This window comes from Lonchura striata, chromosome 18 (genome assembly GCF_046129695.1).
Source record: "Lonchura striata isolate bLonStr1 chromosome 18, bLonStr1.mat, whole genome shotgun sequence".
In the NCBI taxonomy this organism is placed as follows: Eukaryota; Metazoa; Chordata; class Aves; order Passeriformes; family Estrildidae; genus Lonchura; species Lonchura striata.
Window position 1 is genome coordinate 5,327,549 of NC_134620.1, and position 276,224 is coordinate 5,603,772.

The 276,224-nt window shown below is 51.4% G+C and overlaps 12 protein-coding genes and 1 long non-coding RNA gene across 18 annotated transcripts; 8 read left to right on the top strand and 5 right to left on the bottom strand.

Annotated features, from left to right (window-relative positions):
- Window positions 1-37,506: 37,506 nt before the first annotated feature.
- On the bottom strand, window positions 37,507-57,008 carry SUDS3 (SIN3A corepressor complex component SDS3). The gene is made up of 12 exons (XM_021549837.2): window positions 56,849-57,008; window positions 55,387-55,456; window positions 54,461-54,516; window positions 54,060-54,131; window positions 52,517-52,536; window positions 51,821-51,977; window positions 49,863-49,958; window positions 48,121-48,182; window positions 47,220-47,241; window positions 46,448-46,553; window positions 42,517-42,601; window positions 37,507-40,917 (listed from the first exon to the last, which is right to left on the bottom strand). The coding sequence occupies exons 1-12, from the start codon at window positions 57,006-57,008 to the stop codon at window positions 40,819-40,821; spliced, it is 1,005 nt and encodes a 334-aa protein (XP_021405512.1). The 3' UTR covers window positions 37,507-40,818.
- Window positions 57,009-60,995: 3,987 nt separating this feature from the next.
- Window positions 60,996-138,992, top strand: TAOK3 (TAO kinase 3). 4 transcript variants are annotated; one of them, XM_077787154.1, is made up of 22 exons: window positions 60,996-61,136; window positions 61,743-61,883; window positions 95,056-95,145; window positions 96,230-96,440; window positions 98,537-98,608; window positions 99,480-99,581; window positions 99,859-99,904; window positions 100,541-100,637; window positions 102,565-102,678; window positions 104,923-105,014; window positions 106,914-107,007; window positions 108,355-108,436; window positions 110,841-111,008; window positions 113,739-113,945; window positions 121,577-121,711; window positions 130,507-130,743; window positions 131,468-131,596; window positions 132,294-132,497; window positions 134,970-135,209; window positions 136,288-136,500; window positions 136,853-137,035; window positions 137,482-138,992. In XM_077787154.1, exons 4-22 carry the CDS (start codon window positions 96,321-96,323, stop codon window positions 137,641-137,643), a joined length of 2,697 nt encoding a protein of 898 aa, XP_077643280.1. In that variant the 5' UTR covers window positions 60,996-61,136; window positions 61,743-61,883; window positions 95,056-95,145; window positions 96,230-96,320; the 3' UTR covers window positions 137,644-138,992. The 4 variants fall into 4 exon arrangements, with proteins under 4 accessions (XP_077643280.1, XP_077643279.1, XP_021405614.1 ...); XM_077787153.1 differs by having other exon boundaries at window positions 61,743-61,805; XM_021549939.3 differs by lacking the exon at window positions 61,743-61,883.
- Window positions 138,993-139,912: 920 nt separating this feature from the next.
- Window positions 139,913-142,211, bottom strand: PEBP1 (phosphatidylethanolamine binding protein 1). The gene is made up of 4 exons (XM_021549827.3): window positions 142,005-142,211; window positions 141,645-141,754; window positions 140,941-141,041; window positions 139,913-140,722 (listed from the first exon to the last, which is right to left on the bottom strand). Exons 1-4 carry the CDS (start codon window positions 142,137-142,139, stop codon window positions 140,505-140,507), a joined length of 564 nt encoding a protein of 187 aa, XP_021405502.1. The 5' UTR covers window positions 142,140-142,211; the 3' UTR covers window positions 139,913-140,504.
- A 563-nt stretch (window positions 142,212-142,774) lies between these two features.
- On the top strand, window positions 142,775-148,990 carry VSIG10 (V-set and immunoglobulin domain containing 10). Its single transcript, XM_077787293.1, is given in 9 exon segments — window positions 142,775-142,951; window positions 142,953-143,067; window positions 143,274-143,558; window positions 146,239-146,520; window positions 147,258-147,551; window positions 147,663-147,773; window positions 148,043-148,055; window positions 148,168-148,328; window positions 148,445-148,990. Coding segments are annotated over 9 exon segments (1,527 nt in total). The 3' UTR covers window positions 148,534-148,990.
- CFAP73 (cilia and flagella associated protein 73) lies at window positions 148,846-152,025 on the top strand. The gene is made up of 8 exons (XM_077787294.1): window positions 148,846-148,909; window positions 149,545-149,671; window positions 150,174-150,279; window positions 150,423-150,527; window positions 150,594-150,794; window positions 150,894-151,115; window positions 151,389-151,547; window positions 151,643-152,025. Exons 1-8 carry the CDS (start codon window positions 148,846-148,848, stop codon window positions 151,736-151,738), a joined length of 1,080 nt encoding a protein of 359 aa, XP_077643420.1. The 3' UTR covers window positions 151,739-152,025.
- Window positions 152,026-152,119: 94 nt separating this feature from the next.
- DDX54 (DEAD-box helicase 54) lies at window positions 152,120-157,950 on the bottom strand. The gene is made up of 20 exons (XM_021549805.3): window positions 157,880-157,950; window positions 156,972-157,107; window positions 156,815-156,885; window positions 156,547-156,732; window positions 156,409-156,458; window positions 156,259-156,300; window positions 155,920-156,015; window positions 155,688-155,809; window positions 155,463-155,524; window positions 155,208-155,339; window positions 154,744-154,954; window positions 154,334-154,468; window positions 153,889-154,110; window positions 153,728-153,801; window positions 153,450-153,647; window positions 153,143-153,288; window positions 152,955-153,068; window positions 152,764-152,868; window positions 152,479-152,582; window positions 152,120-152,401 (listed from the first exon to the last, which is right to left on the bottom strand). The coding sequence occupies exons 1-20, from the start codon at window positions 157,916-157,918 to the stop codon at window positions 152,178-152,180; spliced, it is 2,469 nt and encodes an 822-aa protein (XP_021405480.2). The 5' UTR covers window positions 157,919-157,950; the 3' UTR covers window positions 152,120-152,177.
- RITA1 (RBPJ interacting and tubulin associated 1) lies at window positions 157,917-161,496 on the top strand. Its single transcript, XM_077787155.1, is given in 4 exon segments — window positions 157,917-157,991; window positions 157,993-158,213; window positions 158,390-159,068; window positions 159,645-161,496. Coding segments are annotated over 3 exon segments (831 nt in total). The 3' UTR covers window positions 158,925-159,068; window positions 159,645-161,496.
- A 1,306-nt stretch (window positions 161,497-162,802) lies between these two features.
- Window positions 162,803-203,274, top strand: TPCN1 (two pore segment channel 1). 2 transcript variants are annotated; one of them, XM_021549953.3, is made up of 26 exons: window positions 162,803-163,002; window positions 179,989-180,113; window positions 182,511-182,687; window positions 183,541-183,654; window positions 183,884-184,014; window positions 185,197-185,285; window positions 185,828-185,862; window positions 186,424-186,482; window positions 187,224-187,323; window positions 188,202-188,318; window positions 189,165-189,289; window positions 190,474-190,522; window positions 190,720-190,783; window positions 191,542-191,586; window positions 192,263-192,319; window positions 192,408-192,461; window positions 192,807-192,879; window positions 193,084-193,191; window positions 194,384-194,455; window positions 195,260-195,349; window positions 196,038-196,153; window positions 196,812-196,858; window positions 197,269-197,422; window positions 198,725-198,861; window positions 199,574-199,654; window positions 200,674-203,274. In XM_021549953.3, exons 1-26 carry the CDS (start codon window positions 162,891-162,893, stop codon window positions 200,794-200,796), a joined length of 2,454 nt encoding a protein of 817 aa, XP_021405628.1. In that variant the 5' UTR covers window positions 162,803-162,890; the 3' UTR covers window positions 200,797-203,274. The 2 variants fall into 2 exon arrangements, with proteins under 2 accessions (XP_021405628.1, XP_021405629.1); XM_021549954.3 differs by lacking the exon at window positions 162,803-163,002 and adding an exon at window positions 176,890-177,373.
- An 898-nt stretch (window positions 203,275-204,172) lies between these two features.
- SLC8B1 (solute carrier family 8 member B1) lies at window positions 204,173-209,312 on the bottom strand. Its single transcript, XM_077787156.1, has 15 exons — window positions 209,099-209,312; window positions 208,480-208,632; window positions 208,330-208,382; window positions 208,167-208,225; window positions 207,853-207,957; window positions 207,593-207,760; window positions 207,386-207,493; window positions 207,247-207,303; window positions 206,964-207,094; window positions 206,663-206,804; window positions 206,160-206,281; window positions 205,815-205,968; window positions 205,648-205,728; window positions 205,118-205,182; window positions 204,173-205,036 (listed from the first exon to the last, which is right to left on the bottom strand). The coding sequence occupies exons 1-15, from the start codon at window positions 209,234-209,236 to the stop codon at window positions 204,839-204,841; spliced, it is 1,734 nt and encodes a 577-aa protein (XP_077643282.1). The 5' UTR covers window positions 209,237-209,312; the 3' UTR covers window positions 204,173-204,838.
- Window positions 209,313-210,863: 1,551 nt separating this feature from the next.
- On the top strand, window positions 210,864-215,175 carry PLBD2 (phospholipase B domain containing 2). Its single transcript, XM_021549809.2, has 12 exons — window positions 210,864-211,087; window positions 211,183-211,276; window positions 211,361-211,519; window positions 211,939-212,039; window positions 212,442-212,656; window positions 212,725-212,819; window positions 212,890-213,050; window positions 213,595-213,690; window positions 213,996-214,067; window positions 214,166-214,318; window positions 214,429-214,591; window positions 214,689-215,175. Exons 1-12 carry the CDS (start codon window positions 210,873-210,875, stop codon window positions 214,854-214,856), a joined length of 1,692 nt encoding a protein of 563 aa, XP_021405484.2. The 5' UTR covers window positions 210,864-210,872; the 3' UTR covers window positions 214,857-215,175.
- A 1,611-nt stretch (window positions 215,176-216,786) lies between these two features.
- Window positions 216,787-219,862, top strand: SDSL (serine dehydratase like). Its single transcript, XM_021549857.2, has 9 exons — window positions 216,787-216,804; window positions 217,555-217,601; window positions 217,873-218,058; window positions 218,162-218,201; window positions 218,290-218,429; window positions 218,679-218,767; window positions 218,845-219,072; window positions 219,152-219,276; window positions 219,365-219,862. Exons 3-9 carry the CDS (start codon window positions 217,891-217,893, stop codon window positions 219,556-219,558), a joined length of 984 nt encoding a protein of 327 aa, XP_021405532.2. The 5' UTR covers window positions 216,787-216,804; window positions 217,555-217,601; window positions 217,873-217,890; the 3' UTR covers window positions 219,559-219,862.
- A 3,764-nt stretch (window positions 219,863-223,626) lies between these two features.
- Window positions 223,627-230,301, bottom strand: LHX5 (LIM homeobox 5). Of its 2 annotated transcripts, XM_077787303.1 has the most exons (6): window positions 229,947-230,267; window positions 227,718-227,941; window positions 227,028-227,213; window positions 226,269-226,546; window positions 225,006-225,171; window positions 223,627-224,035 (listed from the first exon to the last, which is right to left on the bottom strand). In XM_077787303.1, the coding sequence occupies exons 1-6, from the start codon at window positions 230,117-230,119 to the stop codon at window positions 223,668-223,670; spliced, it is 1,395 nt and encodes a 464-aa protein (XP_077643429.1). In that variant the 5' UTR covers window positions 230,120-230,267; the 3' UTR covers window positions 223,627-223,667. The 2 variants fall into 2 exon arrangements, with proteins under 2 accessions (XP_077643429.1, XP_077643430.1); XM_077787304.1 differs by lacking the exon at window positions 227,028-227,213 and having other exon boundaries at window positions 229,947-230,301.
- Window positions 230,302-230,963: 662 nt separating this feature from the next.
- Window positions 230,964-233,559, top strand: LOC110481303 (uncharacterized). Its single transcript, XR_002467238.2, has 3 exons — window positions 230,964-231,022; window positions 231,510-232,611; window positions 233,338-233,559. It is a non-coding gene; the product is annotated as an uncharacterized LOC110481303 (long non-coding RNA).
- The last annotated feature ends 42,665 nt before the right edge of the window (window positions 233,560-276,224 follow it).

The following is a 276,224-nucleotide window of genomic DNA, read 5'->3' on the forward strand; positions in this document are numbered from 1 at the left end:
GCCAGATCAATGCAGCTGCAGATCAGCCCACCATGGAGCTGCTCCCGATCCTGACAAGCATGGAGAAAGGAAAAAATGTATTTTAAACAGATGCAGGTTTGCAAGGGCACAACTCACTGTGTCCCCCGTGGGCAGGAATGAGAGGCTGTAACAGAGAAGGAGCATCTTCCACAAGCTGCAGCTCCGAGAGGCACAATTTTTCGTCACTTTTCAGCTGGAGTTTTCAGCATCACCAAAATATCCCTGGCTGGGGAAGCAGCAGCCACCAGGACCTCAGTGCCACAGCTCCATCATCAGCAGTGATTAATGAGACGCCTGAGCTGTCCTTCAGCACCAGGAGACAGCAGGGAAAATGCCTGTGGGAGAAGAAATGGGCTGGGCTGGTACCTCCAAACCTCTCCCACAGGCTCCTGTTGGTGACTGACTCTTTGGACAGGGAGTGTCCCATCCCAGGCACTGTCACCCTGGCTGCCATCCCTCCCCAAGCACCTTTGTGCTCCTGATTCCCAAGGGGATTTGTCTTGCAGGGCCCCTGCAGGAAGGAGTCAGGAGCTGTTCCCACCTGTCAGGGCAGAGCAACTTAATGTCATTCAGAGCTGGGATCTCACCTCCAAATCCCTCCTTCCTTGACAAGGGCAAAAACCATCCACTCAAATCTTCAAACAGCAGTTCAAAGCCTTTACATTGCTCTCAAGATTAATTAGCAGCTAAATAATAATCCAGGATAAGCTTTACCAAGGCACAAGAACCACGACATGGTCAGCCAGTGATGTGCTGGATCCAAAGCAGGAGAAAGTTTTGTGTTCCTGGTAAATCCAACATTTCCCAGGAAAATGCAGCCTCTTCCCATAACAAACAGCTGTGTCAAGAGTCAGTCCTCACCAGAGGAACATTTCAAAGCAGACTCACCTGGGGCAGAGGGGCTGTTTGCTTCACCTTAGGCAGGGCAGCAGCAGAGCTCTGGTCACTGAGGGTCAACCCAAATTCCCAGCAGTGGGTTGGAGAGCAGCTCCTGGTGGGTCAGAGCTGCAGGGTCAGGCAGGTCCTGGGGCAGGAGGCTCAGCAGAGGCATGGCCATGGAACAGAGGGACACTGTGTCAGACCTGGGACATCCTCACAGGCAAGCAGTGGCCAGAGGAGAAGGGACTGCCATTGCCTCATCCTGATGTGGGCAGCGTGCCCAGGCACCCCTGGCACAGCCCAGAGCGATGCCTTTGCTGCTCTGGACTCCCACTGAGGCTCACATCCCACTCCAGAGGCCACCACTGCAGGGCACAGCCCAAACCACAACTGGAACCCCAATCCCCAGCAGCCTGGGAGTGCCACTCCTTTGCTACCAAACCCCCTTTTCCCAGGCACCTCTGAACTCTAGGAAGAAAAACAAACAAAACAAACCAAATAAATAAATAAATAAATACCTTCTGCAGCAAGCTGGCTGCACCAGAACATTTCTTTCATAGAATGCATCATTTATTTTCAATTATCGCGGCACTTTCCCCCCCTCCCCGCGCATCTCGCTGGTGGGCAGCTCGCAGAGTTTCGGCAGAGCCTTGGCAGAGCGGCGGCTCCGGAGCGGGGACAGACGGGGACAGCAGCGGCGGCTGGCAGCCCGGGGCAGGGCAGGAGGGACACCCGGGGCTGGGTCCGGCCAGGAGAGGTGTCCCGGCTGCCGGCTCACCTCGGATTAACGGGGACACGGTGGGGAGGGCACAAAGAGGGATGGGAGCGGTGCCGGGGGCGTCTCCTCCCTCTGTGTCACCCTCCCAGCTCAGCATTCCCTCCTTTCCCCTCCCCAGGGACCTGCTCAAGTGCCTGGGTGAGCCGGAGCTTGGGGCTGCAGCCGAGTCCACCTCTGACTGCCAGGGGACAGCCAGCCTTGCCAGGGGACAGCCAGCCCTGCCAGGGACAGCCAGGCCTGCCCAGGGACAGCCAGCCCTGCCAGGACACAGCCAGCCCTGCCCAGGGACAGCCAGCCTTGCCCAGGGACAGCCAGCCCTGCCCAGGGGACAGCCAGCTCTGCCAGGGACAGCCAGCCTTGCCCAGGGACAGCCAGCCCTGCCCAGGACACAGCCAGCCTTGCCCAGGGACAGCCAGCCTTGCCCAGGGACAGCCAGCCCTGCCCAGGGACAGCCAGCCCTGCCAGGGACAGCCAGGCCTGGCTTCTGGGGACACAGCAGGACATGGAGCTGTGGCTGGAAACCCCCAGCACCTGTGTGACACCTGTGCCACATCCCCGGCCCACTGGAGATGCTGAGCTGTGACCCAGGCACAGAATTCGGTGTCTTCACCCCACACTGGCACCCCGAGCAGCTTTTCTGTCCCCAGGTGTGCCTCAGCCAAAGCCGTTTGCAGATCTCCCACACATCATGAAGGATTTTCTAATGGGGCTCAGCAGACTCTAAGATTTATATCAAAAAGGCCCAATTTATTGAATTAATGCTGCACAGCAAAGCCATGGCTGCTTAACAACTGGAGTATCAGTATTTTACAGCAACATAACTAATAAGGCCATTAATACAAAGTGGGCTCACTCCTGACATTTATATCACTGTAAATCTCACTCTCAGCACCAGAATTATTTATGCCATCCCGGGCACTCGAGAAGCGCTGTCATCCTTTATCAGGCTGAAAGATTTGAGCCAAGAAACAACGAATATAAACACAATAATAACAAAAAAAAGGAGCTGGAGCAGAGCTGGGCCGGGTCCCTGATGCAGAGGTGGGGCTGTCCCTTGCTCCCCTGCAGGGATGGGACCCAGCTGGGTCTCTGCACAATACCTGGCTGCAGCTCCACACATGCACCGGGTGTGCCCTGAGCAAGGAAAACTCAAATGGTTTTTATAGAATCATGGAATGGCTTGGAAAGGACCTTAAGGATCATCTGATCCCAGCCCAGCATGGGGAGTGCTCTTGCTTCAGGCCCGGGGTGCTCTGGGTGGAAACCACAGACACCAATCCTGTCACAAATTTCAAGCAGGGATTGTGGATGCAGCCAGGAAGATTCACAAGGTGAGGAAGATCTAAACCCCTCATCCCCCTCCCAAAAAAAACCCACAAACCAAACCAAAACATCCCCAGCACTGACCAAGCACCTGGGAAACTGCAAATAGGAAGGAGATGAGGGCAGGGGGTGGCAGAGCTGAGGAGGCTGACAGAGCTCGCTGAGCACTAATTATTCCCGCATTATCTGCACAGAGAGATAAGGTTTTCATTAATAAACTTGGGTGGGGAGGGGAGGCAGAGAGAGCAGCAGCCGCCCTGAAGCACCAGCGCCGGGAATGCAGCCGGGACAGGGAGCAGCTGGGGACAGCAGCGCTGGCACTGCGGGGACACAAGGACAGGAATTAGCTGGGAGCCTGCTCCTGCTCGGCATTGTTGTGCAGGCTGGCTCCTCATTCACAGCACGCTGGAAATGAAATCCTTAGCGATCTTCCCTAGGCAGGGCCTTGTTAAACCCGAGGTCTGCAGAGATAAAGTGCAGGCGGTGTAGGAGCAGCATCGCCACCTCACTGCTGCACCAGCACCTCTGCCCTTCCCACACCCAAAACCCTCTCCCTGTGGCACACTTCCAGGGGGATGCTGGAAATAGATCTGACCCTGGAAAGGTGAGATCAGTCTCCCAGGTACAGGAAACCAGGAGACCCCCGACGGGAAGCAATGATGGTGTCTGGCTCCAGATCAGGAGGCTGAAGGATAGCTTTATTAAAACCATACTACATTACATTGATATACTATTTAAAGAGAGACTATCCTATTCTACATACTTACTTCTTACTTACCTATCTAACTAACAAACAAACTCGTGATTCTGTTGAGAGTCCAACACAGCTGGATCCCATTGGTCACTGAACCCAAACAACCTTCACCAGAACCCAACCCAGCCATCACTGCAGGTGAACAATCTCCACACCACATTCCACATGGGAAAAACACAGGAGCAGAGGTAAAGATCTCTTCCTCTTCCTCTTCCTCTTCCTCTTCCTCTTCCTCTTCCTCTTCCTCTTCCTCTTCCTCTTCCTCTTCCTCTTCCTCTTCCTCTTCCTCTTCCTCTTCCTGAGAGAGCACATTATGTCTCTCTGTCCAGAGAATGTGAATGTCACACCCAGGGACTGGGTGTCCAAGAGGATCAGAGCTGTGACAGTAAGAGGTGACATGGGAGGTCAGCCCAGCCCAGCACTTCAATGTTTTAAATTCAGGTTACATCATGCACGACTGAAAAAGAGAAAAAAAAAATCCCATCCCAAACCTTGTACTTTCTAATACCTTATCTCCCAGCGTTTCTGTAAACCAAATGCAACCTTTCCCCATCTCTTCCAGGCAGCAGCAGCAATTTGCTCTGCTTGGCTGTAATTAGCTGCAAAACCACCTCAAAAATTGCCTGGTTGAAGAACATGTAAGGACTTAAAAAAAAAAAAAAAGAGGAATGAAGCTGCAAGAAAGCAAGCAAAATCCATCATAGCTAATTATTTACTCTTGATTGTCAAAAATAAAAAGATGGATTGATGAAAGGAGTTGGTAAGCAGGACGATGGCAGGAGTGTTGTTGAAGGCAAGCAGTGCAGTGGGATCCAAAAGTAGGAATTTTCATAATCTGTGGGCTCTTAATTATCTAAACTGAGGTCTCTTGGAGCTGCCTGAGTGAAAATTAATTAGTTTTTGAAATAATAGCTAAATTGATACTGGGAAGGAGTTTGGGTTTGAAATAATGGCTGAAAATTAGCCAGCTTGTTTCTCCATTTCTCGCTGCCATGTTCAGGAGGACATTTGTCTCTGTTGCTTTTTCAGAAAAGGGCCATTAATCACATCAGCAGATGGTTCATCCCGAGCCTGGGGTGTTGCAGAAACACAAAAGGGAGGAGGAGGAAGCAGTCACCAACAAGTGTTAGGGGAAAAAATCCTCCAGCCCAGTGATTAGCAACTCCAGAGTCCATTGCCCTTGAAAGAGCAGGAGCTGTTCCACTGGAGTAACTCTCCTGGAGACAAGGAACATCTCCTGTGACAAGCAGGCACCTCCGGGAAAGGGATTTGTCTGTCTTTAAAACAAATTACCTGCACTAATCCCAAATGCCAGGATTTATGGCTCCTGGCTGACCCAGGTTTGATGTCCAGCTTGTCAGTGCCTGCTCAGCCTTTCACCCACGAGTGGGCCACACACATCAGCCTCATCCCTGCATGTCCTGGGGGTTTGTGTGCTGGCCTGTCCCCCTGCAGAGGTGCCACCCCAGCCTCTCCCAGCTGGCTGCACGTCCCACAGGAGCAGCTCCATGCAGGAACATCTCCTGTCAGCAGCAGTGCCAGCTCTGCTGCCACTCGCGGCCAGGACCATCCCAGGGGCTCAGGGGCTGTCAGATGAACACACCCAGAGTGCCATGGCCCAGATCTTGTTTCCTGGGAAATCAGCAGTGGGAACACCAGCTCCTTGAGGAAAACCCCCTCCAGTGGTCCCTGCCTCCCTGGGGTGGCATCAGGCACAAAGCAGCCTCACAGAAGGTGCCCTCACAGGTGGGAGCTGCTCCTGTGGGGTCCCTGCTGTCCCAGCCCGTGGGGAAGCAGGTCCCTGTCACTGCACAGGCAGCTGAGGGCTCGGAGGAGCATCTGCTCCATCACACACACACACGTGTGACTTGTGTGAAACCCTCCACAGCGCTCACTGCTGCTCCTTGCCTTGCATTTGTGGCACAGTAAATAACGGGGTAGTGCGGGGAAGATGGACTCCAGCATGGTTGGGATGGATGGAGACCAGAGATCTCTGAAGGCTGCTCTTGGGATATCTGGGTTATTAGAGAGGGTGAAAGGCCCTGCTTGGAGGCACCAGACTGACCCGTGGCAGGCCCTAGGGCGTGGGGGAAGGGAGAGGCAAGGGGTAGAGGGAGATAAGAGAGGATCCCAAGAGGATGTTCCTGGAGAGGGGCAGTTCCAGGAGGGTGGAAGTTCCAAGAGGGCGTCTGGCTCCTCAGAGACCTTATCAGGGGGCTTCAAGGTGGGTTGGAACAAGACTTGGGCCAATGGGGTTTTAGGGGATGTTTTAGGGGAGGGTTACAGGTGTGGGGTGAACCATACATTTTGGGGGTTGAGATAGAACAGTCTATTTGACTTTTGCACTTATTTGTAGGTAAGGGCATTGTCCAGCCAGTACAGAGGATTGTTTTCATCCTGGCTGTATTATTATGAATAATTATATTTATCCATCCTTCCCAACAGCTCGGAGCAAGGACCCCCCCACACTCAGTCACCCCCTTACACCACAGGCAGCAGGAGCACACCTTGGCAGGCTGGTTGCTTGGAAGAGGAGGAGCAGTGCTCGGAGGAGACATCCATCCCCTGGCTGAGAGGGAACCCAGGAGCAGGCACTCTCCATCCTCACAGGTCTCAGAGCCCCACCATGGCACAGCCAGCAGCACAAACAGCTCATCAGGCACGGGCAGGCTCCTCCTGCTCTGCCAGCCCAGCTGAAGCAGCCCCCTGGCAGTGCACCAAAGGCAGGGACAGGAGGAGAGCACGCCTTGAGAGTGCTGGCCAGCATCAGCCTCGGCTCCCGGAGCTGGGTGACCTCGTGGCTCACCCGCTGCAATGCCTTAACTGGATTTATTGTTCTGCCGTGAGCAAGAGAAGGCAAGTGGATGCTGGATTCTTGGCCATTACTTTGATTTTTCATCCTTCACCTGCTGTGAATAAAAAAAAAATGACAGTGAGAGCGGCAGCCCCCCAGCCCAACACCCACTGCCATCCCCAGAGCAGGGCAGGAGCACCCTCTGCTCACTGTGCCCTACACGGTCCAACAAGCCACTGATTTATCCCTGGGGCCAAAAGGAAGGAAGCTGGCCAGCAACCCTTAATGAAAATAGAGGTACCAGTGCCTCGAGGGAGAGCAGGAACCAGAAGTAGTCTCCTGGCTCAGGTTGTCAGCCTTGCTTGGATTCCCCTTGTTGCCAGGAATGCACACACAGCTGGGAAGATACTCGAGTTGCCAGGTGCCCCTACCCAGAAAAGTGGAGGAGTGCTGTTATGTGTAATAGATATAATTCGTGCCATTTCTAGTATGATATATGTGATATTGAATATTTGTTGGAGTATACACGTTTGTATTAGGAGCGCCCCCATCCTTGCAGGTGAGACCAGGTGTATATTGGAAACTGATTTACAAGTGTAAGAAGGTAGGGCTCACCAGGAGATGGGCCATGGCTGGAGAGATACGGGAACCCCAGGTGCTGATCATCAGTGAATGACCTGAGATGGATCTCATGGAAATCCTCGGGCAGATCCATGGGAATGCAGCGTTCCGTAAATTTCATCAAGGGATTCAACTCCAGACACTGTTCTCCCTCATCACCAAAAAAGGAAAATCTTATTAAATTATGGACTCTGAATAGAAGAAAAGACTGATTGCTGAAATCTTGGCCTCAGGCAGAATTTTCCCTATAAAAACCGCTTGTGCCAGGATGGAGGTGTGTGGGCACAGAGGGAAACCTCTGCTGAGGCTGAATTCTTGTTGCACACCCAGGCTCAGCTCTGTCCTTTCCTTGTGGCTGGCTAGATAGAATTTGATTGCAAAATAAATATTTTATTTTTCATTTTAATTTGGCTGGACAAATTTTCACTTATAACAAGTGCCAAGGCCCCAGGGAAGAGCTGTGTGTCAGGAGCTGTAATGGAGCTTGCAGAGGTTTGGGGTGCACAGCACCCACATCTCCTCCAGTCAGGGCCGGCACGGCGGGATGGGGAGCAGATCCAGCCCCTGGGCAGGATGCTGGGCCTTGGCTTTGTGCAGGTGTTGGAGAGGATGGATAAATATAATTATTCATAAATAATACAGCCAGGATGAAAACAGTCCTCTCTGCTAACCAGACAATGCCCTTGCCTATGGATGGGTCCAGGGGTCAATTCCCTCTCACCCCCCAAAATGTACGGTTCACCTCGCACCTGTATCCCTCCCCTAAGACATCAAGTGCCTGTAACCCCATTGGCCCAAGTCTTGTTCCAGCCCACCTTGAAGCTCCTTGGAAAGGGGCTCTGAGGGGCCACACGGCCTCTTGGAACTTCCCCTCCTCTTGGAACTCCCCGTCTCCCTCTCCTAGAGCATCCTTTTGTCTCTCCCCTCGCTCATCCTCTCAAGTCTCACCACATGCTGCGTCTGGCAGCTCCAAGCAGGACCTTTCTCCATCCCTAATAAACCTGATATCCCAAGAGCAGCCTGCAGAGATCTCTGGTCTCCATTCACCCAAACCATCCTGGAGCAGGTAGCACATCTCCACATGCAGGAGTCTCCATGCCTGGCGTTTCCAGCTCTCCTGTCCTGCCCCAGGCTCTCTGCCAGCACACACCCGTTGCTCTGGGCTCTGCTCATGCTCCCTCCGATTCCTCTCCAGCGATTTCCCAGCCCCAGGCACGGGGATGGTTTCTTGTCCCCTTTTTGCAAGGTGATTAAACGCTGCACTCGTAAAGCACTTCATTCTGGGAAACAGATGATGCAAAACACACTCAGTGGGATCTCACACACATGGATACAGCTGGCTGACAGTGGGGACTCTGCTCCCAGGATTTACTTCTGGGGATTGTGAGGAGCTGCCTGGCCAGCCTGGGAAAGGGTGTTCAGCACAGAGCTCTGCTCATCACAGCCCCGGGGAGCTCCTCTGGGAAGGGCTGGCTGGTGGCACGCAGGACACGGGACAGAACGCTCTGGAGGAGGCTTGAGCACGGCACGGAGCAGCTCTGGAGGCCCAGCACATCTGCATCTCCTGCTGCTCCTTGTTTTTACCCTCGTGTGGGTTTTTCAGAGCACTTCTGCTGCTGCTGGCAGTGCTGCAGCACTCGTGCACCACGCTGGGATAAGAGCACTGGGATGGATCTTCCCTCATTGTGTTTCCAAGCAGCTCCAGGGATGCTCTGCTTGCCCACAGCCTTTGCCAGCATGGGACCTCGCTGGCCAGGCAGAGCTTCCCTCATCTTGGGCCACTGATGATGGGCAAGGAGGCTGCTCAGCTGCAGACAGGCCCTGGCCACAGCAGGCATCACACGATGGAGCTCACTCCTCTGGGTGGCTCTGGGATGCTCCAGGGGAGGGGACTGCAGGCAGGCAACCTGCTGGGTTAGGAACAAAAGCCTACCTTGGGTGCATCATTGTTAAAAAGAAAAAAAAAAAAAAAATAAGGAAGGGAGAAAAGAGAAATGAAGATTCCCTGCCCCTGAATTGCTGACTCAGCAGTGACTCTGGGGCTGAGTTTAGCTGGGGAGCTCTGGCAGTGGGGTGAGCCCTGCTGGCCTCTCCTGAACCTTCTCATCAGACCTTCCAAATAAACCCTTCCCCAGCTCAGGAGAGATTCCAGTCACGCTCCAGGGGGATTATGGAGCACATGGACATCCTGAGGGGCACACACAGCTCTCTGCTGGGCATGCAAGACCTGGCAGTGGGGACAGCACAGAGCATCACGCCTGGAGAGCCTCCACAGCAACAGGGAATTCTAACAGCAGGCAGGTTTAGGTCTGCACCGACACCTGGGGACAAGGGGCTCCTCTGGCTCACTGCCTGACACGGGTGGGTGGTCCCCAAATGGCTCTGCAAGCCCTGCAGGTGTTGTTCCAACAGCTCAGCCTGGCCTGGGGCGTGGGGATGGCCCCTGGGGAAGCACAGAGCTTCCCCCAGACCGATTTCCACAGCAGGGTGCCGTGTTCAAGGCTTTCTGATCAAACACAGCTCCACTTCTAAGCCCTGATGGTATCAGCACCACAGCCTGACCCGGCTGGGAGCTGAGCTGCCTCCATCACACCCACTCCTGTCAGGTCAATCCCTGCATAACCTCACACTAAACCTTCACTGAGCTCTTCCCAGGAGCCCAGCCTGCAGAGCAGCCCGGGGAGCTGCTCCTCACTCCTCTCCAGCCCTGGGCAGGAGCTGGGGGTCCTGCCCCAAGCCCCCCACGCTCCCAAATCCTGCTGCCCTGGGCCATGGCAGGAACAGGGACAGATTCCACAGGGTCACTGTCAAATGAGCTGCAGGCATCATCCCTTCTCCACAGAGAGCACCACACACTCAGCTTTTCCAAGTCCAGCAGCATTGCTGAGAGCCTTTTTCTTTCACCCTTTCATTTTTCATATGCTAAAAATCAATTCCTCCTCCTCAATGCTAGCAATTCCACTGAAGTTTCCCATCTCATTGTTTGCTTTCCTTCCCAATTTCTGCATTTTGCAGGCTCTGTAATGGATGAAGTGGTGTCCACTCTCTTTTTCTACCTCTTTTTCCACATTTGTAGTTCATGGTGGCCACTCTGGCTCTGGCACTTGCCTCCCTGGCTAGGGACATTCCCTTTTCAGCAGGCAGCTTCCAGGAAGCCTCGGGCAGTGCTGTGTTCATGCCTCCCCCTGGCATACACCTCCCTTTTATTTAGGGGTAGAGAAGGGGTTTTGGCAGCCATTCAGCTGCTTCCTCCCAGTCTGGAGGGAGAGGGGGGCCCTGCACATCTGCAGAGGGGAGATAAGGGAATGGGGCAGCTCCAGTGCCCGGGATCTTATTAAAGGAGAGCTGGCTGGAGATCCTATCACTGCCCAGAAATATCTGTGACTTCATCCTCCACAAAGGGAGCGAGCAGGGTGAGCAGGCTGGGCTCTGCTGTGGGGCAGGGAGCAGGGGCAGGCTGCCCCCCTCTCCCAGGGAGCCCCCCTGTCCCCAGGGCTGGCCACGGCCACGGTGACAGATCAGCCCCTGGCACTCGGAGCTGGCCGCTGCTCGGGCACTCAGCAGTGCCAGGGCTGCTGCCCTGGGCTGGGGTGGAACCTGGCAGCCCCCCACCCATCCAGGGGGGACAGGGACAGCTCCTGTGTCGCTGTCGAGGCAGGACGGGAATGAGAAGACTGACTCAGAAGGCTGCTGAGAGTAAAACTCTGGTTTATTCAAAATACACTGCTCTTTTATACAGAGCTTCACAAGGACCAACTCCATCGGTTCTGAATAGAAAACAACTGACAGCATTGGTGCAGAGTGCTTGACGCCCAGTGATAGAACTTAACTATAAATAATGTGAAAAACAAGACAGATAATTATTTACATTCTTCTCCAGCTCTTTCCCAGGCTTTTGCCTGGCTAGAAACTCTCCGTTTCTTTCTCTGACTGAATCTGAGACCCACAACAGACAGCCCTGCTCCTTCTGCACTCCCCAGTTCCTCGCTCAGGCATCTCTGCATCCCTCTGGGTGAAACAAGACCTGCCTATTGCCATGGGCTCCCCTCTGCAGGCCCACAGCCACCCCCACAGCGCAGCAGAAGCCACCAGAGGGGATCAGGGGCTGCAGGGACGGTGGCAGGAGAGCACAGTTCTGCCTTGGTGCTGAGTTTTGCACCGTGCTGCACTCAGCCAGGCTGCATGATCATTTACACTGCTCTTTTGCAGCTGACAGGACAAATACCACAGCTGGCGAGCGGCAGCAGAGAAACTCTGGGGGTGACAGCCCAAGGGAAGCCAGAGCCTTTTCCCCCAGCCAGGGCAGCTCCCAGCCCAGCAGGGAGGAAGGGAACAGCCCGTGCCCCGACACAGCTCCGAGCTGCTTGTGGAAGGAACGGCTATTTCCAGGAGTCAGAGCCTTTCTACCCTGCCTTCCTTTGAAAGGAAAAAAAGCCCACCTAAATATATCCTCCCAGAATTAGAGCTTTTAACCTGCCTGCCTCCTGCAGCCCATTGTCCAGCGCACCAAGAGCTGTTTCCCTGGAAATGGCAGAGCAGGCTAATTGCTGTTTGAAGCCTTTCCTCCCATGGAGCAGAGCAGCAGCCTCGGAATGCCATTCCCTTCTCTGATAGCTCTCTGTCAGAACAGGCTGCCCAACCTATTTCTCCCTGGTTTTCTCCCTGGACAAGCAAGATTTAATCAGAAGTGTTCCTGCAGAAGCCACCCCAGGGTGTGTGCAAAGGGGGAGCTGCTGGGGACTGACAGCTCCAGGGGAGCTCAGGGGACCCTCAGCAGTGGGATGGACCTGGAGCCTTCCCTACAGGTCAAGGCAAAGAAGAAATGTGAGCAGGAGGAAAAGCACATCTGAGGTGTGGGAATCCAGGGCTTCCCTCTGTCTGCCCTGGGACCCTGGCAGGGGTCAGGAACCCCCTGGACAGAGCCCCCAGAGACACTGGCTGTGATCTCTGCCCATGGAAAAGAGTTTTCAACCTTACAGGATGAATTACAAGCTCTGAGTGTTTGATATCAGTAATAATGAAGTGTGGCATGGGTGCAAAAGTAAAATTTTAGGATTCTAGATGAGGGGTCCAAAGGGGACAAGATGGAGGAAATTGGGAGTGCCCTGTCCTTTTTCTCCTTCTTCATGCCCTCCATGTCTCACTGTGGTGTTGGCATTTTTCTGTTGGTTCAGGCTGGGGACACACTGTCCAACGTAGGTGACAGATATTGGCACGTTCTTGTAAATCCAGCCCAGGGAGTTTCTGGTATTTAATGTTTGTAACATCCCACTGAGGGCAGAGCCCCACACGCTGCCCTGCAGGACAGAGCTGGGCAGGGCAGCAGAACATGTGAGAGATCAACAGAATAAACAACCTGGAAACCAGCACAGACCAATTCTGGCTTCTGCTTTGGCAGTGGGGCTGGAAGACAGAGACTTTCTACAATCTCAGAATCATCAATACCACAGATTCCAACACTGAGGTATGTGGTTTTTTCACCTAAGCTCCTGAGAAGAGCAGGCTGTCAGAAGGCAGGACAGGCAGTGCAGTGACAGCTTCTTATTTAATGTAATTGCTACACCTCAGAAGAAAAATAAAAAATAAAAAGAAAAGCCTTATCATGAGCCAAGATGATTTTCCCTGAGGAAATCCTCGAGGTTGGGTGTTTCCATTGAGCTGTGCCGAGGAGAGCCCTGCTCCCAGTGAGCCCCTGGGGCTGGGAAGGCACTTGGTGGGAAGGGAGGATGCTGGGGAGGAATGTGCCCACTTTGGGCACAGCCACATCTCTCCCTCATCTCCTGGGACACGGCAGGACTTTGTTCCTCCTGCAGCAGAGCCGGGCTGGAGATGCTCACACACAGCAGGAGTTTGCTCTGGCAGCCACAGCCAGGCAAGAGGGGCCAGCCAGACCCCCCAGCCCCCTCCTCCTGCCTGGAGCTCCTCTCACAAACCCACACAGGGCAGAGGTCAGGGCTCTGGGGAAGCTGAGGCGCCTGGATCCATTGAAGAAGCACTTTGAGGCACTTTTGAGGAGCCTTTGCCAACTCTGGGAAGGGACCTGGAGCCATGCAACAACATCCCAGCAGTTTGAGTCAAACTTTTGGATGGGCAATGCCCCCACAGCCTTGCTGTGCTCCAGCCCCTCTTGTCTGCAGACTGTCAGCATTTCCAATGGGAGGGATACCTGATGGAGACAATTCCTGGGCCCTTTGCTGGCACACAACAGCACTGTGAGCAATCACCTCAAGGTTAATTAGATAAGGTTCTCCAATAAGGTCTGGCAGAGCAGGAGTTCCTCTCCTCTGTGTTAAGCCCTTTTTTAACCCTCTGACAGGTCTCAACATCCATCACACTGCTGACCATAACGGGATCTGCTGCAGGACTTCAGGGCTGAGCTGCACAGAACCACGAGCAACAGAGAAAGAAACAAGAGCTGGACAAGTTTAGCAATTGTCAGCTCCAGCAGCAGCCTCAGAGTCCAAGCGTGCTCGTGCCAGAGCTGCCTGATCAGTACACGGTACTGGAGCCACAGCAGCACCTCTGGCTGCAAGCCTGACACATTTCAGAGTCTGGAGATGCCTCGGAGCTCTAAGAGGCACCACACAAGAGAAAAAAATGACAGCATTCTCTGTGCAGCACAACAGGACTATTTGCTTTCAAAAATCCCATGGTTTCTCCATTCCTGATCTTGGAAACACCCAATCTCAAGGATTTCTTGAGGGAAAACCATCTTGGCTCATGATAAAGCTTTTTAAAATTTTTTTCTTCTGAGGTGTAGCAAATGCATGAAATTACAAGCTGTCACTGCAATGCCTGTCCTGCCTGCTCTTCTCCAGGTGCTTGGTGACCAGCCTGGATGGGCTGAGGGCAATCCCAGCCCTGCAGGCAGGAGCTGGGCAGCTGGGGGGACACAGCCTCCTTTACCTCCAGAGCAAGCTGAGCCACTGCTCCCGAGGGCCAGGGCTAATCGAGGCAGCCCCAAACAAAGCAGTCACTCTCTGCCAGCTGCAGCCTTGTCAGGGAGAAGTGCAGGACAAGGTCTGAATGGGATTATGCTGAGGAAAAAGAAATATCCAGAGCCATCTATGTCAGGATGCTGCCAGGGATGTGCCCAGGGAAGGGTCTGCCTTGCCTGCCCATGCCTTGCTGAAGGCCAGGAGGGTCTCCAGGGGTCTGCCAGGGCAGCTCTGCAGGCACACATCCCTTCTGATCTCCCACACAGGGCAAAGGGACGTGGCACCAGGGTGGCCAGGCAGCACCCAGCAATGATGGGCCTGTCCCCGTGGCACAGCCAGTGCCAGTGGTTCCTGGGCAGCTGTAACCATTGTGCATCACACTGACATTCCCACTGCCCAGCCCCAGGAGAAGGTCACAGGGAGGCAGCTGTAAAACACTGATCACCCCCAGCCCAGCCCTCACTCTTCAGCCAAGCCAGGAGCTCCCACCAGCCCATCTGCCTGGGGAAAGAACCCCCCTGTTAGCACTGGGAGGAGCCAGCTCCCTGGCTTCTCCCATTCCAGGCTATTCCAACCCCACACTTCCCTGTTATCCTGAGAGCCAGACTCCATCTCAGGGGTTTCTCATGCCTTAAGCTGCTGGAGAACACAATGGTCAGAGGCTGTGAAAGCCACCCCAACAGCACAGGCGTGTTCCTGTGAAGTGCAGTGAGCTGCAGAAGAGCTTTGTCATTAGTGACCCACATTTAAAGCTGAGCTCCAAAGCAGCAGAGCACAGAGCAGCAAAGCTGTGCTCCATGATCAGCCCTTTCCCAGGAAACATCCCCTCACTGGGGCAGGCAGCACAACCTCAGCCCTGGAACCAGCTCCTGGAATCTGCACGGTTCCAGAGGATTCTGGAGCCCAAAAGCAGCTCAGGGCTGGGAGGTGTGGCAGGGATTGAGGCTAGGACAAACCTGGGCTGAAGGCTGTGGGATCAGGGGAGGCTGGTACAGAGCAGCCCTGCAGAGCCAGGGTGAGGGACAGGCAGTGCTGGGTACATCCCTACCCAAGGGACAGCACAGACCTTACCCAGCCACCTCCAAGGATCTCTGAAAAAATCCTTGGAGCATGGGAACACAGACATTTTGCCCTGTGACCCCCTGGGAACACCCACCTTCATCACCCCCACTGCCACCCTTCTCAGGAGACCCTGCCCTGCACTGGTCAGGACACAGAAAACAACTCAAACCAGGCAGGAGAGGGAGAAGGAGGAGAACACGCTGCTCTGCAGCCCTGTGCAGACCCTGTTCATCCTGACCTCCCCACCAACCCACCTGCATCCTCAGCCTCTGCTCCTCAGCTGCCTGCAGGTCCAGGGGCCAGCAGAGAGATGCCAGGGCTGAGAATTAACCTGACTCCTTGTGGCTGGGTAACCCTTCCTCAGCCCCCTGCAGCCTCCCCCGGGGCTGGCAGGGCTCTGCTGCTGCACAACTCCACAGGGACAGCTGCAGAAAGCTTGGGGTGCTCCCTCCCCTACTCTGCCTTCGTGGAAATGCACAAGATCTCAGCAGGAGCTGGGGAAATTGCCTTCCTTTAGCATGCCAGGGCCTTGCCAGGCCAGCTGGGCAAGGGGAGAACAAGCTGCACTCTTCTCCTGCAGGCAGCAGAGCCCAGCAGTGAAGGAGTCAGCAGCCCATTTGTCCCTCAGATTTCCATTTCGTTTGCATTTTAAGTTTGGGGATTGCTGAACTCGAGCCCTACAAAGGGCAGGGGATGCTCCAGGGCCAGATTCCTGCTCTGCAGGTCAGCCATGGAGAGAGAAGAGAGGCTCCCTGCTCAGCACATCATGAGGCATCACCAAGTGCTCGAGGAAGAGGGGAGGGTCAAGAAACAAAACCAGAAACCCTCTGGCAGCATCCTGGCATGCTCAGCCTAGGAAGAAGCAGGCCATGCTTCTCCATGGATACTTGGACAAGGATATTAAAGAGGATCATCCCAGCAGCAGGCAGTGGTCCAAACTCACTGGTTTCAGGCATTTCAGAAGCCAGGACTTGCCTGCACGAGCTCCCAGAAATTATCCCAACAGCACAGAGCTCACTGCAGCACCAGAGGCTCTTCCTGCAAGATCCTCCATACCAAATGGCCCAGCAGCATTCCAGATGGCCAATCCAGCCAGGCTTCCATGCCTACCCCCTCCTGGGAGCCTGGAACACTTCCCGTGCCCACAGACAGGAAGATGGATCAACTGGAGATGGTGGCTCGGTACAAGTTCTTCCTTGGCAAGCTCAGCAGGGCTGAGGAGGAGCCCCTCAGGAGGCTGCCACAAGATAAAACCAGAATATTTTGCAGTCATTTGTCAAAGCCTGCAGGAAACACTGAAGTTTTGGCAGTGCCTCTGGAGCCACACCAAACCCAGGACCTCACAGTCCTGTACAAACACACTGACCCCCAGCAGATCCCATCCCATGGGGGGGGGAAGGGGAGCAGCTCTGTTCCCCCATTTTCCAGCGTTCCTGGGGAAGCACGACAAGGTGAAGGCAGTGGATTGGCACTTTGGTGAACCTCCAGCTGATTTCCCTAAGGAGCCATCAGGGAGACTCTCCTGAAGGTGTTGCTGGTGTAGGTGGCAAGAGCTGGAGTGGTCCATGAGCTGGAGAAGGGAGAGCTTCTCCACACCCAAACCACAGGAGGCTGCTCCCTCCTCTCAACCCAGCCCCAGCTGGAGGTAAAATGAGACAAAATTGGATGGGGCTGGAGGGCTCTGCCTCACAGCCCAGCTCGTCCTGGAGGAGCCAGTGTCCCAGGAAAACATCTCAGCCAACTCTGGAGGAATTGGTCACACCTCAGCAGAGCTGGGGTCCAGCCCCTCTGCAGCTCTGAGCAGCAGCCAGGGGGAGAAGGGGCAGGCACAGCCTGGAGCCGTTGCACCGCACAGATCATCCCTGCTGCTGCAGCCCTAAGCACGAGCGTGCAGGGCCTCATTTGCTTTGGCCTCACTGATTTCCCTCGGATGCACAGTCAGGTGGCTTGTCCAGGATGACACCCCCATCCTTCCAGGAGAGACGAGAGGGAACCACGGAGACAGCAAAGGCACCGCGGGTAGCATGGCTGTGAGGAGAGGATGGCACTGCTGGCCCTGCCTGCTCCTTGCTGTCTTGGTTTGACAAGACAGCAGTCTGTGAAGGAAGCAAAAGCCTCTGTGAAATGGAAAAGGTAAACCCCCTCCCTCCGAATTACCACAATTTTAAAAAAGTCTCTCAGGCAAAGATATGGGAATGGGAATAACAGTTCTTTATTAGGGAAAAAAAAAACTAAATTAAAAAAAAATAAAAAATGTAATTAGTACAAACAACACTAGTGCTGGAGTCAGAAACCTGACACCCTGAGGAGTCAGGGTGCTGGGAACAGTCCAGTTCAATGGTGGCTGCTCCTCCTGCAGTGGCAGATGAAATGCTGCTGGAGCGCGGATCTGCAGAAGGGTGGAGTTTCTCTGAGGTCTGGTGATGGAGTAGTTGGGCCTGCTCTTCCTCTGGGGATCCAGCAGAGAAGAAGCTGATCCTCTGGGAATCCAGCAAAGAGGCTGCTCTGGTGTCCCAAAAGTGCTGATTTTATGCAGGTAGGAATGCTTGGCTCCTCCCTCTGGGCGGAGCATCTCACCATGGGCTGATGGAACTTTCCCAGTCATGCAGGGAGTCATTAATGGCCATGAACAGAAGATTCTCCCCGAGGGAGACATTGTTCTTGGGAGAGAGAAGAAACCTGCCCCACCTCCAACAGCTGGCAATAGAATCCATGCTGATCTTACAAGGCTGGACACATGCCCAGGACAGGACTGCCTGCAGCAGCAAAAGCTGAGCTGTCTGAGAATCAGCCCCTTCCTCAGCTCCTTGTTGGAATCTGTGGTATTGATGATTTTAAGATTGTAAAAAATCTTGGTTTTTTTGCTTTGTTGCTAAAGAAGAAGTTATAATTTGTTTGTGTTGGGTTTTAAGGTTGTTTATTTTTGTTTATCTCTAACATGTTCTGCTGCCCTGCCGCAGCTCTGTCCTGCAGGGCAGCGTGTGGGGCTCTGCCCTCAGTGGGATGTCACAAACATTATATATTAGAAACTATGTGTGTTGTATTTATAATAATGTACTAATATTTATCATTTACGTTGAACAGTGTGTTTTTAATTTAAACTAATAGAAAAATGCCAACACTATAGTGAAACATGGAAGGCATGAAGAAGGAGAAAAAGGACAAGACACACCCAATTTTCTTTATTTTATTTTACTTTTGCACCCGTGCCACACTTAATTGTTACTCATATCAAACACTCAGAACTTGTAATTCATCCTCTAAGACTGAAAACTCTTTTCCATGGACAGAGATCACAGACAGTGTCTCTGGGGGCTCTGTCCAGGGGGTTCCTGACCCCTGCCAGGGTCCCAGACCTGCCAGGGCAGCCAGAGGGAAGCTCTGGACTCCCACACCTTGTGTCCCATCAAAAAAGCTTTTCCATTCAAGAGAGAGGGGGAAATGGGGGAAATGGATTTGTAGAGAATTCTCCAAGCCTGACAGAAGGCTCACACAGTGTGTGTATCTGTATGCAAACCTTGAGATAAGAAATGCTGACTTTGAAATTCCATGGAATAGGACAGACATTGTTGGGAGAGAAATGGAGCTAGTACAAGTTTCAAAGGGCTGCCTTGCAAATAAGACCAGATACTTTGGAGAAATAGAACTGTGAAAATGCATTGTAGTGGGACTCACAAGGAGTAATTTTAGATTATTAGCTTGGAGGCATTTACAGCATGGTGTGGCTAAAGCTGATAGGCCAAGAAACACTTATAGTGTATTGTAATTAAGAAGTAGTTGGCTTCTGATTGTGATAATGTGAATTATAGCATCTGTATTGTCTCACCCTTCTCATGAGGCTGAAAATGGAATAAAAGTTTTTAAAACACCTCTCAGTTGCCCCATCTCTGGGTCAGAAAAGGGCTTGATCTGACATCCCTGGGAGGCAGGATCCACCCAGAGCCAGCCCTGGCTGCCACACTCAGGCTTTTGAAGCCTCTCAGATCCCAGCCTGGGAAGCAAACTGCAGCAATTTCCAGCCCTCGCTGCTGTGAGTGGCAATGCTTGGTAAATGAATTACATCTCGGAAATTAATAAGTGCTGCCTAAGTGGCCTTTAGCATCTTAAATTCCTGAAAATCCTTGTAAGATGACACAAAAGGAAGAAGGGAAGATATCTACTTGGCTGGAGAGCCCTAATCCAGCCCCAGCAGTAGGCAGGACACCCAAGGATGTGCCTGTACATCCCAGGGTCAGACCTATTTTACTCCTGGCAGCAGAGCAGCAGTGCTGCAAATGGCTTTTAAATACCAAGCTAGAGCTTCCAAGGCAGAATATTAGAGATGAAGAGAGATCAAACCAGAGAGCAGCTGCCAAGCTGGGCCTTTGTGCCCGAGGCAGAGAACCCTCTGGCATTCAGCACTGGAGGAAGCTCAGCGTTCCTCTCCTCCTCCTCCTGACAGCTCTTCGGTGCATCCCACCATCACCATGGTGAGAGCTGGATGAGCTTTAGTTACCTGGGAGCACTGAGAGCCTCTGGTGCCGTGTGGGGAAATCCTTTTGCAGCCAAAATCCTGCACAGATTTCCAGCAGACGATTCCCCTGGCACCAGGCTGGCAGCTTCCTCCGGGCTGCCACCTCTGCCATGCCAAGTCTGCTCCACCCAGCCTCTGAGCAATCTGTGCCTGTCCAGATCTTCCCTTGCCTGCAGCACACATGCACTTGTGACTGAGGAGAGGCAGGTCAGAGCAACACTTCTGTGGGATGCTGATGGTTTTGCTTCCCTTCAGATTTCTCCCAGCTGCCTCCCAGACACCCCAGCGTTCCCACGGGGCTCCGTGTCCCAGCCTGTTGCTGGGAGAGAAGAGAACTGGGACAAGAGTGTTTTCCAGAGCTCCAGCTCCCTGGGTTGAGCCCTGAGGATCCCTCAGTACCTGCTGATGGGCACACAGAGCAGGCACTGTCCCCCTCCCCACTCCTCACACAGCCATCCTGAAGGCTGAAGCACGGATCCCCTTTCCTGCTGCCCACATCTTGAACACAGCCAGGTGAGCAGCAAACACAGCCCCTGACACTGAGCACTGGTTTTCCTGGGGGCCTGGCACGGGAAAACCTTAATGGATCTGACACAACTCCCAGCACAGAGCAGCTCCTCTGTTTGATGCAAAATTTAATTTGATTTCTCACTTGAATGGCTGAGACATCCTTGATGCACATCCTTCAGCTCCTTCCAGATAAATCTGCTGCATACAATTAGCACCAGGAGTCACCTGCATTTCACCAGCCTTCCCCTCCTCTCCAGCCTCCACCAGCACCTCCCATGGCTGAGAAAGGGTTTTCCGTGGCATTTGCCTTCCTCTAGCAAGGGGGAAGATGGGGTTAAACATCTTTACTCTGTCACTGTATTCAAGGAGAGCTGCTGGAGGGGGCAGAGGCCAAGGCAGGAGTTGCTGCATCTTTCCCAGCTCAGTCTCCAGCTGCAATTCCTGCAGGAGCATTCCCTGCTGCCCCAAGCCACTCTGCTCCTCCCCAAAAGCAGCAGCATTTCAGCAAGGCTTGGGACAGCTGTGCAGCCCCTGGAGAGCTGTGGGAACAGCTCTGGGAGCAGCGAGCAAACGCTGTGACTGCCAGGAAAATACGGGAAGTGCAGGTGGGAACGTGGTGTTCCTTTTTAATAGCATATAGAAGTCTGGAGGTTCTTCTGGCATCTGTTTTCAGGACACCCTGACACTTCAGCCTACCACCCCCAAAGCCTGGGGAGCACAGAGCTGCTGAGCCAGGGTCACTGCTGGGGCAGGAGGGAGACCCACAGCTTCCCAAAGAGAGAAAGGTGAGCAAGGAGAACAAAGCTGTCATGTACAACCACAGGGATGCACAGGCAAAGGTCTCACCTGAGACTGGAGAGCCCCCACAGCCTCTGGCTGTTTTCTGTCTGCTTCAAAACTCACTGGTGAGCCAGCTCGACTGAATCCATTCCCTTCCCAGAGCTCTGAAGCACAACAGTTGATTTAAAAACCTTACAGCAAACTGTTGGGGAGTGAAAAATGGATTTTCAGGCATTAAAGCACAGACCGAGGAGCAAACAGACACCTTTGATTGAGAAATCAATGCTGGGGTTTTACAGCACTTCACACTAAGCAGCAGCAGAGCCCAGCGTGTGCCTCTTCCCTGCAGGGCAGGGGGGGAGAAACCAGCAGAAAGCAGAGAAATTAAACAGCCTGATGCTTCCCGTGGCCTTACCAAAGCCAAATGTACCATCTTTTCAAAAGAGACCCTTCAGATCATCAACTGACAGGGAAAGGGTCCATGCCAGATCTTGCAGGGGCTTCACCTGGCTGCTCCCAAGGATGAGGGCTGCTCTCCTCACCCCCTGCTAACCAGGACCCTGATCCATGGCTGACATACCTGCACATGGCAGGGGGTTGGAACTAAATGGCCTTTAAGGACCCTTCCTACCCCAACCATTCTGTGATTACTCTGATCTCTTCCAGCCCAGGGATCACCCAGAGCAGCACACAGGAGCTCCTGCTGCTCTGTCAACCAGCCTTGGGTGCAAAAGAGAAAAACAAAAACAAAAAAACCAAAAACAACAAAAAAAACAAACCCACAAAAAAAAATAAAAAGAAAAAACCTGAAAAATATTAAAACAGACCCTAGGATTGATGAAGATGCCAGAGGGAAGGAACAAGTCACAAAGGGAAGAGGAGGAACAACCCCTGCACCCAACAGGGATGTCACAAGCGAGAGAGACAAGCTGACAAATTAAAACAGACCACAAGAATCCCTGATATGTTTTAAAGTCTTCTCTCGGCTTTCTTCTTCTCTTTTGTATGTTGAAAATTCATCTTCAATTGCAATCTCAATGCCCCCAGAGGGAAAAGCAGCCTGGCATAAGGCAGACTTCCCTCAAGGCAATGTGAGTCTGTATTACCAGAGCAAAAAGCTCTTCATCTCAAAATCATTCCCTTCCAGAGCACTTGACCCAAAAGGAAGTCTCTTTATTCCAGCAGAAGTCACTTTCTCTCCCACATTCCGTGGCCTCAGAAGGCAGCAGGGAGGCAGCTCCCTGCATTCCCCAGTGCCTGCTCAGAGCCTGGGGGTGCTGCCCTGTGCCCCTCCAGCACCCACAGCTGCCAGGGCCCTGCTGGGCAGGGACAGCCCCTCCCTCAGCACCACGATGGGGACAGACCCCAGGGCCAGGAGCTCGGGGCACCCCTGCTCCCAGAGAGCCTTGTCAGGCTCCACAAACCCCTTCTGCCCTGAGACAGGGACCAAGGGACACCTTCTCCGACTGCTTCCATCCCTCAGCAAGAGCAGGTGCAGCCACTGTTATTATTATTGTTCTTTTGTGTTATTATTGCTGCTCAGATGCTCCGAGCCAGAAGCGCTCCCTTTCCCAGCCAAGGCTGCATCCACAGCACCTGGGTGGTTCTGGACAGCTCAGACACAGCAGAGAGAAGCCAGGGGAGCTGCTGGTGCCCTGGGAGCTGTGGGGTGCCCTGGTGTGTGATCCATCAGTGATCCCACCTCCAGCAGTTCCCAGAGCCGGGAGGAAGCCCCAGTCCCTGAGGAAGCTGAAATGGAGGGGACAAGTGGCACCAGCAGGAGGGAGGGGAATGGCTGTTTGCCACGGGCAGCCAGGAGCTGGCACGGGTGAGAGAAGAGCTCCTGGCTCCCACAGCCACCTGAGGTCCAGGGACATTGCCAGCAGACAAGGATCTGTGCATCAAGGCTGCCAGCCCAGCTTCAGCCTGTGCCAGGAACGGGAACCTCTGCTCTGCCCTGCAGGACACCAAACCCCTGACACCTCCACGTGGGACACAGCTCAGACAGCAGCCCTGGGCTCAGAAAGCACAACCCAGCACAAGTCGCTGCCTCCACGCTGAGTTTTGCAATGAATTTGCACTGTAATGTCAGGAAGGACAGCAGGGCCCGTGGAATTACAGCACATTTCTGCCCCTCTGAGCTGAGAACCACCCGAATCCCAATGTGCTGGAAAAACCCAGGGACTGCTTGTGCAGAGCTCTGCAAATTCCATGTTTTTAAAGCAGCCCTTGGGGTTGTTTGAAGCTCCTGCTGGTGGGATCCCAGCAAGCAGCTCCTGAGCACGAGCTTTGCTTTCTCCTGAACACACACACAGGTCTGGGCTACTCACTGGGCTCAGCCATCCTGGAGGGAGCAGACTTATCAGGCAGGACTGGCAATAAAGATAACAGTGTTGGTGATGGCTCCTCCAGCTGAATTGCTCCCAGTGCACTGAGGGAGTGACATGCAGTGCAAGGTACCCACAGAGTTCTATAGAATAAACACAACCTGCTTCAGTTCACACAAACCAGCCCCACAGAAACATTAAAATTCAACAGCAGGGCCGTCAGCTGGTTCAGCTTGGGCTGATTTCTGCAGGCCTTTGGTAGCATTTTTAGGGCGGCTTTTTCTGAGGCTCTTTTCTCCAGCTGACAACTCCCTCAGCCCCTCTTTTTCTGAGCACCCCAAGGAAAGTGAAATCCTTGAAGGAAAATAATTTCCAAACCTCTCGGAGATAAAAAAAAAAAACAAAAAAAACCTCCTATTAGACTAATTTTTAGGATGCAGGGAGGAGAAAGCTTAAGCTAAACAAACTAGTGGAAAAAATTGATTTATTAAAGTAGTTGAATGCTATCGGGGAAGCAAGCAATTTCCTGCAAGCAGCAGAGCCCATTCTACTGGAACAGATCTGTCTCACCTTCCTGGCAGTGCTCCCTGTGCCTGCCCTGCTCCCAGAGCAGCTCCAGTGGTGTGATCCCCTTCAGTGACCCATTAGCAGCCACGGCACATTTGCCATTGTGTAAGTGGCAGCAGCAGCAAACATAACACCCTAAATAAATTTTCGGCGGCTGCAGAGTGCTGTAATGAATCACAGGGTGCTTTGCAGGCAGCAGGAGGCAGGGGAATGCACAAGGCTGTGGGAAAAAGGACATCAGGGCCCCCTTCTGCTGCCTGTCCCCACCCTGCCCTGCCAGAGGGGACGCAGAGGCCGGGCAGCAGCTGGAGCTGGAGTGGAGGTCAGGCTGTGTTTCACAGCTCCTCCCAGCTTGAGAGCTCCAAGTGGCTGTGTCCCCAGCCTGCTTGCTTTGGGCACATCCCTGATCAGCACTTGAACAGCCCTGGCTGTCAGTGCCTGCAGAGGTGTGAAGTTAATCCTGCTCCAAGCCCACTCCCTGCATCTTCCCCTTCACACATCCCTGAGGATCAAGAGCTGCTGACACAGAGCAGGAGAAACGAGGAAGGGACAGCTTTAAACAGCCTGAGCTGGATCCCTCCAGCTCCTCCCTCAGCACACAACAGCCCTCAGCCCTCACAGAATCACCAGGCTGGAAGAGACCTTTCAAGATCATCGAGTCCAACCCAGCCCCAACACCTCGACTCAACCCTGGCACCCAGTGCCACATCCAGGCTTTGTTAAACACACCCAGGGATGGGGACTCCACCTCCTCACCGGGCAGACCATTCCAGAACTTTATCTCTCTTTCTGTGAAAAACTTTTTCCTAAATCCAGCCTATATTTCCCTTGGCACAGCTGGAGGCGGTGTCCTCTGGTTCTGTCAGTGCTGTCTGGTGAAAGAGCCCAACCCCACCTAACAGAATTCACAGAATGACTGGGTTGGAAGAGACCTGCAAGGCCATCGAGTCCAACCCACCCTGTCCCTCCCTGCAGCTCCTCCTGCAGTCTCGTGCAGGCTCCCATGGGATGCTGCTGGCTCCTGCTGCCCGCCCAGCAGCTGGGATTGCTGTAAAGCCTCCCCATCTCCTGAGAGCAGGACACAGCACGTGCTGCCCGCGTCCCAGGGGCATCAGCAGGAGCAAATGGAAGAGCTTGGCCCTGGAGAAACCTCACAAGAACCTCACACCACACCACCAGCCATCAGAAACCCTTGAACTCACCAGGCTGGCACAAATGGCAGGCTGGGAACCTGCAGGACTTCTCCGGGGGTGCCTTGGCCCTCTTCTCCTCCCATTCTCCCTCATCCAAGGACACTGGCCCACACAGAGGTGTCCTCCTGCTTCAAAGGGCACTGCCCTCATCTGTAGAGGCAGAGACAAAAAGCCAGGATTTGTTTCCTGATGCTGAACAGAAAACTGAAGTCCTGAAGGTTGTGGTGGAGTTGAAGTGTCAGCATTCACCCTGAGCTCTGAAATCAACCCACCTGAGATAATCCTCTCCTTTCTTCCCTCCTTCAGCCCCACTCCCTGCTCTCTCCTGAAATCTGGCATCCCTCCTGCTCTGACTGGCTGCTGTCTCTGAGCGACACCAAAGCAGTGCTGAGCAGAAGGGGAAAAAAAGATTTATATATATATATATATATATATATATATATATATACACACACGACAGCCTTTGAGCCATGCTTTTAATATTTCATCTTTCTTTTTCTGCCAGAAGAAAGGAAATTCCTTATGCTGGCTGGGCTGCAACCTCACCAGCACACCCCTGAGCCTCAGACAGCCCTGGCTGCCAGCCCCTCCAGGCAGACAGGGAGTGCCAGGCTCATCTCCCACCCAGACCTTTCTGCTCCGACATTCTCTGGTGCCACTCAGGAGGTGGCACTGAGGGGGCAGGGGGTGGGCTGGGCAGCTGCCTCAGAGCTACAGAATTCAAGATATTGCAGAGAATCCCTGCACTGAGCTCCACAGGCCACTCAGAGGCCTCCACGGACCAATTCTGGTGGAAACTCATCCAGGAAAGGTGACAGGTCAGCACCGAGTGACACCTGCCCATCCCTGCCACCACGCTCCGTGTCAGAGCCAGCTGCCATCCCACCCTCAAACCAGCTATCCATCAAGCAGCATGTGTGTCAAGCCAGCTTTTATTTTTAAATTTAATGTCTGTAAAGTATTTTGGCTTTAAATTATTCCTCAGCCTCCCTCGGTTTGGCGGCGCTTCCCCGTCTAGACAGAACAATCTTGTTGTCAGTGAAACAGATTCGCCCTGACATCCCTGCCGAGATGTTGCTGCTGTTTTGTGGAAAGGAAAAAGGCTAAAAAGCTCATTCTTTACAGTTTTGAGATGTGATTCCTGTCCATTCAACTTCAAACAAACACCTCAATAAATAATCCTGCTGTCTCTGGTTTGATGTCTCTGTGTTAGGCAGCGGCAGGATGGCTCAGCAGCAGTGGGATCCCCCCTCTCCCACTGCTGCTCCCCGTGTGCCTGTCCTCCTGGGAGCCAGGAATTCCCACCTCTCCTCCTTCCCAACCCACCTGCCTTGGCTCTCTGTCGCCCAGGCTGCAGAGCAAGGGCTGCAGAGGAGATCCCCATGGCACAGTCCCTGCTCCCCAGCACTCACCTGGATCCTGGGGCTGCAGGACAAGTGGTGCAGGGCTGGATGGGAGATGCAGGAGAGCCATCAGCAGCCTGAGAGAGACACTAAACCAAGCCAAAATATACCCTGCACACCAGATTTTTTGCCAAGGCTCTGCCAGCATGAAAGACTACAAACACTTTCTTTATAATTAAAAAAAGTGCTTTTCCCCCTTGTTCACCGAGGCAAAGATAAACCAGACTGAGTGTTCAGCAGCACCTCGTGTCAGCCTGTGGTACTTGGAGAGAGAAAAAAGCCTGATCCAGCCAAAAATAACATTGTTCCCCTTTTGGTCTGCCAGTGTCACGTCCGTGATGCCTGCAGTCAGGAGTGACAAGGACCAGCTGGGCACCTTTCCATCTCCTCTCCTGGTCAGCCAGCCACCCACGTGGCAGCAGGGAGGTGACCTCCACCTTGTGTGGGGCATTTCCTGCCTGGGCATCACCCAGGGTGAAGGCACAGCCCCAGAACTCAGCCCCTGAGGAGCTGGGCACACTCAGAGTCACACAGGAACTGAGGGGCTCCGTGTGAAGGGCAAGAGCTCAGCCCCAGGGATGCTTCTCAAGGGTGTCTGTGGCCAGGGGGGTTGGAGAAGAGCTGAACACAACACCAGGCACACCTATAGGCTGGCAAAGGGTTCCATGAGCTGATTTCATTCCTGAAATGCCTCTGGAGCTCCAGGAGCTGCCCAGCTCAGAGCAGACTGGATCAGCCCCCCTGGTTAACATTTACTCCCAGAGCATCACACAGTAAATCAGCTGCAAAAGCACCGTGCACAGGAGGAGACACTTGCCTCTAAATAGTCAAGGAGAAAAAAATGCCTCTGAATATTCAAATGGGAGAAATGAAGTAGTGAAGCAAGAAGGGCTCTCTGTGCTCTTTGCTCAGGCACCCACTTCCAGCAGTGCAATGGGAAGAGCTACAGCAGGAAAAGGTTCAGGGCAGCTCCACACCTGCTTCCCACCCTTTGTGTGATGTTCAACCTTGTGAATTCATCCCTGTCCTGACCTCCAGGGAGATACAGAAGTTTCCTTCCCCCAGCTCTGCCTCTGGGAACAGCAATCCTGGCTGTGCCAGAGCCAAAGCCCCACATTTGGAGCAGGAGCAGATGGCCCCGGGATGCAGAGAGGCAGAGAGGAGCGGGGGAAGATCCCACCCCAGCCATCCCAGAGATGTGGCAGAGCCAGCCCCAAGGACTGCCTGTAGCAGGGAAAACAGCACCATGCAGGAAAGCATGGCAAAGAGCAGATGGATGTGGCCTTTCCTGGCTGCTCCATCCCACACAGGAACATCCTGCAGCACAGAGCCCAGCATGGCTGAGAGCATCCTGCAGCAGCTCTCTGCCTCTCCCTTCACCCACAGCAGCACTGCACCAGCTCGTTCATTCGGTGAAAAATGCATATTATATGGCTCTACGCAGATATTTACTGTATGTATTGTGTTATATTGATTACTTGTGCTGTATTAACATTTAATAGTATGGTAAATGTAGTTTTGTCATTAAATGGAAGCTTTAGTAGTTAAATTAGAAACTGTGTATGTGGGGTTTTTTTAAAGGAATGAGAGACTCTCTTCGAGATAACAGTCACAGAACACCTAAATCTTCCAGAGAAGAGGAATTTATAGTTTTCTTATCAGAAGAAGCTAATTTCTTCAGGCCTTGCTCAGACTCAAAGATGTCGTGGGGATTAAAAGAAGCAGTTGACATATAACAGAGTTTTTTGTTTTAAATAGAATGTATGCAGAACCATGAAGTATATGTGAATATGCAACAGTGTATTGTTTTAAGGGTTATTCCTTTGTTCACAAAGCATGCTTGTCGTGGTTTAAGTACCTGAGAGCATCCACATGTCCCTAATTCTTTGGTTTTTATTGTCTTGTAATTGTCCTAATAAATTTTTATTACTCTAATTGTATTACTATTTTTATAACCATTTTTAAATTAAACTTCTAAAAATTCTAAAAACAAGTGATTGGCATTTTTCACAATTCTGTGAGGTTTTGCCCCAGATCTGGGGAACAGCAATTGCTCCTTTGAGGTGCCTTGAGCACCTGCTCTCTGTGTTGATGGAGAGCTGAGAAAAGTCCTCTCCTCAGCCCCTGCAGCTGCACCAGCCCTGCGGATGCCCAGATCCATGGGCAATGGAGTTACAGCTCCAGTGGAGTGTTTGCTGGCCTCCAGGGATGGAGGCATTCATGCACAGGCAGAGCTGGGGGAGCAGAGCGCTGGAAAACGATGCAGGAAGCTCATTAGCACATCCTTAATAACCCTGAAATTGTGTGAGGGCCTCTGGCAGCTCTCCTCCCCCTGGGTCGGGGGAGCCGATGTTGGGGCACCTCCTCGGGCATTCCCAAGGGGAAGGGACTGGCTCAGCTCAGCACATCTGCCCCAAACCCAATGACTCTGGCATCGAGCACCCCCTTTTTACTGCTGCACACTGTGCCTCAGTTTCCCTGCCTGGGTGAGATGGGACACCTCCCCACCACCACGACAAGTATGTCCTGCTCTTAATTCTTGTTCTGTCCTCATGGAGCTTCAGTGACACATCTGGGGGGATTTTCTGTGGTACATCATGGTAGATTTTCAGTGGTACATTGGGGAGATTTTCAGTGGTACATCTGGGGAGATTTTCAGTGATACATTTGTGGGGGTTTTCTGTGGTACATCATGGTAGATTTTCAGTGGTACATTGGGGAGGTTTTCAGTGGTACATCTGGGGAGATTTTCAGTGATACATTTTCAGGCAGTTCCGAGGCGCTGCCTGAATTTCCAAGGTCACCCACGCACATCAAGGCAGAATCTCAGAACGGTTTGGGTTGGGAGGGACCTTAAAGCTCCTCTCCTTGCAGGGACACCTCCCACCAGACCAGGTTGCTCCAAGCCCCACCCAGGCTGGGCCTGGGTGGGTGACACAGCCTGGGTGTCCCGGTGCTCTCTGCAGTGGGACATGGATGCAGACACTGCTCCAGCACACACTGAACCAGCTCAAGGTACAGGCTGGATCAAAGGAGCAGTTCTGGTTTCCAAAGCTGGGGCAAAGCCTTCTCTCTGGATTAACAAGTTGGTAAAATGTCACTCCTGGGCAAGAAGGGCACCTGGAGCAGGAGCAGGGCCCGTGTCCCACCTTTAGGCACTGCACCACAGTTCCACTTTTCATGGAACCTGCACTGAAGGGATTCGATGACTCCTGAGAAATGCCAAGCCAAGAAGCTTTTAAGAATTCCTAAACTACCTTTTTAAGAGGCAGGGCACATGTGCAACTAATCCAGTCTTAAAACTAATTATTTAATTTACCTTTGGAGAAGCAAACCAGCATAAATTAATATCTCCCAGTAGTATAACATAAGCATGTTTTATCTAGAGATTATGTTGATTAAATCATCAAGTGCCATAATCTTCCCTTCGTACCTCAGTAAGTTGGAGGGGGAAAAAAAATCCCTAAAAATGTAGATACAGCCTTCTAAGCCACAGGAGGGAAGTGCATGCTGAACTCCAAGCATTCTCCTGGCTCACCAGAGCGTGCACAGGAGACTCCCCACCCTGGAAGAAGCTGCTCCAGCTGGTGTGGTACCAAGAGGTAAATTAAAATAATAATAAAAAAATAAATAAAAGCCCTGTGTTCCTCATGGAAGAGGTGCCAGGAGATGGAGGAGCTCTGAGGCAGCACAGGAGTTGCACTTCTGGGGTTTCACTCTGCAAATGGACCTGAGGAGGTCAGGTCTGGCTCCTCCAGGCTGTGTATCTGCTTTCAGGACACAGGACACCAGGGCCATTCGGTCATGCGAGCTGGAAATTCCAGTGCCTCAGCAGAGGGGGAAAAGCACAGGATCCCCTTTAAACCATCTCCCTGTCCCCTCCCTTCTCTCATTTCTGCTTGCTGCCACTCTCCTTGGCTGAAGGACCAAACCACGCACCCTGCTGAAGGAACAGGACCTGCCTGGAGCTCTCCCCTGCCGCGGGTGGTTTTGCAGACAAAGCCGGTTCCTGCGGGACCCAGCTGCAAACTGTCTCCAGGTAATCACGGCCAGGCACTTGAGGTTTCATGGCTTTGTGTGCTGGCTCTTTGGATTGCTGGAGAGCCCTCGGGCCGGGCACTCCAGACGCACAGCACCTTTTATTCAGAGCCAATTCAGAAGCCCAGGCAGGTTTCAAAGCTTCCCGGGAGAAGGAGCTTGTTAAGAGGAGGTGTCCAAGGCCAAAACAATAGCTCCAACAACAGCAAGTCCCTCCCATGAAACAGCAAACTAAACACTGCTTGTATCCCTGACACCAGCAGCAGGTCTCCAGCAAGAATATTGCATTTCCCATTTCAAACCTCAGCATGAGCAAGGCAGATTCACCCTCCCAGTCCCCGCCAGTGCTCATGAAATAAGTGGGTTTTGCAAAGAAAGGACAATTAGCAGGTGTTGTTTCATTTGGTTATTGGCAAGTTGGGGGAAACAGCGAGAAGCTGCCAGCAGTGCAGGCGCCACAGCTCCGTGCCTGTTTCCTCACAAGCAGGGTAATTTCTCCACTTTTGTAAGAGCTCGAGAGCCTTCAGAAGAGAAAGGGCATTATTTCAAAAAGCATTTTAAAGCTAACATGAAGTTGTCAAGAGGAACACTCTGCTCAATGTCTCAGGCAGAAAACACAGCTCCATCCAAACACTCTGTCCCTGGTAGGAAAAATACACATTGTAAAGGATCCATTTTCAGGTTCTGAAAGGAGGCACTTTCTGAACACAGGTTTTTCCTCAGAGAGGAGACACTGTGTGATGACTTGCAGCATAAGAGATGTGGAAGCTTCAAGAAGTTTTCTGACTTTTTTATTCTTTCTTTTATAATTACTAATTTCTGTGGTCCTGCAAACCTGCTTGATGATTCAGCGAGCAGAGGGGGGTTGTGTTTCTTTCCATGAGCACCATTAAAATAAAACTCAGACCCATGCCCTTTTCTCCCCTAGAAGCAAACCTCCAAGTCTTACTGACTTTCCTAAAATCGAGACACAGGAGTGTAATTTAGGAACAATTCTTCACATCCTTCTGATGCTGTTTTACAGTAGAAATAACCTATCTGACCCTCTCCCTCTGAGAGTGTCTCTGCCTGTCCAGCTCTGAACAGCATTTCCCTTCTAGGCTTTATAACCTCTTCAGTTCAATTATAGGGCTCCCCAAAAGCCTGGGGACTCCATTACTCCTAAATGAAACATCTTCAAAGACATTAATCCCACTTGTTTTCTGCAGGACCCTCATTCCAGGCAAGCCTGACATTTTGACAGATCCTCACACTCTTTTTCACCGAGGATATGCACCGTTACACAAGGTTAAATTTTTCAGGATTGATAGAAAATCTCTTCCTCTAGGTAAACAGAAGACAAACATCTACACACTGTGTGGAATTACATGTCAAGCCACTCGGTAAAACCAGCTTATCTGCCAGGAACAAGCCTGACAAATCCTTGGTACAGATGTCTTTCTTTCCCTACTTCAAATTGCATACAGAGGCCTCAGAGTTCAGAGGAAGGGAGGGGGTTCCCCTCATTGATCCCCATCCTGCCTGTGCTCCCAGCTCCCTGCTGAGCCAGCTGCCTTTGGAAAGGAGGATTTGGAGAAGATGGGAAGCCTTACAAAAAACAACCTAAACCAAGCCCGGCAGGGAGGTTGCCTGACCTCTCCCCTCCTTCCTCCCTGCTGGGAGAGCGATGCTGTCTGCAAATGGCACCTGTGCCACGTGTCCCCCTGGCACAAGCTGCTCAGCTCCCCAGTGACAGTGGCCAGCAGAGCTTTGTCACTCTGCTGCTGCTGATTCCCCAGGAGAAAATTCAACTGAAGGATTGCTCCTTACAGACCTGACCCACAAGCATTTGCTTTCTGGTTTTGAATACATGCCCCTCTCTCCCCAGGGTGAGGGGAGAAATCTTCCACAGCAGATCAAAGCCCACAGATGTCAGACAGTTTCTCTTCCTCTCCTTTTGCAATCCTTTAGCTGCTTGATGCTCTGGGGGAGCCAAAGGTGGCAGGGAGAAAGCCCATGATTCCTTCAGAGTGTATTTTATTGTCTTTAGCTAATGAGTTCCACCTTGGAGAGTAAGATCCTCCTTTCCAAGGGCCACAGGTCCCCTCTGAGCTTCCCCCAGAATCTGTATGGACATTGCCATTCCACACTCAACATCCTGGGCAAACAAATGATTCATTATCCCCAGGGAGCTGCCATCTGTCAGCCAGCCACTGAGGACGGATCCCGTGATCTGCACCAACTGCCAAGGCAGAGGGGCTCTCTTCCAATGGTTTGTGCAACCAGCTTCTCTAGTTTTCTAGTTCTTCAACTACCAAAGGCAGCTGGTGATCCAGAAATCAGCCAGCCACTTTGTCCAGAGGGAGCCTTGGCCTGGCCAGCTGGATGGAGAAGGGACAAGAGTGTGATGCTGAAGAGATGATGTGCTCAGAGGTGTAGGTGAAGTTCTGACATAACCAAAACTCTACTCAGAGCCTTAAGGAAGGTTACGTTGCCCTCAAACCCAGGGTAAAAGCTAAGTTGAGGGAGGAGAGTGTAATTTCTAGCTGAGTTACAGAGCCAGCTCTCAGCCTTTGGCTGATCATTGCCCTCCTGTGCCTCAGCCTCCCCGAATGAACCATCAGGTTTGTTCCCATTTATTCTCTCTGTAGAAACCTTTGAGATTCGTATTTCAAAGCCACTATGGGGTAAAATCAGCGGTGAGCCAGGCAGCAGCAGGCACCAGCTGCCCTTCCCAAGCGGAAAAGGAAAAGGAAAAGGAAAAGGAAAAGGAAAAGGAAAAGGAAAAGGAAAAGAGGATGCTCCGCACTGAGCGGGGCTGGCTCCTCCTGCCCGCCCTGCCCGGCAGCGGCGATTGCCACAGCGACGGGAAAGGGGAGAAAAGTATTTCTGCAGAATGGATTCGGCTGCTTTTAACTGGGTGAACACGGGAGAGTTTGTTTATAAACGCCAAGAGCAGGACGCTGTGAAATTGGAAAGGCAGGAGGAGTTTTGGCTCGGTGAGGGGTGAGGGGATGGGACACCTGAGGGGATGGAGGAGGACCTGAGGGGATGGAACACCTGAGGGGATGATGGGGCACCTGAGGGGATTGAGAAACACTTGAGGGGATGGAGGAGCACCTGAGGGGATGATGGGACACCTGAGGGGATGTAGAAACACCTGAGGGGATGGGAGCACCTGAGCCAGGTGTGGCTCTGGAGCCCTGCGGGGTCTCAGCACCCAGAAACCTTATCAGTAATGCACACAGAGCTGTGGAAAACTCCCAAGTCCCCAGACTCCACCACAGGGCTGAGCTACACTGCTGTAGCTCCCCAAAAGGAGACCCCAGTGCTGGAGCCGCAGCCCCGCTGTTGGCCGAGCCGTGTGAGTAGGCAGGAGCAGGGCCAGGAAGGTGGAGCAGGGCCTGTGCTCTGCCCCAAGCCATTTGAGAGGCTCATTAAACTGGTTAATGGTGCAGGGGCAGCACGGAGCTGCCAAATTTAATCTGTAACAGCGCCCCAAAGGACCCGAGCATTGGCCGGAGCACTGAGGGACACCTCAGCCACGCTGTGCCGGGGGTGCGAGCAGGCAGCACGTCCCAAAAACACAGAAGGTACAAATCCCAATTTTCAATGGACAGTGAGGCTCTCCATGTGCGATGATGGATGATGATGATGATGATGGTGGCTGGGTTAAACTCCCAGGCAGCAGAACCCACCCTCACCGCCTACCTTCCAGCAGGAACTCTGGACATGTCTGCTCCCAGAGGAGACCGTGGGGGGAGCAGGGTGAGAGCCAAAGCAGCCCTTTGAACTGTCCCATTTTTGTGATTGACCCTGCAGCCCCTTGGCAGCACACTCAGCTCACTGAGGGAACAAGTGACAGCAGGGTGGAGGGCTGGGACCCCTCCCGTGTCACAGGCATCACCCCAGTGACGAGCCACCTACCCAGAGCCTGCCTGGCCCTGCAGCACGTTCCCCTGCATCTGAGACACCACAGCCATCCAGCCAGGTACTTGGCAATAAAAGGCTGTGGAAGCAGTGGAAAAATTCACTGTGCTACATTAATTAAAGGTAGCAATGGCTCAGAATTTAAGTAAATGTGCAGCACCACCATCAAGCAGGGTGTGTAACACGGCACGGTTGGGTGGCTAAAGGAGAGGTCTCGTGCCTCTGCTCGGCTGGCTGGCTGCATCCATTAATTACATCCCCATTAGGCAGGCAGGAAATGCTCCCACCAGCAGCACCTTCCCGTTCTGTCATTCAGGCCAGGAACATGACAGATAGAGCAGAGCTGAGGCATAATCGAGATGGAGCACCTGCCAGGCAGGATGGATGGGGAGAAACCCCTCCGCTCAGAGGCTGTGCAGGTTATTGATACCTTTGCTTGGGTGACAAGATAAAGAGGCACTGCAGGCCTCAGGAAGGCCACAGCCAGGGTTTGAGGCTGTTCACATCCATTACAAGGCACGAGGGTGAGATCCCCCCCCAGGGAATCAGCACTGGGGTAGCAGAGGCTGGCACTAGCCAGCCCGCACAGCCAACTGCGTCCCTCACGCTCCCTTTGGCCCGTATGGGATTTCAGAGCAAACAAAGCCTTCAGACTTCTCTGAGAAAGCCAGATTAGCACTGAGAGGTACCCAGCCCTGCTCACTGCTCCAGGGACTCCTCACTGCACTGCTGAGGCCCTGGCACAGGTTCCCAGGGAAGCTGTGGCTGCCCCTGCATCCCTGGCAGTGCCCAAGGCCAGGCTGGATGGGGCTGGGAGCAGCCTGGGATAGTGGGAGGTGTCCCTGCCCATGGCAGGGAGTGAAAGATGATCTTTAAGGTCCCTTCCAACCCAAACCATTCTGTGATTCCAAAATTCCTTCCAAGGACAGTCCAGATCTGCCTTCCACGCCCCACCCGCCTTGCCCAGGCAGCCCAGGTATGAGGGCACCAAAACTGCAGCTTTGCAGCCCAAAAGATCTGCTAAATACTCCCCTTCACAGCACCTGGACATGGCAGGCAAGCACCTGTGCCTACTCAGATGGATGAAATCCTCCAGAGGCAAAGCCCTGCTGTGGCAGAGCCACTCAGTGGATTGCCAGCAATTGTCCCTTCCTTGGAACAGAGGAGGGTTTATCCATCTTCAGGGGACAGACACTGCATTTCTGTACTTCACCCAGACTTTCAAAGCTCTTCCCAAAACTGTTATTTCAATGAAAGAAGAAAAAAATCCATAGTTTTGAATTCTCTCAGGGGAGAATGAGACCGAGAGGCTGAGGCAGGGCTGGTAACAACCCTGCCATGTTTTATTTCCCTTTCCTGAACTGCAAAACTCCAGGCTTGGTCCAAAATGAGACCTAATCAATATTCTAATGCTGAGATCCCATTACAGACTGAGCACCCCTGGGTCCCAGGTCAAACTCTCCTCAGATTTCCAGACAGTCTTGAACCAATTGTTTTAGCAATTCCCAATCTCAATGGACGAGATTTTTACCACCCAGAAATCCTTTCCAACAGAATATTTGCTTCCTATTTTTCTACTAATTTTCTGCAACTGCTTTACATGATTTAGCATCATCAGTATTCAGAGGCTTCCCCATTATGTGATGCCTCATGATGTGTGAGGTTTGGAATGTTTCTTCTCTAATCACATCAGAAAAAAATACATTCCTGTGGCCATTAGGCAGTGTTGCTAAATTTTAGATCATGTGCAAAAGGTTATTTCTTCTCCAGAATGAGTAATTTTTCAGTGTTAACAGGAACTTGACATGATCAGCAGCTGCCTTCAGCTGTGTGACAGGAATAAATCGTTTATCAAACACCCTGGAAAAAAAAAAAAAAAGTAAAAGCCAAAAAAACTTGACTTACCTCCTCATTTAATGATGGAAGCAGACATCCATGTGTCCTGAGCCTGTCCTCCAAACCTATGTCAGTCAGTGCCACCAGTCTGCTCACTTAAAAACCCTTCAGTCACCAATTCCAAACAGGATTGACACCACCAAGCAGAAACCTTGACTGAAGATACCATTTTTTCCCCTGGATTTGCATTTGTATTTATTTTTTTGTTAAAGCTTGATAGCTCTCATGACCTGGGCTGGCCATTAAACCTGCAGAGATCTGCAGGCAGTGACCACCTTCCAAAGAATCCTAAACTCCATAAAAATAAAGAGCATTAATAAAGTGAAATGAAAAATATACATTTCATCACTATTCTGCCTTTTTTCCCCCCTCTCAGGATTCAGGGCAGAACATGGGGATGCAAATTAGAGCTAAATGAAAAATGACAAAGCTACCTGAGGCATCCAGAGAACTGATAGCTTTCAAATGTGAGATTGATGGAATAAATCAGCAGCTGCTTCCCGTGGGTTACAGCTCCCGGTTCCAAAGCCCCACAAATGCCTGGCTTTGCTCAGAGCATTGCTATTTTAGAACCAAAGGCTTAAGTAACTCTTCCTGTGCTGCTGTTCAGCATTTTAATTATGTGAGGGGAGTTGAGACACCCATCCTGTTTAGATATACAACATGGAGAATATTTTGCATTTCTGTTGTCACCTAAATGTTATTTTAATATTGGTCCCAAGGCTTCTTTGAGCCACTCTCTCCCTTCTGCTTATTTATTAGCATCACACTGGAGAAGGAAAAAAACCCCAAATATTTTAGGGGGCTTTTCATAAACCCAAGCTGCTCTTCATGCCTATTCAAAAGTTGAAATCAATATTTTACAGAAAAGCATGCTTGCCTAAAAAGGAGGAATCTAAATAAACAGAATTACTCCACTGTAAAGTGATAGGCACTTAAGTATTACAAGATGTTTCGGCATTGACAAAGTTTGAGCTGATGTTAAATATTAAAGGGGTTTTCCACATTCAGCAAAACATTACAACAGTAGAATTTTTTAACTGTATGAAATTTGAAGTTTCAGTGACAACAGGTTTTCAGTAAATCATAGAAAAACAGAAACGTGCATTCTTTTGTTTTCTAAATACTTAACTGTGTATTAAATTCTTAGCTTTAGAATTGGGCAAACTAAAAATAGTAACAGCAAACCTTAGACACCCATTCAGAATTTCTGAGTATTTATTTCAGTGTTTGCTTCTATGGAACATGAACACAAATGCTGCTTTTCTTTTTTTCTGAGAGAAGAAGAACCTCAGTTATCCACAAATCTATTTCTTGCTCTTTTAGACTTTATTTTATTTAAGTTCCCCAGAAATTTACAAAAAACAAGACAAACAATTAAGGTTTCTGTCATTAAATCCCTTTGTCTCGTTACAAAATTCCAGGCAGAACACATAAACTAAAAAAGCCAATGTTGTGTTTTAGCATTTGTCCTTGGAAAAAGCCTCTTTGGAAACCTTTCTGTTGAGAATGATGTCAAAAAAAACCCTGGAAGTTGGCTCCCTGATCTGCCTTCCTTCCATTGGAACATATAATGGCTGGGAGGGAATGTCTTTTTTATTTTGCACATATCAACATCACAGTCCATTTCTCAAGGCAATAAAAAAAATGCTTAATATGACTCAGCCAACTGCAATTTAACTGCCAATAAAAGTCTATTTTTGGCAGAAGGTTCACCTTTCTTTAAAACTACTGTAACGATGAGTTAAAGCCATTTCCTAAATTTGCTTTGAATGCTGGTTCATAATGAGGATTAAATTGTTTCATACCTGCAGCAAAGCAGTTTCTGTTCAGAGGGTTGGGATCCTTCAAGACTGATGATAAGCAGGCAAAGAGCAGACAGAAAAGCCAATTTTCTCCTAGAATTCAAGCAAGACCTTGTCCATCTCCTTGAGTAACTTGTCTCTATTTTTCCAACCCGTGGCAGGAAATCTTCAGCTCTACAGCTGATGTCTCCACTCTTGATCTCCACATGCCTCATCCTCACCACAGAACTACTTGTGCATCCTTTTAGGATTAAAAAAAAAAAATGCACTTGCTTCCCTGAGTGCACAGCAAGGCACTGCACTTTATCACTTCCAGCCTCACAAATGGCTCAGGCCATTACAGAACAGCCTGCCAGGATAAAAAATCCAGGATACAATATTCATGTACTCTGTGAGACACATCTACTCTTTATGGTGATCGACAGAGACAAGGCAGACTTTCATTTCATTAAGAAACTGAGGATGAAGTAGCCTATAAACAAAATTCCTTCAGTGTAGCAGTTAAGTTTGAGCCATTTACAGCAGTACAACCCATACTCAGGGCTGCCAAAAACAGAAATTAGCAGTTCAAAGGCTGACCCAGAGGCACTGGAGAAACTGGTAAGGAATTCTGACAGCAGGAAGTTGTACAAACCTCACACATCCCTCCTGGAGGTGCTACGGTTGGTGTGGAAGAGTTGGAGATGGGGGTTTGCCAGCTCCCCTAAGGAGGCAGTGCCCTGATTCACCATGGGTTCATGGAGCCTCTCTCCTGTCCCACACACGTCCTGACATCCCAGCCACACTTCTGTTAACTCCCAAAATTACCCCAGAACAGGGAACACCACGGCAGCAGATGGCTGCTGGCAAAGTATCTCCCCCAACATTGAACACAAGTCACCAGCTATTCCCACAAATATATGTACTGATAAAATGATACAGACAGGAAATAAATCCTGCTACTTCCTTAGCACTTATTATTAGAAAGATGTTCATTTAAAGACCCAATGACAAATCCTGTCTGGTACATCATCACCTTATCAAAAACCTGTGACATGTGCAGAGAATGTTAAGTTATATTAAGTAAGCTGTTAACTTGACAAAATCCAGCCTGCTGCATTTGGCTGCCTAAGCTGCAGCAGAGATGGCACATTGTCAAGGGGTGGGAAACACCCTCTCCTTCCTTGCCAGAGCTCCAGAGCCTCAAAACTCAGCAAACACCAAGTCAGGTGTCTCAGCCACATCAGGAACTCAGCCATCACACTCCACTCCAGACCCACGTACAGGCATCAGTTTTTGGGATGTGACTGCCACCCAACTGCAGGAAAGGAACGGGCACAGCCATTGCAACTCCCTTCCCTGGACTCCATTTATCCACACACCAAAGAAGGGCTGGGTGGATGTTAACAAGAAGGCAGCTCAAAAGCAAAACCAGAAGATGCCTCAAAGTGACAGAGACTGAGAAAGACAGAATCTACAACTATTTGACTAGTAATCACAAGGAGCACTAAGTTGTTCTGCACAGAAGGTAGAGATGAGACAGCACTGCCAGGGCACTACGTGGCTCCTGCCAAAGCAGTCACACACACGGCATTGGTGTTTCTAGCCATCAGCAAATGACTGGGAATAACAAAGGAATGCCAGAGGCAGAGCTTTAAACACCTAGGGAGCACCTTAATATCATTATTTGGGCATTTTCTCTTGTGCTGCAGGAGGACAAGTGTAGAAACCCAGTGTTACCTCCAGCAATTAAAACAGCCTTCAAGAGCAGCTCTTTGCAGAGCATTCAGGGAATGAAGGTTCCAGCTACCAGCATGTCAAGGCCACTTCCTTCTCTGCACCAGGATGCTTGGGAGGATACTGCAGATCTCCTGTTAGCAGGATCCCACCATAACTGGTGATTCTGAGCATCAGTGGAAAAAGTGAAATTGATTTTTTGCCTCTTTACATCTCAGCAGTTATAGACACACACAGAGTTCATACAGCCTTGCTATCTGCAAAATAGCCAGGTAATTATTCCTTTAATTTAGTCATCCACCTATCCCAGCTAATTATATCAGCAAACAGACATACTCTGCTTGTTCATTGAAGGGTTTTTTAATGTGAAGAGAAACGGAAGCTTCTGACTAACCACGCGTGACTCTGAGCTACATTAAAATCACTGTATTTTCAGCAGTTTCTGAGCTGTTCACACCATCCTAAAAAAGTCTCCAGTCTTTCAACAGTCCATCCAATAAAGCTGATGGACCAGGTATTCTGGAGGCATCTCTCAGCTGCAGCTGAAACCTGGCAGGATTCATCTGTTGCCCAAAATCCTGAGCCTTGCAGGAAAACAAGGCCAAAAAGCACAAATAACCTCAGGTCTTGAGAGCAAAGGTTCTTCCACTGGTCTGACTCCCAACAGAAACATGATGATGATGTTTTTGACACGAGCCCCATCTGTGCACCACGAAACAACAACGAAAAGGAGGATGATGCCAAGTGTTCTCAAACAGTCACCCAAAATACAAAGAGAGCATACAGAAGCTTGATGCAAAATCCAGAAATAGTCCAGGGCAGTGCTTGGGCATCACTAGAGGTTTAAGGACTACTGGGGATTATGTGGCCAGCCACAAAGTGTCTCGTCAGAGGTCAGGACTGTTCCCTGCTGCTGGGAGGAGTGAGCAGCCTGTGAGCCCCTGGCAGAGGTTTGGTGATCTGATAAAAACCAGGACAGAGCAGAGTGGAGTCAGGTGGCCGAGCGCCGGCGGATCACGAACACGCCCCGCTGCAGCTGCCCCAGGTAGATCCTCATCTTGGTGCTGTCGCTGGTTTTCCTCACCCAGATCTGCAGGAGAGGAAGGGCAAAAAGAATGGGGCAGGGAGATGAATTAGGGGAGAAAAAGGGAAAACTCGAAGCAAGCAGCACACAGACAAATTAACTCTGTGTCTTAGTGTCAGAGCAGAACACCTCAGGGGGCACAGATCAATGAGGTTAATCCCTCTCCCTCCCCACGTGAGGCATTTGCAGCCTGAGTAGAAAATGAAATAAGGTGTCTAACTTCACCTCCTTAACTTCCTGCTCAAAACAGTTCTCGAGAAAAATTACTCTTTCAAGCACCATCAGGAAAGCAGGTTCCTCCTGCGACAGCTCACAACAGAACCATGGCACTGAGCTTTGCCTAATCAAGACTAAGTCTCTCTAGATCCACAGATCATCAAATTATCTATCCTGGGATTTGCCCAGACAAGTAACTATTAGTCAAATGAAAAGCTTATTCTGATTCTGTTCCATGAAGCACTTCCCACAATGTGCCACAGAAATTGTGTCTGGAGATAAAAAGGCCTCTCTTTTAACCACCTGCATGGAAGGATTCACACCACGTGCCAGAAGACAAATTGCTGCCACCAAGGCAGCCACTCCAGAGAGTTTTTGAAATCACCTTCAAGGTGTTTAGATCTAAAACCCTGTACTTTAAAAATCAAGTCTGAGCAATTTCCTCTGCATTATATCCTTCTAATGCATTTCAACATATTTAAATATACTGAGTAAGAATTATCCAATCCTTAGTACTGCAGTATTTTAGGAGGGAAGACAAATATTTCCTAATGCAAAGGATTATAAAGTTATGTTGGCCTGTGATTTACCCAAAATTTCTTTTCTTCATGTATTAGTTACAGGCCTGGCAAGTAAATTCATTTAACTGTATTATTTTAGTTATAATTTGACTTTATTAGCAGGACCCCTTAATATAAAATGAATTTAGTATTTGCCTGGATTTCTACTTCAATTATTTCTCTAGAGAAATTAAAATCAACATTCATTGATAATGATCTCCCAACTGCAACATTTCCAAGGATTTGGCATGTTTTGCTTGCCAAAATAATTCAAAAATCCATAAACTTTGAGCAACTGTAGGAAACAAACATGTACAATTTTATGTTGTACCACAGTATGATGGAATGATATATTAGTTTTGCTTAATTATAGTAATAACTTTTAACGAATTTTAATGCACCCATAAGCACACTACCACTGTTTTTATCTGAACAACTGAGTGTCACAACTGCCACTGCAAGGGAAAAGCTGTGACACAAACAGATCCCACATGCAACTCATTCTGGGGAAAATAAAGTGTTTTCCCTTTTGCCACAAGAAATTAAAGCTCCTTTATTGGCTGATTGAGGAGAAGTGCACTCAAATCTATTATTTCTTTCCCTGAAGTGTCTGGAATCTGCAAAAATTTGCCCAACTGCTGCAGGAGCTTGCAAAACACAGGATTATCCTTCAGAAACAAAGCAAGTCTCTTCCCATCTCAAAGAGAGATTTCTCAAGTCAGTTTTATCTTGGCTTCAGCTTCTTTACACACCAGACAGGTATCTATCTTCAGCCCTTACTAAACCCATGTCTTTCCCCCCTCTGCTGATAAATAAAAGCAGCCACAACCTCGTTGGCACCCACAGAACTGATCACACAGCTGATCTTTGTGTTCTCCTTAGACTCCAGGTAAATAGCTTGGCTCTTGTGGTACCTGCAAAGAGAAAAAGAAAAAGGAAATGCATGAATCCATTATAGATAAAGCTGGACAGAGTAAATTTGAAGTCTGCCTTTCTTTCCACATCACTTTCTCAATTTTTGCAAGATAGTGGGTGATCTGATCACACACACACACCCTGCATTAATGATATTTTGAAATGCAGGAGGGTCCTAACTCACATTCAACTCTGCACTGAAGGTTACTGAAAACAGATTGCACAACGGCAAGAGGGAGAGGCAGAGCCCCAGCCACACCCAGGAACAGTGACTGACAACACATCCAGGCTTCAAGGGTTAATCCAAGAGCCCTTCCCATTTCAGATTCAGGTTGGGTTCCTTATATTGCCTGACAAAATACAACAGAGCAAATCAAAGGTACTCAAGTTGTTCCCCAATATAGAATTACTAGTGCACCACCATCACCAAAATTGAATTCCCCTCAATCAGTGCAATCTGTGTATTGTTAAATGAGACCTCTAATTTCTAATGCTGTCCTATTTTGTGAAAATACCCAAAATGGGAACTAATGGGTAACTGACTCTGTAATGAGCTGTAAATATCTGCCATAAGGAGTCCATGACTAAATATATTCATTTTATCCCATTTTATATCATATTGTTCTTAATGCATTGTGTATAAAACAAAGACATTGAAATTCGTAACTCTGAATTTGATTCTGTGGACTCCCCTCTTTCACAGCCCACATTTCTCCAAGTGCTGCAGTGTGCCAGCCCCAAACCCCCACTTTCTGTTCATTCTGCTCCACAGGCAGAACTAATTACACTGGAACAGGTGATTTGGAAGTAAATCATCTTAATCAAGAAAGCACCAAAATAATTTACAGTTATAAAAGCATGACTGTATTTCTACCTTTCCACTAATCATGGTTTTATCAGGGCAATCCAGAATCCCTGTACAGGTATTTCCTCAGTAGCTACCCAATGCAACCCCTGCAGCCTGACTTCCATTTGCAAAATACAGGAATTTATTGAAACTTTACAGTTATTTCTACAATAACCATACCGCACATGTGGAAGTCTTCCAAGGGTTTATTCCACACTCTCTTCCTGCTGGAAAATTCTGCACTCAGAATTTTCACAGCGCTTGCCAGTAGCTGGAATCAGTGTCAGCTTTGAGCCTGCCAAACAGACTCATCACCCTTGCAAGGGTGAGGGAATAAAAAAAAAAATCCCCAAATCCTGCAACCTTTAAAACAATGGCTGGACCCAGGTGCCTTTCTCCTTCATTCTGACAGAAACAATGTCAGTGGGTTCCAGGGCAGTGCAAAGCAACAATGATCTGAGCCAAAAAAAAAAAATCTCAGTTCAGCGAGTCCAGATGTCATTAAATGATACAGAGGAACTCGATAAGCTACTGCAAACCCCAGGCCTCACTAAGATGAGACAAGAATCTCAGTCCAGCAGTGCCCTACTATGCCATGCTGTGAGTACTTAAGAGTTTTGATCTTGATACAATCAGCAGGAGTGCAGGAGAAACCAGTGCAAACAACAGCTCTCAAGTGTTAGCTGTGCCCACACAGACAAGGAAATATTTCCCCCACTTTCAATTTTTGATTACCAGTAAATTCCAAGGCTGATGGCACATGTGTCAGTCTTCACTCAGCCCTTGGATTTCACATCATGAATGTCTCTCCATCAGTAAATTAATGCTAATTGTGCCCAGAAAAGGCAAAGAGCTAAGTCAGCAGTGTTTCACTGAGTTGTCTCAGATGTCTCACACTCGCAGAGACAGGGCAGCTGGAGGCACAGCACCTTGGTGCATCAGTTCCCTGGTCATGTCTCACCCTTTTGCCAAGTTTATATATCTAGAGAGGGATAGGATTGAGAAAATCACCTCAGTTGAAAAATGCAATGGGGTTTAAGTTGGCTTTCAAGAAAGCAGAGCCAAACAACTCTCACTGTTGCAGCAGGTAAAACACACCAAGTGAGGCAAGCAGAAATAATTCCATTTCTTGCTATAAAATATTTTACTGAAAGGCCAAGATTTCCAGCTGCAACTCCAGCAGAAGATTGAAGGAAATCCCTTTGCATTACTGTATGCAGCAGCTAAGAGCAAAAATATGGTTGCTTTACACTGAACTGTGGTCTAGGATTTGATGGAGGGGGCACAGAGCTCTGAGGATTAAAAAAACTGAGTCTAATTCCAAATTCACCTGAAACACTCCACTCTGTAGACATCTGTGAAATGTCTCTGCAAGACTTCAGGGGGTTCATTACTGGCATTAAACATTCTCTGTTTTCAGGTAATTGTCATGCAGGGCTGCATCAGGAAACAGAGAAAGTCATTCCTGGGCTGTCAGGTTTAGGATTTCTGTGCATGCCAGCATTCTTTATGCACCTTAGGAAGAATTACCCTCCCACTATCAACAGTTACTTCATTTTTCAAAAACGCCAGCTACTTTGCACATGTACTATTAATGTCAATCAAAAAAAAATCTAAGCAGGATTATTACAATCAAAAAAAAAAAATAAGGTACTGATCTTAAAACAGCCTAAGAACAAGGCAGCCAGGAAAGACAACAGCTGGAATTCCTGACAGCAAGACCCCCATGACAAGTGAATTCAGCAAGGTGAAAATAGCTGTTAAGTGCTTTATGCCACAGCTAGATACCCTTCAGAGAGAGCTGGTGCTCTGCTGAGGTTCTGAGCTCAGTGAAGCTCTTCCAGGTTTCAATTTAAAGGGAAGTTTTGAGCTTTACTGACAGATTACTTCAGATGCTTTTTTTTTTCTTTCTTTTTTTGCTCATGAACACTTTTCTAGTACTCCATATGCTTCAAAATTCTGAAGAGTTTATTCATCCAAATAGATCCTAGGGATAGTCACTTTACACAGACAAAAAAACTATGAAAGCAAAAAAAAAACCCTTGATGAATCTGTCCAATAAGTAGCTTGTTCAGTTCCTATCTGCTTTACACTTCATTAATGTTTAAACTGAGGGAGCAGCTCTTATGAGAGCTGTGTACACTGAACTCTCAAACTTCGGTCAGAAGGAAAAACTGACCAATTGGCCAAGGGGATTGCTGTGCAACAAAACCAGCTTCACACCTACTTCTGTGATAAAATTACAGCCTCATCACTTGTTGCTTTGAGCCACCAGAACACTGAAGTAAGCTACAAATAAGGAGATGACTTTTTGAAAGCATATTGTTTTCTGCTCAAGGAGTTCACGATTGCCCCCTTGATTATTCAGGTTTGTAAGTCTCATGGATTTAGTTTAAGATCCAAGTTTCCTCTGCACAATTTAATATTTTCCTTGTGTTTTGTACAGCTGTATGGCCATAAAACTCAACAGAGATAAATCCAATCAGCAATTCTGAAGTTGCCTCTCCCAGGTGGGTTTTATCTTTAAAGGTTATTTGGATTTATTAGAAGCATCTTTCATCCAGAGCAGCTGGTGGATGACATTTCTTCTGCCACCTTGTGGAATGCTGGGCACAAATGTGAACCTCAGAAATGAGAGTGCTGCTGACAGTAAATCATGGGGTGTCTGTGTCCAAACTGGGCAGCTTCTGTCACATCCCTGCTGCCTCTCCTACCTCTGATTAGGTTTCACTTCTTAAGTGCCACAGTGGGCCATGCAAAAGATTCGAGTCTCCTTTTATTGAAGCCACCAGTTATCTCTGAAAGCCTGCAGGGTGTGAACATTCCATCATCCCCTCTGTTTTACTGGCCCCATGATGAGCTTGTGGAGGGAGCAGCAAACCTCTGCCCAGAAGCATTCTGTCCACCAATTCTTTGATCAAAGCCATTTCTCTCTGCAGCCTCTGCCTCCTCATTACACAACACAGACTGATGGAAACAGAAACTGCCCAGGCCTCACCATCTCTTGTCATAGTAGAGTTTGCCATCTTCTATCCGAGCTTCAAATCGCTGTGCTGGAGACTCTGCTGGTGTAGCTGGGAGGTGCTCGGGAGAGGAGGGGGAGGCTGGGGACAGCAGAAACACTCTGGTTAAAGACCAGCACGTGCCCATCTCACAGCAGCACATCTGACTGCAAAACTGCAGTTAATAAGGTTATGTTTGCAAAAATAGCAAGCAGAGAAAGCTGCAAACTCAATTATCCATCAGGAAAATATTGTATGTTGTGATGAGTAACTTGACCTCTGCCTTGAATTAAAATATTCACTGAAATACAGCATTTATGTGAAAACACATTAATGGATAAGTGATGGACATTATGTCCTTGATTTTGTTTTAGTTCTAATCAACAGTTAATTAGTTAAATATGGTCAAAATTACTGAGGCAAGTTAGTCCCACTCTGTCTTGAAATAAAGTGTATGGGCACATCTAGAGAGATAGAAGCAAAAAAAACATAAGTGGTGAATCCCTCAGTGGAGCTGACAAGCAGACAAGGTGCCCAGATACACCTGAATATAATGGAAAACCTCTTTTCCCAGCTGGATTGATTGTCCATGCACAAATGTTTCAGACAACAAAGATGCTCATGCCCCCCCTTCCCATCCCTGACAAACATCAACACCACACAAAGAACAGCAATTCCACAGGCAAAACAATTGCACAAACACCTGCAGTACCATTCTCTGCTCAGAACAGCACCCCATGAACAAGTTCCACTGCATCTGTAACTCACCTGGTCTCTTGGGTGATTTAAGCTACATGGGAAGAGAGAAAAGCAGTGTTAGAGATCTGACAGGAGCCACAGAAGCTGCAGTGATAACTTCAGATATCTTACTTTTCACACTCTGAATATTTCTATTTTCAATGCTCTGTTAAGTAGCGTAACACGTAACCAGTGTGCTCTAAACAGCCAAAGGTGCAGATAATCAGTATAATGATCCAAAAGGCCAAAAAACTGAACTTGAGAGCATTCAGACAAACCACTCCAATGAGTCAAACCCATCTAACACACTATTTCTGAATGTGATACAACATTTCTCAGGGTACACAAAATACAGGAAATAAATCATTAGAGAAACCTCAACAGCTGGCACAAAACCCGTGTTCCACTACCTTCCTCAAAATGCCTTAATGAGCAGCTTATATTCTAAGAAATTAGATAAGCCTTCAAGTGTTCAGCAAGAAAACAATGTGTTAATCAAAACCAGAAAAGCTATAAACATGCACACTGCCCCCTATCCAGCTTGCTGAAATCTTGTGACAGAAGGGAGAGAAAGAAAAATTAATAAAAACCCCACACTAAGGCTTAAACCCAAGGCAGCCTGTGTTCTCCCAGAAAAACACACTGACATCTGTTCAGCCATGAGGAAGAAACTCCTTAACATAGCTCATCCCTCAGTTCACACAAAAGGTAATATTTTTACATGACAGTCATTCAAATTAGGCTAATTAAACCTCAGTAAAAAAGAGATACCATCTTGCTGAATCTTTTCTTGTGCTACTTCAGAAAGCCTACGGGGATGAAACAGTACCACATCTCAAAAATGAACATTAAAGAGAGCTCTGTTCTCTTCAGGAGAAAGCATTTGCCTTCTCTTTAAAATGAAGAAATACAGTCAAGCAACAATTCCTACCTTATTCAGCGTTCTTAGGTCCTCCATTATTTGCTCATCAGTCAACAAATAATTTAGCTGAGGTATCCAGAATTAAGGCTTCCATAAGCTTTTGACAAGCAAGGCTAAAAATTAAAGGTCAATGACATTTCACTTGAGTAAATGTAAGCCAAAAGGTTTCCAAGGTTTTAATAAATGTCTTACTTGAGCTGGTTTTTCTTGTCAGAAGAATTAATACAAGTCCATCCCCACCATCTTAGCAGCAGAGTGCTAAATCATTTTAACTTACTCAGACACAACCATCAATGAAAAACCTTTAGTGCACTGACATTTACTTCATGGAAGCATCAAGCACCAGCATTTTCTATGCTTTTCATCTTTTCTTTCTGTGGAGAAGAATCTGTGAGCTGAAACAACAGACTCATTTCAGGTTTTCTACAATGAAGCTAAATTCCACCTAAACCTAGTTAAATAAAACTTTGTGTAGTTGGGGATAAATAAGAGTATACAATGCACCTGAAAGCAAACCCCAGACCTTTGAAAATAGAAATTAGTGTATTTTAGTCTTATTAGAGCTCTGCTGTACTTTTGTTTCTTCATAACAAGTGTTTAGCCAAAAGTACTCAAAGTATTACACTAAAGTTAACAATTGCTGGGCCGCATTTCAAGGATTTTGGTTTTGATGGACTTAAATCCTCCCCCAGTAAGCAAAGGCAGAGATTTTCACTGTGTGGTTGCTGTATCATGCTCAATTAGCAGGTCAAGTTCACTATGAAACTCATTTATTTTGGATGAGATAGGGGCACTAATAAATGACTTTTTTATTTCCTGAAAGAGTGAACAGAATCTCCAACCAGAAAGAGGTTAATTGAAACTGGAGATGCTCATGACCATCCTGCATGAACTCCAAAAGTTCAAGATTTGATACTGCCTTCAGAAAATGAGAGTCACTCAGATAAGTTTCTTTAATCTAAGACATACAGGTTTAGAATCTAATAAGAAGCCCCTGCAAAGCAAATATCCTTGCCTTCCTCTTCAGGTGAATTTAATACACAAATAGAAAAAATGCCTATCATCACAGAGGAGCAAAAAACATATTTCCAGAAGCCAAGGAACATTTTAATTTTGAGACATGCAGCAAGGCAGATCCTAAGGATTACACATCCTAAGGATATTTTCCTGTCTCTTGTGTTACATGAAAACAAGATGAATCTTCATATTTTCTTATTCAAAGAACAAATCTAGCATCCTTGCTTTTGCTATGCATCTGTGGATTAGAGATCTGAAGCTTTTATCAGAAATGGAAAAACTATTTTGATATGACAAATATGATCTTTCTGGTAAATGCTTTGTCACGTCTTGAAATGAGAAAAGCTCTGGCTCATGTAAAAAACCATTTACTATCTGTGGAATCAATTATTGCAGCATATATATATCTATCTAATGTTCTTTTAAAGTTTTTATTTTGTGAAATAAATTGCCTGTAGAATTCAAACTATTGTCACTGACAAAAAAAAATTATCTCATGATACTGTAAGGATTAAATTAGCATACCAAAGGATTTCCAAACATATATGTATGTATTGAATTGTATAACTGCTGGTATTGCTTTGGCACACATTATACATGACAATTGTGCTTCAGTATTTCCCAGGTTAAAATCTGATCATGGCATTTCATTTCCTTTTCCTTGCTGTACAAAACAACAAAGGTGTGGGCAGCACAGGGGCTGCAAACCCAACAGTGACTCCAGCAAAGGATATCAGGGGCAGGTTTCCTCCTCTTGTCTGGGATAGGAACTGGATCATTTGGTCTCCGTCTCAGTTTCCTTGTCATAATAGGCTTCACTTCCATTGAATCTGGAGAGAAATGAAGTTGGAGAGCTGATAAGACCAGAGAGAAAGGAGTAAGCAGCAGCAGCTTTCTACACAAGGCACAGGGAAAATAATCTTTCCTCTTTCATTCAGCAAATTGGATTTTTTTTTTTTTCCTCTGTGTGTGCTAGCTTCCAGCATGGAAGTGCTGACAGTGAATCCAAGTTCTCTCCCATCAGGTCACTGTTCAGTGCCAGTGCTGCAATGCCATGGTTACAGCTGCTCCAGGTACAGATAAGCAGCACAATGATGCTACAAGGATTCAAGGCAAGCTCCTTTCATGCTCACCCTATCTGCTTGGGAACAGATTTAAAAGGCCAAGCTCATAGAGTTCCTTCCCAGCCCAACTCGGATCATTAATAGCATGTAAAACATCAGCTACAAATCAATTGCTCTCTCATCTTCAAGGCAGAAAAACAGCTTTGTCATAAGATTAGAGAAAATTTCTGCATTGAAGACTGATACAAGTCTGCTGGAGTGATTTCAAACAAACAGTATTTAAATTCAGATTACCCAAGAATGATTAATGAAATGAGCCTAATTAATAACACACAGAGCAGCAGTTGACAGAAGTAAACTGCAGCATATGCACTGGGGAAAAAGAAGAAAGTCTGTTAAGAACTTAAACATCAGTCTCATCACCAAATAATTATCTAAACTTGGTTTGTCCAAATGCCTACAGGTAACCTTTACTCAGTGACTCCACTAAACACTCACAACTCATTCCTTAATTCATCAAGATATGTTGAACTGGCAGCCAAGAGACCATACCATAAATGCCAAACACATCATCCCACCTCCTTTTCTCTGTGCTGAAATGTATTGGCTCATCTCTAAGCACCCCTGAATCACTCCCTGGGAAGCACTTCCATCTGGGAAGCCCCTTTGGCTCCCACTAGACACAAAAATCTTGTGCAAAATATACCAAATTCCTTCTCTCCTCATCTCAAGGGTGAACAAGGATGACCATAAGACCAGATTTCATAAATAAGTTACCAGTGAAACAGCATAACTCAAGATGCCATCCACATTAGCCCTAAGAGTTTATATTAAGCCAAGAGCACCATTTAATACACCAAAACAGGGCTTAATTCTCACTTCTGAGTATTAACAACATTACTAGTTAACATAAAACCTGTAGATACTATGCAAGAAATATATGAAGGGTGTAACTCATGGACAGGCCTCAGCAACAAAACCACACTATCAGTCCATGAAGTGAGTGAGCTGCTCTGCAAGAACATCAAACCAGACTTTTGGTTCAGCAGCACAGCAACAGAATTCTGCAGGAATAATTAACCCCTGACTTAGCTCCCCTGTGTCCATTACCACAGAGCACTGCAAGGCATCAGGGACACCAACCGTCTCAAAAAAATCTACCCATTTAATTTTCTAGAGCCTGGACACAAATGTAACCCACAAATCTTTGTTTTCTGACTTTAAGCAGCAGATTTCACCCTTTATTGTTTGGCTTTCTGCAGCTACTTGAGCACCCACTCCTGCAGGAAGAAAAGGATACAGCTTTACAAGCTGGCATCACTGGTTAGGTCAATACTGTGACATATCTCAACAGTTTTATTGCTACATCAGGGGACCAAAGCAGCCTCTTTCCCTGCATGTAAGTAAGCCCATCATCCCCTCTGCTGCTCCACTGGCACTGCTTGGTTCACCTGTTAACAGTGCACTGAATTTTGAGCTGCTTTCTCCATTAAAAGACCATCAATTTGTGCTCTGCTCCCCTTGGCATTTCCCACCAGCTGTGTAAACCTGCACTGACATCTTTACAGCTCTTTTCCTAAGGAGGAGCAGAGTGGGTAACACAAATGGCAGCTGTTTATCTTCTTTACCTCCTGTTAATTCCATGGTTAACTTTTCATTCTCAATCATCTTCTTCTTCTCTTCCAACTCCGCTATCAGGTTTTCCTTAAGCTCAATTTTCTTATCTTCAAACTCCTTTGCTGCTGCTTTCTTTTCCTTCACGTAATTTTTCTCCACCTGATCTGTCTAATGCAAACCCAAGGAGCAAGAAGGTTAATTAAGGACTCAGTGATATCACAACAGCTTTTCAAATGCTTTATTGATCAGCTTTTCAGTTCACAACTGGCCTAAGTTCTGAAGTTTATCAATATTCACAATCTATAGAAAAACATCTAAATAGCACTTAGCGCTATTATATTGGCAAAATAATTATTTGTAAAAAGATATTTTAATGTCGCATAACAAATCAAACTCCTAGCAGAGAGCTCTGCTGATTTATAAACAGCATTTATCACCTTAAACACCCTTTTTTGACCAGCCCAATGCACAGCCACATACAACAGCCCAATATCAATATTAAACTCTATTTTAACAAGAAAGTCAGAAGTTACTTGAGGTAATACCAGCAGTAAGCTCTATTACATCTCAAGTGTTACAAGCCAGCTAGAGGAAGAAAATTTCTTTAAGCCTTCTGGGAAAACAAGCCCAAATACTGGCTGATGAAACAAGGTTTATGCCTCTTCCATCTAATTAATGCATATTTTTGATAAATTAAGAGTACTTACTTCCAGCTGCAGGAACAGCTCTGAAACACAAGAAAGACTTAATTTATTACCTTCAAAGCTGCACAAAATTAATTCCTTGACATTTTAAGCCATTGAATATTGCAGCCAAGACAGGCAGTGAAGCAAATAATTCATGTACTTATCCAATCTCTACTCTGACTTCACAACTTTATGCTGAAAATAAAGTGACTATGAAAAAGTTTCACCAAAACATATTGTTACTAGAGGTTTTTTAGAGATTGTCACCTCACTGAAAAGCTTCCACTATTCCACACTATTCAGTTCAGAGAAGGCTATAGTAGCAGCACTGTACTACTCCATAATTAAAAAAAAAATTAAAACCCAGTAATAGATATACATCAAATATAAGAATGCTGCAATAAAAATCAAATTTTCTATTTGCAAAGCCTAAAAGCAGCATTTTGTAGATAATCAAATGCAGGTAAATGGAAACTGTTGGTTTCATAAACCTCAGCATGGCAAGGACAAACATAAAAGACTTTTATTCCTGTAGTACAAGGCAGCTGGATTTTTTACTCATAAAATTCCAAGTGATCACCACCTGCCCTCCTGTGGAAGAACTCTGCTGCTGCAGCACTGCTCGTGCCCAGCCAGAAATACCAGTTTGCACTGGGCCTTAATTCTATCAAAACAGCCCAGACTTGTCAGGATGCAGCTCTAGTGCATATGAAAGGCCTTTTTGGAGGTCTTTTCCAACCTAAATCATTAGTGAAATTCATCTCAGGAGACAGGTTCCTGTTAACAAGAAGTTGTTCAACAGTTCCTCAAGCAAACCGTTTACCTTCCCCAGGCACTTTCAGAAATACAGAACTGCTTGTTTTTGCTAAAGGAAGAGCAGCTGTATTTCCTATATCCACATAGTGCCTCCTATAAAAGGCCCTGCTTCAATATCCAAAGTAAGAAGCTACTGGAAAGGTAAGAAGAAAGAGAAAGGACAAGCAGCTGGATCTTTCCAAGCCATTCCTCTGCAGCAACATAGTAAAAACACCCAGAAGGACAAGCATTGGGCACTTTGCTCCTTGAAACAGAGCAGTACACCAAGTCCAGGCAGCCCATCCCATGTCACAGCCAGGCAGAACAACAGTTCCAGCAGCAAATGCTCTGTGCTCATTGCTCACAAGCAGATCTTGGGGAAAGCATGTGCTCCTAACTCCCCACTCCTGCAAACTGAAGGAGACAGGGCAGCCAAAGGCTTCAGCAAGGGCCACAAAACAACAAACCCAAGTGGGACACTGTGGGTTAGAGAAAAATGGAGTCACCATTTTACTTGTGCTGCTTCCCACAAATGAAGACTAAAATTGTTTATCAGTCAGCAAACAAGGCTGATCAAGTGAAGAAAATAATCAAGGTAGATCCCGATATGTTTGGTGGACTCTGAGAAAACCTACAATGCACCCAAAGCTCCCTTTGCTCCAGCAAGTCCCTTTTCTTTAAAGGACAGAATTACCTCTTTTTTACTTCAGTGTTATACAAAACACACATTTAAGTTATTTGCAGTGTTTAAGAGAGAAATTCCACTTACCTGCATTTCGTATCCTTTCTTTGTACTGCTGGTCCAACTTTTTCATCCTTTTCTGATATTCCTGAAGAGTACCTAGTGGAAATAAATTGTAGATTCCAATTGTATTTTTTTCTTCCCAAGTATTAAATATCCTCAAGGAGTCATACACCACACACAGCACATTCCCTGTTTTTGTAAAAAGTGCATTACTCCTTTTAAGGAGTGTTTTAGCAGAGAAGCTTAACTACAAGTGGAGTTAAGATGGAGAAAAGATGGGAAGCAGCTGACATTTTTAACCCTGCAGCACAGCTGAGAACCAACATGCAGTGAAAGGTGCTGCTCCCACCTTTCAGAACCCCCATACTTCTATGACATATGAAAAATACTGAAAATAAAAACCAAAGCTACTCTTCTAAGCTTACCTTCCTGCAATTGCTGTAACTGCCTCTTCAGAGATGCCAGTTTGTCCTGATACATCCTGCAAACACAGCAGGAAACTCTGAACACCAAGCACACATAGTTTATTCCACCACCTCTTGAGGTTACATGTTTACACAGAATCAAAAACTTTTCAGGACTTCAGGAAAGAAACGAACTACAAACTTAAAGAATTTTATTCCCATGAAAGGTTCTCATTCTGTCTTAAAAATGGGTTTAAAATTTGGGATAAAATAAGATTTTTGTTGTTGTTGTGGAAACCTACAATGACAAACATCGGAAACTTTACAGCAGAATCATTCTTGCACTATGTCAAGTTTTATTAGCTCCCCACAATATTTTAAAAAACCACTAAATTCTATTTCTGGTGCTGCTGCAAACCTGCATTTCTTTTACCACACATCTGTGGTTAAACACTGGCCAAATATTCCTAACCTGTATAAAAACAGGTCTCTGCCAGTAAGCAAGAATTCAAAATACTCCAAATGCTCCTACGCACTATGGACAGACTATTTCAAGTCTCCCAAAAGTCAGTTTCTAGTTCAGGACTAGAATTCAATTGTTTAAGGCATTTGCCTAGGCATTTTTTTTCCTTAGCTTATCTAAAGCAGAACCTTTATTTTATTTGAAGGATCTGTCTGCAGCAGGATCCATTTGCAGCTGATCCCAAACTCATAATTATTTCTTTGCTCAAAACAGCAGCAGCCCTCAATTCCTTGAATTTAAACAGACAAAGTAACTGGGGAGAGCAGAAATACAAGTGTATGGACTCATGAGCTGTTCCACTGGGGAAAGCACTTAAAACTCCCAATCCTGGCCCAAAACTTTGCCAAATTTTAGGCAATAAATGCCCCTAAACCCACAAATAAATAGAACACCACCTTACTTGTATTTGGAATGGGTTACTTACTGTTCTTTCATTTCTACAAAGTCCTCCTCCTCGTGCTTTGCCAGGTCTGTTTCACTGGCATCCTCAGTGTCTAAACAAGGCAAAAAACCAATTTGTTAAGAAAGTATGTAAATAAAAGACCAAACAAAGCAGCAAATTATTTAAAAACAAGGAAACAGGAAAACAAAAAAGAAATACCCACACTTCAGGCAATTTAGCATTAAAGACAACCTGAGAGATGAATTCAGGAGAGAAATTAAGCATCTCATGTTCCTGCAACTGTGAGTTTTGCAGTGCAGAACAACATGAACAACTTCAACCTTAGACATCTTGGGCATTTCTTCCCATTTAAGACAAAGGGGCTCTACATTAATACTCACACACAGGTAAGACACAAACAGCCTAAAGACTCTGAAAGACATTTCACAAACCTTTTACTGACCACAGAGGTCTCGCCAGAGAGAGCAGTTACTGGCGGGGCTATGAACTTCTCACCTATATTTCACTTGGTACTGCAACATCCAAATACCAGCACTGCCATAAAGATAGCTGCATTTTGTAAATAGGCAGTATAAACTGTAAATAAAGTACATCACTGTGGGATTCCTAGTTTGCTGCTAAGACTTCTCAGGCTTCTATTTGTAACACGTGGGTAGCCAAGAATCCATTACCTTGCCAAAGAGGGGCAAGTGCCTCCAGATTTTACAGGGAACAGCTGAGAAACCTAAACCATAGCTAATTCCCTACACATGGCAGGGGAGCCCAGCCCCTTAAATCAAAGCTTTCCCAGATTTTCCTTAAACTACAAAAAGTTTAAACTTAACATAAAATTCAAAGCACCGAAGATAAACCAAAAAGTTTTTTAACTGCAAGAAAAGTACTTAAACGTCTGGGCCACCACAAAGGATTTCCATACTCTGTTGGGAGAGCCTTCACTGACCCTGTCTCTCTCTGCATCTTTAACGTCATCCCATCTATAACCAGAGGGGATGGGGGGCTCTGCTGCCAGAAACAGCCACTGCCCAAGAGTCCTTCTATATCCTCCTTATCCATCATTTGATGCCCTCTGCACTCTTGGCTGCTCTGGGTTTTACCTAGTTTCCTGTTCTCCCCTGCTCCCCGGTTTTGGTACGGTCACGTCCTCCTGCACTGCTACACTTCTGTCCACACCTTCTCCGTCCTTAGCTGTGTCCTTCCCCCTCACACCACGGAAACAGAACCAACACACAACAGGATTTCTCCTGTTTTCACTCTGATTCCCGCTGAGTCCCGCTGCCTCCGCTCACCTGGGAAACCACAACTCCACCCCTCCAGCGGCTTCGCTCTTTTACTTTTCCGCGGGGACCCGCTGCCGCCTGCCAGGTCCTTGTCTCCTCCGGGTGTTCTCGCCGTGAGAACCCCTGAAGCCCCCGGACCCCAAACACCGTGCGGAGCGCTGCCCTCCCCCCGTCCCCGGCCACCAGCCCGCCCCCGCCCCACACACCCTCGTCGGAGTCGCGGGCCCGGGCGCTCCGCTCGCCGTCCTCCTCCTCGGCGCTCTCCAGCTCCTCCTCCTCGTAGTAGTCGGGCGCGGGGGCCATGGCGGGGGCGGGCGGCCCCGGCGGGGCGGCGGGCGGCGCGGACACCAGCCCGGCCGCGCTCATGGCCGCGGGCGGGACGGGACGGAGCGGCAGCCGCTCGGCAACCGCGGCGGGAACCGCGGCCGCGCTTCCGCTTCCGGGCGGCGCCGGGGCCGCCGCGCCCCCGCCCGGCCAACGCGGGCCCTGCGGGCCGGAGGCTCGCGGGTTCGAGTCCCGGGCCCGCCCATGCGTGGCACGGGTTAGACTGTGCTGGCCGTGGGGTTTGACTCCTCAGCGGCTTGTGGCACTGGGCTCGTGTTCCCGGACCAGGCTCTGCTCAGACGGACAAGAGCAATGGGCAGAAACATGCATAGGAAGTTCCACCTAGAGATGAGGAAGGGCTTCTTCACTGCGCAGTGACTGAGCAGCGGAACACAGACCAAGGAGGCTGTGGAGTCTCCCTCCCCGGGCATATTCCAGAGCCGTCTGGACACCATCCTGTGCCTCGTGCTCTGGGATGACCCTGCTGGATCCCACCACTGCGATCCCTTCCAACCAGACCTATTCTGTGATACAGACACAGAGCAGAACCTTGCCTCAGTGAGAACGGACTCACTAGGACACTTGTACTCTTTCAAATTTTATTATATTTTAATAGATAAATTACTTCCCTGTTCCTCCCGGCAGCGTTCCACCACAGAGAGCACAGTGATCTCACCCAGGTGAATCAGGTGCCAGTGAACAGCAGCTTTTGTACAACACGTGCCTCACATCTGCCAGGTACTGGTTATTCTCCAGACTAGGCACTGCTACAAAATTAAGAACCAAGACACATATCCTGTGGTGAGAGTCATATGCAGGATCCCATTCCCATCTGAAAATGCCTCACAGTGGTATTTCAGACAAAATATATCTTATTTCTGCAGCTCTTATTCTCCTGGGAACGACTAATTAATCTCATCACATCCAGCACAGCCACACTAATCGCTCACGTTCAGCTGGGAGGAGCATTCCTCACATGCACAGCTTACTGACTCACTGAGGCACTACAAACACCTCACCGAGGGGAAGGAAATGGGTTTGATCTGAAGCACGGAGCTCCAAAACCTGCAGCGCTCCTCCAAACCCGCCGAGCCGGGTGCTCAGTGCCCACAGCGGCACCAGGACACACCGGGTTCTCAGAGGGGCAGCAATAATGCAGCGCAGCCACTCGGCTTTCCTGCCGATCACCCCAAAGGTCTGTTTGCCCAGACTGACAATTTTTAACTCGGAACACCCATGCCAAGTATGCTCCATGCCCGTTTCCTTAAGTCAATATTGCCTCTAACAGGAGACGAGGCTGAGGCACGGCCGTAAGTCGGCACCGCCCCCCAAGCAGCTCCCAGAAGTTCTGGGAGCGTTTATGTCTCGGGGCAGAGACACCACCAGGGCTGCTCACCACCTCTCCTTTCCCAAGGAATGCTGTGGGTTATCAGCACGGTGGAAACCCCTCCTTTTCCCTTCTCCCCACTCCGGCAGTGTGGCTGGCACGGCTGCCCGCGGCCCCGGGGTGAACAGGAAAGGGCGTGGTGGCGGCTGCCACATCGCATGAGCTGCCTGCTGCCCACGGGTTTGTCCTCTCCCCACACTCACACCTGGCTTGAGCCTCTCGGATCACTCCCCAAAGCCATCCAGCCACCGAGCTAAAAATAGAAACGGAACTGCAGGGCTCAAGAACTAACCAGAGCCCCCTCGGAGCTTTACAAACACGAGTATTTCCCCTTTCTCCCCCGTTTCCTGTCTGTATCTGTTCCATCTGTCCACATACTCGGCTCACCAGCTCCCCTGCCAGCCGGGTTTGTGCTGCTGGGGACACCAAACCAGTTCCAAGTGTGCCTGAACCACAGCTGCCCTCCCAAGGATCATCTGCCCAGCCTCACTGCTGCCTCAGCACTTTCTGTTTGGAGCTGGTCTGTCCTCCAGCACAGCCCTTCACACATCGGGCAGGTGCAGGCACCAACACGAGGGCACAGGAACCCCCTGAACAGGAGCCAGTGGGTAAAAAACACTGCAAACTGCTGCAAAGCGTTTTTAGCTCATTCTGCGGTCAAAACTGGGATCTCAAAGCTGTTGCTCCCTCCGTGCTAATTCCTCCTGTTTAATAGGAGCCTGCTGGAGACACCCTCTGCTGTCATCTCTCAGGCATTCAGTGGGAACCCGAGGGAGGAGGCTCAGCTTTAAGGAATGCCATGTTTCCCTTACAAACGCAGAAACTTAACTGTCTCCGCCCCAAGGAGCTGTCAGGGAAAGTGTAAAGTTCCCTGTCGAGCTGTTGTTCTTGGCTCCTGCTTCCATCGGAGCTGTTCTCGTCACAACTCACTCAGTGCTTTGTACACCCTCACTTTGGGGAGAGATCTCTGCCTCCTGCTTGCTCAGCATCAGCTTTTCACAGAGCTGCTGACAGATGAGCCGTGCTCACTCTGCTCTTCTTTCCATTCGTAAGAAAGAGGGGGAAGAAAAAGGGTTATGGAGCTCAGCTTATAAACAGGAAACTCATTGTGTGAAATTACTCAACTACATTGAGAAGAGCTGTATTGTACCTTGGCCTCTGAGGCACAGGACACACCAACACCCCTAACCAGGGACTCAGGGCTCTCAGGTTTCTGTACCTGTGGTTTCACACAGCTCTCTGAGGATGGTTCTAGAAGCCCAAGAAGGGGAACAGCTGTCAGGAGCAAGTTGGCAGAATGAGGCTGCACGAGCTACTGGCAGAAAAAGCTCTGTTCCTTCAGTTTTATTTAGAAAAATGAAGTAATTAACCCCCCCTGTCAAATAAGTCTCTACAATTAAGAAGTGTTTAGGTTCAGAGGCTGTCAGGAGCCACCAGTTGTGGCAGAAACAGCATGAACTCACCTTACCCAGCTTCTGCTCTGAGCAATTCCTAACCCAGAGCCCTCAACTCTTGCTACAGCTCCTTTTCCTTTGAGGCTTTGCTGTCAAATCACAGCGGCTCCTTTTGGGTACCAGGGGCCTCTTCCTGCTGGGACATGCCACAGGACACACAAACCCTGTCAGGGCTCCCCCAAAACCTACAGCATGGCATTGAAGACTCAGAGCTGCCTTTTTAGTGGGCCCATGCACTGTCCCCTCACACAGGAGCTGCTTGTGGGCACCAACACCCCCCATACCTGAGACCGCTACAGACCCTGACAATGCACACAAACACACACAGAATTAATTACGGCCCTGACACCCCTCCACACACACACCTGAGCCTGATGTGGCCCCCAACATCCGTTCCCCACACCTGAGACCACTGCAGACTGCCACATCCCGCTGTCCTCCCCAGCACACACCTGATTACTTTAGTGCTCAGCCCCGCACCCCCCTGAAACCACTATGGTGGTTTCTCCATAAACCCCTCACACACACACACCTGAACCTGCTGTGGGCCAAACACCCCCGCACACACCTGAGAGCACTGTGGGCTAAACACCCCTCACACACACCTGAGCCCCGGCACAAATAGCCACCACCGAGGCCAGCCCCACGCTCACACCGTACTCCGGCCATGCCCTCACCGTGCTCCTGCTATTCCGCTCCCTCACACCCATTCCCCTCCCTCACACCCGCTCCCGCCGTTTCCCGTCCCTCGCTCCCGCCGTTCCCCTCCCTCACACCCGCTCCCGCCGTTTCCCGTCCCTCGCTCCCGCCGTTCCCCTCCCTCACACCCGCTCCCGCCGTTTCCCGTCCCTCGCTCCCGCCGTTCCCCTCCCTCACACCCGCTCCCGCCGTTTCCCGGCCCTCGCTCCCGCCGTTTCCCGGCCCTCGCTCCCGCCGTTTCCCGGCCCTCGCTCCCGCCGTTCCCCTCCCTCACACCCGCTCCCGCCGTTTCCCGGCCCTCGCTCCCGCCGTTTCCCGGCCCTCGCTCCCGCCGTTTCCCGGCCCTCGCTCCCGCCGTTCCCCTCCCTCACACCCGCTCCCGCCGCGGCACCGCGCAGGCGGCTCAGTCGAGCGCCGATGGCGCTCGGTGAGGCGGCGCCGCTGAGCGGCCCGTCCTGAGCTGCCAGGCGGAGTAGCCGAGCGCCGAGCGGGGCCGGGCAGGAAGCGGCGGTGACGGGCACGGCCCGACAGACACGCTCCGTCCCCCTCTCCTCCTCCTCCTCCTCCTCCTCCTCGTTCCTCCCCGCCCGGGCCCCGCGGACGTGGCCCGCTGCCGCCGGCCGGAGCCAGGTGAGGCACGGGCGGAGGGAGCGGCGGCGCTGGCAGGCGGGTCCCGGCGGGGCGCGGAGGGCAGGGGCAGCGCGGCCGGGGCTGGCAGCGCCGGGGCTGGCAGCGCCGGGGCTGGCAGCGGCACTTTGCGGAGTTCGGCTGTCCGGGTGCCTCGGGGCAGGGGCAGCTCCCCGGGGCTGCGAGTGCACGGTGTGAGCTGTGCGGGACCGGGAGAGCCAGGACGGGGCAGTGCCCCGCGCCCGGTGCCGGGGCAGCGGGAGCAGCCGCTGCTTCCTTGCCTTGTCCCCGCGCTCGCCGTGCCGGGAGCTGTCCCCGGCAGCGCTCTGAGCTCGGAGCTCCGGCACCGCCGCCCCGAGCGGACGGGAACGCCCCGGCAGGAGCGTGAGGAGCGCGGGGAGAGAGAGCGGCGCTGCCTTCGCCGGCAGCGGGCACGGCTCGGGCGCTGCTCCGCTGGGAATACCGGGATCCCGGAGTGCCTCCCGGGGAGTTCGGGGCACGGGGAGCTGCCTCCTGCCGGCTCCGAGCCCAGTTGGAAGCGGTGACGTCGCTCTGCTGCGAGGAGATGTCTCTGTCCTTTTAATGACACAGAGAAATGGTTTGCTGTAGGTGCTGGATGCCATCGAGCAGCACTCGTACTTGCGTGGGAAGGAGAAGGAAGGAGGACACGAGGCAAGTACTAAGCCTTCGGAGTTTTGTTTTATAACTACATCTCCTCGTGGCTCCTCACCCCCCCCCTTCTCCAGGAACGTGAGTGGAATGAATTCCCTAATCTTACAACTATGGCAGTTCTAAACTTCAGTAGCGGCTGAGTAGTTCTGGTAGATTTTCCCTGAGCCCGGGCAGAACAGAGCAGCTCGGTGCTGGGTTTGCTGTTCTCCCCAGGGTGAGGGAAAAGCCCGTGGGACACTGCTCTGGAAGCTGTGTGGAATGCTGGGCTCACACACAGTCCAGCAGCTCCGTGTTTGTTGAAAAACAGCAAAGCAGGCGGTGCTGATTCCGGCCCTGGTTGTGCCAGGAGGATTTGGAATCTCCTTGCCCATCTTTTGTGGATAGTGATCCACACAAGAAGGTGGAAGCAGTCAGAGCTCTGCATCCACGTGGATGCAGTTCCACAGAACACAGGGGGATTTCCAAGTTGCTAGGTATAGCAGTGCTGGCTGAGGTTTGTGGTGCTGATGTTGTTTGAGAATAACTGGGCTCCAGACTGTTCCCCAAGGTCTGCTGACATCTTTTAGCAAATGTTTAGAAAGCTGCAGCGCTGGCAGTGATGCAGCTGGTTTTGCCAGTGGTCATTACTTTGTATCCCATACCAGATTTGTGATATGACATGTGTTAGTGTTTCTGTGTTATTGGATTGTTTGTGGAGAGAGATAATAACCATGCTCGTCCTCTCTATGAGCTAAAAATTGGGCTATTTCTGGTAGGTAGCTATTTTTGTCTTCTCAGGGGCTAATATAACAATATAGGGCATGTTTTAAATGTAAATACCTGTCTGCAATCTCTTTTGACACTGAGCTTCGTACAAATATCTGACAATTCTTTCATGCACCCACAGTGAGGCTGCAAACTGTTCCTATCTACATAAATGTCTCATTTATCAAATCCAGATTTCTTATTTGCTGCCCAGCTCATCATATAACTTCCTCTGGCATCTGATTTGAGGAAACCTTGAGCTGGTTTGTTTCCATCCACCCTTCTCTGTACTGAGAGCTTTCAGATTGCAAACTAATTCTTGTTTGGGTGTGTGTATTGCTTACAGTGATTCTCTCTAAGTACTTCCCTTTTACATTGTTACATTATTATCAGTTTAAAAGGATTTTAGCAAGTCAAAGCTTTTAAAGGTGAGGTATTTCTACTTGTGTGCGTTCTAAATGTGTCTCTTGCATCAACAGGGTTTACTGTTAGATTTGTTTTCTATAATGTGTTGCTGAATGGGGGAAACTTTCAGCAGGAATGAGCTCTGTTCAGTCTGAGTGATCTGCTGTCTTCTTTTAAAGGAAAAACCCTGTTTGAATGGAGCAGGGCTGGAGTTTGCTGGGCTGCTGGGGAGTAGAGGAGGAGCAGGGATAGAGCAGTGGTCAGTGAGTTTGGGCCAGGAACACAGACTCGTTGTGTTCTCCTCTTACAGGTTTTTGTTCCAGGTTGTTCTGCAGCCTCGTGGGATGCTGCAACATCCAGGTTATGAGAAATGCCAGGGAAAAAGGTGTTTGTGGAACACTTTACATTTTATTTATTTGTTGCTTTGACACAAAAAAAACCCAACAAAATATGTATTTCCTATTTAAAAACATTAACCTTGGACACCTTAAGACAGAACTCGGAGTCTTTTAACAGGACCCCTCTACAGTTCAGTCACAGCATTTACATCAAACTGAGTTTGAATAAAAGTGCAGTTTTGTCATCAAAGGTATTCAAGAAGTAGATTTCTATAAAATTCTGTTTCCACACCTGCTCAGCTTTATTAATGGACATGCTTTCACACATCAGGGAAAAATTCAAAAAGTGAACCCAAAAGAGTATTTTGTTTTATGCTCACTATTTTCAAACTACTTCCTCATTTGGAGGCCATTGATTAAACCAGAAGGATCTGCTTGCCCTTGGCTGTGTAATAAACATGATGCAATTGCCTGGTGCCTGCTTGGTCATCAGTTCTTCCAGGGGCAGCTCAGTGAGTTTCCCTGACAGTCTTTTTATCACTCCCTGAAATCACTCTGGCAGCTTTGTTCTTATTTTCTGAGTGGAGTGTGTTTTAGAAAGTCTTGATCTGGTAAATTTAGGGTTCCCTCTGGGTAAAAAGAAGAAAATTTTCCCTTCTGATTCTCATGTGTGCAGCACAGGTTGTGGACTTTTCATTGTGATTGTGTAGTGGGCATCACTTAAAAGTGATCACTGGCATTGTGTGCCAGGAACTCTCATCTGTGAGAACCTCAGCTCCTCATTAATGAGGAGGAAAGTTGAAATAGAAATTAAAGTAAATTAATTGGGTGTGGCCATCTATCTCTTAAGCTACTGAAGGATGTTGGATATCTGAGTTATTAATGGTTCTGTTGCAGCTTCTCAATTGTTATAAAGCCCCACTTCCAGCATTAAAGAGCAATGTTCCTAACATAACATGTTGCCCTTATTCTGTAGAACTAAACATGGGAATTCACTTCTAACATTCTATTGGAAATATGAAAAATACATATTTTTAAAGATCAGTAGGTCTTGCTCTAAGATTCAAGTGATCAGGAGTACTGCTAGTATTAATTTTTAAGTTATTTTTAATTTATTTAAATTAATTAAATACTAAAATTAGTTTGACTAATACGTTTGTTCTTATTCAGAATGGCAAAGTACAGATTGGATTTGAGCAGGTTGGAAGATTTCTTGTTCATATACTCAATGTTTGTGTCACAAATTGTTAGTTTAATTTGTAAGGGCAGGGAAATTTCAAATTTAATATAGGGAGCTTACAAAACAAGTTTGTCTGAGTTGCTAATGAACTAGGCACTTATGCCCTTGGACAGGTAATAGCTTGATGTTGATGTAATTACTTTTTTCCCCCACCCTGAATATTAGGTCAAACTGGACTCTGTTGATTTAGAATTTAATGACAGCAGTCATTCCGTGGGAGCCTGTGGTCACTCGTGCTCCCTCCTTGGCTGCTAAAGGCTTTCAAATAGGGACAATCTTCCAGTTTGGCCTCCATCTGTACCTCTTCCTGCTGTCACTGATAATTATGATGCTGGGTTACCTGAGAGCCCAAGAAATTCCTCAAAAGAAGGGCAAATGATGACCTTGGTGTTTCATGAGTTTGGTTTGGGATAAGCAGGTTTTGTGCTGCAGGTGATGCTGTCTTTAGGAAGAGAGAGAAAAAGCTGTACTTCCCTAAGAAATTGTGACTGTGAGAGTGGAGATGTTAACCCAAAATCCTGGATGAACTTCCAGCAGCATTCCCCTGGAGTCTAAAACACACACCTGGCTTTGCTTTGGGTTTGTTACTTTTCTACAGAGAATTACTTCCTGGGGAGTACCCCAGGATCACTGTGCTGCAGAACCTGGCACTGGGAGGAGCGAGTCTTGAGTGCAGTGTATGTATTTCCACACATCTCAAACAGTTCAGGATGTTGGGACTACCAGATACCATCAACATTTTGTGAGCAGGATGTCATTATTAGATTGGAACTGATGAATGTCAAACGTTGTGGTGAGTCTGTTTTTAGAGAGACGCAGACTGTGCTCGCTTCCTACGTTAAACCTCATTTTCACCTAATTTTTATATGTGAGCTGTGATTCTGTTGCACAAAATCTGGCATAATATTGAGCAGATTTATTTAGTGTTGCCCTTGAACGTTGTGAGTGTTTAAGCCAGATTTACAGGAACACAGTCAGTGATGATTCATGTTGAGATGATGTTTTTCTCCCTTGTAATGGAGCATATGGGACTACGTAGCATATGGTACCACTGAAAATTGTTAAATGTGGAGCACTGATTTATTACACAGCAAAGAGGGTTGGGGTTTTCAGTCTAACACTGAGCAGAAAGCTTGTAAACAGCTCTGGCTGTTGGTTTGTGTTGGGTGCACTACTGTGTTGTGTGGTAATTTCAAAGGTTTCCTTTAAATGGCAACAGAATGCTTCCAAAAGTTGTGTGTCTGCCCTTTTACTGTGCTACAGTCTTGCTCTGTGGGATGACAGCTTAAAAAACCTGAAGGGGAAAAAAACTCCTTTCTCTCTCAGATGAGAAGCAGAGGTATTAAAATGTGTAAATAGTTTTATTCCAGTCTTACTATCCAAAACACCTTCTTTCTGTGGTTTTTTTTTTGTCTTTTTTTTTTTTGTTTGTTTGTTTTTTGGGTTTTTTTGTTTTTACCGAGGCAGGGAGAGGAAACAAACACACACCTTAGTCCTTGCAGTGCACAAGGGAAAGTGGACTAAAGTGCAGCTACAGAGAACATAAATTCCAGTCAGCTATTTCCTTGTGCTCTCCTGTTTTTCTTAACTATTCATCTTTGGATGATTGTAATCTCTTCAGAGCAGGCATTGCTTCTGCTCTGGCTCTCTAGGGTCTTGCTTGCAGCTCCCAGGTGCTGTGGTCATACAGGTAATTAATGGCTGGTCACAAATCTTCATTGATTAAGCTTTTTCAGAAATGATTTAAGCAAGACATTTCATTTAAGCCTTAGAATGGTGCTTGCGTTTGTATTTTTTTCTAATGACTCGATTTATTTGTACATCTTAAAGCAGACTTTATGCTAATTTTACTTTTGCTAGGTCAAAAATGCATAATTAAAAAAGAATATGTCTTGCAAATTTTGGGGATAAAAGTCAGATGACCCTTTTTATCCTCCTTACTTGGTTAGTGGCAATCTGTCTCTCAGTTCAGGGTTTCTTGTGTGCTTGCTTATTCTGCCTGGTTCAGGTAAAGTTTGAATATGTTGTGTCCTTTAGAATGGCAGCAGATATTGACATCATTAAGAACTGCTGTTATTTAATAAAAGGAAGTTGTATCTACCCTTGAGGGAATTAACTAATGACCTCTTGTTAACCATCGCCTTCAGGATCTTAGATCCTCCCTTTGCTTGCCTCATCCTTAGTCATACATTGGAAGAGGAAAACAGGCTTTTTTTCCCTCCCTCCCTTCCAACTCTTGAGTATTTTCTCTACTGGAGATGAACTGATGGTTGACCTAAACCCTGTGAGGAAACTGAAGTGGGGACCACACTTCCATTCACCTTGTGGAACATCCGACTGCTGTTCAAACTCACGCACAGCATCTCAATTAACTCTAATTCCCAACCTTAGCCTGTACATTTAAATATTTTTTTAAAAGCATTAGCCCAAATGAATTTTAATTTCTGGCATTTCTCATCTCAACACTGGCAGTGGTGTCAGTTTTAGCTCTTGAAAAGAGGGGAAAAACATTTCTTATCTGGAAAGTATGCGAGTGGCAGAGCAGATAAGATAATTGAGCCCTAAATGTGAGCTGGGATGGAAACAGGCTCTGTTGAGAGTCAGGTCTCATCTGCTGTGCCACAGTCCAGTGGTGCTTTAATGCATAATAATCCAGGCAGTTTGGTCTTCCTGGGCAGGACACAGGGAATTTTCTCTCTGCTGCTTTTTCATTAAGAGACACGAGCCTTTAGTTCCAGTGTGAGATGTTCACGTTCTCAGAGTCAGGAGTTTTCTGTCATTTGAGAGGCAGACAGCCAAAAATAGGATTTTATGGCTCTCCTGCCTGTAACAACAGTCAGCTGCGAAAGTGAGGAATAGAAATTTAAAAACCTTCCAATGTTGTTTCACTCAGGCAGCTTTTTCTCAAAACTTCTTGTGTTTTTTGTTTGTTTTTTTTTTTACATCTGCTGTCTTTCCTCTGTGGGGGATCCCCACAGAGGATAACAAGTTTTCCATTTCCAGCTCTTCCCTTGGACTGAGAGCTCCTGCTGTGGTTTAGAGGTTGTGTATTCAGCACTTGGGCATGGACCACATGGGTGGGAGGGAGCAGCACAGGTACCTAAAACCAGAATAAATGAGTAACTACAGCAATTATTTTTTGCTACACAAAGTCTTATTTTTCTTCTGTTTGCTTTAACTCTGGTTTTGTAGTTTTCCACTTGGTATCATAGGGTTGCCTTACTAGAAGGTACATTACTTCAAATGAATTTAGACTCTTACAGAATGAGACATAAAACGGTTTTTGTTGCAAAAATTAGTATTCGTCTTAGTATTTTGCTGCAGGAATTGCAGCCCAGGAGTCAAACCTCCTGCAGGTATTGAAGCTGTAGTGCAGAAAAAGATCTGCTTCTTTGTAGGGCCATATGGAAATGCCATAAATCAAAATATATCTCACTTAGGCATTTGAGACCTGCAGAAATTACAGTAAATGTGTGATAATACAGTGTGAGCTGTTTGAATTATTAAATTTTACAGGTGCTCTAGATTTTAGGTGTGTTGGGCACCTTTTCTACATTGCAGGTTTCCAGTTCTTGTATTACAGGAAGATTTCTGCCAGTCTGACTTGGTGCCTTAAAAAAGGAGAAAGTTGCTGACTCAGGCTTGTAAATTTGCTTTTTCCTGCCTACTTGAGTATTTTAAAGCAACGCTGTTTATATTTTTAGAGCAGTCTTACATTTTTTGATATACTGAGGAGCTGAAATAAGATGGTGGTGTGATCTGTCGGACAGTTTGTGCTGGATCCAGGCTCTGGAGATATCCAGGGAGGCAGAGGGATGGATCCGATTCCCAGTGCTGTGCAAGCTGCTGCTTGGAGCCCCAGGCTACCAGTGCAGCTCTGCTGGTGTTTAAGGTCAACTCCTTGCAAATATTTTAGCAAGGCTTATATTCAAATGCTATTTATAAGACCAGACTAATTTCTTTCCTCCTAATGATGGCCTTTTGGCTGATGACAGGGCTGGAATCCTGAAGATCTGGATTCTGTATGCCACTAGTCAGCTGTGTATCCACAGGGAAGTTGTTTGCCAGCTTTCTGCCTCACTTTTTATCTGTACTTAAATGAATAAAAAAAAAAAAAAGCTGACTAATACCTGCCTCACAGGCTCTGAGAGCACAGTTAGTAGGCTCATGCTGTAGGATCTTTGGAAAACGCTGTAGGAATGTTCAAGGGGTTTATTATGGTTAAGGTCCTGCAGTGAGAGAACTGGTTAAGCCTGGCTTATTGTTAGACCATTCATTAAGGAGCCTTAATAGCTGCAGCTCTGATAGGGGCTGTTCCTGGCTTCACCTGCAATTATCCTGGGTAGATCCAGGCTGCTGCAGTTCCAGGGGGGCTGGAGCAGAGCTGGAGCATCTGCAGGGATGCTGGAGCATCTGCAGGGATGCTGGAGCATCTGCAGGGATGCTGGAGCATCTGCAGGGATGCTGGAGCATCTGCAGGGATGCTGGAGCCTGCCTGGAGCCACGCTGCCATTTCACGGCTGGCTTTGCATGCAGGTCATGCTGTAGCCTCAGTGAGTTTGGGTACTTCAGCACACTGATGCTGACTTGTTCTGCCACTTAGCATGCCAAAAGAAATGTTATAAAATCAGCTGAGTTCTTCCTGGGTGTCTGCCTAACTCGGAATTTGCCCTGTTTTCACTTTGTAAATAGAATAAAATTTAAAAGATGTATTAGCAACAGAAATTTTAGTATTAAAAGGTGTAAGCCAACTATTAAAAACCTCTTAAATCTGGTGATCTTCAAGCTCAGGTCTTTTGACAATCTGTGAAGCTTTTGTGTTCATGCTGACATTGTGGCTTTTAAAATTATTTTATAGTATATTAGAAAGTATCTATCAGAATTTCTTCTCTTCTGGCCACCATTATAATAACTATGCAAGGAAAGGCAAAATCCCCATTTTTGGGAAAGCTAGATACCAGTGTTTATTTCTCAAACCATGTAGTCATTAGCAATTGTACCTTATTAAACTTCAATAACTTTCTTAAAATTCACACTCACTTGAAAGCCAAGATGCAGCCTTGACAGCTGGAGGTCCTAATCCAGTCAGTTTTATTTATCTTTGCAGTTTCATCTCTTTGTTATTATATACATAAGTTATTTTCTGTGTCTTGGCAGATTGGAAGTGTATTGACTGAAAGAAAAATAGAAACTTGGATTCCTGTTGAAACACAGGGCTGGAGAAGGTAAAGATTAGGGATGGGAGCAGGAAATTGATTGGTTGTGAATTTAAATTGTGAATTTAAAATCATGAGTCTGCAAATTAATATTAATTTTGAGCTGATTTTAGTGCTGAATTAAAACCAGCTGTTATTCCACCTGTCCTTTCTCCCTCTGAGCTGGGTTGGCACAAACCTTTGTACTACCGGGGTGGTTCAGATCAGCAAACTGGTAGCCAGGGCTGGCAAAGCCAGAGATTTGGAAATAGGGACAGAGGATGAGGATGGATGGTACAAACTTCTTCTGCTGAATTACGCTGTGAGTATTCTACTAAAAAAGATTAAAAATAAACCAAACAAGTCCTCTTCAATGCCTCTGCTGGATTTCAGTTAATGAGTAAATTAACGACTTTCACTTTCTATTTCTTGAGCCTGGGTTGACTCCAGCAGCATTTGGGTTGTCTGGGGAAGACACAAGTCATAGACAGTCCCTCCTTTTACTGGCTTTTATTTATTTGAAGTGCTTTTTTCAGGAATCCAAATTTTGATGCTTTACATTACTTGCAACTGCTTTTTTTTTTTTTTAAGATTTTGTATTCAGATGTAACAGAGGAAAGGCTTTTCTGAAAGGTTGACACAATTTGCTGTATGTTCATTGCTCAGTGGTTTACAATTTACATGGACAAGTATCCCTGCCTTAAAAAGTAGAGGAAAATCCCAAGCAGAATGTTTGTATTGAGGCACTGACAATATTGACTAGATGATGATACAGGTATTCCCAAACATGAAGTTATATTTCATATTTTGGATATACATTGGCTTTTTAAAATGTTAGGCTGTGGCCCCATATGACAGGAAGGTGAAAAGTGAAGGTGAAAAGTTATTTCATAGTATTAAATGCTATTTGTTGTTAGGTGTGAGAATTACTTGCAGTAAATAACCAAGATCCTAAAGTTAGAGAAGGAAGCACCAATTTATATTCATTGTCTACAAACAGGCCATTTCATTAATACAAATGAGGAGAGTGTGTTTGTTTTTTCTTCAGGAAAAGCATTATTTGGGGTAAACAGTGCAGCACAAGAGAAACCTTTCTGAGCACTGCTAAGCCCACCTGGCTTCCAAAGCCATCCAGGGAATTTGTGGTGGGTGTTTGAAGAATAAAACATCTCAGTTTAAAGAGGATTTGGCTGCTGGTGCCTGGGCCTCCCCATCCAGAGAGCATTTGCAGCTGCTGTCAGTGAAGCTGTGGGTGAGAGCCTCGAGGGCGTGGAGAGAGGAAGTCAGAAAACTTTCATATTTATGATCTCTGTCTCTGAACAAAGGGGACGTTTAACTGGTGTCATCATTCATCCATTAGGAACTCCTGCAAAGCAGAGCTGAAAGGCTGAGGGGCAGGATGAAACCCCTCCTGTGCCTCTGTATTCCAGCAGCTTGGAAGTTGTGTCAGAGATGGAATTGTGGAGGTGAAGAGCTCCCACTCCCCCTGGCAGGAGGAACTGCTGTCACAGAACCACAAGGGTTTGCTGCTGCTGTCTGTAGCAGGGAAATTTGGGGCAGAATCTGAGCAGGGAGTGAAGAAACCTGGCAAAGCTCTTTGTCTGAATGACTGAAGGGATGGCTGTGCTGTGTTGCTGGTTTTTAAAAAGCAGGGGATTTAAGCACCACAGAGCAAAAGCTGGTGTAGGAGTTGGCCAGGGAGCTGTGTGTGTGCAGTGGGGAAGGTTTTGGTTCCTGTTTGGGGATGTCCCCACCCTGCCCAGGCTGCTGTGCCCAGCAGGTATTGTTCCCTCTGGAGCAGGATGAGCTCAACTCCGTGACCTGGAGCCTTTTCCTGGGCTGTCTGGGGCTTTGTTGGTCTTTTGGTGTCGGGGCACCAGTAGAGCAAAAATTATTATTGTTAAAATTTCAATTCTGTAAACTGTCACGTTATGTATTCTGTCTTCTCAGGGGAAAATCTGGATGCAGTGTACAGGGGTTTTCTTGTTCAGGAATTTGTGTGCTGCCCTTTTGATTAGGTCAGGCCAGGGGAGAGCACTTTGCCTTTTTTTTTGGGAGTTTGCAGAGATTTTGGAGGATCTTTGATCCTTTTGTAATCTACTCTGATGTCTTGGACCACCTTTGAGTGGGACATCTGCACAACTGAGTTTTAGTTTTATATTATCCTACATTTCCTTTTTTTCCCTCTCCTCCCCCCACTATTGCTATCATCCTTTGTGTTCTGTGTACAAAAAATAAGGCTTAAACACACTTTAAAATGTCCTCCTTAAGTGGTTGCATGTTCAGGGGTTTGACCCCTGTGTTGGCCCTAGCATTGAGATAAATTCATATGCTGATGTTCTACAGTGAGATTCGGAAAAAAAAAAAGAGTTAATGAGACATCTGGGTGGAGGGAGTAAGCCTCAAATGAAAGTTGCTTTTCTGTTTTATGACAAGTCAAAATATTTTGGAATTAAAAGCAAAACTGAAGCTGAGTAAATTGATTTTTTTTTTTTTTTAACCACTTGTACTTAGAGCTTATTTCATGTAATTACTGGGGCGTGACTTTAAGTTCTGGGCAGGACTTTGTGGCTTGTTAACATCGAGCAGAGCCTCTGATGTTGCAATGAAGAAGGAAGTGTGCGTGTGTCTGCTTGGGGAGGGAGACTGCAAAGCACTTCTGCCTGCCTGCAAAAGGTGGGAATTGCAGCTGCCTGGGTATTTTTAGCTTCAAAATACCTCATTTTGAATGTGGATTTTGTTTTCTTTTTGTTAATCAGAGTTTTTGGTAAATTAAGTTCTCAGTTACTGTTTTAAAGAGGTTTTTTTTTCATACCAAAATGCACTAAATACATGAGTTCTTCACCCAGTTTTATTAATGAAAGATTTTAAGTTCTTTTTTTAAACCTCCAAAGCTGCAGGACTGGGTGTGATGCATTTCCCAAGTGTCTCTTGTCTTCTCTTGGTTTTTGCAGTTGTGCATCCGTGGGTAAGGATAGAGACATAGTAGGGATTGCAGGGAGAGGCGAGGCTTCATAGATCAACCCCTGTTTGTCCAGCTTAATTAAAGAAAAAAAAAGGAAAAATAGTGGATCTGATTTTGTTCCCTCCATGTAAAAACAGGCAGCAATAAGGACTTTTTCCTGGGCTGGGGAGAGGCAGAAGATAGCCTCAGTTTCCATCAGTGTTTTCCAGTCATTTGCTGTAACAGAAGTGATTCACTTCTGTTCAGTTGTTCATCCTGGCCTGAGGTGAGACATACAGAATGTTTCTATTTTAAGCTCTTCAGCATAATGGATGAATAAACTCACCCTTCTTACGGTTTTTGCCACAGTGGGTGAGCTTTCCTTCCTGGGATCTCTGTTTTGCTGCACTGGCCTAAAATACTCACCCTCTGAAAGCTCTTGGTGTGCTGTCAACACTGGTGGAAGAAAATGTTCTGACCATTTTGCTTCAGGGTTGCTGATCTTAAACTGCACTGTTAAAAATAACAAGTTTTCTGAAGGCACACAGTGATGTTTTCCTGGCTCCCTGCCTCTTCCCCCTCATATTGATATGATTAAATGCCACCAAAACTCAGCAATCCTTGGGTCAAGTGCATATGTCCATTTGTTACAGCATTAATAGTGGTTATTCCAGCTTTCTCAAAGAAAATTAAGGATATTTTCATAAATGGAAGTCGTCTGCTTGCCACAGTAAGTACCACACAAGCAGTTTATGTACCAGTGCATAAAGTTTTGAGATTATTTTTGTGCTGCTTTAAACTGTCTCATGCTGACTCAGTTTGGCTGTAAAATGCTGAAGTCTTGTAATTTAGAGCAAGCTTTTTTTCTGATGGGAGAGCAGGTGTATGCTGGGGATCAGCTTTCCTCTGTAATCAAAACATTTTTATGTTGATCTTGAAGGACCTGCTTTCCCCAAATACCATTTCACTGGCTGAGCTTTGGGATCAGTCTGTCTTTGCCAGTGTTGCCCTTTGACATTTTCTGTTTCAGAAGCTGCAATGAAGTCTAGAGTGTGTTATCTGAAATCAGACAGACCTGATGGTGAATGCGTTCAGTTATGGGTTCAATAAATCCACGCTGGAAGGAAGGACAGGGCAAAAAGGCATTTCCAGGCTGATGGTGGCAGAAGTACCTTTAACCACCTCAATTCCTTGTAGCTTTTCCAGGATCTTTCTACAGTAATCTGGGCATATTCCACTGTTTTCAGAAGCAGCTTTAAAATTGTATCCTTCCTCCTAAATTAGATGCCAAATGATTCCTTTATGAAATTAAATCAAGAAACCTCTGATGGTTCAAATGGAAGTCTTGAGCCCATATGTAAGGCTGCCAAATTTATCTGCTGAGGAACTTGGAGAATTTATCTCTGTGGAGCTCAGAGCAGGTAGTTAAAGAGCTCTGCTGCCTGTGTTGGGACTGACTTAAACCCAGATCCCAAACTGTGCCAGAACACAAATCAGATTTTGCTGTGGAATTTGTTTGAAAAGCTTTTGCTAGCTTGTATTTAATTTTAATGATGATATATTTTAATTGGCTGTCAAAGACATGCTTCAGATGAATACAATGCACTTCTCTTTATGTGCTGGTCATCTTGTTCCCTGTCCTTAAAGTGCTTGGGCTCTGTGTGTCCCTGTTTGGGAAGATAGTGCAGCTTTTTGAAGGACACATCTTCTGCGCAGCCTTTAAATCTCTCGGGTTTGTTGAGTGTTTGCCTTGGGTTACCCTTTGAGATTTACAGGGTGGTTTGTGTTTGTTTTGACTGTTACTTTATCTCACTTTCTCAGCAAGTCCAGTCTCTTCTGGCCATGAGTGATAGGAAGGGAGGATGAGGAAGTTCTGGGAGCTGGTGTATGGAATGCTGTGCTTCAGGGTGCACGCTTGGATTCTTTTCCTTAGCCTTTGTGTTGCTTCTGTGATTGAAAGAGCTGCAAAGGTACTGTGATGATGGAAATGAATTAAATGGTTAAATGTCTTAATCATTCAGATGTGAAATGTCCGTTCTGCTTGTACTTCCCTTGGTGTTCCTGTGTATTGGCTAATCTTTGGTGACAAAACACTCCTTGTCCTGCCCTTGCACAGCAAAGGGGCTTCCTCAACTCATTTATTAATCTTTAAGCGTGATATTGACATTTAACTTCCAGGTTTGGAAGCTGTTTTACACTGCAGACACAGAAGTCGGTGGTCATATTTACAGTGTAGTGGTTGGTACGCTGTGTGTTATTCTGCACACGCTGTGGGAATTGTTGTGTCTTCTTGAGTAACACTCACACAGCAGTCATGGACATGAAATGGGTTTTAAGACACAGTATAAAAATGACAGTGCTCTCATTCAGCTCTTCACCAGAGCTCTGAATGATGCAGTGCTGAGAGCTGGTGATCTGTACATTGAAGGATTTGTGCAGGTGTATTTCTGGGTGGGTTGCTGTTTATTTAAAAAGCATTTTGGAGTGATACATGTTCTTTGTGTGTATAGTGGAGTAGCTGAATCACCCTCTGTGGAAAAGAGCATTTTAAATCTACTTATTCATCCAGTTCCAGCACAGGTAAAATCTTTGGGTCCTCCTTTTATCCAGGTGAGGTGAGTGCTGAGGTGCAGTGGAGGATTCCTGTGAGTGTAATTCAGGCTGTGCAATGCTGTGCTGAGAACTGAGCTCCTTCTGCATCCCATCAGGGCCCCTCAGGGATGCTGTGCTTCGTGGGCACTGGCAGCTGAAACTGAAATTGGGGCAGCCAGGTCAGTGCACAGATTCTGCAGATGTTCCTGAGGTGGAGCTTCTGGCCACGACTGACCTCGTGTGCCCACAGTCCTTATTGCTGGGAGGCACTGCTGGATCTTAAACCTTGGTTTGGAAAATCAGTTCTGCAGTTCATGGGAGCAGCAGTGCTGTGCTTGTCTCCATCAAACAGTTAAGCTACTTAGAAGCCACAGGTTTAATTTTTATGGAGAAGGAAATGGGAGTGTTGCAAGCACACCTTATATAATGCACATAATTACTGACATTACCCACACTTCTCCTACTCATACCAACTCCTGGGCATGCAGCTGGCACTTCCCCAGAGAGGTGACACATGACAAATGTGTTCTGGCCATTTTGCTGAGCAGGTTTCCTGTAACAGCTGCCCATGAGCTGCTCTTCAGACTCCCAGAGACCTCTGACAGATCTGGTTTGGTTTGTGTTTCAGTAGTACTTCCTGTAGCATAACTTAAAAATGCATAAGGGCAAATGGAAGCCATTGTATGCACAGGCCTGTCTATGCTCTTTTCCTGTTGCTTCAGGGAATTTGCATTTGTGTTTTTGGGAAAGCAGGAGGAACCTGGGAATTGGGTAGACTTGTGAACATAGAAGTTCTGGTTATAATATTCAGATTTTGTGACTTCATCTCCTCTTTGTAGCAATGATTGCAGCTATAAAAAAGACACTATATTAATATGATTGGGTTGACATCTATGGATTCTGCTTTGGTATTAAATGAGTGCTGCTGTGCAATTGAAGGCCATGTGATGTCTGAAAAGGAAGAAATTCTGATAAAATTGATACTCTCCTTCAGAACTAAAACCAACTATGGATTCCTGCAGCCTGGTCTGTGCCTTATTGCTGCCTTATTGCCTTTATTGCTGCCAACTGTAGTGATCTGATGCTTCAGAAAAAACCCTTAATTTAGTGTAAATATTTGCAAAGTATTCCAGCTTTACATGAGGTGTTTTCTGAAAAGGCCCTGACCAGAAATCTTCTAAAGAAAAAAAAATCATTTCAGGTGATGTCTGATTCTGGCAAGGGGATTCAGTGAGTGCTGAGGAAAACTCTGTGTATTAGTAGTGTTTTGTCCTTGTTGACATACTACTGTTAATTACTATTGTAACATGATAGACTATTCAAATGGGGTGCCACATTTAGCTGAACTAGATGGAAATATATATTTAAGTTCATGCTTGGAGAACTTCATTGTCAGTATAAATATTGCAGATAAATGGGTGGTATTATAATTCAGTGAAAGTTTTGTCCTAAGAGAGCTGAAGACTGGTCTGAGGTTGCAGAGGGAGCCTGCATCAGTTTGGGCACTCGTTCTCAGTAAAACCAAACTTTCACTTCTGGATTTATCCCTTTATTGGGATAGCAAATGGTTTTTTGTCCTCAAACCAAGGGCTTGTGACCCTCTTTGCAGTCCCTTGGTGAAAATGAGTGAATCTTGTTCTGTGTCCATGGTCTTGTGTAAGCAGATATCCTTCCAGTTGCTGGTTTGTGGTGGATTTGTTTTAGGCTCTCTCCATTGACCAACGAGGTTGTGACTTTCAGGTATTCAAAAGTGAGGTGGAATTTCTCTTTTGTCCTACTGGATTTTTATCAAGAGTCCTGGTAATTCAAGAAGGCCATGGTGTACTCTCTGAAGGTGAGCCTGCTGCTGTTTGGTAATCCTAGGAGCCCCAGGCCTTATCTGGAAGGGTTATTAGTTGGCTGCTTGCACACAAATGTCTGAGCTCTTGTCAGATTAGAAGTACAAAAATGTGTCTTTAGCTTGAAATGTATGACCAAAACTGTGTGGATCTTGATCACAGTCCTACATCCATGTGCTTTCTTTGCAGCTGTTTTGATCATGGACTAAAATATATATATATTGATCAATACAGTATAAAATAACTCCCTAAGTTTGGTTTGCACCTTGAAATTTTTTTGCAAAAGACTCCAGACCTACTAAGTAAGAGCTAGTTCTGTGCTGTCAGTGAGGCTGCCTGCTTTCCTTCCTTCCTTAGAAGCCATCTGGTAATGTGAGCTGACTCTTAAAATCTCAGTTATTCTGGTTTACCTCAAACCTCAGGTAAGTTTAAATTTTGCACATCACAGTGCCTGTGTTGTAGAGCAACTTGTTTGGAAGTGAGAGGTGGACATGAGCAGGAGGCTTTTCAGTTCAGGGTTTACTCCTGGGGCCAGTCTAGAGGCAGCAGCTGCCATGGATGTGTCCTTGGAGAGGCTTTTGTGGGGCTGTCACACGTCTGAGTGAGGGCACAGCGACAGATCCAGCTGCTGGCAGAGTGAGCACAGAGTGTCTCTGTGATTTGGAACATCTGGGGATGCAGGAGGCAGCATGCCTGTTGAAAATGAAGCATTTTTTGTCTGGTGTTTTGGAGTGAAGTCAGAAGGTGAGAAAGAGTTTGGTCCTCTGAGTTTTGTCTAAAACAGAAGGTACAGGGGGAGAGTTGAGATGATTTAATGTATGGGGAGGGACAGATGTGGTAAGAGATTACAGATTTAGTGATGCAGCACTTGAAAATGGGGACAAGTGCTGTGGGGTGTCGCTTTGTTGCATTTTTACTTCCCTTCTTCAAAATGTCCTCAAATTTCTGCAATTTATTTAAATTAATTTCTCTTCTTCCAGTCTCTTCTGACCTTTAGCGTTCCTTGGCAAAATTTACATTGCATTCAAATTAAACTGGGGAATATTTTCCCAAAACAATCTTTCGAATTGCAGTCTCTTGTTTGAAATCTGCAGCGAGTACGTGAAATATAATGTACATTTATTGACAGAAGTTCTTTCTTCTCGTTTGTGTGGGTGTTATATACAGTCACATCACTGTTTCAATCACTGGCTGCCTGACTGGTTCCTAGAAAATACAGGGGAATTTCCTACAGTGACTCATCTTGGAAGTAGCAGATGCTACACGCTCTCAAGCTGTGTATGGTAGCTCTGGAGTCTCAATAAATTTAATTGAGTGTTGGGGACACAAAAATATATTGGATTACTGTAATGATTACACACTGCTACTATTTATCCCTTTTTAACGAGGATGCTTAAGCAAAATCTTTATAGAGGTGATGGTGCTTTCTTCCCTTTGTGTCCTGTGGCACTCCTGTGAAAAAAAGTGTTTCTGCTTTGAAATTTCAGTTTTACCTTGCTGTCTCGGCTGGGGGGTTGACTCTATTTTTAGTACTTTAGAATTCTGAGAAACCTTTCCCATGTTTTCTCTTTCCCTTTTTTTGGTTTTTATGCTCTTGAAAGTGACCCCTGAGCCACATGTCACTCTCAAGCAGCTTCAGTCCCTTAGCAGCAGCAGATTGTGTTGCTGGCAGTGGGTCTGTGCTCCTGGGGAGTTCCTGGGTACCTGCTGATCCCAGATACAGAATTGGGTTTGGGAGTGTGTCTTGGCTTGGAAAGACAGGTGTCTGCTTAAGGAAGGCAGGAGCCTCCCCTGAAATAGAAAATGTAAATCCCCTCTCTCCAAATTATTACCGTGTTGAAATTCAAAGGCTTTCAGGCAAAGATATGGGAATAGGAATAACAGTTCTTTACTAGGAAAATTAAAAATACAAATGCAATAGTACAAATAACAAAAAAAGCAAAAAAACAACAACAAAAAACCACTGCCTGAGTGAGAATCGGCCCTGTCCCCTGTGGGTCAGGGAGGTGGCTCAGCCCCATCCCAGGGTGGCTCAGCCCTCCTGCAGTGCCAGCTGTGCTTCTGCTGGAGCAGGATCCTGCACAAGGGGGGAGTTTTCCTCTGGAGCTCCAGGGCTGGGGGAGATGGGCCTGGGCTCCTCTGGGAATGCAGGGGGAAGAAAGCTGCTCCCCTGGGAATGCAGGGGGAAGAAAGCTGCTTCTCTGGGAATGCAGTGGGGAAGAAAGCTGCTTCTCTGGGAATGCAGTGGGGAAGAAAGCTGCTCCTCTGGGAATGCAGTGGGGAAGAAAGCTGCTCCTCTGGGAATGCAGTGGGGAAGAAAGCTGCTCCTCTGGGAATGCAGTGGGGAGAAAGCTGCTCCTCTGGGAATGCAGTGGGGAGAAAGCTGCTCCTCTGGGAATGCAGGGGGCAAAGGCTGCTGTGCTGTTCCCAGGTCAGATTGGATCCAGGTAGGAATGCTTGGCTCCTCCCCTGGGCACAGCATCTCCCATGGATGATGGAATTTTCTCAGCCAGGCAGGGACACTCAGTGGCCATGGACAGCAGAGATCTCCTGGAGGGAGGATTGGCTGTGGGAGAGATAAAGAAAACTGCCCCATGAACAGGAGAGAACTGCCCCAGCTCTGACAGATGGCAATTGAATACACATCCCCATTTCCAGCCCAAGACAGAGTGCTGTGCCATGGGCAGCTGGCTCAGCAGGGCCTGAGCAGGTTGGGGTTCAGTGGGATCCCCCTGGTTGTGCAGCAGCACGAGGAGGATGGGATTAACCACATCCATGAACTGTGCCCTGCTGCCATGTCCAGCGAGCTGGGGATTGAACAGACAAGGAGCTGGAGGTGCTGGGGGTGCCTGGCAGGGAGCACAGCTCCCTCCTGCCGTGGAGGAGGAGAGGACAGAGGTGGTTGGAAGGGATATGGGAGGGAGTGGCTCTCCTGCAAGCTGAACGTGCCAGATGAGATACCCAGCTCTGCCTTGTGGAGCCTCGGGATCAGTTCTCACTGCAGCATTATCCAAATAAACCCAACCTGCTGCTTCAGCAGCTGATGTGCCTGTTTCTTCCTGTGTGGAAGTCTGGATTCCCACGCAGGGATGGATCTTGCCTAGAGGCACATGGTGCTCCAGAGGAGCCCCAGAATGTCAGTGAAGTGCTGTCATGTCCAGACCCACTCCAAATCCAAGACATCTTTATGTCTCCCCTTTTCCATAGCAAGGTGGGGGTTGGCTTGCTGAGAGTAAAATGTAAAGCTTTGGGAAGCAGTGGAATGCCAGGCTGTTGGGGTTCCCAGGCTATGTGGGATGCCCTGACCCACCTCCTTTGTGTAGAAGCTCTAAGACCTGGAGACACAGGACCATCTCATGCTTGGGAATATTCCCTAAATTTACTCCTTTGGCTGCCCAGGTTGTGTGGAATTTTTCTTCCTGGTGTGTCTTACAGCTGTATTGTAACGTGGGGCTTGCCAGGTTGGGAAGGCTGCCCCTCCTGGTGTTGGGGGCTAACCTGGAAGTGAACAGAAAAACACTGGCTGGGTTTCTCAGCCCTGCCTTTTGGTTGGCAGTTCCTTTGTTCAGAAACACAAAATGAGCAATGTGTGCCTTATCATTTGGGGCACACAGTGAAATACATGAGAAAAATGGAATGACATTGTTACTTGATGTTTTCCTGGGAGATGGGCGAGTCCTTAAGTGCTTTTCTGCCTCTGATCTGGATTGCAGAAATGGCTTTTGCTGTAGTGGCACTGGAGCGAGCAGCACCCTCACTGGGAAATTGCAGCCTTGCATTTGGGCAAGGAGCCAGCTCTGCAAAGCCAGGCCTAGCTGGTGGTTCCCAGCCCCAGCCTGGCTAGGTGGGACAGGGAGGGGGCCCTGTCCCTGCTGTGCCTGGAAAAGAGGAAGGCTGGAGCCTCGCCTGGCCGCGCTGCGCTTCCCTAGAGAGTGAGATGAGCAGAGGCAGTTCCTGTGCTGGCCTTCATCCATCATTAATGCAGAGTTTAAGCACAGTATAGGCTTGCTCTGCGACCTCGCTGTGCTCTTCATATTCTCTGGGAAAGTTTGCTTCTCACCAAAGAAATTTATGTGGGAGTCCAGGGCATCACTCTGGCTGCCCTGGCAGGTCTGGGACCCTGGCAGGGCTCAGGAACCCCCTGGACAGAGCCCCCAGAGACACTGGCTGTGATCTCTGGCCATGGAAAAGAGTTTTCAATCTTACAGCATGAATTACCAGTTCTGAGTGTTTGATATAAGTAATAATTAAGTGTGGCACCGGTGCAAAAGTAAAATTTTAGGATTCTAGATGAGGGGTCCAAAGGGGACAAGATGGAGGAAATTGGGTGTGCCTTGTCCTTTTTCTCCTTCTTCATGCCCTCCATGTCTCACTGTGGTGTTGGCATTTTTCTGTTGGTTCAGGCTGGGGACACACTGTCCAACGTAGGTGACAGATATTGGCACGTTCTTGTAAATGCAGCCCAGGGAGTTTCTGGTATTTAATGTTTGTCACATCCCACTGAGGGCAGAGCCCCACACGCTGCCCTGCAGGACAGAGCTGGGCAGGGCAGCAGAACATGTGAGAGATAAACAGAATAAACAACCTGGAACCAGCACAGACCAATTCTGGCTTCTGCTTTGGCAGGGGGCTGAAAGACAGAGACTTTCTACAATCTCGGAATCATCAACAGCTCAGATTCTGACAAACGTACAGCCGAGTTTTTCCAACAGCATCATCTCAAATGGTTGGAAGCTTCCATGTTTGAGTTTGCAAGATAAATTCTGTGGTTATTTCTGATACTTGTTTTTTTCCAAATTGACATAATACTTAAATTTGGTTGAGTTAGAAGTATGTAATTCTGGTGTGTGTTGTTTGTATACAAATATTTGCTGGTTTTCCCTTGTAGTTACACTTTTGAAAATGTTGATTCTTTTCAGCAGTATGAGGAAAAATCACCAAAATATACAATTATTTAATACAAAAAGCTTTAGGAGAAGAGTTCAGTACAACTTCCCCTGAAGGCTTTCCTTCCTTGGAGGCAACAGCTTTAAAATTATATGTCTAAAACTCAGGGTAGCTCTTCTAAGACCATCCTTATTGTCATAATAGATTAGTTATACAATTGTACTAGCTATTGATTAGTTAGGAAGAATCATAAAGGAGGTTTTTTCCCCATTATTCCTGTCTAGAATATCCTTTTCTAGGAGCCTAGAAGCTCCTGTACAGTAATGACCCTGATCCAGGTGTCTTTCTAAAGTCACCTGAGCTCCTCCAGCATTTTGGGCTGACATGACCATAAAGTAGAAGACTGAAGTATCAGGAATGTATTAGTTAATAATAGAATTTTTCATTCTTTTGATTAGTGGCAATATGCCTCAATCTACAGAAAAACATATTTCATTCATAGAGTGTCTCGGCTGTGCTTAAAATTAACCAGAAAAAAATAATAAACTCTGCAATTGAGAAGCTGTCCCCAACTAAAAATATTCCTCACTTAGACAATGGGATTGGATTCTTTCATAGTTTTACTACAAATATCCCCTTAGGTTCATTATGCCTTGGATGCTGAATCCATAAAATAGGGCTGTTAATATGTACACGAGGCACCAAGTAGTGCTGGAGTCTTTCAAAAACTGGTAATTCCTTGATTTATTCATAAAGCAGGGAGAATAACTCTTGAAAATTTGATCAGATGCCAGTTCCTTCAGTAGCCACTCGATCCAGAAACCTTTTTATAGCTGTGTAACATCTCTGAGGACTGTTAGGCTTAATTAATGTTAAAGACTCTTGTACAGAACATGTCATGGAAAGGGAAGCTCTGCTGAGGGAGAGTGGGGAGGCAGAAGGGAATTTGGCTTCAGCAACATTTGAGTTGAGTAAGTTTGAGTCTATTCTCTCACTTAAAAATATTCTTTCTGTGTTTTTTGGAGAATTACTGTTATTTGGGGTGTTGAATTGGCAGGTGTGTATGCAGAATCCTTCACATGGACTTTCTTTTAGATACTTAAAAGCAATTCTAGGTTATAAAAACCACAGAATGGCCTTATTTAAAGTATATCTGTCACAAAAAAAAGGCTCCTCTCTGTGGTATAAGGATGGCTAAGCCTGATAAAATAGTTCTGAAAATGTTCACTGTCAGGCAAAACACTCTAATTTCTCCCATCTGCAAAACAGAATAATATTTATATTCTCCAAAGGGTCAAGTGAGGGGACCATTTCTCTGGGAAACTGAACATCTTTTTCTTGTACATAAGCTTGTTATGGATCCAAAAACGAGTATTTTCTCATGAGCACTGACATCTCCTTGCACAAATATCTTCAGGGCTTTGCAGCATATCATCAAACAGCAAAAAACCTTTATCCTGTGGGTATGTCTGGGGCTACAGTGGGGTTGGGTGATATTCTTTATCAGGAGAAAATTGGCTTCATTTATTGACATCTTGTTTAACAAAGGTATCAAACCCCCCCAAACCTCATTTCCCTGCTCTTTTTCTTCAACACACACTTTCCCAAAATCTCAGTTATGGAAGGTAAATAGAAAAGAAACTGTAATGACAATATAGGAGTGATCAAATTGATGTTTGTGTATTTTTAACTGGCAAAAAAAGTTGGATTATTTCAGAAGAATTGGCCTTCAATGCTGTGAAAGATGTATTTTTGTGGTTTAGAGCCCTGTATCTCACATAACTACATTTTTAAAAGGAATTTAAGCTGAGTATCTGCCCCCTAAGCAGGTGAGGTTCACCTCATGAACTGAGAGGACAATGCAATGTGGGAAAACAGGAGATTTATCCAGCCCTGCTGCTGGGGAAGGACTCCAGTCTGTCTTAATAGAAAGCAGAACTGGAATAGACTGACGTAAATGACTGATTTTTTTCTGATTTAAGTCCAACAACATCGCCTGCAGGGGAAAACACAGTTGGCAGAGACATTCCTGGTGATGAAAGCTTTACTGTAGCAGTTCAGATTAGTTGTCTTTAGACAAAAACCTCATGTTTTGTTTAATCTCCATTCAGGCTTTTTTTTCCCCCCTGGTTAAAAAGGTAACAAGTAGGGCATCAAGATCATATCAGTGAATGAACTATAGATGTTTTATTCAGCAAAAAAGACCATTTTGGTTTCTCTTAGAAAAGTTTATAATTACTTAATTGCATGAGATTTAAGATTACAATACTGAAATTCTACTACAGCCTTCAAAGCCTGCTTTGTTCAGCATCGCTTTCAAGGCAAGGCTTGCAGGAAAAAAAATGTAGTAGAGCACTTTTTTTTAATAGAAAACAGGGAATTTCTGTCAAAGGACAAGACTGAAAATCAAGGATGCCCAGCCTTATCTGGTGGTCTTGAGCTCGAGGTTTTTCCCCTGCAAAGACAGCCTTGCTGCAGGAGAGGATGTAAATAAGCACTTGTGTAGCTGGGGCCCTGCTCACACAGTCATGGTGGCTTGGAGCTATTTTATCTCAATATCTGTCCAAATAAACAAAGCTTTAAGTGGTCAAGTGATGCCTGAACATTTCTCTCTGGAAAGCGCTGGGCTTTAGCTGCTCAAGTGGCTCTAAGAAAGTTATTTAGATTAAATTAGGAAATTGTGGAACCCTGGGATGCTTCATGGCAATATTTGTGATGTTTTACTCTGGCCATGGTCAAATGTAGTTGTTTGTCAGTGAGGACCAGTCCTGAGTCAGCCTTGGTGGTGACAGGATCCATGGAATGCTGCTTGAGGTTTTGATCAGTGTTTTCTCTACAGTAACCATACTTCAAATGGCTCTGATTCCCAGGACATCCTTGGAATAAGTTGACAGTTCCAAAGAGCCCTAGAAAGTATAACTGAAATTTGTCTGCTAGATGAAAACAAATCTACAGAGAGGAAAAAGAGGTTTTTTCTTCTCCTTGCTACAGAAAATTACCACAGAAATACAAAATAAATCAAGAGTTTTTATTCATTATATTCAGCTGTCACTCTAGACGTTGGAATACGCTGAAGTGCCATATCAAATAGAACTATAATATTTGGCATGGATAATTTCTTACCAGGAGCAATAAACGTGGCTTAAAGCAGGTTTTTTGTTACCTTTCCAGGATAACAGCAGGTTTGGAGTCAGATGGTTTGAGCAGGTGTGTGAAGGAAAGAAAAGAGTCAAGTGAGGAGGGAATGTGCTGGGTTCCTGTGGGAGCCTGCCAGGGATTTACTGTGAAATTCTGGATGGAGAGAGAACTCCTGAAGTAAATGCAGAGGGAAATGAGGGGTGCACTTGTGTGTGATGAGGGGGATGCTGAGCTGCATCCCCTGAGGGATGGGGACAAACCCCAGGAGGTGCTGCTGGGACTCTGCCTTGGTCCTGGGCTCCTGGCTGCAGGGAAGCTTCCCTGGTTTCCACTGCAGCTATCAGGTACCTGAGCTCTTCATTCTGAGCCCTGCACCCAGTGCTGCAAGCAGGGGAATTCATCGATTGAGAAGGTTTTGTTGTATAATCAGAATAGAAACACGTAGTGGTTTTATCTCCATCCATACTTTTGGCCATGGCTTCGTGTCATTGCATTTATCCCAACGCTCCATTTGCCTATTTTTGACTGCCTCTGCCTGCTGAGCAGATGTTTTCAGAGAGCTCTCTGCAGCAACCCCCAGGTCTTTTTCCTGTGTGGTTACAATTAATTTAAAATTCAGCAATGTGTAGAATAGCTGAAAATATTACTATTGCTGTCTGTTACCCTATTTTTGTACCAATTGCATTTCACCAGCCCCTGTTCTGCTGCTAAGATCTCTCAGGTCTGAGTCACTCAAAGTGGACCTGGCTGTGTGTGTTTTTAACATAATGATTTATCAGCTTTGCTGTGAATTAAAATTATCTATGAGATAAGTGACCAAAACCTTTTTGGTGCTTCTAATTCAATACATACAAATCTGTGCCATTACTCTAGCAACCGTCTCAAAAATAGAAAACTGCTCAATGGCTTTTTTTTGGTGGCGATTCAAAATAGTAAATTATCATTAGAGTAAAACTAAAGCTCCATCATATCTTAGAGCAACCTCCACATGGTTCCTCTGTGCAGTGTTTGCCAATAAGCCTGCATTTTTGTTAGCCATTGAGCCCACATTCCAACATCAGCTGCCAGTTCCTTGACTTCTCGTACAGAAATAGAGATGTTTCTAAATTATGGTGGCTTTTCATTTTGCTTTGCTATCCTTTCCATTCTGTTTTCTTGTTTTAATGATGTCTCTGACCTGAATTTCTCTTGCCTGTCCCCCCTGCCCTCAAATGCCATCCTGGCACCTACAGAAGCCCCCCTTGTCCCCGCAGCCCCCTCCCAAATCTGTCACCTGGTATTTCTGTGCAGTGATCTGATGTGATCTGGGGACTTGACACAGAAGCTGGGCCAGCAGTGAGGAAGTTTGGCCCTCCCCTCCTGATGCTTCTTTTCCTGGGCTCTGGGAGCCTTCAGATGTCTCCCTCTGCGACCAAAAATTGGAGTTTGAATAATGTTTTCTCCAACTGATACCCTTGGTGTCTGCTGCTGCATCGGTTTTTCATTTTTTGGGAATTCCAGCAGGCAGAAATGCACTCGCTGTTTGTGCTAAAAGCTTTTCTAGTTGGTTTGAAGGGAACTGCTACTCGCCTGATTATGTTCCTATCATAGCAAATGGCACTGCTGAAGTACCTCAGAAAATACTCTGTTTCCATGGTGATCTACCTTCCACTTTTCCTAAAAGGACCCACCAGGTCCTGGGAGACAGACTCCACTTTCTTTGCCTGTGAGAAGATTAGTCACATCCCATATTTTCCCCTTAGTTCTGCCTTGTTTTCTTTACACCAAGTAGTTTGAGTTTACTGATCTTTTTTATTCTCTCTGCCTTTAACACTCTGAAATATTAAATCTCAGCACTTTAAAGCTCCTCTGAGGATGTCCCTGTGCACAAGGATGCAGTGCTGAAACTTGCATATGGAATTTCAAGTGGAAAAATGAAATTTAAGCATAGATTATTTAAAATGAGAATTAAAATAAGTTAAAAGTCTGTAGTAATTCTTCAATGCCGCAATGCTAATTGAAAAAATAGAGAAGAGGGAATGCTGAGGGGACAGGTACCTGCCAGGTGGTGCAGCCTAATCCAGGTGACTTTCTCACTGTCCCTGCCTCTGCCAACCTCCCTTTGGTGGAACCAAAACTGTATTTGCCTGAAGAAGGCTCTCACTTGAGCTGGAAGGTTAAGTTCATTTTACACATCTGATTCCAGTGCTCAGTGAAGCAAATTTTTCTTTGCCTTCCAGTTCTAATTTTAAAATGTAGGTTTTTTCTGCATTAAAGCAACATTAAGAGCCTTTTCTGACCCAATAAAACCCAAGATGGCAAAACTTGAGGCTGAAATCACAGACCTGGATCTCTCATTCAGTTATTTAAAGAGTCTCTGGGTGTTGTATATTCTCATATGATGGCAATAATGACATGGTGTGGTAGCTGTAATTTCAGTCTGAACTCAGATTTTTTTTTTTTAATCTACTAAAGCAAATGAGTTATTTCAGTTTAGAGTTCTGCAGGATTTTGGTTTGTTTGGGGGTGGTTTTTGTTGGGTTTTTTGTTGTTTGTGGGCTTGTTTGGTTGTTTTTGTTGTGTTTTGTTTTGTTGGGTTTTTTTTGTTGGTTTGTTGTTTTGGTTTTTGTTTGTTTTTGGTTTGGTTCTTTTGTTGGGGTTTTTTTTGGTTGGTTTTTTTTGTTTGTTTTTTTGGTTTTTTTTTTTTGTATTCTTCCTTAGCTTTACTCTGGAACTTGTAATGGACAGATCAATATATCAAGGTTTTTCCTTATTTTTTCTTAGTTTTCTTTTTTTATTTTCTTTTCCCCCTCATCATGTGTGATCTCCGTTATATCCTCCTACCTGGAAGGAGCCATTCATTATTCCCAGTTATAACCCTGCACGAAATCTGGCATCATTCACTGTGGGTTTTCTTTCCATCTCAGCAGTCTCTGTCATGCTGTTTGGGGGTGGTTTGCTGTATTGTGGCAGGAAAAAAAAAATCTATTTATTACTTTCTTAACCATGATACCTTGGTATTTTCATGATAACTGTGATAACTTGTGCGTGCAGTTAAGGGCTGTGATTGTCACAAGGCTGTTAAAATGATCCTGAAAAAGAGGGATCCATGAGGGGGCTGTCTTACAAATACATGTGATAACTGATACAGCAAACTTGGAGTTCTTTGTGAATAAAAGCAGCACATGATCCTTCTTTCCAGACTTACAGCCATCCAGTGCTCTTTTCATAGAGGATAAACACTCTCTTCTTGGACACAGTTATTAGATGATAATAAGGAGATTTTAGATGTTAGCCACTCATATTTCATTTATATCTGTTTTTTATTAATGGCCATAAAAATTGCAGGTTATAAAAAGAATAAACTTACAAAGCCAGTGGGTAACTAATTTAATACTAATGACTGATATTTCCTTGGCTAGTACCTGCTGGACTTAGTCTATAATCTTTTAATAATAATATTCCCACGTGAAGTGGAGTTTGGGTTTTCCCAAATAAGCTTTTTCTCCTTTAACTCCACTCCTGAAGCAGACTTTGGCACCTGAACGGAACAGGTGTAGCCATTCCTGAAGATAGCAGCATGGAACAAATTCCTGTTATTTCTGTTGATGGTTGTGCCTGTAAATGGGTCAGGAGGAGAGCTGGATGTGCTGGAGAGTCACGGAGGGCAGGTGGAGCAGGAATGATAAACTGAAGCAGCCCAAAATTCTGTTTCCTGGGGTGTTATCTCTGGCCAGCACAGAGCAGGCAGGCAGGAAGGAAGGAGGGCTGAGAAAGGAGAAGTTGTAGCTGGGAGAGATTGAGGGGACGAAGAAATAGGGAACTATAACACAGTGAAAAGGAGTTGTCTTGGGGGATATATATCATGGAATTGTGGAAAGCCAGGTTGGGGATGTTGTGGAAATGTGTTGGAGTGCTGTGGCTTTCTCTGCTTAATAAACCAGCTGCAGTAGGGCAGGATGAGAAACTTTTCCCTTTTATCCATGGAGAGGAGGAACAACATTCTGCACTGTTCCACTCACCTTCTGTAAAACTGATGTTTGGGGTTGTTTTATGAGGGTCGTTTTATTAATAGTCAGTCATGGTGAAGATTCCTGGATTTTCTTAGAATCATGAAGAACATGCTTCACATATACCTTCCCCTGTCCCTTGAAAGAGAAGAACAAAGTTAAAACCCTGCAATTTGGTTTGTTGTGAGAGGTGTTCTCTCTTTTCCTTTCCTCCTCCATGCACACAGCCTGTATCTGTTTCCTTACTTTGTGTAAGGACCTCCTCCATGACTCCTTCTGGCCACTTTGTGGTGCAGCTTCCAGAAAATCAGTACCTGAGTTTACGTTTTCTTGCACAAAGAGGATAAACAGGATTTTTAAATAGAAAACTCCTTTTTCAAAGTCAACTTATGTTATGACAAAATCCATGTAGCTACACCAGGACTCACTCACTGCCCTGCACTTACATAATGAAATCACGTTTTTTGCCCCAAATGGGATTTTTTTACATAAATATGTTTATGTGCCTCTCCTAAAGCACATATTTCCTTGACTGGCACACAGTGACTGTCCAGTAACATAATTATATATTCACCTCAGGTAATTAAATCTAACAGTCCCTGCAGTTTCTGTCTTTAAGGACCAAATCAGGAACCATCTAAGTCATGATAAGGAAATTACTTTTAAAATACAAAGACTTTCGTTGTGTTCAGAGTTACTGTGGCAGTCACTTCTTACACTTCAGGAAAACTTGAACTGGAGGTGGAGATGAGGTTTCAGCCTCGTTTGCTATTTAAATGACCTGGTGGCCGCTGTGGTGGCTTCAGTGTCCCTGGGGATCCTACAGCTCTGAGCAGGAGCAGCTCAGATCTCACTGCACCATCACCCTGGACACTCTGGAAAGCTCTGGGAATAGATTTGTCAGTTGTTGGATGGGTTTTTATTTTCTTTTTCTTGATTATGTGATGGTCAAAAAATAAACTTTTTTTAAAAAGTACCTAAAAATAGCTGTAAACCACAAAATGGATCCAGCTCTTTGGAAGCCATTACATTAATAGGTAGGAAACTCTGAGTGTGCTGGTGTCTCTTGAGGCCTCCACAAACAAATCCAATGACTTATTTGTGCCTCTGAGTAGCACATGCAGCATAATACTCATCAATTTATAATGGTCTGGAGTTTTTTAAGCAACATGATGAAGAGCCTGATAAAAACACTAAAGAGAATAAAAAGATGATGAAAATAGGAAGGCAGTTTTCTCAATTTCATGACCCATCTGTGATGCTTTTTTGAGATGTTTTGGTGAAAAGATCTGATGAAATTTGTATTTCTGTGTATGATGCTACTTGGGCTTATGTATGTTAGGGTTTAAAATGATTCCTAGATCTTTCCTCCCTTCCAGATGTACTGCTGAATTATTTCAAGTGTGCCATGATGAAATATTATGAAATGTTGTTGCTGGGAGCAGGAAACCTTTTTTCTTCCCTTTATTTTTAATTAGGCAAGGTTATTTCATGACTGAAAGTACTTAATCTTGTTAAATAAACCTGAGAATCTCTAACAATGCTCTTTAGATTTTATGATAAAATACAGGTTCTAATCCAAGACATGTTAATTACCCTTAAACTTAACAAGGGTATGCATATTTCATTAAATCGTTTTAAATTCAACAGGAGAACTATTGGGAAGCTACACCCAGTGTCTCTTGCTTTTTCATTGTATGTCTATTGTGGGAATGATGCAATTTGACTTTTAAACTAAAGCCTAGGCTGTACTCCATGATTTTGGGGAGTTGTGATTATACGTATTTAACAAAGCAGTGGAATTTCAGAGCACAACTGGGACTGTTCCTTTGGGGAGGGCTGGCCTGTGGATTGATTTCATACTTGTTGAAACATTCCCGATGACTAAAAGTGATTGCTTCTTGAATTTAAGCCCACTGTTTGTTTTTTTTTTTTTAAATTTAAAAATAAGGTTGTCTTATATTTTAATTTTTTAATACGTTTGTCCTGTGCTGTATAAATGGTGGCCATAGGGGAATTATAAATTGAATGTTTCCTTTAAAACTGCTGCTCCTCAAAAGCTGATTTTGTGAAGGTATTTATCTACAACAAGCCCTGCAAGTTATTAGCTGGATTTCATACCCCAGGGGCACCGTGCAGGATGGCCTGGGTCACAAGAGTTGTGATTCAGGGTTTTATTAGCATGAGTAACGTGTGACCTCCTCATGACCTGATGCACACACGAGCTCTGGGCTGCCCTGACCCCCGATGGGATGGAATTCCAGGTGTGCTGCAAACTCTCCAAAGGGAAATTCCTGCACTCCTGCTCAGAGGCTGGAGGTGCTGAACAGCTGTGGCTGCATCCAGATGTTTACAGGAATGGGGCTGGCACTGACTTGGGTGCTCTGGGGAGTTACCCCTTGGAAAAGCCATCGGTGTTTGAGGAGCTGCTGCTGGTACCGCTGGCGTGGTTCTGGTCACGTTGTCCAGCTTTCCTGGCAGGCTGTGTCCCCATGTCCTGAGTCTGCTCCTCCTGCTCTGTGCCCTCAGGGAACACTGCCCTGATACCTGCAGAGCCCCAAATGCTCAGGAATATTTGTTCTTCCTCCTGAAGGTCACTGGGTACCTTCTGTTCCAGTTCCATCCCGAGTGAATCATTTTGCTTCACAGAAATTTGAAGGGAGGATGTGAGAGGACTTGCTGCTTCCAGACCAGAGTGAAATCTATCCTGAGTGTCTTGGAATTGGTGATTAATTTAAGCAAATAAAGGCTGTAGTGGAGATGCTTTTTGTATGCCCTGTTCCTAGTTCGAGTTTCTGTGCCAGGTATCTGAATCTGACTGGTTTAAGCATTAAAATGGGTGAAGTGCCTGGAGAAAACACATATGTTGTGTTCACTTACGTCAAGTTAGTTGGGAAAGTAATTCTTAACAATCAAAGAAATGACACTGAACAGTTTAAAACATGGAGGTTCCAGAATGTTCTCCAAAAAGCTTCTCTAAAATAATGAGCTCTTCATCCAAGGCCGTGGTCTTCATGTGAAGGATTCAGCCCAGGACGAAGTGTTTGTGTCTGGCCTGGCCAGCCATATGTACCAATTAAAGGGAAGGGGAAGAGCTCCAACTTCTTAAAAACAACACAAACTGCCCAAATCAAACCAACAAAACTATGTCTGTTTGTGGGTGGTGACTGCAGGGGAATTTGAGCACCTTCCTTCCTTCAAGCTCAAAAGGTTTCTTACTCAGGACAGTTATCAGCTGAATTTATCTCAGAATTTCTTCCTTTACGTTGTATTCCAGGTTTTGGAGAGACTGAAGTGATGAAATGGGGCTCTGTGCTTGCCATTCTTGGGAAAATAATTCTGGTGTGAATTTATCCCCCTCAAAATAGGCATCTAAAAATGGGTGCATGAGCCATGTCATGTTGCTCCTCCTCGGAGTGGAATCTGCTGCTGGTCCACCCTGTTTCCTGTAGTTTGTTTTTCTGCATGGAGTGGAAAACTTTGTCCTTGTTTTGGGAAGTACCCTGGTGTAGTTAGGAACTAAAATTAACGTTGTGAGTTTCTGGGCACATTTGGAACAGCCCTAGGGTGCTGTGAGATGCAATTCAAACTGGGTTTTCACAAGCCACACACACTCTGTTCTCAAGTTTATCTCCTTGACTGACATAATTTTAGATCCATGGATTATTTGGAGATGTCAGTAGTTTAGCTCTTCTTAAAGGTGCTTCTAGTTGTGTTTTGTTCTTTATATTCAGGTCAAGGTGTTTTCTGTTGTTATTAATACAGCACCTGGAAGTTGTAAGTGGTAGGAGAGAACCTTTGTCCAAACACCTCTAGCAAAAATAGTTAATTCATTGTTTTTAAATGGGAGGGTTGCTTAGCACTGAGGAAACTCTGCTGTCTGAACAGAATGCTGATCTCCCAAACCCTCAAAATCTGGAGGGTTTTACTTGTCACTCCTCTAAGTCACTGCCAGTGTGATTAATGGTGTTTCCTTTTGAGGTCTTCAGGACATGCAGAGTCTCAAATGCTGCTTTACAAGGATGAAAAGCAGAAATCAGGCTTCTAATAGAAATTATTTCTTGGTGTATTAATTCAGCTCTTTGGTAATGAGAAAAGGACCTGCTCAAATTGACCATACCTTGACCTTGAATGTTTTCTACTAATGGCACTCAACTCTGACAGTGTTCTGCCTTGGTTTAAACCATTTTAATTCAGTTTCCACATATCTAGATGAGAGTTGTGATGTTAAGGATCTGTGACCTTGCCAGCCTAAATGAAAGAGGTGTAATGTGTATCTGTGGTGTTTCACACTGTCCAAAACCCAGACTGTGGCTCTGGTGCTGTGGTGGTGTCTGCAGAGGGATCCTGTAGCTCACTCGGTGATCATGTTCATTCAACACAACTCTGGTTGCTGTTGATACATTTTCCATCCTAAGTTTTTTTTCATATTCATTACTGGGAAATAATAACCCTGCTGAGCAGATTTACCAGGAAGATTTACTTGCCTCATTACTCGTGTCTGCCCTAATTAGAAAATGACATTATTACTTAGGGCTTAACTCTAAGTATTGACATTTAGCCTCCCATTTTAAATACCTTGAATACTGGAGCTGCACAGCCTTTCTTAATGGCAGAGAGGTTCATTTGACTGGAGATGGATAAACTGTTTTCTCCATCAGTTTGTTTTTATTTTTTTAGAGCCAGCTGGATTTTTCTGTTGGCTGAAGAATGCCAGACCTGAAATGCTGCATTCTTTGCCTGTCTGCAGGGCTGTAGTAAATATAGCACCTTTGGGTGAGGCCAATCAGCTGAAAATGAATAATCATTTCATTCATCTGGCTTTTGTTTATACTTGAGATATTTTTTATTTAAAAGCAAAGCAATGCAGAACCTTTTTTTTGGTGCTCTTCAAATAGCCTTTTAAGAGCTCAATACTATTGGCTGTAGTGAGATAAAGTAACAAAAATAACATTTTTCGTAATGTTAACTATTAACAGGAAGATTTCTGCTTGTTTATTTTTTGTCTAATAAAGGAGAGCATGAGTTAGTGTGTCATTAAATCAGGTGCCTATTAATTCAGATTTTGGCAATGTATTACACTCTGCTTAACTTGGAAGCGTTTCTGCTGTGCATGTAGCTACAGGGTAAGAATTGCCACGAGTTCAGGCTATTCCGAGCTCTCCCTGTGTCCCACTCCCCTCAGGGGACAGCAGTGGCTCTTTGGGGGTGTCCCCACACCCCTGGAGTGGGTGGCTGCAGTGGGGGATGTCCCTCACTTTGACCTGATTGCAGCTGATGGGGCTCACTGCCTGGCACTCCTGTTCCAGCTTTTCATTGCTCATACTCTCCCTGGTGGAATTCAGCAGTGTTTGACCTACTGATGTGCCCAGGAGTTTCCCTGGAATCTTGTGTATCATCAGGTAGAACTCAGAGAGTCAAGTAATGGACACAGGCATGTCAGCTTCTGACAGAATCATGGAATGGTTTGGGGTGGAAGGGACCTTAAAGGCCATCCAGTTCCATCCCCCGCCATGGCCAGGGACACCTTCCACCATCCCAGGGGGCTCCAAGCCCTGTCCAGCCTGGCCTTGGACACTTCCAGGGATGGGGATTTTTTTCTGAACTTTGTCCTTTTTAAACATGACCTAAAAAGCAGGGTCTGAGAGGGAACTTACTGTGCCCTAGCAAGCTTAAGAGTCATTATAAAAGTCAAAGAACTTGGCAGTTAACCTCTTTTCCTGGTTTTCTGTCCTCCAGTGATGTACAGTCCAAAGGCTTTGGAGCACAGGAATTGCTAATCCTCACCTAAAGACACACCATTAGCATTCTCAGCCAGTTCTTCTTGTGCTTCCCCTGTAGTCACTGGCCTTTACTGGGTGTGGTGTTTTTGTGTGTTAGAATAAGGTGTAAAACTTCAAAATCATGTTTCTAAATCCAGTTCCTTGTTTTTCTTTGCAGAATAGGAGAGTCTGGAGGGCTGGGAGCACGGGACAATGCTGCTGGAAGGAATGTGAGCCACGGAGCATGGTTGGTGCCACAGCAATCCAGGTGGGCTCCTCTCCCTGCACCTCTCCTTGCTCCATCACTGACCCTCAGCCAGGGAAGCTGTCTCAGCACCAGGCCAAAATTCTGCCATCCACAAGGCACTTGAAGTCCAAAACCTTCTAAAGCCTTTTTTATGTGTGTTTTAGTTTCAAATTTATCTGGTTGTTGTTACATTTCAGCTGGGCTCCCATTAAATGTTGCCCTGGTTTGTATCGTGGTACAGGCTGAAGGTCCTGGTGTGTGTTTGCAGGAGTTTGTTGTGCACAGACAAGATGTTGCCTCAGTAAAGGAGCCAAAATATGAGTAAAGGCCCCCCATCAGTGCTTTGCATATGAGTACTTAATGAGTCAATGCAGATTTTTCAAGATGTTTTATTAAGAAATGGAAAACTTCCTGATATATTAGGATGTTTCTTCCTTTTTCCCTTCCCACACAAATAAAATTTTGGGGACAAATACTGAAAGTCTTCATTTAGATGCAGCTCAGCTCTGTGCTAAGGAAAGATTTAGGGAGGCAAAGATAGGCCTTATAGGATGGAGTTTAGGATTCTTCAAAAGCAATTCCATGTGCTGGGAGTGATCACAATCCAGTAGCACTGGCTGTCATGCAGCTCTGAGTAAATAAATAAATGAGAAATAACAATTACATGGCTGCAAAGTGTTCCTGTGGCAGCTGACTTTTCCACCAGCACCAGCTGGCAATTGGGAGTAGAGAAACAAAACAAACAGCCCAGGAAAGTAGGAGGAACAACAGAGAGTCTAAAAACTGACACATTGGGAGCCTGGTGTGAAGAATAACAAACTCCTGCCACAGGATGTTTTGCATAGCAACAGGACTCTTGAATTCAAGTGGACTTCAGTGTCACTGCAGCACTTGCTTCCTGTGTGAGATAAAGAGCTGTTGTATCTTGAATGCATTTTAATCTCTCTATCTAAATAGGACTAATAATTAAAAAGAATTAGCTGGAGGGAGGAAGCGATGGTGAAGCCTATTGCTGCTGGAAGTGTTTCCTCTCGTGTTGCTGTCAGAGAAGTGTGAATAGAACCACGTGCAGGGGAAGCAGATTAAAGATGAACTTTCCCAGCAGGTGCTGAGAGCTGTCTGCAAAGGGCTTTGTCCATGAAGGAAGGAATTGGCTGGGACTTGAGAGCACAAAGCAGTTCCTAACACGCTTCAACATGCGCAAAGGGGTGCCAAAGGACCCAGAAATAGCTGACCTCTTCTACAAAGATGATCCTGAGGAAATATTCGTGGGTTTGCATGAAATTGGACATGGAAGCTTTGGAGCAGTTTATTTTGTAAGTAGAGTTCATTCTTTTTTGGAGAGCAGAATAATTACAAGTGACATTTTAGAGGCTTTTGAACATTTGTAGAAGGAGGCATTCCTTGAGGTTTTAGTGCTTTGTGTGCATTAGTTTGGTGATAACATACATCTCAAAAAGAAGTGTTTCCAAACCATTCCTCATCTCTTTAATGTTCTAGCTGTGTTTATAGTAGCAGTTTAATATAGTCTTAATAATGCACCCAACTATCCAGGTCAAGTATATGGTGTTTGATGCTGAAAGTTGAATTTAACCAGCTGAAAATTAATTTGCCTAGTTGGAATTTCAAGATACTTGGAGTTCCTATTCCTATTCCTTGGAAATCTCTACAAATTCCTTTATGGCAAAAGTAAAGAGAGAGTCTTCGTAGGAATGGGAATTCAGGCAGGCAGGATGTGTGACACTCATTGACACAGGCAAGAGAATTTAATCTGGAAATGAGAAAAATGGTGCTTTTACAGTTGGTATCAAACAAAGCCAAATCCCAAGTACTGGAATTGGAAATAATTTAATCCAGTTGGCATTAGTGAGACTGGAATAGAATCAATATTGAAAAAATCAGTTAAAGCCCAATTAAAGCTGCTTTGGAACCATGGTCAACCACTCAGGAGGATCAGGTTCACTGAACTGGGTTTCTGAATATCAGATAATAAAGTATTAAGATACGATCCCTGACACCTCTAGCTTGGCCATAGGTAGCATGAGTTATTTTAAGCATTCCAATTCACTGTTTGGAGTTGTATGAAGTGGTGCAGATGTTGGTGAAACTGTTGTAAGGAGAGGAGCCTAATTTTTTTGTCATGTAAGTATTTCATGTGTATTTTGAGGAAAAATAATATAATTTCTCAAGGTATCATCCCAAACAGGCCCAAAACTGCCTCAGCACATGGCTGTTCCCCAGTGTGCTCACACAGCCCTGGCAGTTGTCTCAGCCAGGAGCATCCCAAGCTCTTGCAGCCAGAGCTTCCCCCACAGCTCTGGGGAGGTGGCAGTGTGTCCTTCAGTGATCAATCCCAGCTGGAAGGACAGACACGTGGTCAGGTGGAGCTGCTTGGAATTCATGTGACAGGCAGAAAGAAAGCATAAATACATCTGACTAAACCACTCTTGATCTTCTCTGTGCTGAATCAGGCTGGCAAGTGGTGGGGAAGGGCTTTGCCTTATCCCAGAGTTACTCATTTTCAGCTTTCTGTGCCTCATTTGAGGAGTGTGAGCTGTGAGGAGCCTGTGTCACCTCCCTTCAGTAATTCCTATGTCCCACTCAACACGGGTTTTCTTTGAAGTCCCCACAGGTCTCAAAAAATGTCATTAGTTAATACATTACTTAAAAGGAGGATTTACCACATTTAGCTCCTATTATAGTTTAAGCTTTTAACTGTCACTAATTTTTTTGTCCCAGAAATGGTTGGAGGTACAGAGATTTCAGCAACTGTTTTAAGACCAAAAGCTTGACATTTTTTACCCTTAACAAGCAGAAATGAGGGCAGTGCCAGTCCAGGCAAGGATAGATCTTTCCAAACCTGAGTTTTTAGCCTCTAATTACCATCCCTGCATCATCCAGGCTGCAGAAAAGTAAAATTTTGATGGCTGCATAATCTTCATTCAATTTGGATGAATTCCAGGTTGAATCATGTTCTTGAAGCTGGAAATTGAAATAACTATTTAAGAATGTCAGTGTTGTATGGAGATTTTGATACACCTCTTTATTTATTTATTTAGCAAACATTTTGCCAAAGATTCATCTAAAACTGTTTCTACTGTAATTCCAATAAAACTGTATTTTGAGGCTTCTCAGTAGGTGCAATATTGGGCCTTTTACATATCAATAGAGAAGTAGCACGAAGTGTGAGGAAGGAACAGTGGATATGGCCAGATAAAATCAGGGGAAAGTGTCCTAACAGTTGTGTGGTAAATCACATCCTGAGGAAGATGTCTCTGAGGTGCAGGACATTGCAAGGATATAGGAGAAAAAAGACACAGGCACAGCTCACTCCGTGGGGAGAGGGGAAAAAAATGAAGCTTTTTTCAATCTATTTCTTGCTTTTTTCAATGTTTCTCTTTCCCTACTCCAGGCTACGAATTCCCACACTAATGAGGTGGTGGCAGTCAAGAAGATGTCCTACAGTGGAAAGCAAACAAACGAGGTGAGAGGAGTAAAGGCAATTGTGCATTCAGGAGCTGTGGCAGCTCCAGTGGAAATCTGAGCAGTGGAATGATCTCTGCTTTGACTCTAACAGAACAGCTTTTAATGCAGGAGCTGCTGCTCCCTTCCATGGGAATCGTGGAGGTTTGCAGAGAAAATGAGTTTATGCAAATTTTGACAAATGGTTGAGTTGAAGGAAGTGAGTGGGGACTCAGAATGGCTGGATGGGGCTTGTTTCAGAAATAATGTTATTAAGAAGTGTGTTAAGAGCACACTGGCCACTGGGCCACATCTCTCTAAAACTCTTGAGGATCTATCAAATTGCAAAGAGCTGCTAATTTCAGTCTCATTTCAGTTGTGTGTTAATGGTTCCTCTTATTTTTGTGTGGAACTTGGACCCACTGATCCTTTGGACTGGTGTGTGGATGTGCAGGGTGTGTTTGTTTGTTAAGAGCAAACAGGGGTGGTTTAAACTCATTTTTCCTTGCTTTTTCTCCCAAATGTCAGTGGTTCTGTGGTGTGTTACAGAAGGTGAGCAGCTGACTGCTACTCTCTGTAGTGGCTTACTAACTTTGAGGCCACTGAACACTTCAATTTGCAAAGCAGCAGCATTTAAGTAAAATATGTTGCAGTTAAAATGAGGAAAAATTATTTTGGCAGTCCTCAAGTTGTTTAATATATCTTGAGGGTATCTCGGTGCAGGAGGGAGACAGAAAATTGATTTACAGCTGTGCTTTTGCAACACTGACTTTCTATCTTCATATTGTTAAATAGTTTTAGGGTCACTTTTCAGACTGTGTGTGGTGCATGAATGGATGTAGAAGATTAAGAAGAGAAATGTATTTATACTTTTTGCTTTGTTTTTCCATTAGAAATGGCAGGATATCATCAAAGAAGTCAAGTTTCTCCAACAGCTGAAGCACCCCAACACCATAGAGTACAAGGGCTGTTACCTGAAGGAGCACACGGCGTGGGTGAGTGAGGGGCACTTGGAGCAAATGGACACTGCAGCCCTCAAATCCTCAGCACAGGCTCTGAAATACCTTTGGGGTTGTGCTGAACACAACTAATAAAGTCAAATTTTGCATCTTTGGATGGAAAGCCAACCAAACCTACTACTTGACTTTTTTTTTTTCCTTAATCAGGGTGTTAAAGCCACCATGTGATTTAAATCTGGAATGTAAAGATGTTTCCTAATTTCAAAATGCTTCCAGAGATACTTGAAGGCATGATGTTCTCTTTTTTTTGCAGTTGGTTATGGAGTACTGTTTAGGATCAGCTTCTGACTTGCTAGAAGGTAAGTTTGATATATCTTGGATTTTCTTTTTGCCAGTGCCCCAGCCTGAGTTTGATGGGAGGCTCTTTCCTCACAGAGTGGGGTTTTGCAGATGGTGCAGGTGCTCTGTCTGTCCTGCTCCATTCCCTAGGAACAATTTGAGGCTTTCCCAGTGCTACAGATAGTTGGCATGCACATTTTAATTCTGTCAAATGAAGGTTTAAAAGTGTACGGGTATGTTCCTGTAATCTGTGCCTTTTTAGGCTGCCTGGTTTTGGCATATCCGTAATAAAATCCTGCAGAGATCACCTTTGTCCTTGCCTTGCAGTGTGAAGGAATAATTAGAGATGGGTTTTTGAACAGGAGGTTGATGTGATCTCGACACTGGAAGAGCTCCTGCAAAGAAATAGGGGAATCTAAGTCAAAATAGAGAATCAAAGCCAAAGTTTACAAAAATTAATGTTCCTCGGGGACCAAGATCACAGGATCACAGTTTGGGTTGGGAGGGACCTTAAAGCCCTCACAAGGAAAAATTCTTCCCTAATTTCTCTTCGTAGCAGATTGGTGGGATTCCTTTTTTTAAAAAACACCTTCTCAGGAAAATATCCCATTTATTTTCTTCTGATTTGTTTTATTTTCTTGGTTTTCCCCCTGTAGTTCACAAGAAACCGCTCCAAGAAGTGGAGATTGCTGCCATCACCCACGGTGCCTTGCAGGGGCTGGCCTACCTGCACTCCCACTGTAGGATCCACAGGTGAGGCTGGAGCTGCTGCCCTTCCATCTGCTGCTCCCTGCAGTCTCAAAGCTGCTTAGAAAGTTTTTCTGCCAACTTTGGAAAAAGTTACTCTACCAACATATTCTCTGCCTTGTTGGCAGTTGTTCCGTGCAGGCCCTGGCAACAAAGGCTACTCAGGAATACTGCACTAAACACTGATAGAAGAGTATCACCCTAAATGTGCCAAATAAATTGGAGTTCGCTGAGCTAGACTATTTCTAAGACTAGATAATTTTTCATATTTAAAGTGATTAAGTAAAACTGTATTGATTTTGCAAAGCCTGGTTTCTGGTAGCGAGGGGGTCACAGAGGTGTGGTGGAATCACAATTAGGTGATGGAAGTGTAAGTCAAGGATAAAAATACCTGAAGAGAAATCCATGGAAGATGGCAGAGCCCTGGAAGAGCTGCCCAGGGAGGGTGTGGATTTTCCCTCTCTGGAGATATTCCAAACCCACCTGGTCATGTTCCTGTGTCACCTGCTCCAGTGGGGCTGCACTTGGTGATCTCCAGAGGTCCCTTCCAACCCCATCTACCCTGTGCTTCTGTGACCTGCATTTCATCCAAAGGGTAAAATTCCAGTTTCTCCCTGCTGAGGTGGGAATCTCAATCTGCTCTCCCAGGACCGAGGAGCAGCGACACATCTCCATCCCTGCTTTTGTGGCTGCCCCGGCAGAGCAGGACAGGCAGCAGGGAGAGCCGGGCTGGGCGGGGAGCGGCGCCGGGCTGCTGCCTCTTCCTGCGGGAACGGCGCGGCTCAGGGAGAAGGGGCAGGATTTTGGGGTTTGGGGGTGCGATTTTGGGGTTTAGGGATGCGATTTTGGGGTTTAGGGATGCGATTTTGGGGTTGGGGACCCGATTTTGGGACCTGGCGCGTGGGCGCCACCTGGTGGCGAGGGAGCGGTACTGCGTGCCCCGCGCGGCTGATGGCGCGTGGCGCTGGGGGTGGAAAAGGAGGGAATTCTTGGTTTTCTAATTAGTTAATTGCAGGCACAAGGCTGGCAGATGTATTGCTGATACCTGATGTGGTGCTGGGGGTGGAAAAGGAGGGAATTCTTGGTTTTTTAATTAGTTAATTGCAGGCACAAGGCTGGCAGATGTGTTGCTGGTACCTGATGTGGCTGTTGAGCCGTGGTATAGAATCACAGCATGGTTTGATTTGGAAGGGACTTTAAAGTTCATCCAGTGCCATGGCAGGGACACCTTCCACTATTCCTGCTGGCTCCAAGCCTTGTCCAGCCTGGCCCTGGACACTTCCAGGGATCCAGGGACAGCCACAGCTTCTCTGAGCACCCTGTGCCAAGGCCTCATTACCCTTGCAGGGAAGGATTCCTTCCTAATTTCCCATCTAACCCTGCTCTCTGTCAGTGGGAAGCCAATCCCTGTGTCCTGTTCCTCCATCCCTTGTAAATAGGGAATAAATCCCTCTCCATCTTTCTTGTAGGCTCCCTTCAGGTACTGGAAAGCCACAATTAGGTCACCCTGGAGCCTTGTTTTTTCCAGGCTAAACAATTCCAGTTCTCTCAGCCTTTCCCTGTGGGAGAGGTGCTCCATCCCTTTGGCTGTTGGACAAGGAAGGTGGCAGTGGAGATGACAGCAAAGGGGACAGCCTGTGCTGTGTCTCTTGTACTTTTGAGGCGTTCATTCTTGCACACGCAAGCTTCAGCACTTGTCCTGCAGCAGAAGTGTCAGGATGTAGCACTTGTGGATGAAATATTCCATAGTATTGATTCTGAAGCAGTGCAGTCCAGGGAATGGGGAAATAGAAGTTACTCTGGGCTGAAACATGAATTCCTCTCTGTGTCTCTCTCCCAGCATTACAAATTGCAGACAAAAGCATCTCACCAGAGTTTGCATCATGCTAAATTACTTTTTTTTTTTTTCCTCTTTTTTTTTTCTTTGTTAAAGGGATATTAAAGCTGGAAATATTCTTCTAACAGAACCAGGTCAGGTGAAACTCGCTGATTTTGGGTCTGCATCTATAGTTTCCCCTGCCAACTCTTTTGTGGGAACGCCTTACTGGTGAGTGAAGCCTGCAGTGCTTTAGTCCTTTGTAAAACTGCTCTCTTCCCTTTCCAGTGCTTCACAATAAAATATACCTGGATAAAAATCTTCATTGGCCAAGGAGTTTTCCTGGCATCCCTGTGTCCAGATCTTCATCTTCAGGAAGTGTGTCCTTGCTCAGGGTCTATAAGGAGAGGTTTAGGCTGTGCAGTGCTTGGAAATGGCTCCATTCCTGCAATGCCCTTGGCTTAAAAATACCTCACAGCTGCCACAGGTGATGGGATTGAGACATTCATGGAGAAAGGGGGTCCTGTTAGTCTGACTGGAAGTCACACAGCTACTTCAGCCCTGTTTTGAAGGAACTGCTGAAGGGTCACCCGAGTTCCTTGGCACTCCCAGCACTGAGGACCAGCACAGCTCCACGCTCCACTGATTTTGTGGCAGAGGCCCCAGGCAGTGCTGGGAGGTCACCATGGCCCAGCCTTGCAATGAGGCCGTTTGGCAGGAAGCCTTTTTTTTTGAAGAATACTATTTAAGAGGCTGGGCCCGCTGCTTCTCTGTCCCCACTTCATCCCCTTATCCTGGACCAAGTCCCCTGCTGTTCCAAATTTCCCTGTTCCATGCATAGCTGCACCCACAGGCTGCTTTTGTCTCCTGGAAATGCTCCTGGTGTGCCAAGGGGAAGCCTGGGGGAGGGTGCAAGGGGTGCCTCTAGGGCTTTTTCTTCTCCCCCCCTTCCCCATTCTTTTCTCCCCCCTTCCCCATTCTTTTCTCCCCCCTTCCCCATTCTTTTCTCCCCCCTTCCCCATTCTTTTCTCCCCCCTTCCCCATTCTTTTCTCCCCCCTTCCCCATTCTTTTCTCCCCCCTTCCCCATTCTTTTCTCCCCCCTTCCCCATTCTTTTCTCCCCCCTTCCCCATTCTTTTCTCCCCCCTTCCCCATTCTTTTCTCCCCCCTTCCCCATTCTTTTCTCCCCCCTTCCCCATTCTTTTCTCCCCCCTTCCCCATTCTTTTCTCCCCCCTTCCCCATTCTTTTCTCCCCCCTTCCCCATTCTTTTCTCCCCCCTTCCCCATTCTTTTCTCCCCCCTTCCCCATTCTTTTCTCCCCCCTTCCCCATTCTTTTCTCCCCCCTTCCCCATTCTTTTCTCCCCCCTTCCCCATTCTTTTCTCCCCCCTTCCCCATTCTTTTCTCCCCCCTTCCCCATTCTTTTCTCCCCCCTTCCCCATTCTTTTCTCCCCCCTTCCCCATTCTTTTCTCCCCCCTTCCCCATTCTTTTCTCCCCCCTTCCCCATTCTTTTCTCCCCCCTTCCCCATTCTTTTCTGTCCCCTTCCCCATTCTTTTCTGTCCCCTTCCCCATTCTTTTCTGTCCCCTTCCCCATTCTTTTCTGTCCCCTTCCCCATTCTTTTCTGTCCCCTTCCCCATTCTTTTCTGTCCCCTTCCCCATTCTTTTCTGTCCCCTTCCCCATTCTTTTCTGTCCCCTTCCCCATTCTTTTCTGTCCCCTTCCCCATTCTTTTCTGTCCCCTTCCCCATTCTTTTCTCCCCCCTTCCCCATTCTTTTCTCCCCCCTTCCCCATTCTTTTCTCCCCCCTTCCCCATTCTTTTCTCCCCCCTTCCCCATTCTTTTCTCCCCCCTTCCCCATTCTTTTCTCCCCCCTTCCCCATTCTTTTCTCCCCCCTTCCCCATTCTTTTCTCCCCCCTTCCCCATTCTTTTCTCCCCCCTTCCCCATTCTTTTCTGTCCCCTTCCCCATTCTTTTCTGTCCCCTTCCCCATTCTTTTCTGTCCCCTTCCCCATTCTTTTCTGTCCCCTTCCCCATTCTTTTCTGTCCCCTTCCCCATTCTTTTCTGTCCCCTTCCCCATTCTTTTCTGTCCCCTTCCCCATTCTTTTCTGTCCCCTTCCCCATTCTTTTCTGTCCCCTTCCCCATTCTTTTCTGTCCCCTTCCCCATTCTTTTCTGTCCCCTTCCCCATTCTTTTCTGTCCCCTTCCCCATTCTTTTCTGTCCCCCCTTTGCTCATTTTTTTCTCCCTCCTTTCCCCTTTTGCTTTTCCCCCTCCTCTGACATGTTGCTGCTTTGGTCAGTGCTTGTTCCATTCCAGCGCACTTCCTCAGCTCCCTGCTGTCTCTCCTGGTCTGTGGCTTTGCTCAGGGGGATGGAGCCACCTCAGCTGGTGTCCCTGGAGTGTCCCTGGAGAGTCATGGAGCTCAGGAGTGTCCCCGTGTGTCCCCTAACACAGCCTCTGCTCTGTGCTTGGCAGGATGGCACCAGAGGTGATCCTTGCTATGGACGAGGGGCAGTACGATGGCAAGGTGGATGTTTGGTCTCTTGGGATCACATGCATCGAGTTAGGTGAGTGAACACCCAGCTGAGGTGGGGGATTAACTCTGCAGTGTGTTAGCAACTCCTGCAAATAGGGACGATCCTTACTCCTCATCAGTTTTCCCCTTTAAAATGCCTGGCTTGGAGCACCTTGACAGTTGAGTTTAGTCTTTTTCTGCTGGCAAATCAAGAGCAAGCCACTAATGCACTGTGCTTTCATGTTAGTCTGGTGTGCTCAGTTATTCCCTGGAGAGCCAGAGCATTTTGCTCTTGAGTGAGAGGAATCCAGGGTTTGTCATCTGTGTTTTCCAAGGTGCACTCTGAGAAAGTCGTCCCAGCTGTTGTGGCAAGGGAGCTGGTGTCCTAAGGATTGTGTGTCAGAAGGGACCTACATTTAATTTTCAATTCTTCTTACTTCCCTGCTTTCTGAAACAAAAATCTTCAGTCCCAGCTGAAAAGTTTGTGCCATGAATCATCGTGGACAGGTTCCTTATGGGAAGAGAAGAAAAGGGTTTGCACTTCAGAGGGCAAAAGATACACATCCACAGAGCCTGGAGCAGAGGTGGATGTGATGGCAGGTACACAGAGTAGACTCCAAGCGTGTGTTTCAAGTTTGAATATTGACATTGCATGTGCTGAGTAGATTATCTTCAAAAATCAGTGTTGATATGGGTTCTACTTACCAGCAGTACACCAATAACTTATTGTGTGGGTGAGTTCACTGAAAATGTCATTGATGAATGTTTAATCAGCAGAAATGTGTGAGATAACAAAGAGGGGGATGTGCAGAAGTGCTGTCTCCAGAACTGAGATGGTGTAGATAACCAGTAACTAACATGGCTGTATTTCATGTGCCAGCATGCTGACACAGTCTGTATTTTGACATAAAGAATGCCAGAATTGGAATTTTCAGGCTTCTGTTGTTGTGCATGGCCAATGATTTTTGTTTGTGCGGAGTTCAGGTGTGTCACAGCCTCTCAAGGAGTAAATCACAGCAGCAGGAGAGACTGTGCAACCCTATGTAGACACAGTCTTGGTACCAGAATTTCTGTGTACCTTTTTGCTCAGGAACCTCAAAGATGATGATTTGCTTTCCTTAAAAATACCCCCTTTTGAGAAGCATTAAACTTCCATAAACATCGAACTTTGCCTTTGCATGATTCCCTGTCTGAGCACGAGGTCAGGCAGCAGTGGGAGGAGATCTCTTGTTGAGCAGCATTTGGCTTTCTTTGAATGCTGGTATCTTAATTCCTCGTGCAGCTGCAGTCAGTAGTGATTAAGGAAAAGCAGAAGTGGTGGTTTTTCAACATGAAAGAGCTGGGAAACCCTGGCACCACCAGCCCTGGGGAGAACCAGCCTCCCCCAGCACTGAGAGCTCTGCCCTCCTGAGAGGCCAGGGCTGCTGGGCAGCTGCTCTGTGACTGCAAGGGCTGGGAAGGGTTTCAGGGAGAGGAGGTCATGGCACATCTGGCAAGTGAGTTGGGTAACCTGTCCCACTTGCAGTGACAAACGAGGCAGGCAGCCACTTTTTCCTGTAACCCACATGTTCCAGCAGTGCCTCAAAGATCTGCAGGGACTGATACAGCATGTCCTGGTCCTGAACTGTGCCTAAGATTAGTTTTACTCAGCTTCAGCTGATTGTGCCACAGCAGATCGGGTGTGAGATGTTGCAGTTAAAGTAAAATGTACTCCAAATCTTTATAATTTGTATCCCGCTCTCTTTGGATTTTGTCATCCCTCTCCAAGTGAACAGCAGCTTTCCTTGAATGGGTGTCCTGGTCTAACTTGGAATATTAAAATAATTGGCTTAAGTGTGATGACAACAGCACTGAGTATTGATTTAGCAGTAATACCTGCTCATACTTCCACACATTTCTCCTTTCTTTCCAGACAGCCTTATCACACTTTTCTGTTCTTTTCTCTTTCCAGCTGAAAGGAAGCCTCCACTTTTCAACATGAATGCAATGAGTGCCTTATATCACATAGCCCAGAACGATTCCCCTAGATTACAATCAAATGAATGGTAAGAGAACCATTAACAGCTGATTTTTGTTGTTTATTTCACTGAAAATGCCCTGTGACACTGCACAGTTCAAGCCTGACAATGAACATGTTGGCTGCAGTACAGTGATTTGTGGGTGTTCTCAAATCTTGTGTATGCTAGCCCAATTTTGACTTTCTGTTACTCTGGCTGTTCTACAATCTAAAAGTGTGGAGGTGTTAATTGTGAGGTGTAGCTGCTGTAGTAATTAACATACTCTCAGATGTGTTAAACCAGCCATGGCTCAGCATCAGCAAAGTTTCCAGCTGCCATAGATCCCTGTTGGCAGAAGAGTTGTTAGCATTGCTGTGCAGCTGAAATGTGGAGAAAAGGAGGAGAATGTGGAGGTAATTGGATATTTTTGTCAGTGGAGGACTCCAGAAGCCCTCAGAGCTCTGTGGGCAGTGAATGCTCCCTGTGCTGCAGGCTTGTTCAGAATCTGAGCTTGGCTACAAGAACACTTGGTTATTCTGTGGGTTCCCTGTACCCAGGACTGGAATGGTGCTGTTGGGTGATGCTTGGCAGGGTCTGGAAGCAAAAGCTCCTGGTGAGGTGTGGAGTCCCCCCATTTCTCTGCTGGGTATTTGAGCAGCACAACTGTTCCACTGCTGACCATTGTGTCAATACCACTCCAGTTTCCTTGTTTCATCCTCTCTGTTTTGCCCATTTTTCAAGGTTCCAGGAGCTTGCTCTGCTGCCTGCAGCGTGGTCCCCACGTTCTGTGCAGGGTTGGCAGAGCAGAGACAGCTGTGGATGAACACAGCACCACATCAGTGCTCTGGGCTGCAAGCACTTGTTCGCAGTGCCCTGTTTGCTCTCTGGAGTCTGTTTGCTCCTTTTGAGTCCAGTGGCACAAAAAAAAACCCAGTTTCCTTCTTTCCAGCTGGGCTAAAACTTCGATTAAAGCCTCAAGTGTTGGGCTGAGCATTGAGGCAGGGTTCCCTCTGTAACCACCCTGAGATCAGTGAGTGCATTTCTGGAGTTCCCAATAATGCTACAGTCCCTTGTTTTTAAGCAGTTGAAGTAAAATCAAAAATAGTGACTGGTACACATAGTTCTCACTTGGTTTTCAGTTTGTGCTTGAGGATAGTTGTGTGTCCATGTTGTTTCAACAACCTTTAACTGGGAAAGAATTTATGAGATCAACTGGGAATTTGCAAAAACCCAGTGACTTCCTCTGCCTTGTTCTAAGAACAAATTAGTCAACATTTTTCTTTTGCTTTGCACTGATAAGTTTGATTATATTCCAAATTGTGAGCTTCTTTTTTTAATTTAGATTTTTTTTTCTTTTTTTTTCTTTTTTTTTTTTTTCATTTTTTGATTTTGCAGGTCAGACTCCTTTAGGGGATTTGTTGATTACTGCTTACAGAAAATACCTCAGGAAAGGCCATCATCAACAGATTTGTTACGGGTAATTTATCAAATCTTTTCCAGAAATCTGTGGGGAAATCTGTTTGTCTACCAAAATAATTGTAAAAATGGTGAACAAATATTTGCCCTTACAAAAATCCACTCTGTTTTTTTCTGGGTTTTTTTGTTTTGGTTTGGTTTTTTTCCCTCCATTCATACATCACACTTAGCAGTTAAAAATAGCATTAAGGGGATAGGCCAAGGCTTTCCTCCCCTAATCGAACCACCAGACCCAAAAGTTGTTTAAATCCCTTTAATGGTTTCCATACTGAACCCAATTAATTAAACTCGTTTTGGAAATAACTGGATCATTTTGGAAGGGGTTTTTACAGGTCTCTAATTGCCCAGAGCCTGCAGGAGGGGGACCTGGGAGTGGTGTGTGCAGAGTTTGCCAAGGTTTTGTCAGTGAATCATGAATCAGTTCCAGTTTAAGCCATTTGGGTTCAGTTTACCTGGGACATAGAGGAACTGTTCACAGCTCCAAGGGCTTTGCTTTTGGGAAATTCAGGAGCAGCCTTCCATTAGAAGGTAGGGGGATGTGAAATCCTCTCCAGCCCCTTTTCCATCAGGCTTTGGCTTTTCTTTTAAGTATTTCCTTTCTTTAAAGTTGATTATTAGCCCTGCTCTCCCTCTGGCTGCTGGTGCCAGTGACCTCTCCAGGTAAATGATGAAGGAGCTGTTTGTGCTCCCTTTGGCACCTGGTATATATTTTTATTTCCTGTGGTACGTTTGTGCTGTGGCAAATAATCAGTGTTTTGTTCCCTGGTACTACTTGTTGCACCCTGACCAGCTAATAGGTTTAAGATGTGAGTTTTGGAATGATTCATTCCTGGGGATTGGCAGCCTTGCTGCTCTCTAGGAACAGGCTGAGCTCATTGAAGGATGTGATTTCAGGAGTACCTCAGGTTGGAGTCTGTACAAACAATTAGAGCTGAGATCTGAGTGTGATATCCTGTATATTTCGTGGTTTATTTTTATATTTTATTTACATTTTTGTCTGCCCTACACTTTTCATGTGGTCACATTTTAATATTTGAGTGCACACATAGAATGGATTTAGGTTCAGGATCATGGTTCCAAATGCTTTGCTGCTTTCTAAAAAAGATCTACAATGAGATAAAAATGGGTTCCTTTTTTCCTAATCATAAATAAGCTGCAGATTGTTACTGTTCACAGAGAAATAAATGGTGGTTATCTGCATAGAGGAGCAGAAATGATTCATTTTGTTTCTGTGTGAAATTATGTTAAGAACTTTTAGCTCTGATTCAAAAATAAACACCATCACTACAAGCAAAATTGGGTACTAAAATGACTGACTGTCCCCAGGAGCAAAACTCAAATGCACAACAGTTTGAATTCAATTAAAAACGAGAAATCAGCTTGTGGCATGATGCTTTCCTTGTTTATTTACAAATCATTAAAAGATGGTTAGCTCATCCTTTCAGCTCTCCTGTTGAAGGCTCCTGTTTTAGGGCGGGCTGGGGCTGCATGAGCTGCTCACTCCAGCTCCAGGGGTGAGTTCACCCCTGAGCTGGGAGGCCGAGCAGGCAGAGGGAACCCTCCTGAGAATTTCCCTGCAGGTGGAGGCTCTTACAAAAGCCCCTTGTGGCATTTGCAATGTGCAGTAGAGAACAACACTATTTCACCCCTTTTTTTTTTTTTCCATTGCCAATTTTTCTGTTTTCACTATTTTTCTGTTTTTCTACAAGCATGCAGAAGATGTTTGTGCCCTAAAGCCATTCCTCTTGGGAACTACTAAGCAACACACCCAACTGTAGGGATCCCATTAAAGTATTGCCAAGTGTACACTCAGGTTGTCTGCTTTAGCCAAGGTTAAATGGGAAAGCTGGAGAGTTTTATATCTACTGCCAGCTGTACAGTGCAGGAGAATGTATCTGATAAATCAGAGAAGAGGCTTTAATCATATTCCTGAATACCATTAAAGAATTTATTAAGTCTGCACTTAAAACCTGTGCAGGAGTTGGCAAGAGCCTGATTTGATTTCAACTCTGGCTACAAAATCTTTAGGTATAAATAAACTTTGTGGTCTCCTTGCTGGTTTTATGTGGGAATTGGAATAGATGGATGCAGGATAAATCTTTGCAGGTTGATTCTTCTTTGTTCTGGATCCATTTTGTTCATTCCTGTGCCTCCAAGGTTTGAAGTGTCACCTTGTGTGTTTTGAGTGAAGCCACTCAGGAAGAGACAAATCATCTGTGTAGCCTGGAGAGCTCAGAAAACCTGACCCCAGCACAAGCTCAGTGTGTTTGGAGCCTTTGAGAAAGGGTGTTAGCAGTTATTGAGTAGGAACAGATAAATTGCAGGATGGGAGGTGTCACTTCAGGGGTCTGTCCCTGGTTTAACCCGAGTCTGCAGTGAGGTGTTTTATCTCCTCTTGAACCCAGCACGATTTTGTCCGCCGGGAGCGACCGCCCAGGGTGCTGCTAGACCTGATCCAGAGGACCAAGGATGCAGTGAGGGAGCTGGACAACCTGCAGTACCGCAAAATGAAGAAAATCCTCTTCCAGGAGACACGCAACGGCCCCCTCAACGAGTCCCAGGAGGAGGAGGAGGTACTCGGGGTTTCTCCCCCCATTCACACTCTTACCTGTGGTTTTAGGGCCAGGGAGATGTTCCTGTCCTTAGGCTGGCACAGCCTAGGTGAGAAATGTTGTTGGAATATCATCTGGATCAGCAGAGAGACAGGAGAGGATAATGAGTGAGAGTAGTCCTTGCTCGGTGTTAAAGCTGCCAATTACTGTACATGTGGAACTTTGGATTTTTTCCAGTGCTGCCCTTTCTTCTGGAAGCCTTAGGGAAGGAACTCATTCTGAGGGAGATTCTCTGTGAGAAGTGGCTCCCAGCCTGTGTGGAGGAGGGTCTTTGACAGCCCAGGCTTTTCTTTCTCATCTGCACAGTCAAAACAACTCCATTAATGTTAATATTTTTTCAATTACCATAACTTTACTGTAAAGTAATTGGCCTCTCATGAGCTGAAAAGCAATTCACCAAATTAGTAAGACTTATTTTTTTTAAATTCTTTAACATTAAAGAAGAAAAAGGTTAAAGACCTAAAATGCAGCTTCAGTTTAAATCTTGTAATAAACAACCCACTTAATCAGTGTATGATAATTGACCCTAACTGTAGCTGAGAGAAGGAAACCAGTCATTTTTCAATTGATGAGCTTAGATGGAAATTAATATCGCTTGGTGCAGGCACAATGCATAAATAAATCCATGACTGCTTCTCAATGAAAAACAGTGACAGACAAATTGATGTCTGTGTTCCTTTGCTCCAGTGGAGTGAGGCAATAACACACAGCGAGGTGCCTAAGCTCAGAGGATCTTCAGGGGCTTGGGTTTGAGGTTTGGAGGTGTCAAATGCTCCTTGAAAGCTAAACTGGTTGAAGAAATGGGCACGTGGGTCTCGGGTGGAGCTGCAGGAGGAGGGGACTGGCACTTTGTGAAGATGCCCCAAAGGAGCAAGAGCAGCAACTGCTGTGATTGAAGGTCCCCTCCAGCTTCCAGACCTGGAGCTTAGCTGGGGACTGGGGGATTGTCAGATTTGTGCACTGCAACTCCCAGTTTCTCTCCCCACATGTGGCAGGCTGTCAGCAGAGTGCCAGGGAATGGTTTCCCACTTGGCTGTTGAGCACTTCCAAGCTCAGCAGGAAACACGTGGTGGTGTTTGGCTCCAAGGTGTGGCTTCTGTTCCTCCTGTCCCCACTCCTGAAGAGAGCAGGGAGAGGAGCTGTTGTACCTGCGGGGAGGGCAGGGCTGACACTCTGCATGTGCACAGCATGCTCTGCACTGACCCCTGAGCCCTGTCCCAGCACAGGAGGTGTCACTGCTCGTGTGTGTCACTAACTGGGCAGGGAGGGCAGACCCAGCACTGCCTGCCCCGCTGGAAATGCCTCCAGGCACTTCCTCCTTCTACCCTGGGCTTTCTAAGGTGGAAGATGAGCCTTAACAATCTTTAACGTGCAAAATATTACTAATGCTTTCCTCAGAGCCCTCCCAGGAAGGTGAGAGTTGAAGTCAGGAAGCCAGGGCTAAGGTTACATATCTCATCTCTGTCCTTCCTGCATAAACATTCATCAGTGACACAGCCTCAGAGCCTTCATTATGTGATTTCTTCTGCAGCTCTACATAAGCATCCTGAAAATATTTTCATTCCCCTGTGCCTATATTCTCTGTAAAATAGTATTATTCTGGATTTTAAGTGCTCTCACACAGGCTCTGAATGATCTGCTGATTGCTTAAAAAATAATCACACAATCAAAGGCAAATCTGTCAAGTCTCAATTTTATCTTTCCGTCAGTCTCCAACAAAATGAGTTCCCCATTAATTGATTTGTAATGGAATTCTCCCCAAGCTCCCTTCAGAGGTCAGGGCAAACTGGATGCAGTTTGAGAGCAGGCTGCTCATTTTAGTGAGTCAGGGCTGCTTCACCCCAGGAGTTGAAGGATGTTCAGAGCTCTGTCCTCACTGTGAGCTCCTTACGAGCCTCTTTGGTGCTACTAGTTAATTACAAAGGACTCCATAAATTCTCTAAATCAGTCCAGAATAAATGCATACTCTGGCATTACTGTATGCCTATGGGTATGGAAGAAGAAAAAAGGCTGCTAACTCCTGATATTTGTCTGTAGAATCAAAAATACCTCTTATATGAGGAATCTTAATTTATGTATATCCAAGTTTTAACCCCTATAATAATGCAGGCTGGTCTGAGTCAGCTGCTAAAAGTCTTCACTCATCTTTATCTTGGCTGTAAAAACAAGGTTCAAGGGGTTTCTAGCTTGATAAAATCAAGTTGCTGACTGCTTGGGACATGGAGGTTAAAACCTCTACACCATGTAGAATATATCAAATAATAAATGGATTAATTGTCTTACATATTTTCTGATTCAGGAAGTGTATTATAGCAGAGCCCGACTTGAAGCATTGTTTTAATTCAAACTTGGATAATTACTCTTAATTATGGGGCTCCTTCCACCAGCCATCCAGTATTCTTGGATATGTCCTATCAAGCCAAGAGCCATGCCCAGACTTAAGGATATGTGGAGAAAAACTGGCTTGAAACCTGATGTAATCAGATTGCAGGAGAAAAGGCAGAAGCTGCCTGCCTGATACGGAGCATTCCAGAACCCAAACAGCCCTTTGAGATGAGCAGTTGGCAAAATAATGCCCAAAGACCCTTGAAGTCTGCAGAGTCACCTTTAAAACAAACTCTGGGTGTTGCAGGCACGTGCTGGGCAGGTGATCTCCTGCAGGATCTGTAACTGATGCCCCTTGTTTTATAGGACAGTGAGCATGGATCAAACCTGAGTAGGAAGATGGACAGTCTGGGCAGCAACCATTCCATCCCCAGCATGTCTGTGAGCACAGGCAGCCAGAGCAGCAGTGTGAGCAGCATGCAGGAGGTCCTGGATGAGAGCAGCCCTGAGCTGGTCATGATGCATAGTGACGAGAGCACCATTAATTCCACCTCCTCCGTTGTTCACAAGAAGGTACGTGTGCCCTGCTGCTCTGTGCTGAGAGCAGGAGCTGCTGCTGGGCTTGCCAGAGTCGAGTTCTGTGGGGATTTTGTCTTTAAGAGCATCTAAAGAACCTCTGTCCATGAAAAGAGGTTGCTACTCAAGGAGCTGTCAGTGCCTAGGCAGGGTCACCCGGGCTCCCCGCATGCCCAGCCCCGCATGTGCACCTCTCCCTCTGCTTGGGACATCCTTGTTTCCCTGGGAATGCCTGTCCTGTGCTCTGTCTTGGTCCTGGCAGCCAAGCTAACCCTCTGCCAGGCACAGTGTGTGATTAAACCTGCCTGCACTTGGATTTCCCTTGTGAGGAGTGGAAGTGTGCAGAACTTTGGACCCTTCCCACGAGGTACGTTTGGAGTCGAGTCCCACTCGATGCTTTCCTGCTCCTTTGCTGCATGCTGTGATCTGATGCCTTTCCTTTTCCTAGAGCTGCATATCAAGCTAAGGTTGTCTAGCTGTAAGCCAACATCTCATCTCCACTGTTTGTCTGACTAAAATAGTTTTGGCTTGGCCTTAGCAGTGTCATTTGCTAGTGGGCAGCAAAATGTAGGTTGGTTGTGTTGGTTTCATTTACAAGGAACTTCAAAGTATACATTTGCTTTTTGCCAGAGGAGCTAAAACACCACAGCAGCATGAAAAGTATTAATTTCTTGTTTGTAAGGTTACAGTAAGGCTTGGTTGTAACTAAATATTTGTAAGCAGTTTTTCCTCCTGAAGTGCAGGGTTTGTGTCATTGAATATTAAGAGCTATTGAAACATCTTGTCTTCAACAGAACATGGTCTTACATATTTAAAGATACTGGCAGAGAAGTTGCAAAGGTTTTAGGGGTTTGCCTCTTTCCTAAAAACACTTTTCAGCATCTTTAGAGAAGTTTGTTCAGAAAGGTGAAAACAAGGTGTTAGGTACCAAATGCCAGCCCATGGAACTGTCCTGAATGAAGAGCAGCACCACTGATGGATGTTCTGGGTGGTTATGATTGGAGCTCTTTCTTATTTTATGTAGGCTTTCAGAACGTGTGTTAGCTTTAATTTCACATTGTTACATAGCCATATTTACTCGTGCATTAAAGTGGAAGTTGGAGGGACTGATTTGCACAGAATTCATAGTTTATAATCGCTGCTCAGAGTTGTTACATTTGATAAAATCAAAACATCAGCTGCTCCCACCAGACGTAAATGGCATTTGTGAAATGAGTAGAGTTTCTTCTTGTTTTAAGACTAATATTATGTTTTATAATGGTTATATGACACCTGTAAGGTATAAATACAGGATTTCTGATGCTGTAAATTCAGTCCTCCTAGACTTGTGTGTGGGATGCACAAACAGGACACCACATGGAAGTTTTTATCTGGTTTGAAAAAAAACCAGGGCATCTTGCACACTTGTAACTGAAGTATTATAAAAGAAATCACCTCTAGATCAGTTAACACAGGTGTTTTAGGGTAATTTTGGGAGCAGAAAGCCCATGTCTGCACTGATGGTCTTCCCAAAACAGTTAATGATTGGCTAGGACTGCTGATCCTTGGAGTAGATTCCTTCTCCATTGGAAAATGTTCCCTTCTGCTGTATGTTATTCATAAAGCAGATTTGGACTCTGCATAGCAGGACGTATTCCAGTCTGCAAATGTATTGTTTTAATTTAATACCCAATTTTTTTATTCTCTGTTACTTTGCAATTTTAAATGGAAAACTACTTCATGTGTGTATTAATACATGTGAAGAGACTAAAACTGGAGCTGGACATTTCAGGGGGGTTTATGTCCATATACATCCACTTTATTTTAAAGGTAAAGTTCCTAGTTCTGCCAAGATTTCAGTTTGTCTTTGTGCTTTAATTGCATTTCTGGAAACTGGGATGAAGCTGAGTTTTGGGTATCACTCTGGAGCCCCTCACAAATACAGTGGGAATAACCTGGGGTTCAAGTTTAATTTAAGCTCTTGTTTCATATTTAATCAGCCTTTAAAGGCCAAAAATAAAATATTGATGAACATAAGCAGCATTTTGTGGGTACAGGGTCACATACGAGATGGTTTTGACATGGGTGAAGTCAAGTGTTGTATAAAATTGTGGTGTTCCACAAATGTGTTAATGAACAACCTCCAGCTTGTGGAAAGGGTCCAAGAAGGCAGAATGGCTCGGAGTGCTGACATTTTCTATGGCTCAAAGCTCTAAAAAGTCAGAGGCCTGTTGGTGTTTTGGGCCACAGCCCCAGAATGTCACATGCAAGGAAAATGTAGGTGGAGGAGTCTGTGGTGGTGTTGCTGCAGTTCCCAGTGCTGGCAGCTGCTGCCTGCTGTGGACAGCCAGGCTGGGGTGGCCTGGAGGAAAGCAGGAGCAGCCCATCCCTGAGTGCTGCTGGCTGGGAGAAGCCTCCTGGCATCTCTCCTGTGACCTCCCCTGAGGCAGAGGCTTAGGGAAGAGGCTGATGGAGTAAAAGCACTTGTAAACAACTCATTTTCTTTCTGTTTTTTTAACAGCTGCTAGTTGGCTGTAACTTCCAAAAATGTTTTGTGGTCACGGGGTAAGTGAAATGACCTGTTCTGATCTGGTTAATTGTCACTGGCTATGCTAGTTCATGGCAGCCAAGGTGCTTGGGGTTTGCTGCACTTGGGATGAATCCTCTGTGGAAAACAACCCCTTCCACGGCACAGCAGAGCTCCATGGTTTTCAGCTTGTGCTTAGAACAAAGGTGACTCCCACCTGTCAGAGGACAACTGTTAGGCTGGAAGAAAAATCACCAGACAGGAATAAAATATTGAAAATAATAACAAGCCATAATTGAATGTGGAGCTTTTCGTGTTATTCAATTTATAGCTGTGTCCTGAACTCCTGTGAGGAAAAAAAATGGCAATCAGTGAGCTACTCAGGCAGGAAGCCCATCCTTGGGATCAAACCCTGTTCCCTCGGGAGGACACCTCAATCACCAGCATATTCTTTTCAGGAAATTCAGATGTCTGGCTTGGATGAGGAAGTTTTCCTTGCCCTTTTTCAGGTTGGTGAGCTCCTCCATGTCCATCTCAGTATGTCCAGTGTAAGAACTCGTTTCTGAATTAAATAACTCTGCTACTCCATGCAAGGGTCATCTTACCTGTGGATACACATTGTCACATCCATCTCCCTTTAGGAGTTGTTCAGCTGCACAGGTTGAGAGCTGAGGAGTAAGTGTCAGCTCTGATACAAACCCAATTGTGTCTGAGAGCCCCAAAAAATGACAAAATGGGGCAGGGAGTAAAATCCAAATACACTGTGCTTCAAAGACACATAAACCAGATTTGAAAGTCAGATAAATATCAGTTAATTCATCTTAAAAATGAGGATAAAGATTTTTGGCTCCCAGAGTAAGACAATGAAGTGAGTATAGGCATCAGCTGGTGCATCAGAGATGTTTTGTCATCTGTTTAGTTCAGCTGCTGGTAAATGGCAGTGTTGGCACAGGTGGCTTCCCAGAAATATTATTTCATTGTCCTCAATGAATTTATTATTTTTTATTTCTGCAAAACTATAATAATAAGGTGTTGTAATCTTTTAATCTAAACAAAAAGCCAGTACAATATTGGGTTTTTTTCAGCTGCAGTACTCGGCTGTTGCTGTTTCTTGCTCCAGTTTTAAAATCATCAGTGCTTTCTGAAACTTGGGCAGTAAAATGTCAATAAAATGGAAAACTTGTGGTTAAGATCTGATTTATAACAAAAAGATGGAAAAGAGGATCTTTGTAGTTGATCATCACAAATTCTCGCCCTATGTTTGTAATAATAAAATACTGCTGCAACTTGAGTGACTTCCCAGATCCTGTAAATTAACCTGTGCACATCTCCTGTTGCTGCTCCAAATTATTTCAGCATTTGTGGGGAATTTTGTGCATGGGGAGAGCTTAAACCTCCCTGTTGATTACTGAGGCACTTAAAGCAGTGTATTAAGACAAATAGTGCCACTCTGTTGTTTTCCTTGCTCTTTAAAATTCTTAGAAAGCAGGGAATTGCTGCAATTCCATGGAATTTAGTGGGGCTTGGAAATTGCCTTTCCTGTTTGTGTAGGAGACTGGCAGCCCTTGCAGTTAATGAGTCCTCCTTTGTCTCTGGAGCTTTTATTTGGTGTGCATAGCAAAAAAAAAAAAAAATAGTGTGAAAGGGAATGTTCCTCCTGAGGAGAAGGTGGAGGTGTCCCAGCTTTGGTTTGGGCAGGATGGTAAAGGCTTTTATTCAGTGAGGAGAAGGATGAAAAGAGAGTGTGTGCTAGAGCTGGGGTGGGACTCGGAGCAAAATCCACTGTGTGCTGGATTTTGAGCTCGTGGTTTGGCACAAACTCACTGTGAGGTGCTCAGAAGTTCACCAGGAGCAGCCACTCAGATCCAGCTGGGAGCACCCCTGGAAACTCCACCAGCTCTGCTCAGGTAATGCTGTGGGGATATTTGAGAAAGGTTTTGTCCTGGCAATGTCCCAGCCAAATCCCCTCCTTTGTTTTGATCAACCTGAAAGCTGTTTATGTGGATGATACAGTCAGAAGAACAAATTATTCCTTGAGTAGGAAGTTGAAGATTCTGGATCGTTGGCCCCGAATAAAAGGATTTTAATGAGTGAGTTGTGAGCTGAGCATGCCTAAAGTTGCATCCTTAAGGTAGTTATTGCAAAAAAACCACAGAAAACAGGTGGAAAATTAAATGTATATAGAAGATGCATTACTTTAAAAGCAAACCAGGGTTGGAAATGCAGATCTGGGGCTGAGAGGTACCCTGACCCAAACTTGTTGAGTTTCTGGGATGCCTTCAGTCAGATTTTTTTTATTGGCTGCCTTCTGCTGAGGTGCCAGTTTTGTGGCTTTATTTCCCACACATCTGAAGCTAAAAGTTGGAAACAAAATTTCCTTATCTGTGCCAACAGTTACAACTGCAGTGTCTCTTAGCAAGTTTTTGGGAGAAGAAGAATTCTATTTTAAAATAAAAGTAGCAGAATTATATTTTGCTGGGTTTGTAGGGAGATGTTTGTCTTTGCCATCAGTCACCTCATTTGAGGAAGGCTGGTGGAGATGTGGCTACTCATAGATTTATTTCTCTTACCAGCTGACTTTTTTTGTCCCCTTGAAATTGGTCTTTTGGCTTGCTCAGTTGCAAAGGAATTTTCCCATTCCTTGCCCAACTGAGTTTGAAATGCAGAATGTGGTTAATTCACATTCCTGAAGGGCAATTTAATTCTGCTCTGAGCTTCTTCTGTGCACTGAGGTAACCAGAGATCCCATAAAACAAGGCCAGGGTGACACTCTGCCTTCTAAAAATCCACCTCTTGGATAACAAAAAGTAAATCACAGATTAATTTTCCAGCAGAAAAAGCAATTGCAACTTAAACTTGTTATTTTAGGTGGTGTTTTGGAGCATTCTGGAAAGTCTGAATGCCCACTTAAAAAGTTGGGGGTTCTTTTTCAGTGATTTGCAGCTTCTCTGGATTTAATATTTGCCATACCAATTTAATGGAGAGAAGGAGGATGATCCAGGGGTTGGGAAATTGCTTAGCAGGGATTGGGAACGCTGTGCACTCACAAGTGCTGCTGCAGGTCACACAGATGTGTGACCAGGGGTGACATTTGTCCTGTCCCCACCTTCACTTCATGGCTGGAGTACAGCACAGGTGGCTCCTGTGTGCTGCTGTTTCCTCTGTGGTTCAGGGGGGTGAGTTTGGGGTAGATCTTCACTACAGGGTTTGGGATCCCTCTGGTGAGGCTGAGAGATTAAACTGAGTGATGCTGTTTAAATGTTTAATCAGGATCTTCTGGGGATGGCTGTTCTAGAGCCTCAGATGTGCCTTTCTCAGGAATGTGGGCAAGTCCAAGAGCTCTGCCCACAGCACCAACGTGCACAAGTTGGAAGTCTGAGATCAGCCCAACTTTCAGTGATTTCTCTCATGGTGTCACTGCCTTTCCTGTCAGACAGTGCCACAAATGCCCAGTATAAGGTTGTCCAATATAAAATGAAACTGCAACTTTTTGTGACTCTCCATATCTCTGTGGAGGACTGTCCTTTTTAGCTGTTTTGGCTCATTCTGTGTCCCTTGTGTGGGTGTGGAGGAGACTTGGCTCTGTGGTGGCCTTGGGCATTGTGCAAAGGCAAGGAAAAGGTGAGCATGGACTAGGAATGCTCAAAAGGAAGGATAAGGAAAGGTGTGGGGGTTAAAGCACTTTCAATCAATGTGGTGTTCAGTTCTTAATATCATCATTTCTGCACCTAATTGGCTTTTGCTTGAACTCATTTCCACAATCCTATTGAAAAGGGCTGAGTGCAGGTGGCTGTGGGTGAGAAGCAGCTGGAAATTGAGGCCAGCAGAGGGAAAAACCAGGTGTCTGTGGGGTGGGAAAGGAGCATGGGGATGACAGCAGTGTCCTGATGGAGACACCTTTCCATGGTGGCTGCTCTCTCCCTGTGGGGCTCTCTGACCTTCCTGGTGTCCACTGGGGCATGGCAAGGTGCCAGAGCTGCTCCTGCTCATGGAGGCAGCTCTTCCCTGCAAGGGCTTCCTAGGCACTGGCAGCCTTTATTTTGCACCCCAAAGAACTGGAAACTTGATTGAATTCAGGAAGCATCCGTCTTCCTGTGAGGCTTTAGGAGGTGGAGGTTGAGGATGGGAGTCATGCCACTGGTGGGTGCCAGTGTGGCCCCGCAGGGTGTGCCGGGTGTCCAAAGGCTGCTCCATCCCCATGGTGCAGCCTGCAGGTGTGCTGACTTTGGCAGTTGCCATTCCCATTGGGAAAATTGTGGTGGTGTTGGGTTTTTTTTTTTGCTGGCCTTTGTGAGGAGGGTTTTTCCTGGAGCTTTGTTCCACTCCCAAATTTGCCCGTGCCATTTGGGAAGGGCACAGCCGCTCCTGGTGAAGCCTTGCCAAGGAGCAGGGGGGAAGCTGCACCGGGAACCATTCCTGCTAAAACCTGGGAGCTGTTGCTTTAAAAAGAAAAAAAAAAAAAAAAATCCTTTGTGGGCTGTGGAGAGAAAGTGCTAGAACTGTGCAGGATCATGACTGGAAAGCAGGATCCCTGAGTGGTCACGGAGGTTTTCCTGGTCCTCTCCAGCCTGCCGTGGATTTAGCCAGGATGCTCGTCCCCCACAGCAGATAGCAAACGAGGGACAAAGAAACCCTATCGAGGACACACGGCTCGGCAAAGGGAATGAGGCAGGATGTTGCTGTGGTGTTAGAAGGGAACAGGATCTCCGTGCCTAGACATGGGAATCACGTTTTCACCGGCATCGCTGGCTTGCAGTGCTTGAACCCGACCTTCCCGAGGACTCCGATCGCCCTGCTCTGCTTCTTGCTCCCGGCTGGCTTTTTTCTGGCACATATGTAATACTGGAGGTTAAAAAAAAAAAAAAAGGAGATTAAAAAAAAAAAAAAAGGCAGCCCGATTCAGGGATTCGGAGGCATCCTGCTAGCGATCAGCTGACGCGCCGAGCCGAGCTGCAATGTGTTGCTTATTCATTTTGTACGGTGGGAGCTGCCGGGGCTAAGCAGAGAGCTGAACTATGCCTCTCCTACAGCCGCGCTTGTGCAGACAGAGGGGTGAGAGAGAGGCAGCCGCCGCGGGAAGAGCACAGCCGGACTTTCTCCTTGTTTTTATCCATTTCTGCAGGATCATGTATTTATAAGGGATGAGGTGGGCCACAGGGATCGCAGGCCTGAGGTGCGGCCTACCCAGTCAGTGCAGAATCAGGCCCTCCACTACCGGAACCGAGAGCGCTTTGCCACAATCAAATCAGCATCTTTGGTAAGAGCCCCCATCCCACCCCACCCCATCCCACCCCACCCTGCAGCCCCTCGCTGCCATCGCCGCCCCTGCTGTTGGTGCTGTTGGCATAGCAACTGGATATTGCACTGAAAGAGGTTCTACCTCTGTGTGTGTGTGAGAGAGAGAGATGTAAATGTGAAATATGTTTAATTTCTCGGTGCGTTTCCAGTGTGAGATTAGCCCACCTTTCTGGTTGAAGTTAATACCATCTCATTCCCCCCCACCTCCACTCCATTTCCCACCTGTCCCTTTTGTTAATATATTTATCTGCATGTGCATAAAGAGTGTGTGAGGTGTGTGAGAGCTGCTGGAACGCCGTGGAGATGCAGATGCAGATGGGTTTGGGAACAATAAGATCGCTGCTGCCCGCCCTGAGCTGCTGCCTGGGTTTTTTTTGTTGGTGTTTTTTTTTTTATTATTATTTCATTCATTCATTTATTTCAAGCAACTGTACCGTGACTGCATTTTGCAGCCGGATCCTTGGGAAGGATTGCTGGGCTGCGATAAGGGAGAGACAGAGAGAGGGCTTGCAGCGGGCTGTGGGCTTACAAAGGGGAGGGGGATGGGATGAATCCATCCAGATTTGTACTATTGCAAATGTGATTGCTGTGGATGCCTTTGTAGTAGGGAAAGGGGTGTGTGCCGGAAGAGTTAGTTGTGTGCCGCCTCCCCCACCCCGCATCCACCCGGGCTGCGAGCAGCCTTTTCCAGGGAAAGCGGTGAAAAATGGCCCTTCGCAGGGAAAAGGAATGTCCCGTTCAATATTTCAGCCCGCTGGTATTAGAGGTCAGATGGACGGGCAGCGTTAGAAAGTGCCCACGGTTTGGCCATGGCACTTGCTCAGTGCTATGACATCATCCCGGACCAACCCCGAAATGACACCAGCGAGCCCTCCCCTTCCCGCTGCTCCTGCCTCCGCCGTGGGGCTTCTCCTTCCAGACCACCATTTCTGCATCCCCAGAATCGCTGCCCGCTCCTGCCTGCACAGCACGGGCTCTGGGGCTGTGTGTGACCGCGGCTAAACGTGCTCACTGGAGGGAAGCAGCACCAGCGCTGCCAGCAGCCCAAATTTTTCTGTCTGATCGTTGCTGCTGCTGTTAAAATCTAAAATGATGCTGTGGCATTCGGGCTTCTGCCCAGATGCTTCCTGGGAGCATCTGAATCCCATCTTTTGCAGGTGTATTTCTGGCTGCCCATACCTTGAGTGCCCCCCAGGTTGGTGTCCCCTGCTCCCCTCCAGTTTAAAGTGACCTAGAAATGTGTGTGTTAGAGGACCTCATGCAGTGCACCTGACAGGGGCAGGATCCCTGCTCTCCTGGAGACCCTCTGCCCTGGAATTTTTTCCTTTTTTCCTGTATATATGTGTGCTTGCACACAGTGTAGTGCCAGCTCTTCTACTGCCTGCACTGAGCAGATAAAAGTGGGACCCAGTTAGGTTGGCTGGAGGGCAGAAATAATGAATGACTCATGTATCATACTCCAGACATACAATTTCATTGATAAATTGGTATGTATGATGAATATATTCATGTTCTTTTACTCCCTGTGCAAAGCTGCTGCACCTTGTGGCCTGCCTTCAGCAGCAGAGCCCAGAGCTCCTGTCTTCCCTGGAAATGTCACCCCTGCCCTTCTTGGGTGGCTTGAAGGGATTGCATGGCCAGGCTCCTTTGGGAGACAGTGAAAATATGGGCTGTGAGGGATTCCCAGATCCCTGAGCTCTGGGGAATATCCCAAGGTCCCAGCGTTGGATATCCCAAGGTTGCTCCTAAATCCCATGGCAGCCTCCTGTGGGGCTGGGATTGTGTCTGCCTTAATTCCTTACTCACTTGGATATGTTGAATCTCTGCTTCAATGACCAAGTGACGATAAAGATATAATTCATTTTGGGTGGGAAAGATGGAAAACTTTTTGGAGAGCTTCTCTTTTTTGGGTTTTCTGTGGAACATGCTCTGTTATCCCCCACACACCTCCCCAGTGTAGAGGGAAGATCCCAACACATCAACCTGGGCACTCCAGGAGGTGTTGGTGTGTCCTTACTTCTGAGGTTGTGTGGTGGAGCAGAACTGACCCTGTGTTTGCTACAGAAATATTTCATGGTGATGAGCTTTCCCTTTAATAATCTTCCATTCCCACCTCTTCATGTTCCAAAATGGAAATCTAGGAGGAGGAAAAAAAAGCTTCAACCCATTACACAGAATCGGGGTGCCAGTGCTTGTGTTGGAGCACTTTTTATCACTGGCACCATTCAGTGCCTTGATGATGACAGTGGGAGAGGTGCTGGATGCTGCTGCTCCTCTGGCCAAGGGAGAACTTCCTCTGCTTCCCTGTCCAATATTTGAGTGAAGGGCAAGGTCAGCCATGGAGCTGACACAGGGAAAAAGACCTGACCATGCCTGGAATTTGTAGTGCAAACTCAGAAATTCAGGCTTCATTCATCTTTCAGTGGCAGCTGGAACAGATTTTTCCTGTGTGAATGGGTGCTCAAGCTCCCACAGTGGTTGAAAACAAGCAAACCAGCAAGCTTTGATGGTTCCCTACATGCTGCCTGCTTCCCATTTCTCAGCAGCTGTGAACACCTTCCCTGCACAGAAAGGTTGTGCAGTTGGGAGCATCAGGTGGCCTGTATTGCAGAGAATCAAAAATGGGAGTTCTGGCCCCAAATTCAATAATATGGGATGATATTTGGGTATTAAAACTTCCTTTCATGGGATTTGATGAAATCCACCCCCAAACATGAGTCCAGGGCAGTGTTTCTAGTAGAAAAACACCAAGCCTGGGGCTGTTCACTCCACAGCTGCTCCTCCTGGTGCAGTCCAGGATCTGGGGCCCTCAAGTCCTTGCTCTTCTCCCCAAAGATCAGAATATTGTAGGAGGTAAGACTGGTACTCCTTAAAGTAATCCAATGTTCAAGTTGGACCTCTTTCCAAAAACAAGCTGAAGCAGTTTAGGGATACAGAGGTCACAGAGGAACTTGTTAGACAGCTGAACAATCCAGGTGGCCCAGTGGTTTGAGGAGTGATTCCCTTGCCCTGTTATTCTGCAAAAGCATCATGTGAATATGAAGGAACCTGGACAGAGCTCCAGAGAAAATTATCAAATGAACTACCCACAAAGAAACAGGCTGTGCATGTCCCCTTTTGAGTCTTGCAGTACTGCTTTAATATTGCTCAGATTAAAGAAAGTAATGAAAATCAGCAAATGTGACTAAGAAAGATGAAGGAGCTTAACTGAGGTCATAATTCAATCAGCAATTTTAGTAGTCATTTTTTCCTGGACCACTTTTCTCTTTAATCAGTTTTGTGTGGTAACAGTAACCATCACTCACCTGGAACAGTGGTGGAAGATACCATGCATGCATATATCTGCTGTTAGAGTAAAAGTTGCCACCTGAAATGGAGACCAGGCACCTACATCTCCATATTATTTCTCAGATTATCAGTGATCCATACATTAAAAGTTACAACCAGAAATCTCTTGAAGCTCAGCCAGCTGTTGTTTGAAAGGGAGGGCAGAGGTTCTGCATGTTGATGAGACTACACTTCTCCATGTTTTCAAGGGAAAGCTGTTTTTTGAATCTCCTCAGAGATGCATTGATCTGCACTTCTGGGTGTCTTTCAAGCTTGACCCCTTAGGTCCCTCCTTCCTCGTGCATCTCCTCAACAGCTGCTTTTACAGTTTTCAAAGGCAATGATCAAGTAGTTTAAACTTCATAGAATCCCAGAATGGGTTGGGTTGGAAGGGATCTTAAAGCCCATCTCATTCCACTCCTTGCCATGGGCAGGGACACCTTCCACTATCCCAGGCTGCTCCTAGCCCCATCCAGCCTGGCCTTGGGCACTGCCAGGGATCCAGGGGCAGCCACAACTGCTCTGGGCACCCTGTGCCAGAGCTCACCACCCTCACAGGGAAGGATTCCTCCTTCACATCTATGACATACCATTTCATAGAAAGATCAGACACTGAGGACTCTATCAAAGGCCTTGGTGTTATCTTTGAAATCCAAATGCCACCAAAAGATGATGTGATCTCATCTGGGGCCTGCAGAGCCAAGTGTCTGTGTCCATGGGAGCAGGATTCCCTGGATGTGGCCAGGGAAATGGCACCAGGGCAGCCAGAGCCAGGTACCTTCACATGGAGCTGCTCCCTGCACCCTCTTCTGCTGAAACATTGGTGTTTTATTCCAGAGGGTTGAGTTTCTCCCAATGGACTCATCTGGCTGCTGCCTTTGTAGACCTTTTCTCTAAAATTTTGGACTTGTTCTTTCTCGTCTCCTCTTGCTGTGAGAAGCAGCTGGCAGTGTTTTGCTCAGAACTCTGCTTCCTCCAGCACAGGGGAGCTTGGAATTTCACTTATCTAGAGGTGAAAATTCCTATCTTTTAGGAGAGGGTTCAGTATCTTGGATAAACAGTGTAGAAAAGGGAACTCTAAACAGTTGCTGCTTTGGAGGTGAAGTTGTGAGCTCAACTTCCTTACATAAAGCTAAAATCTTGGAGGGGTGAAAGAAAGTTTGGATTTTGTGGCAAATGAACTGCCTGTGGGAGTAGGTTGGAAAAGACATCTCTGTTCTCAGTTCTGTTACGCCAAAGATGCAGAGAGATAAGAAACTGAGAAAATGTCATACCTTAGTAAAAGCTGTTCTGGTTTATACAGGTTTTTGGTTCTCCTGATGACCTTATTGATTGTTGTGTGCTGCAGGGAGAGATCCAGGAAACTGCAGCTTTCTGGTGTGAAGGATCCAGACATTTCCTGGTTATATGGAGAACAAATTTTGTAGTTATCACCTTTTGCCTCATGATAATCTGTGGGGTTGCTTGTGGGTTTCTTCCTGAGGGGCAGCTCTGACCTCTGATCCCTGTGACCCAGGACAGGACCCAGGGAATGGCTGGAGCTGTGCCAGGGCAGGTTTAGACTGGATATCAGGAAAGGTACTTCCCCCTCTGGGGGAAGAATGGGCACTGCCCAGGCTCCCCAGGGAATGGGCACGGCCCTGAGGCTGCCAGAGCTCCAGGAGCACTTGGACAACACTCCCAGGGATGCCCAGGATGGGATTTCTGGGGTGTCTGTGCAGGGCCAGGGGTTGGACTCCATGATCCCTGTGGGACCCTTCCCACTCAGGATATTCTAGATAGTTCATAGAGTTCCAAGAGTCTTTGTCCAAGAGCACCAGAAAGGTGATTACTGGAACATCCCCAAATTTTCTTGTTAAAATGGTTGCTGGAGTTGTTCATTCATTAGGGACTTAATCTTTAAAACCATAATCCTTTATTCATTCACAGTCTGAAGGACTTCTCTGGCACTGAACTGGGCTTGTTCAGTAACTAACGTTCACTTCCTCACATTCTCCCATCCCTGAGATCACCATGTGCAGGCTTTGTCTTTGAAGACTGTCCTGAGTGTTGGACTTGACTGGAGATTGTGGTGATAAGTGAAGTCTTTATCATGAGCTTGCTGAACACAGACATTAAATCCATGAGATGTCCACCAAGTCTGCTGCTCTCCTCTCTCATCTCTAGGATGAGACACTGCTTTTGTTGTCTTCTGACTTTTTAATGTCTCATCTTCTGTTGTGGCTGGAAGGCTTTATCAGCTAGGCTTGTAATTAGCAATTGCATCCTATTGTTAGGGATAAATATCCTAGACTTCATGGGAAATCTTTCCAAGATGGAATTCTTGTCACGATAAAGCTGAGCAAAATTGGAAATGGGGAGCAGGGAAAAAAACACAAGGATAAAAGTTAATGAGTTTTGCTGTAAATAAAACAAGTGCACATTCCACATCTCAGTAGAGATCAGACCAAAGGAGACTGGCAAAGTTGCTGGAGGATCCTTAGATCCATTTTTTCTTAGGCTCTTGCTGTTTGCTTTGTTCTGCCAACGTCTGGGAACGGAGTGTGCCGTGCAGAACATCCCATTGCTCACAAAAGGGCCGGGCCCCAAAAATAGCACATCCAGGAAGATCTTGTGCTGCTGGTGGCTCCCAGATCTCCATTTCTCTTCAAGTGCCTGACCAAGGCTGTTCTCTCCCAGCTGGATGTCACGGAGTGTTGTCAATGGCATGTGTGAAGTGTTGGTGGTCTGCCTGTCTTACCTGGCATCTGTCTCTTATCACTAACTTGAATTCTCAAAGAAATTTTCCTTACCTGGAAGCTTCTAGCAGAGATCTTATTCATGCTGAACTTGACTGAAATGTGCAAGTTCCTATGAACACTTCCCAACTTCTTCCAAGTGCAGCTTTCCTTGGTATTCTTCGAAAAACCAAAAGCGTTTTGAGCTGTAGCAGAACACAGGGCTCAAACAGTGTTTGTGTTTCTGTGGTCATTCCTACAATCTCATGTGCTCCTGGTGCCTGCCTTGGATCTGACTGGGTCTCAAGCATGTACAGGTGTTGGGGAGGATGAATAAAATATGATTGCATGGCAAAAGATGTACAATAGTACAGCCAGGATGAAAACAATCCCCCCCACTGGTTGGACAATGCCCTTACCTACAGATAGGTCCAAAAGTCAAATGGACTGTTCCATCTCAACCCCCAAAATGTACGGTTCATCCCACACCTGTAACATCAGGTGTCTGTGACCCCATTGCCCACCTTGAAGCCCCTTGATAAGGGGTCTCCGAGGGGCCAAATGCCCTCTTGGAACACCCACCCTCTTGGAACTTCCACCCTTTCCTGGAGCATCCTCTCTACCTCTGGTCTCTCCCCCATCCCCTCAAGCCTTGCCACATGCTGGGTCTGGCAGCTCCAAGCAGGACCTTTCTCCATCCATAATAAACCTGATACCCCAAGAGCAGCCCGCAGAGATCTCTGGTCTCCATTCATCCAAGCCGTCCTGGAGCCCAGCTTTCCCCGCATACGGCTCCTCAGTTGCTGAGGTTTAAGTGTGTTTCATCCAGCCTACTCCAAAATGCCATTCTGAAATGTCCTGTAGGAAGGAAGTGTTGGTCCATCACCACCTGGTGGGTTCTCAGCCTCACTGAAGTGATCAGCCCAAGTCTAACAGTGCTGTGCTCAGGCTGGTTCTTTGGTTCCTCTGCAATCTTTGGGAGGCTCTTCCCGAGTTCCTCTTCACACTCCTCCCAAGTCTTGGGGCTCATTTGAACCCAGACAGGTGGCACTGGCTGCCTGCCTTGGGTGACCTCATTCAGGGTGTTCATCTCTTGATTTTGGAGCTCTGACTCGGCTTCCTGTCACCTCCCAGCCCTGGAGTCAGCAAGTGCTCTTCTGTTGAACCTGAACCTTCCCAGCTCTGTAGGTGTATCCCATCCTATGTCTGAACCCCAAAAATCTCCACAAAACTGCCTTCAGATGACAGCACTGTTGCAGGGGCCAGTTTTTGGGCTGCTGTGGAGGAATCCATCGGGAAGGCTGTAGGAGGAACTCTTGGTTCATAAAGCTCCAGTGGTCACGTTCAAAGGCTTGAGCTCTTCACACTTAAGTGGGGAAGTCCCCTTGCACAGAATCAGGGGCTGCAGTTCCACACGTGTACCAAGTTCTTGGTTCTCAGGTCGTATAAATGATCAGCAGATCTTCATAAGTTCCTGAGACTGTCTTTAAAAAAATAAAAACCAGTCTTGGACACTTTTCTTCTTTTGAAATGGAAGCATCACCATTTGCATTTTCTTCTGAACATTTTTGGCACAGCCTGTTGGTGTTTTTTTTTTTCTTCCTTTCACATGGATACACTTGGGCATGGAAATGAATGTGAAACTTGTGAGTTTGTTTCAGCTGAGCAGGGTTTAAAATCTGCTTAGACCATCTGATCAATTTGTTAAGAGCACACAGTTCCAGAACAGTGTTCCCTTGTTAGAAAACTTTCAATTCTGGGAAGGAATGAGCTCAGTCTGCCATCATCTTGAATTTTAAGGGGAAATATTGAAGGAGGCTCCTCGTAGCAGAAAATAGATGTTGAGGGATTGAGTTGGCAGGGGGGTGACTTGAGGAGGAAGGGAAGAACAGGGGTTTGGGGGGGTTCTGGTTGCTTCTTGGGAGTCCATGACACCCTCAGGATCCGAGTCCTGCGTTTGAATAAGGTTGTCCCCTGCATCTGAAGAACATTGTCCATCAGCCACCTTTGTTTCCAGATCTCCTCCAATTTTTCCTGGAGTGATATGGATGCCTCAGGTTTTAGCTTTTATATTTTTCACATTCTGTTCTGCTTTAGTGTCTGAGTTTAGGCTTCATGTTATGGGATGGTGAGCTCTCTCTACAGAGTAGGGAGACAAAATAATTCCTTCTCTAGCTGAGGACCAAGGACACATTATCCAAATCTCAGGCCCAAGAGCACAAACAACATGGGCTGAAGAGAGAAAACAAAAAGGATGGGGCTTCATGGGCTAAAGCTGTAATTGGACAATTAACTCCAATGTGCAAATGGACCAAAACTATAAAAGTGAGAGACCCTGTGACCGGTTGTCCATTTTGTGGCCATTTTGGGTTGTGCTGCCTAAGGTAGCTCTATTGAGGTCTCTAAATAAATACCTACTTTATTCTTCAGCTCCATCTAGTCTCTGTTCTAAGGCAGCCTTCACAAGGCATCAATAAGTAACCAGTCCCTTCCTTTATTTGTAATAATGCATTTTCTGCTGTGTTACTGAAAACACATAAGTCTCAGGAAAAAATGGGTGTTAAAAGTTAGCACAGAGAGAAACCTTGTGACTTTGTGACATTGAACAGCAGCACCTCCAAAAAACCCACCAATTGCTGAGAGCACAGCGAGCAGCAGCTGGTGAGGGAAGCAAGGCCACGGAGCACTCGTTGGCCTGTTGCTGTTGCAGGTTACAAGACAGATCCATGAGCATGAGCAGGAGAACGAGCTGCGGGAACAGATGTCAGGATATAAGCGGATGCGGCGCCAGCACCAGAAGCAGCTGATCGCCCTGGAGAACAAGTTGAAGGCCGAGATGGACGAGCACCGCCTCAAGCTGCAGAAGGAGGTGGAGACACACGCCAACAACTCGTCCATTGAGCTGGAGAAGCTGGCCAAGAAGCAAGTGGCTGTGATGGAGAAGGAGGTGAGTGCAGGGGGGATCCTGGGGAGCCCAGGTCTCCAAGGGGGGCTGGGGAGGTGCTGCTCAAAGCCAGGGTCTGAGGTGCAGAACAAGAGGGCACAGTCTTAAGCTGCACCAAGGGAAATTTAGGTTGGATGTTAGGAAAAGGTTTTTTACACAAAGCACTGGAATGGCCTGCCTGGGGAGGTGGTGGAGTCACCCATTCCTGGATGTGTTTAGAAAAAGACTGGATGTGGCACCCAGTGCCAGGGTTTAGCTGAGGTGTTAGGGCTGGGTTGGACTCAGTCATCTCAAAGATCTCTTCCAACCCGGTGATTCTGTGACCTTACACTCCCTTGAATCACCTCTCTGCCTGATGGGCACTCTGTTGGCATCCACCAGTGCCACAGCTGCATAAAAGGTGCTGTGGGGACCTTTATGGAAGCTTTACTTCAGCTGAGGGGGTGGCAAAGCTGTCACTCAGTCTAAAAATCAGCATATTAATCCACATAATAAACTGGTGTGCTTTTGGTGATGGGGTAAGAAGGACAAGGAAGCTCTCAGACTTATGTGAGCATTTTCTGTGCAAGCAGCTTTCCTGTGGCTGAGTGCTCATGGCTTTGTCTGGCACAGTCACCAAAATGACTGACCAAAAACCACAACACTGATTTCTGCTGGATTCTGTACCTGCTCACTCACCCTTTTTGCTTTTTCTATTGTTATTTTTCCCCCTCTCTGTACATTGCAGGCAAAGGCAGCTGCAGCAGATGAAAAGAAATTCCAGCAACAGATTTTGGCTCAGCAAAAGAAAGACCTGGCGACCTTTTTAGAAAGTCAGAAGAAACAATACAAGCTTTGCAAGGAAAAGATTAAAGAGGCAAGAAACCCTCATTTTTGGGGCTAAAGGGGTGTGGAATGAACATGAACCAGTCTTTTGTTTTGATAAACCTGGGCCAGCCCGGGGGTTTAAGGGATGCTGTCAGGCTTGGAATCAAATTTTGGATTCTCAGCAAGTAAATTTTCAGGAGCTGGGAGCATCTGGCAGCATTTCCAGAACAATTTGTGAGGGTGGCTACAGGTGCCTTCACAATTTGCTGTAGAGCAGAATCTTTGAAACCAAGGGTGATGAGGGAAAATGGGACTTCACAGAGAGTTCTTCTTCCCCTTTCTCCTCATCTGTTTTTTTTTTTTAAGTAATCAGAGCAGCCATTCAATGTCCCTTGACTATGATCACTTACATAAATTAGGAAGAGAAGTGACTTCATATGTACCAAAATGCATTATTTCAGTAGTGTCTTCACTATATTGCAAAAATAATTGTCTGTTAAGGTTAAGGTGAGAAAATGATAATCAAGGATCTCAGTGGCCACTTCTCCTCCTACTCTTGGTGTGGGTCCTGGTGCGGCTGTAGGGGCAGCAGGGCTGAGCATGGCCAGGTGATAGGTCTGGTTCTGTTGGTTTGTAGCAGGATTTTGGTGTCCTTTCATGAACTGGATGGCAGAGGAGGAGCCAGGAAGGTCCCCCATGTCCTGTGTCACGGTGGTGCTAAGGGAAGCCTTGTTTTGACCCTGCAGGAAATGAATGAGGACCACAGCACACCCAAGAAAGAGAAGCAAGAAAGGATATCCAAACACAAAGAGAACCTGCAGCACACACAGGCTGAAGAGGAGGCCCAGCTTCTCAGCCAGCAGAGACTCTACTACGACAAAAACTGCCGTTTCTTCAAGAGAAAAACGATGATCAAGAGGCACGAGATGGAGCAGCAGAACATTCGGGAAGTATGGCACTCCTCACTTCCTCTCCCAGCCTTTTTTAACTGCCTTAGCTTGGTGTCTGGACTGAAATTAGGTCTTCATGTTTCTAGTTGCTAAATAGAACTAAGAAAAATGTAAGAAAATAGGTTTTGGGAAATGGTTTTTCCTGCAGCTGTGGCTGCTGTGATCAGGTGAGGGATGGCAGCGTTGGCTGCAGCCAGAAACACCCTGGGGGCCTCTCCTCTGGGCCTGGTGCCTCCTCCCAGCTCCTCAGGGTTGGGTTTGGGGGTCCTGCCCCAGTTTGGGCTGTGGGGAGAGCCATGGGATGGGGATGTGGGTTGTCAAGGAGCAGCTTTGCACACCCTGCTTCCCCTCGTTGGTTTTTGCCCCTTGCCTCAAGGCTGCCTGTGGTCAGCCACCACTTTGGAGAAAGAGATTCCACTTGGAGATGTTCCTGTGGCCATCACTGTAGTATCTGAATTCTTCATTGATGTTATTTTTGGATAAAGACTGTCAGATGAGAGGGTGTTCTAGTGAAAACTGAGTGAGGAATGGTCAGAAATTTCCAATTGTGTTCGACCTGCTATGCTCAGACTTTCCAGTGTAATTTGTACTTGTTCAGAGCTTTGCTGCCCTTGGGTCCAGATGTGCCTGGGGCTGCTCAGCTGCTTTGCTGAGATCCAGATACCTCAACCACAGGCACCCTCAAAACTATCGACTCCAAAAATTGAAATTTGATCACCCTTATCACCCTTATGTCAGCTCTTTGGCAGGGGTGAGAACACAGTTCAGTTACCTAGCATGGCATTTAACCAGGAGCACACATCTGACCTCCTGCATTTAAGCTCTTATGAGAGACCTCATTTTCAGAATGATCTGAGTTTTTATTCCCTGAAAATTACATCCCTACTAATCCAAATGTGCCAGTACTAGAAGACTTGGATCACCTGAAGTAAATAACACTTTCAAAATGTGTTTTCCATATTTTAACTAACCACAGATGTTGTTTTTGTGCAAATGGGAAAGTGTCTGAGGGAAGTGGAATGACTGTGTTTATGCTGTGTGAACTGAAATCAGGTGTGGAATAGGCTTGGGAGAGGCTGGCTGAGCTATCCTGGGGTGAAGGCACATGTGCCACAGCTGTGCCTGGTCAGTGCCCCACCTGCCTTTGTGCCCGTGGGAAGTCATTTTGGCACACCAGTACATGTAAATTTTAATCTTGGCTGTCAGGGGTCAAGTTTTGCTTAAATGTAAACACATGCTACACCCTTAGGGCCAAGAGGGAAGAGGGAAACGCTGGCCCTGTTTCCTTCCCCATCCTCTCAGCTCAAACCTGTCCCAGGTGTAACAGCCACAGGGGCTGAAGTTTGCAGGTGATCCAGGATTACCCATGTGAGCAGCAGCTCAGAATAATTACATTTTTTTGCTTCTCCTGCAGAAACCCGTTAGGCTGAGGCAGCCCTGGGCTGGGCAGGGGGTGGGATGGGGCAGCTCTGCTGTGCCTGGCTGGTGCAGCAGGGAGCACGGCCTGAGGCTGTACCCTGAGCCGGGATCAGGGATGCACCAGCCCCATCTGTGAAGGGCTACAGCTGGAGTCAGCTCCGTGCTGCTCGGGTGTGGCTGACACCTTGAGACACAAATACCTGCAATAATCAGGGAGGGAACTGGTGCCTTCCCCTTCCTGGGCTTGTGCCTTGGGGAGGGTTATCCTGGACTGTGGACACGCTGTGCAGGAGCTCTTGGTGAATGCTGCAAAACCTTCTGAGCCCCGGGCTCCAGCCTTATTTTTAAAACGAGCTGCACCTTGGTAAAAATGCCACCTGGACAATTCACCTCCTCACCTGAGGTGGTGTTGGAGCCATTGACCTCTGCTTTGGCCACTCTAGTGCAGGTGATGGAAGGGGGAGCTCATTCCCAGTACCCACCAGGGGCACGGAATTTAAACCAGACAAGATCCCCAATTCCATCAGCCCAGCCCTGAGCACCCTGGGGTGTGTTCCCTGAAAGCTGCTGCGGGTCTCTGCGGGCACGGAGGGCTTGTGTGGGCTCCTGGTGCCACCTGCTGGGGACGGGGGCCATCCCTGAGCAGGACATGGATAGGGATGGGGGATGGATGGATGATGGATGGTCACTGCGTGGTCACTCCTAGCATCCCCATGGCGCTGCTGGGTTTGTGCCCCGCTGCTGTGCAGTGAGCAGGAGCCTGCAGCTCAAGGCTGCCTGTGGTCAGCCACCACTTTGGAGAGATTCCACTTGGAGATGTTCCTGTGGCCATCACTGTAGTATCTGAATTCTTCATTGATGTTATTTTTGGATAAAGACTGTCAGATGAGAGGGTGTTCTAGTGAAAACTGAGTGAGGAGTGGTCAGAAATTTCCAATTGTGTTCAACCTGCTATGCTCAGACTTTCCAGTGTAATTTGTACTTGTTCAGAGCTTTGCTGCCCTTGGGTCCGGATGGGCCCGCTCAGCTCTGTGTGTGTGTGTGTGTGTGCAGGAGCTGAACAAGAAGCGGACGCAGAAGGAGATGGAGCACGCCATGCTGATCCGGCACGACGAGTCCACGCGGGAGCTGGAGTACCGGCAGCTGCACACGCTGCAGAAGCTGCGCATGGACCTGATCCGGCTGCAGCACCAGACTGAGCTCGAGAACCAGCTGGAGTACAACAAGCGGCGCGAGCGGGAGCTGCACAGGAAGCATTTCATGGAGCTCCGGCAGCAACCAAAGAACCTGAAGGTGCTGCAAGCTTTGTTTCTCCTCCAGCCTCTGTTCTCCATGCAGCACCCGTGCTGTGGGACCACCGTGCTCTCCACAGCCTGTGCGCTCCCTTGCGTCCCCTCCCCTTGCACAGAGCAGCTCCGGATAAGGGAAGTTGTGGGCTGGGATAGGCCAGAGCTCACAGGGGGTTTTTAAAGTGCTGTGCCAATTGAGGCTGTTGTAAAATAGTCCAGTCCTAAGCAAAGTGTTAGAGAAGTTGTTTCTGACAAAGCTGTGTGTTCAGGCCCTCGCTGGTGTCAGCTTGGAATGATGAAGAGAGGGGGTTTGTGGTGCTTTCAGAGTCCAGAGAGAACACAGAGCACTCTGAGTGTGTGCTGAGCGCTGTGCACGCCCCAGTGTGCTCCGAGCTGCTCTCTGTGGTAGAGGCATGTTCCTCCTCCCAGTGTCACAGAATCACAGAATATCCTGAGTGGGAAGGGCCCCACAGGGATCATCAAGTCCAAATCTCAGCCCTGCACAGGCACCCCAGCAATCCCACCCTGTGCATCCCTGGGGGCATTTTCCAAATGCCCCTGGAGCTCTGGCAGCCTTGGGGCTGTGCCCATTCCCTGGGAAGTCTGGGCAGTGCCCAGCACCCTCTGGGGGAAGAACCTTTTCCAGATACCCAGCCTCAGCCTCCCTTCCACAGCTCCAGCTGTTCCCTGGGGTCACTGGTCACCAGAGAGAAGGCACACTGCTGTCACTCTGTCACACCCTTGCTAGTTCTTAGGTCTGCAGCCTCCGCCTAGTGCAAGGTTGAGGAGGGAAGGATGCGGAAGGGGAAGGATGCTGTGAAAAAGCAGATATGTTTTGGGAGGCAGGTGATGGGCTGGGTGATCTGCAGGAAGTGGGCAGTGCCCTGGGCTGAGGAGGGCTGAGTGGCTGCTCTTCCTGGCCAGGCTGCAGCAGGGCCTGAGTGCTGCCGCTGCTGCTTAGTCCCTGTGGGAAGTGCACAGAGGGGAGCTGTGGTTCCCACCACCCCACCCCATGTGGACGTACCACAACCTCTCCATTCCCAAAGCCCTTCGTGCTCTTCACATCGTTCCTTCCTTGGCAGGCTATGGAAATGCAGATCAAAAAGCAGTTCCAGGACACATGCAAAGTGCAAACTAAGCAGTACAAAGCACTGAAGAATCACCAGCTGGAAGTAACTCCAAAGAGTGAGCACAAGACAATTCTGAAGAGCCTGAAGGACGAGCAGACACGGAAGCTCGCCATCCTGGCCGAGCAGTACGAGCAGAGCATCAATGAGATGATGGCCTCACAGGCGGTACGTGCAGGGGGCTTGGGGGCCTGGCAGCACCCTGGGGGGACTTCTCCAGCCACTGAATCATAAAAACTCTTTAAACAACACATTGGGTGGCACTTTCCATCTTGGAATGTGTCCTGTGGAGCACACATCCTTCCCCTGCACCCCTCATGTGCTGGGGTTCAGGATTGGATCTGCTGAGGCTCTGCCTCAGTGTGAGCAGAGCAGCTGCTGCTCATGAAGCCTTCCCTGCTTTCTCCCTCTGCCACCAACACCAGCGGCTGTGGGAAGGAGTGGAGTGGTGTGTGACTTGTGTGGGAGCAGAGGAATTCCCAGCGGGGGTTTGAGCCTTGTTTTGCCAATGCTCTCACAGCTCCGGCTGGACGAGGCCCAGGAAGCAGAATGCCAAGCCCTGAGACTGCAACTCCAGCAGGAGATGGAGCTGCTCAACGCCTACCAGAGCAAAATAAAGATGCAGACAGAAGCACAGCACGAAAGGGAACTCCAGAAGCTGGAGCAACGGGTGTCGCTGCGCAGGGCACACCTGGAACAGAAGGTACGTTCCAGAGGGGGCTTGGGGAACACAGGGAGGCTGGAGCTGTGCTGGGGCTGCTGAGTGCTCCTTGCAGAGGGGTTTGGGGGATATTGGGAGGCTGGAGCTGTGCTGGGGCTGCTGAGTGCTCCTTGCAGAGGGGTTTTGGGGACATGGGGCAGGCTGGAGCGGTGCTGGGGCTGCTGACTGTGCTCCTTGCAGAGGGGTTTTGGGGACATGGGGCAGGCTGGAGCTGTGCTGGGGCTGCTGAGTGCTCCTTGCAGAGGGGTTTTGGGGATGTTTGGAGGCTGGAGCTGTGCTGGGGCTGCTGAGTGCTCCTTGCAGAGGGGTTTTGGGGATGTTTGGAGGCTGGAGCTGTGCTGGGGCTGCTGAGTGCTCCTTGCAGAGGGGTTTTGGGGACATGGGGCAGGCTGGAGCTGTGCTGGGGCTGCTGACTGTGCTCCTTGCAGATCGAAGAGGAGCTCGCCGCCCTCCAGAAGGAACGCAGCGAGAGGATCAAGTTTCTGTTGGAAAGGCAGGAGCGAGAGATTGAGACGTTTGACATGGAGAGCCTGCGGATGGGCTTTGGGAATTTGGTCTCATTAGAATATCCCAAGGAGGACTATAGATGAGGTTAAATTTCTTTGCCATTAAAAAAAAAAACAAAACAAACCAACAAAAACCACAGAAAGCAAACGAAGTAAGGATAAAACTTGCAAACCCAACATTCCCCATGTTGACGGGCGTGCTCTCTCTCTTTCTGTCTCTCTTACTGACATCGTGTCGGACCAGTGCCTGTATATTCTTATCCATCAGGGGCCCCTTTCCCCCGTCACGTCCCGGTGCAGGACAGCTCCTGGCAGTCTTTTCCATAGTATGTCACAGTATTGATGTCTCTGTGCAATGATTAAAAATGTTTCAGTGAAAACTTTGGAGACAGTTTTAATGGAGAAAAAAAAAAAAAAAACCAACATAAAAAAAAAAGCCACCAAGTGGATGTATGTTGCTTCTGAGCAATCACTCATTTTACCACCAATCAATGAAAGTACAAGCAAAAAAATATTAATAATTAAAAGATATCTACGATCCCAGGGGGAGAGAGACTGAATCCGCAGCCTTACCTTAACTAGCTGCTGCATAATTTTATTTTATTTTTATTTTTTTGGTATTTATTCATCAGGAATAATTAAATAATAATAAAAAAATTTTATTAAAGATTGAAAAAAAATTTGATACATTTTACAGAAAAAAACTTAATCGTGCTGTACATATCAGTGGTGACATATTATTACTTTTTTGGGGGTGGGGAGGGGAGGGCAATGACGTGGTGATTTTTAGGAGAACCATGCCAGGGGCAGCAGGGACAAGCCCTGGCCCCTGGGCATATTCTTGATTGTATCATAAATCATTTTCTGCTGTCGCAGAGAATGTGAATACACTTAAATGAGCCCACAGGATCCCAGTAGCACAAATTGGGCTTTGTCAAATCGTGTATTTTGTGTATAGAAGGAATTTAAGGAGAGCTTTTACTTATTTTCATATTGTATTTTAACTGTTTCTCTGATCAAAAATTTTTTTACTTCTTTCCCCCGCCTCCCTTCCTGCTCCAGCCACCCCCCACTCTCCAGTTCTGTTCTGGAGCTCAACACTGTCTGTTAGATCATCCCAGCCCTTTTCAGTTTTCTTTTGTTTGTTTTTTTGGGGGGTTTTTTTTTGTTCCTCCCCCAAGTCCACCCCCAACCTCATGATCTTGGTCATAAATATTGCATTATTCACACTTTCAAACTGTGTATTTTCTTACAATAAAAAGAGAAAAAAAAAAGGCTTTACTTCTTTTGCATGCACTTTAAAAAAAAAACCAACAAAAAAAAAGGACAAAAAAACCAACAAAACAACAAAAACATTTTTCAGGTTCCAGGGAAGAGCATGAGTAACTGTCAGAGCTTTTAATTATATTTGTAAATAAAAGTGTTCATCACAATGCCTGGCTGTGTCATTGTGGGAGGGGTGGCTCGTGGCCCAGCACAGGTGCAAGGTGGGGATGGGGAGGGGACACATTCCACTGGTGTCCCATTCCAGGTGTCCCTGAGCCTGGGCAGGGCTTGGTTTCCTGACAGTGGAGGTTTTTAATTTTTTAATATTCTCCTCCCAGCCCAAGCAGTCCCAGGATGGATCAGCCTTGTGAGCCCTGCTCCAGCCTTAACTCTGGTGGGCTTTGGTCTGGAGAAGCTGAGGCTGTTTTCCTGGGAAACCATGGATCCTCTTGAAATGTTTTAATTGCTGGGCTGATAAAACTGCCCTGGGGGCAGCACCATCCACATGAGTTCTGGAATCCCAAATTTTCTCAGGGGTGCTGCTGATTCCTGTTTGTCAGACCGTGTCACTGCAGAGCTTTGATACGGCAGCTTGAAAAAAAAGGGGGAAGGCTCCTGATTCCATGAAGCTGAATTGCACTGGCTTCACCTTTTTTACCTTTTTATAGCCATCAGGCTCTATCAGAGGCTCATTTCTGATCTAGGCATCCTGGAGACACCCCCAGGCCTCACTGCAAAGCTGCTGGAGCAGCAGGAAGCACCTGGGACCTGCAGTTGGGCTGGGAAGTGGGGCCCAGACTGACTGTTGGGGTGTCAGATCTGCTGTGGTGATGTGGGTGCTCCTGTGGCTGGAGGGAGCCCCCACGAGTCTGGGAGTGAGGAGAGATCCCTTGGGAAGGAACTGAAGGCTGGGAATGTTTTTAAGATAGACATGATGGCACTGAGCTGTGTCCCTCCAGCGTCAGTGAGTCCCAGGAATGGGGAGTGCTGGGCACAGGGTCCAGCCTCATCCCAGGAACACACCACCACCCACTGCTCCCTGAGCACTGCCCTCATCCCCCCCAAGAAGACAACCAAGCACACCAAGTACCTTGGGAAGTTTTTAATTGCACTGTGAGCACAGGGCAGGTCACCACAGAAGAGAACTGAGGACTGAACAGAACAAAGTGGTCTCAGCTTTGAGTGGCAGCAGAGAACAGAAGGAAGTGCTCTAGGCCAGCTCCTGCCTCCCTCTCAAGCTGCATCTTCACTACTGTAGTGGTGATGTGGAGGCACTGGCCAAATGTAGGAGGGGGAAAAGAAAAAAAAAAAGGGGAGCAAGTTTCCCTTTGACTGCCCTCTCCTCTCCTGGAAAAGGGAGTCTCCACAGCCAGCACCCACCCCAAAGTGGTTGTGTAGCCACACCCCTGCCACCTCAAGCCATCCCAAGACAGCAGAGACCCCCTGAATTGACACTAATTCACAAAGGCTTTTAATTCCCTTAAGCAGGTCAGTTTGGAGCCAGGGACACCCAGCAGCAGCTCTCTAGCTAGGATACCACGAGCATCAGCACAGGCCTGAACACAGGGACACGGAGCAGGGACGGTGGCATTGCCAGTGGTCAGAGCAGGACGCGGGTTCAACTCGTTAACAGAACAGAACTACAGCACCGTGCCCAGCCCCAGCCACGGGCCCTGGCCCTACTTCCCCGAGAGCTGCTCGTAGAGCTTGGGCACGTAGTCATCCCACTCAGCCTGGTAGCAGGTGCCCGCCACCGGCGCCCCCAGCCCGTACTTGCTGCGGAAGGCGGCCACCTTGAACTTGCCGCGCTTGTCCCCGGAGCGGTTGGACAGCACGGGCTCGCTGCAGGCCAGCTGCTGCGGCTGCTCGTACACCAGCCACACGTAGCGGTGCAGCCCTGCGGGGAGCGACAGCGTCACCGCCGCGCCCCCGGCTGCGGGTCCTCCACGGAGCTTAGGGAGCTGCGCTAGGCAGGCCGGATCCCTGCCAGGTGCAGCCCCCAGCAGTCCTGCATGGATCGTTCCCACAGGCAGTTTCCTGCAGGCTTCCCCCCCCACCCCTCTGCACCGGCTGTGATCCACGCAGCAGCACCTGGGAACCGCTGCAGGTACCGACCTGTTCCCTTGGGAGGCCCCGAGCCAACATAATCCGACATCACGGTCCCGCTGCCCACGTTGTTGCCTTTCATGTTGGTCACCAGGAAGTGATGCCACTCCCTGAAAGGACAAGGCACAGAACAATCATGCTGGCAGAGCTGCAGATAAGAACACCCTTTGTCACTCCAAGCTGCTGCTTTTCCATGAGGCTGTCAGCACGGGGTAAACAAAGAGCTGTCATTCCTGGTTTGCCAAACCCAAAGAACACCAGTCCCAGAGCAGGCACCGCTTTGTTGGGATGCACAGCATGGCAAAACAAGCTCCACGTGGCTGCAGGAAACCCACAGCCTCATCTCTGAGAGTGAGGATTCTACACACTGCTGAGGCTGACTCGAGGAAGGTGAGCTAGTTGCAGAGTTAACATTCTGCTGTCAGCAAAGACCTAATTTCAACTCACATACGGGCTAAATTAGAGCAAGCAGTAAATGCTGTGCTGCTCCAGCTACAACAGACCTCTGAGCACCCCTGGTAAGAGCAGCTGCTCCTCCCCATACTGTCCCTGACTCAAGGAGAGATGCAAGGACGTGGTTTCTATGACAAGCCACAGCTCCACAGCTGCACCTTAGGCGGAGCACAGTGCCACCTCCTCCTTAAGCCTCTGCTCAGCCCAAGAGAGATGCTCCTTTTCCCCACGCAGGCCACGGAGCTGTCCATTACCATTACCTGAACTTTGGATCCTTCCGACTGGGCGCATCAGGGTCTGTGAGAACCAGCGTGTAAAGCTTCTGGGGATCGCAGCCGTCCCACTCGATGCTGGTGGGGCGATGCTGGACCTGCAGGGATGACGGCGTCAGCACCAGCCCGGCTGCCAGCGCCAGCCGCCTGCCCTGCACACAGGGCCAGCATGACCTGCGCTGGCAGCGACACCGAGGGGCTCACGGCCATTTGTGCCTGCTCGCCCTGGCAGCCCCTCTCTGTGCGGGGAAGCTCCGGCGGCAGCGGCCGGAGCCACAACGCGGCAGGCCCGACCGCATCCCGCCATTTTGCCGCGCCACCCCCGCGCGCAGAGCCGCGTCTGCTCACCTGAGTGGGCGTGAGCACCTTGCCCAGCTCGTCGATCTCCACGGAGCCGTACTTGACCCTCAGCGGGTGCGCCGGCTTCTGCTCCACCTCGGCGAGGCTCAGCGGCCCGTCCCACTTGGCCAGGTCCACCGGCATGGCGACGCTTGCGGCTGAGACGGCGGCTCCGGGCTGCCCGTGCGCCTTGGCGGAGGCACCGCCCCGCTCCGCTCCCATTGGTGGAGATGCCGCTATGCTCCCCTCCCATTGGTGGAAACGCCGCTGCGCTCCCCTCCCATTGGTGGAGACGCACCGCCGGCCTCCCCCGCGCCAGCTGTATAGCGCCTCCAGGCGGAGCCGAGGGGGACCAGCAGAGCTCCGGTTACCTGGGCTGGCACTGTCGCCCCTACCGCTAATTAGGTTAATTAATAATTAATGTACCACGGCCCAGTGGGGCAACCCTGTGGGTCTCAGCGCTCTGTTTCACGCGCGCCTTGGTGCTTCCAAGCTGCCATGTGTAAGGTATCCTGGAGAAACCCGAGGATAGTTGCGTGGTTACGGTCCTCGCTGCGGGGTTACACAGGGGAACAAGCGTTTATCTGTGCTCTTCCCGCTCTGCGGCTTGTGGGGTGCCTGTAAGTGGATGGATTAGAGCAGCGTTCTGGCTGTGAGGGTCGCTTAGCGCTCAGGGAACACCGCTCAGCACACGCGGCTCCCTCCGGTTCAAAGCCTCCCGGGCCCCGCTCGGCTGAGGCCGCCCCACACGGCCGAGGGGGGCGTGAGGTGACCCCAAGATGGCGGGCGGGGGGGTCCCAAGATGGCGGCCGGCGGTTCTGAGGCGTCGGGAGCCGGCGGGCGGACAAACCCCATCCCGGGCCCCTCACGGGCCCCGGCGGGCGGGTCCCCCCGGCCGGGCACGCCCGCCCGCCCTCCCCAGGCCTCCCGCCGGGGCGGCGGCCGGGCAGCACCGCCTCCGCGGGGCTCTGGCGGCGGCACACAGCCGTGCAGCGCCTGGGCGGGATGCTGCCGGCGCGGCTCCTGCTCGCCCTTTGCTTCTGGAGGCTGGTGCCGCGCCGGGAGGCCGCAGGTAGCGCGGGCTGAGGGGAGGGGAGCAGGGAGCTCTGTCCCCTTTCCTGATGTGCGCTGGATGTTTTTATTCCCCTCCGAGGTCCCTCAGCAGTGCCCTCACAAGCACCTCAGAGGGCTGACACAGATGAGCTATCCAGCTCTTTGCTGCAGCAGCCGGCTTTGCCCATTCCCTTCATCCCTAACGCCGTCCCTTCTCTCTTGCAGGAACAGATGAAGTGGTCTTTGGGCAGCTGGGAGGAAGCATCCTCCTCTTGTGCCGCAACGTGTCCAAGGACGCCGCCGAGGTGGTCTGGTTCCAGGGGGACCCGCACTCCTTCCCGCCCCTCTTCTCCTCGAGGGTCTCCTTCCCCCCGGACGTCCGCTTCTCCCTGGTGGACAACAGCTCCCTGAGCATCTCGGAGCTGCGTCTGCAGGACCAGGGCAACTACACCTGCAGGGAAGTGCTCAACAAGACGGACCATGAGCACAGGGTGCAGCTCCTGGTGGCCAGTAAGTCATCCCCACAGCTGAGCTTCCTCCCCTCTGCCTTCCACATCCCCAAAGTCATCTGGCACTGGTGGAAAAATAATATTTAGAAAGTGCAAACGGCTTTATGGTGCATAATCTCTCTCACATCTGCTAACAAGCACCAAAATGTGTGTCCAAGTGGCCTGTCACAGGTCTAGCATATGTAGGGGAAATGCCAACTCTCAAGTCCTTGTTGTGTCTCTTCTTCACGAGTTTTTGGGCACATCTTCCATTCTCTGTAGCTGTTCCAAGGGGACACTTTTTCTCAGAGTCTGGTTGACTTGAGTCTCCATAAAACATGGGGTAGGGGATGCTGCTTGCTGTCTGCTTTCCCTTGTTTGGGGTAGATGTGCTGGGCCATCCTTCTAGTGAGAGAACTCTTCCCAGCTGAGAAGTCTTACATTGATGGAAGTACAAAATTCCTCAGATTTATGTGGGAGCAGTATCCTGAGAGTGTACCTGTTAGCAGCACAAGCCAGTTCTTTCAGCCCCTCTGTGTCTTCTGGTGCTCTTACCCTTTTCTATCTGTATTTCATCCATTCATTCCCTTAGAAATGTTCAGAGCACAGGTGGAAGTCAGGCTGGAAAGTGCTCCAGCAATTAATCCTTCCTGCTTCTACCAGGGAACCATTATTTTGCCCTGATGCCTCCTGTATTCCATGGGAACAGTCCCCCCCCACATCTCCTGCCACTCTTAGTCCCTTTATGATTGAGAAGAGGGAAAATCCTCTGCATTCTGACCCTCTGTACTCCCTTGGCCCTTTCCTTTCTTGCTGTTCTTTCCATGTGTGAGACCTGTTTGCCTTCAGGGTGTTCCTTCCTTCTACCTGTGTGTAAACACTGCACCTGTTCTGTACAGATTAACCTCTTGAAAGTTTACAGGAGTAAAAGTTCTCTTCCTGCAACAAGGAACGTGCAGGTGGAGGTGTGGAAGGATTGAACCCCAGACTGCTTCAGGGAATAGATCTGTAGGCACTGGGCCAAGGAGTGGGGAGCCCCAAATCTGGAGCACTGGGGCAGAACACTTGGGAGCCAAACATATTTATGGGGTGTCAAGTGTGTGCTGCATTCTGGATTTCATTTGTTAGTCTGAAATTAATTGTGTCAATTAATTTCCAAGTACAACAAAGGTGATGTGGGCATAGCCTTTGATAGGTGAGAAGGAGATTTCTGGAGATGCTTTAGCTCAGTGGGAGGAGCATCAGCAAAAGTTGGAAGTTCAGCCTCTGACCTGTAGCAGGGCCCCATTTTTTCACATCTCTATTGGTGGAACATTTTACCCTGGCCTGGAGCAAATTTTGGACACAGACTTGGCACTGCTGTGGAAGAGCCTCCCAAGATATGCAGAGGTTTTTTGTGGGAATAACCAGCTGACAGTCTTCAACCCATCCCATGGGTGGTACCAAAAAGTTGTTTTTGTTTAAAACTGCACTTTGGAAACCTCACGAGCAGTAAACATTCTAGTGACAGGACAAAGGTGCAGCCCTGCCTTGGGCTGTGGTTTTGTGTTTGTTTTGGATGGGAAAGAGACGTGCAGTTCCACACCTCCAGGGATCCCTTGGCACATCTGTGTGTGGGTTGATGCAAGAACTGTTGGCTTTTCTGTGGGTCAAACCACAACAGGTCCTTTTTGCTGGTGTTTTGGGAAGGTGGATATTTTTAAGCTTTTAGTTTGTTAACTTTATGGGAGCAGATTTCTTTAGACAGAGCTGTGCTGGGAGAGCCTGGGAGTTCAGGATGTAAAGCTGATGGCTTCAGGAGTTTGTTCCTGGGGTCAGCACACAAAGTTCAGCCCTGGCTGGACATCCTGGAGGGGCTGTGTCCCACTGATGTGGGGCAGTTTCTGCTGGTTCAGGCTGACAGGATGCACTATTAACCACAGCCAGGGTTTGGGATCAGTTTGATCCTCCCCAGACATGGGACACAAGGAGTGTTGCCGAGAACTTTCTTGCCAGAGCTGGGTGGTTTCAAAGATCACCTGAGGTGTGTGTACAGTTCCTACAGAGACAAGCCCTGGGAAGGTGTGTTCTTGCAGCTCACACCAGGGTTTGCCATGATGGTTTTTTTTATTAATTCAAGTAATTTCAAAGTCCTGTGAATAAATACTCCCCAAAATAAGCCTCAGACATCCCTTTGGCACCTCCAGCGTGGGGCTTGTTTTGGTTTGATCTCTTGGTGGGGCCTTGTTCAGCACTGCATTAGGCACACACAGAGGCATGGCCTGTTAATTCTGTCTGGATCAGAGTCCACGATCCCTCTGGCTGTTAAATCAGCACGTGTGTGGATCAGGTTTGGAAGGAGCAGCTGGGAGAGAGCCAGGACTGTGCCTTGCTCTCAAGTGAGGACTCAGTGTCCCTCCCTGGTAGCTGTGCCAGGAGGACCAGGGCAGTGGGATTTCATTGTCCTGCTGTGTTTATCTCATATCCTTTGGATAAAGCTCTGGCAAACATTTTTCCCTCCCTCAAGGCTTGGCTGTGGGGACTGTGACAGCCCCTCTTGGTCCCTGCTGGCTGTCACTTACAGCTGTGCACACCTGGGGCTGTGGGATGCAGATCAGAGAGCAAGACTTGCAGGGAAACAGGAAAGATTTTTCAAGGGGAATGGTGACAAATGAATTCCAGCCCTGCAAGTGTTTCTCACCATGTGCTGTCTTTGCTGGTAGATCCACCACAGGCAACCCCAAAGTGCTGGGCTGAGAGCTCCTCGTCAGGGCTGATGCTGCAGCTGTTCTGCAGCTGGCCCGGGGGGTACCCCCACCCCACCCTGCACTGGAGAGAAGAGGGGCAGGATCTGGAGAACTCCAGCTGGGTCATCAGCTCCACCAGCTCCTCAGACACCCACGTGGAGACACTGAACAGCTCCCACCTCTCCCACCGAAAAGTCTTCAAGTGTGTGGGCAGCCACGTGGTGAAGCAGGAGCAGCCTGCCTGCACTGTGGAGATAAGTGAGTGGATTTGCTGCCTCATTAACTGCTAATGAAGCTGGTGAACAGGGGGGAGGTGGGTACCCTGGTCATTCCCTGCTCTCCAGAGCACTGAGGAAGTCAGGGAAGGCAGGAGGTGACATGGCAGGGCACCTGAGGTACAGATGTCCTGCAGCTGATATCCATCATGGAAGAGTTGTAGGTGAGCTGTATTTTGAGCCCATCTTCACGGGCCAACAAATTCCACCCCAGCAGTGTTTTCACCTGTGGAAAGCTCCCACACACCTGTGTGAAAGTGAGAGGTGGTTTGGGGGCTGTGGGCAGCTTGAGATGAGGTTTGATAAGGGTGGGTTTAAGGGTTGTGTGTGCCCTTCAGGCATCTCAGGGATTTGAGTGGCTGGTGGAAATCTGGGTTGTATTTATCCTCCAAGGGTTGTCAAGGCTTCACAAGAGCTCTGCTGATCCCAAGGAAAGTAATGCCTGGGCTGCTGTTCTCCTCTCTGCCATCTACCTGCTGGCTACCCTCAGGCCATTTTTCCCTGGGGATGTGAAGACAGGTGTCAGAGGGGACTGAAAGCTGCTCAGGTCGCTCCTTGGGAGGCTCCTGAGTGAGCCAAATGCTGACTCCCAGACTCCTACCTGCCTCCCTTCTGTTAATGATTATTAATCAGCCAGAAGCTTGATTGCTCGTTATGTTAATTGCCTCCATTCCCTCCTTGACTCTTGTTTTTGTTTTCTTTTCCCCCGGGGCTGTGCAGAACGCCCTTCCCTGGAATCGGAGCCCCCACAGACCTGCTTTGTGGGTGACAACGTGACCCTGACCTGCCGGGTGACCGAGGGCACCCCGGCAGCTCGGCTCAGCTGGCTCCGGGACATCACCCAGCCCGAGGTGGAGATCCAGCCTGGGGGGAGGTTCCTCATCGCCCAGGAGGGCAACGTGTCCCGGCTCACCATCCAGAACTGCTCCCAGGGCACTGACGGCGGCTGCTACGTCTGCAAGGCGCAGAACCCCGTGGGGCTCAGGGAGCTCTTCGTCTGCCTCACGGTGAAGCGTGAGTGGGGCTGTGGCAGGAGGGCCTGGGGACACTGCACACCTGCTCTTTGGTTTGCAAAGTTTGGTTTTCTCTGAGAATTCCTCATCCATCTGTGTTCCCTCTCTGCAGAGCCGGTGAACATCCTTGGGGTTGTGGGTGCTGTGGTGGTCCTGTCCCTACTGACTGTGCTCACCGTCACCGGGGTTGTGCTGTACTACAATCCCCTCCTGTGCCTCAGAGGTAGGGATTGGTTAGGGGTTGGTTCCTTCTTTCTGGGGTCTATCCCTAACCCTTGTCCCTCCCCGTGTGCTGGAGTCAGTCAGGGTTGCCTGTGCCGTGTCTGGGCAGGTCACCTCCACGTCCATGCCTCTGCACGGGTCTGCCAGTGACCACCTGGGGGAGGCACAGACATGGAGGCAGGATTGGCAGGGGTTGTCCAGTCCAGTAAAACCAGTGGCACTCCCAGAGCGGCAGTTTCTAATGTTGTCTCTCTTTTCTCTCCCATTGAGGTGCTGCGTTCAGGTGAGTTGACATTCCTCAGCCCAGTCCCTCATGGCATCACTACTCAGCCTTCCTGTAGGGCAGGGAACAGGCTCTCCTCAGCCTTTTATCCAGCTTGCTCTGCTGTTCCCAGGAATGCAGACTCAGGGGATATCTTAGTGCTGGTGGACTCTGAAGATGACGAGGAGGGGAAGGGGTTCGAGGAGACCCTGAGCAGCTGCACCGAGCACGAGGCCATGGCGTTGGTTGGTGGGAGCAAGGCCCAGGCTGCTCACCTGAACCACCTCACAGAAGGTGAGGAGCCACCTGCTCCCTGCTGAGCTCTGGGTCATCCCAGAGCAGCTGCCAGGGAGAGAGGAATTCTTGATTGCTGTTGTAGCTGAGATGCTGCTGCTCTGTGCCCTGTGTAGGTGACGATGACGAGCTCCATGGTGAGGTCTCTACGCAGGAAGTGAGAGAAGAGAGAGGCACGAGGCTCACAGCTTCTATCCCTCCTTGAAGAAGCACACAGAGCTCCAGCTGGAATCCAGCATCAAGCAGGCCATCACTGTGTGTGGCTGAGCACAGGCTGGCTGTGTCCTGGCCCAGGATGCTTCAGACAGAGCGTTCCATCTCTCTCTCCACCTGCTTCCACAGTTCCACTCCGTCCTTCTCCAGCCATGTTTCTTCATTTCTTCTCTTCAATTTCCTCCTTATCTTGGATGTCCCTAAAACAAGGTGACACCCAGCACAGGCAGAGCATGGGACCACTCCTTCACTTCAATGCCTGTGATAGACTTGAATTCCTGTGTGGGATTCTGACTCTGTCCCCATGAGCAGCTCTGGGATGGACAAAGTCACCACGGGGCCACGGTGGTCCTGTGACAAGGGGAGAAGTGAGGGCTGTGTGGGCAGGACATGGCTGACACTGACTCTGGGAAGGCTGAATTGTTTGTATTATAAATATTTTTCCCCTATTCCTTCTGCAGTGTTTCTCTGTGTCCAAGTCAGGAGTTAATCTGTTCCTTGTCAAGTGTGCGTGTAGGGAAAGGGGGCCATGAGCACACATACGGGGGGACAGAGGGGCCTGGCAGCACACAGGGGATCACAAGGGTCTGATGGCCTGTGTAGTGGAAGGGAAGCACTCCTGGGACACGCAGAGAGGCAAGGTCTGCGCTGTGGGTGAAGTCAGGGGGTCTGAGACATCCCTGGGGTGTCAGAAGAGTGGGAGCTGGAACAGGGAGGGGTGGGGATGGTGGTTGGGGTCTGGCTGTGCACAGTGGTCTCTGAAGGACCAGAGGGTTCTCAGGGGCTGGAGTGGGGTCTGAGGGCTGGAGGGAACGGAGTGTGGCTGGAAGGGAAGGATGGGATGGTTTGAGGGCTGGGAGTAGGATCCTCCCTGCAAGCAGCCCTGGTGCATTCCCTGTGCCCGGCACCGCGCCCTTGCAGCAGCGCTCGGAGCCAAGCCAGGAAAATCCCAGGGAGCTGCGGGAGCCTCTGGCTGCCCCTGGCAACTCTGTTGTGCTGCCAGCACCTCGGCTGTCCCCGTCCCAGCTCCCCCGCAGGCTCCTGGGCGAGGAGGAGGAGGGACCGGCCGAGATGGACTCGGAGCTGCAGGAGCGGTTGCGAGAGGCTTTCCGGGACAAGCTGCGGCTGCTGTGAGTGACACCCCCCTGTCCTCCCTGTGACAGGTGACCAGCATGTCCTGCGTGCCCCGAGATCTCGGTTTGTGTTCCCATCTCCGGGTGCTGCTACCAGATGAGTGCCACTGGGTGGGTGTAGTGTCCCCAGCTGAGGCTCCCAGGGAGGAGAGAACACTGCAGCCACGGGCAGGGGCAGGCAGGGGGATTCCCCAGGTTCTAACAACAAAGCTGAGGTTATGGTGTGGCTTGCCCTTCCCTGGGGAGCAGCACTGGTGCTGGGGGGCTCCAAGTAGGGGAGGCTGAAGTGGGAGGGCTGGGCAGGAACGAGGGTGGGCGAGAACATGAATGCAGGCAGGGCTAAGCCTGTGTGGCTCCTGACAACCCCTGCACGCACCGGGGAGCCGGGCCAGGCTCCCCTCCTGAGCCCCGCGGACAGCGGTGGCCCGTGGGACGGTGGCAGATGCCCTGCCCAGGCTTTCCTCCGCAGCCCGGCCGAGCTGCACGCAGCCCGTGGCAGGACGGTGGCACCGCGGGACCTCGCCGCGCTGCCTCCATCCACTCGTGTGCTCCTGAAGAGGCGGGAGGTGGCGGAGGTGGAGCGGCAGCTGCAGACCCAGCGGCAGGTGAGGGCGGCCCCAGCCCCCGGGCGCCGCAGGCGTACCGCGGGGACAAGGGGGCTGGCAGGGTGTCCCCAGCTCCCCGCGGGCTGCGGGCCGGGCTGTGCACAAGCGGAGGGAGATGCTCTCCACACCCTGCGATCCCGCAGGAGTTCCAGCAGCGGATGCAGCGCCTGGCGCAGCGCCGGCAGCAGCTGGCCCGGAGGCAGGAGCAGCACCGCGGCGCCGTGCTCAGCTTTGACTCCTTCCTCAAGGTGCCGGGCTGGGGGCCGGGGCCGGGCGGGCCGGAGGGTGCCCGCTGACGCGGTGACACGGCGCAGGCGGTGGCGGCCCGGCGGGAGCGGGCGCTGCGCCGGGCGGGCGAGGAGCGGGCGCGGGCGGCGGCGGAGCGAGCCGAGGCCGCCCGGCTGCAGCGGGAGCTGGAGCGGCTGCGGCGGCACCGGGAGCGCCTGGCCCGGCGCCTGCGGAGCCTCCGGCCCTTCGGGGACTACCTGCGGGACGCGCTGGCCACGATGGGGCAGGTGAGCGTGGGCTCCTGCGGTGCCACCCTGCGTGTCCCCAAGCCCCTTGGAGGGGTCATCCCTCCAGCGCTCCGGCCTCAGCCGCTTCCCACTGCCCAGTTCCAGGACGTGCCGGCCATGCTGGTGCACTTCGGGGTGCTGGCGGGGGTGCGGGCAGCCCTGGCGCGGGAGGCAGAAGCCGGGCAGGAGCAGCTGGCCCAGGGCAGGGCACAGCTCCAGCGGTACCGTCAGGAGAGCAGCACCCAGCTCCTGGGCACCAGGAACGAGCTGGCCCGGCTCCACGCATGCCTGGAGGCTGCCCGCCGAGATGTGCTCCAGTGGGTAAGGGGGATGTGGGCTGCCCAAGGACCCCCAGGGAGAGGGGCAGCAGTACAGACTTCAGGTGTGCTGCACAAGGGAGATGCCCAATGCGGTAGGTGGAGGTGCCAAGTTGGGCTGCAGCCTTCTGGGCTGAGCTGAGCATACCCACATGCCCAAAAAGCAGCAGCTCTGCCTGGGGGGGATACACAGCCAGGACTCCTGGGTCCCCCTGGTCTGGCCTGGGGGGCACAGAAGGACACAGGGCGGTGGCCAGGGGCTCACTCGGTCCTCCAGGAGTCGTGCTGGACCCACATCCAGAGCACAGCCATCCAGAAGACCCTGCTGCTGGGGCAGATCAAGCTGGCTGTGCTGAATCTCTTCCAGCAAACCACTGCACAGCTCAGGATCCCCATGGACAGAGCCCAGGAGGACACGAAGGCCCAGCTGGACATGGTCAGCACAACCCTTTCCTGGGGCAGTGGGGCTGGGGACACACAGGGGCATTTACATCCCTGGATGGCTGTGGCATCAATCTCCCATCTCCACAGCTGCTGCTCTGCATGCGGGCCCTGGCTGACATCTGTGCCACTGGCACACACCCACAGCACCACAGGAGTGTCAGGCTGCTTCAGGGGCAGGAATAGCCCCTGGGGACACCTGCCTGCTCCTGGGGATGGGGAGAGGCTGCCAGGGCCAGCATGGAGCCACAGGACCTGTGGGGATGGAGGTAATTCCCTGTGAGTCTGAAAACCCCATGTCAAGAGGCAACATGAATGGCAGTGGCACAGTCACACTGGGGTGACACCACACCCAGGCAGGCTCAGAGCACTCCCAAGGTTCCCTCCTGCACAGAGCACCCCAGGCAGGAGGACAGAGCTGCTGTTGGCATCTCTGAAGGTGGTTCACATCAAAATACATCAAAATACATCCAGCTGTGCAGCCGCAGCACCTGCTTGTTCTTGTGTCTCTAGGGTAGAAATTACCCCAGGCACGATGCTTGGAGCAAGGACAAAGAGAAGCTGGGATGCAAAACCAACGAATAGTTACTGTCCCTGTCCCCAGCTCCCAGCCCAGACGTGTCCCCTACATCCTCTTCCTCAGCTTGCCCTTCTTGGCAGCGCCCGCCCGGCGCCCGAAGGCCATTTGCCGCAGCTCCTGCACGCGCTGCCGGTTGCGGGCCTTGAGGCGCTTCAGGCCCCCGCTCTGCAGGAAGCGCTGCTTGGCCGCCTTCTTGCGCTGCTTCAGGATCTGCTGCTTGTTCTTCAGCTCCGAGCGCACCCTGCCCTGCGCCGGGGGCTGCGCGGCGCCTGCGGGGACACGGCTGTGCTCAGAGCCGGGCCGAGGGGAGCAGCGCAGGGCTCTGCTGCTCGCTTCGGGTACTCACCGTGCCCACGCCTGTGCTTCCCCCTGAACTGCTCCCTGCTGCGTGGCCCTTCCTCGTCCTCATCCCGCTCGTCAACCTTGTACTTCTGCTTCCACTTCTCATAGCTGGGATGGGTGTGTTAAGGGAACTCGTGGTGATTCTTCCCTTGACCCTGTGCTGTAGCTGTCAGACTGTGCTCCCTCCTCTGACTGCTGCCCTGGCAGGGGATGGAGCCCTGACACGTGGGTCCAGCCCTGCTCCTGCAGCGCCCAGCCCAGGCAGGCAGCAGTGCCCATGGCAGGATACAGGTTGTTCTTGTACGAGCTGCTGATGTAGCGCCCGCTCTCCGTCCGCACCTTCTTCTTGTCCTCCTGGCCCGTCTGCCCCACAAACCGCTTCTTCTTGCGGTCCCTGCGAGAGACAGAAGGGTGGTGGGACTGAGCAGTGCCACCCCCAGCCCTGGGTCTCCCTCCAGCCCATGGGCAAACCCTGCTCACCACTTCAGCAGCTGCTTGTTCTTGTTGAGGTTGTGGTTCTCGTCGCCCATGAGATCCAGCACGGCCCCGGCTGCCTGCTGCTCGAAGGCACTGCCCTCGCCACCCACGCTCAGCCTGCAAAGGGGGGTGATGAGAGCAGCCCCCACACAAGCTGGGAGGGGACAGCACAGGAGCCCCCCCAGACTTACCCCCGCTCACTCTCAAAGTCCTTGGGCCGGTATGGGATGTAGAAATCCTCAGCCTGCTGTGCCGGCTGCTGCGGCTTTTTCCTGGGACCATCTTCCCCTCCTTGGCCCCGTTTTCGCTTCTGGCCCCCCACATTGGAGAACACATCCTGGATGAAGACAGTGGAAGGGTTTGGGAGCTACGTCCCCCCAACATCCCCACAAGTCTCTGCACCAACCCCCAAGCCCCAGCTCCAACTTGGGGCCCTGGTGCTGCCAGCACTGGGCCAAGGCAGCTCTGCAGCAGTTCCTGCATCCATGACCCAATCACCTGGAGGTCTTCCTGCTCTCCTTCTCCATCCTGGGGCTCGGGAGTGGCTGGGCACAGCCCCTGCCCTTTAAGTGCTGCTGCCCGCTTCTCCTGCTGCCCACGCTGGAACTTCTCGATCAGGGCACGGTCGTGGCGCCGCTTCGATCGCATCACGGTGCTGGCCGGTGTCCGGGATGTGGCGTTGATCTCAAAGATGGTCTGTCCCCAGGGCAGGAGCATGATTCCCAGTGAGCCACGTGGGTCTCCCCTCCCCTCCCCTGCCCTCTGTCTCAACTCACCGCCTTGGACTTGTAGGTTTTAATGCTATCCACTAACTTCAGCCTCTGCAGCTCGGTGTCTTCGAAGCGAGCTCCTGGGAAGGCAGGCAGGAGAGGGGCACAGATGAGTTTCCTGGGGAGGGCAACGGGGCCTCCTCCCTCGGCACCCCCTCAGCACTCACTGAAGAGGGGGTGCATGCCCAGCTGGGACACATCCAGGTCCTTGGCTCTCTTGATGGACTCTGGCGAGGGGCCGGGCCGGGAGCGCAGGTACTGCTTGTGGGCGTTGTCGGCGACGCGGCGGAGGCTGCGCAGCTCCAGAGAGCCCTGGTGGTCCGTCAGCAGCAGGCATTCCTCATCATCCACCAGGCTCTGCGGGACACGACCCAGGACCCCGCCAGCATCTGCAGCCCAGGGCACACCGTGTCACCTCCCAGCACTCACCCTGGATGTCTCAGAGCAGAGCTGACAGCTCCAGGGAGCTCAGCACTGTTCAATCAGCATCCCCCACACACAGGGTCTATTGCAGCCCCCAACACACCATTCTCCCCATCTGTGTGAGGGCCCACCACAAACTCCAGCACTGGCCAAGGATAACACCCCAGTGGCCACACAGCCACCCCTCACCTGCAGGCATCTCCTGGGCTCCAGCAAGGACGAGCGGGCGGCCCAGGAAGAGGTGGAGATCGAACACGTAGGGCATCTCATCGGGAGCCACCAGTGAGTAGGCAGTGCCACTCCGGCCAGCTCGGGCCACGCGACCTGGCACAGGCAAGAGGAGAATGGGAAACCATACCCAGCCAGTCCAGCCTGGCCCCACCCAGGCAAGGTGTCCCTGGCAGTCTGCACATGTGACATTTACCGTGAGGGCATGGCTGGCAAGGGGCTGTGGGTGGCTGGGGAAGGGGCAGGGGGAAATTCTACAGGAAGATACCAGTCCTGCCCCCAAGAGCTTTCACAGTCCAGCTGGGACATCACTGACACTGCTTGTCCCCAGTCTGTCCCTCATCTCAGCATAGCTGGGCACTGGCACCCACCGACACGATGCAGGAACAGCTTGCCCTTGGCAGGGAAGCTGAAGTTGATGACATTGTCCAGCATGGGGATGTCCAGCCCCCGGGCGGCCACGTCGGTGACCAGCAGCACTGGGCACTTGCCCTGGGAGAACTTGGCAATGTTGATCTTGCGGGCGGTCTGGTCCAGAGAGCTGTAGATGTGGGTGCAGCGGATGCCCTGTGCTGTCAGCAGCTGGGAAGGAGGGAACAGAGATTGGATGGATGTGCCCTCAGCAGAGAGACAGGGCCAGAGACTCCAGAGTGGCCACCTGGACCTCCAAATCCCACTGTGCTCCCTTCTCTTTCTGAGGGGTGAATGGATGCAGCACCTCCATGATCACATATTCTAGGGTTTCTCCTTCAACCCAGTGAAACAGATGGAGATATTCCAGCAGGGACCTGCCCCAGCTGCAGACCCCACATGGGCACCCCCAAATGCCACGTACCTCCCTCAGATACTCTGTGTGGTGCTTGGTGGCCACGAAGACGACTGTCTGGTCCTGGGGCTTCACCACGCTGCGGAGCAGGTGGAGCAGCACGGCCGGTTTGTCGTCCCCGCGCACGTGGAAGAACACCAGCTGCAGCAGGACAGTCCTCAGCCCTGTGCCACCACCGCCACCCTTGTCCCTTCCTCAGGGCCACGTGGCTTGCAGGGGGTAGGGGGCACAAAGCCCATCAAGAACTCCCCCCACCCGTCTCACCTTGAGCTGCTCACTCAGCTTGGACTCCACATCCAGGCGGATCAGCATCGGCTCAGTGAGGCCTGTGGTGACACACAGGACATGGGTCACTCACGGGGTGTCCTGCTGGGGACACCCACTTGGCACAGCATTAATCCAGCTTGGTTCTCCTAGTGCTGGGCTCGGCCTGGCTGCAGGCCTGTGCCATGTCCCTGTCCCCAGCGCCACCTGCCCCCAGCTCCTCACCAGCCCGGGCAAACTCGACGAGCAGCTTGGGCAGCGTGGCGGAGAACAGCACGGTCTGGTGGCAGTCTGGGAGCCGGGCGATGATCTCCTGGAGCTGCTCAGCAAAGCCCATCTCAAAGAGCCTGCAGGGGAGGGGATGTGGGACATGGCAGGTCCCTCCCTGCCACTCCCTGGGCCTCTCGCCCGTGTGGGGACACTGCCAGCCCTGGGGACACCCCTGTGCCCTGCTGACCTGTCGGCCTCGTCAAACACCACGTACTCCACGGTGTGCAGCTTCAGCTTCATCTCCACTGCCACGTGCACCAGGCGCCCAGGGGTGGCTATGATTCTGCGGGGACAGAGGTGGTGACAGGACCAGGCCAAGGGGGAGGCAGTGTCCCCACACCATCCTGGCAACATGTCCCAAATCCAACCCAAAGGCAGCACAACAGGGACCCTGCTGTCCCACAGGACGTTGCTCCAAGGGAACACCAGGAATGCCCATCAGGCACACCAGCTCTGAACACCAGTGTCATCTCCGGATGGCTGGTGGCCATTTCCCCACTGGGTCCCCTCCTTGTGCCCCACTCACATGTCAGGGTTCTCATGCAGGGCAGCAAACTGGTCCTCCATCCTGTGAGAGAGGGGAGAGGCTGGGGTGGCACCGTACAGCTCAGCCCCTCACCAGGTTTTGGGGAAGCTCAGGGAAGCAGGGATTGGAGGGGACATGGGGACAGCTTACTTGTCTCCTCCCAGGATCAGGGCTGTCTTCAAGCCAGTGAACTTGCCCAGCTGCAGGGTGAGGAATAAACTCCTTGGTGGGATGCAGCACCAAACCCATTGCCCCCGTTGTTCCCACTCGCCCCCAGGTCCCCTGTACCTCCTTGGTGAACTTGAGGGTCTGCAGGGCCAGCTCCCGGGTGGGTGAGAGGATGAGGGCGCGTGCCCCGGCCTGGCTGGGCGCCTTCAGCCGCTCGAACATGGGGATGAGGAAACAGGCCGTCTTCCCGCTGCCCGTCCGGGCCATGGCCACCACATCCCGGCCACGCAGGATGGCGGGGATGGTCTGTGGGACACCACTGTCACCATCACTGTCACTGTCCCACTGCCACCCCCTGGGACAGGCACCCACTGCTCCCCAGGCTCACCTTCCTCTGGATGGGTGTGGGCACCTTGTAGCCCTTCTTCATGATGCCCTTGAAGACAGGGTAGCTGAGACCTAGGGGAACAGGGACAAGTGAGGGGGCATGAGCAGGAGGGGATAGTCCCTGTCCCAGGGACAGTTTTCCCCTGCCTCACACGTACCCATGGACTGGAAGCCCCCGGATTTCTTCTTCTTCTGGTTCTGGGCCCGCACCATGGCCTGAGTGTCCAGTTCAGCATCAGCGCCATCGTCCTCCTCGGCGGTGGTGGGGAAGGCGGGCAGTGGGGTCGCAGGCACCTGGGGACAGTGGGGGACACAGCTGCGGTGATGGGCCAGGGTCACTGCAGCTCTGCACGGCTGGCATGGCAGGCAGGGGCACCAGTGACGGTGACCGTGGGTACTGGGGACACTGGCACTGGGACACTGGTACACAGGACATTAGCATTGGGACACGGGTACTAGGGACACTTGCACTGGGACAAGGGTATTGGCACTGGGACATGGGTACTGGGGACACTGGTAGTGGGGACGCGTGTACCAGGAATACGGGCACTGGGGACACTGGCACTGGGGGCACCTGTACTGCGGGCAGCGGCACATGGAGACCGGGGCCAGTACCGGGCACAGTGGCATGGGGGTGCAGGGACACGGGGAACAGGGACATGGGGAGCAGGGACAGGGGGAGCAGGGACAGGGGGGTACAGGGACACGGGGGTACAGGGACAGGGGGAGCAGGGACACGGGGAGCAGGGACACGGGGAACAGGGACACGGGGAGCAGGGACACGGGGGTACAGGGACAGGGGGAGCAGGGACACGGGGATACAGGGACATGGGGAACAGGGACACGGGGAGCAGGGACACGGGGAACAGGGACACGGGGAGCAGGGACACGGGGAGCAGGGACAGGGGGAGCAGGGACACGGGGAACAGGGACACGGGGGTGCAGGAACACGGGGATACAGGGACACGGGGATACAGGGACACGGGGATACAGAGACACGGGATACAGAGACACGGGGAGCAGGGACACGTCTCACTCGGGCCCGCCCGCTCCCGCCCCTCCGTACCGGCGCTCCGCGGGGCTGGCGGCGGGCGCGCGGCGCCATGTCGGTAGCGGCGGCGGAACCGCGTGTCGGGGGCGGCTCCGGAAGGGGCCGGGCCCGCTCCGCTCCGCCCCGGGGCCGCGGCCATGCGGGCGGCGGGTCCGGCCCCGTTGGGAGGCTCGGCCGCCGCCGCCGCCCGCGCTCCGCGGGGCCCCCGGGGCCGCCGCCGGGTACGGCCGTCCTTCGTGGACGAGTCGCTGTTCGGCCGGCCCGCGGGGGCCCGCCCGCCGCCGCCCGCCTTCCCGCCGCCCTGGGCGGCCCCCGCGGCCGGCGGCTCCCGGCCCGGCAGCCAGTGCAGGTGAGCCGTGCCCCGGGGCGCTCCGCCGCCGCTCGCGGTCCGGGGCTCGCTCCGCCTCGGTGTCCCCGGGCCGCCCTAGGGAGCGCCTCACTCCCCCGGCCCGCCGGCTCTCGGTCACTCCCCCCTGGCAATCCCCGCTGTAACCGGCCCGTGTTTCTCCGCTTGTGCCCGCCAAGGTCCCGAAGCCACGCTCCGTCCTTCTGTGACGAGTCCCTGTTTGCTGCCAAGCCCGCGGGTCCTGCCCGGGCGGCTCCGCGGATGAGGAAGGAGGATGTAGCCAAGCTCCACTCGCTGCTCTGGAGCCCCCCGCCGGCTCCCCAGACCCAGCCTGGCCTTTCCCCACGCTGCCGGGGCGCTCCCCTGCGAGCCGTCCACCCGCCGGCCTCCGCGCCTCCGGCCGCGTCCGAGCCCGGCCACACGGAGAAGTCCTGCGGCCGGAGGCATCCCCGCAGCGACGCTTGCTCCAGAGCCTGGGGTGCTCCTGCCAGAGCACGTTCCCAGTCTGTCAGCCGGCTGAGCACCCCCCCGGACGGGATTCACCCTTCTGCCAACCTCGGCACAGAAAGGTGGAAGAACCGGAGCACTCCAACAACCCCCGCTGTCCCCCAGGGCTCTCTGGTGAGGGCTCGGTCCAACAGCGTGTCCGGATCTCCCGTGCCCAAGAATGCCAAGGCAGCAGGTGGCTGCACTGCCAGACCCCCCTGGAAGTGATGCCAAGTGTCCCTCTGGATGTACATACAGCCTTAGTCTAGCTGAGGCCTCTCTGTGACCAAGCCCACGAGGACCCTGTGCCTTTCCGTGGCTGGAAACGAAGGATGGGGCTGTTCCATGCTGGGAGACACACCAGGAGCAGAGGTGACCCAGTGCTGGGAGCAGTGACCTCCCGGTTCAGGGCACAGCCCCAGGGCACCGGAGCAGGAGAGCCTGGTGGGAGCAGCTGCTTCCCAAGATGTCCAGGGGTTGTCAGAGGAGGTTCCTCTGTCTGGGAAATCCAGCAGGGAGGTGGGAGCAGTAGGAGACAGGAGTGCCCACAGTGCAGCACAGGTACACGGACATTGCAGGGACAGGCAGGGGCCATGCAGCTCCCAGAACAGGGGGTGCTGCTGGGTGGGGTCCCAGCGGAGTGTGGCTGGGGCACTTGGGGTCTGAGGGACCTTTGCTGAGCACGTGTGGTGATGGGCGTCCTGCTCCATCCTGCCTGTGGGAATGCAGGACATCCCTAGTCTGGCCTGCTCGAGGCACTCCAAGGTGGTAGAAATGCCTAGGAATAGAGGCTGCACAGCCTCTCTGGCCTCCTTCCCACTGCTCCACTGTGCTCAGGGTGAAAATTCTCCCTTTATCCAGTCAGAGCCTTTCTAGTTTGATTTTGTGTCTGTTCTCTCATTCTGCACAAACCTTGGCCCAACCCTCACGGCTGCCTCCTCTTTGCAGGTATTGAGAGGCTGCTGAGGCACTCCCAAAGCTTCCCTTCTCCAGGAAATGAGCTCCATTCCCTCTGCCTCTATGCACAGCACGTGCCTTGGTGTCTCCCTGCTGTCCATGCTTTGTGCCACCAACACCTTATGGACTCCTCTGACAAAGCAGGACAAGGGAGGACGAGCACAGAGGTGAGGGAAGCATTGCCCTGCATCCTGCTGGCAGTGGGACGGTCCCAGGCTGGATGGGATTTGTGACAGAGAATGATCTGCACAGGGATTTTGGCAGCTCGTGGTGTGAGGAGGTGCTGAGTAAATCCCTAATTTTGTGGCTGAGGGTTGTGAGGTGCTCACAGCAGTGCCACAGTGTCACCAAATAAGTGCTCCAAGACAAATCTGGGATCTGGGGAGTGCTGCTGAGTGGTCTGGGCACCTCCAAAGCTCCTCCACTTCCTTTGCTGAGCTGGGAAAGAGCAGCTCTGTGTGTTTGGAGATGCATAAAGGACATGGGGTGGGTGACCTGGATTTGCAGTCACTGCTCCCTGGGGAGGGAGCCTGCAGTGAAGAGCTGCTGAGATTAGGGGGAGTGTGGTAACTCCCATGCTGAGGGAAATGCTCAAATTCACCCAAGGGCACGCCAAGCCAGGTTAAGAGCATCATTCTGCCCCCAGAAATTATTTTATTGCACCTTGAACAGCAGCAGGATTGGCCCTTGACCCCTCAGCAGCTGGAGCTGGAGCCAGCCAGGAGCTTGCACTGAGAGGAACTTCTGCTCATTTCTTGGCCTGACAGGTAGCAAGAATAACCTGACATTAAAACCTGAGAAGGTGAGTGAAGATCCTTGTGATTTGCTCCGAGCTCTCGGATCTCTCCCTGTGCTTCCCACTGAGGCAATCCTGCAGCTCTTCTCCAGCTGGGGTGAAACTGGAGGGACAGGAAACAATTTGGCATTGTCAGAGGAGGGGCTGGGAGTGCTGGTGTCAGTCCAAGCCTGACCGGCTGTGTTTGGGATGTGGGCACAGTGGCGTGCAAGCGGTGAAGGCTGCAGGTCTCACTGGGCTGGGAGAGTCCAGATGTGATTTGGACACTAGATGGAGACAAGAGGGTTGAGGATTGACACGGGAGCAGGAATGCTGTTCCAGCAGCTGGTGCGAGATCCAGCGAGGTGAGTCCTCAGCAAACTGGGGGAACTGCCCTGGAATCGAAGCAACAGAGAACTGAACCAGTGGGATCTTGGAGAGCTGGAGTCCTTGAAAAAGGAAGCCTCTTAAAATAAGGAGAGATTTTATCTGAAAATCAAGTTAATAGTGGCCTGTGTGGCCAGGATTGGCCACTCTACCCCCACTGCTGCACTCAGTGTCCAAGGAATGTGGGGGAAACTAGAGGTCATCTCATGAGCCACACTTTCCTGTCCCACACTGGCCCAGGTTGTCACCAAGGCCTTCCAGGAGCGCAGAACTGGCACTTCCTTGCTATGTACAACATGAGTACAATGTTGGTTAAGTATAAATGGGTTGTTTGCATTTTGTTCCATGACTCTCACTCACATTGGTGCTTTACTGTTGCCCTGTCCTCTTGTTCTGCCAGAGCTGTACAGCCCAGCAGGAGAGCAAAAGCTGCTCTGTTACTGCTGGAGCTGGTGCTCGCGTGGAAGAAAACCCACATTAAATCTGAATGAAAGGAGGTGGGGGAAATATTTGGTTGTTTCCTCCCTCCAGATCCGGCCTGTCCAGCGTCACTGGTGCTCAGCTCAGGCCAGAGCTGTCAATACAGAGGCCTGAACCGAGTTCAGGATCCTCCCTGCTGCTGCTCTCATTGTTCTGCCTGCTCAGCACTGACATAAACCTCACTTTCCACCTTTGACTCCACCCTGACTCGTTGCTTACTTGGGGCTTGAAGCTGTGTTGCTGCAGGGCTGTTTCCACCGAAATCGGCAGTGTGCTGGGATGGAGCGGGTGCGCTCCAAAAGCCAGCAGAGCTGGCAGAGCCTTGGTCAGGCAGCAGCCTGACCTTAGCAGGCTTCATCTGCTGCAGGGCCTTCTGAGAGCCAGTGCGCCTGGTACCCCTCACGGCACCTCCTGCACTCGGGGCCCGGCTGGGCTGCACTCGGGGCCGGGCTCGTTCCTGCCGCCAGCCGGGTGCGGACAGGGAGGCCGCGAATCCGCTTTGCCCGGCTGCGTGCGGCGTGGGGAGAGGGGCTGTCCCGGTCCGGGAGCAGCGGGCAGTAGCGGCTGTCCAGCCCGGGGGCGGCGGGGTCCCGGTCCCGGCCCTGCTCCCCTCGGCCCCGGGCCGCTCCCGCCCGCTGCCGCCGTTGCCCGGTGACCGCTCCTCTCCTTCCTGACCTCGGGGCGTGGCCTCGGTCCAGCCAATGGCAGCCTGCGCGTCTTTCCCTCAGAGCCGACCCCCGCCACCTCGGGCCAATCAGCACCTGTATCTGCCTTGAGGGACAGCGCTTGTATCCAATGGCGAGGCGAGCTGCGTGAGGCGGGGAGGGGAGGCGGGATGAACGCGGAGCCTCGGGCAGGGTGTGGGAGCAGGCTCGGTGCGCGGATTGGCGGGAGAGTTGAGGCCACGCCTCTTGGGGCGTGGCCCGCGCTGTAGCAGCCAATGGGAGGCGAGGGGCGGGGCGGAGGAGCCGCGTCGCTGCGGGCGCCGGTTCGGAGGGGCCGGGCCGGGGGCGCGGGGTTCCGGGGGTCCCGGGCCGGGCGGTCCCGGGGGGTTCGCAGGGCCCGGCGAGTCCCGGGGCCGCGGGCACGGCGGGCTGGTGAGGAGCAGGCTCACCCAGGGCTGGGAGGAGGGCGCGGGGAGGACGCCGGGCCGGGCCTCCCCATCGCGGTGACAGCGCCGTGCCGGTGTCCCTCTGGCCGGACGGGGACGGCGGCTGTGAGTTATCCCCGTGGCGCTGTCCTGGGCCTGCTTCACTTCCCCTTCCCGTCACCTTTTAGAGAAATCCGTGACCTTGTGGCATCGCGCAGTTGACAAAAGCCCTCCGGGCAGTTCCGGCGCTGCGGGGCGCTGCGGGAGCCGCCGTGCCCGGGGCGGCGCGCCATGCCGCTGCCGGTGCGGCGGGAGCCGGCCGGGGATCGCCGGGCGCCGCGGGCCCGCCGTGCGGCCGTGTGAGCGCAGCCCCGCCGGCACGGAGCCCGCGGTGCCCGGGGATGGGTGCGCGCAGCGCCGCGGCCCCGTGCCCCGCCGAGCGGGCCGGGTAGCGCTGCCGGGACAGCCGCCGAGAGCCCCGCCGGCAGCCCGCGGCACGGACGGCATGGCGGTCAGCATGGACGATGATGTTCCGCTGATCCTCACCCTGGACGACAGCGGCAGCAGCGCCTCGGCCCCTCTGGATGAGCTGGATCGGGAGGAGCTGCCGAACGAAAGTAAGAGCCCTTTGTCGGTGCCTGCCCGGTGCTGGTCCCTCTGTCCCGGTGAGACCCCCGGGGCTGTGGCTCGGTGTCCCGGGGCTGCCCGGTGACAGCCGGTCAGGAGCCGCCGCTTGCTGCTCACAGCCCCGTGTGACACCGCGGGGCCCGGACAGGTCCTTCCAGTGCTCTTGCTAACACACAGCTTTGTGCTTCCCCCTGTGACCTTAATCCCTGTCCTGCACGCTGTCCCAGAGCTTCTCCTTCCCTTGGCACTGTCCCACTGCACTTATCTCATGTTTTCCTAGCACCATAAACATCTGCACTCTGTGAGATGTTTTGTCTGTTTCTAGTTTACATTCTGATCTTTCCAAGAAAGGAAGCGCTGATAAATCCCTTCCACATCTTTATTGTGCTCTTACCAAAGAACCTGGAGTACTTTCAGACAATACATGCTGTTCAGTGGGGCACAGCCAGCCTGTGAGCACCGGGGAAAACAGCAGCTATCATCCCTCAGAAGCTTTGTTTTTCTCCTCAGTGTGTCTTCATTGAAACCCTCACCCTGCAGCAAGCTGGATGTGACAGCAGATGTGTCTGAGCATGTTCAGAGTTTCTGCTTGCTGTTACCCCTCATGGACGTATCTGTGCACTTTTGTCCAGCACATCCCCGTGACTTCCAGCTGCAGGTGCACACACACAGGTCTTGTGATCCTGCTCCAGCCCTTGCTGCCACAGGCTGGACATTTGGAACAAATGCATCATTTCCTGGCCAGGCATCCCTTTTTTCCACATTATACCTCTGTGCCATACTGCCTTTGAGATTTGATTCCTCTTGCAATAAGATGAGTTCCCTTATGGCTTCCCAACTCTGGAATTAATTTTGGATTATCAAGATTCTTCCTCCCTTCTCCTCCTCCTCCTCCTCTGCCACCCCACAATACAATCCCTGACTAAATTGCCCAGTTGACTTTCTCTGAGCTCTGTTTTATCCTTGCTTCATCCCATCTGTTTGTCTTTTAAAGTTTAGCCCTCTATTTTTAAGTTAAATGGAAGAGAGATTTCTTTCTCCATCCACGGGTGTATTTATAGGATTGCTTGTGACTAATTTTAATCACTCTTCCCTCTTTCTTTCCCCCGCCTCCCATCCCTTCAAAGAAGAAGTTGTGTGAGGCTTAACAATTGCTTGAAGCCAGCATGACAGTGTTAAAGCAGAGGCATGAGAATGAATGTATTAATAAATAAAATTCTCCACATTGAAATACAGGGAAGTTCTTTAGGGACCAATTTTGTGCTTCTTACAGGATAGCTGTGTGGTTTTTGAGAACTCATTTCCTGGCATCCTTCAAATGAAATGTCTGTTATTTGTATGTTTTAATCACTGTTAAAGTTGGATTTGCTGCAGGAATATAAAGCTTATGCTATGGAAGCAATAGGGAATGATACAGAGCCTTCTGAAGTCAGAGTGGGATGAAGGATTAGGAGGGGAAGGCTGGCATCAACAACTTGAAAGGCACCTTTATCTCTGGGAAGTGGGAAGCTTAAATCGGGGAGGGAGCACACTGACACCAGCACTGGCAAAAGTAAGCTTGTTTAAAAACCAGGCTGTGTAGTCCAGCTTTTGCTCTTTGCCTGCACAGAAAATCTGCTGTGAAATGCAGCAAAGTTGTGTCTCGTGGGGGCTGTGAGGAATCCAATGTGTCCCCTCTGCTCTGCCTCCCCTTGGCTGCTGAGGACTGGAGTGGCATTAACAGAACTGTGTGGTGTCATGTTTTCAGTCAGAAGCTTTTCTTTTCCAGGGAAAAGGTGTGAGAAGTGCTTGTCAGGGCAGAGAGAGCCTGCCAGGGTGAAGGTGAGGACATGGGGACAGGGAAGGTCAGGAGGCTCTTTCCTTCTGGCTTGGTCCTCCCTTTGCCTAAACTCTCATAAATTCATAAACTCTCTCAAAAGTTCTCATAAACTCTCCAAATTCAGCCAGAATTTGGAGGAACAGCTCTCTCATTACTGTGCCTGGCCATCATAAGCTCCAAGGGATTCAATGGCAGGTTAAACACAAAACTTTCACTGAGCTGTGTGCCCACAACAGGCTGGGACTGTCTGCAGTGAAGGACCCCCCATCCTCTTCCAGGTGTCACCTGGGGAAAGACAAAGTGGCTGTAGCTGCCCCTTGTTCAGGCACATATTTGAGGCTGCTAATAATTAAATCTCACCCTTGCTTTGTGTTCCTGTGTGCACAAACTCCTCTAAATTGTGGCCCATTCTCCAGCCTGTCACAACCATGTCACTGAGTGCTCTGTACCTGTGGGGTTCAGTGTATCAGCCCTCGTGGTTTTTAAGGAACTTCTTGTGCTTTTAAATTAAAAAAAAAAAAAAAAATACTATCAATGCTCTGGCTTTGTTCCAGTCAGGTCTTTGGATAAGTGAATTTGTAGTTGTGGATTCTTGGTGCTGATTGCCTGGAACTGGAGACAAGTTTCTGGCTTGAAATAAGTAAAAACAGGGTTTTCTGAAAGCAAGCCTGTAGCAGATGTGAAAAGAAAGGACTGAAGTGCAGGAGTGAATTCCTTTCCAGACCTTGCAGGAGAGTTCTCTCCTGGGTAAGTGGGTGTCTTGGGGTTAGAATAAAAGAGAGCTAAAGGAGAAAATTGTGTGGAAAATTGCATTCTTAAAGAAAATGTCCAGCTGCAAAAATTAATCTCCCAAATCCTCCAGCTCTTAAGCATTTAATGAGAGAAAATACTTGCATGGGGAGGAATATTAAACTCTGCCTTGCTTGGCTTGCGCTGGGATACAGGGCTTCCAGGGAGCTCCCATCTGCAGCCACCACAAAGGGTCAGAATCCAAAGTGGACAGGAATTCAGAGCACATCCAGAGCAATGTGCTCCCTGTGGTGCTGATGGTTTTCTGACTGTGCTCTGTAGGGGCTGGGTAATTCTTCTTTGCAGCTCCAGCAGCTGAAGGAGACAGGGAGAAGCTCTTGCATCATCTGGATGCACAGTAATGGATGTGAGCTGCCCTTCCCTAGCACATTTTATCTGAACATCTCCTTAGGAACTCCAGCTAAGCTCCCCAGCCCCTGCCTGGGGGCAGTGACTAATAGGAGACTGAATTTCTACAGAAGGCAAGAAGGGGGATGTGAACCTGTCGTGGCCTTTCCCAAAATCCTGTCCTGAGAGTGATGAGAACCTGCCAGGGTTTAGTGGTTTCCCATCCCTCCTGAACTCCTGGGAAATGTTTGAACAGAGCTCTCAAAATACCTCCTAAGTGCAGTGTTTGTTTGCATCTACAAAGGCAGCCTGGATAGCCTTGAAACTCTAGGACAGTGTCTCTCCTTGAGCTGATGGGAGCTATAAACAATAAATGAGTGCACATTGATTTATCCTGTATTAGATCAGATACAAGATTCTCCTTTGCCTCCTGCATGGAAATTGCTGTAGCCTCAAGTAGAGTTTCAGTGTGTTCAGAGCAGAAAGTACAGCTCAGAGTGTTGCACGTGGAACAATGGGATATTGTCTGTTTTCCCACACAATGGGTGATGGCAGGGGGAAAGAAGTCATCTTTCAACTCTGGGTTTTTACAAGAAAGCCCACTGCATCTGCTATTGAGGTAAAAACTAATTATTAGGGAGGTGGGGGAGCAACTGCAACAGCCAAGAGCGATGTTTTGTAGAAGGATTGTTGGAAAATGGGAACTTGCAACTACTTTGAGTGAGGTGCAATCTCAGTCTCTACTGCCTGAGAAGTGAATTGTCAGGAAAACCAGAGCCAGCCTGGCCTTTTGGGAAGGTGAATTACTTGGGAAGGGGAATACATGCTTGGCATTGCTGGGGATGAGCAGGTGGCCCAAGGTGTGTGCAGAAAATGAGATTTCTCTGTTGGTGAGGTTGGAGGGGCTGCCCCAGGTGTGCTGGGTGAGGAGTGTGGGTAAGGAAAGCCCAGGGCCTGTTGATAGAACAGTGTGTGGGGTCTGCTGGAAGGGACAGTTCCCTGATGGAATGTGGGAAGGGGCTTTCAGCAGAGCTGTTCCTTTTGTAACTGGCTGCTGGAGACTCAGGTGGTGCTTCTGAGCACAGAGTCTAATTACAGCATTAAAGGATCTTGTAGACACCAAACCTGTGTTTAAAAAAAAAAAAAAAAATCCTTTACTAAGCCCCAGCTAGACACTTGAGATTTGGGGCAGTTAATATGCTTTTTGAGGCATGTGAATTATCTGGATTTTGATGTGTTTGGTATCCAATGCAACCTGAAGTGACAGGAATCTCTTCTGTGTTGGATCTGGCTCCAGAACACGTTGGTATTGGCAGTGAGGGGGTTAAGCCTGTCCATGTGCTCCACAGTTCAGCCCATCTGGTCATGGAATCACCTCAGAGAATCCAGAGTGGTTTGGGCTGGAGGGGCCTCAAAACTCATCCTGTTGCAGCATCATGTCAAGGGTGAGACTTCCAGGTGTAAAACAATTCCTGAAGGGCTGAGGAAGCAGAGAATAAACATTTGGGAAAATGCTGCAACCACACAAATTCTTGGGACCTGTGCTTCTTGTGGAGGCATTCTGGCTTTGCTACCTTTGAAGGAAAAGAGGCATTTCACATGTCAGCCACCTGGTAGATTTAATAAATCCTACAGGATCTGTAGGGTTTGATCCTGTGTGGAAGCAAGGGCTATTTCAGAGGTGGCTGTTTGGGCTGAGGCACTGGGTATGAAATGCTGTAGCTAATTAAGGTGAAGGAATGAAGGGGATGAGGGAACAAGCAACTGCTTGCTTTGGACCTGGCAGATTCCAAGATTTCTGACAGCCAGGCTCTTAAACAGCCTTTTGGATTATCCGGTGCCTTTCTTGGATGCTGTGCAGGATATTTCCTCACGTCATGGCCCCTAGTTCTACCAATTTGCCTTTAATTAGTTCCAGCAGCAGCGCTTCTGCTGCTGCCTTTGGAGGTGAAACATGGCCAGAGCACAGGACTGGGATCTCATTTTGGGAAGCAGCTCCTCCTTGCACCTAGGGCAAGTCAGGTACTGCCACTGTGTCACAATCTCACCTGGAGAGTGCTGATTACACCTGCTAATCAGCAGGAGTGGACAGGTAGGCTTCGTTCCTTTGTTATGAGGAGGTGCTGTTTTGCAATGCTGTGCATGATTCATTTTTCTTAATATGCACCTGCTTAAAATTTATAGAGAGAGGAATTTTTTCCAAAGCATGAGTGGTGGTTTTGTGGTGGATTGTTGGTTATGCCTCTCAAAGTCTCATTTCTCTGACCTAACAGCCTTGCATGCTGCAACTTCTGCCAGGGCTCCTCTAATCCTTTCCTGGCCTAGATCACTTAAAATGAATGTTTTAAGCAAGCAAAGCGAAGCAAAAACTGCCTCTGAGATGAGTGAGGGGTGAAAATCTTGGAAAGGGAAACGAACACCCAAAACATAAGGAGATTATTGTTTTCTCCTTCACTACAATTCGTTTCCCTGGGTGATGATCTCTGTAAGCTCAGAGGAAGGAGAGAAATGCTGCTTTTTAGAAGATGTTTGGGATCTTTTGCTATGATGTTAGAAATAGCGCAAAATATGTTTCTGCTCTGAACTGTCCTCTGGAATGTCAGTTGTCCTGAAAATGCAGGTTTTAAGGCAGGGCTGTGTTTAAATACTTGAGTAGAGCTGTTGCCTTTCTTTGATGAGAAAGAGCCCTGTGTTGTCCAAACCTCAACAGCATTTGTGGGGAGATATTCTCACCCTGGCTCTGTGGACATGGTGCCTGTAGAGGAAGGACCCCAAGCACAGTGAAGCACCAGGAGGTATCTAGGGCTGCAGTCATTGTGGGTATTTTTTCCAAGCCTTCCTTGTTTTCTGAGCTCTGCAGGAGAGTGGTTTGCACAATGCACACGTTGTGTGTCTCACAGTGGGATGCTCTGTCAAACAGAATCTCTGCACTGTTGATTCTTTCACGCAGAGAAAAAAAAAAAAGGAAAAAACCCAGTGATTTTTGTCTTGAATGCCTCAAGCTGTTCAAATCTGAGCTGGTGGTAACTGCATCTACAAGGTAGAGAAGACTTGGGTTAGTGTTCCATTATCCTGGATTCATATGGTTCTTTCTCCTTTGTCATCTCCTGGAGCACTGGGGATGGAGATCATCTCACACTGTAAATCCAGGGGGGATCCTGCAGAGTGGGGCAAGGAGTCTGGAAGCTCCACACTCCCTGAAGATGGGAGTGATGACCTTGATGCTTTGAGGGAGGGAGCCCCTGCCCTTTGTGTGTCTCTTCTCCAGCACATCTCCCATCTTTTTGGGCTGAGAGCAGAAGAACAGGGTGTTTCCTCCCTGAGCTGATTGCTTTCATTGGAAAATGTGGGATTAGGGCATGTGTTGTGTCATCAGGGGGCTCTGCTTTTTTGAACAGGTGGTCCTGGAATTATAAAAGATGTTAAGGAGTTTGAAAGTGTTGGAGCTGCAATTTTCAATTGACAGCTTTCCAGCTCGAACCGGTCACTCCTCAGCCACCGCAGCTGACTTGGAAACATTTGGCTCGGGAAGCGGAACAACAGTTGGAAACAAATAGTGATTAGTTTTTTCATGGCTTCCCAGGGAACGCAGCACTTTGTTCGTTTCCCCCCTCATTTTGTGGTTCCTGTGGATTTTTAAGGCACTGTAGATGCAGGATGTTCAGTTTAGCCAAGCCTGCGTACTGGCAGATTAAAATGAGCAAAGGCTGAGCACGCTGAGTTCACTCATCATAACCAATATGATGCTTCTCAGAACTTCCTTTGCCCTTGGTGTCTTCACTGAGGAATCCTGCCTGCTGCCGTCAGCCCCCCTGCGTTGAAATCCCATTTTACCCATTTCAGTGCTGTAAGAAGTGCTGTATAAACTAAACAGGAGCATCTGTGAAGTGGTTAGAGTTGTTGTTGATTGCCTTTTCCTTATTGCCTTCAGGGGATTTAGGCTTGAATTTGCTGGAAGTAGAATTTATGAGCCAGAACGCTCCATTTCTGATCCTTAAGCCGGGGAGCGCGGGGTGAATTTGATCGGGCTTTTCTCCTGCCCCCCGTGTCTGGCTTTTGAGCAGGACCTCGCAGGGCTCTCTCTGTGTCTTCGACAGAATTGCTTTGTGCATGTGGAGAAGAAGGCTGGTTTTCACATGGCTGCTTGCTTTCTGGGAGCTGCGGGAGCAGCGCTGGGGTTTGGGCCATCTGTGAGTGGTTCTGCAGGACATTTGGGCACCTGTGCCCCACCTGGGGACAGGGAGGCACCAGAGGTGAGCTGGTGTTGGTCCACAGCAGCTCCTGGGCATGGCAGGAGGACACTGCTGTGGTTTGAATCACGCTGGGGGGGTTTGGAGTATCCAGGGCTGCTTTTACAGTCTCGATCTGGTGATGTCTGTTTGGAACAAAAGGCTTTTCTTCTCCTGCTTGTGTGTGAGGGAAGAAAATTTAGTTTGTGTCTCTCTGCACAGCTGTGTTAAACGCCCTGGCTCTGTGGGGCTGGACATCTCAGCTGCACTTGTATTTCCCACCTAATATGTGTGTTTCTCTGTTGCCACTTGGGAATGCCTGTGTTTTATTCCAGCTATCACTGTTTTGCAGAGAGAGCATTTTCACTATCCCCCACAGATCTGGGAAAGTTTGTGGCACAAAAGCAAAGTGGATGTCACTGGAATGCACAAATACCTGCCTGGCCTTCATTGACCAAATGAAGAAATGCCTCTAGAATTAAGGGATCAATCCTGGAAGTTGGGAGCACTGAGGAAAATTTTGACATTTGGGTCAGAGGTGTGAAGTGACTAAGTCAAAGCCCTTTCCTTTCAAATACAAGGCTGGTGGCAGAACCTTATCTCTAGTGGTTTGAAAGGAGAAGATTTAAACAATCTAAATTTTCTATACTTTGAGGCAGCACAAATGCCTAGAAAGCAGAAATGTTCATGGAAGCTTTAAAGCTGTTGGAGAGGCAGCAAAAAGTCACAGTACCAACATGCCTGGGCTAGCTAACACAAAAGATATACAGATATATATATAAATATATATAAAAAAAAAAATAAATATAAAATGAAGGAATAGCACCTGGGAATGGAGGAAAATCCTGAAGAGAAATGTGGTCAGCAGAGTTCAAGGTGCTTTAAAGGACTTGAGAAATAAAAAATCATATTAAATGAATCCAGCCTGTCAGGAGTTCAGGGTTTAACACTCCAGTAGTGCTACAGGGAAGCTCAAGAAATACTGAATATATTCTATATTTGCTGAAAAGCCAGATGACACATCATTGTATGACCTATTCTTCCATCTCCACAGCGAATAGAGATTAAACAGCTGATTCTAAAGGCTGGCATTTAAAAATCAGCAGATGACTTTTGCTTTCTGAAGCTGCAGCTGAGGCAGTCTGTACATTGCCGTGAGAGTGACTTGCTTCCAGCCCCAGAAGGTGTTTTGCACCAGGCAGGAGATTGCAGGCCAGCCAGCCAAGATTTCCAGGCAAAACAATGGGAAACCAGCAGCAGCTCTTCAAAAATCTGGATTCAAATTATATTTTTTGCGTGTGCAGAAGACTTTTGAAGTCAGAGTTGTCCATTTTCTGAAGATGTGGTTCTGTGTGAGGGCTGTAGGACTTGCAGTAAGGACCAGTTGAGAGAAAAGCAGCTGTTCAGCAGATGTCACATTAATGGTTTAACTCCTTCCTCCCTCTCCAGCCATTAAATGCAACCTCCACTTGCTGCCAGCAGTGGTTTCCACCAAATGTGCAGAAGCCTTTTTCCCTAATGGAGAACAGTTCCCCAGCTCCTGGGGCTGGGGTTTTCCCTGCTCCTTTACACGTGTTTTCCCCTGAAGTTGGCAGCTTCTCTTCCCTTCTGAAGGCCCAGGCAGAGGAGATGTGGCAGTGTTGTGTTTCAAAGGAATCAGTGTGGTGGAGTCGTGTTCTAACACTACAAAACACAATTACCTCCTTAGCATTGCTGCACCGCAGCAAATAACTCTAATTGGTCTCAGCCTGTCATGGGAAGATGTTGAGAATTTATTTACTTTTAAATTTATGTCGTTTTCCTGCTATCCCTCTTTCTTCAGGGAAAAAAAAGTCAGTAAGGCACATACCTTATTACTGCCTTCTTCATTCTAGTGCTGCTTTGGCCATGCTGGAGGTTTGTTACTCAAATTAATCCTGGTTTCTCCCAAAGCTTCCTCTCTCTTCCCACTGCTAACTTTGTGACTTCCCTGGAGAGCTGCTGGCGGCTGGAGCTGGCAGTCAGTCCTGGCAGCACACTGCTCTCCTTTAAAAGGCCAGATTGCAGCTTAATCAAACATCTTTCCAAAATGCATCAGGGAAATCCAGAGGCTCTTTTTTGGAGAATTGAAATGAGGAACGTGCTCTTAAACTGCTGACATTGCGTTGTTACCGAAGCCAAAGCAGATCTTTAATGTGTTAAAAGCAGGAGACACTGGTTTCCCTTTTTGGAACAAAAAGAGGAAATTCCTCCATGTAACAGGATATGTTAAAGAAATGCTAGAGCTGAGGGACTCTGATATTGTCTCTTTCCATTACTTCCTCAAAAATTATGAATTAGAAATGTGTGTGTGTGTATTTCACGTGTGGCCTCTCTCTCTGCCTTAGGCAGAGCTCTCTCCTGTATTTTTCCTTTTTGGTTCGGTTCAGCAAAACCTTAACTGCTTCCAATTGTTTTTTCCATTCATTAGCTGTTCCACAGAGCCCCTCAATGACTCAGATATTTAATTCCAGTTATGGTATAATTTCATCTCAGTGTGTGTAAAGCCTTTGTTGCCGTGATACGATCGGACTGATGAGATTATGGAGCGCATTGGCTGCTGAAAGGATGGATAATGTGAGTTGTAGGTGATCCTTCTGTTGTGGCTTTGGCTTCTCCTTTTTGGTGGTGTTGTGGTTCATTTGTTGAGATAAGAAATAAAGGATATGAAACCAGCAGCAATTTGGCTTGACACAAGTGAGGTTCTTAATTATAGCTTCCTAATGCAACCTTTCATTTGTGGGACTTCTACTGAATGAAAATGCTTTGGATTTGACTTGGCAGCTCTGTTAAGGCAGGAACTCCTGTGTTCCACGGTTTTATTTTGAAGGAGTGCCTGGTTCCAGCTCTCCTTGTGATATTTCATGGACTCTCAGATGCAGGAGGATTTAATCCCACATCTGTCAGGAGGCAGCTTTGTGGAACAGGGCTTAGACAGGGAATGGTTTGCATCTGTCAGTTCATCTTCAGCTGCCGAAGTCTTGCTAACCTAATTATGGATTCCAAACATCCCAAAAAGGAGGGATCTGCCCCTCTGCCTCTTGCTGCTGTGTTTTCAGGAGTGAAAGTTGTCCCAGGATCAAACAGTTCCTGGCCAAAACGTCCCACATAATATTTCAAGAGGGAAAAAAAGCTGGAGTGACTCAGGGATGAGATCAGAGGAGAGCAGGTGTCCTGGGGAGACGAGGCAGTGAACTGCACAGATGAGGATCTCCAACCAGCACAGCTTGGCTACTGTAGATGGGGAAAATTATCCTCATCCTTCTTTTCCTGGAAGTCCTTAATTTTTTGTTTTCTAATTCTTTCTTACAAATGTCTGTCCCCAGCAGGGTGGTGCAGGAAGTGAACATCCAAGTGAATCATCCCCTCCCGAGCTGCCGAGCGAAGGGTTAACTGGCTCTGCCTCACTCAGAGCTCCCTGGATGGAGCCAGGCTTTCTGCTGGGGCTGAACCATTTCCTAGCATGCTTTAGCCCTTCTGTGCTCCTTTGTGCAGGGGGGTTTCCATGTGTGCAGGGCAGCTGCTGGCGAGGGCGCAGCGCTCCCCGATGAAGCGGCGCTGGCCAGAAGCTGTGCAAGGAGCTCGGCAGCACCGCCGACGAGAGGCAATGGTATAGAAAATGTGACTTACCATGCTGGGGGACATCTGCTCCTCCTTCACGAGGATTCAGCTCCCTGTGGTGATGGAGGCAGGATGTGAGCTCGTGTTGCTGCATCCTCCAGTCAAGGCGAGGAACGGTCGGCTCCAGTCGCCTTTTACCGCTCACAGGAAGTGGCAACGTCCGTGGTTTGTTAAAAAACTTTCCTGTGTTAAATAGGAAAAAGCTGAAGTGACTTTATTTGTTGAGCTTCACAGCAAGTGAGTGCTGTGAGAATACAGTAAGACAAAGAGCCCCGAGGCCTTTGCATATGTTTCTGCTGTGCTGTTGTCTCCAAGGAAGAGCATGACTCAGTTACGCTGGCTCGAAATATTCCGAAGTAGATTATTCCTCCTCTAGCAGAAGGGCTTGGCACTGCTCTCTGTTGGAGATGCCCTTTTTTCCTAGGCAACAAACTGACAGCAAATTGTTTTGACTTCCCCATGGCTGTTCTCTTCCTTCCCACCACGTCCCCTGAAGCAGGCCAGGCGCTGGGATTTTTGGGCTGCAAGGAGCAGTCCTGCGATGCTCCCGCTGGCACGGCGCTGAGCTGGCAGCCAGGCAGCAGAGGCAGTGATTTCCCTGGCTGGCTGGCTCACCTCTGAGGTGTGTGGCCAAGTGCCAGACCAGCTGTGCTTTCCAGGCAGCTCCCAGCTTTTTTTTCTCCGGGGTAGGTGAGCCTGGCCTTGAAGAGACCAGCATGTGGGTCTCAGATTCAGTCAAAGAGAGAAACTGAGAGTTTCTAGCCAGGCAGAGGCCTGGGAAAGAGCTGGAGAAGAATGTAAATAATTCTTTATCTCTCTTGTTTTTCACATTGTTTGTAGTTAAGTTCTATCACTGTGCATCAATGCACCAATGGTGTGGGTTGTTTTCACTTCAGGACCAATAGAGTTGGTCCTCACTAAGCTCTGTATAAAAGAGCAGTGTATTTTAAATAAACCAAAGTTTTACTCTCAACAGTCTTCTAATCAGAGTCTTCTCCTGCCTCAACAACACCAGCACATGAGTGTTTGTGCCTCAGTGCTTGCAAGGAGCAGTTTCTCATCATCCTCCTTGGAGGAGGGAGGGAACATTAATTCTCTGCAGGTGAAGCTACGGGGCCTGTGAGGCCTTGAGAGGGAAAATGCCATCCTTGGTGCTGGGACAGCTCCAATACTTGACTAAAATCTTGGCTTTGGGACTGAAGATGCAGATTGTGTTGGGGAAGGGTAGGCATCTACCTTGTTTCCATGTTTTTTTTTATGGATTTGCACCTTCTGTAGTGAGTGTTCTCTGTGGTTCAGCTGATGAGATCTTTCCAGGAGAGAGGAGTGCCTCTGGAGTGCTGTCCTTCTCCTTGTCCACCCTCACCACAGCCTCAGGGAGCAATGTGGCTGAGAGAGCCAAAAACCTCAGCCAGCACAGGGCTCCTGCACTGGGACAGGTCTTGGGTGTGAGCTCAGGAGATCCAGGAACACCAAGAGAACCTTTGATCCTGCTGGGATCTGCCTTCTCCCATGGACTCGTGTTTGGTGCTGGGGGATACCTGATTATCTTTGTATTAAACCAAAATCTTGGGCTCTGTGACTGAGTTTGGGAATTACAGATGCAGTGAAGATGAAGGGTGTGAGAAATAGAGGGAGTTATAGTAATGAGGAATGCAAAGCCTGAAAAAAAAAGACTCCAACTGAATGGCAGAATGATAAAATCATGGAATGCTTTGGATTGGAAGGAGCAGACACATTCCATTAGGTTGATCCAAGCCCCATCCAGCCTTGAACACACTGGTGACTGGAGCTGCCCAGAACATGTGCCCTGGAGAGTTTGACCTTTCCCCCATGCAGGAGGTGATGCCTTCCTTCCTCTTCCCTCTTTTGGTGAATCAGGGACCTTGCAATGCCACAAGAATGAAGATGTGTCCTGTCTCCTAAGCTGTGTGTCCTTGGCATTTCTTTTTTTGCCTGTCAAGAAAAACATTACTCACACATGGAACTGACTGGAGCAACTTGCATATTGCATCTTATATTGACTCCACACGTGATACATGAACAGCATGAATGACAGAATAAGGATATTTTTTGCTGATTTAAGTCACTTCTGCCTTCACATGTTCTGCAGTGTTCTGTCATCACGGGTGTACTTGCTAAAATAACAATATCTGGGCAGGATGGAAACTTAACATCCAAACCATCCTCAGCCATTTAGAAAAAAGCCCTGGTAAGTCCAGTAAAGGCTTTGGAGCCAGTTAGGGAATCTCAGTCTGTTTCAGTGCAAGGGCACAAAAAAGTGTGTGCTGTTCTGGCAGGCAGAACATCTGCCAAACTGGCTAGTGAGAGCCAGGCTGGGGCAGCTCCAAGGCAAATGGAAGAGCTGCCCTGTAGGGTTGGTTTGTAACTCTTTGAATTTGTAGGAGGTTACTAGTTTGTTGGAATTTTGAAAAAATTACTATATATTTAAAGGAGTGCAGACACCAAAACCCATGGAATTCCAGAGTGACTTCAGTTTGATTACAATAGCTGGCTGGGAAGGGTGATTTATCCCAGCCTCCTGAGGATGTTTTCTGTCCCTTATTCTCCTCCCAGCTCTGCCCTGGAGATCACCCATGGCTGCATGAGCTCCTCCGAATGAGAGGAGTTTGTTTGCTCTCGGCCCATGGAGAGTTTTTCCTTCCCCTAAGCAGGGAATTTGTTTTGCAGAGGGAGAGGTTTGGGCTCTGAAAAGTTTATGCTCCTTCTCTTTCTTCCTTGTTTTTTCTTGTTTTTTATTGTAATGATGACATATGGAAACTATTTACACAGGAGCATGCTCGGCTGCGCTGAATGGAAATGCCGGAGTCCCGGCAGTCTCGTTCTGGATGCCTTGTGTAAGCAGCCAGCTGGTTTTGCTTTTCCTTTTATTTTTATTTTTTTTTTCTTTCCCCCCTCTTTTCTTTTTTTTCCCCTCCCTCCCTGCCTCTCTCTCTTTTCAGGGACCGACTGGGCTAAGTTACACAAGTGTAAGGAAGGAAGCTTTGCCATCTGTGACCCGCTCATTTCTCTTCTTTTGGCGCGCCCCTTGCGCCGCGAACTTCACGAAATATCTGTTTTCTTTTTTGGTGCTGGAGATCCCTCGCAGTGCCTGCTCAGCACTTCGACTCCTCTCCCGTTAGCTCATCGTGAGCAAGCCGTGCTAAATGCCAAAACACGAGCGCGCAGCACACGAATCCCCGCTTCGCCAGCACGCTTGTGCCTGGCAGCTCCTCGTCCTGCAGCCGAACCTCCCAAAATCTCACCCTCGGAAAGAGCCAGGGAAGGGATCTCACTGAGCTCTGAGCCACCTTCCTCAGAGGGGAGGGGAGAAGCGCTGAGCTCTGCAGGCAGCAGAGCAGAATCTCCTGTGCCGAGCTTTCCCCTGAGGAAGCGGCGAAACCGAGGAGCAGCTTTGGGAAGGGAGGGAGGAACTTCGGGCTGCCATGCAGTGGAGAGAGCTGCCTGCCATCTACTTCGAGGATCCCGGGAGCCCCGTGGAGAGGTCCTCCTATCTCATTGAGCTCCATACTGATGGTAAACGCCGTCGGGGATGTTGTGCAGCACGAGCGGAGCCGAGCTTGCATTAGTCTGTGTCATTGTTATCATGGGAGCAGCTGAGGAAATTAGCTCGCTGGAGGGCTGCCAAGCACACAGTCAGAGGGCTGCTCTTCAAATTTATTATTATTTTTATTATTATTTATGACCCAGATGATGCTGTTGCCTCAGGGATGCTAGATCAACCTTCTGGTACCTGATGGGGAAGGAGCTGATCCACGAAACGCAGCTCCCCACCGGAACACTTGAGTGCATTTTCTGTTGTCTGTGCCTGGTTTAGACAGCAGGAAAGCATCTTGATTTCTAGAGCTGTTTTTCGGTTCTGATTTGCATCTCTGAGCGCTGTTTTGTATTTGCATCCTTGGTCTCAGAGCTGGGACAGCTTTTCTGTGGGAAGCACAGAGCAGGGTCCTGTCCTGGGTTTTGCAGGAGTGTGTCTTTTCCTAGGGTCTAGCCTTTCCAGAGAGGTTGGTTTTTGCAAAAGAGCTGCTTCAGGGTTAAAGGTGATTTGGGCATCTTTTGGCAGGGTCCAGTGTGTTGGTGTTTAGGTTAATGCTACAAACCTTTGCTGCTTTGGCCACACTGTGTTTTGATCCTCATAAATTTGGTATATTCTGTAATGTAAAATCCAGGTTCTGATGAAGATATGCTCCTTCTGTAACTGTTAAGCATCAAATGTGAAAAGGTTTTGCTCTCAGGCTGCAGTTTGAGGGTGTCTGTCTTTTTGAGATACGTCCCCCAGCAAAAGCTTTGTAAATAATAACATTTAAGAACTTTTTAGAGCTTGCAATATAACGCTTCTGATTTTTGCATATGGCTGTCATCTCTTAGTTATAAAGCAGACAAACCAGAAGGCTGCCATTCCAGCTCCGTGGATAAATAAAAACTCCATCATTCAGGTTTTTTTTTTTTTCCAAGAGCTGTGCTAAATCAAGGGGTGTGGGGGAGGAACCGGCCTCATTCAAACATTTGTCCAGATTTTGAGTGGTATTTTAAGGGTGTGGGGGAAGCAAGGAAGAGAAACAGGCTTCGTGCTGCAGAATGCTCAGCAACCTGAGTGTGCAATCTGGAAGGTCTTCACAAACCCCAGAGAAATGTTATCTTAATTTGATTTGGGGGTGGAAGAGGCAGCTGTGGCTGTGCACTGGTGAAGGGGTTCTGATTTCTTCCCACTCCCTGCCTCTGCCAGGAGCACATGGTGCCATTTCTCTTGGCGGGTGCAGAGTTTTTGGCATGGGCTCCCTCTCCACTCCAGAGGGTGTTCTGGAGAGACTGAATCAGTAATTCATCCAGGATTATTTTGTCACAGCAAATCTTCAGCAGGCTGTCATGAGAGGGGAAGAGAACCTCGTGGTGCTTTTTGCCCACTCTCAGATAACAACTTTGAACACAGAGAGAACGAGCTGCCACACCACAGCTCCTGTGCTCACAAGAAAAGGGGGAAATCAGCACTGCTGTGCTGGCAAGCTCAATTTTACATGTACCCACTTCAGGAACATGAGGCACTGGAGGAGGGAAGTCTCTTCTGAGAGCAGGAACAACCATGTGATGTGGGAAATGTTTGAAACTCTAGAGAACTGAGAGTGTGAACTAGCTCCACCACAGGCCCTAAGCAGGTCTCACTGCTGGGGGTTCTCTGCTCGGCATTCTTTGTCAAAGGTGAAATAAAACTCCCAGTCCCAGAAGAAGAAACCAAGTGACATTCCCTTTTTGTACAGTAATTGTTTCCTTGCATAGTTTTCGTCCATCTTAATAGCACCGAGGCTGCAGAATGCAAAAATAGCAATTATTTTGGAGTTTGCATACATCCCAGTGCCTGTGGGAAGGGCACTGTGTATGTGTAGCTCTGCTTGGGAGTTGCTTTTTTGCAACTGAATTGTTTTGGGGTTTTTAAAACAAAATCTTTATTTACAAAATCTACTTCACACGTTCAGTATGGCATTGTTCTATAGTTCTTTGCTGGTGAGGACAGGCGCTAGGAAATTTCAGAATGAATGTGTGGAGTGTGAACAGAAAATTCATCTTGTGGTTTGTTTGCATCAGAGGGGTGTCGGTACTTCTCAGCACTTCAGAGTGTTGATGTGTTATTTAGTGGCTTTGAAGTGCTGGGAGAAATGGGCCTTTCTACTCAAAGTACTGACAGCTTCTCTCCTCTCACTGGTGTCCTGTGGCAGGGGCAGTGCTGTGTCTGTCCTTCCGTGGCCTCTGCTCCAAGCACAATGTGCAAAACCTTCCTGCTCCTTCAGCAAACGCTCTTCTCTTCCCTGGGCTGCCCATCCTGGGAGGCTGGTGGCTCTTACCTGCCTGCTTGCAGCTTCTGATGCTGATGGCAATCTTCAGGCCTGACAGCACACCCTGTGAGCCAGCAGAGCTGCTTGCTGCACTGAGTAGGAAGCTGTCTCTTCTGATCATCCTCCGGGAGCATTCCCGTGTGCAAGTGCTGCCTTTGAGCGTCTCTTTAAAGCTCCTACCTGCCAAGAGTCAATTTGTCACCGTACAGCTGCCACTTTCCCAGCTGCCCTGGTTGTGTGTGATCCCAGAGCCTGCTGCTGCAGCCCAGCTGCCCTGATGGTGATCCCTTTTCTCTGCTGCAGATGGAGGCAGCTATGACGTTGTCAGCGATGCCTCCAGCCCCGCGGCCAGGGAGTGCTGCGCCCAGCAGAGCTCTGCCCGCCACCACTGGGAGATGAACTACCAAGAGGCAGCCATCTACCTCCAGGTGAGCCCTGCTGGCTGTGGGGAGAATGGGCTGCAGGAGCTACCGTGCTTCTTGGCCATGGGACACGGACAGTTTCTGTCCTGAGGCTGAAAATTGGGTGCTTTGTTGGGCATTCTGCTTCGGGAGTGGGGCGGTGTTGGAAGCACCTCTGGATAGGCTTTGGAAGTCATCTGGGGCAACTGAACAACAAAATCCCCACCCTCTCCCAAGGACTGTGCTGTTGGGGAGTTCAGCACGTGCACAGTTTGGCACAGAGGTTTTTGTAGCTGGTCACAGATTGTCATTTCATCCCTGCAGTGGCTCCTGGGGGAATGGTCAGTGCTCTCCGCTTCTGGAAGTGCAGGTCCCAATCCTGCCCAGCCCATGGGGTGGCCCAGTTAGTGTCAGTCAAGTCCTGCAGGTCATGTGAGGCACGACAGAAAGCAGAGGGCTTGATTTCTACAGGGTTAAAGGATGCTGGGATTCGGATCAGCCCAGGAGTGAAATTGATAATGTTTAAAACAATGAAGAATCAGATACCACCTGTGCTTCAGTTACCAGAAACAGCATCCTTACTGCAACAAAGGTTTTGCTTTTTTAAGGTTGCTGTACATCTGGTGTGAGGAATTAGCCACCAAAACTGTTCTTCTCCCAGAGCTGTCCAGTCTGAAATGGTTGCTGGTTCCATTACTCTCCATCCTTCGTTCCCTTTCAAAGCTCTGAGGTGCTTTGGACCCAGTTGGGGTTTTTTTGTTTAAGCCACTGCAAGGTGACAGAAACCATTTTTTTCCTGCATGCTGTGACCACACAGGACTGAGAAATCTCACTTCTCAGATATTTTAAAACAGTGTAGGTTGGACCTTGGCAACCCTTGAGCTCCGTGGTGTGATGGAGCAGCCCTGACAACACAGGGTGACTCCAGCCTCCATCCCAGGCTTTTGTTTAAACTCCTGATTATTGGAGCAGCTCTGCAAAGGGTCATTGAGCTGCTGCAGCTCTGATGGTAATGGGCACAGCAGGCCTGGCCCTTTGGATGGGGATGATTGCTGCTGCTGCCTTGACCAATGGCCACAATGACACTGTCCTTGAAATGAGGCAGAATCACTTAAGGAGAGTTTTGTGAGCAGTGGCTGCAGGCAAGTGCTGGGGCTGGATAAGAGGGCTTTGCTGTCCAGGCACGTTTGGAATTGCTTGGCTCCCAAGAGGCAGGATTTAGGCTGTTTGTCATTCCACAAGTGTGTCCTGCCAGGCGTGGATGGGAACGACTCTGCTGCTCTCAGCCTGGGCTCTTTGCAGGGCTGGCTCTGTCCTGCTCCAGCCTGGCTCTCTGACCCAGCAGTGTTTGTTCTGAAACCCAGTGTGAGCTGGAGTAACTGGGAAACACTGGGAGCCCTCTCCTGAGCGAGTCTGGAGAACGCTTCACTCCCTAAAGGAGAGTTCCCTGACCTCGTTATCCATTTGCAATCACAGCTATTCTGCTTTGATAGTAATAGCTTGACTGTCCTTGCAGTAATTGCCTGCCTGGGAAGATGTTAATTTAAATAAAACCTCACCACTTCTTGTGCATCTGTGTGGCCCTGCTGGGGAAAAGTGATCTCTTTTGACAGTTCCCAAGAGGCAGCAAATTTCCTGTGAGTGACAAAAGCTCCCTTGCCAAAACTGTTGACTCAAGAAAGAGAAGAAGCTGTTGGGTGGTTCTGATGAAAACCCTCTAAAATCTCCCCAAACTAAGTTTCATCCTAGGGGTAAAAATAGTCACGATGTAGCTGTTTGAAAATCAGTTGTAGGCAAAGTGTTAAGATGGAGTATCTGACCTTTTAATGTTAATTAAGCTTTCTAGTTAAGAGGGAATGACAAATCAGCATAGAGACTTGTTAATTTTTCATGGAGTCTGTCTTACATTCCTGAAGCAGAAAACACTGTGTGTGCTTCAATGTTTTCTCACAGACATTTTGCAAGGCCAAGATAAGGAGGAACAACTGTCAGCCAGGTGCCCTGGAGCTTATCTGGGTGTTTTCATGTTCTGTCCTGGAGAAGTTTAATCAAATAAGTCTGTAAAAATGTGGAAGTAGTTGCAAGTAAATGAAGTGCTGTGTTTATGTTGGGATGTTGGCTGAAGTTTCTTTGCCTGCCTTTGTAAACTCTCCCAGCTCTCTGTCTCATTATGAAAAGGCTCAGGGGTTTATGAAGCAGGAGTTAGTGGGTATTAAAGAGTTTCATTACTGAAATGTGGTTATGAGCAGAAGAGGATGTCCCATGTGTGGGGAGTGCATTCCTCAATAAACACATCAACAACAGCCTGTAAATGGGAGTAGCCTGTTGGGAATTGTATCTAATCCCCAAAAAAATCTGCATTCTTCACTTTTATAGTACCAGGAGTCACTAATGCTGTTCCCTTCTTTATTCCTGCTGCCCTAGGAAGGAGAAAATAATGACAAGTTCTTCACTCACCCCAAAAATGCCAAAGCACTCGCTGCCTACCTCTTTGCACACAACCACCTTTTCTACCTGATGGAGCTGAGCACGGCCCTGCTGCTGCTGCTGCTGTCCCTCTGCGAGGCTCCAGCGGTCCCCATGCTCCGCCTGGGCATCTTCGTGAGTACCTGGGCCTAAGTGACAAAGCCTGCTTGCTCTGCAGCGTGGGTAAGAGGAAAATGATGGCCAAACAGAGAGGAAGAGGAGGCAGCGAGAGGAAAAAAAATCCCCCTGGCTTGTTCTGTAAATGGTTGACAGCAGATAAGCCGGACAGCAAAACTTCCTTTTTCCATCTGATCTAGGCAGACCGCAATGAAAGCGATACTCGTTTCGTGTTATCAATTTGTGCAGTTCTTCATTTAGTAACAGAAATAGGTGGTTTTTTCCATTTGTGTGAGATAAGTCAGCAGTCTGTGAGCTTTGATGGGGTGGTTTCAAAGTTGTTGTCAGGGCTGGTGCCATTACCCCAGCACCACCACTGGTTCCTAGAATACAGCTCAGGATCTTCCCCGTGATTGTCCAGAATGTCTAATTCAAGTGAAAACCCTTCTCTGGATAAACTCTCTCTGCCCAGAAGCTCTCCTTCCTGTGTTCCACTAAAAAAATTACAGTATCCATCTTTTTTTCGAAGTGTTTCTGCTCAACTTGTTGATGTCTTGGCCTTTTGTTTCAAATGTATCAATAAGTTTTTTACTGTGTTGCTCAAGCCCAGAAGGGACATGGATTTCAGGAATTTCTGCCCTGGTGCTGCTTAGAGGAAAATTGCACAGGCTTTAATAAAAGCACCAAGCAGTAGATAGAGAAATTTTGAAAAACACTGCTATGTTAGCTGTAAAAGAGTGGCTTGGGGTTTTCCTGCATGCCACAAGGCAATGCTCAGACTGCTGTCAAACCCAGCTGCTCCTTGGAAAAGGAAGGGCAGGAGTGTGGCCTCTGCTGTGCTGCTGTTCTCACCACACCTGTGCTGCGGCAGGTCCACGCAACCCTGGAGCTGTTTGCGTTAATCGTGGTCGTCTTTGAGCTCTCCATGAAGATGAGGTGGCTGGGCTTCCAAACCTTTATCAGGCACAAAAGGACTATGGTCAAGGTGAGTTATCTGCTTGATTGTCAGTGCTTCTCCTTTAGCACCTCCAAGAACCAAAGAGCCAGATGAAATATCGCCCTGCACCGCGGCAGGGTGACGTAGCCGCTGTGTCCCAGCCGCCAGATGATTCATGCGAGATCCCTCAACTCTCAGGGACACCTCCCACCCTTCAGATGTGCAGACGAGCAGGTGGTCAGGCAGAGCTTTGCCTCTGATCCCCCCTTTCTTGCAGACGTGTGTGCTGTTGGTGCAGTTCATCGAGGCCATCGTGGTGCTGGTGCGCCAGACCTCGCACGTGCGCATCACCCGCGCCCTGCGCTGCATCTTCCTGGTGGACTGCCGCTACTGTGGGGCTGTCAGGAGGTGAGGCTGGGCTGCCTGGGGCTTCTGCCCTCACTGCTGGGCTGGGCTGGAGGGAAAGCACTCACATCCTGTCCAGTTGGGCCTGGCTCTTGGTTTTTCAAAGAGACAGGAGCTGTTGTTGGTTGTTGTAAAGTTGGTTATTGCAGGAACACATCAGTCTCAAAGAGTTCAGAGTAGTGAAGTCCGTGCTAAAAGCTCCCTGGCACAGAGTGCTGCTGTTCTAGCAGCTACTATCCCTTTTTGTCTTCTTCCCTTTTGCACCCCAGTACTGGGGGATTTATTAATAAAGCATCCAGTCAGCTAAAAACACAATTCTAAAATATTCTTCCTTCACCAGTCTGAGCTTGACTCTAACGTGTGAAAGTAGTGTCAGTTCTTACCCTAAATCTACATATGTAGTTCTATCTGTTCATGCAAATGTTCTGTGTGTTCTATCTAGAAATGCAAGCAGTGTTCTGCTATGTTTTCATTATGTCTGGAGCTAAGTTTATTTTGTGAAAGGTGACACCACTGAACTTTAAACTAGGCTTTAGAGCTTTTTACTAGCTAACACAGTCTCTTAAGGCACTTAAGATATATTTCTACTTACTTAAAACTAAAACTTTTACTTCACATCTGTGTGACTTAATATATTTCATTTTCTCTAAAGGTTCCAATTTAATCCCTGCATTCCTTTCTCTCTCTGAGGGACTCAGAGTGGCTTGTATTTCATGCATTCCAACAAAATCCTGCAAGCATCCCAGGAAAGTCAGTGTCTTTCACTGGCATTTGTGTTGGAGATGGTTCCACTGTGAGCTAAGCGTGGATGTGCTGATGGAGCACAGGGCTTGGGTGTGTGAACCACCTCAGAGAGAGCAGCACAGGGTGTGGCTGCCCTGGCTCTGCTCCTGGCCTTGCCTGGAAGCTCACAGTGAATCAGAGCTGCTCTTTAGTCTGCAGAAGGAGAGTTGACAGCAAGACATTAGTGTTGTTTGCAGTACCTGAGAGCTGACTGCAAAGGACAGATGGGTAGCTTGGAAATGATCCTAATTTAGCAAGCTTTCTACTTTTAATCCTTGGAGGGAGTGGGAAAAAAGCCCTCAAGTGTGGGGTGGTAGTGGTGGGTTTTTTTTCTTTCCCCTGACAACCTGGAGGAGTAAATGTGCAAATTTTAATTTATTAATGTTTTCTCTTATTTTTCAGAAATCTGCGACAGATCTTCCAGTCCCTCCCACCATTTATTGACATCCTTCTCCTCCTGCTTTTCTTCATGGTGATTTTTGCTATTCTGGGTGAGTTGTATGTCTGGGTGGAGAAGTGATGCTCTTAACCAGTGATTGTCCAAAAGCAACATGAACAGCCTGGATGAATATAAAGCTGATCAGATCCAGAGAATTGCCAGGATCTTCCACTTACCCCACTTCATCTGCAGTCATCTGGAAGGCAGAGTTAAAACATCCAAAAAAATCTGAAAGCTGGGTATTTAGTTCTGGGACAGAGCACAGTCAGTGGTGTGTGTTTTCAAGCTCTGCTTCCACCAGCTCTTGCTCAATGCTGACACTTGAATCTGCATCCCCACAAATGCACGTGTCTGGAGTGTACCTGCTACAGTCCAGACCATCCCCAGAAAGTTTATTTTCCAAAAAGAGCAGTGAAATGCCAATGACATCTATTGGCAGATCTCTGTGGAGAAAGTCTTCCAGATGCTCCCATCCTCAGGGTGTCAGAGAGGATTTGCTTTTAGTGGGACCTTCCCTTTGGGAACTGCTCAACATGGAACTGACTTTATTTTTGTCCTTTCTCTCCCCCTCTGTTTTCCCTGCTGCCTCTTTAGGTTTTTACTTGTTTTCTCCTAACCACTCGGATCCAGTGAGTATCTTGATTCTTTCATTAAGAATTCAACCTTACAGTGCAGCCATAGTTTATTCCATGAGATACCAAACTCTGGCTGCTCCTGGCAGTGTCACCCTGCTTTACCCTCTGCTGGGGAGGAAGACTGTGGAAGGAACTTCCTCCAAAGTTCCTCCAGGATGTCCCAAAGGGAACATTGTCCGAGTTGTTCCTTATCCTTGCTGCCTTCATTCAGCCAAAAGAGCCACCTGCCACTGTGCCCAGGGGAGGAGGTGTCTGGGGCAAAGCTCAGCCACTTCCACTGCTGTGGTCAGAGTCCAGCTGCCACTGGTTCCTGCTGCTGCCCAGGCTGTGGCTGCCTGTGAGAAAGTCCTAACAAAAATGTGCTTTTGGTTTAACCCTTCACACACCATTTCTCAGGGAGCTTTAAAAAGTGCTGAAGTGCTTTTCCCTAGGGAAGGCATCAGGGAACTATGGGAGTGCCTGTGTCCAAAGGGGTGGGGGGACTGGTTGTTTCTTTGAACAAAATGTCCCTATGAGTTCCTGCTTGCATTTTGTCATGGGAATTTTTTCTTGCAGTACTTCAATACCTTAGAGAACAGCCTGGTGAATCTTTTTGTGCTTTTGACCACTTCAAAGTAAGTTCATGCTCTTCTATCTCAGTCTTTCCCTTTATTCCAAAGGAGTCTGGCAGAGCCAAGAGTTTATCTGCAGAAATGCTCTGTTCTCCAAATGTGTGACCCCTTTCCTCTGCCTGAGAGAGAGAGAGAGATGTCCAGGGTCAGCATGCATGGGAAGAGCTGGTATTTCATTTTACTTTAGGACACTGTGACCTCAGCTCTGCAGAGTTATCTCTAAGGACTCAGATGTTTTCATCACTGTGAGGGCAATAAGGGGGGAAAACCAGCTTTGTTAGGCCTTGGTCCAAGAAGGGAAAATATGTGTTTGTGCTCCTTTGTCGGCCAACAGCTCACAGGTGAAAAGTAACTTCCTATTTCTGTGCTGCAGTTCACCTGTCTGCTGGGAAATTGGGATAGCAGCAGTGAGTAAATATTGATCTGCTGTCAGGGAGAGCCCTTAGGATTAGGAAATTAGCAAAGGATGGAAGAAATCTGAGGTTGTAACACCTGCACCGAGGCTGTGCTGCTGTTGTTAAGTATCAAAGCACAGCCCTTAACCACACCACAAATCCCATTTGGTGTTTGGGATGTGTGAGGAATGTGCTTGCCACATTTATTTTTACTCCACGAGTTTTGTACAAATGTGCAGATCTTTAGATGTGAGTTTATTCACACCCCCCTCGCTGTGCCTGCTGCCTGTGCAGTGGGCTGTGTACCATGGGTGTTTTGGTGCTCAGCCTTGTGTCCTTTGGGGTGCAGTTTCCCTGATGTGATGATGCCGTCCTACGCCCGCAACCCCTGGTCCTGTGTCTTCTTCATCGTGTACCTCTCCATTGAGCTCTACTTCATCATGAACTTGGTGAGTCCCCAGCGGGGCGCTTCCCTCCCCTCTGCCTGCTCTGGAGCTCATTGCTCAGCAGAGCCTTCCCCATTCCCAGAACTGCTCTGCAATCATCTCAGACCCTGTGGCAGAACACTGCTAGAAATGGCAGCTTGGCTACAGATAGAACTCTTTTAATGTCTAACCATGAGGAATTGAACTAAATCACAGAAAACCAAATTATAGGAGCATCTTTCAACTACTCTCCCATTAATACTGTGCTTGGAGTGACATACTCGGTTGCATGGAATTTATTATCCTTCTCTGTCTTAATTATTTATCATAAAATGGCATTTTATTATCTGGACTTGCCCGAAATACTTTGTAAATCAGTTTGAAGGGGATGGAATTACTCAGGATGGCAGGACTGCAGTGCTGATCACTGCATGGCTGCCCAGGGGAGGATGTGAGTGCTGGAAAAGGACTTGCCAAAGGAGCTGAGGAATTCTGCAGCCCAAGGTGAGGGATTTGATGCTTGTGGTTGGATTTCACTGCCTTCCCAGATGGAGGGTTAGCTTTGCTATGGGTTAGCCAAAGCTCCCAGGAAGGGTGAATCCAGAGAGCAGCCCTCAAACTCTGCTTTCCAGGAACAGATCAGGGCCTTTTAATTAATCCTTTCATATGGTTTTCTGCTGGCATTTGTGTAGCTCTTAAAACCCACTAGCAAGTGGTGAGAGGCCAGAAACATCTGGACCTCCTCCAAAAAGGGGATCAGAGCCGTGAGCTTGGGGATCCCTTTGCGGGACCTCACCGCCTCCATCAGCATTCCTGCTGCAGGCAGTGCCTCTCCTTGCTTCCCTGAAACCCTGCAGAGTACAAGGGTCAAAGCAGCACTTTTTTTCCCCTTGTCTTCCCAGCTCCTGGCTGTTGTGTTTGACACTTTCAATGACATTGAGAAGAGGAAGTTCAAGTCCCTGCTGCTGCACAAGCGCACGGCCATCCAGCACGCGTACCGGCTGCTGGTCACCAAGCAGGTACAGCTGTGCCAGCAGCACCCTGGGCTGCCTGCTGGGACAGCACCTCCAAAAAAAGGGCTCTTAGCTCTGCTGGTTGTGATCAGGCTCACCACGGGCTGGTGGGGTTTTATTCTTGTTCACCTCTATTTGTGTGCTCTGAATTTCGGCCCTGTGTGAGGTTATGGCTTGGTAAAATGAGGGAGGTTTGTTCTGGAGTGCATGTGATCATTGATTTCTCTCTGCATCAGTCTGGGTCAATTGAGGATTCATTTGGCTTACCAACAATCACTGCTGAGAGGAGGGATGGGTATGCAATTGAAAATATAATCCATTTTCTAGATCCTGCAGAAGTGAGCAGTGCAGAAACAGAAGGACTTCACCTACAAACAGCTTTTTACAGGGACAAACACTGAGGGGAGAAGGTTGATTTCTTGCTTAACTTGTTGAAGCAGCAAGAGAAATAAGACCCAAAAATAACTAACCCACTTCTAGTAGATTAGTTCATGTTTAGTGCACATAGTTGATGGTCTTAAAAATGTGCCATGATGGGATCTGTTAGGCTGCCTGCTAATTTCCCAAGAAGAGGGGTTGAACTCTGCTTGAGGTGTCTGGTTGGACAATTTTCAGGTGATGGGGCAGCAGGGAGCAGTTCTGCATTTGCTGGAGGGACCCATTGCCAGCAAAGCTTTCTGATCTCTGTGCCCTGGGATGAGCTTGGTGTGTGAAAGTAATAGCTCAGGGTACTTAGGGGGCTCAGTTATAGTGTATGAAATCCTGCTTAAAACAAATCCAGGGTGAGAATGAAAAGCCTCTGTGCATTCCTGCCTGCTGCTGCTGTTTCTGACAGCGTCCCTTTGTTGCCAGAGGCCGTCTGGAATTTCCTTCAAGCACTTCGAAGGGCTGCTGCGGTTCTACAAGCCTCGGATGTGTGCCAGGGAGAGATATCTCACCTTCAAAGCACTGAATCAGAGCAATACCCCTTTAGTCAGGTAGGGTGCTCCTGCTGCTGCAGCCAGAGCAGGGAGGTTGCTGTTCTTTGCAGAGGATGGCTGGGTCTATGGAATGGGCGCTGGGGAAGGGTTTTTCTGGGAAGCAGGGAGCTGGGAGGTGTGGGTACCCTGAGAGCTGAGGTGCTGGAGTTCCTGCGTGCCCTCTTGTGGATACAGGGCTGTGCTGGCACTCACAGGCAGGAGCTGCTTCCCTCTCCCCTGGCAGAGCAGAGGCAGGAGCTGGGGAGCAGCACTGGAGCCTGCCAGGAGCATTTCCTCACACAGCGCAGCCTCGCAGCTTAACAAGTTTTTGCTTTTTTTCCAGCAGCTGGCTGTCCCCCCCAGGGTTTTGTTAATTAAAATTTGGTTCTGCTGGTGCTTTCAGGGAGGCCATCCTCTGTGTTATGAGGCAGAGAATTGCCATTCTGGTGGGGGGTTGGGTGCAGCTAACTCCAGCCAGCAAGGGAGTAGGGGGAATTAGAGCAGGAGACCTTCTCTTCCTTTTCCTTTGTTCTGGCCACAGACAGGTTCCAAGTGACTCTCCTATGAAACTGGTGCTGATACTTCTCCTTGAAGTCAAGTGCTGCAGAGAAGTATTGAAAATGGCACAGGGAGAAAGACTGAGTTGTGAAATTTAGGCATCAATGTCACCAGTAAGAGTCTGAGAAGTTCAGCATCCTCACTTCCAGACACATAAAAGCTGTTACAAGCCTGACCCTGGGCACCTAGACAGGCACTCATGTTCTATGAGTTTCTTTGCTTTCATGTCCTTTTTCAAACTTCATTTTTACCCTGAAAAGAAAATGTGAACAGATGTTAGGAAAGGACTGTACAAGTAATTAAGGCAGTCCAAGACTTCTTCATGAAGAGCAGTGCAATCTCCATCCCTTGGAGTTGGCATCTAAGCCTCAGGTCCTTCCTCTCAGTGGTAAAACTGGAGTTCAGAAGAGTCAGAGTTTCCCTTAAGGGCTGAAGCATTACAGAAAGGAGATTCTGGCTATTGTCAGTCAGGAACCTTTGGCCAGGCTGGGAGAAGGTCACTGCTGAGTCCTGTCAGCTGTGGCTGCAGTTCTGATAAGGAGTTAATAACTTCCAGGGACTCTCCACTGGTGATGTCTGACAGGGACAATTAATGATCTGCTCACCCTCAAGGCTCTGATCAGATGTTTCTTTCTGTTTTGCAGTCTAAAGGATTTTTACAATTTCTATGAAGTTGTTGGCTTAAAATGGAAGGTAAGAGTTTGTTGGGTGGGGAAGAAGGAAACCGTGTGTGGGAGGGAGAGAAAAGGAGTGGCTGGAGAGGAGCTGGGTGAGAAACAAAGGCAATCTAAGTGAAGCTGGTGGTGGGGTAGGGTGGGTTTCCATCCCTGCCCTTTTTTTTGCATGGGTGTAGCTCTGGCTGCTGCTGACCGTGGCTGTTCTGCTTGCAGGCCAAGCGGAGCCGCGAGCACTGGTTTGATGACCTGCCACGGACTGCCTTCCTTATTTTCAAAGGTGACACACTCTTGGCATGGCAGGAAGAGTATTCTTTACAAAGACAGGAAACTCTGAAGGGACTTTCTCTTGTGACCCTGGCAAACACCTCAGGGAAGGCCTTCTAACCAGCTCCCTGTGTGTTCAGTGCCCCCGAGGCCAGAGGCTGGGATTCGGAGTCTCCAGGGAAGATTTCTGTGCTGTAAATATTCCTGCAGCGACTGTGGACTGGGATTTGGGTTGTCACAAAAGCTGTTAGGCTGCCTGGTCCCATTCAAGTCAAGGACAGCAGTTTGGGAAGGGAAGAGAGGCCTGAAACCCCCATCAGAACCATGTCTTGCCAATTTACCTCCTGTGTCCCCGTTTACCTGAGTGGATTGTTGCCATTCAGAATTGAGAACCTGCAGCTCTTCTGAGGTGTTGTGTGCTCCTGGGGAACAGCTGCCACCCTCTGATCCAAATACAGCTGCCACAGGATCCCTCAGAGCTCTGCTGATGTTCCCAACCCTCCTTGTTCCAAACACAGAGCATTTACCTCTGTCCACCCCAGAATTAGCACATAGAGGCATCTTGGGGGATGAGGATAATGACTTCATTGCTGCTGAAATTCTAAAGGATATTTAAACTTGTTCCCAAAAAGTGAAAGTTAACAATCTGCTGATCTGTTTAGCTTCTTTGCTGAGGATTGGTGTGTAAAATTTCTCTAAGGAGAAGACGGAGGGATCTGTGGTGTGGAGGATGGTGTAAACATTTGTTTTATCATCCTTTCCTTCACACAGGCATCAACATCCTGGTGAAGTCCCGTGTGTTCCAGTACACTATGTGTGAGTAGGAATAATCTGGTGGCTCTGGTGTGCTGGGTGTGCCAGCCCTCCAAGGACTTGGTGTGGTCTGAGCTGTGGTTCATGGACAAAATTTGGAGTTTTAGTGGAGAGGGAGGGAAGAGCTTCATTTTACCACCAGCCTGGGCTCTCAGCTCTGTTCTGGAGAGGCTCCCTGGCTCACTGCACAACAGCCCTGTGGAATTTGTTGTGTTTAGCTGGGTTGGTGATCAGCTTTTCCAGCCTTGGGGAGTTTATCTTGCAGATGAAGGATGCTGGATAAGGAAGTGCCTTGCCATTCTGTTTGCTCTCAAGGAGCTGTGAGCATCCTCAGTGCTGGAGGGATTGCTTGGCAACTGAGCTGCCTGAGACAGGGAATCTGTGCTTCCTCCTGGTGCTACCTGTTGCCTTCTAAGTGATCTATTCCTACTCAGTCATTTGGGGGCTGGGCCTTTTGGTTTTTTCTTTTAGTTTTGTTTATTTTTGAACATAAAGGCACTGCATCTGTTAAAGGCCTGGAGAAAGACATGGGGGAAGACTCACAATTTATGAGTTCAGTTTGTTCATTGACTTGGAACCAATGACCCTGCCACTTATCCTGTATTGTATTCTTTTTGTTGGCCTAATAAATGGATATCCAGGTGTGGTTTTGCTATGGGTTTTTTCCTTTCTTTTCCAGACACTGTGGTGGCTGTGAATGGGATTTGGATTCTTGTTGAAACCTTCATGCTGCAAGGTAGGAAACACGGCTTGTTGCTTAACTGTGGTGCTGGGGGATTGGAAAAAAAGGGAGGACTTGAGAAAGCTGTTCTTGTGTCTTGCAGGAGGGAATTTCTTCTCCAGGAATGTCCCATGGAGCTATGTAGTCTTCCTCACAAGTAAGCTGATGCCTCCCAACAGAGCTGTGTCCTTTCCTGAGGAGCTGGGAAGGGAATTGAAGTTGTAACTTAACCATGGGTGTAGAGTCTCCACGCAGAACAATGGTGTGCCTGGCAGGGATTGTTTTGCAGACTTCAGAGAGAAATCTCCATGAACACAGGGAAATATGTTGATTTGGAAGGGAGAAGTCTCTTTGGCACCTCACTGAGAATGAGGAGGATGGGTGGGGTCTGTTAAACCCCTGTTCAGAAATCCTTTAAAATCCCCACACATCCAGGAGGGAATGAGCCTCCCCATGAGCCTTTCCTGACTGCTGCTCGTTCCTGACCCCTCTTGTTTTGCAGTCTATGGTGTGGAGCTGCTCCTGAAGACCACTGGGCTGGGGCCTGTGGAGTACCTGTCCTCAGGCTGGAATCTGTAAGTGCACATTCATCTTTGTGGGTTGGAAACACCAAGTCCTGAGCCAAGCCTGTAGAGAGGAGGCCATCAACTGTTATAATTCTTCTGCCCCTGGCCTCGTGCATCTCGTTAGGCTGGAGCAGCACCAATCCCTCTTCTCTGATGAAACACTGCTGATAAATCATTGCTCTTAGATTTATTTTATTTTATTTTTCTTTCCAGCTTTGACTTCTCAGTCACCCTGTTTGCATTTTTGGGGCTCATGGCACTGGCATTCAACATGGAGCCCTTTTACTTCATCGTGGTCCTGCGACCCCTGCAGCTGCTGAGGTGAGCTGGGAAAGGCTGGGCAGGGGGGATTCCAGAGAGCAGGTAGGACAAAACAGCCTTGTTTGCCATCAGTCCCACTGGGGACTGAGCTCCTTAGCAGGAGAGGGCAAGGATTGCTCTGTGGGAATGTGACCGTAGCAAACAGGAATTGCGTGGGGTAATGGGATTAGCCCGAGTTATGGAAAGGAAGGATAACAAAAACTTGGGATGGGATATGAAAACCTCGTGCTTTGGAGCTTAAGCTGATCTCTAATAGAGATCAAGGGATTTACTGGGGGCAGATTATCCTGTGTCTGCCTTCGTGGGGTTCTCACACCTCCTCTAAATTGTCTGATGCTGTTCAGAGAAAAGCTCTGCTGTCAGGATGAGATGGTCTGAGCCAGTTTGATAATTTCCATTGAATTACCAGAAATTACAGTTTTCAAAGGATGCTCCTCTCTAGGGTGAAGTACTGCCCTGCTCCAACTGCATCTCACACTTTGAGCAAGGCCATGGCCTGTGACCTCTCTGCATTTCAGGGAGCTGGGGCTGACTAAGCCTCTCATGTCAAGGTGCAATCACCTTCACAAACACCTCCAGACCCACAGGGGGACGAGATTTGAGGTGAAATGTTTCATAAAAAAACAAGCTGATGTAATTTAGCTCTCCAGTGAGGATTTTAAGAACACTTCATGATGCTCAAGAGGGGAAAAAAAATAATGTTTTCTCTGTTCCTCCCCTGCCAAAGCCTGTTTGGCAGCTGTGTTTCTCTGTAAAGACTGATGGGATTGCCAAATTTTAAATTAGAAAGCACAGTGTGGTTTTCTTCCATCAATTTTTATTGGGTCTTGGGGGAAACACAGAAAAGCTTGTGTCCGGGGGAAGCAGAAATGAATCCTGACCCTGTGCATGGGCCTAGTGTAAGTTCTTATAATTTTTAGGAGTTTTAAATAGCTGTTTATGCATCATGCCATGTAAAAAGACAGCCTTTTTTCCCCTGAGGTCTTCAGTCCTTTAAACAATTGAATGTGTCACAAACACTTAGATGGGACAGCAGGTGAGCAGAGACCACTTGAGCAAGAAGTCAGGAAAGTCAGGAAACCTCACTGTCATTGACCTGCAAGGCAGAGAGAGCTGGAATTGTCCTTTTAGCTCTTTCCCCCAGCACCAGGAGAGCTGCAGGCTGTGGGTAACCCCTGGCCTCTCCTTTCAGGCTCTTCAAACTGAAGAAACGCTACAGGAACGTCCTGGACACGATGTTTGAGCTGTTCCCTCGTATGGCCAGGTACCAGCCTCTGCTCTACCAACCCCTGCTCTTGGGGTGATGGCAGGGAGAGGGCAGTGAAGGTTTGGGGTCGGGGTAGGACCCTGTCCAACATGCTGCAGGGATTTATGCTCTGATCTCTCAGTGGGTGGTTACTGATTTTTTTTAAGCATCTTCCAATTCCTTGGAACAGCAGCACTCCAGCACCCTGGGATCCTCCTGCTTTGGTGGTAGGAGGATAACTAAGATTCCCTGCTTGTTTTAGTCTTTCTCCCCCATCCCAACTCTTGCTGAGAGACAAAGCCCCTGTGGGAAGAGCATTGGCACAAATCCCCTTGGCCCCAGCTGTTCCCTGTCCTCAGCAGAGCCCCTGAGAGCATTTTTGTGGAATGGTGGGGCAGAGGGAGCCTGGTGCTTGAGTGCTGCCCTGCTTCTCTCCCAGGAGGCCTGGGCTGGCTGGAGAGCCCCGCTCTTGGCACCGTCCCTGCCTGAAGGATGTGGAGAGGGCAGAAACAGTGTGTGGTGCTCTTTATTAAAGGAGCTGTGCAGAGATGTTTATTTAACAGAAAAGGACAGACTGGGAGGCAATCCAGGCTGCTCTTTGGTTTCTCTCTTCAGTGAGTGGCAAACTCCTTGTCCAAGGGCTCCCTGAATGAGAGCAGGCCAAGAGCTGCAGAGCCACAGCAGCAGGGAGGGTGGGCTGGCGTTTCCAGTGCTGCTTCCCATCCCTTGGAAATTCCTCCCAGAGCAACCAGCCTAGGATTTTGTGTTTCTCTGCCTTAGCAACTCTTCAGCACACAGTACTCTTTCTGTTTCTGCCTCCAGCCTGGGTTTAACCCTGCTGATCTTCTACTATTGCTTTGCCATTGTTGGCATGGAGTTCTTCGCTGGCGTAGTCTACCCGAACTGCTGCAAGTGAGTACCTCAAATCCAGCCCCCTCAACAGTGCTTTTGGTGCTCAGGCAGCAGCAGGGAGCTCTGGCAGCTCCACTTCCCTGTGGAGAAGTGGCCAGAGGATGGAGCTAAATGGGGTTTTGTAGCTAAGGCAACACGTGGCAGAAATCCAGGAGCTACTTCATTTCTCCAGCCCCATGCCTGCAAGTGTCCAAGGCCACGTTGGACAGGGCTTGGAGCAACCTGGGATGGTGGAAGGTGTCCCTGGCCATGGCAGGGGGTGGAACTGGATGGGCTTTAAGGTCCTTTCCTACCCAAACCATTCTGTTTCTATGATGCCAGAGTTGCTTGTCCAGCAACACATTCACCCAACATAAATTCACCTGGTTCTAAGCTGTGCTGTGCCTTTAATGATGGCAGACCACGTGGAAATGCCAAGCTTGAAGGGTATAAGGAACTCAAACTCTCAGTTTCTCTGGTGTAATATTTGCTGAATGATTAGAAAGGCTCCATGTGCTCCCTGGGCTTGTGCTGAGCTGTGAAGGAGAGAGCATTCCTTTTCCTCCCAGAGGAAAAGACAAGTGTTGGCCAAGAGGTAGAAATTGCTCCTCTTCTTACCACATTCTAGAGGGGCTGGTATTTATAACTTTTTAGATTTTCATTGCTTTTCCAGTCTCTGCTGATTCTTTGTCTTGTTTTCTCCAACCAGTACAAGCACAGTTGCAGATTCCTACCGCTGGGTGAACCACACAGTTGGCAACAAAACAGTTGTGGAAGAAGGTTATTACTATCTCAACAACTTTGACAACATTCTGAACAGCTTTGGTAAGGACACTTCTGTCCCTAGAAAAGATTATCCTGTGTTCCTGCAGAGCTGGATGGCTCTGAAATGCTCATGTGAGCCTGGGACTCTCCCAGGGCAGTGCTGCTGATGCGCCTCACTCTGTATCCTGCTCTTTCTGTCTGGAGAGCTCCAGCTGACTGGCTGTGCCAGGACTGCTTTGCAGGGTGAGCAGAGGTCTCTCAGAGCCAGCTGGAAGGCAGCAGATCTGTTCTGGCTGGTGATCAGACCAGAGGTGTTCAAGGGAGGCATTCTCCACTGCCCTTCTAAAGAACCAACAGTGATGCCTCTCTTTAAACCCTCTGATGAAGAATAATTTGAATGTATTGATTGCTCTCCATCATTTTTCATAATGTGTGAGCAGAAGATTTCAGAGGTCTCCATGCTCTCTGGTGAGGAGTCAGGCCTGGTTTCTTTAAGAAACAGAGATGAAGCCATGCTGCAGGTTCTGTGGGTCTGACCCTGTGTCTGAAGGAATTGCTGTGGGAGGGTCTGCATTCTCTCTGGATTTGCTGTCTTTACTCAAACTTGGCTGTCTAGTGACAGTCTTCCCTGTCGAACACTTTATCTAAAAATCACTGTGAAACAGGTCAGGATGGATAAAACAATTCCCTGAGTGTGTTTTCTCCCCCTTCTGTGCAGTGACACTGTTTGAGCTGACGGTGGTCAATGACTGGTACATCATCATGGTGAGTGACCCCCTGCAGGCAGCACAGGCTCTGTCAGCTCGGGCACACCTTCCACACCACCCATGGTGGCTTTGCTGCCAGGTTCTTTTGGTCCTGATTCTTGGGGGGTGTTTGACCCCTGCCATGCTGCTGGGCACGTTTCAGGCTTCACAGGCTGGACAAATGAAGTCACCCTGTGCTCCAGTTTGTCACCCTGCTGTCCAAAGCCACCAGCATCAGATGTTCTGTGTGTTTGCCTGTAGGAACATCTCTTTTTAGCTGCAAGGACCTGTTGGGGCATTAAGCATTGCACAAGCAGTCCCTGGGGCAGAATGTTTATGTTTCTGCTGCTTTGTGCATGTGTTGACAAGCAGCTAACGCTGCCTCTCCCTTCTTTGGTGCACTGCTCACTTCTTCCCTCTCCACTTTAGGAAGGGGTGACTTCCCAAACCACTCACTGGAGCCGTCTGTACTTCATGATCTTCTACATTGTGACCATGGTGGTGATGACAATCATCGTGGCTTTCATCCTGGACGCTTTTGTCTTCCGCATGAACTACACTCGGAAGAACCAGGATTCAGAAGGTCAGAACTGAGGCCTGGCTGACCTGCAGCCTTGTGTCTTCTCTCCCTGGTACATTATCTCTAGGAGAAAATGGGATTGCCCAGAAAAAAAAACCAGATTTTTTTTATTTTAACCTGACATCCTGAGCTAATTCTTGTGCTCGTTGTACTTTTGCTTGAGCTTGATCTTTGTGTGATACTTCTGTCTGGTCTTCGTGCTCTGCCCCTCATCTCTCCCCCAGAATTCCCCAAAAAGCATGGGTGGGTGTGTTTGTGTGGGTTTTATGTATGTCTGTATGCTTGTGTACGCACACACATACAAACTTCAACCGCTTGAGCCATTTCAACCAAATTCTTTGAGAACAGGAAGTCCGTGGCCGTTTTATAGGAAGTCCATTTCATGCAAGACTTCTAGGAAACATTGCAGCAATCATGTAGCAAAGTTCAGTGAGGGAAGGGAAGGTTGATAATTTTTTTAAACCAATTTCCCTTCCTCATTAATGCACTCACTGGTGGCAGAATGTGTCTCCAAGGTGATTTGTCAGCACTTTTGCCGTGACCTGGAGGACAACAGACACTGCCTGTCCAGTTCTTCCCACATTTTCATGGCTGCTGACTCTGTGCTGGGTTTGGACATCCCTTTTCCTCTAGGAACTGGCAGAGACTGGGCTCTGCAGCCCCCTCATCACTTACTCACTGTCCTTTTCCTTTTGAGCTGGGGGTATGGAGCTGCAGGCACCTTCCTGACCTGCTAATTCAGGTGCCAAAGCCACACTAATGGCTCACAGCCCTTCTCCTGCTGTTCCTTCAGGTGAAGGCCCCACTCCCCTGGGTTTTTAGGTGCCAGAAGATCAAATTTGTGTGGCACAGGAGCTGTTAATTAGGGAAACACTTGTGATCCTTCCTGCACCCAGTTTCAAGTGTGCAGTGAAGGACATTGGTTAGCCCTGGACTCCAAAACTCTCTTAGGCAGGTAAAGGTCAAAGGGCAGAAACTCTTATGTGATTATTTGATTTCTTAACTTAGAGGCCAGCAAAAAAGCTGCAAGATCATTTATTTTTTTTAAGATACCAAGGAGCTGATGAGAATAGTTTGAGTCAGAAGGTTTGCTGGCCCTACTCACTAGTTAACTTTGTCCCTGTCTTGTTGGGGGTTGAACATATCCATGTTCTAGTCACAAATGCAGGTGCAGACTGTACCTGACCTCTGGCTTGGTCCTATGTGCTTTAGGCTTTGCCTTCCAGGGTTATGGTTGCAGCTGTTGAAGCAATGCTCATCTTGGTGAATTTTTTTTCCTCCTCTTTCTGCTTCTTGCCTCTGCAGAAGATAATGGCATTGTGCTGGAGAAGGAGATCTCCAAGGAGGAGGTGATTGGCATAATTGAGCTGTACAAGAGGACTTCAGCTGCCACTGAAACAGCTCAGCTGCAGAAGATCGTGTTGCAGATGGACAAATATGGGGTAAGAGGAAGCACTGTGAGTTCTCACCTTCAGGAGAGGGAGGTGTGCCAGGGCCACTTTGTCTGCCTGGAGAGAGAAGATCCACCTGCCTGTGTAGTGTTCAGGGCTGAGCTGCTGGAGGAACTCTGCAGCATCACAAAATTTTGCTGCTCTGGAAAAGCAGCAACTGCTCCTTGAATAGCCTTGACAAAGGCTGGTCCCTGCTGCCTGGAAACTTCCCTGAGAGCTGTCCTGGCCCCTGCTGACTGGGAAAAAAAGCATATTTCTGTTTCCTCTGAGGAAGCCACTATCTCGTAATTCTCCTGATTGTTTCTCTGTGCCATCATTCACTGAAGCTTGGACAGTCCTGTAGCATTATGCCGCAGCATGATGGCATTGATTCCAGATCCTTCCTTTCTCCATGGCACTGCTTATGCTTCCATTCTGAACCATTCTAAATTGGGAAAATGAGCTCTTGTCTCAGAAGTGTTGTCTCATGCATCTGGGAAGAGTTAAAGTGGTTGTTGGCCCTTGTAGCCCTGTGTCACCATGACACAGGGCAGGTGCTGCAGCCTCCCAGGTGACAACAGAACGAGCCTGGGGTGGTCTGAGCTCATCAGGGGGTGATGGGTGTCCACAGGAAGGATGCTTGAACTTCCAGGACAGATCCAGCTGCTCAGTGACTGATGAAAGTATTTTTTGGTGTTTCCTCCTCCTTGCCCCAACTCTCTAGCAAATGTCCACGGTGTTTCTGGGACGCAGGTCAAGGACCAAGAGTGACCTGAGTATGAAGATGTACGAGGAGGAGATACAGGTATGTGCTGGAGCTGCCACCAAGCATGTGGTGAGAGCATTCCCTGGAATAACAACCCAACCTTTCAAGCACTGGGGGCTGCTTTCCTCTGAGCCCAGGGGTTTGTTAAACCACAGAGCACATCAGAGCTCCTCAGGGGGTGCAGGTGTGTCAGGACAGTCACAGTGACCACGCTGGGGGTGTGCACAAGCACTGCTGCTGTGCTGAGCTGCCCTGGGCTCCCCAGGTGTCTGCTGGGGCTGTCAGCACAGTTTGGTCTGCCTGGAGCTTGGCTGCTGAGCACAGAGCTCTTAAACCTCTGGAATGTGGTTGTGTTTGAGCTTAGGCGTGTCTGTCTGACACAGAAACCAAGGCTGGCTTGTCCCAGGCAGGCCTGCCTGGTCTGCAGGCTGAGCAAGATGGGAGACAAGTAAATCAGCAGATTCCCTGGATTTTTTGCACCTTCCTGCCCGTGCCATCCGTGGTCGGGAGCTTTCTGCCATGGGTTTGGTCACTGCCAAAGGTAGTTAAAGGTCGTGGGCTAATGTAATGATTAGTGCTGAAAAAAATCAATCTTATTTGAATCTGTCCTTTGTCCCCAGAGCAGACAGACTGGGGATGAATCTTGAGTGTCCCTAAGGAAAATGCACATTGTTTACCATGGGGCTGGGTCACCTGCAGGGAAACCTCCTGCCTGTTGTGCTTGGTCTGTGACATCCTGGAGCTGCCCAGCACCAGGAGCTGCCCTGCAAGTCCCACACATCATGGGAACAGCCATCCTCAAGCCCTGGGTGTTCAGGAGGGACATCCTGAGGGTGGGAAGTTTCCTTGGGCTGTGGCTGGCAAGGTCTCAGTGCATCCACCACAGGCATGCTGCAGCTAGCTGGGTTGTTCCAGGAGGTTAGGCTGTACCCAGGGCTTTGGAAAGAGCCCTCTGTGCTTGAAAAAAATGTGCCCTCAATGGCAGTGACAGCAGGCTCTGCCCTTTTGGGGTGTGTGGGGCACAGCCTGACCCGTGCCTGTTTACTCCCCTGCTGCAGGAATGGTATGAAGAGCACTCCAGGAAGGAGGAATCTCAGACACCACTGCAAGAGCCTGCATCTGCTTCCAGCAGCTCTCTGAAGCCCCTGAGCCTCCGGCAGCGCTCCCAGACTGTCATTTAGGCCCAGCTAACGCGAGCCACCTTCTATGCAATAACCCAGAGTGTTCCTCCCCAGCCTGTATTTTGGGAGGGTGTATATAGATCTGTCGGTGTACCAGTGTAGGGATCAAATCTTGCCCCCAGCAGTGGTTGCTGAGAAGCCAGAGGCCCAGGGGGCTCAGGGGAAGGCTGCTGCACACAGATTGAGCGTGATGCCCGTGCTCAATCTGGGCAGAACAGAGCCCTTGTCCCTCTGAGCCCCTTCCCAGGCTCCAGCTGCTGCTGCTTGTCTTACCACTAACAGACCTTGGGGAAAGGGATGTGTAATCCATTAACAGCAGGGAGTTGGCTGAAGTCACCTGCTTAACTTCAGCCCTTTTGGAAGATCCCTGTTGCTCAAAGGGTACCATTAACCTAGGGACAAAGGAGCAGGGAGTGGGGTTTTTGTTTCTGCTCCACCTTCCTTGCGCAAAGAAAGGGCAGGTGGTGTGGAATCTCAGCACTTTTGGAAGGGCAGCCTGCCCTCCCCCTCCTTTTTGGCACACCTAGATGCACTCCCTGTAGCAGCTCCAGCTCTGATTACTGAATTTTGCTGTCCCCGAGTAGATCCAAGGCAGAAGTGAGGGCCAGCACCTCATCATGCTATGACCAGAGGTGGGGCAGGCTTTGGAGACCCTCTCTCTGCTGTATCTGCATCTCTGCTGGTCAGCCCTGCCCGTGGCACTGCCTGGGCTTGGAGTCACCCCTGCAAACCCCAGAGCTCCTGTCCCTGTTCAGAGAGGGGGATTCTGCAGGCTGACGTGGCTGTTGGGCTCTGCCACTTGGCCACCTGCTCTGTGAAACCTCTCTGGCTGCTCCTTAGCTGGGATAAATGACTGGGAAGAGGAGTGGAAGGTTTTGCAGCTCCAAGTCTGGCTTTTTTCTGCCTGGCTCTGGGTTAAAGAGAGCTCCTGGGTATCACACAGTCCTGCTGGTCAGTCCTCATTCCAGCTGAGCAAGTCCCAGCACAGAGTGGGGCTCCTCCCTTGCAGGAATGTTTCTCAGGCTGGAAAAGGTCAGCTCAGTCAGGTGTTGGGAAGATCCACTGAAGAATTCCACTGTTCCCCTGGATTTTGGATGTGGGAGGAACGTGGAAGACAAGGATTCTTCTCACCTGTCTGCTTTTCTGCACCTGAGAGCTGAGGAATGAGGAGGAAGTGGGACAAGGGTTCCCTTCCCAGCTCTGCCACGTCTGTGGGATTGTGGCAGTTGTGATCCTTTGAACCTGTCTCTCCAAGTCTCTCTTTTCCCTGTCAGCACTGGAAGTTCTGAGGGCTGGAAGTCCCTGGCAGCTGGGAGGTTCCCTCACCTTTGCTGTTTGATTTTTCCTCAGGTTCTGACTAATAGTGGAGCTTCCTGAGCACCTATTTTCCAGGTGCACCAGGCAGTGGGAGATCTGTGTCCCCATCCCCTTTGTCCCATATGCCTGTCTTTCCTTGGTGGCCTCACCTCGTGGCACAAGGACAGCAGGAGAGGGCTGATCCTACCCGGGCAGCTCAGGAGCATTTCCTGCGTGGGTGAGACTTCCAGAGGGAAGCAAGCCAGAGCTCCTTCTGGAAATCTCTCCCTGCATGGCACGGTGGGAGCACTTGGAAGGAGTGGGAGAGCAGCACACACACACCAGTGGCTGCTCCAACCCTTGCCAGACTCCCTGGGTGCCTCACGGCAACTCTTTGTTTTCTTTCTGGATACTTGCAGGTATGAAACTACTTCTGAGCTGACCCATGAAGGACCTTAAAGGGCTGTTTTCCAAACCATAAATTCAACCACAAATTAAGGAGCAGTGCACTTGTTGCTCTTGCAGTTGCTCTGTGTGCAGTTGCAGCCCGGGAGGTTTATCCAGCTTAGTCCTGGCCTGCAGGAGATGGTCTTGATTGTGCTTTAAGTTGTGGGCAGAATGAATGAGCATTATGAAGGTTACTGGGGAAAAAAACGTGGCTGTGGTTAATCTCCACATTCCCCTACAGCTGATTTCTCCTGGCAGGGCTATCAGTGACTTTTTTTTTTATTTTTGGGGGGTGTTTTCTGGGTGTGAAAGGAGCTGTGGCTTTAAGCTGTGTTGAGGAAGGCACGGAGGGCTGATCATGCAATAAAGGGCTCCCTGGAGGGCTGGGGGTCAGGGTGCTGCCTCCAAGGTGTTGATCCTCCCCCACATACCCGCTGTGTTCATTATTTTTGTAAAACCAAGGAGGGCAGCAGGAGTTTGCTTCTTCCTTATGACTTTGGAAGGAAACAAAGTTTGAGTACGGGGCATCCCCTTCTATTTATCCTCCTCTCCCTCCCCCCACCCACAGACTGACGACAGAGACAATCATTTTGTAGGGAGCACGGGAGGAAGCACTGCAGGATTTTGTATGCTGGCGTTTTGTTTATAAAAAACCCGATTTTATGGACGTGTCTGTCAGATGTTCTCTAGATTTTTTTCAGGCGCACTAATAAAGAGCATCCTTGGCTTCGTAAAGGCAGCAGCTTCCTTTCCTCCTTCCCCTGTTATTCCAGAGGTGGGTTTGGCCAAGCTGGAGCATTTCCAGTGTTTGAAGAGGAGCCTGCCTGCCCTCTCTGGTGACAAGTGCTTGTGTTGGGAATATTTTGCTGCTTCACATTCCTGTTCCTGGACATTACAAAGGAAGGCAGAAGGGAACTCTCTTCCCTTCTGCCTCCCCCTGCCAGTTTTTCCCCTAAACACCAGCGCTTTCAAAGTCAGGTTTTTAAGGCTGCCTCGGTGCAGTGTTGAGGCCAGAAGGGATGTTTCACCCTGCACCTCTGTCCTGGGACCTTGGCCAGGCTTTGGATTGCTTTAGCCCTGCCTGTGGCAGGAAGTGGGCATTGTGTCCCAGCTGGTTCTGGCAGCTGCTGGAGCAAGACCAGGGCAGAGCCAATAGCTGCAGGCACAGGGAATGTTATTTTTTTGGTGAAAGCTGCTGGTATCTGTTAGAAAAAGGAGAAATGCTTCAGGCCCAGGAGGAAAAAAGGAGGAACCAGGTCTGACAGTTGTGGTGTTTGCTCAACAGCCCCTTCTCCCCTGGGGCAGGGATGTGGGTGTCCCTCTGGGGTGATCATTTGCTTTCCAGCCTGTGTCCTGTGGACCCTCCAGCTGGGAGCAGAGCCACCAGCTCACCCCTCCATCCTGCTGGCACTGTCCCCAGGGACTGAGCTGTGCTGACCCCATTTCCAGTGTGGCAGCACGTCCCTGCTCTGGGGACATCAGCTACTGGAAACCACTTCCCCACTCCCTCAGGAAAAGCCACTCTGGGTGTCCCAGGCCCTCTGCCCTCCAAGGCTCTGCTGAGTAAGGGCTGAGTCAGAGCAGCAGAGAGCAGGAGGAATGGCCCTTGCAACAGGCAAAAGTCAAGGTCGGGTTTGTGTTTGCATTTTTTTCTTGTTTGGTTGGTTTTTTATTGCAGTTTTTTACAGTGCCTAAATCTTGTCCTGCCAGAGGTCAACACTGTGTGTGGAAACCTCCAAGTCCTTTCCTACAGCTCTGCCCACCCCAGGAGGAGGAGAAAAGTAGGATCTGAAACTCAGGTTGAAAAACATTACTAAAAAAAGCAGGGGAAACCAGCCTCCCTTGGTTTGGTGTTTGTTTTTCCCTCAGGCTTTGCTTGCACTAAACCCAGTGTATCCCTGGAGCACTGTGTCCCCTGTCTGCCCGCGGTGCCATCAGGGACAGCCCTTCCAAGGACAGATGTGTGCCAGGGCTGTGGCAGTGCCACCCTGGGGCTGAGGAGGGCCAGCTGGAGCTGAGGAGGCAGAATTCCCCTGCCGTGCCCCTGAGCTGGCGCTTCCCCATCCTCTGGTCCTGCCAGCGCACAGAGCTGAGGTTTGGGTGCTGCTGCTGCCCGGAGTTCCCTAAATGACTGAAGAGAGCGAGGGGAGGGCATGGGCACTGCCAGCTCCTTCCCAAAGGGCGGCAGGGGCCGAGGGCCGGGCTGGCAGCTCCAGCAGCGCGGGGAGGTCGCCGTGCCCTTGTCCCCGGGGCTGCGTGGGGAGGCAGAGCGAGCTCCGGGCCGGGTCTGCGGGGACGCTCAGGGCGCGGGGAAGTGGATGACCCTGAACTCGGTGAGCAGGGCCAGGCACAGGAACAGTAGGTAGTAGGCGATGAGGCAGAGCCCGTAGGCCTTTCCCAGCTGGAAGCACTGCGCCGGCACCGTCACCAAGGAGAAGGCCAGGCTCAGCCCCAGCGCCCCGGCCAGCACCCACACCAGCGAGCTGTCCGGCTCCAGCTGCGGGGACAGGAGGTGATGTGGGGTGACATCGGGTCCTGCCGCCAGCCCGGCCCGCGTCCCCGTGGCACCAGGCCTTACCTTCACCAGCGGCTGGCTGCTGCTCATCTGCAGCAGGCAGCCCAGCCCCACGCCGACCAGGATGTCTGCGGCACGTTCAGGACGGACACACGGCACAGCTCGAGGGGGCAACAGCACTGAGCCCATCCCTCTGCCCCATATCCTCCTTCCTGCACCCCTGGCTGAAGCGTTCTCTCTCTGTGCTGAATACAGCCCTGAGCACTCGAGAGGCTTCACCCAAAACCCACCGGAGCGAGGCACAGCCCCCTCCCCTCCTTCCCTTTGGCAAATCCCAAATCTGCCACGCTCCTGCCCAAACTCCCGCCCAGCTGGGGCAGCTGTGGGGACAGGGGGGTGCTGCTGGCTCTGGCTCTGCCCTTCCCAAATCCCTCCGTCCCCTTGCCCTGGGGGAGCGCTGCAGCCCTGGGATGGATCCCGCTGCTCTCCAGGGATCCCGCAGCACAAGGGGCTCTCCCTGGGCTGCAGGCAGGGCACCTCGGGCAGCTCCTGCCCCCCGTGCCAGCAGGCTGGCCCTGGCATGCACAGGATACTGAAGATGATGCCCCCGAAGCAGGCGGAGAAGGCCATGCGGGGATAGCCCTGCCGGGCCATGGTGAGGTCGGAGAAGGTGTCTGTGGAGGGACAAAAGGAGACCTTGGCCATGGCAAGGGGACCCCAGGGCGTGCCAGGGGGGCACTGGGAGCAGCAGAGCCCTCACCCCCGATGCTGTTGCCCCAGGCCAGCAGTGTGAGGCCCAGCACGGTGTTGCTGAGCTGGAAGATGATGCCCAGGGTGCGCAGGATGTTCACCAGCTCCGTGGCCGCGGCGTTGATCCACATCGTACTGGCCAAAAACCCAAGGAAGGCAAACACCTGACAGGAAGAGGAGAGAACTGGTCCCTGTGTACATCCCACAGGACCCTGCACACCTCCTGGCATCCCTCCTGGGACATTGGGAACTGGGAGAGAGCTCCAGCTTCCTGCTCTGCCCCAGGACCCTCAGCCCAGGCTGGAGCAGGCTGTGCCAGTCCCTGGTGGGCGTTCAGGGCTGGGGGACACCTTACACAGTGGTACTTGGGGGGCTCCTCATTGCTTGTGGTGATGAAGATGATGAGGGCCAGGGCAGAGGCAACCAGTGTGACCAGTGCCCAGACTGGGAAGACACCTTGGATCTGGTACAGCCCATCTGCACATGGTGGGGAGAGGAGGGACAGAGAGGCTGGGACAGGATCCCACCAGGCTTGAGGTGGACGTAAAGCCTTGTCACCTAATGCCACCTCTGCCCTACACCCTCACAGAGCTGCTCCCCTCCGTGCCTCAGTTTCCCAGACAGGCCAGGCCTGCTCCATTTTCCCCTCAGGACTTGGATGCTGGGGGACCCAAGCCCCCCAGCCTTGTGAGGGTGTATCCAGCTGCAAACCAGCTGCAAACACAGCTCGGCTCTCCCCTGCCCATCCCTCCTCCCCACACTGGGGAGCCAGCTCTGATAGGCTCTGCAGTCCCCAGGGCTTTGGTGGCCATCTCAGCCCTGTCCCCTTCTGGAAGCTGGGGCTGCCCAGGCTCTTACAGGCGCCTGACTTCAGGGTGAGGATGCAGAGCAGGGGGCTGGTGAGGATGTGCAGGCAGTTGAGGGGTCTCCTCCAGTTCAGGTCATCCTTGTCGGGGTCCACAACGGGGACGGTGAGCAGCAGCAGCAGCTCCACGGGCACCTGGCACGGGGACACCCACCTGGGACACCCTGCGAGGTGCCCCATGACCTGCTCCCAACCCCACCATCCCCACCGCAAAGCCCCGGGGGACAGAGCCTCCAGCAGGGATGGGGCTGCCCCTCGGGGGGCTCCTCCTGGCTCGTGGTGCCCCCTACTCACCCTGAAGGCCTTGAAGAGCCGCCAGTACCAGGGCTTCCTCCTCCACCTGCGGCAGTCCAAGGGGTTGAGGGCCGAGGCGAGGATGCGCAGGGAGGTCTCCCGGGAGGGCAGCAGGGGCCGGTACTCCTCCCCTGCCAGGGCCCACGGCACTGAGCGGGCTGGGGGCTCCCTGTGTGTCCCCAGAGAGCTCCCCTTGCCCCGTGGGCTGTCACCCCACGGGCTCAGCCACGCCTGCGGGGTTCTGGGACCGCTGAGGACGGAGCAGAGCCAGGGAACCACGTACCATAGTCCCCGCTGCTCGTGCTCGAGGGCTCCGGCTCTTCCACATCTGTCGGCATCTCTGCGGGGAAGAGGAGCAAGCAGGACCACTGGGAGGGCACCCCAACATGCCGGGGGTCCCACCCCAGCCGGGCAGCCCTTACCTGGCTCCCAGGCTCCGGGAGGGGCCAGTCCATCCCCGCGCTGCCGCCGGTGGATCCAGGTGCAGAGCACCACGGCGAGCACGTAGAACACGTAGAGCCCCAGGTAACCTGAGGCGGGCGAGTGATGGGGGGGGTCACGGCACCCCCAGGCTGCCCCCGGAGCACCCCCGGGCTGCTCCCACCACCCCCAGCTCCCACAGCGCTCACCCAGAGCCTCTCCCAGCCTGATCCTGCCCAAGTAGAGGATGACGAAGGTGAGGAAGACGGCCACCATGTAGAAGATGACATCCCTGAGGAAGGGCCTGGAGGCGGCCGTGAAGGGCTTGACCAGGGCGATGCCCCCGGCCACCACCGTGGTCACAAACACACCGGCACCTGCCAACACAGCGGGACTCTCTCGGGACACGGGAACATCCCACAGCTCCAGAATATCACCCTGTGAGGATGTGGCACTGTGGCTCCCTTACCAAAGACAGCCCCGATGGCCAGCCCTGCTGTCCGGGGGTCAGAGAAAGCCACCACAGCACTGAAGACATCGGGGGCCCCATTTCCAAAGGCCAGGAAGGTGACACCATGGAGAGGGGACGTCAAGGAAAAGCCCTGGTGTCCTCCTCCCCGTGGGGGAGCTGTGTACTCCTGCCTAGAGCCAGCACATGACCACTTGTCCTGCTGTCACCTCCAGCTCGCCCTGCCAATAGGTGCTGAGGGGACACAAAGTGACCCTGTCATGGCCAGCTCCCCTGCCCTGCCCCCACATCCCTCCTGTGATTTGCCAAGGATACTGCCACGTTGTGGGACAGCTTCAGGTTGGTGGAGATGGCTGATAAATTGGGGCAGAAGCTGGAAGGGCAGAAATGGAGACACAGAGAGGTGATGGTGCTACTTGGGGACCACGGGGCTCCTGGTCACCCTGGGGACAGTCCCCTCCTCTGTGAACCACTCACAACTTCTCTGCTGTCACACCGAGGATGATGAACAGGTACAGGAGCCAGAGAGCCTGTGGGGTCAGGGGTAGCACAGAGAGGGGTCAGTGGGGTTCCCACCATGTGCCCCCACAGCAGACCATCTCCAGCACCGCCCTTTCCCATCCTTACATAGAGGGTGACAGCCAGGGGCAGCAGCCGGGGTGGGAACACACAGAAGACCCCATCGAGGTAGTCGAGGAAGCCCCCGTCCAGCCGGCAGTCGGGGTTGCTCCGGATGAAGTGGCACCACTCAGAGCTGTTGTGCTTCCAAACCTCCCAGCACTGCCGAGCAGAGGGGAGGGTGCCTGGCCGGGCCCCCCGAGCACCCACCGCCCTCCCCGAGGGCTGCCACGGCCACCCCGAGGGGACACGGCCACCCCGAGGGGACACGGCCACCCACCGCCCCCACAAGCGCTGCCGTGGGGCTGCTTTGGCAGGTCGCTGTCATCCCTGCCTCGATTTCCCCACCTGAGCCACACGTGCGTGGGTCGAGGGCTGTGGAAAGCCTTGTCCCCACCCCATCCGTGTCCCCACAGAGCCCACACCCACCCCGGGCCGTGGGAAGGCGCCGGCCTGGCAAGCAGAGAGGTTTTCGGAGGAAAAAGCAGCAGCGGAGGAAATCCTGGTGAGATCCCTGCTGCGATGGCGGGGACATGGAAGCAGGGACGGGACGGGACCCCAGCACCCCGGCAGCACCCAAATCCCTCCCGGCATCCCCCCCAAACCCCACCGCAGCCCCCAGACTTACATCCAGGCCCCGTACGTGGCTCAGAGCATCCCCGCCCGGAGGGAGCGTGTGCCCCGCGTCCAGCAGCTGCGGGGTCCCGGCTGGCAGTGCCCCGGCCAGGCTGAGCACCCCGGCCAGCCCCGTGGCCCCCTGCCCCATGGTGCCCGGTCCCTGACGGGGACAGCCCCGGGGACACCTACCACCGGCAGCGGTCCCCGGGGACGGAGAGCGGGGGCTGCCCCCGGAGCCCCATCCCGCGCTCCCCGGGCGGGGCCAGGAGGGGTTAAAAATTAATAATTAAATTGGAAATTATAGTTAATGCTAAAAATAATAAAACCGATAAAAAAGCAGAGCCTCCCGCGGGCAGGTTGCGCTACGTCCCCGCCGGGGGGGTTCAGCCCGGGGACACCCCGAGAGGAGGGAGGGGGAACGGCACCCACACCCCACGGACAAGGACCAGGGGACCCGAGGGCAGAGAGGGGACAGCGAGGGGACAGAGAGGGGACAGAGAGGCCGCGGGACGGGCGGGGACAGGACCCCGGCGGGCGCGGCGGATGCCGGGCGGGGATGCGGGGATGGATGGGGGTACCCGGGGACCCCACCCGCGGCGCGGCCCCACCGTGTCGCCGCGGCCCCGCCGCCGTGCGCGGCCGCTGAGCCCTGCCGGCCCCCCCGCCTTAAAGGGGCCGCCACCCTCCGCCCTTAAAGCGACAGCGACACTCTCCAGGCGGCTGGCGGCTGCCCGCCCAGAGGGGACACACGCGGCTCTCTGCTCCGTGCAGTCCCTCTGAGGCCGGGACACCCTCCCCGAGTGCTGCGGGCACCCACGGCCCCACGGGGGGACCCTCTGAGCACGGGCGGGCGCAGCGCAGCCGCGGCCGGGATGTGTCCCGTGGTGGGGCAGCCTCGGCACCCACAGAGCGCGGTGCCGGCGGTCCCGCACCCCACAGACACCCCACATGTGGGGTGTGGGGGGCCGGTGGCCCTCTCCGCACCGGTGTCCCCAGCTCCGGGACACCCCAGCCTGAAGCGTGCCCCGTGCAAGCGCCGTGCCCTGTTTGTGGGGTGCAGGCTGGCCCCCACGGCCGGAGCCCCACGAAGCGCGTGGGATTCAAAGATCCATTTCCCACCCTGGCCCGTTCCCCCCCGAAGCAGCGTTCTGCATTCTGCCCGGAGAGAGGCGAAAGGAATTGCGCAAGGCCGGGGCTGCGGCGGCCCTGGGCCCGAGAGAAGCGGCAGCACCCGGTGTGCGCCCCCCGCCCCGGGCGCAGGGACACGCCGCGGCCGGGCCGCTCGCACCGGGGGCCGCGCGTGTCCCGCACTTCTCCTGAGGGCGTGGGGCTGGGAGAGAGGCGGGATGGGAGCGTGGGTGCGGGTGTGGGGCTGTGGGGTGGCACTGTGGGGTGGCATGGGGGGAACAGGGGGTGCTGTGGGGGGCTCGGGGGTCCCACGGCCCCGGCGCGATGGGGGCGTGGCCACGCCGCAACCCCGCCCCTTTCCCCGCCCCGTGTTGGCGATAATGCGGGATGTCACTGTGGGGGCGTGGCCAAGAGTCACCCCGCCCAATCCTGCCCCGCCCCGCCGATCAAATGGCGCGCTGGGGGCGTGGCCACGCCTCAAGCTCCGCCCCGTTCACAGCCTCGTGTGGGCGTTAATTGGGGGAGGTGTCGCTTTGGGGGCGTGGCCAAGAGACGCCCCGCCCAATCCTGCCCCGCCCCGCCGATCAAATGGCGCGCTGGGGGCGTGGCCACCGCGAAGCCCCGCCCCGTCCATCCCCGCCCCTCAGTGTCCCGCCATGGCGGCCGCGCGGGCGCTGCTGCTGTCCCCGCTGCTGTCCCCGCTGCTGTCCCTTCTGCTCTCCCCCGTCCCGGCCGGCTCAGCCTCGTCCCCGGTGCCCCGCAATGTCTCCGTGCTGCTGGAGCCCGGCTCCGAGCGGCTGCGCGTCCTCCCCGGCCGCCACCCCGGCGCCGTGGCCTGGGCCAGCCTGGATGACCGCATCCCGCACGTCGGGTACGGCCCGTGCGGGACGGGACGGGGCTGGGGCGGCCGCGGGGGAGCCGCGGTCGGTGGGGAGCCTCGTCCCACCCGTGCCCGTGTCCCCACAGCTGGGCCTTCCTGGAGGTGGCCACCAACGCCTCGTACAATGACAGCCTGCAGGCCTACGCGGCCGGGCTGGCCGAGGCCGCGGTCAGCGAGCAGGTGAGGGGGGCCTGCAGGGGAGCGAGCCTCGGCCGCTGCCCGGCCGGCCCCGCGCTGACAGCGCGGCCCTGTCCTGCCCCACAGCTGATGTACATGCACTGGATGAACACCATGGTGGGCTACTGCGGCCCCTTCAAGTACGAGAGCGAGTACTGCCAGAAGCTGCGCGGCTACCTGGAGGCCAACCTGGCCTGGATGGAGGAGCAGATGGCGAAAGGGCACGACACCGAGTACTGGCACCAGGTGAGGGTGGGGAGCCCCCAGCAGGGGAACCCCCTGGATGCTCCTGGGCCTGTAACCCCAGAGGGTAGTGCAGGGCAGCGAGCTGTCCTGGCCCAGCTCCAGGTAGGATGACAGGTATGTGGTCATCCTCCTTCCTGGGTGAGTAGAGGAGACTCGTGACTTTCTCCTTGCCAGAGCCTTGCATGCTGCACTCGCATGCTGCAGTTGGGGTGCACAGGAGGTGGCTTTGTCACCCTTGGCTGTGGGTGCTGAGTCATGACCTTGCTGACAGTGACGCTTCCCCCCCTGTGCCTCTGCAGCAGCACTGGGACCCAACTGGTCTGCTCTGTGCCCTGGGTGAATGAGGGAGCCTGTTCCCCAAAACCTCTCAGCCTGCCTCCTCACAGGAGCCGGGTGACAGCTCTGTCCCTTGTCCCCAGGTGCGCCTGGCCCTGCTGCAGCTGAAGGGGCTGGAGGACAGCTACAATGGGCGCCTGGACTTTCCCAGGGGCAGGATCACCCTGGCACCCTTCGGCTTCCTGTAAGCTCCTTCTCAGAGGTGGGGGAGAGTTGTCCCAGGGTTTGGAGTGCTGTGGGGACAATTCCTGCATGTCCAGGAGCAGCCAGTTCTACTCTCAGTCTACTTTGTCCACCTTTTCTGGGCATTTGTCTTCTGCTGCTGGGGCAGGTCGGAGCCAAGGCAGGTTGTCCTCTTCCTCACCCCATGGGCTGGGTGGTGGGTTCCCCCCACAGTCCCTGCCTCAGTTTCCCCACTGCTGTGCTCCCCCTTTCCTCCCTGCTCATGCTACCAGGGTGCTGCCAGCACAAGTGCCTGCACTGGGGTGTGGTGGAGATGGACAGACAGACAGAGAGCTCTGAGCCAGCTCAGCTCCAGACCTGGGGCATCCCTCACCTGACATCTTATGCCTTGCTTCCCCCCCAGGCTGCTGCAGCTGGGGGGTGACCTGGAGGACCTGGAGTCTGCCCTGAACCGCTCCTCCCCTCAGCATGTCCTGGGCTCGGGCTCCTGCTCGGCCCTGGTGAAGTTGCTGCCGGGCCAGCGGGACCTGCTGGTGGCCCACGACACCTGGAGCTCCTACCAGGCCATGCTGCGCATCATCAAGAAGTACACGCTGCCCTTCCGCACCTCGGCCGGCGGTGCGTGGGCTGGGCTGGGGGGGCTGCGCCTCACACCCCCCTTCTGACACTCTGCATCCCCCCTCCAGGCAAGTCTCAGATCCCTGGGAGCGTCCAGGTGTTCTCCTCCTACCCCGGCACCATCTTCTCCATGGATGATTTCTACATCCTCGGCAGCGGGTTGGTGAGTGGGTCTGTTCCTCAGGCACCTCTCCCCGGCCCTGCTGCCCTCCCCACCGCTCCCTGCCCTGCAGGTCACGCTGGAAACCACCATTGGGAATAACAACCCGGCCCTGTGGAAGTACCTGGAGCCCCGGGGCAGCGTCCTGGAGTGGCTGAGGAACATCGTGGCCAACCGGCTGGCCCGCAGCGGGCCCGAGTGGGCCGCGGTCTTCCGACGCTTCAACAGCGGCACGTGAGCGGGGTGGGATGGGCCTGGGAATTGGTCCTGGAGGGATGGTGGTGCCTTGGGAAGGCTGCCCTAGAACAGAGGCTGGACAGAATTAAAGAATAAAGCGGGGATTTATTAAAAGCCTCGATGGATCTGCCTTGGGCTGCACCCAAGGTGGACCCAAAATGGTCACAAAAATGGATGACTGGTCAGGAGGTCTCTCACTTTTATCAGTTCTGCTCCATTTTCACATTGGAGTTAATTGTCCAATTACAGCTTTAGCTTATGCAGTCCCATCCTTCTTGTTTTTCTCTCTTCAGTCCATATTGCTTGTGCTCTTGGGCCTGAGATTTGGATCATTTGTCCTTGGCCCCAAGGTAGAGAAGGAATTGTTTTGTCTAGCTACTCTGTACAGAGGGCTCACCATATCTTAATATGAAGCTCAGAACTACACACTAAAGCAGCACAGAATCTGAAAGATATAAAAGCTAAAATTTAAGCCATCAGTGGGATTGGATGGAGGGTGCCCAGGCTGCCAGAGGGATGCATCCCTTGCTCTCCATGCCAGGTACAACAACCAGTGGATGGTGGTGGACTACAATGCCTTCACCCCGGGCAGAGCAAGCCCGGCACCGGGCGTGCTGACAGTGCTGGAGCAGATCCCGTGAGTGGCTCCAATTCCTCCCTGAGCCCCTGCTGTCTCCTCTCTCATCCCTGTGGGTTTGGGAAACCCTGAGGGTGGTGCCTGCCCAGCCCAATGGGTGGTCACAGGGCAGTGGGGCCTGTGTGTGGCTAAAGGCTCTGGGGGTGCTGGTACTGAGGTGATGGGTGCCCAGCACCTCTGTCTGGGGTGGTAACCCCTCAGTGGGGACCCCCAGGATGTGTTCCCCCCAGCCCAGCATGTCCCCCACTATCCCCAGTGGCTTTTTCCCCCCTCTGCTCTGACCAGTGCTCTTCCTCCCAGCACAGGGGCCTGGTGGTGGTGGCTGACCAGACAAAGCTGCTGTACCAGCAGGGCTACTGGGCCAGCTACAACGTGCCGTGAGTGCCACCCTGCCCTGTGGCCTGCCCTGGAAAGAGGGGCAGGGTGCTCACCTTGCACCCCCTTGGTGCCAGCTTGCTGGGTTCCCCCACCCCAGGTACTTTGAGGAGATCTTCAACGCCAGTGGGAACCTGGAGCTGGTGAGGAAATACGGTGACTGGTTCAGCTATGACAAGAACCCTCGTGCCCAGATCTTCCGCCGGAACCAGACGCTGGTGCACGATTTGGACTCCATGATCCGCCTGATGCGGTGTGTGCTGGGCACCCCCAAACCCGCCTGCTCCCCCAAGGAATTTCCCATGATCCGTGGGCTTTTTGCACATCTTCACCGTGGCTCTGTGCCCTCCCTTCTTTCTGCAGGTCCAACAACTACCTGCAAGACCCTCTGTCACGATGCCAGGGCTGTGACCCGCCCCAGAACGCCGAGAACGCCATCTCCGCCCGCTCCGACCTCAACCCTTCCAACGGCACCTACCCCTTCCCTGCCCTGCGCCAGCGCTGCCACGGCGGCATCGACATGAAGGTGTGCCAGCCGGGCAGGCCTGCAGGGGCTCCTTCTGGGGCCGTGCAGCCCCTTCCCGGGGCTGACTCGCTGCCCTGCTTCGTGTCCCCACCTGCAGGTCACCTCCTCGGGCATGGTGCCCACCTTCGGGCTGGTGGCGGTCAGCGGCCCCGCCTGGGATGACGTGCCACCCTTCCGCTGGAGCGCGTCCCCCTGCAGCTCCCTGCTCCACATGGGCCACCCCGACCTCTGGACCTTCCCCCCAGTCAAGGTCCACTGGGACTGAGCAGGCGCTGGTCCCGTCCGTCTGTCCGTCCGTGGGCGTCTGTCCTGTGGGGGTCTCAGCTCTGTGTAACAGGGTTCCCCCTGTTCTCTCTGCCTCTCAGGGACCTGGCTGTGCTGCACAAGCCCAGCGTGTCCCCTCCCTGCCATGGGGCTCTCCAGGCTCTTCCCTGGGTGCTGAAGCCTGGTTTGGGGGGGCTCTTCCCAAAAAAGGGCCATGCTGGGAGGCTGGGGCTCGCCCTGAGCGCAGGCAGGAGGGCAGTGAGCTGGTTTGGCTGTGGTAAATAAAGTGCTCAGTGCTGGTGGCTGTGCTCTGCTCCCTGCTGAGGTTCTCTGGTGGCTTCTGTTAGGGTTGGGCTCAGCAGGGTCTTGTCCCCTCCCCATTAACAGGGTGATCTGCTTCTCTGCTGGTGGGAGCCTGTGTGCCCACTGGGGCCGGGCTTGTGGGGTGCAGGCTGTGAAGGCTTCTCTGCTGTGGGATGGGGGACCCCACTGCTCACCCCCCAGGAGTGGGAGACCATCCTCATGCCTTTTATCTTCCTTTCCTCTGGCACCTGTGTGCCCAAAAACCCGCGGTGCAAAATCCTCTTAGGCAGCTCCCTTGATCCCTCTGGCTCGTTAGGAATAACGAGGTCATTACCGGGGGATTAATGAGCTGTGCCTCGGCAGCGCTTTGAAGGCATCAGGTTCCCACCGGGGCTGGGGGCCTCTGGGGGCCACGGGGGGCTGGGAGGGAGCGTTTCTGGGCAGTTGGGGTGCTGGCACCCCAAAAACTGATGGGTGCCCTGGGGAAGCTGGGGTGCCATACCCCACTGTGCTGGGACAGATGGCAGGTGTTTGGGATGGCAGAGCCTGTGTCCCCTCATGTCCCCACGGTGTGTGGGCTGCTGTGGAAGGAGGGGCTGGTTTTGGGCTCCCTGTGCCTCAGTTTCCCCAGACAGATCGCCCACACTGGGTGAGGGAGCAGCAAGGAGGAACAGGGCACGCTGGAAATGCCACAGTGTTTTCAATTCCCTTTGTTTGCTTCCTTAAAAGTGGAAAAACAAACAAAAAGTTGTTAAATACCATCCCAGCTGTTGCCACAGTGTCAGCCAGGGACGCTGGCCAAGGGAAGTGACCAGGTGACAGCTTGGCACGCCTTCCTCATGGCAGGGATGGAGCCAAAGGGCAGCAGAAGAGACACAGGGAGGTGGGGTGAAAAGTGACCCTGGAGCACCCCAGGAAACGTGGTGTCCTCCCAAGGAGGTCTCCAGCCTCATCCCTGTGAGCTGGGGGAGGCTTTTTGCCCCCCTTTCCAGCTCCTGCTGCTGTCCCACCCTCATGGAAGTGGCTGCAGTCTCTGCCTACTGTGAGGTGGGGGTTCACCCCAAAGGCCCCCAGAGGGACTGGAGCTGGGTCCCCCCCGATGCCCCCGTCCAAGAAATCCTCCTCATTGCCCTCCTTTCCAGGCCCCGTGTCCCAAAGCAGCGTGGCTCTGCAGAGGGGCGGTGCTGTGCCCTGCTGCTCTCCTGGGAGCCCAGGGAGGCTGTGGGAAGCAGGGATGGTTTGTGGGCACCAAAGATCAGCCCCGTGAGGAGCAGGGCAGCCCCAGAGCTCTGCCCCTGCTCGCTGCCTGCCAGCAGTGGTGCTCTGGGGGGTTTTGCAGCACAGTTTGGGTCAGGGCACCAAAATCCCATATTCTGGTTTCACTGCTGTGTGCCTGGCACTGGGGCAGAACCAGGCACAGTGTGGGGTTCCCAGTGCACCCCGTTTGGGGTGTGTTGGTTCCAGTGCAGTGTCCCCTCCTTGGGACTCCTTGTGCCCTCTGCTTCCAGGCTGCTTCAGCTTGGCCAGAGCAACAGAGGAACCTCCTGCGGCTGCGGGGCTGCGTTCCAGGGCTGGCCCTTCCTCCAGATCCCACCTTCCTCCTCCTCCCTGCCTGCTGTGGGCAGAACCAGCCCCTCAGAGCACAGGTAGGGCTTTTACCCTGGGGTGTCACCGGGGCTGGGTGCCAGGGAAGGGTCCCAGAGGAAGGGAGGGGGCTCTGCCTGCTTTGCCTGGGGGTTGCTGGACCTTGGGTCTGGGCCAGCCTCTGGCTGGGTCGCTTGGGACAGCCCCTCTCTAAGGGATCTTTGTCTGTGGGGTGCCTGGTATGGCCAGCTGGAGCGGGGGGCTCATCCCGGGGGTCTCACCCAGCTGGAGGGGCTGAGCCCCCTGGGATGGGAACCTTGGAGAGGATTGAAGGGCTGCCATGGACGGGGGTGAGCAGAGTGGTGTAATGGCTTGTTTGGAGGAAATGAAAGGCATCTTGGCTGGGGTTTTGGGGTGTGCAGGCTGCCCTGGCTACACCAGGGGTTCAGGGACAAAATCCTAAAATCTGCTGGTCCGTGTTTTTGTCCAGTGCAAACCCTTGAGGGCCCCTAAAATAATTTGTGAGCTGCCTTTCCTCTTCCCCCATCTCCTGGGAGCCCACATGCCATCTCCCGGGCACTGAGAGCTGCTGGGGTCTGGCTGGCAGGGCCACACGTGTTTGTCCCCGCGGGTGGCCCGGCCGTGCCCGGCCGCCCCGGGCAGCAGCGCAGCCTGGAAAACAAACAGCAAACAAAGAGCCGGGCCAGTGTCCGACCTCTGCCCCTTGCCCGGCTGAGCACGGCCACCTGGGGACACCGGCACGGCCCCTCGGACGTCACCGCTCCCTTCACCGCTCCCTTGGTGTCGCGCAGGCTCGGCGCTGGCCGAGGACACGCCACGAGGTCCCACGGGCCACCAGGTAATGGCCAGCCCGGCTTACAGGACAGGCTGTGCACGGCCACCTGGGGACACCGGGGCTCTGGGGACCACGAGCATGGAGGAGGGGGTGGCACAGCCTGGGATCTCCCTGGGATCTTCCAGGGAGAGCTGCTGCATCCTGGAGATGGGAGGGGACACTGGGGACAGCCCTGTCCCTGCCGGTGTTCCGCACCGAGCCCGGAGTGGGCATCGGGGCTGCGGGGGGGGACCCGTGGGGAGCAGCTGGTGACTCCAGCGCCTCTCCCTGGCAGAGCATCCGTTGTCAGGCCATGGCAGCCCAGGCAGTCGAGGGCCAGAAGCCCTTCCACATCGTTTCACCCGTCCTGGAGAGCCTGTCCCTCTCCAAGGCCGTGGGCACCAAGGTCTTCATGAAGCTGGAGAATGTCCAGCCCTCGGGATCCTTCAAGATCCGGGGCATCGGGCACCTGTGCCAGGATGTGAGTGTGGGCATGGTGCGTGCAGGGGGCTGCTCCTGCCCTCCTGGGGGGCACCGTGGGGGGACACAGCCGTCCCCTCCCCTCTTTCTCTCCTGCCTTTCAGGCTGCCAAGAAGGGCTGCCGCCACTTCGTGTGCTCCTCAGGTAACTGCATCCCGAGCTGGGGGGATGCTCCTGAGGAGCCCGGGGATGTGCAGGGGTGGAGCCTTGGCTGATCCCTCCGTTTGCCCAGGAGGGAACGCGGGTCTGGCAGCCGCCTACGCGGCTCGGAAGCTGGGGCTGCCCATCACCGTGGTGGTCCCCAGCAGCAGCGGCCCCACCCCCGTGCGCAAACTGGAGGAACTGGGGGCGACAGTCGAGGTCTACGGCAAGGTACCCCCAAAAGTGGGGTCTGGGGGGTCCAGAGAGGGCTGGGCCTGACCACAACTGCTCGTTGGTGCTTGGCAAACCCCATCCCAAAACGTTCCCCTCCTGCGTGCCCTGCACCCCAGCATCACAGCAGGGTCACCCCGGCATCCCTCACTCGTTCTGGTGTTCCCCAGCCCCGCAGGGACAAGGGACCCATCCCGGGGTTGTGAGGGCCCTGTGGAGCCCTGCTGAGCGCCCCCTTGCCCCACTCAGGTGTGGGACGATGCCAACAGCAGAGCCCAGGAGCTGGCTAAGACAGAGGGCTGGGTCAGCATCCCCCCCTTCGATCACCCCTTGGTGTGGTGAGTGCTGCCCCGGTCCCCGTCCCCGGGATCGTGGGGAGCCCCCGGGCTGCATCCTCCTGCCCCCACCCCTGCAGGGAGGGTCACGCCAGCCTGGTCCGGGAGCTGAAGGACTCTCTGGAGGCCAAGCCAGACGCCATCGTGGTGGCGGTGGGTGGCGGGGGGCTGCTGGCCGGTGTGGTGGCCGGCCTGCAGCAGGTGGGCTGGCAGGATGTCCCCATCATCGCCGCCGAGACCCTGGGAGCTCACAGCTTCCACGAGGCGCTCAAAGCCGGCCGGCTCGTCACCCTGCCCGACATCACCAGGTGAGCAGCGGCCGTGCGGCGAGCCGGCGGGGCTGGCCGAGGTGTCCCCGCCCTGACCGCCTTGTCCCGGCCTCGCCAGCGTGGCCACCTGCCTGGGAGCCAAGACGGTGGCGGCGCGGGCGCTGCAGTGCGCCCGGGAGTGCCCGGTGCTCTCGCAGGTGGTGGAGGACGCGGAGGCCGTGCGGGCTGTGGAGCGGTTCCTGGGTGAGCGGGGTGATGGGGATGGACTCTGGGGGCCGGGCGAGCTGTCCCGCCGTGGCTGCCCCAATGTGGCCCTGCTGTGTCCCCGCAGATGAGGAGCGGATGCTGGTGGAGCCGGCGTGCGGGGCTCCCCTGGCCGTGCTCTACTCGGGGCGGCTGCGGCGGCTGCAGAGCGAGGGGCGGCTGCGGAGCCCGCTGCGCTCCGTGCTGCTGGTGCTGTGCGGCGGCAGCAACATCCACACGGCCCAGCTGCGGGCCCTGAAGAGCCGCCTGGGGCTGCCGTGACCCCCGCGCCGGGCACGGCGTGTGGCACGGCCCGCCTGGCACGCTCCGCTTGCTTGCCTTCCCAAAGAACCGAAATAAAGCCTGGGGACGTGGGGCCGGGCTCCTCACGCAGCCTCTTGCAGGGATGGGGAAACTGAGGCACGGGGGTCGCACTGCAGGCAGGGTGGTGCCCGTGCCGAGGGCGGGACTGGGGCACATCCCGCTTTTCCCCTGGGACATGCCAGGTATTCTCCTCTGCAACCTTCCTCCCCCCCTCACCTTCCTCCCCTGCTCCTCCCCAGGCTGCTCGGGCTGCAGCTCCCCACCTCAATTAGCAAGCGCTCCCTCTCTGACTAATTACTTTGCTACTGTCTTTATGCATTATTATTGTAATGATTATTAATTATTACAATCCTCTCCCGTTCCTGCCACGTTGGCTGTGGCCAGACGAGAGAAACGCTCTTGTTACGGTGATTTATCCACGGGAATCCCCGGCCGGGTTTAACAGCTGCGGGCTCCGAGGCGCTCTAACTTGTGGAGGGGATATACCCCATCCTAAACCCCCTAAGGTCCCTTTTTCACCCCCCATCCCACTTTTTTCCCCATTCTCCCTTTCCCCCAGGCTTTCCTGCTCTCCCACATTTCCGCTCTGTAGCGCTGTGTTTGCTTTTAGCCCTTTGCTGTGGCGCCTCCTGGGGTATTTTTCGTGTCCTCCCAACATTTCTCCTCTCTCCTTCCTCCCCTGACGGGTGATGCGGGTTTTGCTGCCGCTGGTGCCCCCCAGCCCCACCTGGTTCCCCTGCTGAGCCCGTGCCCTGTGATGCTGAGCGGGGAGAGAAACCTTTTGCTGTCCCCAAACCCCTCTCATCCTCCTTCCTTTTTGGAGCAGAAGGGTGCCAGCCCCAGGGGCAGCTCGCCACATCCCCCCACAAAGGCCTCTCCCCTGGCAGCCCCCCAGAAACCCCTCCCTGCCCCCAGCCCCGTGGCCCTGGCCCTCCCACCGCTCAGGCCACCTTCCCAGGTGCTTCGTGGAGGCCAAACCCCCATAAATCAAAACTCTGCCACTCCATCGTGAGCAATACCTTATGTAAAAAGGTGTTTCCAGGGAGCACCAAAGGCTGGAGAATCCTATTACGAGGTACACTATTAATTATAAGGAGTCAGCCCAACCTACTCCAGCTATTTTTTATCCCAGGTCCAAAACCTGATTACTTTCCACCTTCTGCAGACCTTCCCTCTTAAAAAAAAAAAAAAAAGGCAAGAAGGTCAGAAGAAGAAGAAAAAAAAAATAAACCAAAAACCAAACCGAATAGCATTGGTGTTTGCCCAACAGCTTTTAAAAAGGAATTTATTCCCGTGGTTCTGCTCGGGGGTGGTGTCAGGGCAGTCAGGAGCTCTCGATGGGGACTCCTCAGCACAGAAGGGTCATTGCTGGTGGTGGCATGGGCGTGACTGTGGGGTTGGGGTGACCCAGCAGGGAGCTTTTCCCCTCTTCAGGAGGGGACACTTGGCCTTTGGGTGCCAGCTGGGGGCTTTGGATGTCCCTGGCAGGGATGTGAGGTGCAGGGCGGACAGGACACCCTTGTGGGGCAGCAGGAGACAGGCAGGAATCCTGAGTGCTGCTACCTTCCCGGGACCTCTGAGGTGATGGGGACCCCGGGTTTGGCTTCTGCACAGCTCCTCTGTGCCAGGGAATTATTCCCTGGGATCTTCCCTGCTTGGATGGCTGCTCCTGCCGAGTCCCATCCTCCTGCGAGCCTCCAGCCTGGGAGGTGGCAGCTTGGAGCATCATCCCCAATCCCTCCTGCAGCCTCTTCTATCCAGGTCTCACAGATGGGGAGTCCCAGCAGCCTAAAAACAACCCTCAGCTCTGTGCCTTGAATTTTGAAATAATAATAATAATATGAATAATAATGATATTAATAATAATAATAATAGCAACCAGTGTTCACCCAGTGATTGACCATTTTATACTCCTCAAAATGATGCTGTGAGTGGGTTATTTACCACCACATCGCCCTGTCCTTATGAAAATTCCCCATTAGCTGCTAACACCGACAACCTGGAAGTGCTGGAGCCCAGGGGAGCAGCCAGCTGTGCTCCTGCCTCAGTTTCCCCATTTGGGAAAAGGGGAGGTGTTTTTCCTGGGGTTGAGGGAACCCCAGTGTCCCTGCTGGCCCCAGCTCCTGGCTGAGGCTCGCTCGGGGCTCAGCGTGGCTCCTTGGCCACCCTGCTATTAATGCCAGTAATGGTAAAGGAAGGATAAATTCCACCACTTGGCTGAACAGAGAAAATATGCAGAGATGTGGCTGGCTTTCCATAAATCATCGGTGCTCCGTGCTACAACCGAGCCAGGACTTAAAATTCAGGTCAGGAGAGAGGGACTCTCATAAGCCAGCAAGGGAAGGTAATTTATTCTGTTTATATCGTTTTACTGCAAGACAAGGAGCCGGGGGGGGAGAGTTGGGGGGGGGGGAGGGGGGGGCGAAAAACTCTGCCATGATTTTGCATTTTAAATATTAGTTCAGAGCTGCAGCCTGCCTGGGACTTTTTATTTTTATATCTCAAAGGATAGAAAGCAGGAGAGAAGGGTTAGGGGTGCTGGGGTGGAGACCCCCCTCCCCCTTCCTGGCGCCAGAATGCCCAGGGAAAATGGGGAAAAAGCTGCTGATGGCGCTGCTGAACCCCCACTTGGGGTGTCCCCCCAACTGAACCCCGAGGCTGCTCTGCCAGCAGGGCTGCAGGTGCCCCTGGGCTGCTCTGGGAGGGTCTTGGGTGCCCCCCGGGAGAAAGAAACTGTGCATTGTGCTGCGGGGAAGGGGCTGAGCTGGGAATGGAACTGGGGGGACTGGGGGGAACTGGGGAGCGCTGGGGTACGGGGTGGAGGTGCAGCAGCATCACCTTGTCCAGGTGCACCATGGCTCACCCGGGGCACTGCTCCCCCAGAGCCCGGGCAGCATCTCTCACGGGCTTGTGTTAAAACAAACTAAAATAAAATAAAATGAAAGGGACCAGGTGACCGAACAGTAGGTAACTAAAAGGTTTTTTATTCACATTGAACAACAAGAGCCATTCACACTAACAGCCTCCGCAAGAGGCAGCGGGGACAGGAAACCCACGACGCTTTCAGAAAACAACTTTTTTCTTTCCTTTTCCATTCTCCTTCCTTTTGTTCCCCCCCCTCTCTCTATGCTCTCACCCCCCCCCCCCCGCCACCCCGGTGCCATCCCCTCCCTGCCTTCAAAATAGAAAAACTCGGAGCCTCCGATGACTAAAGTACAATAAATAATCAGTAAACACAAAAACATACTTTATTTGTTTCTCCTTTATACAAAATAAAGAAACTAGAAGCAAAAACTATAATACATCCTTAAATTGGCGGAGCCTCTGGGAATCGTCGGGGCGGGACTCGGCGTCGAGGCTCGGGTGAAATTTCTGCGGCTGTGGTTGGGTCGGTTTAGTTCTGGGGTTTATTGTTTGTTTGGGGGTTTTATTTCGTTGCTGTTGGTTTTGTTGTGGTTTTTTATTCCTGCTCCTGCCTGTTCCACCACGTGGGAGCCCAACCTCAGCCAGTCACTGGGGCAGCCCCGCACAGCCCCCTCCTCCCCACCGCCACAAACCGAGCCCACCTTCTCCTCGGGGGTGAAACGGGAACAATAAAAATGAGGGCAGGGAGGGGCCGCGGGGGGGGGGGGGGTTATTCCTGCTATTCCCCATTCCCCCCCTTCCTGTGGTGGGGGTAATTAAAAAGGACGCTAATTAGCAGGGGAGCCCTGCCGCAGCCCCTCCCCCGGTGCCGCCGGGGCGGTGGGAGCCGTGTCCAGGCGAGTTCAGCTTTGGTCCGAGAGGCGCTGGTCCCGCCGCCGGCGGGCTCTGCAGGGCTGGGCACCTTTCCTTGCCCCCCAAAAGAGTCGGGGGGACGGTGCCGGGATGTGGGAGGTAGCGGGGTGGCCCCAAGCTCCCGGGGGGTGCGGGGATGGGGAGGACGGGCGGATGCCGGGATGCGTTTTGGCATCTGCGGGAGGGCTTTACCGGCCCCTGCTGCGGGGCGAGGAGGGGGACACGCGTGGGCTGGGGGGACCAGGGGGGGTTTCCCCCTGCGCACACGCACACGCGTGCCCGGGCCGGGCCTACCACACCGCCGCCTCGCTGAGCTCCGGGTTGGGGTGCGACAGAGCCCCGCTGTAGCCGCTATTGCTGGACATGGAGAAGGGCGGGCTGGGCCCCCCGCTGAACACCTCCCCCGGGATGGGGTGCAGCGAGCCCGTCATCCCCGGCTCGGGGCTGGGGGTGTCGGGGTGCGAGATCATATCCGTGTACCTTTGGTTTTCTGAGGAGTGGTGTCCGCTTAGGGGGGGCTCCAAGGGTCCCAGGGGTGTGGAGCCGGGTCCTGAGTTCTGAAGGTAGCTGGAGTCGGCCGGGGACTGGGCTTGGGAGGGCGGCCCGTGGGGGAAAAAGTCATAGTTGCCTCCCGGCCCGTAGTAGTCACCTTGGTAATCTGCGGGGAGGGAGGGGAAAAAAGATGGATATGGTCTCCTGGAGGTAAAAACCACCCGAAATCCCGCTGCGCCCCAAGCCCTCGTTGTCCCCTCTAAATCCGCCCTGTGCCGTCCCCTCCAAAACGTTCTGCTAGCTCCCAAAGGACGGCTGGGATTTAAATCCCACCTGAGAGGAGCGAGCCCGTCCTAAGAGCTGCACTGCCCATCATCCTCTCTTTGCCCAGCCTGGAGCGAGGGAGGGCAGGGGATCCGGGCTGGGAGAGGTGAGGGGCCGGGAAATGGGCTCAGTTTAGTGCTTAATTAATAGAGGGGGAAAAAATTAACATGCACATATTTATGTGTACGTATATAAAAAAGGAATGGGGGAAATATAGATATAAAAAAGGATGGGCAAAAATAAATATAAAACGGGAAAAATTTATATAATGGAAAAATGTATATGCACATTGGAGAAATTATATATAATAGGACAAAATGTATTAAAAATATATATATAATGTGGAATTCATATGTTTGTTTAAGCAGCTTGGAAGTGATCTAGAAACTAACTGCAGGGCAACAAGGGGTGCCGGGGAAGCTCCCGGTCAGATGGAAGGCTTTGAAAATGCAGCTTTTGGGGGGGCTCTGCGGGGAGCTGGGGGAGAGGGGAGGCGCGGGGCCGCCCCGCTGCGCCCATCCCGTCCCGCCGGGGCGGCCGGCCCGCACTGACCTTCCATATGCTGCGGGCCCGGGCGGTAATTGGAACAAATGCGGCCTGAAAGGGGGACAAAAGCCCCGCAGCTGGGGCTTTGTTCGCGGGAGAGGGGCCCCGCAATGCCGGGGGGTGCGTGGGGCCGGCCGTGCGTGTGCGCGGCTGCGGGCACGCGTGTGCGCACGGGCGGGGGAAAGGGGAAACCCGCGGGGAGCGGGGTGGGAGGAACAAAGGGCAGGAGTGGGGACAGGGCAGGGACCCCGCGGGCCGTCCCTCACCTCCGTAGTACGTGTAGGGCGTGGAGCCGAGCATCTCGGACTCGTCGAGGCGGCCGCCGAGGGGCCGCATCCTGCGCGGGCTGCGGAAGAACGCGTGCCGGCGGGCGCCCAGCGCGCTCAGCTGCTTCATCCGCCGCTCCTTCGACCGCCGGTTCTGGAACCACACCTGTGGCCGGGCTGCTGTCAGTGCCCACCGCGGATGGGCGAGCACGGACCCCTCTGGCTCAGCGGCATCCCGTCCCCAAAGTCTGCGCGGGGAAATCTTGCACCCACACACGGCTTTTCCAATATCCGTTTTTTTTTTTTTTTTTTTTTTTTTACCAACATCGAGCCCCCCCTTCCTGCTGCAGCTGCCTCAAAAAGTAAATGGGGACACCGCACCCCACAAATAACCAGGCTATTTAAAACCCTGTCCCTCCTTCCCCCAGCTGCACATCCTCAGCCTCTCTGTCCCTGCAGCTGGAAAACGCAGGAGGGGGAAATTTGGATATGGACATGGATTTGATATGAATATGAATAGGGGAAAGAAGGAAGGAAACGTGGAAGAAAAAAAGGGGATAGGACTCTGGATCACGGCAGAAAACGGGGAGCAGGGGGATGAGCACCTGCGGCAGCCGGCAAGGATTCAGAACAGCCGGCGGTGAGGATGGGAATAAAAGGAAAAGGGGGGATGTGGCCGCCTCTCCACGGGCATTGCTTCTTCCGAACCGCACGCCTCAGCAGCCTGGTGGGGCGTCTGGATGATTGTCTCACTCCCCCAGGGATGGGGCAGCTCAGGGGTACGAGCACAGCGCTCTCCCGCGGGACTCGTGCTCCCCTCTGCCAGGAGCCGCGAATCGCAGCTCCGCTACCGGCAAAGCCGGAGAGTCCTCCCCTATTAATGCCTCTATTAAAGCCCATTAATCCCTACATTTCCGCAGGGATTTTCTTCACGGGGCAGTGCGGTGAGGAGGTGCCGGCTGCCTGCGGAGCGCGATGGATGCTGCTCGCAAGCGCAAGGCTGGAGCATCCATCTCCCGGCACGCCGGGGGTCCTGCTCGGCCCCGCGCAAAACCTCGTCTTTTGGGAATGGTTTTCATCCCTTCCCATGGCTGGGGCATCCCCGCTCAGCCACGGGAGAGTGGGGTGGCTGCAGGGCTGGGCCTGAGGTGACGCTGGCAGGGGATAAATGGGGTTTGAACGTTCCCACTCCCACTGCCCTGAAGTGTCCGGGCTCCCAGCGGGAGCCGCTGTCCTCCCCCGCGGTGGGCTGGGCTGTCCTACCTGGATGACTCTCATGTTGAGGCCGGTCTCCTGGGCCAGCTGCTCCCGGATGTGGCGAGTGGGTTTGGGGGTGGCGGCGAAGGCAGCTTTGAGGGTCTCCAGCTGCTTGGCTTTAATGGTGGTGCGGGGCCCCCTCCGCTTGGTGCCCGAGTTCTGCTCCTCGTTCTCGTTGTTGGTGGTCTCCTTGTCCGAGGAGGTCGAGTTGTCCGTTTCCTTGGTGTCGTCCTGCATGGGGTCCTGGAGATCCGGGGACAAACTCCTGTCTGTACATGAGGACACTGTAAAGGAGACCCAGAGAGGAAAGGGGGGGGTGGATGACTTAGGGGAGAGATTGACCCCCCCCTCTCCTCTGTCCTCCCCGGCCCGCCTGCCTTCCAGGAGAGGGGCTGGCGGGTGCTGGAGAGCCGCAAGGGGTGCAGAGGCCTCTGCCCCCCTGGTTCCCCTAAAGCATCGCCCCCCAACACCACGCGGAGCTCCGGGCGGGCGCCGCCCGCTCCAGCCCTGTGCACCGTGTCGTGCCGGCGGGGGGAGCAGGGCAGGGGGTGACCCCCGGGCCCACCGCTGCCCCCCACGCTCCCCCTCTCCTCCCCGTGCCGGGAAGCGGGATGCGCCGCTGGGAAAAACGCAGACCGCTCCCTGCGGAGGTTTTGGGAGTCCCCCCGGTCGCTGCCTGGAGCCTGGCTCACCCCCCGCCCCCAGGCACCGTGCTCCCCCCGGGGACCCTGCAGGCGGCACCCCCCCAGGCCAAGCTCTACTCGCCTCGCTCACAGCAGCGGCCCCACTGACTGGCGTGGCAGGATCCGGCCCCGGGTGCTGGACGGAGAGAGAGCCCACGGAAGGGGGTGAGCAGGGGCGCCCGGCATGGCTGGGACAGCAGGAGGGGGCCTGGCCCTGCTCTCCTGACGCAGAGACAGCTTCCAAGGAAGTCAAATGGGAGCTTTGCCTCTGGGTGAAAGGAGGCGAAGGATCAGGCCCACGGCGCGGGGGGACCGGGCACACTCGCAGGGGGGGCTCTGGGGAGTGAGGGGCTCCCTGGGCGGATGGGGGCTCCCCCCGACCCGCGGGAGCCGAGGCTGGAGCGGGGAGCTCATCCCACGCGTGTCCGCGTCCCACGTGGGGGTGTCACGGAGGCTGCCACCCGGTTCCAAGCCTTTCACCCCACATCACTCCCTCCCCCGGCGGATCAACCGGCTGCGGGGTGCAGCCCCTCACCCCACAGATCCAAACCTCCTGCCCGGCCGGAGCTGCCTCCGCCGGCAGGTACCGGCGGCTCGGGGCTTGTGCCGGCGCTCTCGGCGCTGCCCCTCGGGCCGGTGCCGGTGGCAGGGATTACCGGGGGCTCGGGCTGGCCGCGGGGTGCAGCCCCTCACCCCACAAATCCACACCTCCTGCCCGGCGGGAGGAACCGACGGCGGGAACGGAGCGGTGGGCGGGCTGAGCCGCTCGTACCTGAGTTGAGGCTGCCTTCCTTCAAACTGGGAGAGTTCAAATAATCCTCTTTGCAAACAAATTTGTTTTCGTCGATGATATAGAGTTCCTCGCCCGTGGACAGCTGCTTGTTGCAGACCATGCAGGTGAAACAGTTCAGGTGAAAGACTTTATTCCGGGCTTTCCGGACGAGGTCGCTGGGAGAGATCCCTTGGGAGCAGCCGGCGCATTTGGTACCAAACCTCCTGGGAAGGGGGAGAGAAGCAAGAGCTGGAGAGGGCAGAGACGGGCTGCGGCGGGGCTGGGTGTGCGCTGCTCCCGACCCCGCTCCTCCAACCCCACCTGGTCCTCCAGCCCGTCCCGATGGAAGATTGGGGGAGCAGGCGAACCGCACCTTTGGGGCGAGGATGAGGAGAGCCTTCATCCCTTCATCCCCGCGCAGCCCTGGCGCTGGGCTGCGGGCACAGCGCGAGTTTGGGGTGTCCCCACCCGCGGGGGACACGCACGAGAATCCTCGCCCGGATTTGGCTCCAGAAGGGACGCGCGGGAGGGGAGAGCGGCCGGGGGTCCCCTCCGCGCTCCGCGGGGCAGGATTTCGTTTCAGCCGGTGCCTCCCGGGAGGGGAACGCGGGGCTCCGGCCTGAAAATCCCGTGGGGAAAACGGGGCTGATCGCGGCCAGAGACGGAAAAAAGGAGCGGCGGGTGCGGGGATCGGAACAACGGGCGGGAGCTGCGCTCCCCAAAGCGTCCCGTAGTCCCAAGCCCCGCATCCGGTCCCCAGCCCGTCCCGCTCTCCCGAGGAATTTTTTCAGGTCGGGAAGAGTGCTTAGTAAATCTCTCTTCTTTCCCAGAGTGGAGGTTTAGGTGTGTTTTGGGGGTTTTTGTTCCCCAGGAGATTAAAAAAAATTTTTTTCAGTGGATATGAATTGGCTGGGAACCATCTCCCAAGGGAAGGGAAAGAAAAAAAAGGGACAAAACCAACAACCAAACCCTGCCACAAAACAACCCCCAAATGCCCACAAAAAAAAAAAAAAAAAAAAAAAAAAAGCAACAACAGGAACAAAACATAAAACCCATAGCAAAATAAAACAACAACAAAAAAATTCCAACAAAGCCCCCCCAACCAACCGAACAAACAAAAAAGAAAATTACACAAGAAAAAAAAAAACAACTAAACGAGCAAAAAATAAAACTAACCCCCCAAACAAACAAAAAAACCCCCACAGAAACAAAAAATCTGCCCGCAAAACAGGGAGCAGGGGCTGTCCCCGAGGTCCCCGGGGGGCGCCCACGCAGGGTCCCCCCATTTTCCCCTCGGGCCGCGGCACCACTCGTGCCCGTGTCGCTGCCGGCCGTGACGTTGATGGAGTGCGGGCATTAGGAGCCATAAGTCACGGCCCCCTGGGCCACGCCGCCCCTCATTTCCTCCCGCACCTTATCGCGGTCATTAGGGGCGTTTAAGGTGCGGGGTCCCCGGGGGGCGGGTTTGGGCACGGTCCCCACCGGGGCCTGCGGTGGCGGAGGGGAGCGCGGGGAGCCAGGCCGGGCCGGGCGGGCACACCGCGGCTGCCCCGGTGCCACCGAGGCCTGGCACGACCGGGCGGGCGGGGGCAGCGGCCCGGGGCTGGGGGGATGTGGGGACATGGGGACATGGGGAGATGGGGACGTGGGGACGTGGGGACGTGGGGACGTGGGGACATGGGGACATGGGGAGATGGGGAGATGGGGAGATGGGGACATGGGGAGATGGGGACATGGGGACATGGGGAGATGGGGAGATGGGGAGATGGGGAGATGGGGACATGGGGACATGGGGACGTGGGGACATGGGGACGTGGGGACGTGGGGACATGGAGAGATGGGGAGATGGGGAGATGAGGACATGGGGAGATGGGGAGATGGGGAGACGGGGACATGGGGACATGGGGACATAGGGACATAGGGAGATGATGGGGACATGGGGAGATGGGGACATGGGGAGATGGGGACATGGGGAGATAGATGATGGGGACATGGGGACATGGGGACATGGGGCACAGCCTCGCCGCCCCCACCGCCCACCCCGCCGCGTCCCCTCGGGGCTTCCCCGGGCCGGGGGCTGCTCCCGACGGAGCCGCGGGGCAGGGGCGGGAGAGACCGGAGGGGACCCCCCTGAGCTCCCCAAAACCCCGGGGACACCCCAGGGAGGCAGGGGAGTGCTGAGGAGCTCCGCACCTTCCGCTCCCCGTTGAGGTGGGAGTGAGGACTCACCTGAAAAAGTCATTTTTGCAGTAGAGTTTCCCTTCCCTGGAGAAGCATTTCTCGGTCAGGTTGCACTTGCACTCGCAGCACTGGACGCATTTGATGTGCCATGCCCTGTCCAAGACGTTCAGTAGGAACCGGTCCAAAATCGGCCTCTCGCAGCCCGCACAATGCACCATCATAACCTCCGCCGGGGGATGGAGACGCTCAAACGGAGAAGCCAGCCCCGCGCCGGCACACGGCGGCGGCAAAAATAGGAAAGAAACCAAAAACCAAACAAAAAAAAAAACCCCAAACAAACAAACAAACAAAAAGCAGGGGGAAATAATGCAAAAATAAAATACAATAGGAAAAAAAAAAGGCAGGAAAAAATAAAAATCAAATGAAATTAAATGAAAATAAATCCAATAAATTAAAAGGGAACAAAATAAATGGGAATAAAAAATAAAATAAAAATAAAACCCCCGAAAGAAAACAAAATCGAACGAAATCAACTAAAAATTAACAAAATACAGAAGAAGGAATAACAAAAAATTCAGGACACGGCAGCGGGGCGGCTGTCAAGTTCTTCCCCCTCTTCTCTCCGGAGCCTCGACGACGGCAGGGAAAAAACGATGCCCCCCCCAAGAATAATCCAAACCACCCCCGAGAAATAATAACCACAATAATACTAAACACCCCCCCGGCTGGCTCTCCGGTGCTGGCGGAGCGGCCCGGGAGCCGGCGGAGCGGCGGCCGCGCTGCTGGCGGGCTCTGCGGCAGCGGGCGCGGCGGGAGGGGTGCATGAACCCCCCCCTGCAGCCGGCGGCCCCGGTGCCTCGCTGTGCTCCGCCGCCGCCGCGCCGCCACTCTCATGCTGTCCCCATCGCCAGCTTTGTCCCCCGCCTTAGTAATTCGCGCATCCTTATTCAGATTTGGTGACGCCGGGCGCCGCGTCAGCCGCGCCGCGGCCAATGGCAGGGCGGTCACCGTGGCAACCTCTTAATTTATAGCATATCTAAATTGGCTCCAGCCTTGTGCTTGGCACAGAGGGAAAAAAACAACGCGCCTCTATTGTTGAGGGTGCCTTGTACCTGGGCCGCGAAGTGAGTACGCACCTGGCTGGGGGGCCGGGGGGGCGAGGCCGAAAAAGCGCTGGCCCGCCGGTTTTTCTTTTCGTTTTCATTTTAATTTGCATTCGTTTCTTTTCAAGGGATGCTCGGGGAGGAGTTGGGGGGTCCCGAGTTGCTCAAGGCGAGAGCCTCACCTGGTTTCGGGCGGTTTACGTTTGTTTTGGGCAAGGAGAAGAGAGGCTTTTGTCCGCAAGAGCAACAAGTGGGAAAAAGAAGAGGGGGGGATTTATTTGGGAGGGGGGAGGGGTTGGTGGGGATGGGGAGGAGGCCGGGGGCTCCTTCCCGCAGCGGAGCGGGATGAAAAGTTCCCCCGGAGGTATGCGGCCCCCCCGAACACCCGGGCTTTGTCCCCCGGGCCCGCCGCCCCCTCGGCCCTTCCCCGCCGGGGAGCGGGGCCGGGGGTCCCGGGGGGCGGCGGCCGCTCCCCCCTTCCCACACTGAGATTTCTCTTTAATTCCAGGTGCGGCGGAGCTGAGACCCCGCGGGAGGGACCCCGGCTCCGGGCTGGGGTCGGGGGTTTGGGGAGGAAGATCCAGCCTGGGGCCGGCAGGGCTGCCTCCGTTCCCCGGGGGTTTCGGGAGGGGACAAGGCAGCCCTGGGGTCCGGCCGAGCGCGGAGGAGGAGGAAGGCGGCGGGGCAGGTGAAGGCCGAACCTTTCTTCACATTCCCCGCCGTTTCCTCTAGCCAAAATCCTTGTATTTTTATATTAAAAATTATACTTTAAAAAAAAAATTATTTTCCCTAGCTCCGGCCCGAAATTACCCGTGGTTGTGGAGCCTCCTGGTGCTGGGAAATGCTCCTGGTAGTGGCAAAAAAAACCCCCAAAACCCCCAAGCGACAACAACAAAAAAACCCAGAAAAGCCCCACATCAAAATTCCAACAAATCCTTCACGGCACGAGGGCATCGGCGGGATGTGGAGCAGGTTTTGTGTGTAGGGATGTGTGCGGAGAGAGGGAGAATCGAAATAAGAAAATACACAGAGAGAAGAGATTCGGGGAGGAAAAATAAAGCAGAAGGAAAAGGGAAATAAAAGAAAAAGCACATGAGGAAAAGGAGAAAATGTATACAGGAAAAAAAAAAAAGAGAGAGAAAGGGAAAGGAAGAGAGAGAGAGAATGAGGAAAAATAAATTAATGAAAACGAAAAAGGAAGGAACTAAGAAGAGACAGAGGAAAACCACAGAAAAATGAAGGGACAAAAAAGGAGAAAGGCAAAGAAGCAAATAAAGAAGGAATAAAGGAACGAAAGAAAAAAAATACACAGAAATAATGAAGGCAAGGAAGAAGATGGGAAAAAAAATGAAGGAAAAAGAAGGGGAAAGGAAAAATAAACGGAGGAAAGAAATAAAAAGACAGAAAGAACGGCTAGAATAGAAAAGAATGGAAACCAAAAGGGAAGGGCGAAGGAAAAGCTCCAGAGCGAGGGAACAAGGAAGAGGAGGAGGAAGAAAAGAAAACAAAGACAGAAGGAAAAAAGGCCAGGGAAGAGAGAAGAAAGGAAATGAAAACTGCAGCGCGTTAAAAAGGGGAGAAACGGGCAAGAGAGGCGAAGGCACGGGAAGGTGAAGGAGGAGGGACCGGACCCGCGGCCGAGCGGGCTCTGCCCAAGTTTGCGGGATTCCCTGGGCGCTCCTGAGGAATTTGGGAGGCGCGGAGCGGTGCGGGGATGTGCGGGGTGTGCGGGGATGTGCGGGGATGTGCGGGGATGTGCGGGGATGTGCGGGGCCCGCTCCCAGCGCAGCCTCCGGGGATTTCGGGGCAGGATCCAGCACGGGAGCGGGGTCAGAGCACCGGGAGCGTCGGGCACGGCGGAGAAAAGCCGGGATGCCGAGGGGCTGCGGGGCCGCGGGCACACACACGCGTGTGCCCGGGCAGGGCTGAGCTCGCACGGCACCGGCTGAGGCACCGCGGGCCCGCGCCCTATGGATAAACCTATGGATAACCCGGGCTATAGGCACCGCCCGTGCTGGCTGCGGGAGCGGCACCCGCGCCGCTCTCCCGCGGCCCCGCACACCCCCGTGGGTCCCCTCCCCGCCACCCTCTGCTCCCCTCCACCGAGCCGCGACCCCCATCCGGGGACCCCCAGCCCGTCCCCTGCTCCCCGCGGCCGCCCTCCGTTCCCTTTTTCGTTTGAATAAATAAATCCAAGGGGAAAGGGAGGAGGGGAAAAAAACCACCCCGAGCCCTAAGAAACTCCCCCCAGCCACATTCCCCCACGGTAACAGATGGTAATTCAGGGCCCACAAGACCGCCTGTATGTAACTAATAAACCTTTTGTGTTTTAACAGGGTAATGCGTGGAGAAGCAGCGTCGCTTATACAAGATGTTGATGGAATTTACTATATTATTAAAGGAAAAAAAAAAAATCCCCTTTCAAGAATAAAGTGTATCAACTTACAACACAACAGACGGCAGAGGGATAAGTGAAACAGACAAAAGACAAACAAGATAATAATCTGTTTCCAATCAGTTAAGCCCTGTAGAATTTGTAATACGCGGTTTGCATATTCCCCCTGCGTTTTGTAATTAATTATCTATCTGTTCGGATGCTCCGCCGCCGACTCTGTAGATATTACCAACTATTTTTGGGGTTGTAGGCGGTGATCGCGCCGGGGAAGGAGCGCGGAGCGGGGCCGGGCTCCGCGGCTCCGGCCGGCCCGAGGATGCCGAGCCGGGCGCGGTGGGAGGCGGCGGCTCCGCGGCGCTCCGCGCTCCTCCGGGCGGGCGAGGCTGCTCCCCCCGCGCTCCCCTCCTTTCCCCTGGTAAGAGGGGGGACGGGGCAGGTTTTAACATTAAACAAACCCAGCAAGCATCTCCTCGCCGGGCCATAGGCGTTTCTGAGTGACTGCGTTACAAATTGTAAATTTAAATAGCTCACAGGATTCATTACCTCCCGCGTCTGATTTCACCCAGCCGTGAAAAATTGTCCTGGTGTACCACTGAGAAAGGGTTTGCTGCAAAGAGCCACAGTCTAATCACCAGCTTTCTCTCGCCAACAAAAGTGTAATTATTTTGTTTTGGGTGTAAATATAACCCACGGTACAAAAAAAAAAAAAAAAAAAAAAGGGGAAAAAAAAAAGATAAACCTCCAGCAGCGTCTGAATGCATTATAGGGCTGTTTAAAAAGATCCGTCCTAAATTAATACCAAGGTTAAAAGGGGAAGGCAGCTGGGACATGGAAATTTCCGTATTTTTGGGGCGGGGGGGGACACGAGGTGAGTGTGAGTGTGAGTGCGAGCGTGCAGAGCGCGGGCGGACAATGCGGCCCCCCCGGCCCGCACAAAGCCCCACGCAGCCCCCACGCCGCCAGCCCGGCCCCCACCCGCGGCTCCTTCCCCTCCTCCCCACCCGCGAAAGGGGCCCGGGGAAGGTGCCGGGGACAGCGGATGCCCCAGCTCTTCGCTCCCCACGGGTGCTGCTGGAACCGCCGGGGGGTGTGAAAAAGAAAACAAACAAACCAAGCCCTCCGGCCGCAGCGCAGCCCAAATATAAACCAACAACCGGGGGTTTTTTTATTCGGGTTTTTACCCTTTTCACTTCATTTTAACGAATTTTTCTTTCCTTCCCTCCGAGCTCCGGCACGGGGTTTCGGTGGAAGAAAAGGCACAAAACGAGCGGCGGTGCCGGCGGCAGGGAGAAGCCCCGGGAGAGGCGGAGCGGCCGCGGGACCGAGGCTGTTTAACGAGAAAAAAGCGAAATAAAACCACACAAAAATCCCAAACAAACAAACAAACAAACAAAAACCGAAAAAGAAAACAAAACAACAACAAAAAAAAGGAAAATAAATTGCAAACCAAAGTGAAGACACAAAAATCTCGAGCGGGGCAGAGAAGCGGGTGCCACCGGCTGCCGCGGAGCTCGGAGAGCCGGCGGAGCGCCCCGAGACCCGCGGGACCCCGGCCGGGGCAGCGCTGCCGGGTCTGGGGGCAGCCAGCGCCGAGCGAGGCGCCGCTTTCCCTGCTCGCCTCGACCTTCCCGCAGCCACTCCACAGCCATTTTAACCAGTCCTTTTTTTTTTTTATCCTGCGGGTTGCGGTAATTGGCGAAGCTTTAATTGCACCCCCTGCCCTTCCTGGCTCCAGCACGATCCCGGGACCCCCATTCCCACCGCCCCGACGGCTCCCCGGGGCTCAGCCGGCCCTGGCTCGGGGTGCGCTCTGCGCCCGTGGCTGCCGCTCCCGCGGGTGGGCAGAGCCCGGCCGGGAGCAGCCCGTGCTGATAGAAACGAGCCGGAGACGGGCACACCCGCACCTTCGGAAACTTAGTGACTTGAGGGGGACGCGGCAAAGAACTCGCTCCAAATTTCCTCGGCTGATCCCCGGCCCGCTAGGAGCTCCCGTCGATGCGACCGCCCCCCCGGAGGGGCTGCTCGAGCCGTTCCCACCCGCTCCCCCCGCCGCCTCCCCGCTAATGAGCGTGTGTGTTGACACGGCGAGGCGATGCCCCCGTTTGCTTTTGTTTGGGAGGTGTGAAAGAGGGAATCTGCATGAGAAAAGCCGGCGGCAACTGCGGAGCTCCGCGCAGCAGCGGCGGGACGGAGCGAGCCGGTGCGTGGGGAGCCCGCCCGGCGGGGCAGAAGCCCCCGGAGCGGGGGGGTTCGGGGGGAACACGGGGGGCAGCGCTGGAGCTGGGGCTGTGGAGCTGTTGGCGAGGCAGGGAGGGGAAGGGAGCTCGCCACGGAGCTCCCGTCGGGGGTCGTGGCTGAGCAGGGTACCCCCCGCACACGGGACCCCCAAAGCTGCCGGGGCGTGCGGTGACCCCCTGAGGCTGCGCCCCTCTGGATCCTGCTCCCTCCCTTGGGATTGTTTGGGCAATGGGAGGGGGCAGCGCTCGGGCCGCACCTGCGGGATGGGATGAGGGGAGAGCAGCGCTCCCACCGCGCTGCTCACGGGCACCGCGGGCGACACGGGGGACACGCGGGGGGACATATGGGAACACACGGGGGAACATACAGGGGGACACGCGGGGGGACATAGGGGAACATACGGGGGGACACACGGGGACACACGAGGGAACATACAGGGGGACACACGGGGGGACACACGGGGGGCTGAGCGCGCCCCGCAGCCACGCAGAACCAAGTGCTCCGGCAAGGGAGTGGGGGCAGCTCCACGGGAGAGGCGAGGGGCGGTTTTCAGGGGGAAAGTGGAGCAGGACCGCCGCTCCTCGCCTTCCACGTCCCGCGTGGCAGAGGAGTGCGGCGCCAGCACGGATGTGACAGCGGTGCCTTCGGCAGGGCTGAGCCCCGGCACGGAGCGCCCCGCTGGGACCGCGGCCCCGAGCAGCGCCGGGTCCCGCCGAGCCCCTCCCGGCCCCGGTGCCGCCGGGCCCGGCGGGGCCGCGGAGCTCTCCAGGGTGCTGAACCGCGCGGCCCCGCCGGGCCCGGCCCCTCCTGCGGGCACCGGGCGAGGCTGCCCCGCCGCCCTGCCCTATTCTCCACCGCCTTCGTCCTCTCCACCTCGATCTGCCCGTCTTTGCTTTTATTTATTTTTCTTGGTTGGTTTTTATTTTTTCCTTTTTGTTTTCTCCTATTTTAATTTCCTCCCCGGTTTTCTGTATTTCTCTGTCTGTGTTTTGCCGTGTTTTTCTCTTTTATTTCTTTTAAATTTGTTGTTATTTTTCTTTTTCCACCTATTTCTCTCACATTTTTTCCTCTGCTTTTCTCATTTTATTTTTTTTCTGTTTCTCTTCTTTTGTTTCCCCCCCGTTTTCCCTCATTTTATTTTTTTATTTGTCTCCTTTCCTTTTTCCTCCCTCAATTCTTTCTCTTTCCTCTCTCGGTTCTTCCTCCCTTTCTCCCTCCTCCTTTCTCTCTCTCCACACCCTATGCTTCTCTATTTTTCGTTTCCCCCTCTCATTTCACACACATTCCCTTCCGATCTCTCTGCCCCTCTCTGTTTTTCTCTCACTTCCCGTTTCCCTTCTCCCACAGAAAACCTCCTCGGCCAGAGAGACTGGAAATTTTGCCAACACCGCCATAGAATTATCAGACACCCACCGGCCCCCCGCAATGCCCCCCAGTCCTTCATCCCGAGGGGAGGGGGCTGCGCTGCCAGGACCCCGTTGACTGCAAACCCCAAAATCTGTTGGGACAGGCGGGATCTCAGCGCGGCTTTTTTTGGTTGTTTCTTTTTTTCACTTTACAGCGGCTGCGATTAAAAACGACCCCCCAAAAAGCCGGTGCCAGCGCAGGGGGGGAACTCCACGGTGAAAACGAAGCGGCGAGCCCCGAGTGTCACAGAGAGGCGACGCTCGGGCGTTCGTGCTAACGCTCCTGCCTTTGCACGCTCACACATCAAAGCACAGCGAGCAGAGGCTGCCTGCGGGGTGTCCCCACCAGAGCTGGCCGGGACCCCCCCGGGAAGGGCCGGGGGTGTCCCCCTGCCCGCCCCAGTGCTCTTTGTCTGCCTCATCCCCTCCCGCATCTCCCCTCCCTTCACCCCGCACATCCCCGCATTCCTCCAGGCGTGTGCTCGGCCCCTGCTCAGTCACACCCACGGGCCCCAAATCCTCTCTCGCCACGGGTCCGCGGCTCGGAATCGCATCCCCGTGCCACGCTGCACACAAACCCAAGCCTTGCACACGCACGTTCCCCCCGCAACACCCATCGCCGTGGCCCTGCCTTCTCTGACGTACCCAGGCTCCGGGGGAGCGGAGCCATCCCTCAGCCCCATCTTTTTACAGCAGGGCATGGGGTTTTTCTCTCTCCGTGCAGCTCGGAGCACAGAGCCCTTTTTGGGGGTGTCCTGGGAGGGGAATGGGGCTGAGAGCTGGGCCTGGGTGGCTCCAGCAGCGCTTTCCCAGCGCGGGAGAGGAGCCGGGGCAGAAGCTGGGCAGGGATGGGATAATTCCCCCCGGCCTCGGGGAACGGGAAGGCTGCTCGGGACCTCTCTAACCTCATCGGCTGCCTCATGTGCACTTGTGCTGGCTGTGCTCGACTGTCACTGCCACCCGGGCACGGGGCCACGCTGCTTTCTCGCCCCTGCATTCCCCTCTCCTCCATCCCTGCTTCCTCGCTGGAAATGCACACCTGTCTCCCTTAATCGCAATCGGGACCACGAGAACAGCTCCACTTGCTCTGGTTGAGGGGTTATCCCAAGGATATCTGAGTATTTTGGGCTTCCCAGGGTGTCTGGAAGACAGAGGATCCAGAAGCAGGGTGCTCTGTGGGGCTGTGCAGGCTTTAAAGGGGATCAGAGTCCCTGGGACTTGAGAAGCTGTTGGTTTCTTCCTTTTTTTTTTTTTTTTTTTTCTTTTAATATTTCTGATAGTTTTATTTTTTTTTTCTAATAGCAAAGATAAAAAAAAACAACAAAACAAACAAACAGCAGGAGAAGAACACAGGTTTGTCTTTTCCATTGGAAGTAACTCCTCACAAAGGGAGATGGGGATAGCCAAGGATCAGTCCAGCCTGGCTGAGTCCCAGGGCAGGGTCAGCCTTAACCCTTGCAGCGCCTGGGTGATGACAAAATCCCCTTTTCCCAAGCGTTGGGACGGATTGGACAATTGGAATAATGAGCATCCAAACAGTTGAGGACTTGCTGGGTGCTGTGCTGCTGTCCTGAATTCCCAAAAAGAACCGGGCAGCTTCCCATGAGGGCTCATATCAGCAGGACAGGGGATTTGGGCAGGGATTTTAGGCCAGGCTGGTGCTAATTGAGAGAAGATGAGGTGTCTGTGTGTATATATGTGAATGTGAAGGGGTTCCAACATGCTCTAAACCCTCACAAAGCACCCAAACCTTCCCTGACACCCCACACTCACGGTTTGTGGGGCTGGAGGGGGGACCCTGCTCCTCCTGTGCCCCCACAGCCCCAGAGCAGCACCCAGAGAGGCCAAATTCCCTTTGCACTTGAAAGCTGGGGGGGTTAAACCTGGCAGAGGCAGGCTCAGGTCTTTGGCTCACAAATTCTTTGTACAGCTTCTCCAGACTTCAGCAGGCACAGAGCTGGGAGCAGCCCCAGCCCTGGCTCCGAATTTCTTCCTGTTGGTGCACGAGGGGAGGTTACCAGGGAGAGCAGAAGGCTGCACCTCTGACCTCCTTGGGCACACCTCGTACATCTCCTCTCTTTGTTTTCCCTCACATCCCCATCCCAAACCCTGTGCAAGCCTTTGGCTGCCTGCAAACCTCAGGCACCAATCCTGCAGTGGGCCTGCTACAATTCCTTTATAATTCTCTTTTTTTTAAATTTTTTTTTTTCCCCCTACAGAAACACAAGGGACAAACACAATAATTTCCAAGAAGCCAAAGCTTCCCTTTGGAGAAGCCAACAGGGACCTGCAGCAGAGTCCTGGTACGGTGTGTCAGTGACACTGATTCCATCTGACACCTGGGTGTCTCCAAAGCCATCACATTGTGTGCTGCAAATGTATATTAACATTAGTATGCATTGGCACAATATGGATCCATTATTCCAAACGCTTCTGAGAACTAGGTGCTGCGTAGGAGCAGCTGCTGCTTTTTAAGCCTCAGAGCATCAATAGATTCATAGATTTTAGGGCCAGAAGGGACCCCGGCGAGCCTGGAGCCTGACCTCCCCCGGAGTGTGAGCTGGGGGTGATTTTTTTGCATCCTGCCCCACAACTTGTGGGCAGGCAGGCAGGCAGCAGCCTCCCCCTGCCAGCTGAGGGTTGATGCCTCCCTCTGTAAATTTGTTCCCTTGTTTTAGCACTCCCCTCGTTAATCCTAAAAGGGCAGATTTTAATTTCAAAGCTCGGCTTCTGTAAGTCCAGCTTTCCACCTTTTGGATTGCCTCTTCTGTATAAGGAAACCTATTTTCTCGCTTTTGTTGAAGTAGCAGTGGTGTTGGAGAAAAGAAAAAAAAAATCAATGTCCTGGAATGTTGTCTAGAAAAAGGATTGGTACTTCTTAAGGGTGGAAATGGTACCTGGCAAGTGTTCAAATTTTGGGTGATTCCCTGACTGTAAGCACTTCAGCTTTAGTCTTTGTTTAAAAAGAAAAAATAAATCTGCATTTTGTAGAGAGGGGTGATGCTGGAGGACCTTGGGTTTATAGTGCTTCCAGAAAATGAAAGCAAAGAGAGAATGAAAATCCACTAAATCAATGAAATAAAAAGAGCTGAAAGTCCTATATTATGGTCACAACAATTCTTCCCATAAACACCTCCTGGGTGACAGCTGAAGACGGGTAATTATCATTCAAACCACCTCTGATCCCCAAATCCCTGGCAAAACCTCGCTGAAGAGTGAGCCAGGATCAGATGCCGAGTTTGTCTTCCTGCAGGGGTTTGTCCCTTTTGTTTTCCCCTCTGCCCCTCGTTTTGGGGACAGCAGCTCTGTCCCCCATTGATGCCATCAGACTGGTGGCTTCAAGTGGGGCGCCAGCCCCAAAACACAGCGGGCCCCCAGCCTGTCTGGAAATCACCACGTGTGAGCCTGGATCCAGCTTCATAGTCAAATTTTAAAGCAGAAACCAGTTGAAAGTCGACATTTCCCAGGAACATCCCCCCGTGTCTGCTGCCAGACACGTGGGAAGGGAAGGATCAGTGGTTGGGTTGGATTGAAAGGCATTATCCAACGGAAAAATAGGAATCATTTGGTGATCTTCTGTCGCTATAGGACACAAAAAAGCACAACACGAGCCGCCACGATGGCGAGGTAAAAAAGGAACGTGATTATTATTCTGACTCCAGGTTTTATACTTTTCCAAAGGTGACAGTGGATTGGAGAGTGAATGGGCCACCTCTCCAAAGACATTGGACAAACCACCAGTACATCAACTTCCTCCACCCCCACGAAGGAACGCAAAACAATAGGTTGTTTATAGAAAATGTGTGAGAAAGTTTTCTAACAAAATGTAAACTCAGAAGGCTTTAGAAAATCTTAAGAATCGGGGTGACAATCTTCAATTTGTCCCTCGTGAGAAGGGAGAGCTATGGGACAAGCTCAGCACTGAGGTGTCAGAAAGCCAGATAGTGGAGGGACACAGGGATGGGACAACTTCCCTGGGGTCACACAGGACTGGGGGAGTGCCTCGGGGATGGGGATCAGGGTGGAGATGTGGCCTGGTGGCCACAAGCCGAGGGATCTGTCCCGTGCCCTTGCCTGGGCTAATTCCCAGTTCCCTCCAGGGCTGCTGCAGGATGGAGAGATGCCCTTGTGTCCTGGCTGACCTCAGGAGTTTTTTGCTTCCTTTCTCCTCCTGAGGTTACGTGATGTCTCTGGCAGAGTTTCCAGACAGACAGTGGGGGACCAAACGGGACCAAGCCCCATTTCATGCCTTCAGGTGAAGCTGGCAGAAGCAAGATTTAGGACAAACTGTGCTTCTTGCAAGCAGTTGTGTCCAGAACTCCTCGCTGCAGGATTGAGAGGAAACTGGGCAAGCTCTTAGGAGAGAAATTCCGGGTTTTTGGGAGGGTGTTAAGAATGCTGAGCCCCAGGAACATCCCGAGGAATTGTGATTTTGCCTCCTAGGAGCAGCAGACTGAGGGATGTCCTCTCCTCGCTTGGGATGTGGCCATTCCTCTGTCCTGCAGAGATGGTTGTTGTTCTCCAGCTCAGTGTTTTCTCCTGATCTGAGAAACAGAACTCCTCCTACCCCACCTGGCATGAGCAGCTTCCTTCTCGGCTGCTCAGCTGAATCCTGGTTTGCCTTTTCTCTTCCACTGCTCCGTTCATGTGGGAGCAGACACATCCCTCACCTCTCCCAGGCTCTGACAATGAGGAGAGGAAATGAAAAAAGATTATTTAGTATATTTTTTTTTCCTTTGACGAGACGTTTCATGTAGGAAACACTTTCAAAGAAGAGGGATGAATCATGCAACTACAGAAATTAGAGATGGAAAAGACCTTTTAGGTCAGCCAGTCCATTTTCTTGTGAATGCAGAGAAGCTTCTGAGTACAGTTAGATTTTTTTCAAGGACTTTGTCCAGTCTAAACCAAATTTAGCAAGAAAGCTTCAACTTAAATCCATTCCAAAGCCGCTGTAGCTGGAAGAGGGACGGTCTTTAGCTGAGTGTCATTTGAAGGCTCCAAAACTTTCAAGGGAAGTGTGAAACTCTTTCCAGAGGAGAAGTTGCAGAGCTGAGTGCCTGGAGCAGCCAGCAGGCCTTTGGCAGCTCATCTGGCTGGAATCATCCCCGAGCTGGGGGGGATTGCATGAGGGGATTCCAGCGGCCTGAGAGCGAGGGAGAGGCTGTAGAGTGTGGCTGGGGGTGCTGGGCAGAGATCTGCTGTCACCACCTCGGGAGGGAAGCCCAGGGCCCACATGGGTGGCCATGGGGTCACCACAGAGCCCCAGCATGGCCCAGGCTGGAGAGCACCACAGTCAGGTCATCTGTTGCTGTCGAGGCAGGATGGGAATGAAGAGACTCTGATTAGAAGGCTGCTGAGAGTAAAACTCTGATTTATTCAAAATACACTGCTCTTTTATACAGAGCTTCACAAGGATCAAATCCATCGGTTCTGAAGTGAAAACAACTCACATCATTGGTGCACAGTGCTTGATGCACAGTGATAGAACTTAACCATAACCAATGTGAAAAACAAGAGAGATAAAGAATTATTTACATTCTTTCCCAGCTCTTTCTCAGGCTTTTGCCTGGCTAGAAACTCTCAGTTTCTTTCTTTGACTGAATCTGAGACCCACAGTCATCTGCTCCAAGCTCTGCTCCAGCAGGGTCATTCCAGAGCACAGGGCACAGGATTGTGCCCAGATGGTTCTGGAATATCCCCAGACTCCACAACCTCCCTGGGCGACCTGTTCCAGTGCTTGCTCACAAAGAAGAAGCTCTTGCCCATGTTCAGGTGGAACTTCCTGGGCATCAGTCCCTGCCTGTTCCTCTTGTCCTCCTGCTGGCACTTCCAGGAGGAGCCTGGTCCATGCTCAGCCCCTCCCTGCAGGTATTTACCTGCTCCTCCCTTCCCCGCTGCCTTTTCGGGGCTCTCCTCAGGGCTCTGTGCACCGGGCTGCCACCACCCATGCTATGAACGGCACAGCAACCCTTCCCACCCCAGGCTCTGAATTCGGGATCCCAGGCCACCTTCTGAGCCGTGGAAAACCTCCCTGGAGGTCAAGCTCCAATTAACTAACAATGCAGCCGGAATTAAAGGGGAACAGATCCGCTCAGACGTTTCATCTCCGGCTGGAGCCACTTCGCACACAGCCTGGAGGCTGAGCGCTGCCAGCCAGCTCCTCCTGCCTCCGGCCTCGGTGGCAGCCACGCTGGGGGGACATCTCTTCCCGTCCCGGATCCACAGGAAGCTCCTTCCTTCTTCCCAGGGAAGGAAGAGAGTACCAGAGAAGCGGGGAAGGGGAGGTGAAACCATAACGATGTTGATGTTCAAAGCAAGCTCCCCAGCCCGGGGATTTGCTGTTGAATAGAGACTTTTGGCTGCGTGAACTTTCCCTCAGTGACTATGCAAATCCTTATATTTACCTTTTTTGGGGGTCATTTTCAAAAGACACCATCCCTCCGAGCATGGGATGCGGGCAGGAAGGGCCTTTCTAATTAACCCAGGAGGGAGAGCATCCCCCTTGCCTGCTCTGACCCTGCAGCGTTAGGGAAGGGGCAGGATTGCCAGAGCTCCCCTAGAAATGTTCCTTAATCCGCCTCCCCAAAATCCCCGACCCCTGATCCGCGCACAGACAACCGTTTTAAAGAGACAGTGTCACGATGTGCCACCTCCTTCTCATAAGTGGTCACCTGCCAGCTTCGACTGAAGGCGTAATTACCATCCTCGAGGCCTGATCCATCTTATTCCCCTTGAAGTCGATGAGGAAACCTCCCCGACTCTGCTGGAAGCGGTGTTAAGATTCCTTCCCCCCTCCCCATCTCTTTTCCCAGGATTTATCTCCTTGTGAGGCTGGAGGATCTCCCCGGCGCTGAGGCTGGAGTGGCCGGGGATGGAAGGATCTGCAGGGAGGCAGTGCCTCCGGGAGGGAGCGGGTGAGAGGGGGGGAGAAAGAAGAGCAAACACAGGTCCATTAATCCGCAGTTAGTCTGCCTTTTTTGTTAGGAAGATGAACTTGATGAGTTAATTAAGCCACAGCCTGTAAAACCAGTTTATTTGCATAGCAAACTCCTGGGCCAGTGTGCTGTGAGCGGGCATAGACGTGCAGACAATTCCGGGGAAATTACAGCCTCATTAATATGCTAATCTGGTTGCAGGCCTGGAACGAGTTTTGGGTTTGCGGTGCTTTGGGGGGGGGTCGGGGGGGAGGAGTTGCTTAGCAACCCTTTCCTCCAGGTAACCCTTCTCTTCCTTGCCCTTGATATCCCCCAAGGATCGCCAGGGGAGGGGGGCTCGGCGGCCACGCAACAGCGAGCAGAGAAAGGCGAGCAGGGGGGCTGCGGGCCGGGGGGCGCGGGGCTGCCCGGCACGGCACAGGCACGCACCCCGAAAGGCCGGGGGCTCCCCTCTCCCCTCTCCCCTCTCCCCCTCTCCATCTCTCCATCTCTCCCCCTCCCGGGCCGGCAGGATGCGGATGCGCAGCCGTGGCTGACAAACGCGAGCGCGGAGCGTGGGCAGCAGAATCCACCTCCCCCGGGCACCGCTGCTCCCCGGTGAGGGTCCCAGAGGTTGGCAGCGGGCACCCCAATACCCTCCTGGCTCCCCTCGCCATCGCAGCCTGCCCTTCCCGTGTCCCCTGCCAGCCCCTGGCTGTCCCCTCTGCTGTCCCCGCTCCGTGCGGCGCTGCTGGGGATGGGGTCAGGGAGCCGAGGGGGATGCGGCAGCTCTGCCCCCGCACCTCCTGCCGGGGCAGGACGGGGATCCCAGCCCTGCCCCGCGTTTCTTGCGCAGCCAGCACCTCCCTTCCTGCCGCAGCTTGTGCCAGGGACACAGGCTGGCAGCCGAGCCAGCGCCGCTCGCCAGGGGAAGGCTGCGCCCGGCGTGCCGGGGTCCCGCTGGCCCCGCGTCCTCCTGCCTGCGAGCGCAGAGGGAAGCGGCAGCCGGATTCCTGCGGGAATAGCGGGGCTGTGGCACCTCGGGCAGTGGCTGTGCCGTGAGGGTCAGGAGGACATAAGCGGCAAGAGCAGATGGAATCTGCGAAAGCCCCACGTCCTCCATCCCAAGGGATCGCACTCCTGCTCATCCTCAGCCCTTTTCTCCCAGCCATGCTCCTACCTGCCGGGTCTCTGTTGACAGATAAGCAATTGGGATTCTCATATTCCAGTGTTTGCTCTCTAAGCACAGGCTTCAAAGCCTTCCCTGGGTCGCCAGACCTATCCTTTCTCTCCTGACGTGCTCCTGGTTTGGGATTAGAAGATTTTCCTCATCCGTTCAAGGCTGCTCCCTGGAAGCTCACCCCTGGCTCTGGAATGAGCTGGGGCACTCCTGTGGCACCTGACGGATGCCAAAGCAGTGTGACTTTCTCCCAAAGCCCAGTTCTCCACGTTTTTGCCATCCAGAGGTGCTGTGCAGAGCTGTGCCAGCCCCAGCAGAGCTTTTCAGCCAGCTGCTCTCCTCAGGCTGTTGTGTGGCTGGTGCCTGACTGACACCAAAGCCTTGTGATTCAGACCCAGTACCTGCAGAAATGCAAAAAGGCAAAAAGGCCAGGCCAGGAGCCCTGGGGCTGATGGTCACATCTGGGAAAGGTCCATGCAGTGCTGTGCCTTCAGGACATTCCCTCAGCTGGAGTTTAGAACTCTGGAGGTGCATGCTCAGCTCCCTGGCTCTACCACCAAGCCTCAGGCCAGGTGAATCCACATCTGGCTGCAGGAGGAATTAAACCTAATTAAAGCCTAAAAAGCTTTGAGAGCCCTTTGCTGACCAAACCTGGCTCTTGTTCAGTGGGAGCAGTGCTGGGATGGGGGAGGTTTCCCCCTCTCCACAGGTTTGCCCTGTGATGCTTGGAAACATCCACCTCTACTCATTCCCCAGCCCAAACATTTGAAGTGTGAACAAATGTGCCGGGCAGCAAGTTTTAATGTCAAACACTTCCCTGCTAAGAAGAAACTCTGGCTTCTCAGGAGGAGGCAAATTCCCTGGCTCGCTGCTGGAGACGCTGACATGTGGAAAGGAACTGCCGCCTTCCTACCTGGGGAGTCCCAGTCTCCAGGGTTATCCATCCGTTAACCTTCATGAGCTCAAATATTTATTATTCATATTACCCTGAAATGTGCTAAAAAGATGAAAAAAGGAATTAATGTGCCAGATCTTGCATCCACCTTTTAGCTTATTACAGTGCTAAAGCAGTATTAACATTTACAGTGTGTGAGCTCTGCTTTGCTTGTGCCTGAGGCCAAGGGGTTTAAGCCAGTGCTGGAGTTAATAGCAAGCACTGGTTAGAAAAAGCCCATTATGTCATAAAGTTGGAATTTGACTTGGGCAGTGGCCACTGGCTCTTTCCATTTGGGATGCAGTGCCATCCCCTCCATCCCTTTCTGCTTCGCTCTCCCTCTCACAAACAAAACCAGAGTGGGGAAAATGCTGTTTTTCTTTTCCGTGCTGGTGAGCCGAAGGGCGGCACGTTTGCCAGAAGATAATTGCTTCAAACTCTGGCCAAGGAGATTCTTGGATTGATGCTGGAGGTGCCATGCAGTCAGAGGTGTTCCTGGGCCTCATTCCCTCTGCTGGGTTCCTTGACATCTCCTCTTTTACAGCTTGAACATATTTATACATCCAACATCTGTGTGTTCTGTGGGAGGGTGGCCTTGTGAGCATCTCCTGCCTCCCCGTAGGAAGATCTTTATTCTTCTGCGAGGAGCAGCTCTGCTTTTTTGGGTTCTCCCTCAAAGCTGACAGCCCCACCACGAGGCCCCACCAGGTGCCCGTTCCATGGTGGTGGTGATGATTCCTGTCCCTAAAGCTGCTCTCCCCTCTGCCCACAGCCCCTGTAGCCTGCAGAGCCTCTTGTGGGGACAGAGGGTTCCTTGGCCAGCCCCGTGGCTGCCAGCACTCCCTTGGCTCTGCCACCACCAGGACCAGGCTTCACCCCAGCCAAAAGCACTCACATTTCGTGGGGAGGCTGGAATGGGGTGTGCTGTGCCCTGCTAATGGGACATGCTTGGCACTGGGAGAGCCAGGAAGAGCCCTGAATGTGAGTTTGAACGTGAGTTTGGTACAATTCAGTTTGGTTTTACTGTACTTGAGGCTCAGCTGATTTTCCTCTGAGCACGAGGTGTGTTAAGGTTTTTGCTGCTTTTATAGCTCAGTTCTCCTGTGTGCCTGTGCACAGGGTAGCTCTTACAGAGATCCCATCAGGGAAGAGTTTATCTGGAGGAGAGGCCCTCACCCTTCAGGAAATCCATATTCCTTCCAGCTCTCCTTGTCCTTGGCGTGTGGGACCCAGCAGGTACAAACTGGGGGTACTGAGTGTCCAGCAGGACGAGTGACAAACCCACGGCCTTGTCTGCTGAGGAACAGCTTTTTGGGAGGCTTTGCCATCAGGTTTTTAGCAGATGGATGATTTTGGATGCAAACAGAGGTATGGGAAGGCTCAGAGAGCTTGGTGGCACTGGGGGAGTGACTCCTGTCAGCACACCGGAGCTCACACTTACCTGAGCACCCCTTAGCCTGGCACTTGTCCTCTGCAGCTCCCCTGTGCTGGTGGCAGGACCTTTGGAGCACTCCCTGGGGCTGATATCCATCAGGAGATCCCTGGGACAGCTCAGTTCCATTCCCAGAGCCCCGTGCAGGGACAGCAGTGCAGCGAGCTGCTCGGCAGGACGCGGGGCCTGCACGGAGCCCTGGGCTCTGGCAGCAACGTTCCCTTTGCAAATGGAGCTCCTTGGGCTCCCTCCTCTCTCTGCTCTCCAGCAGAGCCACCCAGACTGTGGGAACACAGCTGGGACCTGTTTGGAATTCAGAGGGCACCATCAGTCCATGTCATTGGCAGGAATAAATAAATAAACACCTCTTGGAGAGCGTCAGGAGTGATGTGCTGCTGGGCTCGTTCAAGGTCACAGCCGTAAACATGGGATGGAGAGGCACGGAGCACAGCCAGGCTGTCCTGCCTTTCCTGTGGGACAAACATCCCCCCTGGGCAGGGGGCAGTGCTGGGGGGTGCTCTGTCCTTGCAGGGGTGCTGGGATGGGGCTGGGGGTGACTGGGGAGGGTCACTGTGCCTCTGGGCAGGGAGGGTGAGCTCCTGAGGGTGTGTGGCCTGCTGTGCGACATCCAGCAAGGGAGGTTTCCATACTGATCCTGATCCAGAGGCTGCCTGAGCACCGACCTGGTGGATCCCTGTCAGAATCTGTGGTATTGATGATCCTGAGATTGTAGAAATCTCTTTCTGCCCCGCTGCCAAAGCAGAAGCCATAATTGGTCTGTGCTGGTTTCAAGGTTGTTTATTCTGTTTATCTCTCACATGTTCTGCTGCCCTGCCCAGCTCTGTCCTGCAGGGCAGCGTGTGGGGCTCTGCCCTCAGTGGGATGTGACAAACATTAAATACCAGAAACTCCCTGGGCTGCATTTACAAGAACGTGCCAATATCTGTCACCTACGTTGGACAGTGTGTGCCCAGCCTGAACCAACAGAAAAATGCCAACACCACAGTGAGACATGGAGGGCATGAAGAAGGAGAAAAAGGACAAGGCACTCCCAATTTCCTCCATCTTGTCCCCTTTGAACCCTGTATCTAGAATCCTAAAATTTTACTTTTGCACCCGTGCCACACTTAATTATTACTTCAATCAAACACTCAGAGCTTGTAATTCATCCTGTAAGATTGAAAACTCTTTTCCATGGACAGAGATCACAGCCAGTGTCTCTGGGGGCTCTGTCCAGGGGGGTTCCTGACCCCTGCCAGGGTCCCAGAGCTGCCAGGGCAGAGAGGGAAGCTCTGGATTCCCAAAGATCCCTACAGGACTTTGTGAGGAACAAAACTTCCTGGAGAAGGAGCTCTGTTCCTGAGGTGAAGCCCAGCACCTGTGGTCAATCCAGCCTCTTGTCCACACCCCTTTCCCCTCTCCAGGCACTGCAGAGCCCCTTGCTCCGGGCACTGCCCTTGCCTGCTTGGCTCTAAAGCTGTTCCAGGGCCGTGCTGGTCCCCATGCTCCCTTCCACCTTTGGTTAACCTATGGAAGAAGCAACCAAAGAGGGAAAACCCACCAAACCCCCACCTGGCTCTGCCAGGAGCCCCTTCCTCCCACGGCAGGGCTCGCACCCCGAGTCCGAGGCTGCTCAGCTCTGTCTCAGCGGCGCTCCCTCACCCTTCGACAAATCCTGGCATTTCCGAAGTTATTATACCTCATTATGAATTGGATTTTAATCTAGTGTAAATAGTCCTACCATTATAGTGTCATAAGAAGCAATTAGCCCCCCTGCCTGCTTCTATGCATGAGGGGAAAGCTTTAATATCACAGAGCTGTGAGGGCTGGATGGGGCTTCAGCCTCCACGCACACACTGCGTGCAGAGGCTTTGCTCTCCTGCCATCCCCTGCCAGGGTGTCCTGGCACTGTCCCCTCGGTGTCCCAGCAGCTCTCCTCTCCTGCCATCCCGTGCCAGGGTGTCCTGGCACTGTCCCCTCGGTGTCCCAGCAGCTCTCCTCTCCTGCCATCCCCTGCCAGGGTGTCCTGGCACTGTCCCCTCGGTGTCCCAGCAGCTCTCCTCTCCTGCCATCCCCTGCCAGGGTGTCCTGGCACTGTCCCCTCGGTGTCCCAGCAGCTCTCCAAAGTGAGCATCTCCTGAGCCCCGCGTTTGCTTCTGCCCTGGGATCTCTGCCTGCCGCTGGGTTTGCTCAGCAGCACGACTGGAAATCATCGTCCAGGGGATGGCTGTGGTTCAAGCAGATGAGAAATCGTGGTTTCCTCGCCTTGCCCTCAGCCCGGCCACAAAGGGGATTATCCTCCGCAGGGCGAGCGGCTCTGCAGGCCGCTCCCTGCCTCGCCTCGGGCTGATTATTTCCAATCTCAGCGAGGCTCTCCCGCGCTGCCTCTCGCAGGAAATTCATGATGTGGGGCTCCCGCTCGGTTATGAACCAACCCAGCTTCTCCCGTGTCAGCCGGAGCCGGCCGGGGCAGCCCCACGGGCAATGCAGCGTGATGAACAGCAGCCGGGTTAATGGGCTTTTAATGCTCCCCCAGCAGCGGCGGCGCGGTGCCATCCCCAGCTCCGAGCAGGGGCTTTGATCTTTGTTTTAGGGAGGTGTCTTTGTGCTCCCCGCTGCTTGCGTGGCTCTGGACATCGCGGGATGAACGACACAGGCAGGGCCAGGGATGCTCCAGGGTTGGGAGTTGGGAATTTGGGTGTTTGTGGTGATGGATGGGAGTTAAATGCCCCAGTGATCCTGGGGGGATTCCAGTACAGGGTGGGGGATTGCTCAGGGTATGGCACAGCAGAAAGATCCATCCCTGTGCCATTTGCTCAAACAGGGGCTGTACACTGTGGCTGTAGCAGGGGAAAGGCTTTAAGCCCCCCGAGGATGGGAAAGGACCCAGTTTGTGCATGAAGGGAAAGCAGGGGGCTGTGGTGCACGCCGGGGTGCTGGCCACAGGCTGTGCTGTGCTCCCTGCTCCTGTGAGCAGTCCTGCTGGAACTTGCTCTCAGGGGATGGGCAAAGAAAAATACCCCCCCCCAGCCCTCCCCAGCCTTCCTTTGTCACATGAAAGAAAAGCTGGCTGCCTGTTAATTACATGAACCTTCTCATGGGCAATTGAGCTGGCCCTGTGTGTGTGTATTCATGCTGCCTGTGAGTTCTTCTCTGATTCATGTCACAGGTGACTGAAAAGCAGCCAAATTCTGCAACAAAGCAGGGCCCTGCTGGCTGTGCCCAGCTGCATCCCCGCCCTGTCCGCAGCACCGCAGCGGCTCTTTCTCCCGGGACAGGGACAGGGACAGGGATAGGGACAGGGACAGGGACAGGGACAGGGACTTGGAGTGCTGGGATGTCTCATCCCCATGGCCAGGGTTTTACAGAGCCCCGGAGGTGTGGACATCCCTCTGCCCATCCCTTCCTCTCCCTGAACTTTCCTTCAGCCTGGGTTTTGCTCCTTCCCTGGGGAGGATGTGATCCTTTCCCTCTGCCTGGAGCTTTGGGCAGGGTCTGGGATTTAGTGCCAGTGATTTAGTGGGGGAAAGGGAACCTGGTGTGGGGATCCAGCTGCTGCTCCGTGTGTCCCAGTGACCCTGCTGGCTGGGGACAGTCCCCTGGTGGCCCTGGGACTCCAGTGCCCATGGCTGGCTGTCCTGTGTGCACCCAGGAGCTGCTGCAAGCCCAGGGAGATGTTGGTTCCTGGCTCTGCATCTGAGATGCTGCTCAAGGACCCTTCCCTCCTGCTGGGATTTGCTGGGAATGTTGGCCAACAGGGCTCCCAACACCTCTCTGCACACACCCACAGGGCACAGAGCAGAGTTCTGGGCATCTCTGTGTCTCTCCTGGCACAATTTTGGCCCATTCCAAGCAGCACCTTCACAGCCAGATCCCTGGGAAGAGCTGAGGGTTGGCCCAGGACACAGGAGGGGACGTGCCACAGCCTCCCATGACTCTGCAGCTCATCTCCTTCCTGCCAGCTTGATTCCAACCTCTCCTAAGCTGAGTTTCCAGGCCTTCATTTCCAGCTCTCATTGCTATTCACCGGTGCATCTGAATATTTTAATCCTTGGGGAGGGGGGACTGGAGAGCAGCATCCTCCCCCTGCTTTCCCAGCCACCGTCCCTGGCTTATCTGCTGCAAGCAGGGCCAGGCTGTCCCCGGCCTGGCGGGTGAGACAAATCGTGGAAGGAGCTTAAAGCAAGACCAGCCTCTCCCACCTTGTGCTTGGAGGGGGCTGGGGAAGGACAGGAGGGAGGGGGCGAGGGAAGCAGCTTGTAATTACAGAGTAAGAGGCAGCGATAAAATGATAATGGAAGAGTTCTGACCCGGCTGAGCCAGTCCTGCAAAGCTGTGAAATAAATTTAGCAAAAGAGCGAGGGCACGGGGGGCTCCCAGGCTGGGTTACAGCTGAAATGCTGGTTTCACAAACAAGACGTAAATTGGATTGCAAACATCTAATTAACCTCCTTGCTTTTTTTTTCTTTGCTTTTTCTTTTTTTTTTCTTTTTTTTTTCTTTTTTTCTTTTTTTTTTTTTTTTTAGTGGGAGAGGCGACAGATTCCAGCTAAAGCTGATACTGTGGCTTGATTTCCCTTTGCAGGAGAGAATCTGGAGGAGATGGGAGGCAAATCATGTGGTGGTTTCACCTGCTGGCTCCCTCCTTGCTGTCCAGACACCAGGGAGAGGAGAATTTCGAGCCCTTCTGACCCTTCTGCCTTGCTGTAGGAGCTGTGTGTGCTGTTTGTGAAAAGCTCATCCTGGAAGGAGAAGGTGCTGGCAGTTCCCTGTGTCTCTTTGTTCTTCACCTCACCTGGATTTCCCACTTCCAGGGGGCAGGAATGGGGATCTCCCAAGGCCTGAGCTGGCTCCCCTTGGCTGCTGCTCTGCCCTGGGCCAGAGCCACTGACTTCTTTTTGAGTTTGGCCCAACCTCTTGGGAGAGCTGGAAACAGCCCTCTCCTGCCTTCCCTGGGCTCTGTTTATTTTTCTGGAGAGAGACCATTCCGTGTGGATTTCGGGAGCTCTGTGGCCCCCCTCCCTCCCCAGCCCCTCAGCACCTCCTGCCTCCCCCTCACCCCAACCTCTTCTCTTTTTCACCCCACCTTCCCCCAGGGGCATCCAGCCAGCGCAAACGGTCCCTTGGCAGCAATGATGAAGATGGATGTCTGATTGATTCTCTCTCCTCTGTGCAACCCCCTCTCCAGCCCCCCCTTTTCCCTCTCCCCCCCTCTCCATGCCCTTCTGGCAGAAAATTAAAAGGCTATTTGTTAAAGGGCGAAAGCCCTCAGGTGCAGCCCCCGGCTGGACAATTTGTCTCCATGAAAAGGATGCTATTATGAGAGCGGCTGGATCCAGGAGGAGGGGGGGAGAATTTGCCAGGAAGGGAAGGGAGAGCTGGGGAGGGGGAAGGAGGCATCTCCCGGGGACAATGAGGCCGGGGATTGCCGGGGGATTGCCGGGGCTCGCCGGCTGCGCCGCGCCCGCCGGGGAGCGCGGAGGGAGCGAGCCGGCCCCTCGTTCGTTCCGAGCCGGCCCCTCGTTCCGAGCCGGCCCCTCGTTCCAAGCCGACCCCTCGTTCGTTCCGAGCCGACCCCTCGTTCCGAGCCCGGCAGAAGCGCCGAGCTGCCAAATCCGCTCCGCCGCTGCCCCCCTTCAAAGGGAACAGACGCTCGGGCCGGCCGGGCGCCCCACGGAGGGCCGGGACCCTGCCCGGCTTCCCCTTGCTGCTGCCGCGTGTCCCTGGATGCTGCCGGGCTCTCCTGCGTGGCCCCGGGGCTGGTGGACTCTCCTCTGCTCCAGCGAGGAGGAAAAACTGCACCGATGGTGCCTCTTGGCTGCGGAGCCCATCAGTCTGGTGCACTTGGTGCCCTCCCCTTCATCCCTGTCCCTTCCTGCCATTCCCCCCTTCCCTTCACCTCCTGTGTCCCCAGCAGCACATCTCCCCTCTCGCTCACCTGCGTGCCTCGGATTTTAGGGTTTGATGTGACACCTGGCCGCAGCAGCCGGGAGCAATGGCAGAGAGCCTGTTTGCCTCTGAAACACTGCAAAAAACTCTTTGACAGAAGCCACTGCCGTGAGGAAATCCCTGCAGGAGCGAGGTGCCCTCACCCAGGCTGGAACTGAGCCCTGAGCTGCAAGAGACTGAGCAGCACTGAGCTCCCCGGGGAGGCAGCTCTGTGCCCTGTGCCCTGTGCCCTGTGCCTTGTTCTCTGTGCCCTGTGCCCTGTGCCCTGTGCCCTGGCTGTGCTCTGTGCTCTGTGCCCTGTCTGTGCCCTGTGCCCAGCAGGATCCTGGATGGGGCTGGATGAACACGCTTCGTGTCCATGGATCTTCTGCCCTTCGCTCTTCTGCCTCGCTGCCCCAAAAATGAGAGAGGCCAATGGTCTCCTCAAGCAGGAAAGCACTCTCAGTTGGCAAGGAATGGCCTGATTTGGGATAAAATGGCTCTGCTGGAGCAGTTTCCAGGGGGGATTGCTGCTGTCCGGGGTGGTGCTGCAGCTGGGGAGATGCTGAGCCTCCCCACGTGGTGAGGCTGCTCTGGAAAGCAGCAGCAGCAGGGCTGCCTGGCTCTGGGGGAGGGAAAGGGCAAATCCTGGGGCTCTGCACTCTGGGAGAAAGCATCATCTCTGCAGGGACTCCTCCTGATGGCCATGCCATGGGCCAGGAGCCCCACGGGGGACAGAGCTCCCTGGCAGTGTCACCATGTCCCTGCAGCTCGCTCAGGGCTTCCCCTGTCGAAGCCCACCCTGGGCTGGGGGTGGCTCCGTGTGGTGGAAAAACTTCTCCTCCAAGCCGTGCTTCCAAAGAAAGGCTCAGCAGTGTCTTGTTTTTCAGTCTGATGGCTGTTTATTGTAAACTATCTAAAAGATTTTCTCCTTGAGCTGCTGTGGTTTGCTAGCAGCTCAGGCAGAGGCACACACACACCCTGACATCCTCTCTGACTCCTTCTCCTCCTCTTCTTCTTCTTCTTCTTCTTCTTCTTCTTCTTCTTCTTCTTCTTCTTCTTCTTCTTCTTCTTCTCTCCCTGCCCAGGGCTGCTGCTCTCTTTTATATGTACATTACGTGTTACATGTTTACAGTTTTTCCCCAATGCCCATTACCTATATTAAATGGTGCTTTTCTATCTTTTATATGGTACATTCCATGTTACATGGTTACGGTTTTCCCCCAATGCCTATTACCTATATTAAATGGTGCCTTTCTACTCTAAACCAATCTGTGAGTGACAACATCACCAAGAACATGGAGGTGAGGAAGAAGAAAGAGGGAGGACAGGGCAGGCCCAAATCCCAAATCCATCTTAAAACCTCTCACCCCATGTACGAAACAAAAAACCCCTTGTACAGCACTCAGAAATTCTTCCCTCTACTTTGTGACTACTTCTACTATAATATCTAAATTTTTGTGACTTCTTGTTCTTTCTGCAAGGTTGGTAAATCATTCCATAGTTCAAACCCAAAATCACAGCTGTTTCCAGCTGCCTGCCAGGATCTCAAATGCTTCTGACCTGGGCCTGGAACCTCCGAAAATGTCTGAGGGACATTTTGAGTTCCAACATTCCCCCACTTTCATCTCAAGGCCAAGAGGCCCAAAGAGAGGGAGAAGATGTGAATAATGGCTGAATCCCGCAGTTTCCCAGGACTTTGGGATTTCCAGCCCCAGGACAGGGATTGCTCAGGGGTATTCTGCCCAACAGCTCCTAGAAACTCGCTTCTCCAGCTAATAAAGAGGGAGAAAAAGGGCAGCTGTGAGTAGAGAAAGAGCAGCTGCTGTGTCCGTTTTTGGGGTGTGGGATGGGGAGGATGAGCCTTGCTGGAAGTCTCTGTGTCCTGGTGTCCCCAGACTGTCCTGGGTGTGGGACAGGAGTCACCTCTCCCTGTGTGTGTGAGGCAGATTACACTGTGCTGCCTCCCTCTCACACCAGCCAGCCGTCACGAACCAGATCTGATTTTGCATTATTCCCTTCTGGCCTTGACTTAAAATCCCCATTAAAATAAACAACAACAACAAAAAATTTTGTTTCTAAATTTTTACTCACGACAAATTCAAAATCCACAGTTTTTCACAGGGGAATGGATTTTTACCTTCAGGCAGCGACTGGAGCAACCTTGGCCTTAACCAAGAAAACCAAGGGTCGCCCTGCTTTCTCTAGAGTATTTTATTTTGGTTTTGCCTTTAAAGCCTGTTGCCTCCATGCCCAACCCTGGATATATGTTCTAAAGCCAGCTAAAATAGGTTCCAGTGTAAGATTTAGCGATTCAGCATTTCCCTTGCCACTGATTTACTGACTGATGCTCAACTTTTTTTTTTTTTTTCTTTTTTTTTTTTTTTCTTTTTTAAATCAGTCAAAGAACTGCTTGGCCATCGAGAGCTGCAGGCAGCTGCAGAGGGAATGAAATAATAATATCTTTGGGAGGTAAAAATGCCTGGATGGAATGGAGCAGCACCACCATCCCAATAGCCAAGGAAAAGTCACGACAGGAGCTCAAATAGGGAGGAGATCCCTTCATGAACTTCTGTTCCCTAACACAGGTTTAACCCACAGACATGCCAAGGCAGCTTTAAAATCTATTTTCTATGGACCAAATAATCTCTAATGATTTGACCTGGGGAGGCATAGGATGCTCTGGCTCTCTGTGGGGTCTGTGGGAGGGAAACCAAACCCCTCCATGGCCCCCGAGGCCCCTGGCAGCAGTGACCCGAGGAGGGCAAAGCCCCCAGACATTTTCCTGCTCCCCACCAGCTTTGCCAGCTGGGGCTGGGTGGGAGACCCCCCCCATTTATCCCCAAGCCCACCAGGGGCAGCTCCCAGCACAAGTGGCCTGGCAGAGCTGGGTCCTTGGCACCCCACTCCCCTGGCTGGGACAGAGGGCACAGCCGTGCACCCAAAGTCCTTCCAACACCAATATCTGGGGTTTTTTCCATCCACTGTGGGACTCAGTCAAAGAAAGAAACTGAGAGTTTCTAGCCAGGCAGAGGCCTGTAAATAATTCTTTATCTCTCTTGTTTTTCACATTGTTTATAGTTAAGTTCTATCACTGTGTGTCAAGCACTGTGCACCAATGCTGTGGGTTGTTTTCACTTCAGAACCAATGGATTTGATCCTTGTGAAGCTCTGTATAAAAGAGCAGTGTATTTTGAATAAATCGGGGTTTTACTCTCACAGCCTTCTGAGTCAAGTCTATTCATTCCCGTCCTGCCTCAACAGCAACAATCCATCTCCATTTCCCCCCCCTTCACCTCAGGCAGGTTTTCCCAGGCCATGAAAGTTGGACTTGTAATCCAGTCCCAAACCCACACCACGTTATCCAGTTAGGCCAAAAGTCAAACCCAGCCACCCCTCTGAGTCCAGATGGAAATACTTTTCCCCTCAAGCTCATGATGCTGAAGCAGTCTCAGGAATGGATAATCTTTGCCTCTTCCTCTCACCACAGAGCCTCTAACCTTGCTGGGCTCTGGGTTTCCTGTCCTGTGCCATTCCTAGCAGCGCTGTCCCCTCACCCCTGCTGCCCTGGACTTGAAGAGAGATGCTTGCATCAAGTTTCTGCCGAGGAAAAGCGCAGAGGATTTGGGCACTCTGGCATTGAGAGGGACCTGGGGGGGATCTCAGGGGCAGCCCAGCTGTGAGAACCTCGGGCTTGGTGTGGTGGCAAAGTCTTTCTTCTAACTTGTGCTTTTAAAGAAAGACTCTGCAGTCTTTTGTTGTTCGGTCTCAAGGCAGTTTATTGCTAGTTATCTAAAAGATTTGTTTGATCAGCGGCCCAGGCAGAGACACACACTCCTGACACTTCAACTCTTTGGTGTCTTTTTCTTTTCTCTCCCTGCTTAGGGCTGTTGCTATCTTTTATATGATATATTATGTATTATGTGTTTATAGTTTTTCTTTAATACTTACTACTTATATTACTAAGTGCTTTTTTACTCTAAACCAATCTGTGAGTGCCAGCATCACCAAGAACATGGAGGCAAGGAAGAAGAAGGAGGAAGAACAGGATCAGCCTATTTTCTTCCATCTTTTGACCCCTATGTACTTCCCTGTACAGGTGCTAAAACCCCCCTGTACAATACTAAAAATTTTTTTCCCTCTGTTTTGTAACTACTTTTACTATACTATCTAACCCTTTGTGACTGCTTGTTCTACTTTTAAAGTTGGTAACTCATTCCGTGGCTCAAACTCAAAATCACAGCTGTTTGCAGCTGCCTGCCAGGGTCTAAAATGCTTCTGACCAAGGCCTGGAACCTCTAAAAATGTCTGAGAGACATTTTGAGTTCCAACACCCAGCCACCCTGAAGGTCCACGTGGCCGTGCCACCTTCCCTGGGCACGGGCAAGGAGCTGCTCCAGATGTGCAGGGAAAATCCCTGGTGGGATTGCTGGAGGCAAGCAGCGAGGAGAGAGGAACCGTTCAGATCAGGAGCAAATGGCAGAGCTCTGTGGCTGTGCCAGCCAGGGAGACACGGGTGTGGAGGTGGAGGAGGTTCTGCAGAGGGGTCTGGAGCTGTCTGGGAGCACCCTGGGGGTGAAATGAGGGGTGGTGGGTGCTGCTGGTGCATCCCTGGCATCCCGGAGCACCTGGCACGCTTGGGCAGGGTCTCCTCTTAGAGCTGGGCAGGGCAGCGCTGTCTGATTGAGCCTGGGGGGCAAAACCAGTTGGGAAAGAGGAGGGAAGAAAAGGTGGGGTTGAAAAAAGGACGGCCAGAATGCAAAGGCAGAAGCTCTCTGGAGACAGCCCAGAGCTGCTGTGTGGTGGTGTCTGCAAACCACGCGGAACGTGAAGCGGAAACCAATGAAGCGCAGTGAGCACGCGGGAAATGAGCCCTAATTGAGGGACAAAACCAGGAGCAGATGGGCAGCCCTGCCCACCACCCCTTTCCAGGGCTCTAATTTGCCGGCGAGCCCGGGAATGGCCATCCCTGAACAACGGAGGGCTGCTGCTGCGGGCAGGGGTGGCCTTGTCCTGGGGTGCTCCCATGGGAGGGGCTGGCAGCACCACACACCCACTGCCCCCTCCACAAAAGCCTGCTGAGGGTGGGATGCTCGAGGTCTTTATCCTCAGGGCCAAATCCAGTGATTTCAAATTCCACAGCTCCCCAGGTGATATTGGTTCTGTGCTGACACAAAACAAACGGGTATTTCCTCTGACATTTTCATTTTTGCCACAAACACCTGAGTTGGGGGGATTGTTTTACCAACTCTGCCCTGCTCTGCAGACAGAGACTCTCTGTGTTATTTTCTGAGACCCTCTGTATTGTTTTAAGACAGGCAAAACCCAATTCCATCTCAAGGACTGCTCCTAGCACCTCTTTGGGGATGCTGAAATTCTCTGTGTGGTGGTTTTCCTTTGACCCTTGAAAGGTGCTGCAAGTGGGCCCAAGGAGCTTTTGTGGCTTCCCACCTCAGCCTCCATCCGTGGGGGAAAGCAGGGAATTCCCTCTGGAATGCTTGTGGAGGAGGGGACCAAGGGTTTCTTGCTGGAAGCAGGCACCAACCCCTTCCTCCCTCCCTCCCTCCCTCCCACCACGGCCTGGGGAAGCTTAATGAGTTAATGCTGATTAAGTGCTTTCAGATAATCAGATAAAGGTGTCATAAAAGTGCTTTACAGTGATGATGATGTGTTTTATGGTGAGGAGAAACTGATGATCCTAAATAAAAATCCAAATTAAATCGGGGGGGAAGTACAAAGGTGTCTTCAGATCTGGGGTGAACTTCACATTAAGGGCAAAAAAAGCATTCGAGCGTTAGCCAAGTTCCCATCTCTCCTCAAACCGTGCCTCATTTTGACCTCCCCCCTCCTTTCCAGGAGCCTTTCTGCTCGAGAGCAAGATTAATTACCTCCCTGCCAGCCCTTTGGGCTTCCCCCATCTGATAAGGTGTGAATAAGGCTGACAGGACCTGCTAAGGGTCTCACAGCTTTCTCAGCTCCCTGTCCTGCCTCCAGCACATCCCGGCCTGGCTGCATCCCTGCTGACCCCCAGCCTTGGCGAACTCCTGCCTTGTCCTCAACTTTTGGTATCCACGGAGTTGGAAATGCAGGGATGGTGCTGGCTACGAGAGAAACCCACCCCAACCCCCCGATGTGCCCAGCCCAACCGCGCCAGGTCTGGAGCAAGACCCAAATAAAGCAGGCGCCGGCTTTTGCCCCGCTCTGAGAGCTGCCTTTGTCCCGGCTGTCAGGGACCCCGGAGTTGAGGGACACATGTTAAGATCTGCAGCAATTAAAAGGGGCTCCAGCCTTAATGTGCTCAGCTGAAAGCCCAGGTCCCCAGGTTGTGCACGGGAAGTTGGCTGCTAATTTAGCGGCTGCTGCCAACTGGCCGCATCTGTCCAGCCTTGCATGGCTGTTCTTGCCTTGCTCTTTTCCAAGCACTCCTCCTGGCAGGATTACAGCCTGGGGAGGAGGCAGAGCCAGCTCGGACAACCTGCTCGCTGCTTTGGGTCTATGGCACTGCCCCCACCCTGGGCTGTCCCCTCTGTACCTCTCTCTGAGCTTCCTCGGAAGCAACAGGACCTGGCACTACAAATTCCCAAATCCCGGCTGTTCTTGGCTGTTTCATTGGGGAAAAAAAATGTCATTCCTCCCCTCAACATGATTTTTTTTCTCCTTTTATTTGAGTTGACTGAAAATATTGGTTAAAAATAAAGCAGTTCATGCTATCTTTAATGTGTTTTACTCTTTTATCAAAGCGAAATGAAAGATCTGAATTTGTTTCACTTCAGTTGAAAACATCAAGTTGAAATAATCCAACTTCTCCAGTGTGGTATCTCTGTTAAAAACACATTTATTTAGGCAAGCTGCTTTGCCAAATATAACAGGAGTCTGTGGCTTTGAGCTGAATTTCCCAGCCATCCTGAGACAGCAGTTGAAGAACAGTGGATTTGTCTGACAGTATTTCCCAAGCTGAAGACCACTGGATCTTCAACCCAAAGGATGTGACAAAATCCCAGAGGAATTCCCTTTCATCCTGGAAATGCAGTGCTACAGACGTGAGCCGAAGAAGCAGAAGGTTTTGGTCAGGTTTTCCTTGGGGAAGCTGAAGGCAGGTGACCCCAGAGATCCACACCAAGGATGAAATCATTTCCCCATCGGGTGACACCACAAAGCCACGGTGTCCTCTGTGCCAGCAGCTCCAGGATCCAGGATCCAGAGCTTGCTCTGCTCTCAGGCTGCCCTGACACCTCAGCTCGGTGGAGGTGACAGAGAGGGACCTCAGCAGGGATGCAGAGGATGGAAGAGCTCTCCCCCTGTCAGCTCTGGGTTTTGCCGTGTTCTGAATTTGGGATCCCGGCGCTCGCTCAGGGCTGTCAGAGCAGGAGGAGGAGGAGATCGGGGATTTCTGTGCTGCTCTGCTGGCAGAAATGAGGAGCTCAGCACAGCGGCAATGCTCCAAACCACCACCGAGGTGCTGCAGGAGCCGCCGGCAGCACGGACAAAACACGGGGGTGTGTTCTTCTCCCCGAGGGAAGCCACGCTGCCCTTCAAACCTCCTTGCCCCTTGGTGTTGGAATCTGTGGTATTGATGATCCCGAGGTTGTAGAAAGTCTCTGTCTGTCAGCCCCCTGCCAAAGCAGAAGCCATAATTGGTCTGTGCTGGTTCCAAGACTGTTTATTCTGTTTATCTCTCACATGTTCTGCTGCCCTGCCCAGCTCTGTCCTGCAGGGCAGCGTGTGGGGCTCTGCCCTCAGTGGGATGTGACAAACATTAAATACCAGAAACTCCCTGGGCTGCATTTACAAGAACGTGCCAATATCTGTCACCTACGTTGGACAGTGTGTCCCCAGCCTGAACCAACAGAACAATGCCAACACCACAGTGAGACATGGAGGGCATGAAGAAGGAGAAAAAGGACAAGAAACACCCAATTTCCTCCATCTTGTCCCCTTTGGACCCCTCATCTAGAATCCTAAAATTTTACTTTTGCACCCGTGCCACACTTAATTATTACTGATATCAAACACTCAGAGCTGGTAATTCATGCTGTAAGATTGAAAACTCTTTTCCATGGCCAGAGATCACAGCCAGTGTCTCTGGGGGCTCTGTCCAGGGGGTTCCTGACCCCTGCCAGGGTCCCAGACCTTCCAGGGCAGCCAGAGGGAAGCTCTGGATTCCCTTGGCAGAGGAGGTCAGGCCATCATCTGTGGCACCCGGGGCGAGCACCCAGGGCCAGCTCCCCACGATCGGGCTGAGGTCACGCTGCAGCTCCCGTGTCACTCCCATCCCTCTGCCTGCCCTGTCCCTGTCACCCGCAGCGCCGCGGGACACGCGGGGGGAGAACGGGAAGCAGAGCCAGGGAGAAGCAGGCGGGGAAGGGGAGGCACAGAGGGTGAGGGTGGTGGTACAGCCATCCGTGTTCCCTTTATCCAGGGTTGCTTCTTCCTCTCCTGGAAATTGCCACCAGCCGTGCCCTGAGGGCAGCTGCTGGCTGGGGAGGGATGGAGGGATCCATCCTTCATCCTCTCAGGGCAGCAAGCAGGCAGAGAACCTTGGGAATGCCTTTTGGGATCCTTCCAAACACCCCAAAGATGAGGATTCCTTTGACTTGAAGGCGGGGGTGGCGACGGCCTCTCAGGATTCACCTGGCTCTGCTTTGTCAGGATCTGTGGCACGGAACAGGGACACAACCTGGCACCTCTTGGTGCTGCTTTGTCACCTCTGGAAGTGTCCGAGGCCAGGCTGGGCGGGTCCGTGATTTCATCATGAGTGGCATCCCTGCCCACGTCGGGGGCTGGGAAGGAGATCCAGGTGGGGCGGGAGGATGCGGGGCTGAGCCACGAATTCTGCACCCCTCAGACAGAGCCGGTTTGTGCCACAAATGGCCTCGCCCGTGCCAGCCCCGGCGCTCTCCGCGGGAGCCGCTGCCTTTGTGCCGAGCGCGGCCCCGCGCTGCGCCTCGGGGTCATGTTTGTTATGTTTCCAGGAAGCCCCTCCAGAAAAACATCCTCGAAACACAGAGGTTTCCCTTCTGCCGGCATACAAATGAACCCCAAACAGAGCCCGCTTCAAAGCGGCCGGCTAATGAGCCGCTCTCCCCCCGCCCCGCCCCGGCTTCAGGAGGGCCCTAAGGATGCCGCGGTGCTTCAAAGGCGCTCGGAGACTGCTCGGAGGGAAAATCCAGCGGGACGGGGGGCAGGGAGCGGCGGGGAGCAGCGCACATGCCAGCGCAGGCGGCTGTGGGATGGTCCCGCAGCGGGCACGGGCGCGGAAGGGGCGGGTGATGCCCGGCGGTGCCAGCTCAGGCGGGGCACATCCCTCCTCTCTGCACGGGAAATTCCAGAGGCTGCCGCGATGGTTTGGGTTTTCCCCCGAGGATAGGGTGGATGGTGGGGGTAGGGAAGGGGATGAAGCGGAGGAAGCGCTGCTCGGACCATCCCCTTGCACTGCAGTGAGATTTTATTCTGCTGAGCCGCTCTTTGTGCTGCTGCTGTCTGTGGTGGCTCCCATCCCTCCCACTTCAATCCCAAACTCCACCGAGCCCCTGGGGCTGGGCTGTGCTGGGAGCTGGGGTGGCTGCACCCCCCTCCCGGCCCTTGGGATGGGCACTTGGGGTTTGGGGAGCCCGACCCCCACGAGCTGGGGCTGCAAACGCTCCCCTGAGTTCCCAGCATCGGTAGCAGGGGTGGCGTCAGCCGAGGAAAACCAGGAACCATCGGCCACAAAGCGCAAATGAGGAGCTGAGCTGGGGAGCCAGGCTTGAAGGGTTTGTTTTCTCCCAAAGTATTCTGAGGTGGAAACAAACCCAGAAATTTTCTTTTGCTTTGTTCAGAAGTTTTGCTTCTGTTTCTAACTAGTGAAAGTAGCGTTTTTCTGATTATTGCTTACAAAAAAAAAAAAGTTTTCACACTTTCATTTCGTCCACAATTGTATTTTTCTCTGGCTGAGGAAGCATTTTCTGCTACAGGAATGTAAAACAAAACTAAAAATAAAGCCTTGCTGCTCATGAGCTGTAAATATTCACTGTGCTCTGCAGTTCCCTGTATCAGGAGGAAGTTTTTCCCATCTACCAGCAGCAAGGACATTTTACTCAGGATCGTTTTCCTGTGTACACCCAGGATTGCTGCCACCACTGGACAAAGGTTCTTGGTTCAATCTCTTCATCTCTTCATTCCTCCACCCAACTTAGGTCATTTTTAGGGCAGCCTCAGCTCCCTGGTGCAGAGCTGAGCTGTCAGTTTAGAGCTTCCCATACCCTTACCAACACTTCTTATTCAGAGCCAAAAAATTATATTTATGAGAACCTTAAAGGTTTCACACCCTCCAGACTGGACCTGCTTGGATACTTCAATTCGAGATAATTTAATAAATAATTTTGCATCAAGAGGAGCGGAGGTTTCTCTGGACCTGCTTTCCAAGAGTCTCACGTCCCACGGCGCTTCCTTGTAACACAAACCGGTGGTGCTGGGAGTTTCACCTGCGAATTTCCAGTAGATCTCAACATTTCTTTCCCCTCTTCAGCTGAAGGATGCTCCAAACCCCAGGACCTCCACCTGCCATCAGCCAGGGCATCCCCAGAACCCTCGGACAGATCTGGGTGGAGCACAGAGGAGCAAACTCCTTCCTCTGTGCCGCCAGCATCCCCCATCGCCCCGTATAAATAAATAATCTGCAACCTCAACGTATTCCCAGCCCCGAGGGCCGGAGTGGTGATGGATACACCCAGCCAGGCCATTGTTCCGCTGCCGGATAATAACAAATCTTCGATTTCTGGCCGCTGTTAATGCCTCTGCTGAGGCGTGGCTGCGCCGAGCCGCAGCAGCGCCGGGGCTGGGGACAGCCCCTGCGGGCACGGGCACGGGGACCGGGAGCCACCGGCACCCCGGCCAGGTTATCGATAGCGCTGATCAGCTCCGCTATCGATCCCCAGCCCCTCGCACCCCGCTCCGCTCGGTACCGTCCTGCCGGGATCAGGAGCGATCAAACACCAGCAGCGGCTGCGGGGGTGCCGGGGCTGCTGCTGCCGCTCTCGTCCGGGATTGCTGCGGCTCCGAGAGCTCCAGCACCGGCCACATCCCGGCCCGGAGCTCCGGAGCCCGGCCCGGAGCGGAGCCGAGCCCGGCCCGGCCCGCCGGGGGCAGCGCCGGCACCTGAGCAGGGCTCCGGGAACGGATGGAGAGAGATTTCCATGGTCCCGCTGCTGCCGGATCCCCGGCTGTGCCCCACACACCCGGGCTGTGCCCCACACCCCTGGGCTGTGCCCGACACACCCGGGCTGTACCCCACACACCCGGGCTGTACCCCACACCTCACACTGTACCCCACACCCCCAGGCTGTACCCCACACCCCTGGGCTGTACCCCACACACCCGGGCTGTACCCCACACCCCTGGGCTGAACCCCACACCTCACACTGTACCCCACACACCCGGGCTGTACCCCACACCTCACACTGTACCCCACACACCCGGGCTGTGCCCCACACCCCTGGGCTGAACCCCACACCTCACACTGTACCCCACACACCCGGGCTGTGCCCCACACCCCTGGGCTATACCCCACACCCCCAGGCTGTACCCCACACACCCGGGCTGTGCCCCACACCCCTGGGCTGTACCCCACACCTCACACTGTACCCCACACCCCCGGGCTGTACCCCACACCCCTGGGCTGAACCCCACACACCCGGGCTGTACCCCACACCTCACACTGTACCCCACACACCCGGGCTGTACCCCACACACCCGGGCTGTACCCCACACCTCACACTGTACCCCACACCCCCGGGCTGTACCCCACACACCCGGGCTGAACCCCACACACCCGGGCTGAACCCCACACACCCGGGCTGAACCCCACACCTCACACTGTACCCCACACACCCGGGCTGTACCCCACACCTCACACTGTACCCCACACACCCGGGCTAAACCCCACACACCCGGGCTGTACCCCACACCCCTGGGCTGTACCCCACACACCCGGGCTGTACCCCACACACCCGGGCTGTGCCCCACACACCCGGGCTGTACCCCACACCTCACACTGTACCCCACACCCCCGGGCTGTACCCCACACACCCGGGCTGTACCCCACACCTCACACTGTACCCCACACCCCCGGGCTGTACCCCACACACCCGGGCTGTACCCCACACCTCACACTGTACCCCACACACCCGGGCTGTACCCCACACCCCTGGGCTGAACCCCACACCCCCGGGCTGTACCCCACACCTCACACTGTACCCCACACACCCGGGCTGTACCCCACACCCCTGGGCTGTACCCCACACCCCTGGGCTGAACCCCACACCCCCGGGCTGTACCCCACACCCCCAGGCTGTACCCCACACACCCGGGCTGAACCCCACACCCGGGCTGAACCCCACACCCCCGGGCTGTACCCCACACCCCTGGGCTGAACCCCACACCCCTGGGCTGTACCCCACACCCCTGGGCTGAACCCCACACCTCACACTGTACCCCACACCCCCTGGGATGGAGCTTCCCGTGGAGCCCAGTCCTGAAGCCAGCCGGGGGTCCCGGTAGCTGCTCTTTGGGGCTGTTTGGGGCTGTTTTCTGCTCTTTGGGGCTGTTTGGGGCTGTTTTCTGCTCGTTGGGGCTGTTTGGGGCTGTTTGCTGCTGTTTGCAGCGGGTCTCAGATCACGAGGAGCCAGGATTTGGGGTCAAGCCCGCGTCTCCCGCCACAGCCCATCCCCGGGGGAAAGCAGCAGGAATTGGGGAGCCACCTCCCCATCCCTCCTCCCCTCCTGCATCCCCCCCGGAGCATCCAGGCGGGACCATCCTGGAGCATCCCAGCGCATCCGGGGCGGATATCCAGGAGCTCCGAGGAGGAACAAACAAACAAACCAACACCAGACCTGCCCTCCCGGTCCCCAGCGGCCCCGGAGGAGCAGAACCCGCGGCGAGGAGCCCTCGAGTGGGTAATCTCCCCTTCAGATGTGTCCCGGCATCCCTCGCCATGCGCCCGCCGCCACCTGAATTAGCACCAAAGGCTTATGGGAGCCAGAGTCATTAATCTAGGTGACAAACAGGGCTCTGAAGGAATATTTGCACCCCGAAATTGAAAAGATTAGGCCATATTTGTCAAGGATTGGTAGGCTTTATCGCCTCCAGAGCAGATGCTGTTAAATATTCATGAGCTGCATAAGTGGGAGAAGACCTCGCTAGGCCTGATGACTTTCAGAGAGAGAGGGAGAGGAGGGAAGGGGGGACGAGGGCGGGGGGACACGGTGGCATCGCCACGGGGACACGGGGCTGCTCTGCGGGCAGGGACACCGCTGGCAGCGGGGCCAGAGGGGCTGCAGGGGATGAGGGGCTGTGGGATGATCCCTCTGGACGGGAGGCAGCACTTCCACCTCGGGATTCATGCACAGGCCGGTTCTGCAGCTGGGGGCTGGGAGGGGGCCACTGCTGTCCCCCCAGTCCTGCAGGCAGCCTGGAAGCAGCTCACAAAGTGTCCCCCAAGGGACTGAGACGTGGACTGAGCTGGGCTTGAGGCTCCAGGACTGCTGGGCTACCAGGCTGGGACACTGGGTGTCCCCACACACGTCCCCCAGGATGGAAAGAGGTTGTGAGATAGAGGTGGGGAGATGTGCCAAGAATAAGGACTCGACAGCAGGGGGAAGATGAAGAGGTGGGGAGAGGAGCTGGATAGGGAAAGGGGTTGAAAAATGGGGAGGAAGTAGAGGAAAGTGTGCTGGGGAAGGGAAATGTGAGAAAAAAATACAACGATGATGATGAAGGGAGGATGGAGGGATGGTCAGAACAAGAAAAAAATGAAGGAAGAGGAGCAAATAGAGTAGCACACAAAAAAGAAGCAGAAAAATGTTGCACAACATCCTCTTCTTCACCTCCTAATCCTTATTTCCCCTCAAGCTGACAAATGACCGTCCTGAGAGCTGGTGATGCCCACTGCAGAGCCCAGACAGGGCCACCTCACCTGGGGACAGAGGGGATGCACATGTCCCCTGGGCAGCCCTTGGCTCAGGGCAGCTCACAGCTTCCCAGGGCACATCCCTGAGCTCATCTCAGTGCTGGGATCAAACCTCCCACGCCAGCTGGAGCTTTCCAAACTGCAGCAGAGCCTCTGGGGGGAAATGTGGAGTCTCAGGCTGTCCTGAAGAGGCTGCAGTCCCAGGAGCTGCTGTCCTGCTGGCATTTGGCCCCAGCAGCACCCAAACCGTGCAGGAGGGCTGGGATCTGAAATCTCCCCGTTCTCCCCAAATTTCTCCCCGTATCTTTCCCATACACATGGTTGGGTGGGATCAAATTTGAACCAAAACCTCCAAATCTTCCCAAAACAGGGAGAATTTCAGCAAACCAGAAAGCTTGGTTTGCAGCCAGCTGTTTCTCCTCGTGTCACTCAACTGATAAAGCGCAAAGCTGGGGCTGGCATTAGGAAAAGCAGCGAGTAAGCTGCAAAACCAGCAGAAAAAGGCTCCATTGCCAGGCTGGGGGGAGGCAGACACTTAATTTAGTGCAGTCCAGGGACTTTTTTTATAATGTTAGTGAAAATCCTGATTCATCAAAACCCTGGTTCTCAGAGAGAACAGGTTGGTCCCACCAGTGCCTTTGCTCAATTTAGAGAAAACCCAAACCAATAATGGTGATTCAGAAATTTTGTACCTGACCTCTTCTGAAAGGGAAAATTGTTTGCTGGTGGGTGACCATGGATTTAAATTGTTTGCTGCTCCAGAGGTGATGGGTGAGCTCAGAGTGGGTGCACTGAACCCCCTGCACACGGGTGCTGGGCACAGCATCATTCCCCAGGATGCTGAGAGCAGGCAGGGGGAAAAGCAAGTGAGAGTGCTTGAAGCTGCTGGATAATCCACCTCCCCAAATTGTGGGAATCCAGAGCTTCCCTCTGGCTGCCCTGGCAGGTCTGGGACCCTGACAGGGGTCAGGAACCCCCCTGGACAGAGCCCCCAGAGACACTGGCTGTGATCTCTGGCCATGGAAAAGAGTTTTCAACCTTACAGGATGAATTACAAGCTCTGAGTGTTTGATTGAAGTAATAATTAAGTGTGGCATGGGTGCAAAAGTAAAATTTTAGGATTCTAGATGAGGGGTCCAAAGGGGACAAGATGGAGGAAATTGGGTGTGCCTTGTCCTTTTTCTCCTTCTTCATGCCCTCCATGTCTCACTGTGCTGTTGGCATTTTTCTGTTGGTTCAGGCTGGGGACACACTGTCCAACGTAGGTGACAGATATTGGCACGTTATTGTAAATGCAGCCCAGGGAGTTTCTGGTATTTAATGTTTGTCACATCCCACTGAGGGCAGAGCCCCACACGCTGCCCTGCAGGACAGAGCTGGGCAGGGCAGCAGAACATGTGAGAGAGAAACAGAATAAACAACCTGGAAACCAGCACAGACCAATTCTGGCTTCTGCTTTGGCAGCGGGGCTGACAGACAGAGACTTTCTACAACCTCGGAATCATCAATAGCTCAGATTCTGACACCAAATCCTCGTTTCCTTCTCAACCTTCCAGAGATCTTGGTGCAGCCCTGGCTTCAATCCGTGCTCAGGATCGGCTCCTCCTGCCCTGCCCCGCGCTCCGCAGGCCCCTGGCAGCCCTGGCACCATTTAATGTCTTCCAGCTCGGTCCCTATTTGACAAACAGGTGATTTTGCTAATGAGGAATAAATGAGATTCACAGGATGAGAGGAAGGGAAGAGCAGCTGTCGTGAGCGCAGGATGTGCTGGCTTTATTAAAATAATATATGGCCACATGCTTGGTATTAGGGCTCACAGTTGGAGAACTCCCATCTCATCCCTCCTGGCCTGGCTCCCCCTCCCCTCGGCTCCCGCTCCTGCCGCTCCTCCCACAGCCCCTGGAACAATTCCCGAAGGGACGGGAAGGGAAGGGAAGGGAAGGGAAGGGAAGGGAAGGGAAGGGAAGGGAAGGGAAGGGGAAAAGTGGGGAAAAGTGGAGAAAAGGGGGAGAAAAAGGAGGAGAAAAAGGGGGAGGAAAAGAAGAAAAAAGGGAAGAAAAAGGAGAAAAAAGGAGGAGGAAAAGGAGAAAAAAAAAAGGGAAAAGGGTGAAAGGAGGTAAAAGTGTGTGTGGGGGTAAAGGGGAAAAGTGAGATGGCATGGAGGGGCCATTGGAGGCACTGGCCAGTTCCAGACGTGTTTCCCAGAAGCCCGTCCCCATCCCCACAGACTGGCCGGGTTCCAGGGCTGCAGGCGGATGGGCACCCCTTGGAATCTTGGCTCAGGTGCCCTCCTGCTCCAGGGAGAGGCTGGGCACAGGCTGGGCATGGACAGGGCATGGACAGGGCACAGGCAGGGCACAGGCAGGCAGGGAGCCCCGGCCCCAGGTAAACAAGTGCTCAGTGAATAATTCACTCGCTGAGCGACAGAGGAATTGCCGTTTAACAATTTGCTGGGCAAATATTATTTGACCATTTCCAGAGCTGCCTGAAGAGTACAAATAGAACCTCCCTGTGCTTGGGGAATAATTCATTGGGCCCAAGCAGGCTGCGCCTCATCAGATAAATTATTGAGAGGGGATAATGCAGCCCCACTTAGGGGTGGCACGGCAGCCACCAAAGCCCTCCTGGCACACAGGCACAGGTCCCTTGGGCCGTGCCATCCTGCTGGCCCAGCCAGGAGCTCCAGGAGGGTCTGGGACCGTGGTGGGACTGCTGGGAGGGGGCTGGGCCTCCCCTCTCCAGGAGCACCACTAATCCCGTGTGTGTCCGGGCATCTCGGGGGGATTAGGCTCCCATATGAATGCTCTGGCAGCCCAGGGAGTGAGAGGAAGCAGCTCGGCTTCTGCACGGAGCGGCGCGGGGGGTGGAGGAGGGCACGGGCTCACTGCTGGTACCCGGTGCCACCTCACTGGCTCATTTTTCAATCCCTATCGGGAAATCTCGGGTCAGGGGAACATTTCGTGGAGGATACAGAGGTTACACTGTTGTCATTCCATGGGAAGCTGAGCAGGTGTCTTGATCCAGATGGGTTTTTACCTTTCTCACGTGGCAGAGACCTGAGAAACAAAGAGGAGGAGCTCAGATTTGTCGAGCTGGAGCTGGGAGAGCCTGTGCAGGGTGGCTTTGGAAGTGTAGTGGCAGTGGGGACAGAGCATGGGTGAATGTTTAATAAATGCTTAATAAATGTTTTTTTCCCCCTGTTATTAAGCTTGGGCCTGCTTTGCTCTCTTCTCAATTGCATTTCACAACATTCAATTGACAGGTTACATCCTTGCAGAGGCTCTGCCTGTAGGTAAAGGTTAGATGAGGGAGGGATTGGCATTCACTTGGCTAAATATGACTTTTAAACTTGAGCTGCTCTGGATTCCCTGAGCGTTTTGTCTCCAGTGCACGATTATCTCATCTCGGAGTCCACGTTTAAAGCCCAGCAGGGGGGTGGGAAGGAGCCCCCCCTGCCCTGCTCAGGTTTGGGAACAAAAAGCCGGAGTTCCGTGAGGAGCATCCCCTGCTGAGGCCCCGCGGCTGCCGCTATTGAGGCGCTGTGGCATGCATGGCTCCAGGTGTTCCAGGCCAAATCCTCTCCCCTGCATCCTTGCATCCTCCCGGGCACAGCGGGCTGCGGGACGGAGGGGCCAGCGAGGGGAATCGCTGGCTCTGAGCAGCGCTGAGAAAATGCGTTTGGCCAGCCCGTGCCTCAGTTTCCCCAAGCGTTCCCCAGTGTAAAGCTACTCCTCGTTAACTGCTCTGTACACCCCAGCTGCTGGGAATGGAAAAGGATGCAGTGATGCAGGAAAAAAAAATAAATTTTTTGCTTTTCTGCAGAGATCTTGAAGTCAAAATTGTCAGGTGCTGTGGAAAAAATTGCTAGAAATAGAACAAAATTTTGAAGAGGAAATATAAAGCTAACTTTTTAAAAATTAATTTTAGAAATCAGAAAACTTGGGTGGCTCAGAGTTTGAACTCTGGGAAGTGAAATTAAAAGCAAGCCTGGCTTTCAATCAGCAGCACCGGCAGGGTCACCTCACCTCTCCCTGTGGCTCCACACAGACACCTCTCGACTCCTTTTCCGTTCCACGGAGCGATTAAACCCACTATTATCTTATTTATTTTGGCTTCCCTCCTTGCCAGTCCCCCTGCTATAAATTAAATGATTGCCGAGTTAGATTAGCAGAAAGCATATGTGGAAATTACCTTTTAATTTCTTAATTACATTGCGCTCACCTGCAGCTCAACCTGCCAGGGTAAGGAAAGTGTGAAGTTAATTTCCATTGATATATTATCTGCGTTTTTATAAATTAGGATGCTATTAAAGAGGAAGCACATCAAGAATTCATTGTTCCTAATCAGTCCCTGGGACACGGATGGGATCTTCTTTCAGCCTCCAGGGATGTCTTACAAAACCAGGGCTGGCTAAAGGGCTGTGGGAATTGATGCCTCAGCCTGGGCTGCTCCAAGAGGATCTGATGGCATATAAGGAAATAAAATTCACCATGGGAATAAATGAGCAGTGGAATAGGGGCCAAAGGAAACTGTGGGATCCCCATCCTCGGAGGTTTGAGACAAATGACTGAAAAACCTGGTCTGAATCCAGTGTTGGGCTTGCTTTGGACAAAAAATTGCATTACAGATCTCCTGAATCCCTGTCCCACCTGGAGAAACCTACATCCACTGTGGTTTCTGTGCTGCAAGGGGCTGGAATTGTGCTCTGTCCATCACTTTGAACACGGTCCCGAATTTCTGCTTTAAAACCCTGCCAACCACGCCCAGAAATCTTCAGGAGGTGGCACAGTTCAGTTGCAAACCCACTGAATTTACTTTGAGTCAAAAATGACCAGTGAAATTCCAAGCCAAGACAGAAGATGCCTGATTTTTCCTCCCTGCACGCTGCCTTCCCTCACTTGACCACGCTGCATTCATTTAAAACTCTTCATTCCCCACCCAGAGGTCACATCACCTATTAATCACGCTGAAGAGCCCCTCAATTATCTGCAACCACGATTACCCCAACCCATTCCACGTCCCCCATGACATTTGGATAACTGAGGTTGTTCTGTATTATTATTATTTTTCAATTGTGGTAATTATTGTACATTAAACCATTAGCATTCATTACTCCTACAGTGTGTAATTAGAACAATGGTGGATGGATTGCTACCGACTCTAATGAAGTTTTTATAATTGTAATTTATGGTCGTCAAATTACCTTTCTTAAAAATGAAGGCTAATATTAGCCTCTTCAGTTATGGGGAGGGGGTGGTAATTACTGCTAATTGATGCTTCTTGTTTGCTCTCCACATGGAGGAACGCTGATCCCATCCTGGAGCAGGGGAGGCTGGGGGGATCCTTTGGGTGTCTGTGACAAGAGGATGGACCAGGCTCTGCTCCATGGTGCAGGAACTTGTCAGAATCTGAGCTATTGATGATCCCGAGATTGTAGAAAGTCTCTGTCTTTCAGCCCCGCTGCCAAAGCAGAAGCCAGAATTGGTCTGTGCTGGTTTCCAGGTTGTTTATTCTGTTTATCTCTCACATGTTCTGCTGCCCTGCCCAGCTCTGTCCTGCAGGGCAGCGTGTGGGGCTCTGCCCTCAGTGGGATGTGACAAACATTAAATACCAGAAACTCCCTGGGCTGCATTTACAAGAACGTGCCAATATCTGTCACCTACGTTGGACAGTGTGTCCCCAGCCTGAACCAACAGAAAAATGCCAACACCACAGTGAGACATGGAGGGCATGAAGAAGGAGAAAAAGGACAAGGCACACCCAATTTCCTCCATCTTGTCCCCTTTGGACCCCTCATCTAGAATCCTAAAATTTTACTTTTGCACCCGTGCCACACTTAATTATTACTTCAATCAAACACTCAGAGCTGGTAATTCATCCTGTAAGATTGAAAACTCTTTTCCATGGGCAGAGATCACAGCCAGTGTCTCTGGGGGCTCTGTCCAGGGGGGTTCCTGACCCCTGCCAGGGTCCCAGACCTGCCAGGGCAGCCAGAGGGAAGCTCTGGATTCCCACAGGAACTGAAACTGAAATTCCACCTGAATGCTGGGGAGAATTCCCTCAGCTTGTCCAGAGGGATTGGTGGAGATTCCTGCTCTGGAGACACCCAGAGCTGTGTGCGGTGCACTGGGGATGCTGCTTGGCAAGGGGGGTGGCTGGGTGACCTCCAGTGCTCCCTCCCGGCCCCAGCCATTGATCTGGTGATTTGGGGACCCACCCAGCCTCCACCCAGCCCAGGATGGAGGAACATCCTTGGAGAGCAACATTCAGAAGCCCTGGCCATGACACTGTGATGGGATCACAGCCCCATGGGATGTCCTGAGTGGGAAGGGCCCCACAGGGATCATGGAGTCCAACCCCTGCTCCTGCACAGACACCCCAGCAATCCCACCCTGGGCATCTCTGGGGGTGTTTTCCAAATGCTCCCGGAGCTCTGGCAGCCTCGGGGCTGTGCCCATTCCCTGGGCAGTGCCCAGCATCCTCCAGGGGAAGAACATTTCCTGATACCCAACCTAAACCTCCCTGGCCCAGCTCCAGCCATCCCCTGGGCCCTGTCCCGGCTCACAGGGAGCAGAGATGGTAGCAGCCCCTCCATTCCCCCGCTGAGGAAGCTGCAGCCCTCCATGAGTCTCTCCTTGGTCTCCTCCAGGCAGGACAACCCCAACGACCTCAGCCTTGTACGGAGGAAACTCCGCGGGAGCCGCGCTGGGAGCGCCGCTGGCTCGGGATGCAGCGGGATGAGCAACATCCCTGGGGGGCAGTGCCGGGCTCAGCGGGCAGAGAATGGGCAGGGAATGGGCAGGGAGAGGGCAGGGAATGGGCAGGGAATGGGCAGGGAATGGGCAGGGAAGGGGCAGGGAATGGGCAGGGAAGGGGCAGGGAAGGGGCAGGGAAGGGGCAGGGAAGGGGCAGGGAATGGGCAGGGAAGGGGCAGGGAATGGGCAGGGAAGGGGCAGGGAATGGGCAGGGAAGGGGCAGGGAAGGGGCAGGGAAGGGGCAGGGAATGGGCAGGGAAGGGGCAGGGAATGGGCAGGGAAGGGGCAGGGAATGGGCAGGGAAGGGGCAGGGAAGGGGCAGGGAATGGGCAGGGAAGGGGCAGGGAAGGGGCAGGGAATGGGCAGGGAAGGGGCAGGGAATGGGCAGGGAAGGGGCAGGGAATGGGCAGGGAAGGGGCAGGGAAGGGGCAGGGAAGGGGCAGGGAATGGGCAGGGAATGGGCAGGGAATGGGCAGGGAATGGGCAGGGAAGGGGCAGGGAAGGGGCAGGGAAGGGGCAGGGAATGGGCAGGGAATGGGCAGGGAGAGGGCAGGGAATGGGCAGGGAAGGGGCAGGGAATGGGAAGGGAGAGGGCAGGGAATGGGCAGGGAGAGGGCAGGGAATGGGCAGGGAATGGGAAGGGAGAGGGCAGGGAATGGGCAGGGAATGGGCAGGGAGAGGGCAGGGAATGGGCAGGGAAGGGGCAGGGAATGGGCAGGGAATGGGCAGGGAAGGGGCAGGAATGGGCAGGGAATGGGCAGGGAATGGGAAGGGAAGGGGCAGGGAATGGGCAGGGAATGGGAAGGGAAGGGGCAGGGAATGGGCAGGGAAGGGGCAGGGAATGGGCAGGGAGAGGGCAGGGAATGGGCAGGGAATGGGCAGGGAAGGGGCAGGGAATGGGCAGGGAAGGGGCAGGGAATGGGCAGGGAATGGGCAGGGAATGGGCAGGGAATGGGAAGGGAGAGGGCAGGGAATGGGCAGGGAATGGGCAGGGAGAGGGCAGGGAATGGGCAGGGAAGGGGCAGGGAATGGGCAGGGAATGGGCAGGGAAGGGGCAGGAATGGGCAGGGAATGGGCAGGGAATGGGAAGGGAAGGGGCAGGGAATGGGCAGGGAATGGGAAGGGAAGGGGCAGGGAATGGGCAGGGAAGGGGCAGGGAATGGGCAGGGAGAGGGCAGGGAATGGGCAGGGAATGGGCAGGGAAGGGGCAGGGAATGGGCAGGGAGAGGGCAGGGAATGGGCAGAGAATGGGCAGGGAATAGGCAGGGAAGGGGCAGGGAAGGGGCAGGGAATGGGCAGGGAATGGGCAGGGAAGGGGCAGGGAAGGGGCAGGGAAGGGGCAGGGAAGGGGCAGGGAATGGGCAGGGAAGGGGCAGGGAATGGGCAGGAATGGGCAGGGAAGGGGCAGGGAATGGGCAGGGAAGGGGCAGGGAGAGGCCAGGGAAGGGGCAGGGAAGGGGCAGGGAATGGGCAGGGAAGGGGCAGGGAATGGGCAGGGAAGGGGCAGGGAATGGGCAGGGAATGGGCAGGGAATGGGCAGGAATGGGCAGGGAAGGGGCAGGGAATGGGCAGGGAATGGGCAGGGAATGGGCAGGGAATGGGCAGGGAATGGGCAGGGAATGGGCAGGGAATGGGAAGGGAGAGGCCAGGGAAGAGCCCCGCCGCTGGCCATGGTGCTGATCGGCCCCGCCGCGCCCCGGGAGCTGCCGGGGAGGGTCGGACATCCCCCCCGGCAGCTCAACCCGGCCGGGGGGGAGCGGTGCCCCCCTGCCCTGCAATGCTTATTTTTGTTGTGGTTATGAGTTCAAAACGAGCCGCGCCTCGGCGTCCCAGCGTGGGAGGGGCGAGTTTTGCTTTAATTGCCTCCGTTTGAATCAATTCAGGCTCGATGGTGCCGCTCAGGTGTAATTGAGATGTTCGTGCCGGTCTCTCGGAGGTGGGTGCGGTCCTCCCCCGGAGCTGCGGAGCAGAGGGGCACAGCAGCGGCTCCATCCCTCCGGAACTGTCGGTGCTGGGGGGGCTCGGGGCTAGGATTCCCTCGATCCGCTCCGAGGGAGCAGGGAGGCCTCTAAACCACTGAGGAAACTCCAGCTG

Coding starts and splice junctions, on each gene's coding strand:
- PEBP1 (XM_021549827.3), bottom strand. CDS start 142,139: ATGCCGGTGGACCTGGCCAAGTGGGACGGGCCGCTGAGCCTCGCCGAG. Junction 141,755..142,004: donor AGGTGCTCACGCCCACTCAG/GTGAGCAGACGC, acceptor TCATCCCTGCAG/GTCCAGCATCGCCCCACCAG. Junction 140,723..140,940: donor GGGGCCTCCCAAGGGAACAG/GTCGGTACCTGC, acceptor CGCTCCCCGCAG/GGCTGCACCGCTACGTGTGG.
- PLBD2 (XM_021549809.2), top strand. CDS start 210,873: ATGGCGGCCGCGCGGGCGCTGCTGCTGTCCCCGCTGCTGTCCCCGCTG. Junction 212,820..212,889: donor ACATCCTCGGCAGCGGGTTG/GTGAGTGGGTCT, acceptor CCTGCCCTGCAG/GTCACGCTGGAAACCACCAT. Junction 214,068..214,165: donor TGGGCCAGCTACAACGTGCC/GTGAGTGCCACC, acceptor CCCCCACCCCAG/GTACTTTGAGGAGATCTTCA.
- SUDS3 (XM_021549837.2), bottom strand. CDS start 57,008: ATGAGCGCGGCCGGGCTGGTGTCCGCGCCGCCCGCCGCCCCGCCGGGG. Junction 47,242..48,120: donor ACCTAAGAACGCTGAATAAG/GTAGGAATTGTT, acceptor CTTCCCATGTAG/CTTAAATCACCCAAGAGACC. Junction 40,918..42,516: donor GTTCTGTGGGTGCCAACGAG/GTTGTGGCTGCT, acceptor CCTCTCCTGCAG/ATCTGGGTGAGGAAAACCAG.
- DDX54 (XM_021549805.3), bottom strand. CDS start 157,918: ATGGCGCCGCGCGCCCGCCGCCAGCCCCGCGGAGCGCCG. Junction 157,108..157,879: donor GCCAGCCCCGCGGAGCGCCG/GTACGGAGGGGC, acceptor CACTGTCCCCAG/GTGCCTGCGACCCCACTGCC. Junction 154,955..155,207: donor ACACAGAGTATCTGAGGGAG/GTACGTGGCATT, acceptor CCTCCTTCCCAG/CTGCTGACAGCACAGGGCAT.
- SDSL (XM_021549857.2), top strand. CDS start 217,891: ATGGCAGCCCAGGCAGTCGAGGGCCAGAAGCCCTTCCACATCGTTTCA. Junction 218,202..218,289: donor CCACTTCGTGTGCTCCTCAG/GTAACTGCATCC, acceptor CCGTTTGCCCAG/GAGGGAACGCGGGTCTGGCA. Junction 219,277..219,364: donor GGCTGTGGAGCGGTTCCTGG/GTGAGCGGGGTG, acceptor GTGTCCCCGCAG/ATGAGGAGCGGATGCTGGTG.
- LHX5 (XM_077787303.1), bottom strand. CDS start 230,119: ATGATGGTGCATTGTGCGGGCTGCGAGAGGCCGATTTTGGACCGGTTC. Junction 227,942..229,946: donor TGCAAAAATGACTTTTTCAG/GTGAGTCCTCAC, acceptor CCCCCTTCCCAG/GAGGTTTGGTACCAAATGCG. Junction 227,214..227,717: donor GGAAGGCAGCCTCAACTCAG/GTACGAGCGGCT, acceptor CCTTTCACCCAG/AGGCAAAGCTCCCATTTGAC.
- TPCN1 (XM_021549953.3), top strand. CDS start 162,891: ATGGCGGTCAGCATGGACGATGATGTTCCGCTGATCCTCACCCTGGAC. Junction 180,114..182,510: donor AGGCAGCCATCTACCTCCAG/GTGAGCCCTGCT, acceptor CTGCTGCCCTAG/GAAGGAGAAAATAATGACAA. Junction 191,587..192,262: donor TGTGTTCCAGTACACTATGT/GTGAGTAGGAAT, acceptor TTTCTTTTCCAG/ACACTGTGGTGGCTGTGAAT.
- TAOK3 (XM_077787154.1), top strand. CDS start 96,321: ATGCGCAAAGGGGTGCCAAAGGACCCAGAAATAGCTGACCTCTTCTAC. Junction 96,441..98,536: donor GCTTTGGAGCAGTTTATTTT/GTAAGTAGAGTT, acceptor TCCCTACTCCAG/GCTACGAATTCCCACACTAA. Junction 135,210..136,287: donor AGCAACCAAAGAACCTGAAG/GTGCTGCAAGCT, acceptor CTTCCTTGGCAG/GCTATGGAAATGCAGATCAA.
- CFAP73 (XM_077787294.1), top strand. CDS start 148,846: ATGAGCAGCTCTGGGATGGACAAAGTCACCACGGGGCCACGGTGGTCC. Junction 149,672..150,173: donor CGGGACAAGCTGCGGCTGCT/GTGAGTGACACC, acceptor AGCCCGTGGCAG/GACGGTGGCACCGCGGGACC. Junction 150,280..150,422: donor AGCTGCAGACCCAGCGGCAG/GTGAGGGCGGCC, acceptor GCGATCCCGCAG/GAGTTCCAGCAGCGGATGCA.
- SLC8B1 (XM_077787156.1), bottom strand. CDS start 209,236: ATGGGGCAGGGGGCCACGGGGCTGGCCGGGGTGCTCAGCCTGGCCGGG. Junction 208,383..208,479: donor CCCTGGCTGTCACCCTCTAT/GTAAGGATGGGA, acceptor CTGACCCCACAG/GCTCTCTGGCTCCTGTACCT. Junction 207,095..207,246: donor CACGAGCAGCGGGGACTATG/GTACGTGGTTCC, acceptor GGGCCCTGGCAG/GGGAGGAGTACCGGCCCCTG.